Source organism: Crocodylus siamensis, chromosome 8 (assembly GCF_052110815.1).
Source record: "Crocodylus siamensis isolate JL-2025a chromosome 8, ASM5211081v1, whole genome shotgun sequence".
Classification (NCBI taxonomy): Eukaryota; Metazoa; Chordata; order Crocodylia; family Crocodylidae; genus Crocodylus; species Crocodylus siamensis.
In genome coordinates, this window is record NC_143402.1 from 51609216 (window position 1) to 51853008 (window position 243793).

Sequence of the window (243793 nt, forward strand, 5' to 3'; positions counted from 1 at the left end):
ACCTAACCATGGTGTTGGACTGGAACAGGGTCTTGCCCTCACAGACCCAGGAGCAATAGCTGCCCCTTTCCCCCCCCCCGCCCCCAATCCACAGCCTGGCCAGGATCCCCTTGCAGCCAACCCCCCTGGGGGGGACCACCCTCCTGCTCCCCCACCTCACTGTCCTCGGTGTGGTCCAGGGCACAAGGGGGAGAAGTGCAGATGCAGTGCACACTCATGAACAGCAGGTTGAACTGGAGGGAGGGTGGGGGTCAGTGTCTTCGCCACCTGTATGGCCTCTTGCACATGGTTGTAGCAGCCCCCAGGCCTGGTCCTACTTGTGATGGGCCATAGACCCCTCCCCCCTCAGCAGTCTCTTTGTGCCAGGCCCTGTCATGGCATTCCTGATGCATCATCCTGGGCCCTATGTCCATCTATCTGTCCCCCAAGTCCTTCTGACCACCTCCCCCACTGCCTGGGAGCTGTACCTAGTCACGCTGGTCCTTATCTACCTATTACCACTGTCTGTACCTGGACATGCTGGTCTGTATCCTCTTTTGTCTGCCCCCATCAGTCCATATCCACTCCCCAGCCTGTACCTGGGTGCACTGGTCCATATTCCCCTGCGCATCCCCAATCCATACCTGGCTGTGCTGATTTGTATCTACCCCCTGACCTGTAGCCATGCCCCCCAACCTGTGTACTCGATCATGCCAGTCTGTATCCACTCTCTTCTGGTCCATATCCCACCTCCCCCAAACTATACAATGTCACATTATATGTGCTTTGTATCCACCCCCAGGTCCATACCTGGTCTCACCAGTCCATAGCCGCCCCCTCCCCAGTCTGTACCTAGTCTGCATCCATTCCCTCCTGATCAATATCCCCCTCCTCGCCTTCATCTCTAGTTACACTCATCTGTATCCACCCCACACCCATGCCTGGTTACACCAGTCCTTATCCACCCCCATCCCTGCCCCCTATCTGTACCTAGTCTCACAAGTTCATATCCAACCCCCTAGTCCGTACCTGGTTGCATAGTTTCTAGGGTCAGAAGGGACCTGAACAGATCATCAAGTCTGATCCCCTGCCCTGGACAGGAATAAGTGCTGGGGTCATAACACCACAGCTAGATATCTATCCAGTCTCCTCTTGAAGACCCCCAAGGTAGGAGAGAGCACCACATCCCTTGGGAGTCCGTTCCAGAGCCTGACAGCCCTAACTGTAAAATAACGCCTCCTGATATCAAGCCTGAACCTGCTCTCAATCAATTTGTGGCCATTATTCCTTGTTATCCCAGGTGGTGCCCAGGGGAACAGCCTCACCAATTCCTGCTGGTCCCCTCTAGTGAGTTTATAGATGGCCATCAGATATCCTCTCAGTATTCTCTTGTGGAGGCTGAATAGATTCAGGCCCTTTGTAGGGCCTGGTCTGCTGCCCCCTGACCACCAGGCCTTAGCCACACCCCCTGGTCTGTACCCACTTTCATCTGTACCTGGTCATACTAGTCCCTGGTCGTACTAGTCCCCAGTCATACACCCTGGTCCATATCCACCCCTGCCCTCAACCTGGTGGTACCTAGTTGCACCTGTTGTGGTGGCTGAAGTGGTGCAGAAAGCCAAGGGCCAAACACTGGCGCATGAATACAAGGTTGACAGTGTCATCAGCAAGGTGTGTGTAGGGCAGGAGCTCCTTAGGGCTCAGGGCAGGTGCTGGTCATGCCCATCAGGTTCACAATCATGAAGTGCCTTCCTTTCCACCCCACTTTCCTACTGCAACCTTCACTGCCCGAGTCTGCTGGGAGCTTGCGTCACTTGAGGGAGGGGGCATGGCTCTGTTACCGTATTTTCTTGTATATAATGCACACCTTCCCTTGGGCATTGAGAGAGATAGATGCTTGGTTTTCTTATCATGTTTTCTTACATATGTTGTGCACCTTCTATGACATCATTGGGGGTGGGCAGGGATTAGAGGAGCTGTCCCCCACCAGCCCCAGCTCTGCCCCCCCGCCCAGCCGGAGTCCAGGTACCAAGGGCAATGTGCAGAGCAGAGGTGACGGTCCCACGGTGGCAAAGCAGAGACAGTCTGGAGAGCCTAGGTGGAGGGAGGGCAGGGTGATTAGGGCCCCCGTCCCTTACCAGAGCCCCCACTTGCCCCAGTACCGAGGGATGATGGCAATGCACAGGGGTGTAGGGGCAGCTTTGGGCACCGGTGGGGTCACTGGCCTTGTGCTGGGCCCATAGTAACAGCCTGTGGATCACTCTGTTGAAAGTGCCATCACCCCCAATATGGGCCTGTGCTCCCCGCAAAGCCCAGTCCAGACCCCAGTAACCCCTGGTGCCACTTTACTGCTCTTCCCAGTTCCTCCCAGTACAGACCAGCATCCCCAGTAATGACCAGTCTTCCAGCCCCAGTCTCTCCAAATACGAATTGTTGCCCCCTGCTGCCATTCCCAACCCAGTGTCCCACCCATACAGGCCAAGCTGACAAATGCAGTGCTGGAGGCTTCCAGCCCAGAGCGGGGTGAGGCCAGACCCCGATGATGCCATCAGTTCCAGAGCCCGGTGGTTCCCACTCTCCTGCCATGCACAGAAAACTTGGTGGGGGAAAGGAGGGAGGGCTGGAAGTCCCCTAATCCCCAGTTTCCCCCACCCCTTGGCCCCCAGGGTTTGGTTTGATCCAATGTCATATACAACACACCAGATTTACCATATTGTTTCATATTCAATACACCCACTACCATATTGTTTCATATACCACTCACCTGATACCCTATGGTCTCCTTTACAACATGCTCATGCCATATTGCCCCATATACAATAAACCCTAGAATGGAAATAGATCCAGAGCTACGAGAAAACCCCAGCATCTAGGCCCCCTGCTGCCACCCACCGAAAAAATCACCTGTGAAGAAGTTGGGCTCAATGCCTGTCACCACTGGCCCCTGCCTGCACCATGACCATCTCCGCCACCAAGATGCATGTCTTCATCTGAAAGTGATTTTGGAGGTGTGGTTAGGTTCCCAAGTGCCTGGGTTCCCTTCTCCCAAGCCCCTCCCCACCAAACTGCAGCCCTAGTAGCGCAGAAGCCTGGGTTCTCTGCTGGCTCTGGGAGGAGCACCCCGGGTGGGGGGGCTGGTGTCACAGACACAGAGTCCCCCACCTGCTTCCTGCCCCAAATGTCTGGTGCCAGCACCATTCAAACTGGTACAATCAGTCTGGCAGTCTCCAGGGACTGGTGATGCTGGCTTACCCAGGGAGAGGGGATGGTGGAGGAGGGGCTCCCATGACCAAGTTGCAGGGGGAGGATGGGGCTTGTGGCTGCCCCTGGGGACATAGCTTATTACAGGCAGGGCTAGTGACTCTAGAGGGTCAAGGGCGAGCAGGGCAGTTGCCTGGACCACGAGGGATCAAGGAACCCCCTGCGGTCAGAAAAAACACCCAGTAGCCGGGCTCAGGCTGCTGGCTGTGTTTTCCCAACCCTACTCTGGAGCTGAGCCCCAACCCCTCTACCCTGCCCTGAGCTGCCCTCCCGGCCCAAAAATCCCAGGCATCAGGGACTGCTGGCCTTGCCCAACTCACTGGGGGCATGGAACTGGGGATGCGATAAGCCCCTGTGGGGTTGGTGCCTCAGGATCAGGGGGTGGGGGATAGGACCAAGAACGTGGGGCTGGAATCAAACCAGTCCAGTCCCAGCTGCCCCAGGTACAGACAGGGTCCCCCTCCACCCCCCAAAACACACTACCCCGCCCCCATCCTCCCCACCCCCTGCAGCCTTTCTGTCTGCTACCAGGATGTGGGTCTGCTCAGGCAGTGGGGCTGAAAGAGTTAATGACTCCAGGAAATCCCCCATGAAGAGGTTGGGGGGCAGGTCCCTGTCTGCCCCTGTGCATGCTCGGATGATTTTGGAGGCCATAATACAGATGCAGCATCAGCCATGAGGCTGAAGTCGGTTCCTTATTCCCAGTTCCTTATTCCCAGTTCCCAGTTCTTTTTTCAAAGCTAATGTAGAACCAATGAAAACTTGTTATTAATGAATTACAAACCCTAAAGAGAGAGAATTTCATTAGCTGTGCATACGTACTAATAAATATGTAAAATAATATCCCACATCAAGTACAGAACCCTAAATGAAGGTCAAATTAGGATGGGATTATGGGGCAAAATACTTGGGCTAACTGAAATTCCTGTTGATGCCACTGGGGAGCTGTCCCAAAGAACCCTGACCACAGTCCTGCCCAGCCTAAAGCACAGTTTGGCCATGCCAGGCTGCCAACCAACAGCCCCCATGCCCACTGTTCCTGGACATCTCTGATGAGGGACTTGCCTGGCCCAAAGCCAGTTGACAGCACCCCAGCCACTGTGCTAAGTATATAGACCTGAATAAGGAACTGGATTTTGGGCTGGGTTTACAGATAGAAATCCTTCTTGGACTCCGCCGCCCCCCCCCATGTCTCTGTGCCACCAGGAGACTCTCCTGGACATCTCTGACCAGAGATGTACCTGGCCCAAAGTGCCATTTGGCTGTGCCAGGCTGCCACTTGATAGCATCCCAGCCACTGTGCTAAATATATGGGTTTGGATTAGGAACTGGTTTCTGGGCTGGGATTAGAAATGGAAATGTTTCTTGGGCCACCACACACCATATGTAGACCTGAGTAAGGAACTGGATTTTGGGCTGCAATTATAGGTAGAAAACCTTCTTGGCCACCCCAGAACATCTTTGTGCCATCAGGGGCACTCTTGGACAATTCTGATGCGAGACTTGCCTGGCCCAAAATGCAGTTTGGCCGTGCTGGGCTGCCTACTGACAGCAACCCAGCCAATGTGCTAAGTATATGGATCCTAATAAGGAACTATAATTTGGGCTTGGATTATAGATAGAAATCTTTCTTGGGCCACCCCGTCCCATGCCTGTGTCACTGGGGGGCTGTCCTGAACATTTCTGACTAGTGATTTGCCTGGCCCAAAGCACAGTTTGCCCATGCCAGGCTACCTACTGACACCAGCCCAGCCACAATGCAAAGTAGATGGATCCGAATAAGGAACTGGATTTTGGGCTGGGATTATAGTTATAAATCCTTCTTGGTCCACCCCAGAACATGTCTCTGTGCCACTGGGGGACACTCCTGGACATCACTGACCAAAGACTTGACCAGCCCAAAGCACGGTTTGGCCGTGCCAGGCTGCCAACAGACAGCATCCCAGCCACTGTGCTAAATATATAGGCCTGAATAAAGAACTGCGTTTTGGGCTGGGGTTATACCTAGAAATCCTACCTGGCCCACCCCAGACCATGCCTCTGTGCCACCAGGGAACTCTGCTGGACATCTCTGACCAGAGACTTGCCTGGTCCAAAGTGCTGTTTGGGCATGCCAAGCTGCCAACTAACAGCACCCCAGCCACTGTACTAAGTATCTGGACCCGAATAAGGAACTGGATTTTGGGCTGGGGTTCTTGGGCCACCACATAAAATGTTTCTGTGCCACCAGTGCATGCTCATGGACATCTCCTACCAGAGACTTGCCTGGCACAAAATGCCTTTTGACTATGCCAGGATGCCAAGTGACACCACCCCCTCAGACACTGTGCTATATATATGGATCTGAATAAGGAACTGGATTATGGCCTGGGATTATATCTGGAAATCCTTCTTAGGCCACTGCAGAACATGTCTCTGTGCCAGTGGGGGATGTTCCTGGACATCTCTGACGAAGGACTTGCCTGGCCCAAAGCGCAGTTTGGCCGTGCCAGGCTGCCAATTGTCACCGGTCCCCAGACACTGGGCTAAGTATATAGATCCGAATAAGGAACTGGATTTTGGACTGGGATGACAGCTACAAATCCTTCTTTGGCTACCCCACACCATGCCTCTGTGGCACTGGGGGACTCTTCTGGACACCCTGACCATATTTTTGTCTGGCCCAAAGAATGGTTTGGCCACGCCAGGCACCAGTTCACTCACCATCCACATGTACTATTTACATTGCTTCCTGTAAGGAGCTGCCCTTCTGCTGGGTTCATGGGGCAAAACCCTCACGGAATCATCCCAGAACATGTCCCCGCTACCAAGGAGCCTCCTGAAGAAATCTGGGCATCCCCCTGCTCAACGCAATGCTTGCTTTTTGAGTGTAAGCCTGCCAACTGACACTCAACCATTAAAAACTTTATGTTGCTGTTCCACTGGATGGCAGGACAAATGGCTGCATGCAAATATAGGGCACCAGTGACGGACCTCTGTTCCGACATGTGGTACTTAGCATGTGTAAGAGCAGACCCAATCGAGTCTGTTGCCAGTTAGCTGAAGCATGATAGTTAGCACATGCCAGCAGCCTCTGCATCATGTGTATTCACTGTGCCCATGTTTCAAAATGGCAGCAGCACCGCTTTAACTAAAGCTCTTTGAATCAGCTTTGTTAAAGCACCCTCACCATCATTTTGAAGCGTGGGATGCTGAATACCTGTGACACTGCAGGTGCTTTAATTTGAGAGGCTCTGGGAGCTGTTCTATTTAAAGCACCCTTCTCCCCACCCCAGAACATGTGTATAGAGGCCCCTAGGGATTTTTTAACAGTTTCACATTTACCTCTAGCCACCACTCAGAAACTTGGCAAAATAGCTTAAATCTTGGTGTTGTAATTTAAAGCAACCTGCTCACTCACTAGCAAATATTAAATTAAAACAAGTTTGTTACAAGGGAAAAGGGGAACAGTGGTACTCCCTAAACAAAACCTTAACTATTTACCTTTAACTGTAGCTCCAAATGGATCACAGTCCAAGCCAGCGGCAAACCAACCTGGGGAGCTACCTCCTAGCCAAATCACTTTGAAGGACTTGGCTAGGAGGCTAGGACCCACAGCTGCCATCCAGGGACTCTACCACCTGCTGTTCAAAACAAATTCCTTATTTGAGCCAGTATCCTTAGTGCAGTGGCTTGGGGGACTGCCAGTTAGCAGCCTGGCATGAAGAAACCACACTCTGGGCTGGGCAAGACTCTGGTCAGGGGTGTCCAGGAGAGTCCCCCAGTGCCACAGAGGCATGGCAGACTGGCCCAGAAAGGATTTGCAATCATAATCTCAGGCCAAAACACAGTTCCTTATTCAATCTATTATACTTAGTACTAGCAAATTGCCTGTCAAGAATGATGGGGGCAGGAGGAGAGGGCATGAGTATCAAGCCCCATGACTGGTCTCATGCCCCCCTTCCCCCACAGTACTCTACCCCCCCCACCACTTCAGGTCTGACCCCAAGCCACCCCCCTCCCCCACCACCACTTTGGGTCTGACCCTATCCCTCCTCCCTGCTTCAGATCCAACCCCACTCCCCTCCTCCCTCCCACCACTTCAGTCCAGACCAGCTCCCACCCCCTCCCCATTGCTTCAGATCCAATCCCAATCCCCTCCTTCCCCCCACAGCCATTTTGGGCCCACCTGGCCCACATCTGCCTGCCTCCCTTCCCCTCCCTCCCTGCCCCCCGCCCCCTCCTCCCTGCCAGTTGTTCTGGGGGGCATCCAGGACGGGTGGCCACCGTGATACCCTATTCACCCTCAGGCAGGGTGCAGCCCGGCTGCTCGGGCATGTGCCCCACCGCCAAAATTCCCCGGCAGTGGTGCAAACTTGGGCCCGTGCAGCATGTGCCATCCAGCCACTCGCCACCCGCCCTTTCAGGGTGCACGCACAGTTGGCTAGAAGCATTATGGACAGACTAAGCCTTTTATTATATTAGTGGGCATGAGGGGCTGCAGTTAGCAGCATGGCATGAAGAAACTGCGCTCTGGGCCGGGCAAGACTGGTCAGGGATGTCTGGGGGAGTCCACCTGGTGGGATCTCTGACACCTGGAGGTAGCGTAGGGCTGTGGGTTCCCTCGCCTGTCCCACATGTGCCCGGATTGAGGCCCTGGAGAGGCAGGTGAGAGAACTCCAGGCAGAGGTGAGCAGGATGCAGGGGATTGAAGAAGAGATTGATGGCTACTTTCACTATCTGCAGGACAAGACTCCTGGTGAAGAAGCTACAAGGGAATGCCCTGAAGCAGATGCTGACAAGTAAAGGATGGTCACCTAAGGCCACCAGACCTCTCACCACAGAGAGGTCCCCCGATGCAGCTGGGGAACAAATATGAGGCCATGGCTGCACTGGAGGAGTGTGCAGTGTGGGAAAGTGCATTGGAAGGGCCTGCCACCATCACCGAGTGAGCTCAGGGCCAATCAGATAAGCAGAAGAAAAAACATCATGTCATTGTTGTGGGCAACTTCTTGCTGAGGGGAACAGAGGGACCCATCTGTTGTCCGGATCCTAAGGCACAGGAGGTCTGCTGCCTGCCCAGAGCCAGGATCAGGGACATCACAGAGAGAATTCCTGACTTCATCCGGCCCTCTGCAAACTATCTGATGGTCCTCATCCATGTGGGAACAAATGATGTGGCCAGGAGTAGTCCAGACCATATCATGAGTGACTACGGGGCTCTGGGGACCAGGCTTAGGAAGATGGGAGTTCAGGTGGTATTCTTGGTGATCCTACCAGTCAGCAGTCGCAGTAGGCATCCCGTCACCTGCATCAGGGAAGTCAACCTGTGGCCCTGGAGATGGTGCCATCATACAGGTTTTGTCTTCCTGACCATGATCCACACTTCTGTGCAAGGGACCTCCTGGGACGCAATGGAATTCATCTCTCCACAAAAGGTAAGTCTCTTTTCTTACAGGTTGGCTGCCCTCCTACGTTGGGCTTTCAACTATGTACAACAGAGGACAGGGAAGCAGGAGATGGAGAGAGTCTAGAACCTACAAACTGTGAGACATGCAGCAGTACACCCCAGGTAAGTACTAAGGAGCCCTTTGGGCATCAGAACAGGGGTGCATCAAAGGCATCATTCGGAGGTCCCAAGTGCCTCTATATTAATGCTAGGAGCATGGGGAACAAGCAGGAAGAACTCACTTCTGCTTGGAGACAATAACTTCAATTTAGTGGGGCTAACGGAAACCTCACGGGACCCTACCCATGACTGGGTGGTATACATTGAGGGCTACAGGTTGTACAGAAGGGACAGAGTAGGGAGGAAAAGGGTGGTGTTGCTCTCTATGTAAAGGAACATTATACATCTACCCTAATCCAAATGGGATCAGAGGAGAAAGTTGAGGCATTTTGGGTTAGGATACATGGAAGTCATGGGGAAAGGAACATGGTGATGGGTGTCTGCTACAGACCACCACAAGAAGAAAAGCTAGACTTGGAACTCTTGAGGCAGCTCTCAGAAGCCGTACAGTCTAGGGATGTGGTTGTCACAGGGGACCTAAGTTACGCTGACAGCTGCTGGGAGGAGCACTCGGCCAAATCCAATCGTTCACATAGGTTCTTAACCTGTGTGCAGGACCTTCACCTAATGCAGGAGGTATACGGTCCCACTAGGGGGGATGCCTTACTGGACTTGGTGTTGGCTACAGGGGATGACCCGGTAGGGAAGCTGCAGATTTGTGGTCACCTTGGGGATAGTGACCACCAATCAATCAAATTCACCATACAGCATAAGGTGGGTAAGGTAACTAGTAGGGTGGAAGTGTTTGAGTTTAGGAAAGCTAACTTCAGTGTGCTCAAGAGTCTAGTCAATGATGCACTGCAGTAGATAAAGTATTGGCAGATGGGAGTCCAGGAAGGGTGGTCATTTCTAAAGAAAGCAATCCTTCGGGCACAGAGGGAGACTATCCCAGCATGAGGGAAAAGGGGGAAAGGAGCCAAAAAACTTCTTTGGCTAAACAGGGAAATCCAGGGGATCCTGAGGGCAAAAAAGAGGGCATATAAGTGGTGGAAGCAGGGGGAAGCTACCAAAGAGTATACCTACTTGGCCCGCACTTGCAAGGAGGCGGTGAGAAAAGCCAAAGCAACTTCAGAGCTGAGGCTGGCAACACAAATTAAAGACAACAAAAAGCCTTAGGTGTATAGAGAATAAAAGGAAGGTGCAGGGCAGCATAGGACCCCTACTGAACAAGAAGGAGCAATTAGTGACAGATGGGGGACAAGGCTGAGCTATTCAATGAGTTTTTTGTCTCATTGTTATCTTGACCTCTGTTCAGGAAGTCTCCTAATGGGTTCTTAGATGGGCATCAGAGGGACACAAGTCCGCCAACTGTCGACGCTGACTTGGTGCAGAGTCACTTGGATGGACTGGATGTGTTCAAGTCAGCAGGCCCGGATGAGCTGTATCCAAGGGTACTGAAGGAATTGGCCAGTATCATAGCAGAGCCACTGGCACTGCTGTTTGAGTACTTGTGGCAATGAAGTAAGGTCCTGGAGGACTGGAAAAGGGTCAACGTGGTCCCTATTTTCAAGAAGGGGAGGATCTGAGTAATTATAAGCCAGTCAGTCTCACCTCCATCCTTGGAAAGCTCTTTGAAAAGATTATGAAGGATCATATTTGTGGGAGTCCAGTGGGGAAAATAATGCAGTAGGGCAACCAGCATGGATTTCTAGCAGGTAGATCATGCCTAGCCAATCTGGTCTCATTTTATGACAGGATCACAAAATGCTTAGACGCAGGAGTAGAAGTGGATGTCGTTTTCTTGGATTTTAGGAAAGCCTTCGATACAGTATGTTATCCTTCTCATAAATAAAGTAAGAGGCTGTGACATAGATGTTTATATTGTCTGGTGGGTGGTAAATTGGCTTAGCGGTCACACCCAGAGAGTGGTAGTAGACAGGTCGATATCAACCCAGAAGAATGCAAGTAGTGGGGTCCCACAGGGTTCAGTCCTTGGACCTGTACTCTTCAATGTCTTCATCAGTGACTTGGATGTGGGTGTGACGTGTATTCTGTCCAAGTTTGCGGATGACACTAAATTGGGTGAAGTGCACACTCCGGAGGGTAGGGAACAATTGCAGGCAGACCTGGACAGGTTAGAAAAGTGGGCAGTACACAACTGGATGCAGTTGAACAAGGACAAATGCAGAGTGCTGCATCTAGGGTGCAAAAATATCCAGCACACCTACTAGCTGGGAAGTGACCCTCTCAGCAGCACAGAAGCAGAAAGGGATCTTGGAGTCATAGTGGACTCCAAGATGAACGTGAGTTGTCAGCATGATGAAATCATCAGCAAAGCTAACCATGCTTTATCATGCATCAGCAGATGCATGACAAATAGATCCAAGGAGGTGATACTTCCCCTCTATGCGGCATTGATCACACCACAGTTGGAGTATCCTGTCCAGTTTTGGGCACTGTACTTCAAGAAGGATGTTGATAGACTCAAGAGGGTCCAGGGGAGGGCCACTCATATGGTAAGGGGCTTACAGGACAAGCCCTATGAGGAGAGACTGAGGTATCTGGACCTCTTCAGTCTCTGCAAGAGAAGGCTGAGAGGTGATCTTGTCACCACCTACAAATTCATTAAGGGGATGCAGCAAGGGAATGGAGATGCTCTGTTCACCAGGGCACCTCCTGGGGTAACAAGGAACAATGGTCACAAACTGACAGAGACCAGATTTAGGCTAGATATCAGGAAAAACTTCTTGATGGTAAGGGTGGCCAAAATTTGGAATGGGCTTTCAAGGGAGGTGATGTTCCCCTCTACCTTGGTGGTCTTTAAGACAAAGCTGGATAGTAGGGCTGTGAGGCTTCAGACCATGCTTCGAATCCAGAGCTTTGGACGCTTCGGCGTCCAAAGCAGCATGTCCAGATCAAAGCGCTGACTTCATTAGGCTTTCCAAAGCAGTTCGGAGCTTCCGAACTGCTTTGGATGCGCCTTGGAGATCCAGCCATCGGGTATAATGGGGAACCAATTAAATATCTGTAACTTTGTTTTTTGTCAAACTTGCAGGGGTAGTGATCCCTGCCAAGGCCATGAAGCCTGCCAAGTTTCAAGGAGATAAGTGCAAGGGTTTGGGGGGAACTGCACCTCAAGCAGCGGACAAGCAAAACTAGTGACATGGGTGACACTGTGTGTGTTAAGGCACGGCAGGTTGAAAGGTGCAGGGATGGTAGCCCCTGGTGTGGCCACAAAGCCTGCCAACTGTCAAGGAGATAGGTGCAGGGGGGGGCTCTGGGGCCCTGCACCCCTAGCTGCTGACAGACAAAACTCCCGACATGGCTGCTTGTGCAACTGTGTCTGTCTTGGGATGTTGGGGAGACAACACTACTACAGGCCTGGTTGCTAAGCTATTGTGTTACCAGTTACCAATTAATCATGATTCACTCAGGGTCCAGCTCAATACACAGTACCTAGCTACTTCATAATGAGTTAACGAGCATGAATTAACACAAAACCACAGACTAAGGAGAGGAAACAATCAATACAATCAACTGCCCCAAGACAGTCAGTTGCACAAGCACCCATGTCTACCATCCCTGCAGCTTTCATCCTGGTGCACCTTAATACACACAGGGTCATTTATGTCACAAGTTTTGCCTGTCAGCAGCTTGAGGTACAGTTTCCCCCAAACCCTTGCACTTATCTCCTTGAAACTTGGCAGGCTTTGTGGCCTCTGCAGAGGCTACCACCCCTGCAGTTTTCACCCTGCTGTAGTGTAACACGTGCACAGGACACGAATTTTGCTTTCAAGAATTTGGGGTGCGGTTCGCCACGAATCCCTGCACCAATCTTCTTGAAACTTGACAGGTTCCATGCTCTCAGCAGAAGCTACCACGCCTGCAGGTTTCATCTAAATCAGACAAAAAACAACAGCGATAGGTATTTAAATGATTCCCCATTATACCCTATGGCCAGATCTCCAAGGCAGCTCTGAAGCTTCAGAGCTGCTTTGGCCAGATTGAAGCAGGAGCCTGATCTGGAACTCCAGATCGGATCCCTGGCATGCGAAGCGGACAGATCCAAAGCCAGATCAAATAGCTGCCTACCCGCACAGACCTACTGGATAGACATCTGGCTGGGATCATCTGATGCCAGCAGTCTTTCCTGCCTAGGTAGGGGGTCAGACTCAATGATCTGTTGAGGTCCCTTCCAACAATAGCATCTATGAATCAGTGCCACAAAGAGTCATAATTTTGCCAGAAGTTTCATTCCGAAGCTGTTTTGACTAGTTTGAACTCGAAACAGCAAAACTGAAATGAAACAGAGAGCTTTGAAACAGGCTCAAAACTAAATGAGTTATGTCGAAACGTTTCAAAATTTTTAAAGCATTTCAAATTTCAAAGCTCAAGCTGGGCTTGCCTACAGGGAAACAGAAACTAAAGTAAAGAGGGGAGGAGGGAAGGGAAGAGGAGGGAAGGTGGGGTAGGAGTGCTTTCATTATTGACTGTGTAGCTGGCCAGTGACTGTCATCCTTTCTTGAGGTCTCTTCCAATCCCAGTGCTCTGGGGAAGGGATGGAAAAACTGCATAAAAGGCAGCACTGTTTGAACTGCCCTGCTTTCTGCCTTGGTGTCAGTTGAGTGAAGGCGCGCGCGCACACACACACACACACACACACACACACACACGTTTTCCCTGTCAGCAGCTAGTGGTGCGGGCCCCAGAACCCAGACTCCCCTGCACCTATCTCCTAAACAACTGGCAGGCTTCATGGCTGCAGCAAGGCCAGGCAGGCCTGCAGTTTTCACCCCCCTTGGCCCCAAGACAGACACAGTCCCACAAGCACCCATGTCATAAGTTTTGCTTGTCTGCAGCTTAGGTGAAGGGGTTTGGGGGAAACTGCACCTCATCTCCTTGAAACTTGGCAGGCTGTTGCCTCCGCAGGGGCTAGCAAGCCTGCAGTTTTGACCCTGCTGTGGCTTAACACATACACATGATACAAGTTTTTTGCTTTCAAGACTTCGAGGTGGTTTCCCTGAAACCCCTGCCCTCATCTCCTTGAAACTTGGCAGGCTTCATGCTCTTAGAAGGGGCTACCATTCCTGCAAGTTTCATCTAAATTAGGCCAGAAATGACAACATTATAGGCTGGTTTTGAGCTTCCCCATTATAGCCTATGGGCGAAATGTCAAAACAGTGAAACTGTTTCAACTAAACGAAACGGAACAGAAGTTTTTAATCAAAATGAAACTCAAAATGAAACGCTGTTCCATTGAAATGCAAGTCGAAACGGAAGGGTGCCATTTCACACAATCCTACCAGATAGCACAGTAGACAGCCAAAATGTGCTATTGGCCAGGCAAGACTGCGGGCAGGGTTTTTTGGGACAGTCCCCCAGTGGCATCCACAGGAAGTTTTGGGTGGCCCACAAAGTATTTAGATTCATAATCCAATCCTAACCTGACCTTCATTTAGGTCTCTTTACTTGATGTGGAATATTATTTATACATTATTTAGTGCATCTGCCTAGCTAATTAAATTTTCTCTCTTTAGGATGTGTAATTCATTAATAACAAGCTTTTATTGGGTCTAGATTCTTTTTTGAAAAAGGAACTGGGAATAAGCAACCAATTTCAGGCTCATGCATCAGCCTGGATCAGTTCCTGGGAAACCTGGGCTCTGGCAGCTGTGCCCTGTTGCACAGCAGGGGAGTGCATTATGCTTCTATTCCCACCCCAATGCTGTTGCCTTATCCCAGCCACACTCAGGCTGACCCTGCTCTTCCCAGTGCGGCTGTGGGAGACAAGTGGTTAACCCTCCCTTCACCCTAGACAGCTCCCCTCCTCCAAACATGGCAGAGAACCCAGAAGCCCAGCAGACCCACTCAAGAGCAAATAGGGAGCCGTGAGTACAGACCCCAGGGATCCCGCCCCTGGAGAAGAAGGAACGCAGGTGTCTGGGACCCCCAGCCAGAACCACGTGAACCCAGGCATCTGGCCGCAGGGCTCAGCAGTGTCCAGCAGGCACCAGGCCCTGACCAGTCTCACCCAGCTTGGGCACACATGGGGGGTGCGCTGCATGTGCAAAGTGCATGCATACATACTGACCGCTGGCTGCTTTACCTCTATCCACGAGGAGCACAAACCGTCTTGCAGGTGCTTCCTCAGCCTGACCGAGGGTGTTTGTGCCCAACAGCTTGCTAGGAATTTTTCCAACTATTTGAGTTGGTCTAATAAAAGATATCAGATTTATCCAAAGAACCTTGTCTGCCAAAGTGCATGCATGTACACACACATAAGGGGTGCAGTACACTTACAAGGTGCATGCACACACAGTGGGGGAGGGACCTCCCTGCAGCTGCAGAGGGAGGCAACACAGGCTGCCCTTATCAAAAATGGCCACTATGGTGGGATTATATACAAGCAACAGATCACTGCCAAGATGGCTGCCACTCTGGCCCCTGCCCCTTAGTAAAAATGGCCACCCTACATTCCCTCAGCCTGCCACTTTCAAACATGGCCACTTGCTTAGTACCTGGAAACTCACAGCCAGTAGGGTAGGGCTCCGGGGCCACTGGCCAACAGGGAGTAGTGAGGGATGGTGTGGCACTACCGCACATGGGGTGGTCTTGCACGCTTAGGTTGCACCTAGGGCTCTGGAGGGGCTAGGCCTCAGATGCGTGGGTCCTGCCCAAGGGGATGGTATTACTGGGGGGGGGGGGTCCTAGCCCCCCTGCCCAAGGACAAAAGGCCAGGTTGGGCTGCACTGTTTTTATTTGGGGAAAGCAGCCCCAAGGAAACGGGGTGGAGCCGTTACAATGACTGACAATTGAAACACCCCCAGCCCTGGGGCTCTCCCCACACCAACCCACCTGTTATGGTACTACTTGGGGGTGGGGGTGCGATAACCCACAGACAATCCCCCCCTCAGACCCTAAAACCACATTCCTGTCCTCTGGCCCGGGGGGGGCGGGGCAGGGGCACCTCCAGCATAAGGCACTTGGGGGGCAGCAGATTACTGCCCTCCCCAGAAATCTGAGTTGGAACTGGAAAGGTGGGGAACTGGGAGCCCAGAGCCTGGGTTTGCTCCTAGCACATGGGACATAAGTTAGAGTCAGTGGGTTGGGGGGAAACAGCCCTGCCCTGTCTTTGCTGGGGGGTTTCACAGGGGCCCTAGCTGCCCACTGCAGTGCGGAGGTGATCACTGGCCCTCAGGCGTGCGCTGTGGGACACAGCCAGCCAGCTCCAGCGCCTCAGGCCAGCCCTCGTACTTGTTGGAGCTCTTGCTGTTCTTCATGTGCTGCGAAGTAGGGGGGAAGAACAAAACAGAGGTCGGCCCCCGCAACTCTCAAACCACATCCCCTTCTTCCCCCCCCAAACCTACATAAGCCCCCACCTCCCATCTCCCAGCCTAGGGTGGCCCTCCCCAGTCTCAGACCCCCCACTTCCAGCCCTAGAGCCCCCCTCCTTCCACCCTGGGATTTCCAGACTGCCCACAGTTCTGGACACCTTTCCAATCACTTCCCAACCTAAGGGACCTGATGCCACAAGGAAAGAGGGAGGGCCCCTGGAGGCTCTGACCTGCTCAAAGGGACTCTTGTCCTGCACCCCCTTGGCACCCGCGAAGACCCAGCTGTCACGGAAGGCAAGGTCAGCAGCCGCCCGGCTGCCCAGTGCCCCAAACAGCCCCCGCGCCTCCTCATTCATCCTGGAGAGGAAAGGGAGTCAGGGCCCCCAAGGTTGGTAGCCCTTCCCAAGAGGTAGCCATGGCCCCCTGGGAGCCCCACAGACTCACCCCTATCTGGCCACCCACTTCCCTCGCCGCCCCTTAGAACTCAAGGGTAGGAAATGGGAGCTGATGCTGGTGTGTCCTACATGCCTCCAGGGGTTGAGGGTAGAAGGAAGAGGGGTGTTCAGTGGATACCTGGGTTCTTTGTGTGTGTGCAGACATGTCCCAGCCAGCCTAGTCCCTTACTCCCAGAAAGGAAGACTTCACTATCCTCTGCCCCAAAATGTCGCCAGGTCCAGAGGAGAAAATATTGGGCTGGTTTGAAAGGGGTGGGGGATGCCCTCATGAGTTGTATGCTCACTTAGTGGCTGGGTCATCGAATGAAGCCACGAACACCAGGGTCCCTTCGTGCAGGGGGCGCAGAAACTTCAGCAGCTCGTTGACATCTGTGGGGAGACCGGGGTGGGGGGGGGCGGAAAAGAGGTGAGCACATGACCAGGCCTCCTCCCCCCATGCCCTACAATCCCACCAGGACCCACTCACCTCCAGCCCACATATCAAAGGCCTTGGCATCAATCAGCTCCCCATTCACACCTAGACAGAAAGGAGGCAGCATCAGAGCCCCAGACCAGCTCCCAACCTGGAGAGAACCCAGAGACTTACAAGCTCCCAGCCCCCACTGCTCCCACCCTCCTCCCAGATAACCCAGGCATCCAGTCTCCCAGCCCTCTCTGCTCCCCTCCCCACCCCCCTCTCCCTATCCAGACAGCCCAGTGTCTGAGCTCCCAGGTGACCAAGTGATCCCATTCCCCAGAGCTGGGGAGAGAACCCAAGCATCCTGACTCCCAACCCCCATCCCGAGAACCTAGGTGTATGGACTCCCATCCCTCCACTCTCTTTCCCACCAGAGTGGAGGATAGAATCCAGGAACCCTAGCCCCCTGCCACTTCTCCCCACCACCCCTCCCCTGGGACCAGAAATATGCTCCACCCTGACTGGACCCTGTCTCTGCCCAGCTCCCCCAATACCCCCTCCAGGGACCAGACCCCCCCCCCCAGCTTCACCATTGACCAGGGCGATGTTCAGGCCACGGCCAACGTTGTTCTTGACGCTGCTCATAAGCCTGGAAGGAAATTTGTGGATAAGGGGGGCTGGTGAGATCAGAGCAAAGTCCACAACTGCTCCCCACCAATTCCAGGGCTGAGGACCCAGACACCTGGGGTCTCTGGGAGGGGAGCAGGGGCTGGGGGTCAGAGCAGCCTGGAGCTGGCTACAGCCAGACAGGTCTCAGGGACTGGGCAGGGGCCAGAAGCACTGGTAGGTGAAAGGGGCCCCCAACCCCTCACCTGCCCCCCCATGGTCCCCCTGCCTCTCCCATATTGGAGATATACCCTCCCCCCAGCTGGCCACAGCAACTCCAGGGACCCTTCCTAGGAGTAAGAGCAGGGGGAGCTGGGAACCAGGACACCTGAGTTGTCTCCTACTGTTTCCCTATTCATCTCCAGCGCCCTCCCACACTCACATCTGGTCTTCAAGGCAGATCTTGGGCCCCACAACATTGGCAGCACCACTGACAAGGCGGAAAGCAAAGTGATGCTCAGGGCAGGGCTGGGGCAGCCCACACTTGAACCATCGTGGCCTTGGCTCTGCAGAAGGAAGGAAGTGAGGGAGAGGTCAGGGCGGCATCCCTAATCCACCCCCATCCCTCCACGTGGTGGGGGGCACTGAATGGAGATGCAGCCATGGAGTCACTCATCCTCGCCCGTACAGCCAGCCTCAGGTGGGGGGCGGGGGCAGGGGGATCCATCTAGAGCACTGCCACCTCCCCTTCCAGGGACCGCCGCCCCTGTCTACCTGGGGACTGCCCAATAAAGCACCCTCCCCACCCCCGCAAGTCACCTACCAGCTGTGGGGGGGTTCTCAGGGCCTGCAGAGAGAAACCACCATCAGTGCCCCCAGCCCCCCTTAGAGACTGCTGCATAAGAGAAATCCCAGCCCTACCAAGACCTATGCAGCCCCCCCTCCTTTCACCCCCCACAAGAGGACTGAGCGGACAAGGGTCACCGAGCTCCACTGCAGGGATTCAGGGTGCCCTCCAGCCCCTCCCAGTCAGAAATAACCCCCCAGCCCCGGGGCTGGCCACAGCAGCTGTGAGGCCCCTGCCTGGGTGTGGTGCAGGGAAGCAGGGGGTATAGCAGCCCACAGCCCCAGTACCAAGCCCTCAAGCAAGGGCCCCAGACCTACTGGCCAGGAAGTGCTGGAGCCGGGTGAAGCCAAAGCCACTCTCGGTGCCCAGCAGGAGGCTGGCCAGGATCCAGGTGAGGCCGGCAGTGAGGACGATGACGACCACGCGGAGTGGGCCTGGGGGAGGCAGAGCTGGGGTACACAGGGATGCTCCCACCCCTACCCCCGCCCCCGCCCCAATGGCCTGCGGGCCACTCTCACCTGCCAGCCTCATGACCCCGCCCGGGGCCCGAGGGGGCGTTGAGAGGACAGGGCCCGGCCGCGTCAAACTCCGCGGCTGCAAGAAGACCGGGGTTGGATTCACCGACGCAAGCCCCAGGGCCCTGCAGATCTTCCCACCCCTGCCCCACATGGCCCCGACTGCCCCATCCCCCACATGGGGCGCCCCCAGCCCCCCGCACATGACCAGGCCACACCACGTGGGCGCCGAGCGGGGCCGCAGCTGGGTGGGTCCCGCGGCAGCACCAGCCCTGAAAGCTGCCGGGTAGCGCCTGATCTCGGACCGCACCCTCCCCCAACCCAATAAGGCCCCACCCCCATCTCCCTTGGCATCCTATAGCAGAGGAGGAATGGTGGGCTGCGACGCCCCGCTACCCCTTGAGAGGGAGGGGCGTCCCTAATTCCACCAATGAGAGCGCGGGGTTCCAAGTAACCCACCAATTAGGGCGTAGGGGTTCCCTTAGCCTCAGCCAATGACAGGAAGGGGAGCCCCTGATTCAGCCAATCAAATCACACAGCTCCAGGGAAGGTGAAGGGGGCGTGGCTTCTAATTCGAGGCTTCGGCAGAAAGTCACATTTAATCGGAACGTATCATGGGCCAATCAGAATCCAGGCTGCCCGTCATCCCACCGATACTTAGGAGCATAAGACCGGGAAAGCCGGGGGGGGTGGACAAATGGGCTGTACCCCCCGGCATGGCAAGGGGGCGGGACTGAAACATGCCACCCGTCAGATGACAGGGTGGGAAGCAAACCAGCAACCACAGCATAGCTAAACCATTCCCCAACCAATCAGGGCTCAGGCTACGCCTAATTCCGCCTTTCCACTTCTGGCAGGGAGGGAAGTTGACTGCAACTCCCAGTCCTTCCCTGTCCCTTTGGCTTTCCGGGGTGGGCGGGACCCATGATGAGAGGGCATGCCCTAGGGGCGTAGCTGGGACTATGACGTATGGCTGGGGGCGTGGCCGCGGCCAGGAGGGAGGAAGCAGCTGGGCGCAGCCGGGTCCCACAGGGGCTGTGAAAGTTGCAGGAGCAGGTAAGCGGGACAAAGAAGTCAGGGGTCAGTTAGGAGCGGGGGGAGGAGGGGTAGGCCTGACACCTGGGGTCAGAGGTCAGGGTGGGGGGGTATCTACTTTCTGGGCGGGGAGGAAGATACTGGGGTGTAGGAGAGGGTTGGGGGGCAGGAGCCAAGCCGGTAGTGGCTCCATGTGTTCCATTTCTGGCTGCTTTCTCCCCAAAACCCTGTTCCAAGGCGGGGGGGGGGGCTGCTGGGGCACCCCCTCCCCCATTTCTACCCCCTCCATAACCTCTGGCCTCTCCCCCTGCTCAGGATCAATGGAAGCACCCCAGAGCCCCTATGCGACAGCCATGAGGGTATGACCCCCACCCCCACCCAGGAGCGTGATGCTAAAGGTCATGGCCCAGGTGCCCATCTCCATGGCCTCCTGGCTGCTGCTGTTGCTGCTGCTGGGGGGGGGCAGCTGTGGCAAAGCCCCATACCTGACCGTGGGTGATGGCAGCGCCCTGGAGTTCGAGTTCCCTGAACGCAGCCGCGGCATCATGGTGGTGTCCAGCCGCTATGGGGGCAACAGCACTGGCACCAGGCAGCCGCGGCTGCGCGTGGCCTCACTGGCCCCGGATGTGCTGGCAGTGGAGAACATCAGCGCCCTGTGCTGCGGTGCCAGCGGCTTCCTGGTGGCCATCCGCTCAGGGCCAGCCGGCCTGGCCCCCCTTCAGCTGCGGCTGCTGGACCGCCAGCACCTGGTAGAGGAGCGCCGTGACTACCGGGTGCGAGTGGCAGCCGCTGTGGTCCCGGTCCCAGCGCTGAGCCACTTCTCAGAGAACCCGGTGCTGTACGCGCTGCTGCCCCTCATCTTCCTCAATAAGTGTGCCTTTGGCTGCAAGGTAGAGGCTGAGGCACTGCGGGGCCTGGCCCGCCACCCCCAGCCCATGCTGCTGGGCATGGTGGGCCAGTTTGTGGCCATGCCTCTGTATGGCTATCTGCTGTCGTGGGCCCTGGCACTGCCCCAGGGCCTGGCGCTGGGACTGGTCATCACCTGCTCCTCACCAGGTGGAGGTGGTGGCTACCTCTACAGCCTGCTGCTGGGTGGTGATGTCACACTGGCCATCTCCATGACGCTGCTGTCCACTGTGGCAGCTGCAGGGCTCATGCCGCTGTCATGGGCACTGTACGGGCGGCTGCTGAGTGCCCCACCAGGCCTGCATGTGCCTGTGGGCAAGATCCTGGGCACACTACTCTTCATCGCTGCACCCATCTCAACTGGCATTGTGGTAAAGTGCAAGCTGCCACGTGTCGCCAGGTTGCTGCTGCTGCTTCTCAAGCCCTTCAGCTTTCTGCTCCTCCTCGGGGGCCTGGCCATGGCCTACCACATGGGCGCTGTCATCCTGGCCGAGGCACAGGCACCCGTGGTGCTGGCCGGCCTCACCGTGCCAGCTGTGGGGCTCCTGTTGGGCTATGGGTTGGCAGCTGGGCTGGGGCTGCCAGGCCCCCACCGTCGGACTGTGGCCATCGAGGTAGGGGTGCAGAATAGCCTGCTGGCCCTGGCTGTGTTGCAGCTCTCTTTCCAGCGCCATCAGGCAGACATGGCCTCCCAGGCACCCTTTGTTGTGGCCCTCAGTGGCACCTCTGAGATGCTGATACTCGTCTTGGTGAATCTCCTCTACCAGCGCCTCTGGCCCCCACCTGGCCCCTGAGACCTGGCCAACTGTGGCTGGTTTCCAGCTGCAGTGCCCCCCCGCCCCCAACTTCCAATCCTGAGGCCCCAGAGCCAAGAACCAAAGGAGAAAATGGGGGGACCATCTATTTTTCTACTGCTGTGTTTTCTAGTCCACCACCCATGACCCTGCTCCAGGTACAGAGCAGGGTAACGGGGGTAGTTCTAGAATGAGAATAAGCCAGGCATGGGGCCCCCTCCACCCTGGTTCTGGGGGAGTGGCTGGAAAAGAATGTGAGCAACATGCTGTGACTGGAGGCTTTAGGGAGGGGCTGGAGTAGACAGAAGACTTTGGGACCTTATTAGTTAATGAAGGGGAAACAGGGCAGCTGACATGTCATTCACTTCTGATCCACAGCCCCCTGACCCATCCCAGCTCTTCCTCTCACTCCCCTGTAGCAGGTGCCCCACTCTTCTGGCACACAGGAGTGTTGCTCCTGCCCAGGGCAGGGCACTTGGCCCCCAACCTGGATGAGTGGTGGGAGGAGGGCTGGCAGGTGCAAGGACAGGTAAGCCCCCCATCCCTCTCTGGGCAGACCTGAGTCTAGCTGCCCCCACTCCCTCTTGCAGATGGAAAATGCGAAAACTTGGCCTCTTTACTGTACCCCCATTGCCACTGGACTTGGGGAGAGATGGGAGGAGCTGTGGGGTGGGGTCACAGCCATGTTCTAGGAGGGGTGGGCTTGGGGGTGCTGCAGTTTGGGAGGGAGGAGAAACAGCAGAGGGCTGTGAGTCAGGAATGAGGGTCACTGTCAGGGCTTGGAGCTGGGGGTGGGAGGGCATCAGGTCTGGGTTGGCTGTAACTGGCTGGTTTGGCTGATATCGATGAAAATCTATTTTTCCATCCTCGTGTCCGTGTTCTTTCCATCTCCGGGCTCTCGTGGACACAGCCCTCCCCTTCCCTTTCTGGGTATGGAACAGTTGGCTGTGGGGGCAGGTGCCTTCCATGCACATGAGATCCCCTATCCAAGCCCCACTTCTGCTGCAGGGACCCTAGCACAAACCCACTGCCCCCAGCCTGGGCCAGGATTCCAAGGGCTCCTGGAAGAGCCAGGTGCCCTAGCTGTCTCAGGTCTTCTGCTACCTGCCAGCTGGCTCCAGCCATAGACACCCAATCACCGGTGGGCCTGAATATTTCAAGCTGTGCTGTGGCTCAGGTGATGCCTTGCAGGGGGCTGTATCCCAGCCCAGGGGTTTTGGGCTGGGGTAGAGGGCAGCCTAGTGAAACCGGAAGCAGGTAGAGGCAGCAGCAAGAGCAGACTTAGAGCAGCCTCAGCACCATTCTGAACCTCCTCCAGTTGCCTCAAAGCCTGCTGAATCACTAGGCAAGAAACTCATAGATGGTCCCTCCTTGCCCATCTTCATTGCCCCAAATTTCAAGAGCTTCTGTCTGTCCCAGCAAAGGTAGCCCCCAAGACACTGCTAACAGTAAACACGTCCTCTTCCTATCAGTTTTCATCTGGTCAGAGATGCCCAAGGCATATTCCCCACCTGAGGGACAGAGTTAAGGGGACTTCAGCACAGAAGCAGGAGAAGGTAGGTAAGGCAAGCCTCCCACCATTCACATGGCTCAGCCATAGAGTGATACCACCACCCACCACCAGGTTTATTTCTCAGCCCCACGTGATGAAAATACATGTGGTGAACCCATGTGGCTGCTTCTGGGCTATTGCCTCCTCCCTTGGGGCCTTTCCTACCCAGCAGCCAGGGACTGTATCCCAGCATCCATCAGCTGGAGGACACCACCATCCTGCCAGGCACCACCCAAGCTGAGGGACACAGAGGCAGCCAGGTGCATTCCAACAAGAAGCTTGGTTGTACACAGCACACCCCGTTGATGCATAGATCTGGCCCATTCCTGGCAGTCAGTGTCAGGTCCTCTGGAGTCTCAACAGCAAACTGAGGTCCCCACTAGATGTTACATATATTGCACAAATCCCTGGTTCATCATTTAGATCGGCTCGTGTGAAAATTCCTCATCACGCCATAAAGATCATGCTTTCCAGCTGTAAACAAAGCCAAGCGGCTACAAAGTTAGTGTTTGAAAATGTGTCACACAGCCGCTGGTTTCTCTCAAGCTTTAATTCAAATGTGCAACCAGAGGGATTCAATGCAAGAAAGAGACCCCAGGCTGAAGCCAAAGGAACGGGAAACCCTGGAATCCACACCAAAAGGACATGGGGATGGAATTCCTGACCCCAATGCAGCATGAGGCTGACCCCAAGCAGAGGGTTGAGATCTTGTAGCCAGGAACCCTCTGCTGCAAGTCGCAATATTGCCCAGCACTACCAAGTTAGGCAACCCCCCCACCCCCATGAACCTGCAGTTCATCACCATGGAGCGTATTTATTCTGGAACCTACTGCTAACACTTAAGGAAGGATAGCTTTCTGGCCTGACAAAGCCCAGAAGCCTACGGGCAGCACAGAACAACACCCCCAATCCCCTGTGCTGGTGCGTTAATTGCTCCCCATTTGTTGCTCTCGCCTGATGCTTAGTTGCAAACGCAAGGCGTGGAATGAGTACAGCTGAAGTTCCCACTCAAAGGAGCACTATAGCCCCCAAGAGACAGCTCTATGGTGCAGAGTACGCCCACTGCACTTCCGTCCCCACAATACTGAGAGGGCCGCTCTATCTCTAACTGAGTCTTCGTCTCTGTCTAGGCCGCGCTACTTCCGGCCTGCTTCTCTATAGTTCCTCCGCGGCTACTCTGGCCGTCTAACTCTATGGTGTAGTTAAAGGGCTCGCGATGCTGCTTACGGTGAAGGCACTTCAGGGTCGGGAGTGCAGTCTCCAGGTGTGGGAGCCCGGGAGAGTTGGGGGAGGACGGACAAGGTGGGGGTAGATACGTGAGGGCGGGCAGCGGGAGTTCTAAGTTGGAGAGGGGGGTGCCCTGGGGGGGGATCTGGGGGTGTGGCTGGGGTTCAGGCCGGGGGGATCTGTCCGTCACTGTTCCCCCCAGGTCTCCCCGGACGAGCGCGTCGGGGCCTTGAAGTGCCTGGTGGCTGAGAATCTCCATGTCCCCGTGGCTCAGCAGCGGCTGCTCTTCAAGGGCAAGGCCCTGGCTGGTGGGTCTGGGGGCAGCTCTGGGGGGTTGTGGGGGATCAGCTGAGCCTTGCGGGGACAGGGGCTGCTGCCTGAACATCACTGTGGAGGGCGTTTACGCTGGAGCCTACTGATAACACTATGGAGCCAACCAACCTATCTCCCTCCCACCCAAGGAGGCTGGTGAGGGCTGCTCTGGGGGCGGGGGGTCCAGCAGTTGCTTCCAGGGTGCAGTATAAGGACCTCGAGGATTCAGCAAAGCTGAGAGCGGTGATGGGTTCCCAGGGTGGGGGGTTCACCCTTGTGCCTCCACAGATGAGCACCGGCTCTCAGACTATGCCATTGGCCCTGAGTCCAAGCTGAACCTGGTAATCAAGCCACCAGAGAAGGCATCACCTGAGGAGACTGGGCGTAAAGGCCCCCCCCCTGCCACACCCTTCCCCACCCTCTGGCCCCAGCTCACCCAGGTCCTGGCACGGCATTTTAGCACAGCTGACATGGAGAAGGTGCTGGAGCAGCTGCAGAAGGTGAGTCCTGGGCATGGGTCTGGCTACAAGATATGGCTGTTTCTGGGGTGGGGTGTGTCAGGGGCTGGGTATGACAAGGCCCCCCTTTCCTGGCACCAGGATGTAGCCACCTGTGGGGCAGGGAGTGTCTGGGGCTGGTTACACCCCTTGCATGACGCTAACATGTGCCTACTTTTTCAGGGGACCTATAGAGGGGGCTGGTTATACCAAGACCACCCAGCATCAGTGCCCCCCCCCATATAACATTCCTCTTTTCCCCAGGACTATGACCGCAGCCTTCGCCTCCTGAGTCTGGATGACATAGAGCGCTTGGCCACCCGGGTCCTGCACCCTGACACACCTGACATGTTGGAGATGGGCTTTCTGGACTAGCCCCCAGGGGGGTAGGGGAGGGGAAACCCCCCTCCCCTCCTCTGCCCCTGCTCCTGCTCTGAACTGCTGCTAATGAGCTGGTGGCCAATGTAACCTTTCTCCTCCCCACAATTAAAGGTGGCGGTGAGTGCAAGACTGGCCTGGCTCTGTCTGGTTAAACAGGAGACCCCCCACTCCCATTTGCCAAGCACAGAGACACAGTTACCTCTAAAGGGAGTGATACAGGGATCCTCACCTGGCACCATGCTGCAGCTGCCCTGGGAGGAGGGGGGTTGGGAAGTGTTTTGGGGGAGGATGGCTTATATAGGGGGCCCCTGCTCAAGTGTTTAAATGTGGCTGCCTCTGGGGCAGGATGCCAGGCAGAGGCTGTCTAGACAGGGACTCTTCAACTGGTCCCAAGATGCAGCTGGCTCTAGGGTGTGGCACATCAGGGACTGCATGCACAGGGCTCCCTCACTTGCCACTGAGATGCAGCTGGCTCTGGGATTATGGGGGTGGGGGGCAGGTCACTACATACATGGAGATCCCTCTCCTGTGCTGCTCCCCCCTGACCCTGAGGCAGCCATGCGACCAATGCTTAAGTGTACTACCTGCTTACACTGTCGTAAGGATGGGGCTCTGCTTCTCAGTCTCAAGCTGGATGTTGGCCTGTAGTTCCCAGGGCTGCACTTTGCTGGCCTGCATGTGTTTAAAAAATAATTTGAAAAAGGAATGAACAGTTAGCAGGGCAGTAAGGCCCTGGACCAGCTCTTAGTTACTCTTCGTTGTGAAGTACCAGGACCTGCTGGGGGGGCGGGGCATAGTTCTATAGGCTCCTCCTCGCTCAAGAATGAGAAGCAGCCACCTCTGGGGTGGGGCACGCTGGGGCTAGGTGTAACAGGGCTTCCTTAGCCAGCGCTGAGTTGTAGCTGGCCCTGGGAAGGGAGCCAGACATGGACTCCTGGGTTCCTCCTGCCCTGGAGGAGTGGGGAGGAGAGGGAGCGGGTGCGGGCAAGCCTGTGTTCTGCCTCCTAGGTGGCAGGGGGATGGGCACCTCTTCGGGGTGTTGCCTCAGGGCCCAGAGGGCGGGGCTTCCAGCCGGCTGACGTTTCTTGCGAGCACAAGGAGGGGCGTAGCCTCTCGGTGCAGAGCCTTGGAAGAGGGGTGGTGGGGTGGGCCGCCACGCTGTGAAGCGCTTAACATTCCGGGGTGGGGCCCGGTGACGTATGAACGTTCTGTAGGCGGAGCTTTTTCTGCGGCACGTGGGGCGGAGCCGGCAGGATGGAGGCGCCGCGAGTGCTGGAGTTGTATCCGGAGCGTGGGGGCGCGGGAAGGCGGGGCGGGGGGGCGGGGGTCCCGGCCCGGCGGCCTCACACCCAAGTCGCACAAGAGCTGCCCCGGGGCTGCTGACGCCCCGGTCCCAGCCTCGGCTCCTGACTCGCCTTAACTCGGCCCCAGCGCACTGAGCGTCCCGTTCCCGTCCCCGCTGGATGCGCTGATTGCCCACAGGGCCCTGAGTCCTGACCCCGAGCCCCGGAAAGGGGAGGTCAGCAAAGAACTGACGGTGGTGGAGAACTTGCTGCACGTGTGAGTGACCCCGCCCTGGGGCGGGGGAAGGTGGGGCGAGAGTGCGGGGCCTCACTCACGATGAGGGGGGGCGGGAGTGCGTGTGCAAGACCCCAGCTCCATGACATTTTGGTGTCCCACAGGCACTGGCGGGCGGCAGAGGCCCGGCTCCTGCGCGTCTCCATCAGCTCCTTCCTGGACCATCTAGGCCTTGTGGTGGAAACCATGGAGCAGTTTGGGCCTCCTGTGCCCCGGTGACTCAGGATATGGGGTGGGTGCACCTCCCACCCCAGCAGCAGATGCCGCCACAGCCCTGCTCTATGCTTCAGTAATAAACTGCAGCTGAGCCTTGGCAGCTGGTGTCAGAGCTTGTTCATGGGGGCAGCATGCCACCCACTGTCCTACCACAACTGGGAGAAAACCCAGGTGTCTGGGATCCTAACTAACAACTAGGAGAGGCCCCTCCACTGCTCTCATCCTCTCAGCCCCCATTCCCCTCCCAGAGTCAGAGAGAGCCCAGGTGTCTAGATCCCACCCCAAGAAGTTTGGGTCTGCTGCAGGCAGTGGAAACCTATTTGGCCCACCCCATCCCATACCCCATCCCATCTCTACAGCACTGGGAGATGCTCCCAAACATCTCTGACCATGATCTTGCCCAGCCCAGAGTGGTTTGTTCATATGAGGCATCCAACTGATAGTCCCCTACATACCGTACTAAATATATGGGTTCAAATAAGGAGCTGGATTTTGTGCTGAGATTATGGCTGTAAATCATTTTTGGGCCACCACACACCATGCCTTTATGCTACCGGGGGAGACTCCCGGACATCTCTGACCAGAGTCTTGCCCTGCCCGAAATGCAGTTTTGCCACACCAAGCTGCCACTTGGCAGCCCCGCATGCCCACTGTACTAAACACAATGGCTCAAATAAGGAACTGTTTTTTGGGCTGGGATTACAGATGGAAATCCTTATTGGACTACCCCACACCATGTCTCTGTACCACTGGTGGACTCTCCTGGACATCCCTGACCAGAGTCTTACCAGGCCCAAAGTGTGGTTTGGCTCTGCCAGGCTGCCAACTGATAGCCCTGCCAGCCACTGTAGTAAATATAGGGACCAGAATAAGGAACCGGCTTTTGAGCTGGGATTATGGCTGGAAGTCCTTCTTGGGCAGCCCCACTACATGACTCTGTACAACTGGGGGACTATCCCAGACATCTCTGACCAGAGTCTTGCCTCGCTGCACCACACCATGTCTCCATGGCACTGGGGGACTTCCCCAGACATCCCTAATCAGAGTCTAGCCCAGCCCAGAGTGTGGTTTGTACGTGTCAGGCTGCCAATTTATAGCCCTCCAGCCACTGTACTACATTTATGGGCTCGAATAAGGAACTGGGTTTTGGACTGAGATTATGATTGGAAGTCCATTTGGAGCCAACTCACACCATGCCTGTGTGGCACTGGGGACTCTCAAATATTCCTGTGTGGCAGCTGCAGGTTTATGTGAAAAGCTAGTGAAAAATCCCTAGAGGCATCTATACATATGCTCTGGGGTTGGGGGCAGGGCAGGGAGTGGCAGGGAACTTTTAATTAGAATGGCTCTGCAAACTGCCCCAATTAAAATGTCCGGATGGCATTTTACGTGTATTCAGCTTCCCACATTTCAAAATGGTAGTGGGGGCATTTTAACTAAAGCTTATTCGATGAGCTTGCTCCCCTGCTGCCATTTTAAAATGCGGAGACTGTGAATACACGTGACTGGAAGGCTGCTGGAGCACGCTAATTAGCAGACAATCAGTTAATTGAGTCTGCTCTGACACATGCTGCTAAATACCATATGTGGGAGCAGGGGTCTGTCACATGTATAGGTGCCCTATATATGCAGTCATATTCATAGATTTCATAGATTATAGAGTTAGAAGGGACGCAATGGATCGTCGTGTCCGACCCCCTGGCCCTGGCAGGAAAGAGGACCAAGGTCAGATGACCCCAGCCAGGTGTCCATCCAGCCTCCTCTTGAAGACCTCCAAGTTAAGTAATAGTATCACCTCTCTTGGAAGCCCATTCCAGACTTTTGCCACCCTTACTGTAAAAAGTTTCTTCCTAATGTCTAACCTGAATCTACGCTCCACTAGTTTGCACCCATTCTTCCTAGTTACTTCCTGGGGCGCTCTGGTAAACAGTGGATCCCCAATACCCTGTTGTCCTCCCTTGATAAACTTATAGGCAGTTACAAGGTCACCCCTCAGCCATCTTTTGTAAAGGCTGAAGAGATCCAGATCTCTTAACCTCTCCTTGTAGGGTCTTTCATGGAGACCACTAATCATGCAAGTGGCCCTCCTCTGAACCCTCTCCAGATCCTCTGTGTCCCTCTTGAAGTGCGACGTCCAAAACTGGACACTACTCCAACTGCAGTCTGGCCAATGCGGCATAGAGTGGGGAGCATCACCTTCCTCGATCTGTTGGTCATGCATCTGCTAATACATGACAAGGTGCGATTGGCCTTGTTATTGGCCTAGTTACACTGCTGGCTCATGTTCATCTTGGAGTCAACTATGACTCAAAGATCTCTCTCCGCTTCTGAGCTGCTGAGGAGGTCATCGCCCAACCTATAGGGGTGCTGCGGATTCCTCCTTGCTAGGTGGAGTACCTTACATTTATCTTTGTTGACTTGCATCCTGTTTCGTTCTGCCCATTGATCCAACATATCCAGATTGGCCTGTATCTGCTCCCTGCCCTCCGGTGTGTTAACTTTGCCCCATAACTTGGTATCATCTGCAAACTTGGAGAGGGTGCTCCCCACACATTTGTCTAAATCACTGATGAAGATATTAAATAACACCAGTCCAAGGACTGAACCCTGTGAGACCCCACTGCCCACCTTCTTCCAGGCCCCCCTGCTTCCAGTGGGGAAATATATTTGCATATTTCCTGCTGCCCAGTGCCTGGTGGAACAGCAACAACAGAAATTAAAGTAAAGAGAGGGAGGGGGAAGAGGAGGGAAGGAGTAATTTCATTATTGACTGTGTAGCTGGCCAGTGACTCATCCTTTCCTGAGTTCTCTTCCAATCCCAGTGCTCTGGGGAAGGGATGGGAAAACTGCATAAAAGGCAGCTTTGTTTGAATTGCCCTGCTTTCTGCCTTGGTGTCAGTTGAGTGAGGGGACACCTTAACACACACACACACTGTCACCCAGCCATGTCACGAATTTTGCCTGTCAGCAGCTAGTGGTGCAGGCCCCAGAACCCCTGCACCCATCTCCTTAACAGCTGGCAGGCTTCATGGCTGCAGCGGGGCCTAGCAGGCCTGCAGTTTTCTCCCCCCTGTGTCCCAAGACAGACACAGTCCCACAAGCACCCATGTCACAAATTTTGCTTGTCAGCAGCTTGAGGTGCAGTTTCCCCTAAGCCTCTGCATCTATCTCCTTGAAAGCTGGCAGGCTTTGTGGCTTCTACAGGGGCTAGTGTGCCTCCAGCTTTAACCCTGCTGCGCCTTAACACACAGTGTCACCCATGTCATGAGTTTTGCTTGTCTGCAGCTTGAGGTGCAGTTTCCTCCAAACCCCTGCACTCATCTCCTTGAAACTTGACAGGCTTTGTTGCCTCAGCAGGGGCTAGCAAGCCTGCAGTTTTGACCCTGCTGTGGCTTAACACATATACGTGACATGAGTTTTTTGCTTTCATGACTTCGAGGTGCAGTTTCCCTGAAATCCCTGCCCCTATCTCCTTGAAACTTAGCAGGCTTCATGTCCTCAGAAGGGGCAAGTTTCATCCAAATCAGGACAGAAATGACAAAATTATAGGCTGTTTTATCCTTCCCCATTATAGCCTATGGGCAAAATGTTGAAACAGCAAAACTGTTTCAGTGAAACAAAATGTAACAGCAGTTTCAAATCAAAATTAAATTTGAAACAAAACGCTGTTCTGTTGAAATGGAACGGTGCCATTTCACACAGCCCTAGACTAAATAGCACATGGGGATGGAGAGTAAATTGGAGCCAGGCACGGCCAAAATGTGCTTTGAGCCTGGTAGGACTCTGGTCAGGGATGTCCAGGAGAATCCGCCAGTGCCACAAAGGCATGGTGTGAGATGGTCCAAACAGGATTTCCAGCCATAATCCCAAACCAAAAGCCAATTCCATATTCAGGTCAATATACTTAGTACAATGGGCATGGCAGGGCTATCAGTTGGTAGCCTGGTACAGCCAACATGTGCTTTGGGCCAGGCAAGACTATGGCCAGAGATCTCCAGGAGAGCCCCCTTGAGTCGATGAAGTATGGTGTGGGGTGGTCCAAACAGGATTTCCATCTGTAATCCCAACCTAGAAGTCAATTCCTTATTTGGGCCCATATACTTAGTACAGTGGCTGGGGGCTGTCAGTTGCCAGCCTGGCATGCACAAACCAGGCAAGACTCTGGTCAGAGATATCTGGGAGAGTCCCCCAGTGGTACAGAGACATGGTGTGGGGTGGCCGACAAAGGATTTTGACTCATAATCCCAGCCCCAAACCAGTTCCTTATTTGAGCCCATATACCTAGTACAGTGGGCTTGGTGGGGGGTGGACTGTCAGTTGACAGCCTGGCATAGTCAAACTGCAGTTTCGGCTGAGCAAGATCCAGATCAGAGATGTTTGGGAAAGTCCCCTGATGCCACAGCAGCATGATGTAGAGTGGCGCAAAAAGGATTTCCAGCCATAATCCCACCCCAAATGTCAGTTTTTTCTTCGGGTCCATATATTTAGTACAGTGGCTGGGGGTGTTCTCAGTTGGTAGCGTGGCAGTGCCAAACTATGCTTTGGGCTGGGCAACACTGTTCAGAGATGTTCAGGAGACTCCCCCAGTAGCACAGAGTTATGTTGTAGGGTGGCCATTTCTAGCCATAATCCCAGCGCAAAAAAACACTTCCTTATTCAAAACCACATACTGAGAACAGAGGGCATAGGAGAGCTGTCCATTGCCAGCCTGGCACAAAGAAACTGTGCATTGGAGCCAGGCAAGATTCTGGTCAGGAATATGTAGGGGAGTCACCTGGTGTTACAGAGTCATGATCTAGGGTGGTCTAAAATGGATTTCCAAAGTATTTTGCCCCATAATCCCATCCTAATCTGATCTTCATTTAGGGCTCTGTACTTGATGCAGGACATTATTTTTCATATTAAGTACTAAATATGCATCACTGATGACATTCTCCCTTTACTGGGAATAAGGAACTGGGAACCAGGAATAAGGAACCCATTTCAGTCTCGTCAGCCATCTCCACTTCCCCAAGAGCACTAAATTTTCTCACCCCCAGGGAAAACAGGTGTCAGAGCTCCCATTATATCCTCCCACCCTTTCAGAGAACTCAGGTTGCAGGGCTCCCAGGCCTCCCACCCCTTCTGAACTCAGGGGTGGGTTCTGGGAACCTGGTTGCCTAAGGGGATGCAGGGGTCCAGCCTTCCAGTCCCCCTACTCTGCACTCACCCCTGCTAGACCCAAGAGAGAACCCAGGCATCCCACCCCGCTAATATCCATGCCTAGAGACAGGACAAGGATAGCGCACAGCCCACCTGCATTTCCAAAGGTTGGGGAAGAAAAAGAACCCAGGAATCTCCCCAACCCAACCCCCAGGCCCAGCTGGAACCCACCCTTGGATGGTGTGAGGGAGGGGGGCAGGTCTGGGGAGCCCAGACACCTAGGTCCCCTCCTCGGAGGGCAGCAAAGGCAACAGTAGCATGTCTCTTTTTATCCTTTTTAATTAGCAAAAGAAACAGGGGAAAAAAAAAACCCTAAAAAATTAATTATAAAAACAAGACCCAAGAGCAGGTGAGGGGTGGGGTGGAGTGGACAGATTTATACACAGATATGGGGAGTGGGTGGAGTGGGGGGACCAAACATTTAACATCAAAGTCTCTTTTTTCCCCCCCTGGTTTCACCAAAAAAGAATCCATAAAAAATAATTAAAACCCTCCTTGAAACCCCAAGCTTCAGAGGCAATAAATTAATCATAACTGAAGACAAAAACACAACAGAAATCACTGTCTTAGTCATCCTCATTAAGGCACCATGCCCCGGGGGGTGGGGGCTGGGTTGGGGGGGCTCAGCTGACATGGGGGGGCGATGGCTGGGGGGGAACATATTTTGGATGGAGAGGCTTTTGGGGGAAGCCCATGGCATGGGGGGACCCCCCTAGTCCTCATCTCCCCCTTTGTTATTGCTTCCAGCTGGGCCATTGTGGGGGGCCTCTGGAAGGACCCCACCATCCCCAGGACATCAAGTTAGGTGGCAGGGGGGTCAGAGGTCACATTTAGGGTCCAAGGACAGGCTCAGAGGTTGTCATTTTGCCCCCTCCCCTTCCCCCCCGTCTCACACACACACACACACACACACAAAAGGTCACGGTGTGAGGGGTCAGGTTTCAGAGGTCACCATGTAGCCACTGTAGTGGTGGGGGAAGGGGTCAGAGGTCATGCCCACAATGACGGGGGGGGGAAGAAGGAGAATATCTGTCCATCTGTCCTGTCTACATGTCTGTGTGCCCTGCTCAGCTGTGGCTGTGGACAAGGGTGATGGCCTGCTCCAGCCGTGGCCCCAGCTTGTGCCTCCGGCAGTAGGCATCCCGCTCCAGGGCTGTCAGGATCTGTGGAGGTCAGAGAGCAGAGGTCAAGGGTCACCGCTCCTGAAAGGAGGGAATGAAGGGTGTTGGCACCTGCCCCGCCCCCAGCTCAGGGGTTGGCACGAGTGCTTGGGCAGGCCGAGGGACCCACAAGGGGTGCTAGGGTGCTCCTGGGGCCTACATCTCTGCACAGGAGCACCCCATGTGATAGGAGAGCCCCAGCACTCAGCCTCACCTGGTTGCCATGGGCAGTGAGGCCAAGCATGGAATTGGTGCAAGTACCAGGGCAGGCCATAGGGGCCCCCACTTCCTCACCCCATGTAACAGCACAGACTGCTAGGCCAGCCTGGTGGTTGCCATAGGTGACAGGGCCTGCCCTGGAGTTGGTACAAGGGCCAAGAGGGGGTCAAGGAACCCCTCACCTCCTCACGGTAGCGCTCCACGTAGTGAAAGAGCTCGCCCAGGGCCGCCAATGTGTTGAACTCGCCGGCATGGAGTCGTGACTGCTCTACTAGGTAGGCATCCATGTCCTGGTCACTGATGGCTGTCATCTTGGCAATGTCCCGGTAGTACCTGCCCCAGGCAAGGGTTCAGGGGGGCAGGAAGGGGAAACCAGCCTCCCTTGAGACACCCCCAAGCAACTGAGTTTCCCCCCCCAACTGGGGCCCCCAACCCTGCAGCAGAGGTTGGGGGTCCAGTCTCCCCATAGCCAATACCTCCAGGCCCCTCACTACTCCCCAGTCCCCCAGCCCCTTGAAATCCTCTGCCCAGGCTTATGGGGGGGTACAGTTCTGTGAGCCCCATCTCCCAACCCCCTCTGAGGTATTGGGGATATAGCCCCATGACCCCCAGGGTTTTAGAGTACCATGTGCAGACACAGCCCTGTGCCCATTTCCTACTCCCCCAACCAGGTTTGTAGGGGTACAGCCCTGTGCCCCTCCATCACCCAGCCCCAGGACTTTGGAGATGCATGCAGGGGTTTGGGAGGTATGTTTTGAGGCTGCATTTTGGGGCTGCTGCCTTTAAATCCCTGGGAGAGAGGCACATGCTGGGTTTTGAAGGGACATTTGGGGTTTTGGGGGCATGCACTGGATTCTGAGGGCACACGCTGGATTCCGGGGCACCCCAGGCTGGCCTCTCACCGCTCCACCCAGGCACGGTAGGCAGGCAGATCCTTGGCATAGAGCAGCTTGGTGGAGGGTGAGTCCTTGCCCAGGCGTTGGGCAGAGGTGGAACAGGAATCCATGAAGGTCTGGGCCACGACCGAGAGGCAAGCATCTGTGATAGGTGTCTTGTGCACATCGAACACGAACTGTGGGTTCTTGATCACATTCACCCAGAACCGCAGCGGCAGGCTGCAAGTAGGGAGGTCAGGAGGACCAGAACCCACTTAAACTATAGGGGAGCCCCTAGACACCCCAGAATCCATGGTGGGGACTCAAAAGCTGGTTCAATGTGACCAATGGGGTCTGGACCACATGTACGCAAATGGGGGGGGGGGGAAAATAAGAGGTCTTAGGGGGCAGCACGCTCAGTCATTCAGAGAAACCCCCACAGGACTCCTATAATACAAGAAACCCTCACACACAGGGGCCCAACACCCCAATAAAGCTGAGGATCTTCAAAGGTTGCAGGAGAGCATACTGCTGGCTCTGGGGCTGGGGTGGGTCCTGGTGAGGGAGAATGCGGTCAGAGTCTGAAGATGCAGGAGGGGCCAAGCCAAGGATATTCTGAGAGAAAGGGGGGTGGTTCAAGGGGTATCTTGAGGGGGGGGCTGTGGCTGGTTTGGGGGGCCCGCTCCAGTTGCTCTTTCAGGTGTGGCACATTGGGATAAGCAATTCTGTGCTGAGTGTTTGGAGGGGATGGGGTAGTGCACAGGGCTGTGACCAGCTTGTGGGGGGAGGCGGGTAGGGAGCTGAAGCTGGCACGAGGGGTGCAGGAGGCTGTAGCCAGCTTTGGGGAATGCTGTGGATGGTTTTGGGGGTGCTGAGGAGCTGTAGCCAGCTCTGCAAGGCACTGCAGCTGGTTTGGAAGTGGAGGAGGCTGTTGCTAACTCTAGGAGGGCCATGGCTGGTTTGAGGGATGCAGGGGGGGCTGTGACCAATTCTGGGGGCCCTCACCAGTTGCTCTTCCAGGTGTGGCATACATCAGGGTCGGTGATGCCATGCCGGTCAGCCTGGTCATCCAGGAAGTCAAACATGAACTTGATGGCGAGGGGCAAGGCGCTGCCACGATGGGCTGTGCTCAGCACCGTCTCAAACAGATCATCCACAAACTTCTGCAATGTTCCCTGCACCGAGACCCACCCCCAAGCATCTCAGCCTGGTGCTTACCCCTCAGACACACACCTGCCTCCACAGCCCCCCCTCCAGCCTCCCCAAAAGTCCATCTGCAACCACAGCCTCCCCATTATGCTAGGACTAAGGTTGATATGGGAGGGGGCATGGTGGGTTTGGGGGTGCTGTGATGGATCTTGGGAGCTGGGCCGGGCCTGGGGGGTGTTAGGTGGCAGTGGGGGATTTGGGGGTGGAGTAATAGGGGTACAACAGGATGGGTTTGGAGGTGCAGATACAGTGGGACATTTGGGGAGCCACAAGCTGGGATTAGGGGTGCATGGGGCTGTGGGGGAGTTTCAGTCCCAGGCTGGGTTAAGGGGTTGCTGTGAGGAGCCATGAGATATGGGAGGCTGGGCTCTGTGGATACAGGGGAGATTGGGGTGTTGAGAAGGCTTCAGGGTGCAATGAACAGGTTGAGGATCCAAGGCTAAGTATGGGGGAGCTGTAGGGCTTCAGGGCTGAGTATGGAGGCGTTGTGAGGCCCTGGGGGCCCTACCTTGGTGGCGAGGAGCCGGGTGAGGTAGATCTCGGAGACCATCTTGCTACCACGCTCAGGCCCTCCCCCACCAGCATCACCACCACCCCCCACTAGGGGGTCGTGACTCCGCACCAGGTGCCACAGGCGGGTCCCAGCCTCACGCTCAGGTGTCAGGATAGGGGCCCGCAAGCGCAGGCTGTCAGGGCTGCCCGACGTCCGCAGCAGCATCTCTGCAGGGGAGGGGGGAGAGCTGTCATTGCAAGGGGGCAAGATCCCTTCCTCTAGAGCCTTACCCCCAAATGCCCCCAACCCTCCCAGACGCTATGGGCCCCCCCAAATCTCAGAGAATCCCCCACCCCATGCCCCCCAGCCCCACTTCTCACCCACACAAAGGAGAGACCCCAGGTGTCCGGGCTTCCACCCCCACTGCTCTGACCCCCCAGCCCCCTCCCTCTCCCAGAGAACCCAGACATCTGGGTTCCACCCCCGCTGCAGACCATAGCCCCACCCAAACTCCACAGCCTGGGCATGAGAGAGGCCCTGGATTTCAAGGTGTAGGGAGAGATCCTCACCATATCGGCTGATGGAGCGGCTGACAGAGCCCCCGGCCCCGGCAAGGTTGACAGCAGAGGCCTGGCGGGGAACCAGGGCCACTGTTGACCCATCTGTCACCTGGGGGGGCGGGCACAGGGACAGGGGTGAGGGAGGCAGGGGACCCAGGCATCCAAGCTCCCAGCCTCCCTGCTCTCACCTCCCAGTCCCCCCTGGAGGGGGAAGGGGAGAGGGGTGGAAGTCACCTGGTAGTGCGCCAGGGTGTTGATGCGCTTCCAGTCACCCTCAACCCGGCTTGTGGAGTCTTCATCCTGCAGCAGGATCCGACCTGAACCCTCCTGGCACCACTCTGCAGGGGAGGTGGGTGTAGGGGTGAGACTTCCCACTCCCTACCCAGGAGTCCAGGAATCTGGGCTCCTAGCACCGCCCCCCATGCTGCTCCAACTCACCAGACCTCACTCCCATCCTAGAGCTATGAACCCAGGTGTCCAGGACCCTAGTGCCAATCCCCGCACCATTCCCAACACACATATTCTAACTATCCAGCTAGGAGGTAACCCAGGTGGTCCAGGCTCCCACCACCCCCTCCCCCATATTCTCTAGTTGGCAGGGAACCTGGGTGTCTGGGCTTCTATGCCGTATTTCCCCAGCTAAGAGAGAACCCAGGCTCCAAAAATGCCCCCCACCCACCCAAATTTAACCCCATAGTTGGGAGAGAACCCAAGCATCTGAGCTCACAACCAGCACCCTCCCCTCACTGGAGAGGGAACCCAGGTGTCCAAGCTCCCAGGTACCCCCCACCCCTGCCCACACTGAGGGGGAACCCAGACACTCAGCTGCCTCCCACCAGCAGGGACCCAGGCATCAGGGCACACCAAGCTCAAGGTCATTGGCACGAGGTCGCTGGGACATGGGGGCACCCCGGTGCAGAGCATCCAGCAGCTTCTCCTTGGCCTGTGTCACTGTGTCACAGTTCAGCACTTTGACAGGCAGTGCAGCACCTCCAGGGGGATCAGGGCAGATACAAAGCAGCGTCTGGGGCAGACAGGGGGTAGGATGCATGGGGGTGGACCTCTGGGGACAGAGACACTCCCCTCTTGGAGAACACAGGCACCTGGGCTACCCACACCTTAGTCCCCCTCCCCGGCTAGAGAACCCAGGCATCCAAGAAACCCAGTCTACCCTCTCCCCTCACAGGAATCCCTGCTCTAAACCCCCTCCTGTCCCTCAGGTGGGTTGAGGACCCAAGTGTCTGGGCCCCCACCTCCTCTGATCTCACCCCCCAGAGAACCCATGTATCTGGGCTTCCAGCCCTCCATGCTGGGGTTACAACCCAGGCAGTTGTGGGGGGTGGGTACCAGGGTCTTGTAGTTAATCTGCTGGCGGATCAGCTTGTCCTCACTGAGTGAGTAGCGTGCCTCCCCCGTCACTGCATCCAGTGGCCCTTTCTCCACCTGCTGCTTGATGGCACAAAAGAGCAGGTACAGTGGCTCCCCTGCAGTCTCCTGTTAGCATGGGGGGAGGGTATCAGCCACTGGGGACCCAGGTGTCCAGGACATTCAGGAACCCCGGCATCTGGACATGAGCCCCAAGAAGAACACCCCCCCCCCGGTTCCCTAGGGAACCCAGGTGTCTGGACAGCCCCCTGTAAACCCAGGCATCCAGGTACAGCCCCAACCTGCCCAGGAGTCCACGAAGCAGCCCCTCCCATGCCGTCTCCTGGAAAATAAGCACCTTCATCCTTGACAAGGGAACCCTGGCATCTGGCTTCCCACAGTCCCCCAACCCCTGCTGTTCCCTGTGAGAGGAACCCAGGCAACCCCCTGTCCCTAGACCAGAGTACCCAGCCGTCCAGTTTGCCCCCACAACCTTGAGGAAGCGATGCAGCAGGAAGGTGAACCAGTTTGTTAGCATCTTCTCAGCCACTGACTCTGTCCTGTAGGGTGGGGGCAGGAGGAACTACATTATCAGAGGAACACAGGATTCCAGGTTGGGAGGAAGGGGAGGAGAGCACCTGGGCAAAGCCAGGAGAGAGGATGGGGTCTTGGAAAAGATCAAGGGGGCAGGGAGTAAAAGAACCCAGGTGTCCAGGGAACCCTGCTGAAATGAGGGGCAGGGGCTGGGGGCAAATATGGGGGGGGCTGGTCCCCTGGGGGTGATAGGCAGCAGCATTTGGGGTGGGGGGGCAGGGCTAGAGTGCATCTGGGTATACATTGAGGGTACTGTGGTGCACTGGAGGGTTTAAAGGTGGTCTGGGGCATATATGCCCCTCAGTATCTCACTGGAGCAGCAGGTCAAGGACAGGCATAGTGCTGGGTTTGGGAGGCTATAGGGGAATAGAGGATAACCAGCCCCCCCCCCCCCCCAATCTCTCACCAGCACAGCAGCAGCTCAGGGTGGGTGCAGTGCTAGGTTTGGGGGTATACTGGGGGGCTTTAGGGGAGTTTGGGGGTGAATCTGAGGGTACATGGCAGTACCCACACCCCCCTGGATCTCACCGGCGCAGCAGTAGCTTGGGGTGGGCACGGTGCTGCAGGTCTTTGGCAATGAGGTCGGCCAGCAGCTGGCGCAGGACAGCGGTGGCATAGTCGAGCCGCCCCTGCAGCGCCACCAGCAGCAGGGAGGCCACGAGGCCACGGTCACGCATGGCAAAGCCACGCTGTGCCTCCAATGTGTGAACGAAGCCCAGCAGGAAGGGCCGCACCAGCAGCAGCTGTCCGAAGGCCCGCAGCCCCCGCGACGCCCCTGGCACTGCCTGTAACCATGGGGGTAGGGTTGGGGGGGAATCCAAGAGTGAAAGGAAGGGAAACCACGAAGAGAGGGTGAGAGAAAAGGGCCTGGGGGTGGGGACCCAGGCATCCAGGGGAGGCAGTGCTGAGACCTGGAGGGAACCCAGGCATCTGGGAGCAGGGAGACCTGGTTGGGGGGGACCCAGGTGTCCAGGCTGATGCCAGGCACTCACATAGGGATCGCGCAGCAGTGGCGGCTCCTCAGCACCAGGGAAGAGCACGCGCAGGGCATAGTCACGGTAGCCACGGAATGGGATCTTCACCCCATCGAGGTGGTTAGTCAGCTCATGAATGTCAGTCTGCAGCTCCGCAAAGGCTGCACAGCCACAGAGGCAGGGGTGTCAGCATGTGGCCCAGCACCACCACCTGCCAAGGGCCCACAGTGCTCCTCACTCCCAACCAACTGTCCCCCCACAGTGGCCCCCACAGTGTCCTTCATTCCTGACCCATAAACCCCATCATTATCCTGTGATGCCCCTCACTCCCAATTCACAGCCTCCACTTGGGCACACACCCTCCTTGCACTCAAGTGCCACACGGGATTCCAGATTATCCATCTGCAGCTGCAGCCGCTTGAGGGTGCGGTCAGCATCACGTGTCTTGCGCTTGTAGGCCACCAGAACACCAATGATGGCAAGGAGCAGCAGTGACCCCCCGGCCCCAAGCCCCACCAGTGCTCCTAGCGGCAGCATTGCCTCAGGGTAGATGTGCAATGTCCCTGGCGAGAAGGACAGGCCCCCCACCAGGATCTGCAACATGTAAGTTGGAGTTAGGGTTGGAGCTACGGTTAGGTGCCCCCTTACCCCTAAATCCCAACCCACAAAACCCTGTGGTACCCCTCACTCCCAACTCACTTCTTCAAGAAGAAGGAACAGGACTGGGGGGTCAGAGCAGCAAGGGAAGTGAAAGTAGCACCCCAAAGCCCCTGCTAGGCCTCCCCCAAGAATCCCCAAACCAGGAAGTGGAGAGGAGGGGAAGAGTCAGGAAGAGCAGCCCTCCCCCCCCAATCCCCACCCAGCCAGGCCCTGCAAGGGTGGGGGTCTGCAATATGGGGGACCCCCAATGTCCTCCTGCTCTTCCCTGTTGCCCCAGCAGCCCTAGGATGGACCTCCCCCCACCCAGCCCAGGCCTCCCCCCTCGTCCTCCCACCCCACACCATGACAGGCTGCTCCCCGGTCTGGTGGGGAGAGTCACACAGCAGCTGTGTCTCAGACACAGTGAGAGCACATGGCTCCCCCCCGATCAGCACTGTGTAGTTCAGGCGCGCGCCTGCTCCAGCCGCTGGGATCAAGTTCCTGCCCTGGGGAGGGAATGGGAATGGGAATGAGCCTGGTGCCCCTCAGCCCTGACTTGAACCCCCCCCACAGCACCCTTCACTCCAAACCTACAGCCCCCACTCACTCCCAATCTGAGGCCCCCAGCTCATGGTGCCCCTCATTCCCAAACTCACAGCTCCACTCATCACCCCACTGTGCCCTTTACTCCTGACCCATGGCACCCCTTCCACCCCCGAACCTTGAGGACGACGTGGGCACCAGGCTGCACCTCGAGGACACCGCTGGGGCCAAACGGCTCTATGCTGGGGTCAGGGAAGTAGGTGAAGACCGAGTGATTGAGACTCCGGGCAGCCTGGACATGGTCAAGCACGAAACCAAACTCCTCGGGCTGCACCCCGCCTGGCGGCAGCCCCTGGCTCCCCAACGCCAGCCCTGGCGCCTGGCACAGCATCACCGAGTCGTTCAGCACCTGGCAGCTCTGCCAGCCGGCGGAGGGGAGGGGAGGGGGGAGGAGGGGCAGAGGTCAGCAGGAGAAGCTCAGAGAGGGAAAGGGGGGGGGGGGCACCAGCAGCTCTGGGTGGGGACAGGAGCAGGTGGGAGCAGCAGTGGGGTCAGAGATCAGCAAGGTATTACGGGTCAGTAGTCAGCTTTGGGGGATCAACTCTAAGAGGAATCAAATATATCAGCTCTGGGGACAGCAAGGTCAGCTCAGGGTCAGAGGCCAGCTCTAGGAAAGGCAGAGGTCAGCTTTAGGGGTCACCTTGAAGAGCGGGGGAATCAACAATCAGCTGTGGAGATGACAAGGGTGAGCTCAGGGTCAGAGGCTAGGTCTGGGGGTGGTAGGGATCAGCTCATGGCCAGAGTCCCTCTCTGGGGATGGCAGAAGTCAGAGGTCAGCAGTGGATCAAGGGTCAGTGGTCAACTCCAAGGGATCGACTCAAGGGGGAGCAGAGGGCTCAGGATCAGGGGATGGCAGATGTCAGCTCTAAGAAGGCAGGGATCAAAGATCAGCTTTAGGGAGTCATCTCTAGGGGGTCAAAGGTAAGCTGTGGGGCTGGCAGGAATCAGCTCCAGGTCAGAGATTGACGCTGGGAAAGGAAGGGATCACCTGTGTGTCAGAGGTCAGCAGGGGATCAAGGATCAGCTCTAGAGATGGCAGGGGGCAAGGATTAGAGGGGATCAGCTTTAGCTCAGGGGTCAGAACCCAGCTCTAGGGGGATTCACTGGGCCATGGGTTTGGTGGCTCCTGGTGGAGTGGGGGGTGGGGGGGGGAAAATCAGGGGCCCCTTCCAGCATCCCCCACAATGCCCTTCACCCTACCCAGGCACTTACATTGAGGGTCTCGATGCCCCTGTACACAGCACGGATTCGGGGCTCCTGGATACTGCCCAGGCGGGTGCCATGCACCATGAGCTGTGTGCTGCCACTGTGGAGGTGGGGGCAGTGTTAGGGGGGGTCCGTGGGAAGCTAGGAGTGCTGGAGGGGTCCAGGAGAGGGTGTCCTTACTTGGCAATGCTCCAGAGAGGGTCAACAGCAGCGATGGCTGGGTCGGGCACATAGCGGTAGCTCAGAGCTGCCGTGCTGTTGCGGGTGGCCCCCAGCGCCGCGCGATCCATGCGCATGCCCAGGGTGGCTAAGCCAGGCCCCAGTGCTGAGGATGGTGTCAGGCAGACCAGCTCCTTAGGGCCACGCCTGCAGGGGGAAAAGGGGATCATGAGACAGGATTGGGAGTAAAGGGGCACTGCAGGGCTGAGGGTGGGGCAGGGAGCAAGGGGCACCATCGAGGCAGGGTGGGGGCTGAGAGACAGGGACACCCCAGGACAATGGGAGGTGCTATAGGTCAGGAGCAAGGGGCACTGTGGGATTGGAGGGGGCTGGAGACTGGGAGTGAAAAGCCTGAGGAGGATGAGGGTAAGGAGCAAGGGCACTGCCCCCGCAACCAATACCTGATGAGAGTGCAGGGTGCCCCCCACAGGACAACAGAGATGTTGCTGCCAGCATCCAGGTGGGTGCCAGTGACTGTCAGATGGGTTCCCCCTGACACTGGCCCCACTGTGGGTCTCAGGCCCAGCAACACTGGAGTCTGAGGGGCAGGGAGACCATCAGCAGGAGGTAGGAGCCTCCCTACAGCTCCCAAGTCCCACCCCCCCCAGGTTACCACAAAGGCGAAGGGGGTAGGGCCACGGGCGCGGAACTCGGCGCTGCAGTCACCCACGCAAACCTCCACCGGACCAGGTGGGGGGTCAGGCACCAGCGACTCTTCCATCTCACACACTACCCTGGTGGGGCAGGGACAGGAGTCAGCACCCCCTAAATTGCTGCATGGAGGAGCCCCTCACTCCTGACCTGCAGCCCCCTATAGCCCCACGGTGCCCCTCACTCCTGACACATAGCTTCTCTGCAGCCCTGTGGCACCCCTCACTCCAAGCCTGACAATGCCCTTCATTCCCAATCCACAGCCCCCACTCATGGTGCCCCTCAGTCCTACCCTGCAGCCTCACTATGACCTCATGGTACCCCTAATGTCCAATCCAGAGCCCCGCCACATTATAGCCCCACAGTGCCCCTTGATCTGGAACCATAGCCCCCGCACCTCTCAGCTGGAATGTAGAGCTCAGGCAGGGGGTTGCAGTAGACCCCGGCCACACGCACAGCGACCTCATATGGCTGCAGCCCCAGATTCTCCCCCCACAGCGTCACCCGCGTGCCCCCTTCCTTGGGGCCCTGCAATGGCTCCGCCTGGGGGAGGCAGGGGTTACAGGAGGTGGGGATCAGTCCCATTTTCTTCCCTGCCCCCGTGACCCTCCCCCACCACGTACAACCCCAACTGCCCCTGTTTGCACCTCCCAGGGGGCAAAGCCAGAGACCAGAATTCTCAGCCTGGATGCCTGGGTTCCCTGTGCAGGGAATGGGGGTTGTGGGGTGGCGTAAGGGGAGCTGGGAATTAATATTGGGGTTCTCTAGCAGAGAAGTGGAGTCTGGGAGGATTAGAGAAGAAGGGAATAGGGAGCCCAGACACCTGGGTTCTTTGGGAGGGGAATGCAGACTACAGGTGAGAGTTGGGGTGCTGAGAACCCAGATGCCTGGGCTCCCTGGGCTGGAGGAGTGTCCCTGTTACCTGGGTGAGGCGGGGGTGGGTGCACCGAGTACCCCGGCGCCCTGCAGGCACCCATCCACTGCCACTGCTGCTGATGCCCAGTCGTGGGTGGGGGCAGTGGAGCCGGAGGCCGCAACGCCGCTCAGCCACACACCAGCCACACTCGAGCTGTGGGTCAGAGCGGAGGCAGAGCCCGCAGGAGCCCCGCTGCGCCCTGCACTTGTACAGCACCGCTGCCAGCAGAGGTAAGGGCGGAGATCAGGCATCAGCAGCCCCTGACCTCCCACATCCCTGCCCACGTGCCCCTGACTTACCCCCAGTCTCCCAATACCTCCATGACCTGGAAGTCCCCCCCAACTACCCCTCGTCTCTCTGAATCCCATCTCCCTGACCCCCCCATCCCCCCCAATACTCTCTCCATGTCCCCGACTCACTCCTGGTCCCCCCAAAATTCCCCATGAACCCCCCAGTCTCCCCCCAGTGCCTCTGACACCCCAACCACCGAAAAACCCCTAGGACCCTACTATCCCACCAAAATGACTCTGACCCCTCCAAACCCAGCCCAGCACCTCCATAACCCTTCCCCCCTGACTCACCTCAATCCCCCCAATTCCCCACACATGCCCCTAAACTCCCCAGACTCCCCATGAGTTGGAACTGGGCCTAAGGCTGCATGGTGAGGGAGTCAAGGCACCCCCACAACACCCCAGCCATCCCCCAGTACCTTGGAAGTCAGGGGGCTGGTCAATGGCGAAGTCTCCATCCCAGACCACAGAGAAGTCCAAGGGCATCTCAGCCACGGCATCCCCCTCATACCAGTACTGGGGGGAAAGCCCCAGAAATGGGGTGCAAAGGGTTAAAAGAAAAGAGGATGGTCTCCCTGACAACAGCCTACTTCCCTAGCAACTTCCAATCCTGCCCCCCCTCAGAGCATAACATCCAACCTCCCCAGGCCCTCTAGATGCAGGTAGGGCTGGGAGTGTGGGAGAGAGCTCAGGGTACCCAGGCAGCTGGGGCACTGTTTGTGGGGGGAGGGTACCGAGGCATTCTGGCACTGCAGACTGGAAGAGTTGAAGCGCACAGCAGGGATGCGCTGGCTCCAGCTCTGGCCCGGCAGCCCCACAACACACTCGTAGCCACGCTGTCCCGACTGCGGCTGCGGCAGGTTCTTGGCCCGGAGGCTGATGGGGCGTGGCACCCCTGCTGGGATCAACACCGCTGCCCCTGGCAGCAGCTCTGGGCAGCCCTGGGGGAAAAGGGGGAGTGGGAGTCAGGACCCAGATGTCCAGAAGCCCAACCCACCCCCCGTTCCCATCTAGAGAACCCAGATGACCTGGATGCTCAGCACCCCCTACCCTCCCCACCCTCCAAGCCCAGAGAACCAACCTCCATTCCCAGCCAGATGTGGTTTCTATGGCAACCCTAGCAGTTACCTACAGCTGCTTAATTGGAGCTGGGTACCAGGACTGGAGACTGGGTTGTGGGTGAAGGCCAAAAGAAGAGCCTCTCCCATGGTGCTCCTTGCTCCTGACCCACAGCACCCCCACAGCCCCTCACTGCCAACCAGCATCCACCCTTGTCTCTTGGTTGAGAGAGAGAGGTTGAGCTAGACGGCCCCGTGTTGCCCCCAGGACTCCCTCCTACACAGTGTCTGCTCCCTGTTCTGACCGCAGCCCCCAGAATATCAATTACTGTGACCACAGGCAGCTCCTACAGGCACTGCATTGATCCCCACCCCCCACGATGTTAGAACCTCCAAGTGCTGCAGCCAGCTCTGAGGCAGGGCCTGGGGGGCAGTGCACTGGTTCCTAGGTTGCAGCTGGCTGGGGGGAGGGGGAGATGGGGAGGGGGCTCTCACCTCAGTTGTGTTGACACGGCCCTCAGCAAAGCTGCAGTGAGTGGGGTCAGGGGCACAAGTGTGCCGGTACTTGCACCAGTGGCAGCGGAAGGGGCTGCCCACACAGGCCAGGCACCTGTGGGGGGGCAGGGGGTTAGCCCAGGACCGGCCCCCAGCCCTTGGGCATGCCCCTCCCCTGCTTTCCGCCCCATTGTCCAGTTCCTGGAGGGGAAACAATACTGGCACCAGGGAGCTGGGGGGGGCAGAGAGTGGGGAGGGGAGAATTCAATTAGCTGCCCAGAAGCCCTGACAAGAAGGGGGGGGCGCTGCAGGTCAGACACAAGGGGCACCATAGGTATAAGAGGGACTGCAGGACAGGAATGAGGAGCAGCATGGGGGTGAGGGAGGCTGTGAGTCAGGAGGAAGAAGAAACATGGGGGTGAGGGGTCTGGGGTGGGGGGGCGCCCTGGGACCACTCCTCCTCACCCTGGGAGGCGGCTGCAGTTGTAGAAGATGAACTCAGTGTCGACAAAGTCTTGACCCGTCTCCAGTGACCGCAGCCAGAGGCGCAGGGGCCGGGCCTCCCCTGGGGGTCAAAGATCAGGAGGGATCACAGGGCAAAGGACCACCCCCTTGCCCATACCTTGCACCTGGCCTGGATCCCAGGGCCTGGTTCTTGCTGCTTCTTCTATGACCTTTGCCTTCTGACCTGCCAACCCCCCCTGGTATTTTCCCATTGACCCCTCTATTCCACTCGTGCCCTTTACTCCTCTCTGGGTGCCTCCCTGCCTCACTACGACCTTTGCCCTCTGACCTCCCCATCCCCACCTTGCCCCTTCCACCTTCTCCAAACCCTTATGCCCTCGACAGCCTGGCCATGACCTCCACCCTGTGGATGCTCACCATGGGGGGCAGGGCTGGATGGCAGGTCATGTGGGGCAGGGGCAGAGCAGGTGACCTGCCCGCCCAGGAGCAGCTGGGCTGGGCTCTGCCCCACCCCCACAAAGACGCAGACAATGCCAGGCGACAGGTCAGGAACATTCTCCACTGTCAGGAGCAGCTGGGGAGAATCAGAGGTCAAGGGTCAGAGCTGAAGCAAGATGCAGACATATGGGTATAGGAGATATGGCCACCCCCACCCCTTCCAAGGGAACACAGGCGTCTAGGGCAGGAGCGCACAGCTGTTCAGGGAGCCCAGGTATCTGGGCAGAGGCAGACACCTGTTGAGGGAGCCCACGCATCCAGGATGGGGTTGAACTACACTCCCCCCCCGCTCCCCAAGGGAACCCAGGTGCCTGGGATGGGGACCCAGCCACCCCCCTTTCCAAGGGACCCAGGCAACTAGGACAGGGCTTACCCCTCCTGTGGCCCTGAGGAACCAGGCCTCCAGGCGACTCACCTGTGGGGCAGGGGCGGTGACAGAGACATTGCTAGGCTCAATGCGCAGCCGCACACACTGGGCCAGCACCAGTGCCAGGCGCCCAGGCTCCCCGCCCCGTGGACATGCACTCTCCCGGCCACACCTGGAGGAGCACTGGGGTCAGGGCATCGTCCTGGGGAAGCTTGCAGCCACCCAACAAGACCTTGTTAGTTGTCTCCTCCCCTGGGGGCTTGTTAAGCACCCAGATCTGAGAAAAAGCCCTGGAGGGGGGCAGGCATCTGGAAAAGGGGAGGGAGGTGTTCCCTTGGGGGCTGTAGGCCAGGACTGAGTGGTACCGAAGGACGATGAGGGAACTACAGATTGGGAGTGAGGGGCACCACCAGGGTATATAAGGGGAGCTGTGGGTCAGGACCAAGGGGCTACATGGGGTAATGGGAGGGGGCTGCAGGTTGGGAGTGACAAGCATCACTGAGCTGGGGCTGGTGGGTGGCAATGACAGGAGTGCCAAGAGCCCAGATGTCTGGGTTCCCAGGGGGACAGCAGATTCTGGGGGGGCCTGTGAGGCAGTGGGGGGCTCTTACCTGTGGTGCAGGATGCACCAGGCACAGTGCGGGTCCCCAGAGCCCAGGCAGGTCTCACACGACTGATACCGCTCACACGTCTCCACTGGCAACCGCACAACCTGAGGGGGGCACACCTGAGACCCCCCTCCCTGGGCTCACTGTGCCCCTTACTCCCAACCCACAGCCCCCTCCCCTCAACCCTCCAGTGCCCCTCATTCCTGACCTGCAGCCCCTCCATGCCTCTGTGGTACCTCTCACTCCTGCCCTGCAGCCACCGCCCCCCCCCCCCCCACCACACCTGGCTGCGGCTGAGCAGGTAGAGATGCCGCTGGTCAGGGCTCAGGGTGGCATCCCGCAGCAGTGGCTCCCCAGGGCTGATGGGCACAGACTCGTAGAGATGCACATCCTGGGGTCCATCCACCCGCACCTAGGGGGGAGGGTGTAAGGTGGGGGTCCCCCCACAGAAAGTCAGAGGAGCCCCCTCACCCTGCTCAACACACCAGAGACTGTGAGGATCCAGACTCACAGACCTGAAAATACAGGAGGGGGCTGCATCTGGTTGGGCAGCCCTACCCACTGGGCACTACTGCTGTCCCTCACTCCAAACCCACATAAAGCCCCATTGAGCCCAGGGGACCCAAGGCAGGGGAAGAGGAGGGATAGAGGCAGCCCTCCCCCTCACTCCAGCTAATTGAATCTGCTCCATTCATAAAGGAGCCATGCCCCCTCCCCCCGAGGTTCAGGAGTTCACCCCTCCCCCACTCCAAAGGGATGCCCAGTCTGGGGCAGCTTGAGGCAGGCTTCCCCTGGGATCCCCTCCCCCACAGAGCAGCTGGCAGAGAGGGGGGAGGCTGTGGGTCAGGAATGAGGGGCACTTGCAGGGCCAGAGGGGGGCTGTGGGTCCAGAGTGAGGGACACCAGGGCTCCCCCCCTTCTCGGCCCTGGGGGGCTAGAGGGTTAATTTCTTATTTTTGCCCTGAACTCAGCATTTTCCACCCAAATCCAATGCCCTTTGTTGTCGGTTTCAAAGAGATGGGCTGGAAGGAGCTGAGCAAGGGCTGTGGTAAAAGGGGGGCAGGTCTGAGCTGGCAGTGACCTCCTTTCCCACCTGGTTATAAGGTACCCCTCACTCTCAACCCACAGCCCAGCTTCCTGGCATCCCCCACAATGCCCTGGGGAAAGCACAGAAGCTTGTTTAATAAGACTCAAAGGTTGTTATAATAATGGGTAGCAAAACCAAGATGCCAGAATTCAAATGTACAGCCAGCGTCCTCTGCCCCACCTCCAACCTGGACATGGGCAAGGATGGGGAGGTTTGTGGGTCAGGAGTTAGGGGCACCATTTAAAAATTCAGGAGCAAGGGCACTCCAAACTAATGGGGTCTGCAGATTGGGAGCAAGGGGCATCATGGGGCTATAGGGAGGGCTGTGGGTCAGGAGTGAGGGGGCCAGGGTCGGCGGGGGGGTCTCACCTTTTTGAGGGTGCCGGCACGGGTGCCAAGGAAGACAACAGTGTGGCCACGGTGGGTGTAGGCAGCAACACTGGCCAGGCCCTCACTGCGCTCAGCCAGCAGTGGGCGCCCCTCAATGGGCTGCAGCCCCCCCAGGGGCTGGTTCAGCACCAACCCACAGAAGTTCCCTGTGATCTGGATAGGCTGCAGGAGCAGTTGTGAGGGTCAGGGGAGGTTCCCCACATTGCATTGTAGCCCACCCCCACCACATTGCACAGACTCCCCCCTCCCACCAGGCACCCCCAGTCCCAGGGGTGGAAGGTGAAAGCAGGGGGGGAGGGAGCCCAGATGCCTGGGTTCCTTATTGCAGGAGAAGCTATGGGTGATGAGTGGCAATGACCAGATGCCTGGGTCCCCCTGCCCATCTGGGTTTCCCATTAGCCATGGCCAATGAGTGGAGACACCCAGAGCTGCCTGGGGCCCTAGACACCTGGGTACCCCCATCATTGAACAAACCATGGCTAATGGGTAGAGATGCCCAGACACCCAAGTCTGTCCCATCATGAAATAACCTATAGCCAACGGCTGGAGATGCCCAGATGCCTGTGTCTCTCCATCATGGAATAAGCCATGGCTGATGGCTAGAAATGCCCGAGTCCCAACCCCATGGTGGAGATGCTCACTGTGTTGATGCAGGGCAGCTCCTTGTTGAGCAGCCAGGGCAACGAGAGCCGGCCTTCACCTCGGTAGCAGGCCTGGATGCGCTGGCGGATGCGGGCATTGACCTCATCCAGGGTGAAAAGGCAAAGAAGGCTGCGGCGGGGTGGTGTTGCCCGGTTTTTCTGCCCCTGGGCGAAGGCAGCAAACAGCACATCCTCACCCTCAGCCAGGCCCAGTGCCCGTGCCAGGTGCCGCCCAGCTTTGGCCACACGGGCAGCCTGCACCAACCCATACTCCACACCAGCCTGGGAGCAGCCCAGGGGAAACTCCACATAGGAGTAGAACTCAGCGTCACCAGCGCACAGCCGCACCAGCCGTGATGAGAAGAAGCGCTCGGCCCCAGCAGTGCTGGCCCCCGCAGCAGCAGCGACTGGAGCAGGGTCTCCAGAACCGGGCGGACTACCCTCACTAGGCTGCTGTGGGTCCAGCTGTAGTGTGAGGAAGTAGACAAAGCCCCCCGAGACAAAGGCAGAGACATAGTAGATATCAAAGGCTGGGTGCAAGCTGAGGGTGTCCGAGGGCACCTTGACCTGCGATGATACGAACTCATCCTGGTAAACCAGACTGAACATTTCAGGGCTGCTGGGCTCAGGCACCAGGCGCCGGCTGGACAGCGTGGGGAAGTACTCAGAGCGCCCCTCCACCGCTGTGCCCACAAAAAGGGTGCTGCCACCAGTGCCACTGGGGGCCTCCAGGATGACACCGGCCATGGCGTTGGAGTCGGGGCCGCCGGACAGGTAGTGTTCCTTGCGTCGGTGTGGCTCAGCCAGCAATGCCAGGTCTGAGAGCCGCAGCAGGCGGCACACACCCTGCCACACACTGCCACATGCCAGCAGCCGTCCTGGGCCACCAGGGCCTCCAGTGCTGCCAGCATAGTCCAGCAGCAGCAGCTTGTTGACATTGTCAGCTGGGCGCAGAGGGTGGGTGCAAGGCCGCACAGCTGGTGGAGGGTAGCAGCGTGGATCATCGGGCACCGGCCCCGTAGCATGGCTCCGGGCCAAGGTCAAGTTTGGTGCCAGCTTGAAGACCCGGTTCACAGCGCCAACAAACACCTCGCCTGTATCCCGGTGCACAGCCAGATGGGTCAGTGCCACACCACCAGGCGCAGAGAACAATGAAGATGAGGGAGGGTGGGGAGAGGAATGTGGGGAGGGGAAAGGAGAAGGGGACAGGGACAGGGGCAGGGGCAGCAGGAGCAGAGCAGCCCCCCACAGTAGCAGGGGAGGGGCCATGGTGTGGGGGGGCACAGCAGAGCTGAGGGGAAAAAGGAGGGTTATGGAGTCCCTGTTGGGGGTCCCAGCTCCCCCATGCCAGGCTGGAACCCCCCAGTGCTCCCCCAGCCTACCAGAAAAGCCCTCAGCCTGACCTGTGCCCCAGGTGCTCTCAGACTCCCCAGAAATACTCCCAGCCCCACCCTGGTTCTCTCCCAACCCTCCCCTGACCCAGCCCCCCACAAAAGTCCCCAGACCACCATAAAATCCCCCAGCCCCACCCAGCGCAACCCCTACCCCAGAGCCCCCCCCCCAAAAGCCCCCCAGAAACCCCCACCCACCCCAGGCCCAACCTTCCTCCCAGACCATTTGGACCCTCCATCTAGCTCCCTCCCAGCATCACCAGTATCCCCAAAACACCACTCACCCCTCCCAATCAGCCCCCAAATCTCCTTAACACAGCTGACCTCCCTTAAGTCCCAGAATCAGGGCAAGAAGCCCCAAGAGACGTTGCCCCCCCTCCTTGTCACCTGCTCCCACTCATTATCACCTGGTGAGCTCAGTGTGAAGGCACCAACAACCTCCGCCAGCCTTAGCTGGGAGGAGGAGCTGGATGGGGAAGGAGAAGCAGGGAGATGCCCCAGCTCCACCCCAAGACCTACCCCCACCCACCAGACCTCACCCCTGACACCAGACCCCATAACCCCCCTGCACCCTCCCCAGCCCTCCAACACCCTTAACCAGGCTGACCCAGACCTCCCAGACCTTGCAACAGCCTCCCACTGCCCTCCAACACCCCTCAGACCTCCTACAGAGGCATCAGCCAGACACCAGCCCCCACAGACCCCCTACAATTCTCAGACCCCACTGAGACCTACCCCAAGCCTACTCAGAGTCCACCACCTGCCCCAGGTGTTACCCCATCCACCAGGCCCCACAACCCTCCACACCCCTGTGAGTCCCCCCACACCTCACCCCTGACACCAGCCCCTCAGAGGCCTTACTCACCCCCAGCCTCACCCTGATACTAGACTCCACAGCTCCCCTTAAGACCTAAAGTCCCCCCATCTCACAACCCTTGCCTCCCTAGACTCCTCAGGAGACCCCAGGGGAAGGAAGGCAAAGCTGTTATTTGGGGGGGGCTATGACCAACCTCCCAACCTCCCTCCTCCCATGCCCCCTCATCCCCCAGATGCTACAGATACCCCAGGCCCTGAACCTAAATCCCATCTGCTGTGTCCCCCGCAGCCCCACCCTCCTGAGCCTTTTGTCCAAGTCTCTAGGAAAAGGAAGGGTTAATCCCAACCCCCCCCAAAACAAACATACAGGCAGGCAAGGGGGGGGGAACCTTCTCCCACGGCCCCCCCACCCCCATTTATTTGATTGCAGCCACCTGCTGTCTAGCCCAAGCGAACCCGGCGTCCAGGATCCCCCCAGCCAGGCATGGAGTCGCAGGGCCCAACCCCCGACAGAGAGACCCCTCCCCTCTGCACTGGGGCTGGGCCCCCCGCGCCAGCAAGGCCCCATTACCGCCCCACATCCCCGGCCCTGCCCCACCCTCCCCGGGCCCCAGCCCTCCCCCGGCCCCTAGCCGGTTCCCGCCCCCCCAACTGCTAACTGCCCGTGCCCCAAACGGACGGTGCCCGGCCGCCGCTCCTCTCCGCCCCATGCACGAGTCCCTCCAGCCCCCGGCTGCAAACAACGCCCCCGCCACGCGCGGGGCCCCGGCCCATGCACGAGCGCCCGGCCCTGCTACCTGCTCCTGCTGCTGCTGCTGCTGCTGCTGCTGCTGCCGCCGCCGCCGCCGCCGCCGCCGCCGACGACGACACCGCCGCCCGCTCGGACGCTCGCCGCGTCTGAACCCCCTTAGCCGCCCAGCCCGGCCCTTTAAAAGGGGACCGCACCATCGCGCCTCGGGGGGTGCAATGGGAGTCCCATCAATGGTAGAGCCCCCCAGCTACCTGTCCCCCCGACTGTAGCGACCCTAGGCAGAAGGCGCCGAGGGAGTGGGGATTGGGGCGAGGCTGACTGACCCCACCACCCCATGTCTAAGCTCCGCGTGTTCCCCCCTGGGGGTGGCGGAATGGTTCGTCCCTCCCATTCATCCAAGCCTGGGCTGTGAAGGGACTTGTGCCCGGCGCTGTCACACGTGAGGGGAGGCGTGCAAGATCCCCCCCCTGCTAGTGCAAAGCCCCCGCCTTGCACGTCACCGCTGCATGCTGGGCTCGGCCCTGTGCACACGTGGTGTGAGAGGACAGCATGCATATACAAAGGGGTGGCGCGTATTTACATACGTGTGCAAAGCGCCATGGCGGAGATGTGCAAAGAAGGGGGCACACGAGTGTGCAAGGAGGAGGGGTTTTCTCCCAGCGCTGGGCGGGGAGTGTTGGGGGGGGGGGCGAGGCACACATGGGGACCACCCCCCGCATCAGTACCAGCAGCTGCCGGGCAAATTGCCATGGCAACGGGAGATGGGCGTTATGGCAACGCCCCATGGACCCTGCGGGAGGGAGAACAATGATGGGACCTAGGTGAACCCAGGTGTCCAAACCCCACCCAAGCCGGAGGTGTGTGGGGAGGTCTGTCTGTCTGTCTGCCTGTCCGCCCCTGCTGGTCCAGCGCGTGCGGCGCCAACGCCACCTGGTGGCTGCGAATAGCATCGTCGGGGAGCCCGGACACCTAGGTTCTCTGCCCAGCGGTGGGGGGGCATCCTCGGTCTGATTAGCTATTCATTATAATAATTTATTATTGATGAGCTCATAGATTACTGATAAGGATCTTATCACTCATCAGTAAGATTAACCAGTAATCCCTGAGCTCATCAATAATCAATCAGTAATTCATGAGCTCATGGATTATTGATAAATTCATGGATTCCTGATAATGATTTTATCAGTCATCAATGAGCTTCATCAGCAATCCATAAAATCATCAGTAATAATCCATGAGCTCATGAGGTCAACAATAATCAATGAAATCACAAATTATTGATGAGCTCAGGGATTACTGATGAGTCATCAATACACTTAACCAGTAATCCCTGAACTCATCAATAATTCATAAATTTAATCAGTAATTCATAAACCTCTTGATTATTGATGAGCTCTTGCATAACTGAGAATGAGTTCCAGTCATCAATAAGTTTAACTAGTAATCCACAACTCATCAATAAATCTTGAGCTCATTAATAATCAATTAATTTAACCAATGGCCTCATAGATTACTAATAATGAGGCTATTGGTTAGCAATTATCTTAAGCAGTAATCCATGAGCTCACTGATTAAATTAACTGATTACTGATGAGCTCATGGATACCTGATAATGATGTTATCAGTAATCCATGATTTTAACAGGTAACCAAAGAGTTCATTCATAGTTACTTTATAAGCAATCAGTTACCTTAATTATTGAAAAACTCAGGGATTACTGATTAAACTCATTGATGCCAAAGGAGTTAATTGATTAGTAATAAGATTACTGAGGAAACTGATGGACTATAGATGAGCTGATCATTGATTAAACTCATTGTTGAGCTCATTCTTGATTATTGGTTACCCCACAGTTCAAGCCCACCTCCAGTTTTGGCAGCCTGCCCCCATCAGGGCCTGAGCCCACCTGCACCCCACAGGTCTATGCATCTGTCCATCACCCCCCTGCATGTCTGCATCCATCCATCCCTCCATCCTGACATCTCTCCATCCCCATCTCCCCACCCCAGTCTCCTGTCCCAATGCCTCACCTGCCCTCCCACCCTCTGGCATCTGTCCATGGCCATGTTGCACCCTCCAAAGCTGCTTCTCTGTCTCCATGTCTGTCTCCATCTGTCCATCCACCTGCATCTGCCCACCTCCCATTGATTCACCCATCCATCCATGCACCTTTCTGTCCACCACCCATCCAGCTGTTCATTTGCCCAGCCATTCATCCATCAATATGCATATCCCTTCATCTGTCCATCCACCATCTCTTTCTCCATCCATCCATCTCCTACCAGCCATCATCCATCACCTGCCCTTTCTCCATCCCTCCCTCCTTGTGTCTGTCCCTGCATCTGTCCATCCCCATTTCTCTCCATCATCTTTCTGCATATGTAAACAGACATATGTATTATGGTAAACACACACATACATATATACACACACACACACACACATACATATATACACACACACACACACACATACACACACACATATATATATACACACACACACACACACACACACACATACACACACACATATATATATACACACACACACACATACACACACACATACACACACACATACATACACATATATATATATACACACACACACACACACACACACATATACACACACACACACACACACACACACACATATACACACACACATACACATATATACACACACACACACACACACACACACACATACACATATATACACACACACACACACACACACACATATATACACATATATATACACACACACACACACACACACACACACACACACATATAATTATATCCATATAGGCATGTGTATGTACACATACACATGTATAAACCACACCCAAATCTACAAGCCATTTTGTATTGCAAAGTGCTTTGTATATGGCTTTAGATAAATATGATTTTTTTCCAGGAATGCTGTATTTAACCATGTTTTCTATATCTGAGTATCTTGTTTTCTCTCCTCTGCTTGGGTAAGCTGAAAAGAAGCCGGAGATACTGTGTAGGCAAATACCTGTAGCTTTTATTTAGGCCTTTTGTCTAGGGATACACCCTTTTATTTACTGTAAACAAAAAGGCATGGAGTTAAATCACTAAGCAGGAGGGACTAGACTCCTGGCCTAATTGGCTATCTGGGCAGTGTTTTGGGGTCTTTTAAATTAATTGATTAAGAGGAAAAACTGATTGGAAAAGCTTGGGTGGTGTCTTGGCCAGGTATATAGTAATAACTCAACTAAGTCTCAGCCTCTTTCTCCTGGGACTATTGAGAGCTGCAAAGCTGAACAGGGAGCTGTAGAAACTGCTCCCTACGCGTGAGTCTCCCCCCTCTGCACTAGAGAAGCAAGTTGGCGCTATGTGAAATGGGAACCCAAGGCAAAGGGAAAGAGTCCATGTCCTTTTCCTTTTTTTCCCCCCTTTTGCTTTTCCTGAATTTTGGAATGGGATAATATCATGGGGCTATTCATCCCTGGAACAGACTTGACTGGGGTTGGAGCCTGCCAGTTTTTGCTGAGAGATCTGGGCCATTATTAAAAACTTGGCATGCTTTAGGCCAAAGCTAAAAGCCTGGCACGTTTGTTGCTGTTGCGACTACTTTTGGCCTCAGCCTAGCTGTGTAGCCTGAACCCTAGCAGTTTTGGTCAGGATAGGTATTACCCCCCTTTCTTGTTTTGCAACTGTTGGGTATCAAGCTTAGCTGTACAGCTGAGGCAGGCTGCATATTCAGACCCAGCGTAAATAGGTCTGGCACCCTTTTGCTTGGCCCAGATCTCAGTGCAGGCTTGGCCAAGCCATTTTTTGAGCTCTCTTACAGTTTTCTCACCCAGCATACTTGCAGGCTTAGGACTAGGAATTTTGAGAGTGCAGTATACTAACTGAAGCCACAAGCCACCATGTAGAAGTGGAGATCAACACCCTACAGCTTTCCAAGGAGCAACGAGGGGGCCCTTGCACCACAGAAGGACCCACACTCACTAGCAGTTCCCTAAGATGCAGCATAAGCCTAAGGAGCAGCTTACAGGACTCTCCTGCTAAGCAGCAGGGATAGGAGCACAGGCTCCATGAAACTAACCCTTGGGTGAACCCCCCACGTCTTAGACTGCCTGGGCATGGCTGGAGTCTCCCCAGAAGGGGTGCAAACTAGAGACTGTACTTTGTAGTTGGTAGTATTTTAAATTGCATTTGGTGTTTTCCTTTGTTTTCTATAATAAATCTGTCCTTTTATGTTTACGTCGCTTGTGAGGAGGGGTTTTGCAGGACACCCCAGCCAAATTCAGTGGTCCCAGACTTCTGGGTGGGGGCTCAAGCTACAGGGAAAGCTTACTGGGGACCCTGAAATTCGAACCCAGCCCTTGTTGTTGTTGACTGGTGCCTGGCAGAAAAGTTACACATGTGTATTTGTGGAGGTTAGCTGTGAAATAAGCAGAGGTAACTCTGGTACACAGTCAGGTGGGTGGCCAACTGGCTTAGGGACTGCACCTAAGTGGTGGTGGATGGGTCTTTCTCTGCCTGGAAGGAGGTGGGCAGTGGGGTTCTGCAGGGTTCGGTCCTTGGACTGGTGTTATTTAATATCTTCATCCTCAACTGGGATGAGGGTGTAGACAGCACCCTCTCCAAGTTTGCAGATGATACCAAGTTATGGGGCAAAGTTAACACATCGGAGAGCAGGGAGCAGATACAGGCTGATCTGGACAGGTTGGATCAATGGGCAGAATGAAATAGGATGCAATTCAACAAAGATTAAATGCAAGGTACTCCACCTAGGGAGGAAGAATCCCCAGCACACCTTTAGGTTAGGGGATAACCTCCTCAGCAGCTGAGAGGGCTCTTCGAGTCATAGTTGACTCCAAGATGAACATGAGCTGGCAGTGTAATGAGGCCATTAACAAGGCCAACCGCACCGAGTCATACATTAGTAGATGCACGACCAACAGATCAAGGAAGGTGATGCTCCCCACTCTATGCAGCATTGATCAGGCCACAATTGGAGTACTGTGTCCAGTTTTGGGCACTGCACTTCAAGAGCGACATGAAGAATCTGGAGTGGGTTCAGAGGAGGGCCACTCGCATGATTAGTGGCCTCCATGAAAGACCCTGCAAGGGGAAGTTGAGGAATCTGGATCTCTTCAGCCTTCACAAGAGATGTCTGAAGGGAGACCTTGTAGCCGCCTATAAGTTTATCAAGGGAAGACAACAGAGAATTGGAGATGCGCTATTTACCAGAGTGCCCCTAGGGGTAACTAGGAATAATGGATGCAAACCAGTGGAGTAGATTAAAGTTAGACATTAGGAAGATTTTTTTTTTTTTTTTTTTTTTAACAATAAGGTTGGCCAGAATCTGGAATGGACTTCCAAGAGAGGTGGTACGATCACCTAACTTGGAGGTCTTCAAGAGGAGGCTTAAAGCACATATTGGGGTCATCTGACCTCGATCCCCTTTCCTGCCAGGGGCAGGGCACAAAGATCCTTTGTGGTTCCTTCTGACTCCACAATCTATGAATCTATTAATAAGCAGTCATGGACCAAGCATCAGCAGCATCACCAGGATGTGATGAGGACAGCAGATGGCAATGGTTTCTTTCCTGAAAAGTCATATACAGTAAAAGTTCTGCTAACCAGCTTCTTACAAGCCAGCATGCTCTACTAACTGGCATGCCGGCGTGTAAGATAAAGTGAAACCGGAAGTGCCCACCGTGGCACTTCCAGTTTCTCTGAGCCCCCATGGCCCAGGGCAAAGCAGCCTGCGCTGCCAGGCCCCCATGGCCCAGGGGCATAACAGGTAGTGTGGGGCTCTGCAGGGCCTGCAGGAGGATGGCAATGCAGTGGGAGGCGTGGCGGGACTCCCCAGAAGCGGTGGCTAGGGCTGGTCAATTAACTGGCATATTTTGTTGTTATCTGGCATCCCCCCATTCCCAGGGTATGCCGGATAACAGCTTTTACTGTATATCTTTTGAGGGTGCTGTGACATGGTGAACACAGGTCGCCACTATAATAAGCCTGCCTAGCCCTCAGCCATGGGTTGATAAGTTCTCAACAGTGAAGCAGGTGGAAGAAGATGTTAGAATTTCAATGACTGTGAAGGTGAATGAAAGCTGCAGCAGAATGAGGTCCCCAGTTGTTTTGGTCCCCTCGTCATTGGATCAAGGCCCCTTTCCATTAAGAGCTGTTTGGAAGCTGATGTGCAGCAGCTTCTCCTCAATAAAGTCATTCACAGGCATATTCCTCAAGCCCTTCGGTGATGAGCTAATGGCAACAGGAGCAGGATTATGAGGTCTGGAAGCTCCTAGTCATAAACTGGCATGAAGGCAGCAATTACAAGAAGGTTGTCTAAGACTTGGACAAGACAGGAGCATAGTTCAGCAGAATCCGCTCTGCTCACCCTACGTGAGGAGGGGGCTAGAAAAGGTGCCCTAAACATAGCCGGTCTACCTTCTTCCTGACTGGATAACCTTGTCCAGTGGGATCACCTTTACTGCAGTCAAAAATACCAGCAAAGACACACCATAATTTTCAGGACCTGGAATATCATGACCCTCATAAATAACCCTAATAGTGAATGTCTAGAGTGCCACTCTGCAATCGTGGCTTGAGAACTCAGGTGACACAACACTGATGTAGCTGCACTGAGTGAGACCCAGCAAGCGAGAAATGAGCAGCAATAAAGAACAAGGAGAATGCTGATTTCACAGAGTTGGTTTTGCCATTAAGAATTAACTCATAAGCCAACTCAATGCATTCCTTATTGAAATTAATGAGCGATTCATGACTCTGTCTTAAACTTGTAGGGCACCAATATGCCACCGTCATCAGCACGTATGCACTGACTTTTGACACCGCCGATGAAATCAAGGAGGAATTCTACACCACCCTTGACCAAAGTCCTTTTTGACATTCTGGAGGGAGACAGACTTATTCTTCTTGGTGACTGCAAATGTCAGAGTCAGAAGGCACCCTAACCACTGGAACGGAACCATTTGCAAGGAAGAAATAGGAAAGGTCAACTCCAGTGGCATCCTTCTCTTGATCAAACATACACCATCACTAACACCCTGTTCTGCCAATAAAACAGGCACAAGACATCATGGCAACATCTACAATCTAAGCATTGACACCTGGTTGACTATGTCATTGTCCATGCCTGGGATCACAAAGATGTCCAACATCACCCAAGCTATGCTAGGAGCTAATGATTTCTGGACTGATCACCGGCTCATCTCTGCTTGGTCATGTCACTCAAACTGGCTCCCAAATGATGGCTACAGCAGAAGCAATGCTGATGGAAGATCAATGTTGAAGGACTCTAGGACCCAAGCAAGTGAGACTTCTTTCCCCCATGTCTCAATGAAAAACTAGTGCATTCCAATCAACAAGAGAATGTTAGCAGCACATGGGATGCCCTCAAGGCCACCATCATCAGCAACTGCAAAGAGACAATTGAATTCTCTACCAGGAAACATCAAGACTGGTTTAATGAGAATGACAAGGAGGTCAAGAGTTGATCATTCACAAGTGTAAGGCCTTTTGTGCTGGCAAAACACCAAGTCCAAGCAAGAAATTAGATCTCCAACAAGCCAAGGCATAGGTCCAAAGAAGGACCCACAACTTGAAGAACAAATGGTAGGAAGACTAGGCAAAGGAGATTCACTGACATCCATGATATGCATGGTTTCTCCAGTGCCATCAAATCCATCTACAATCCAAGCACTTGAGGACCAAACCCCTTGAGACCTAAGGATAGAGGAGACCTGATCAAGGAAAGGGGAGCTATCACTGCCCATGGGAAGGAGCATTTTGAAGAACTTCTCAGTTGAAACTCTGTTATTGATGAGAATGTTCTCAACTCCATTTACAACTCCTAGTTGGAGATGATCTTGGAATCCCTCCAACCCTTGACAAGATGAGGAAGGCCATCAAGCAGAGGAAGATTGACAAAGCGTATGGAACAGATGGAATCCCTACAACAATCTTCAATGATTTGTGACAATCTTCAAGAAAGGAGATAAGTCCAACTGGACTAGACAGAGTGCAAGACTTCCATCTAACCCAGGAGGTGCACAGCCCCACCGGGGGGGACGCCTTGTTGGACCTAGTGCTGGCCACGAGTGATGACCTGGTGAGGGGGCTGCAAGTGCTCGACCACCTGGGCGACAGCGATCATCACCTGCTGGAATTTACCATCCAGCACAAGGTGGCAAAGGCATGAAGTAAGGCAGCAGCCCTAGATTTTAGGAGGGCAAACATCAACGAGCTAAGGAGGACAGTTGGGGATGCGCTGAGGTCCAAAAGGGGAGGGGGGCCAGATGTCCAAGGAGAGTGGTTGCTCCTTAAGAAGGCGATCCTCCAAGCCCAAAGGAAGGTAATCCCAATGAGGATCAAAAGGGAGCAGGAGAGCACACAAGCCTCCATGGCTCACCAGAAGCATCCGGGAATGTCTCCTTGCTAAAAAGGAGGCGTATACCCAATGGGAAGAAGGGGTCATCCCCAGGGATAACTATTCTGCAGTTGCTCTGGGATGTAGGGGGGCAGCTAGGAAGGCCAAGGCAAAGATGGAATTAGGACTAGCTTCTCAGATTAAGGACAATAAGAAGTCCTTTTTTAAATACACAGGGGGCAAAAAGAAGGTCCTGGGTAACGTGGGGCCCTTGCAGGACGCGTTGGGAAATTTGGTCATCACACCAGATGACAAAGCTAACACATTTAACGATTTCTTTGCCTCTGTCTTCCTAAGTAGGAACCAGAACAGCCACCTCCCTGCTGGGCCCCCCTCGGGCCCCAGGGGAGGCACACCTGGGCCAAAGGTTAGTGAGGAACTAGTTAGGGAGCTTCTGGAGGGGCAGGACATATTCAAGTCAGCCGGCCTGGACGATCTCCACCCTAGAGTCCTAAAGGAATTGGCCAGGATCATTGCAGGACCCCTGGCACGGCTTTATGAGCACTCATGGTGCTCTGGTGTGGTGCCAGAGGACTGGAAGAGGGTGAACGTGGTTCATCTTCAAAAAGGGGAGGAAGGAGGACCCAGGGAACTACAGGCCAGTTAGTCTTAACCTCGAACCTAGGCAAGTTGTTCGAGAAAATTATTCTGGCACACATCCATGAGGGGCCAGCAGGGGACTGCATGTTTAGGGTCAACCAACACGGGTTCATCAGTGGCAGGTCCTGTCAGACCAACCTGGTGGCCTTCTATGATCAGATCACCAGATCATTAGCTGCAGGGGTAGCAGTGGACATAGTCTTCCTGGACTTCCGGAAGGCATTCGACACGGTCTCTCACCCCGTTCTCATTAAGAAACTGGAGGACTGTGATGTCAACATCCACACAGTCAAATGAGTCGCCAACTGGCTGGAGGGCCGCACCCAGAGGGCGGTGGTGGATGGGTCCTTCTCAACCTGGAAGGACGTGGGCAGTGGGGTTCTGCAGGGCTCGGTCCTCGGGCCTGCACTGTTCAACATCTTCATCAGTGACTTGGACGAGGGGGTAAAAAGCACCCTGTTCAAATTTGCTGATGACACTAAGATGTGGGGGGATGTGGGCACACTAGAAGGAAGCATCAGGCTACAATCAGACCTAGACAGGCTACAAGGGTGGGCAGATGTGAATAGCATAGGATTCAACACAGACAAGTGCAAGGTGATGCACCTGGGGAGGAAGAACCAGCACCATACCTACAGGTTGGGGAACTCCCCTTGTCAGCACAGAGGCAGAAAAGGATCTTGGAGTCATAATTGACTCCAAGATGAACATGGGCCGGCGGTGTGGAGAGGCAGTCAGGAAGGCCAACTGCACCTTGTCATGCATTCACAGATGCATCTCAAGCAGGTCCAAAGAGGTGATCCCCCTCTATGCAGCACTGGTCAGGCCACAGCTGGAGTACTGCGTCCAGTTCTGGGCGCTGCACTTCAAGAAGGATGTGGATGGCATCGAGAGGGCCCAGAGGAGGGCCACTCGCATGATCAGGGTACAACAGGGCAGGCCCTACGAGGACAGGCTATGGGTCCTGAACCTGTTCAGTCTCCAAAAGAGAAGGCTGAGCGGGGATCTAGTGGCCTGTTATAAACTAGTCAGGGGGGATCAGCAGGCACTGGGGGAGTCACTGTTCCCCCGTGCACTGCCAGGAGTGACCAGGAATAATGGTCACAAGCTGGCAGAGGGCAGGTTTAGGCTAGATATCAGGAAGCGCTACTTCATGGTCAGTGTGGCTAGGATCTGGAACCAACTTCCAGAAGTGGTGCTGGCTCCTACCCGGGGGAGGTCTTTAAGAGGAGGTTGGATGAACACCTTGCTGGGGTCGTTTTACCCCAGTATTATTTCCTGCCATGGCGGGGGGTTGGACTAGATGATCTACTCAGTTCCCTTCCGACCCTAGAAACTATGAAACTATGGAAACTACAGAGGGATCACCTGGCTGTCCACAATAGGATAGATTATTGCGAGAACCCTCCTGAACCATCTCCTTCCAAATGCTGAAGAGCTCCTCCCAGAATCCAACATAGGTTTAGGGAATCATGAGGCACAACTGGGCCCGGAGCAGCTCCACACCCAGCCATGCACACCAACAGCGCTGCTAGGGCTGGTCTCCATGGAAACCCAGGCCCCATGCTGTCACTGCACTGACACTTCTGGGGTCTCCATGGAAACTGGCTGCAATGACACAGGCAAAGGCTCCTGGGAATGGATTCCGATCACTGATCAGATCTGCCATTTTGCCCACCCCTGACCTCAAGCATGAGGATCTGGAGATTCGCAAATCCAAGGACAGTTAAAAGAGTATGACTGGAGGATCCAGAAACAAAGCAGGGCTGAGAACAAGATCAAGGAAGGTCAGAGACACAGTGTCTGAGTGTGGGACCTAGAGATTCAGGAGCCAGGGATTGGTTGAGTCAGACCAGAGCATCCACAGGCCCAGAGAAGGGGCAAAAGCTGGACTAAGGTCCATGAGTGAGAGAGACTGTGAGCCAGATGAGAGGGCCAGGAGCCCACAGAGGGACAGTATGTGGCACCAGGAGTCCCGGAGCCCAGAGAGGGCCAAATGTGGGACCAGGGTGGGCAGAGAGCTCAGGAAAATGGCTGAGTGAGGGACTTGTGGGTCCAGGGGCCCAAGGGAGCAGAGTATATGAATAGAACATCATAGTGATAACACCTGTGAGGCTTGGGGCATGGTATAGGGGCAGAACAGAACCATGAGCTTTCCCTTTAAAGCTATAGGTCCCTCTCAGCCTGCCCATGCCCCTGCAGGGCACCTATTAGGCCTGAAGGTGGGATTTCAATTAGTGGGGTCCAAGAGAGACCCTGTGTGGGAATAGTTTGACTTAAGGTTCACTTTAAGTCTCATGGACAGCCTTCCTTACCCAACTTTCAATTAAGAACAAGGCATGGGGTCTAGGGAGGATGACAGAGTTAGAGCTGGGCAGGAGCCACACAGCCACAGGCTATCCCTGTGGCCGCAAGCCTGCTACAGATGTCAACTCATGAGAGAGCATCACCCAGGACAGCTCTAAACTGAGGAAGAGTCTGCTACAGGGATCTCAGAACTTTCAAGCCTCACGACAACAGGAGATGGAAAAACAGGAGCAGCATGTCACAAACCAAATCAAGAATCCAGCACCAAGCACCCCACATGGAAACACATGTCCAAACTGCAGTAGCAGTAGCATCTCTCAATCCCAGATAGGACTCATCAGCTATCTTTGGACATAATACCAAAACTTATCTCCAGGGCCACCCATGATGCCCCTAGAACCCCACCAGCCCTTTTCAACTTCATCCCACTTAAGGCATTGCAGGGAGTGAAGAGGTCATTGCCTAATGCATTTACCTTTCAGATAAAGGGAGGCTGCCCCAGGGCTTTCCAAGCTTGACCTCATGCTCCTGAGCTCAGGTCTCTCTACTCTTCTCCTCAAGGGCTAATTAGGTGGCTCTGACCACCCCTTAGACCACATCCATGCCTTGCAGATATCACTGTTCACTATTGAACTGTCTGCCCACACCTGGGCACTTCACCTATCTGGGCTACTCCCTTGTACGACTTGCGGGTCCCTGACCTGGATCCTGCCTCTCCTGAGCTACTGGGCCCCTGGCCCCCAGCTCCACCCTCCTCTGGGTTCCTGACCTTGTCTGGCTCCAGCAATGACCTCCCTTGACCTTTGGCCCCTCCTAGGCCTTGGCCCTACTCCTGTGAGTTGAAATCTCTAGCCTCCACAGCCCTGGCTTGCCTCTCCTGGGCTACAAGTCCCTGACTCTTCAGCAGCAGACCTGCTCATCAGCTCCTACCTTTTTGGCCCTGGCCCTGCACCCAGGTCAGCTGAGACCACTTTACCTCCCCTTGTCTCAGTCCCCAAACAACCAATCTGCTTACCTCAGCATAGGTGTTTGCCAGGAGCAGCCCTGCTGTTCAGGAGTTTATTTCTCAGCTACCAGGATCAAACTATTGCCTCAGCAAAGACTCTGGGTTTATAACCTGTAAGCCCAGCCCCCTTTTGGGTCATGTGACCCTGATCACCTCCTGCAGCACCTGCAGACTGTCCCACCTGTAGTCTGCTTTTTGGTATAGGGACATGAGCACCAAGCCTTTTATTACACACACATCCCCCAATTCCCATATTTACCCAAATCCAACACACTTCTAAATTGAAGGCAACTCCCCAGTTACCAAGGTCTGGACATAGAAAATTAATTCTTTAGTTATAATTTTCCCCAGCTAAGACTGCCTCATTGGAGGGAAGGAGGGGTTGCCTTCAATTTCTCCCAAGACTGCAGCAAGGAAAGCAGTAGCCAGGGGAGTGGACAGGTCAAAGGGCTTGACCCCCACCCTTTGCCCTGTGGTCCCCTAACTACTTACTCCCCCTCAAATGAGGAATGTTGAACAGGGAAAGACTCAAATTATATGCAAATAGATAGAAGATGCACCAGCCTGTACTTCCCCACTTTTACATCGCCTACCCACCCATCCCACTGGGTAAACCCTCTGCCCCTCCCTGTAATGCCTCCATCCCTCTGTGCTTCTGCCCAAGGCGAGTTAAAGCCTCTGCTCACTGTGCTCTGGGTTCTCAGTCCATCCTACTCCCTCCCCCAACCACCATCAAGAACAGTCCAACAGGGAAGGCAAGAGACAGGCCATTTATTTCAGGTACAGTCCAAAGAGACCAAATTAAAATGGCAAGGGGGGCAACAGCTTCATTAGTGCCCTCTCCTTAGCAGGAACTGGGCAGGGGAAGTGGGGGGGAAGGGGAGCCAGCTGGTCAAGGGTTAGCTCCTCACCGGATCTGAGAGACAGAGAGAGAGAAATGGGAGTGAACCCCTCTCCACCCCCCCCTTAATCCCAGACTTTCAAAAACTTCCTCTATTATCCTAGATCTTGTAAACCTCCCTGCATAATCCCAGACCCCCAAAACAACTTGGACCTCCCCAAAAGTAATGCTAGGCCTCCCCAAAACTACCCTACATCCCAGACCCTCAAATCTCCCCCATAATGCTAGATTTTAACTGCCCCCTAAATCCAGACCCCAAACTACCCCCCTTAATCCTAGATCCATAAATATACACCCTTAATTCCAGACACCCAAATTACTGCCATTTCTCCCAGACCCTCATAACTATCCCCGTAATCCCAGACCCCCCTTCCCCATACTTCCAGATATCCCAACACTACCATTATTCCCAAACCCTTAAAACCAGTCCACTTGATCAGTCCCCCCCAAACTGCCCCCCCAATCCTAGACCCCCAAACTAACCCTGCACTGCAGACCCCCTACACTTCCCCCCTTAATCTCATACATTGCAAAACTATCCTTAAAACTGCTCCCTTAATCCCAGGTGCTCAAAACTGCCCCCTTAATCCCAGACCTCCAAACTACTGCATTACTCGCTGTCAAAACTACCCCACATAATCAAAACACCTACATCTCACCCCCTCGATTCCAAACCCTCAAAACTCTCTCCTTAATTCCAAAAAACAAAATTACCCCCATAATCCCAGATCCCCTAAACCTAGCCCCATAACCGAAAACTATCCTGTATAATCCTGAATCCCCATAATCCCTGCCCAAAATACTACCATAAACCCCCCCAAACTAAACCCATTATTTGAAGCCCCCCAAACTACTCCACTTAGTCCCAGACCCCCAAAATGCCTGTTAACAGACCCCCAAACTACATTCATATACCAGGACCCTGCAAACCACCTATTAAGTCCCAGACCCCCAAAACCACCCTTAATTCCAGACCCAACTACCCTTTTAATCACAAACCCCTAAACTCCCCCAATAATTTCATCCCTGCCAAACTACCCTTTTCATCACATCACCCCAGACCCCACTACATTGCCAGGCTGCCCCCTATGAGCTCCCTAAAATCCCATAGAACACCCCTCCCCCCCTCCATACCGTATACTTGTCCCACTTCTTCTCGGGGTCATACGGCTCCCAGCGGCTGGCTGGGAAGATGTGCTTGTTCTTCTCATACCAGCTGCGCAGCACCACCTTCCCTGCATGCGACTGGGGGAGGTGGGGTGGGAGCAGTCAGGACAGGGCAGACTGGCCCCAATCCAGCCCCCACAAACACATGGAGTTCTACTCAGCCATTTGCCCCAGAGGTTCCACCCCAGACTTGGTCACATTGTATAGCCTAGAACAGGCCCTCATCCAGCCTGATCTGCAGTCTGGGGGAGTGGTGGAGAAATAGGACTTCCCCCACTCCATATGGTGTTATACTCAACAGTTTGCTCTAAAGGCTCCAAACCCAGAGTTGGTTGCACTGTGGGGCCTGATATGGGCCAACAGGATAATCCAGGCCTGATCTGGGGTCTGGGGGGAGTGGAAGGTTCTTCCCCCCACCCGTCCTTGCAATGCTATACTTGACCATTCACCCCAAAGCCTCCACCCCAGAGCTGGCTGCATCCTGGAACCCAACAGGAGCCCAAAGTATGAAGATGGGAGGGTGGGGGGTGTCCAATCCAGGCCTGATGCTGGGAGGACAGGGGAAATGATACACGGGCTGCTCAAGGAGTTTGGGTGTCCCCAGTCCTGCATGGGTTGGGGGGGGGGGGTCCTCTCACCTCATCCTTCTCCACAGTAGCATCACTCAGCAGCCGCACATCCTCATGGACGTCGAAGTTGAACAGGGGCCCTGGGGGGAGGGGTGGGTGGCATGAGCCCTGGAGACCCCCAGAACTGTGCTGACACCCCCAATATACCCCAGCCACCCCATCCTCTGCCTGATGCCCCCCAGACACCCTAGTATGTCCCAGGCCCCCTTGGCCCTCCCCAAATGCCCCAGCCCCCCATCAACCAAAGCGAGGGCTCACTCACCGCTTTTGCCTCGAGCTTTGGTGACAATGAAGTCATAGAAGCTGTGATGCTGCAAGGCAGGGAGAACATTAAATCTGCCTCCTCCACCCAGAACAGACTGGGGGGGGGCCTTAAACTGTGGGGGCCCCATTAAGAGTCCTCCACCACCCTCCCAGCCAGGCCAGCTCCCCCCCAGTTCCAAGGACCAGGGGAACGGGGTACAGAGATTAGGGAGGGTCAGGGGGATTTGAGAGGATCCAGGTGGATCCCCACCCCAAACTCACATGGGGGATGATAAGGTCCTCCTTGATGTACATGAGCTGCTCCACCCCAGCTGACCTGGGAGGGACAGGAAGGGGATCAGAGAAACTGTCCAAAGCTGCAGCCCCACCTTAGAAAGTTCTTATCCCCCAAATCAGCTTGGTCTGGCCTGAAGAGCCCCCCCTGAGATTCCCCCAGAATCCCAGAGACCCCCAAAACCCACTTCCCTCCCTTCAGAGCCCCCAGCCCCCATCACCGAAGCTCGCTGAAGTCCTTGCGGAGAATCTCCAGTGCCTTCTGCAGGAACTGTTGGATTGTGTTCCCCTTCTTCATCTGAGGGAGGCACAAATTGGGGGGTTTCCAGCGGGGGGAGAAACAGGTCACCCCCAACTGGGATATGTAGCCCCCCACACACACACCTGGGATTCCACCAGGCTTTGTGGGGACCCCTATGATGCTGGAGGGATGTTTTAGGGGGACCCTCCTGGCTCCCTCAGAAACCTACCTTGACTGTGCGCCGGTGGCCAGAACCATCCCAGTAGCTGAAAGTGATCTCAATCTCCTCGTCTGGGGGGAAGTGGGGGGTGAAATGGGGTCAGAGCCTCCCAAATCTCAGTCTCCCCCCCACCCCTCTGCCCAGGAACCCATGACGCTCCCTTTGATCCACCAGGTCCCTTCACATGACCCCCCAAGTTTCCCAAATGACCCCCCCAGGTGCCCCAAAGCCATCTGACCCCCAAAAGTCCCCACCAGACTGCACCATCTCCACCCTCTCCTCTGCTGAATCCCCAGGTTGAACCCCAAAACCCAGCCCCCCACTTTGTCTACCAAGACACATGTCTTTGGCGACCTCCAGCAGGGGAGGGGCTGGGACACCTGGGCTCCTCGGCCTGGCTGCCAGAGCTCCCACCAAAACCAGGCCCCCTCACTCTTGATCTTTTCCTGCTTGGCCTCCCACTCCTGGCGCAGCTCCTCACGCAGCCGGTTCTCTTCCTCCTGGGGGCAGAGAGGTTGTGGGAGGGCTGGGGGTCCCTGGGGGCCCCCAGAAAAAAATCCAGCCAGGACTAGGTTTAAATCTACAGCAAAGCCAGGTGGATGCCAGTGCAAATATACAGTATATGGGCTTATTCCAGGACAAAATTACCCCAGGATTATAGGACCAGAACCAGGACACATGGGTTCCATGACATGGTAGGGCTGAGCAGGGGCAGGGGGGCATGGAGCAGGGGAAGGCTATGAGCCCAGATGCCCGGGTTCCCTGCTTGTGAAGCCAAAACACCTAGGTTCTGTGCTATTATGCGGTCTAAGAGGGCCTCACAGCAACAAGGCTGGGAGCTCAGACACCTAGGTTTTCTAGTTTTAGAAGCAGAACACCCGGGGGTGGAGGGAACCCATATGCCTGAAGTCTCATGGGAATGGGACTGGGAGCCCAGATGCCTGGGTTCTCCCACAGCTCTGGGAGGGAAGTGGAGTCTAAGGACTTAGAGCAGGGTTCAGGGGAGCCTGGATACCTGTGCTCTCTGGCCAGTGCCAAGATACCTAGGTTCTCTGTTATGGTGAGGTCTGGGGGGTCATAGCAGGAAGGGCTGGGAGCCTGGATGCCTGGGTGCTCCCCCAGCTCTAGGGAGTTAGAGCAAAGTCAGTGAAGAGCTGAGAGCCTGGATGCCTGGGTTCCCTGGCCTGAGACCCCAGGGTACCCAGGCCCTTTCCCTGCCCCCAGATGCCTGCATTTCCTTCCAGCTTGGGATGGGGAGTAGAGCCTGGGTGGGAGCAAGCAGGTAGGGCTGGGGGCCTGGGTTCCTAGCCTAAGATGCCAGATGACTGGATCCTTCCCTCACCCATTACCTCACGGTCCCGATCTGGGAGGAAGCTGGTGTCCACATCTGGGTTCTTCCCCAGTTTCCGCCTCTTAGGGGGCTGCTCTGTTGGGGGGGGAGGGACACTAGGTGAGCCCCCCTGATTTCCCCTGCCAGCCCTGGAGGGCTCCAAACCCCACCTCCAGACCCACCATCTTTGTCGGGGTCATCATCGGGGGGAGACCCAGTGCCTTCCTCACCCCCCACTTCCTCCTCCTCCTCTTCCTCCTCCTCCTCCTCGTCCAGGGAGAAGCTGAGGCTGGAAATCTGCCGCTTCTGCTCCTGCTTCAGTGCTCGCTCCCGCAGCCGCTCCAGCTTCCTACAGGCCCCAAAAGCAAGGCGTTGTGGCAGCCCCCCAGGACTGGGGGGGGGGGGGCTGAATGCTAACCCCAAAACACAGCCCCTCCATCCCCCCACCTGCCCTGGAGGGAAAAAGGAAGCCCAGGAGTTTCCCTTCTGGCAAGGGGCTCTCTAGGAGAACTGCGAAGCTACGGCCTGGATGCCTGGGTTGGCGCCAGGGTGGGGCGGGCAGAGTAGGGAACTCAATTGACTGGGTTCCCTTATGGGGAGAGAGCCAAGACACCTGAGCTCTAGAAGAGAAGGGACTGGGAGCCTGGATGCCTGGGTTCACTGGGCGGAGGGTGTTGGGGATAAGAGTAGGTCAGTTGGGAGCCTGAATGCCTGGGTTTTCCGTGTGGAGGGGAGCCGAGTGCCTGGACACCTGAGCTCTAGAACAGGAGAAGGGACTGGGGAGTAAGAGAACAGTGGGGCTGGGAAGCCAGATGCCTGCGTTCTCTGGGTGGAACGCAACATCCTGAGTGTGGGACGTCACAGCAGGTCACCCAGATGCCTGGGTTCCCTGGTCCCCCCTCCCCACCAACCTGCCCCTGGCCCTCCCCACCATGACCCCCTCCACCCCAACCATGCTCACAGCTGCAGCTCCTTGCACTGCTCCCTCTTGGCCAGCTGCCGCTCCCGCTCCTTCACCAGTGCCTCCTGCTTTGCCTTCATGTCATTCAGTGTCACCAGCCCTGGGAGGGGAGGCCAGATGCCTGGGTCCCTTGGGACACCCTGGCACCAGGAGGGGCGCGGCCAGGAGAGGGTTACCACCCCATGAAGCCTAGATGCTCAAGTCCCCCAGCCTGATAACCAAGATGCCTGGGTACTCTGGGAGGGGGGTTGGAGCCCAGATGCCTGGGGTCTCTGGTCTTAGAACCAGGATGCCTGGGTCCCATGCCAGGGCCCTAGTGGGAATCCTGGACACCTGGGTTCTCTTTACAGCTTCAGAAGGGGTGTTGCAGGTTGGTAGGCTAAAGGTGTGTGTGTGGGGGGGTGTCTCCCAGATGCCTGGGTTCTCCAGTCTCAGAACCCAGATGCCTGGGTCCCATCCCAGGGGCCTAGTGGGAAGCCTGGATGCCTGGGTTCTTTCCATGGCTCTAGGAGAGGCATGGGATATGGGCAGGCTAAGGGCAGGGGTCCTGGATGCTTGGATTGTCTTCACAGTTCTGGAAGAGATGCAGAAGGCTGGCAGGCTAAGTTGGGGGGGAAGGGTGCGTCCCAGACACCTGGGAAGGGTGTGGAAGGCAGGCTAAGGTCTCCCAGACACCTGGGTTCTCTGGTCTCGGAACCTGGACACCTAGGTCCCATCCCTGCTTCAGGAAACCCTGTAGGGTCTGTTGAGAAGCCTGGGTGCCTGAGTTCTCTCCTTAGGTCTGGGGGGACCTAGCAGAGTAAGGGTGGGGGGCACCTCCCAGACACCTGGGTCCCTTACCCACAGTGCTGGATTTGAGCTCAGCCTCCACTGCATCATAGTGAGCCGAGAACTTCTTATCAATGTTCGACTTCATAATGTTCTCCTGTAGGAGAGGTTGGGGGTCAGATCAGCCCTGCACCCACTGCCATAGGTAGAGCCCCTCCACCACTAACCCCCAATGGATCTCACCTCTACCCATCCCTTTCCTCTCTCTCCAGGCTCTTAGTCCCCCAGTGATTCCCCCTGAAATCCCTGATGCTCCCACAGTATAAACTGGGTTTGGGAGCACCCCAACCCATTTCCTCGGGAACACCGCCTCCCCGAATCTCTCACGATCCCCACAGTCCAAGACCCCCCCACTGTATACTGGCTTGGGAAGTACAGGTGCAGCTCTAGGGTGCACTTTGGGATTTTGGGGTACAGGGAGGTCCCTCCAACCTGTTTCCCAAGAGTTACTGTTTCTCCCAAACTTCTCGGGCCCCGTTCACCAAGTCCCAGACGCCCCAATACCACAGGCTGGGGCTTGGGGTACAGGCTGAATTTGAGGGTATACCTGGCCTCCCACCCCTCTCCTCTTGGATCCCTGACTCCCCAACACTGTAGACTGGAGGTTAGGAGTACAGCTTAGGGTTTTGAGATCCCTCCAACCAATTGCACAGGGGATAATGCCCTCCCCCAGGCCTCAGCCCCCTCCCCCCAGTGCACAGGCTGGCTTCAGAGACACAGACTAGGATTTTGGGAGTACAGGGAGCCCCTGCAACTCATTTCCAGGGGGACGCCGTCTCTCTCCAGCCTCTCAGCCTCCACCCTCTGGATCCCTGCCGTCCCCACACCTCAGGCTGGCTTTAGGAATTCAGGCTAGAGGTCTGGGGGATGGCCCAGGGCCCTCCTGAGGGACTCTGTCTTTCCCCAGCCACTCGTTCCCCCCACCAGGGATCCCTGTCCCCAGGCCCCAGCTGGACAGAGTGGGGCTTCAGGGTGCAGGGGCCCTCAAACCTCGGCAATGCGCTGCCTCATCTGCTCCATGTGCTCCCGCTGCCTCTCGCGCTTCTTCATCAACTGCAGGGCTCGGCCTGCCTCGCTTGCTGCCCCCTTGTACTGCGCCATGGTGGGGTCGGGGGCCGGGGTCAGTGACCAAAGCCTGGGGGTCAGGGGTAAAAGCCTGGGATTGGGGGGCAGAGGCAGGAGCCAGCACTTAGGGCGGATAGGGGCCACAGGTCAGGGCTAGGCAGCAGGCCCGGGCAGTTGGGAAATCCCGATTTCAGGAGGGGGGGCACCCCTTGCTGGTGACGTAGGCGGTTCCCGGGGGGGTCACGTAGCCCTGGGTTAAACCAGGGTGGAGGCTGGGGGTTGCAAGGCTACCGCAGCAGCGACGGATCCTATGCCCGGGCGCAGTTGTTACCTCACTGCCGCGCGCCGTGACGCACGGGAGAACGCAACACCCGGAAAGAGGAAGGTCCCACCCCGTGTCTCCAACGCAGAAACAAATCAGCTGCCGCGGTCTGACGCCCACCGCCGCGGGGGCTGTTTGTGAAGGTTGCAGAGCACACAGGGCATGGGCGCACTACCGGAAGTGCGGGGGTGGGACTTGCCTTGACGGACAGGCCCCGAGAAGAAACTGGAGTGGCTCGACCGCGGTGAATCTGGATCAAGACAGCGCTTTCCTGTGATGCGACTGGAGGGAACGGCGTAGTTCCTGGCGCCGGCGTGTGAACATAAGCTAGTTCGGGTTAAACTGGCCCTCCTTTCCCCCCTAACATGTCCACGATGACCTGTCCCCTCCATAATTCCCCAAAAGGACCTCCCCTCCCTCGGGCTCCCCATAATCACCTCCGCCCCCCGCCCCAAAAAAAAAGAAAAAAAACCAAACACCCAGCAGGCCAGGAAGGATTCAGACTGTTTTTATTGACCACTGGGCAGAGGTGATGTGAGGGGAGGGGCTGGGGGTTGTGAGCCCAAAAACACCGGTGACACAATAGATAAAGTCTCTTGGGGGGGGGGGTCCGGGTCAGGGATCCCAAATTATCCCCCTTGCCCCCTTCCCATCTCGAGTCTGCAGCACAGCAACACTCAGACCTCTTGATTAATACATTAAATTACAAGCAGCAAAAAAAAAAAAAAAGGATTGGGGTAGGCAGGGGCATTCCCGTGTCTAGCCCCCCGGGCTCCAGCCCCCAAATTCCAGCACGCAGATGCACACAAACCTTGTCACACAGGGAGAGAGGAGGCACAGAGGAGACAAGGGTGTGAGATCCATTGGGGGGAGCCCCAGTATCCAAGGCACACCCTACTCTAGCAGATACCCGAGCCCTCCAAGAAAGGTACAGGGGCCCTGGGAATGATGGACAGCCCCCATTACTCAAAAAGCCAATGCTGGGGTGCAGAGGAGACACTGCACATTAGACACCACAGGGGAAGAGACTGGGATTCCCAGTTAAGTGCCAAGCGGGGGAGGCAGGATGGTACAAAGCCTGGATCCCAAGTAACTGAGGGGTGCCTCCATCCCAGGGGCTCAGGGATGCAGAAAATCCTGGGTAGCCTCAAGGCAGGGGAGGGGAAGGGCTCAGGATATGAGAAGGTGAGTTGTGGAAGAAACCCCAACAAATTAGGGGGTGCCAGGGCTCCCCCGACTTTGGGCCCAGGGATGGAAGTGGGGGTCTCCACACATTGGTCCCAAGAGAATGTGGTGGGCTGGAGCCACCCTGCCTGTCCAGGGAGGTTCCAAGTGGGTGCTGGGGGGGGGCGCAGGGGATGATGTGGGGCTCCAGGTCAGGGCTCATCTTTGCTGAAGACATCATTTTGGCGCCACTTTATTGCTTCAAAGTCAAAGGCAGACCCCATCATGTGGCAGAAAAGGTCCTTGATGTCAGCACACGTTGTCTCAAAGTGGGCTGTAGCATCATACAACCGTGAGCAGAATACCTTGGGGGGGTAAGGGAAAAAGAGATCAGTGTCCTGCCCCTGTCTGTACATGTCCCCCCTTCCTGCAAAGGTTTCACCTCCACTTACTGTGTGGGCCTACCCCTTCTCCCACCAGCCCTGTCCCCACTTTCTATACAGGCCCTGCCCCTTCCCTCAGTTCTTATACATACCCAACCCTTTTCTGTACAGCTTTCACCTCTATTTCCTGTGTGCCCCACCTATACTTCCTGCAAAGACCTCCCCCACTTCTTGCACAGATCCTATCCTTTCCCCATATCCTAACCTAACCCCTTCCCCCACTTCCTATATAGGCCCCACCCCTTCCTCACTTACTAAATACTCCACTCCACCCCCACATCCTGTATAGGCCCTACCCCCCCTCCCTATACTAGCCCCACCTTTCTCCCACTTCCTATATGCACCCTATCCCTTTCCCTAGTCACTCCCCACACCAGACCTTTCCCCTTTCTTGCAATGCCCCTACTTCCCAAGCTCCTCCCACCTGCCCTTACCTCCCCCTGGAATTTGGGCTGCTGGGGGGCACAGGAGGGTCATACCTGACTCTCAGTCCCATCGTCTGTGGGTTCATAGAGGTCACTGATGGATACAAACCTGGGGAGGTGGGGAAATGCAGGGGTGAGGCCTGATACTCTCTAGTCCCCCACCCACCCAGCTGAACACCCACCCTGGGCTCAGTCCCCCTACCTTGGCCTCTGAAACCTCAGCTTCCACTCCCTGACCCCAACATCCTCATTCCTGCCATATGGTTGACTCCTGCCCCTTGATTCCATCCCTCACAGACTTCCAAGTGCCCACACACACCCTCTGCTGACCCTTAACCTCATCCCCACAGCCCCCTCATCCTGCTGTGCTTCCTAGGTACCCTCCCCACACCCCTGCTGTTGACCCTTGAGCCCCCTGACTCCTGGGGGAGGGATCTTCACTTCTGTTCAATGGGCTCCAGCAGGGCCAGGGCAGGGGTCAGCTCCTCCTCGGGCTCTGGCGTCTCCACCGTGCTGCTGGCAATGGCGATAAACTTCCCTGGTGCTGCTACGTTGTGAGCCGATGACACCATACACACATAGATGTCTGCACATGTTCTCCCTTACTCACATGTGAATACAACACAGGCTGCGGTCACGCAGATCTGGGGGGGTCTCCTTGTCTGCCTAGTGGGGATATCCCCACTCCAGCCCTGCCCCCTTCTAGACATGCCCCATTTTGGCTCTGCCCCCAGTGGTGTGTTCCCTAGTAGCATCACTCCATTGCTGGGCATTTCCTGTCCCCTAGTGTGCCCATCTCTCCCCTTGCTCTTTATAGATGGTTCCTCTAGCTCTGTTCCCTGCTCTTGCTCCATCTTTGGGGAGCATGTCCCAATCTATCGTGTTTCCCCTCTGCACGTGAGTCTCCCAGTAGCCCCACCCCCTGCTGGCTCGCTCTCTCCTCCAGCCTCTTGTATGAATACCCATCTCTAACTTTACCCCCTGCTCAGCACTTGCCTGGTTCCACCACTAGTAGGTGTCCCAAACTAACTCTGCCCAACAGGTGTGTCCTCCCGCCACTGAACATCTCTCCCCTACAGTGCCTTAAAGCATGTAGCTATGCAACTCCACCCTTCCCCTGGCCCCACTCCTATACCCGAGTGGCGTCCAAGCTGATTCTGAGGCAGCATAATCTGGCAGGAAGCAGTGTCTCCGGTGCCAGCCACAGGGTGTGCAAGGAGGCAAATGGCACGGATGACACATCCAGCTCGGCGCAGGCGGTCAGGGACATAACTGGGGTCACACAGCACCTGCTGGCTCCGTGCCACCTGAGGAGGAATAAGGGACAGGAAGGTGAGGCAGGGCGCCTCAATCTACCCCCCCACCCCACGATCCAGCTCCCACAAAGGCACCAGGGACCCAGGACTGGGCACCCCAGGTCATTCTCAAACTAGTGACACTCCAAATAGCATCCCCAAGATCCACCTCCCCATAGGGGTCTGGAAAATGCCCACCCCCCACAGTACAGTGCCCCACTCCCCCCAGCCCCAGGGGGTGTGTAGAGGGTTGGGGGGGGGGAGGGTCTCCCCTGCTCACCTCCCCTTCAGAGCGTGCCAATGATTCACTGTATAATTTGATGTGCCGGACGGTCTCTCCACAGGGCTCGTCCAAGTAGCTGGGGGAAAGAGGGAGTAAGAAAGGACTACAGGTCAGGAGTCAGAGGCACCATGGGAGGCCATGGATCAGAAGTGAGGGGCAGCATGGGGTAGTGGTGGGGGGCTGCAGGTCAGGAGTGAGGGGCACCATGAAAGGTCATGCCTAGGGCATGCCGGGAGGACTGCTCCCTGTCACTTGCTCATCGGTGCAGTAGAGGGCCAAGACATGACCTGTTGCCCAGGGGGTGGGGCCTAGGGGCTGTGCGAGTGGCCTGTGCAAGGGGCCAAGGCACTGTCACTTACTTGGGGCAGGAGTACAGGACCAGGGCAAGGTCATGGACAGGGCCCAGGGCTGTCACTTACTCAGCACAGTAGAGGGCCAGGACGTGTCTATGGGCAGGACCCATGGCCTAGGAGTTAGAGCCTATGCATGTTGATGTGGTAGAGGACTATTACAAGGCTGTGGATGTGGCCTTGAGACTGTAGATGGAACCTGTACCTAGGCAGCAGGACTTGTCACTTGCTCAGCACAGGAAAGAGACAGGGTGGGGCCCCATTCATCACTCATTTGACACGGTAAAGGCAGACAAGGCCTTGTGGACAGGGTCTAGCAGTGGGCAGGGCCAGGACTTGTCACTCACATGTCAGTGCAGTACAGTGCAGTATGGGGTCAAGGTATGGCTCTGGGCAGGCCCTGGGAGCAGTGGGTGCGGCTGGGGCAGAGCCTAGACCTATCACTCGCTCATCTGTTTGGTAGAGGGCCAGGGCGTGGCCAGTGAAGTCAACTACATCTGGGCCCAAGTCAAAGCCAGTGTAGAGGTCACGGGAGGGGGTCACATGGGGGTCAAGTTCCTCCAGGGTTGCAGGGTCATCCTCATCACAGCCAGCCACAAACACCAGGAAGCCCTGGAAGTGCTGCTTCTCAAACATGCCCATAAGGTCTGTCCCGGCCAGGGGGAGGAAGGGACAGATGTTCAACTGAGGGGGGCTTAACCCCTGCAGTGCTGCAGCCAGGGCACTTTGGGAGGGGCAGTGCCATACCTGTAGTGCTGCAGGGGTTAATACCCATACCTCAACATTGGCAGTGGTGCTGCAGGGATTGGGGTGGGGTGAGAGAGAGGGAACATTAACCCCTGCAATTCCAGAATCTCAGGTACCAGGGGAAGGGGCATTAACCCCTGCAGTACCACAAGAAATATACATTGGGGTGTTGAGACCTGCTACACAACAGCTTACTTCAGAGAGCATTAACTGTTAACTCTGCCATGCTGCAACCTATAAATGAGGATTGATAACCCTTGCAGTGCTACGGCCAATACAAGAAGACAGAAATCTCCCTGATAATGTGGACCTTGCCTGCCACGGCAGGCGGTTGGGCGGGGGGGGTGGTCCCCAGTGCTCCCTGGAAGTGAAGGCCTCAGTCTGGGAGAGTGGCCAGAGGTTGTATTAACCTCTTGCATGCTGCTCCCAGTCTTGGGGTGCCCCTGCAGAGTCCCTGCTGTTTACTGGAGATGAGAGCCTTGGTCTTGGGGGTCCCATTAACCCTGGTATACTGAGGCAGCAGGTACTCACTGGAGGCAAGGGCCTCAGTCTCAGTGGATGGCACCTTGTAGATCTTGCCACCCTTGTAAACAAAACTACCATTGACCACCTTGAAGTCGAGATATCGTGTCACCTGTGCACAGCAGCACCTTTATCAGCTGGCCTGGAGGTTGGGGGGCGGGTGGACAGATGGTGATGGGGGAATGACAGACAGACATACAACCTGATTTCAGGACCCCTCTCCACATCTTTTAGATTTGGGGACCAGCTTACCCTCTCCACTGTTTTGGGGTCTCCATGGGGGGGCCATTTTGGGGCTGCTTAATGTCAGCAAGCCCCCCCAGAACTCTTGAGAAACCTCCTCAGTTCCCCCCCACCAGTTTTGGGATCCTCCACCCCAATACTGGGGTCCCACACTCACCACTGGTCATGAGAAACTTTGGAATAAGATCGACATTCCAGGCCTGGCCGCGCCCCATTGACTCAGGGGGCCCTTCAGGGACCTCAAATCGCTTACACAGCTGGGAAGGAAGAGGAAGCACTCAACACCCACCCCGCTGGCCACCTCCCACCCAAAACTCCCTATCCCCCCAAGAGCAACCCAAGTCAGTCCAACCCCAACAGCCCCTGGATCCCAACTTCTTTCCTCCTGGGCCTCAAGCCACCCACAGTCTCTACCCTCACCCAGTGTGCACCCTTTCCTCCTGTCCTCCAGCCAATGGTGGGGCCCCAACTCCAGGCCTGAGGGTTTGGGGGGTCCCATTACCTCTTCAAGAGGGGTGATGGAGCTGCTCTCGCCCCCGTAGTATGGGTTCCGGTCCATGTGCAGAACCTTCTTCCCATTCACCGACAGGATCTGAGAGGATGCATTCCTAGGGTGGGGGAGAGTTGGGGAGAGGGCTCACCCCCACATACCAGAAGCTTTGCAGAGGAGGGCAGAACAGACCTTAATAGGGGGAATCCACTGAGCAGGGACAAGAGCCCCCATCCTGAGTGGCTTAGGGAAGGGGAAAGGCTGAGTTTGGGAGTGCAACAGGAAGCCTAATTTGGGGGAGAGGCAGAGATGGGGGTGCAATTGGGGGTGTCCCCACGAGTGCATTATGGGGGGTTATGGAGAGACTATCGAGGAGCAGCTCTAGCGATGGGGGTGAGCTGCCTTCAGGGGACTGTATTGCTGTGATGCAAAGGTGTTTCACGGTGCCTCAGGCTGGGGGCGATAAATTCTGGGTGGGGAGACTGGAGCTGGGGTTTAGGCCGGGGGCTGTTAGTAGGAAAGGGGCACGCTACAGCGTGGGGGGCTCATGCATGGGAAAGGTGCTGAATTGCAACGCTGGTCGATTGTGCGTGCGGGGGGGGAGGCTGCACTGGTGCGGGGGCCGGCGCCTCGGGCCTCACCGTCAGGCCGGTGCCCAGTATTATGACGTCATCACGAGGCATCCATGGCTCCCGCTTCTAGCCGCCACCCCTCCCGAAGAAACAAGTTCTGGCTCAACCACTGTGCGCCGCTCCCCCGAGGAGAATCCCTCCGCCTCCGGAGGAAACGTAGGTACAAATATCGGCAGGAATCGCTCAGCCACTGGAAAGCGAAGGAGAAAGAACTCCCACCTGTGGATTCTTCCGCCAATGCAAGCGAAGGAAAAATGAGTCCAGAAAAACTTCGCTGAAAAAAAAGTGGTTCGCCAGTCCCGTCTTTATCACCTCCACTTGGAGAGGGGATTAACGATAATTGCAACTGATAGGTATCCCTGCACCCATTAAGAGCCCCTTCGCCAAGTTCCGCTGCGTCTCTCACTGCCGCAGTGGGCAACCAATATTTTCCCTCTTGCTGAGGCCACCACACCTCAAAATGGGTCAGGTAGTTGTAGTACCCTTCTGCCACAGAAAATAGTGCCATATCGCCGCGAGCTCTACCTCACGTGAAGCGAAATTACGTGGTTTCTGTCCTACCAGCGAAGGAGTCCAGACCCGCTCCCCCAGCCCGGTCCATTTGTATCTTGCTGCCGGGTAGGAGCGAGAACTAGTACCGGCTCCAAACCCCATCAGCTGCACGCAGATCCCTCCGCAGCGCGGATCCCTCCGCAGCGCGAATGGAATCTCATAGCATCTACTACCAGCAGCATGACCGCTCTGCCAGATAAATTAGGCCCAAGATCCGCTCCTAAGCGGTTGCACTTCCCTCCCAACAAAAGAAACCAGGCAGAGGCAAGACTACGACCAGACCCTATTTATTAGGGTGCCCCACACACACAAGGCTGCAATAAATAACCAGGAAGGGGCAGGTCTAGGGGTGACCCGAGGTGAGGGGACCCCCTCCCAGCAGATGAGTCACTGGCAGATCATAGACTGATCCCAAAGGCCACCCCCAAATGAGGGGGTCCAGCCCCCCAGGGCAGAGGGGAGGGTTTAGGGGTGACTACCCTGTCACCCTGTCACTTAAAGAGGCAGCAGCCTAGGTGCCTAAAGGGGCGAGGACAGCAACAGCCCCAGGAAACAGATAGAAGGGCAGAGGGTGCAGAATCACTAAGGAAGAAAGGGGTCAAGGCCCCACCTGGAGCCACAGTGAGGAGCTGGGGGGTGTGGAGGAGGTTGAGGGACCCCAGGACTAGTATGCAGCACAGGGCAAGGACCCCAGAAGAAAGCTAAGGAGGCTGGGGGGCAGGGGACACACAGACGGACCCAAAAGCTGGGCTGAAGGGTGGCAGAGACTCCACACATGGGCCAGGGGTGTTTGGAGGGACCAAAGCCAGGCTGGGGTAGTGAATGGGGAAAATCAGGGACCCCAGAGCCGGACTGAAGGGCAGCAGAAACCCCACAGTTAAGGTGGGGGATCGTTGGGGGGGTTATAGGGACCCCAAGCCCAGGCAGGGAATAAGGGGAGGGTATCAGGAATTCTAAAGGCAGACAGGCTGCTGAGGAAGAATTTTAATCAGGGACCCCACCTGAAGGGGGAAGGGGAACCCCCAACTGCTAAGCTGGGGTGAGGGTATGTAGGGACCCCAGGCCCAAACTGGGAACAGCTAGAGGGTAATCAGGGACCCCAGAGCTGAGCTCAAAAGGGGTCAGGACGCCCAGTGCAGAGGCAGGAACTAGATACCCCAGGACAGAGCAGCAAGGGGGTATAGATCCCAGAGCAAGATGAAGAAGGGCTGGGGGTAGCAGTGCCTGGGACTCCAAGGCCTGGCTGGGCAGGGGGGTTAGGAAAACGATTAGGGACTACAAGCTAAGGAGAGCTTAAAGTACCCCACTGCCAGGCTACAAGTACCTTGGCACAGGAAAAAAAGGGGAGAGGGGGAGTTAGGGACCCCAGGCCAGGGTTGGATAGGTACAGCAGACTCCTACTCAGTCTGGGGCACAGCAATAGAGGGCCCCTTGGGGTCATCAAAGCGGTCCATGGCACGCAGACCCAGCAACATATGCAGCCCATAGGCCAGGACAGTGGCCAGGAGGGCACCCGGGAGCAGCCCCATCCACACAGGTGCAGAGAAGAACCCAGCACAGTCACTGGCATAGGAGAAGCGCCGCCCTGTCACGTTGAATGCCTGTAGCTGGAGGAGGGAACAGGGAATAGAGGGGTAAAGCCACAGAACCCAGATGTTCAGGCTCCACCACTTTGACCCACAGAACCCAGGCATCCAGACACCCCACTGCTAGCCCACAGCCCCTACCCCCACAGAAAACCCTGGTGTTTGGGCTCCCAGATAACTCTCCTCAGTGCCTGCTCTCACCCCACCCAGAAACGGGCATTCAAGCAGCCTGCTGTCACCCCCAAGCCCACTCCCTTCCCAGAGAACCCAAACTGCCTGGGTGCTCACCCCCAGGCCACAACCCACCCAGAGAACCCAGGCTCCCAGCCTCCCCCCCCCGAGAACCCAAGCATCTGGGCACCTGGATGTCATGCAGCAGCAGCTGCCAGCGGGCAGCGGCTGGGTCGGCATGGGTGTGGGGTGTGAGCAGCCCCATGGTGCCCAGGCGGCCACAGTGCCAGGAGTAAAGGGCTGGGACTGAGACCCCAGAGACATCAAAGGCGGCTGGTGCCGCTGCTCCGCCCTCCACTATCTCCACCCGTTCCAGTGACGACCAGTTCCGGCCCGACACCGGGAACCACTTGTTGGTCATGTAAAACCTGCCGCAAATGAACAAGCAAGTCAGAGGGTAGACAAATAGACAGACATCGGTGCTCTTCGCTCCTGACTCGCCCCTCCACACCCTCATGACCCCCACCACACTGCCTTCCCCTAAAACCAGGCCAAGGAAGTGCCCCCCAGCTGCCCCCTCAATACTCACATGATGGTCAGAGAACTATTAAAAACCACCTTGTAGTCCAGCACCAGCCTGGGCGGGGCGGTAAATGGAAAAGACAGAGTAAGACCCCTGCAGTGTCCCCCCCCCACCTGAACACCACCACCACCAGCCCCCAGATGTCCCTTACCTAGCCTCAGTGGGGCCCCAGCTGGATCTTGACACGTTAACAATGGCATGGGGGCCAAAGGTGTCATCAGTCAGGTCCCGCCAAACCCCATCTCGCACCACTGACAGGTTCTGGGCCCAGAACAGAAGGAGGGGGGAAGCGCCAGATGGGAACTGCAGGGGGGGGTACACTGGCTCCGGCCCTGTCTGCAGCAGCTGCCGCCCCAAGGGCCCAGGGACTGTGCCCAACACTTCCCGCAGCACCTGTGGGAGGGAGCAGGTGTCAAATCTGGATGCCTGGGTTCTCTCCCAGCACTTGTGCTGAGGATGGGGCAGCAGGCAGAAGTGAGAGCCAAGTCATCTGGGTCCTTTCTCTCAGCAGTTTGTAGGGGCAGGGGTCAGAAGTGTGGGTGTAGGACTCCTGGGTTCTTTCCCAGAACTCAGCAAGAGGAAGATACCCATATTCTTTGGGAGCTCAGACACCCGAGTTCTCTCCCACTCTTGGTGGGGATGATGCTGGCAGCCCAGATGCCTGGGTTCTCTCCTCCTTGTGCAAGGAGAGGGAGCCCAGGACATGCCATGCAACGGTGATGCGGTAACCCTCAGAGGGCTGAATCTGATGAGGGTACATACCCGTGAGGGCCGTGGGGCTGTCAGCAGGGCTGTGTAGGGCACATCCTCTTCCTTCAGGGCACTGAGCACCTGTCCAATCACCTCATCTAGGGCAGCAGATCCTGTGAAAGGCAGGAAATCCCTGCCCCACCCCTTCCAAACACCCCAGCTGTTCCCAGAATCTCCTCAGCTCCCTCATCCCACCCCAAAGTTGGAGGGGTATGGACTCACCATTGCCTGTCAGCACCTCCTTGGGGGCCATAAGGCTGGACCTGAAGGGGGTACAGTGCAGAGGATCAGCAACTCCCTCCAGCCTCACATGAACCCTGACTGTTGTGGTGAGGTGAGGAGGTCAGTGTCCTCCTGGGGGGTGAGACCCAGAAATTGGGGGGGTGGCGCATGAGGAGGTCAGCACCTCCCCAGGGCCAAAGGGCAGCTAAAGGAGAAACAGGACAGGGATGGGGGATATAGGTCAGCCAGAAGATCAAAGTGGTGCAAACTACCTGAAGAGAGGCCCTGGAGCATTGTGAGGGAGCTATGGAGATATTATGGGCTGGAGGGATGACAGACCGACTTCGGGGGTAGATGGAGAGGGTGTTGGAAGCACATACTGACTGTGGGGAGACTGCAGCCCCATAAAGGCTGGCCATAGGAGAGGTGGATCATGAGAGTACAGGTTTGCGGCGGGGTCTATGGAGCTGAGGTTGGTTACAATGCTGTAGGGAACATCTAAGGGGCCTGGGAGAGATGTAGAAGTACAGACTGACTTAAGTAAATTGTGGGCAACATGTGGGGAGTCCTGGGTAAAGGAGGGCCCACAAGCTGGCTGGATACTCAGGTGTGTGCGCACGCATGGTAGAGGGGAAAACTGGGGGTGGATTTCTGAGAGGTTAAGAGGATTACACTGCTGGGGTGGAGGCAGAGGGTGCAGAAACTGACTGCAAAGATCTGAGTTGGCTCAAGCTGGCCATGGGGGGACTCCAGTAGATCCGAGGGGGGGGCCCTATGGCTGGCTGTAAGGTACATACCCGGTAGCATACGGCAGGCGCACGAGCAGCAGGGCAGGGACACTGGCATTGAGACGCAGCTGGCGCAGGGTTGGGGGGTCGACAAGAAGGGGCCCGGCCCCCAGGTGCTCCCGCAGCAGCAGCGGCACTGCCCCCGCAGCTTCCCCTTCCACCGCTGGCAGCACAAGTGCTGAGCCTGCATCTGATAGTGCCCCCTGGGAGGAGAGATGGAGGGGGATGGGGGGCAGGGACCCCAATCTCACTCCAACAGCCTCTCACTCCCAACCCACAGGACTCCCATAGCTCCATGGTACCCCTCACTCCTGACCCACAGGCCCTGCCCACTCCTTCACCTCCAAGTTGGGGAAGGCACTGTCCGGTTTGTTGCCATAGACACCTCCATAGGCTGTAAAGTCCTCCACGCTCAGCTGTGAGGGACAGGAAGGAAGCAAACTGAGAGGCTCCTTTGGGCACAACTCCCCCATGGAGAGAATGACTTGCGGTGAAAGGGTTGGGGGGCAAGATGAGTAAGTGTGGGGGGAGAGGCAAGGTCACAGGGAGGAGAGATTGTCACGGTCACAGGTTATATGACCAGACAAGCAATGGGGGAGGGAGAGCAGACTAGACTCCCTTCCTCTTTTAAGGAATGAGGCAGATACGCCCAGCACCACAACCCTCCACCCCCCCCCCACCAGGGAACTGGGGCCACCTTAGACCCCACAAAAGGCAAGACAGGGAACTTCTGGGGGGGTGGGGGGGAGAAGAGGTCTCCCTGGGAGAGGCTTTGCTGGAAAGGGGGCTGGGAGAGCTTAAAGAGAGCTGGGGGTAGGGCCAGGCAGAAACAACCCAAGCAGGGTGCAGGGCCCTGGGGCAAATCAACCTGTGCAGGGTTCTGAACCCGGATGTGACAAAGTCGGGGGGGGGGGGAAGCAAGCAGCTGGATATGCCGGATTCAGCAGGGGGACAGTACCCAGATGTGCAGCAAACAGCAGAGCAGATTTGCTATGCCACTCCACCCGGCTCCATAGCCCCCCCCCCCCCCCCCCCCCCCATCACAGGGCTAGGGCAATTGCTCCAATCAGCTCCCCCCGCCTTCAAGGATAGCCCTGGGGACAAGACAGCAGGAGTCTGAGAGGATCCCCAGGGGCTTTGGAGGGTTCTAGAGAGCCATGGGGTAGCCCACCTTCTCCTGCAGGAAGAGCAGGACATTGCGAGGCCCCTGGTCCAGGGCAGGCCCCAACAAGGCCTGGAGCTGTGGCTCTGTCACCACATGGCCCTCAGAGCTGATAGCCGCAGGGGGCCACAGTTCACTGTGAGGGAGAGCAGTTAAGGGAGCAGTTGGGGCTTTAACCCCCTCATACCTGAAGCCTCACTAAGCCCCATCACAGCCCCCTCAGCACCTCCTCTCCTGCCCCCTAGGGCCCCTCCCCCCCCTCAGGTAACCCCACAGCGCCCTCCCAGCCCCCACCTCTCCTAGCTACCTCCTACCCCGCGGCTCAACCCTTTTCCCTCCCTCCCATCACGGCCCTACTACCTCCAGCTCAACCCTTTCCGGCCCCCACCCCCAAGCCACCCCGAACCTGCGGCTGGACCAAGCCAGGAGCGGGACCTGGTCAGCCCGCACCACCCCGGGCGCCAAAGCCACCAGCAACAAAACCAGAACGGCCACCATCATAGAGCGCAGTCCCAAACAGTGTCCGCACCCCGGAGTCTCATGATCAAGGCTGCCAATTAGAGCGCAGGACCCGCCCCTTTCCGCGCCAATGACCAATGGAAACACAGGACCCGCCTCCCTGAGCAGCCGGCCAACTGGAAGGAAGGGCCAATGGGAAGGCTCTAGGCCGGCAAAAGGGAGAGGGATATGGGAGTCAATAGGACTGCGAGGCGCGCATCAGTTGGCCAATGAGAGGTCGAACGGCGATATTACCTCCCAGCCAACTGCAGAGCAGGTGGGTGGTAAGGTGGGACTGATGGCAGAGAGGCCGCGCTCAGACTGAGGGTCATGCCAGCTGGCCGACCAGAGCCCGGCGGGCGATGAGTGTCCCCCCATCTCCCGAGGGACTGAAGATGGAAGCCGGCCAATGAGAGAGCGGGGACGCGATGCGGCCCGCTAGCCAATGACAGAATAGGACGCAGGACAGACTGGTACAATAGAAGACAGGGCCTCGCTTCCACCAGCCAATGATAAAGCATCTTTCAAGCAGGGTGGATGTCTCAAAGCTCTACCCCCTGTAGAGCCCTCCTTCCGCCTTAGGGCGGCACCGCCCTTCCTTGAGTACCCTCCCGTGAGGCTCCGCTCCCATCAGTCACTTGCCTGGCGTCCTAAGGCCCCGGCTTCTCGGTCTCGGAGCTCCGCCTCCAATAAGCCCCCTCCTCTTTAACCCCAATTTATAAACCCAGTCCCTGCAGCTTCCAGGACACAGCCCTCACAGTTCCCAACCCAGGGGCCGAGGGCGGGGCCAGGTCAATGAGGGGAAGAGACCTGCCCTCCCCCCCACTTAAACCTGTTTAGCCTTGCTCCCTACCCCATCCCAAGATCCAACCCCAGCCCCCTCCCTACCCCCAGTCTCACACAGGAGAGGGGGGAGCTTCTTTCTTTATTGGAAAAAATCACACTATAAAAACAAAAGGAGACAGAGATTGGAGTGGGCTGCAGTCCTCAGACCCTACAGGAAGCTGGGGGAGAGCACAGAAGAAGTCCAGTTCCCCATTTGGGGGGCGGGGTTCAACCTTACTGAGCAGGACAAGTTTTAGGGAAGGGAAATGCACCCCCATTACCCAGAACACTTTGCAAACACTGTAGGGATGACAGTGATCAGAGCTCCCAGGATACCCACGTTTAAGGTATCTGTCCTGATTAAAAGGGGGAGGGGTCTGGAATGCAGGGGGTTGGGAGTCCTGCTCTAGGGGAAGGGAGTATTCCATTCTTTGGGCTAGGGTCACAGCACCCACAAACCACCAGGACCTCCCTGCAGTAATCAAATGGGGGAAAGGGGGCATTTTCCCACCATCCCTTGTAACAGCAGAAGGGAAGTTCCATCACCCCTTGCAGCAGCTTCCCAAGGGAAAGCTTCCCATCATCCCTCAGGGTATAGTAGATGGAGGCAGCACAGGATTCTCCCGTTATGCCCCAGGGCAGCTTGCTTCCTCTGCTAGAGCCTAGCTGGCTCCATGGGGGAAGCTGGGAAGGTCTGATGTGGGAGTGCCCCCAGCCCTACTCCTGCACTACCGAGGGGGTTGCAGGGCTTGGTGTAGATGCTCAGCCTGGCTCTTCAGGCTCTGGATCTCAGCCTGGATGTAGTCAGTCAGTGCCTTGCGCATCTCCACCTGGGGGAGGCAGGGGGTGGTCAGAACCTGGCTGTGCCCAGCATTCCCTAAGACACCCCCCAGGGAACTGAGCGCCCCCCCCCCAATCAAGGTTGCAGCCACCATTCTGGGGTTCAGAGGGCCTCCCCACCACAAATTCACTCACCGCTGACTTGTTCTGAGCCCGGAGGGTCTCCAGGATGGGCTGGACACTGAATGGCTGCCCGATAAGAACAGTGATCCGCTGGGGAGGGGCAGCATGCGCACACAGGTGGGCAGTGAGGGTAGTGCTCCCACCCCCCTGAGCCTGGTCCCTGTCCAGAGAACTCAGGTGCTGGGGTTCCCAGGCCCCCTGCTCTGACCCATCAGCCCCTACCCCTCTCTCAGAGAACCCTGCTGTCTGGGTTCCCAGTGCCCCCTAGCTCTCACACCCTAGAGAACCCAGGTGTCCAAGCCCAGCACTCACCTGCCCAATGCGGGGCATGTAAGGGGGGGCGTTGGGCAGCACATCACTCATCCCTACCCAGAAATGAAGGGGTTAAAAAGGTGCCACTGCTCCCTCCCCCCAGGGCCCCATGAGGTCCTGGGGTGTGAGGGGAGCCAGATGCCCCCCACCCCCCAACTCACCTATATGCCACAGTGGCAGGATAATAGGGTGCAGGTGGCACTCTGCCAGCAGGCGCCCAATCCCTGCAGGGATTTGATGTCAGAAGTCAGGTGTCGGGGTGCCCAGCCCTTAGCTGCCCTCCATCCACCCCAGTCCCCTGGACTTACCCCACTTGAAGCGCATGAACTCCTGACTCATGTTCACCTTTCCTATGGGGAGGGGGAGGTAGGTTGGGGGGACTGAAGGGCCCCCAATCTGCTGCCCCCCAGAACCAGTCCTTAAGGGTATCCCCCTTCTGCCTCCAGCCACCCCATCCAGCCCCACACACCACCCCCTACTGCCCCAAGCCCTCCCACACCCTCCTAGAGGGAGCACTTTAACTTTCCACCCTACAGGGCAAGTCCCGGACTGGCCCTCCAGCATCCCAGCCCCTTGCCCCCCTGAATCCCCCCCAGGTCCTTATTACCCTCAGGGAAGATGTGGACCCAATCTCCCCGATTCAGCTTCTCCAAGACAAAGTCCATGCCCCGCTGGTATACACCATCACCTACAGTAGGAATAGTCAGGGAATTGGGCGGGGGGGGAGACAGACAGACAAACAACAAACACATGATGGACAGGGATAATCCACTAAACCCTTAGCCCCACCCCCGCAAACACCCCCAGGCCCCACTTCTCTACACCAATGAGACCAACTTCCCTCAGCCCACATATCCCCAACTGCCCCATGCCCCCCAAACCCCATCTACTGCCCTGCCCCCCACCTCGGCAGACAGGGACACAGCGCCCCAGGCTGAAGAAGCGTGAATGCAGCTCCTGGGTGAAGCAGATGTCTGCAGCTGTGGGAGTCCTGAGGAGGGGTACGGAGTGAGGGGGGTCAGGACAGCTGGATCCAGCTCAAGTCTGGGGTGCCCCTGAAGCCCCCCCCACAGCCCTCCACAACTCACCACCGCATCTTCGGCAGGTTCCAAACATGTCTCAACTTCAAGATGCCTGGATGGAGAAAGGAGGGGGATATGTGAGGGGGAAGCCCCACGCAATTCCCTTCTGGGTTGTTGTTGTTTTTTTTGTGGGGGGGCAGTGGAACCCCAACCAGCCGCTCTCCAACCCCACAGAAGGGGGCACCCCGCATCTGTGAGGAGGTAGCCCCCCCACACACACCCCCAGCCATCAAACCCCATGCCCTAGAAATGGAGGTGGGGAGCAGTAAGGAGTCAGCCCCCCTCCACAATGTCCCAGCTTCCAGCAGCTCTGTACCCAGGAGATGGGGGGAGGGTCATTCCTATAGGACTGGTGGTAAGAAATGAGCCCCCCATGATTTCCCAGTGCCCCACAAACTCCATACCCCCAGAAACAGGGATGATACTATACAGCTGGTGGTAGGGAGCAATGAGGAACCATCCCACCCAGAAACACCTTGCCTCCCCCTCGACCCCCTGGCCCTGTACCCCAGAGATGAGGGTCATTCCTATGGAGCTGGTAGGGAAGGAATCAACTTCCCCCCTCCCCCACAAGCCTCCAGCATCACCCACTAGCCCCATACCCCAGAGGTGGGGGTCATCCATGCAGGACTGGTGGTTGGAGATGGTGATAAGGGGAGTGTCTGGGCAACGCCGCTCAATCAGCTCATACAGAACCTCCTTGTTGTGGACCTGCAGCTGGTTCATACACCCTGCACAAATATGGGGGGGCAGAGCACTATGATAGGGCTGGGGGGGGATAAGAGGTCATTGGGTTGGCGGGGGGGTGGGGAACAAGATCAATCCAAGAAGGGTTCCCCATCCCTGGTGGGGGCTGGTCACAGAGCAAGGGGGAACAGGGGCTGATGGGGGAGGCTACAAGGAGGGGGATACTGAGACAGGTTTCTGGAATCTCCCCAAGCAGTGGTAGGAGATTGCCAGGGGATCAGGGAGTGATCAGGGGGTCCCAAGGGAGGGATCGGGGGGTCAGAAGGTACCAGAGGTGCTGGAGAGGTGGGACACTCACGAGTCCAGAAGTAGCTATATGTGCCGACCAGCCCCATGATGAGGCGGCTGGCCAGGGCCCAGGGGAGCCCGGGAGCCGGCGGGAAGGGCCACGATACCTCTAGAGGCATTGTCCCAGCCCAGGGGCCAGCGGGAATGGGGGTGGAGGGGCTCTGGCCGCCCCCCGGGGCTGTGACGATGCTCCTGTGGAGAAGGCGCACGAAGGGTCACGGCCAGGCCCGGCCCCTCTTCAAAAGCCCCCCAGTCCCTACTGGAGATCCCGCCCCGCCACGAGTCCAAGCGCCCCTCCCTTACCTTGCCCCCTTAAGGCCGTAAAGCTCCGCCGGCTGCGACTCCCCGCTGTAGTGAATCGGTCGCCCCACCCCCGCGAAGAGGCGAGGCCATCAATTGCCACTGCCACTGCCACGAGGGGGTGTCGCAAATGCCACCCAACTACCGTAAAGTACGCCCAGCCCTGGCGCTGCCACTGCAGCAGCAGTCGTAAAGTACCACAGCCACCCCACCGTCGCATTCCCTTTTCTTCCGCACGTTTCTGTTGTAAAGTAAGGCGACGGTCTGCAGCTGTTGGAGGACCTAGAGTCGTCGAAACGCGGCGAAGCGGAGTGCCAGTGACCATAGAGAGCAGAACGGGCCCAGGTCGAGAGAAGAGTCATAGGCGGGTGGAGCTGGCACGAAGAGCCATTTCTGACGCCTATGGAGGTCTCGGATGTGGAAGGAATGTCTCGGCTTCAGCTACAGCCTGTGGGGTGGTGTCATTATTGTAGAGAACATTGATGATGTCTTAACTGGGGGTTGATGTTATGTCAGGTGTTGGTGATGTCACCGTCAACCCCCCCCCCCCCCCAGTGACATAGCCCATTTGGTGACATTACAGTGGCCACGAGACATCGCAGCCCTGTGCTCTTGGCCTCACTGGACTCTGTTCTGACATTACAATGAGAGGCATTTGTGTGATGATATCACCCCCCTTCAATTCCCACTGTGACATAACAGCTGAGTCCGATCAGCCTCTGGGCCACCTCATGCAGAAGGACAGGAGTGATGTCACACCAGGGCAAGAGGTCGTCACAGCCGCATCCCAGCTTCCCCGCACCCCCTCCCCTCACCTGTGGAGGGGGAGGTCAGGCTCCCCCATGTAAGTCCTGCCCCCCCAGCCAGACACGTAGGAGGTGCTGCCACATGCACACAAGCCCACTGAGGGTCACAGCGTCTCCTTTCAGAGCTACCAGCACCTTCTGTCTGCACCTGACTCAGGTCCTTCCATCTTGTGCCCCTACAGCAGCTCATGTGTCTGTCCGCCTGGGCTTCACCCCCGTGCCCGCCCACCATGGGCCCCCCCCCCCGTCCGCACGCCATCCCCCACTGCCCCTTCCCCTGCTCCTGGTCCTGGCCCGGTTGGGAGTGCAGGTGGGGGCAGAGCAGGACCCAATCCGGGTCTGCACCTTCAACAACCAGCGCTTCGGTCCCGCCAAGGCCCAGCAGGAGCCCATCATGGATGCCTCATCAAGGTGTGGGGATCCAAGTGCAGGAGGGACCTCCGGAGTCCAGGGGGTAGGAGATCGAGGAAGCCTGGATGTCAGTATGGAAATTATATGCTAATCACAAGGGATGAGGTTGTAGGCTGAGGTTCAGGAAATGGGGGGCTTAATTTAAATATGCAAAATTTAAAACAACTGAACTCGGTCAGGGGGTTCAGGAAATACCAGGGGTGGTTTGAATATGCAAAAGACATGCTAAGAGGAGAACGGTGGAGGTTGTGACTTTCCAGGGCTGGGAGATAAGGGGACCAGAATGTAAACATGCTAATTATATGCAAACAGGGTCTACTAGGACATAGGTGGCTATTTAAAATATGCAAATGATAAAATAAAGGATAGATGCAGGGGGCTGTGATTGGAGGGGTTCAGGGGATCTGGGCCCCTGGGTTAAACTGTGTAGAGTTCTGGAGATCTGGGGCCTGAGTTAAATGTGCATATCAAGGGGAGTCGTGATTTGAGGGTTTAAACATTAGGTGAAAGTTATATGCACATAGACTGGGCAGGGGCAGGTGATTTCTGCAGGCCCAGACAAGGGACTGTTGTAGGGTCGTGGATTTGAATATGCAAAATATGCTAACTGACACTCCAAATCGTGGCCTGGTGTGATGTGATGGTTCCGCAGGAGGTGACAGATGCCAAGGGCACAGCTGTGCCCACCCTGCTCCAGGCCCTGGACAGGTGGGAGTCCAGACACCTGGGTTCCCTGGCCATGGACCTGGCTCTAGGGCTTGAAAGCAGTGGGAGCCTGGAGCCTGGCTTCTCAGTGGCTCCCCCTCTCCACAGGTCCATGGGCGCTGGGACCTATAGGGCACTGATCAGTCCACTGCTAGGCCTCAGCACTTACCAGGAGTGGTAACTAACGGAAGCCAGGCGTCTGGGCCCCACACTGGAGAGGGAACCCAGTGATCCCTGAGGACCAAGTGATCCCAGGAAGGGAACTCACGGGTCCAGGGATGGAACCAAGTGTCCTGACCCCCTGCCCGCAGGACACACTGCTGCTGGGGGATTTCAATGCAGGCTGTGGCTATGTGGCAGTGTCACACTGGGGCCAGAGCTGGTTGTGCCAGGCACCAATTTTCCACTGGCTGCTGCCCGATGGTGCCGATACCACTGTGCATAACAACACTTGCTGCGCCTATGACAGGTATGGGAGAGGTGGCCTCAAATTAATCTGGATTCACCAGGGAGCAACCTTGAGTTCATCTGGATTATGTGCAGACATACACACCAGATGGATTAATCCAAATCAGGGCATTCACTTGACTTAATACAGAAAAGGAACAGACATGGGGGATCAGAGCCACAAATCCACGGGGTGAATCTGGATCACGTGGATGCACATAGGGAGTTGAGGCAGAACGCCAATGGGGTGCTTACCACTTAAGGGCTATTGCAGGCTCTTAGCGAGCCTACTGTGTGAGCAGCAGGGTAAGTCTCCCCCCGGAACCATTTTAAGGAGAAGAGCAGGCAGCAACAGGCCATTTTAAGATCCTGATGAGGCGGCCATTTTAAGATCCTGGCTCAGGGCTGAAGCAGCAGTTTGCTGCCAGCAGCCAAGGGAGTAACAATGCTTGGCTGTGCTACTGCTCAAGGGAACAACTTGGAGGTAAGAGCAGGAGCTATGGGGATGGCTGGAGGCTCCTGGACTTGGATATGACTGAAAATGGCACCCTGCCAGGAAGGGAGGCCTGGTGGGACTCCTTATGGCAAAGGAGTCCTCAAGAAATGCCAAGCCAACTACCTCCCCAGTGAAAGCTGAGGAGGACTGCCTTAAAACCCCACCCCCATCAGTCTGACGGGCTATAACATAAGAAGGAAGTAGAACCAGGCATGCTCAGGGAGGGGCACCTGAGCCCGGAGTGGGTAGTGGGGCCAGACATGCCCATAGGAGGTACTTGAGTCCATTGGGGGTGTAAGACCCTGGAGAGTAGTGGGGCCAGGCACGCCCATGAGAGCGGTACCTGAGGCTGTAGGGATTTAAGATCCCGGGGAGTAGTGGGGCCAGACACACCCATGGGAGGCACCTGAACCCATGGGGTGTAAGACCCTGGAGCACCAGAGAGGGGACTAGTGTGTTAAGGCCCCATGAGGAACAGGGCAGAGACACCCAGGTAAGCTTTTGGGTGCCTGAGGCTGCGTGTGGGCCTGTCTATTTGTGTTACCCAAATGCCGTGAGCCCAAGGCCCACCCAACTAACTAGTGGCCCCTACAGTGTGCGGCCAGCGAATGAATAACATAACTAATTCCTTGGGACAAATAAAGCAAAAACAGAATAGGGTTGATGCAGGGGTCAAACATTAAAAATGTGAAAGTAAGTTCCCTAAAAGGGGTCACTGAGCAGAACCCCCTGGGCTGCACCCACCAGTCCTCAAAGGCATCCAGAAGCTGGTAGATGCCACCCACTGGTGCCCCGCCTGGAAATGTGCACAGACAAGTGAGTCTCTGGGCACCTTCCTGGCTAGAGCCTCCTTCATGGTCAAGTACAGGGCCCACTTGGCCAAGGCCAGGAGAAGGTTGACCAGGAGGTCCTGGGACTTGGTGGGGCGGTGGATGGGGTGCCCAAAAAACAAAAAGGTGGGGGATGAAATTCAACCAAAACCTCAGGAGGAGGTTCTGGAGGTGGAGGGGCTGCAGCCTGGTGCACTCAAGGGTCATGTGCGCCAGGGTCTCCCTCTGCCCGCAGAAGGGGCAGGAGGGTGTCCATAATACTTGCCATGCATGTGGGCCTGAGGCTGAGTGAGGCAGCATAGAGAGAGCCGCATGAGAAAGGGACAAGTCACTGACCCCAGTAGGAGACTGGGGTGAGGGGGTGTTACCCATTGAGGGGCTAGGGGCAGAGTTAGCCCAGTGTTTGGTTAACTGCCTAGCCACCACACAGATGAGGGTCACAGGAGAGGCCCAAAAGGCTGTGCCAGGGCTGGCCAAGGAGAACAGACATAAACCTGATGGCTTATGTGGTTGCTCTAAGGAGCAGGGCAGGGTGAATGTGGCCTGGTAAGGGGCATGAGAGAAAAGCCTGATGAGAGCAGGCGGAGTGGTAGAGGTCCCAGTTGGAGGGGCGATGTATGTGTGAGGCCCTGAACAAGGTAGCGTGAGAGAGGCATAACATTGTGCTGAGTTGGGCCCAGCTGGAGCATAGCACAATTCACAGAAACATCTGAGAGGCATGGGAGACATAAGGAGAGGTTGGTGTTATGTGTTTGCCACCTGTGAACAGCAGGGTGCTTGAAGGGTAGCCTCTGGCCTAATTAACGTCCTAATTATTTTACAAGGCAGGGCAGGAAAGTAGAACAGGCAGTTTGCCCAAAGACAAGTGGGTGGGCCAGCACTGTGACCAGGTCTGGGAGTTTGCCCCGCCCATCACCGGAGGTTTAATCTGGACTAAACCCATTTGCACAAGGGAATTAATCCAAACCAGGACATGAGCTCATTAAACTAAATCTGAATTGTGTGGACACATGGGAGTTAATATGGATTAAGCATGTAAAAATTAGGCAGGGTGGGTGTTAATACAGATCAAGGCATGAGCCCATTGGGTCAATTTAATCTGGATTAAGCACACATTTGCATGTTGGGGTGGGGTGGAATTAATCCAGATTAAGGCAGTGGCCCATTATGCCCACCCAAATTAAGTGTACACAGACAAATCAGGAAGCCCAGATGCCTGGGTTCTCACCCCACCCCAAACCCCCTAGGACTGTGGCCCATGGTGACCGCTGCCTCCAGGCCATCATCCCCAACTCAGCTAAAGCTTTCAACTTTGCCACCGCCTTCAGGCTCACAGAGGAGCAGGTAATGGAACCCAGGCATCTGGACACCCAATACTGCCCCAGCTGTAATGTACCCAGGCCCCCTCCCCTGCCCTCCTAGCATTTAGGGAAACCCAGGCATCTGGTGTCCCCACAGGCCCTGGCTGTGAGTGACCCCTATCCTGTGGAGGTGATGCTGAGCTGTGGCCCACCCCAACGCCTCACCACTGTCCTGGTGCTGCTGCCGTTGCTGCTGCCTGTGCTGTGGGGGTGTCCTGAGCCCAGATGCCAGGGTCCCAGGCTCCACACAAGTTGGTCGACCCTGGGGAAGGGGCTATGACATCTTCCCCCGGTCTCAGACCAGGACACTGAAGACCCTGGAGGATATGAAGCAGAAAACACACACCCACCAGAAATACCTGTGGGGAGCCCACACTTGTGTGCCTGGAATGCCTGTGCGCCCATTGCCTGGATGAATATATACCTACAGTGTATGTACATGCACCTGGAACTCTGTGCTGAAGAACATGCTCGTGCCTGAAATATCTGTGTGCCCACGTATAATTACAAGCATACCTCTCTGGGAGGAGTAGATGTATGTTTGTACCTTATATGTGAAATATACATCATGTGTAACCCTCCTCTGTCATTGCAGGCTATGACATCACCACAGGCACAGAGGACATGTGGAATGGGAAACTGGGATCAAGGTGGGCAACAGGGATTAAGGGAAAATGAATTTAAGGGGGACATTAGGAGTAGGGATGGCAGTTCAAGGAAGGTCACATTGTGGACTAAAGGCAACAGGATTATGGGCGGAAAACTGCGTTTAGGGTACTGGGATTAAAGGTGGTAATTGGGTTTACAGCAACCTGGATTAAGGGAGAAGATCAGCATTAGGGCAACCTCAACTAAAGATTGGATTGTAGGGGGCATCAGGATTAGGGGAAACTAGATTAAAAGTGGCAGTCTGTATTGAGAGTATCAGGATTAAAAGGGGGGGGGCACCTGGAGCAGGGAAATCTAGAGTAAAGGCAGCAGTCTGAATTGCTCCTGTTTATGCTAATCCAGATCCCTGTAAGGGGAAGTCGATTAAGAGATTTGCAGGATTATGAACATCAGGTTTAGGATATTCTTGACTAAAAGGCATAGGGATTGAGGGTGGCAATGGGATTAGTGGGGTTAGGGCAAGGGTGCGCAATTATTTCAGGTGGAGGGCCACTTACTGAGTTTTGGCAAGATGTCAAGGGCCACATAGGTAGACCCACCCCTTGACAGGTGCCCCGCCCACTGATCATCATTTTGAGACTAGAAGTCCCACCCCCTAACCCCCAACTTTTGCAACCAGAAGTCCCTCCCCTTGCCCCCAGAAATGCTCCTTTTGGTAAAATCCCTTGCCATCTCAGAACCAGAAAAACACCAAATTGTACTCCAAAAATCTACAACATTCATTAATTTAATTTCAAAAAATATTTTTATCCTGATTTACACGTTTGTGTCATGTACACAGGTGATCACACAATAGCTTAAAATGATGTCTTACCCTTGTCTAATGTGCAGGGTGGAGGTAATAGGGGGTAGGTATAGGTTTGTAGGGGGCTCTGTGTGTGGATATGTGGGTGGTGTGAGTGAGTGGTTTGTGGTGGACCGTGTGTGGGGGGAAGGTGGCTAGGGTGTGAGAGGGGGTGTGGGAGTCTGCACATATGGCAGTGCAAAAAGGGGAAGGGCTACAAAGTTTGCCTGGCAGGTCCTCTCACCTGTCCCACATGTGCCCAGACTGAGGCCCCAGAGGGGCAGGTGAGGGAACTCCAGGCAGAGGTTAGCAGACTGCATGGAATCAGAGCCACTGAGGATGAGATTGACAGGTACTTCCACTCTTTGCAGGATTGCTCAAATGGCAAGATGGCAACACAAAAGGGACCTGACACAGACGGATGGAAGACAGTCACCTTTGGTTCTAGGTGATGCAGAATTAAACCTTGTACTGCTGGAATAACTCTTCCAGTGCAGCTGGGGAACTGATTTGGGGCCCTGGCATTGCTGGGAGCGAGTGCAGCACAGAGACTACACCCACAGCTACCACCAGGCAGGCTGCAAGGCAACAGAGCAACCGGAAAAGACATTGGGTAATCACAGTAGGCAACTCCCTGCTGAGATCTGCTGCCTGGGTCCCACAGCACAGGAGATCTGCTGTCTCCCTAGGGCATGAATCCATGATGTCACAGAGAGGATCCCCAGGCTTGTGCAGCCCAAAGATTACTACCCCGTGCTCCTTACGCATGTGGGAACAAATGACACAGTCAGGAGCAATTCAGACCACGTCATGAGTGACTACAAGGTTCTGGGAGCTGGGCTTAAAGAATCAGGGACTCATGTAGTCTTTTCCTCTGTGCTTCCTGTTGCAAGGCATGGTCCAAGGAGGCAACAATGAGGTAAACCAGCATCTCCGACGGTGGTGCCACCGAGAAGGATTTGGCTTCTAGGACCACAGCGCCCACATCAAGGACGGAGGACTCCTGGGGAGAGACCTTTCCATGTGAGGTGGATGCCATTAAGTCCCTTTTCTCAGCCAAGATAGGGCTTTAAACTAAGATCGCAGGGGGATGGGGAAACACCAACTGGAGCCCACCTGGGGACCAATATATAGGAAAGCTCCATTGACAATGAAAACTGTGGCAAAATGCCGGGCTAGCAGCTCCGGCACCGCTTAGGGGAGCCGCGGGCTTTGTGGAGTTGTACGAGCGCGCGGCTTGTGGGGCGGAATTGAGGTAGCTCTTAGCCGCCCTTGAGGTTTGCCGAGTTGGCACAAGTAGACGACTTAGAGTAAGCAGTTAGTGTCTCTTAATCTATAGGGTGTCCGTTGGTTCACGAGGTTCCAGAGCCAGCCCTTGCGTTCCAACAGTGGAACTAGTCCAAAGCTAGGTGCGGCTGCCGGCTCCTTAAGTCCCAGAACTGGTCAACGGCTCATCGAGATGGAATGTTAGTAATAAAAGTTATTACAGAGTAGATATAGAGTAAAATAAAAAGATTTTATTCACTCACCTGGCCTCACCCTCTTATAAGTAAGAGGGGAGGCCGGTTGGAACAAAGTTGCAGTAAATACAAGTATAGCGAGCGTAGGTATGCTGTCTAATCTACGATGAGAGGCAGTCGAGAAGTGGAGTCTCCGATGTTTCTTCAGTTACAGTGTGCTGGATACTAAAGGGGTCTGTTGGTTCACGGGGTTCCAGATCCAGCAGCTGCCGACTCCATAGTCCCAGAACTGGTCAACAGCTCATGAATGGGATATTCTATAGGGTGTCCGTTGGTTCACGAGGTTCCAGAGCCAGCCCTTGCGTTCCAACAGTGGAGCTAGTCCAAAGCTAGGTGCGGCTGCCGGCTCCTTAAGTCCCAGAATTGGTCAATGGCTCATGAATGGAAAATACAAAGCAATACTGTAACACGGTGAATCGTTGTCAGTTGTCGGATTTCTGAGGCCTTTGTGTTCGCTGGGATACGCCCAGACGGGGAGGCTGAGAACCGGTCTGCGGGGTGATCAGGCCCACAGAGTTTTCCAGTTGTCGTCTCTGCTGCTTTCTGCTTTTTTGCCTCTTTTATAGATGTTTGTTGGACTGCCTCTATGACACTAACTATCATATATAGAGATAGGATAATTTTCTTTTACATAATTATTGCTAGACAGACTTTCTACATAAGTTTCATTTCTGTAGAAATGACACTTCTAGATAAGAAATGAAATTTACAGAATGCACATGTGTAGCTTAATGCCAGTGGAGAAAAGTACAAAGTGTTCATTTTGATTAACAGTCGACTTCAAAGTTACATAAATGTGAGAGTGCCACGCGGCAGTTATACAGAAAAGGGAAAATAATATAAAGTCTTTGCTAAAAACTATAAGATAGTTACAAAAACAAGCAAACCACTCTTACAGGAGCTGAAAAAACAGCTCCCCTTCAATGCGACAAGCAGCCAGTGACCTTAGTAGAAGGACTTAGGTGCCTGTACACCAGTGCCAGAAGCATGGGGAACAAGCAGGAGGAACTAGTCCTCCTGCTTTCCACTGGGCCCTACAATCTAATAGGGATCACGGAGACATGATGGGACTCCTCTCACAACTGGAGCATAGGCACAAAGGGCTACATTCTTCACAGAAGGGATCAGGTAGGGAAGAGAGGTGAAGGCATTACCCTCTATGTGAAAGAGCAGTACACTTCCCTACAGGCTGATATCAACCCCAAAGAAGAACAGCTTGAAACGCTCTGGGTTAAGCTCTGGGGGAGGTCCAGCAAGAGAGACCTGACTGTAGGTGTATACTACAGGCCACTTAACCAAGGGGAGGAAGTTGATCTAGCGTTCACCGCTGAACTAACAGAGGCTGCATGTGCACAGGACATGGTTGTTGTGGGTGACTTCAACTACCCAGACATCTCCTGGGAGGAATGCTCGGCTAGCTCAGATTGATCACAATACTTCCTGACCAGCACTGAAGAGCTTTTTTTGACTCAGGAGGTGCACAGGCCAACTAGAGGCAATGCACTTCTTGAACTGGTCCTAGCCAAAGGGGATGACCTTGTGACCAGCTTAAACATAGAGAGTATCTTAGGTGATAGTGACCATGAAATCATTACATTCACAGTCTGTTGCAAGGCTGACAAAACAGATACCAAGCTTGAAGTCTTAGACTTCAAAAGCGCAACATTTTAATAAGCTCAGGTCACTAGTAGAGAATGCCCTGAGAGAACAAGGACCACAGGTAAACGAGAAGAATAGGCATTCCTTAAGGACACAATCATTAAGGCTCAGAGAAAAATCCATTTCCTTATGAAGAAAAAGTAGCAGACGGGTCAAAAAAAAAACAAAACAACCCCTCTTGGCTAAGCAGGGAAGTTGCAGCCCTCTTACAGAAAAAGGAAGAGGCATCCAAGCAATGGAGGCTTGGGACAGCCTCTAAGGAAAACTACTTAACAATGGCCTGCACTTGTAGAAACCAGATTAGGCAAGCTAAGGCAGAAACCAAACTAAAACAAGCTACAAGAATCAAGGACAACAAGAAGTCCTTCTTTAACTACATAGGGAGTAAAAGGAAAACTAATGAGAATATGGGGCCACTGCTCAGTGCCTCAGGATACCCGGTCACTAGCACTCCAGAAAAAATGGAACTCCTAAATGACTACTTTACTTCAGTCTTTCACAAGACCAAAGGGGAACCATACGTCAGGTAGGGCACAGAGTGAGCAGGGCAGGATTGACACAGTTCCCACCACTGCCATAGCACTGATGTATGATCAATTAAAGATATTAGATGTATATACATCAGCAGGACCAGATGAACTCCACCCAAGAGTTCTGCAAGAGCTGGCCGAAATAATTGCAGAGCCCCTGGCAAAGGTCTTTCAAAAGTCACGGGCCTCTGGAGAAATTAGAGAGGACTGGAAGAGGGCCAGTGTTGTGCCCATCTTCAAGAAGGGGAAGTGTGAGGACCCAGGAAACTACAGGCCTATTAGCTTAACTTCTATTCCAGGGAAAATCCTAGAAGCATTCAAAGAGGCTGTGTGACAAACTTACAGAAGGCATTACAGTGAATGACAGCCAGCATGGCTTCATCGCAGGCAGGTATAATCTGACCAACCTCATTTCTTTCTATGATCAGGTGACTCATCACCTGGACAAGAAAAGCAGTTGACATCATATACTTTGACTTCCAGAATGCCTTTGTCCTGGTATTCCACAAGGTACTGATCAGAAAACTGGAAGATATTGGGCTCAACAGCAGGACCATCAAGTGGGTGCAAAACTGGTTGCAGGGTAGGATGCGGAGAGTCTAAATGAATGGATTGGTGTCGTCCTGGCAAGATATGGGCAGCGGCCTACCCCAGGGGTTGGTACTTGGCCCAGGGATATTCAACATCTTAATCAACGACCTGGATGAGGGGGTGAAAAACCCGTTGGCCAAGTGTGCAGATGACACCAAGATACAGGGTTGAGCGGACATGCCTGTGGATAGACTACAGGTACAAACAGACCTAGACAGGCTGGCATGTTGGGCAGAATGAAACCAGATGAGGTTCAACGTAGAGAAATGCAAAGCGCTAAATCTGGGAAGGAAAACCCCCCAGCACACCTACAGGCTGGGCAACACTAAACTGACCAGCACTACAAATTAAAGGGATCTGCAGGTAATAGATCCCAGCATGAATAACCAAAGAAGTGATTCTCCTGCTTTACTCAACATTGGTGCAGCTGCAGCTGGAGTACTGCGTCCAGTTCTGGGCTCCATGCTTCAACAAGGACATGCTAAAGCTCAAGAGAATCCAGAAAAGGACCACCCATATGATCAGAAAACTTGCATGGCAAGCCACAGGAGAGGCTGAAGGATCTTGGACTCTTCAGCCTTAAGAAAAGAAGGCTGAGAGGGGACCCAATTGCAGCTTACCACCATATCAGAGGTGTGTATTGGGTTTGGTGAACAACTGGCTCACCAAGGCACATTGAGGGAAAACCATCTTCCAGGAGCTGTGGCTATTGCTTCTCGTTTCAGGCTGAACATTAGGAAAAACTTCTTCACAACTAGGGTGTCCAGACTATGGAACAAGTTCCCCCCAGAGGGGGTGTAATCACTTACCCTAAAGGTCTTCAAGAGGAGACTGGACCATCACCTGGCTGGGGTCACCTGTCCCCAGATGTCTTTCCTGCTCATGCAGGGAGGTGGACCCAATGAGCCTTTGGGGTCCCTTCCAGCCCTGATTCTATGTGTATGGTGGAGTGTGCTTGTGGGACTTGCCCCATGAACACACACACTTCTCCCTCTCCCTCCCTTATTGCATTCACACTTGCAGTCCTGGCCCTGGGGTACCAGTGCAGCCTAATGCTCCTGTGGTCCAGTGATGCACCCGGGGGCCACTCGGTGCTGGAAGCAGCCAGTGGGCACAGAGGGAAGTAGCGAAAGCTGCAGCAGACAGAGGCGTCTAGCTGGGAGGCCAAATCAGCCTTGCTCATGAGTCCTACTGCCCCTGGCTCCTGTCATCTTTGACAGGCAACCAGGAGCAGATAAGTATTAAGTTTTCTAAACTTTTTAGGTGCCCCACAGGCCAGGTGGGCTGTTATTTTGCTTGCCCCTGGATTAGGACAACCTGGACTAAAGCCATCAGGATTAAATGGGGGCGGGGGTACTTAGACTAAGGAAGCACTAGGATTAAAGGGGGTGGCACTAGGATTAAGGAGGCAAGCAGCATTGGGGCAAATCTGGATTAAGAGGGGTGTCTGGATTATGGGTGACCCCCAGGATTATATGCAGACATACAAAAGAGAAGACTAACTTGGATCAGATTCTAGAGGCAACAAATCCTGGATTCTAGTGTGGACAGACTGACACCCTCCCAGGCCTTGGCTCCCTGCCAAGGTGAAGGGATGCAGAGCGCCAATCTAAAATGAACCCTCCCTCCCTCCCTCCCCATGCTCTGTTAATCCGGATTGAGGCACAGGTCCAGATCCCACCCCCCACAAGCAGAAGCAGGCAGAGGTGCTGAGAGGCTAAAACATTTATTATGGGGATCCCCAGTGGGGGGGATGACGCACTTCAGGCAGCATGCAATGCTCGCCACTTGTCCAGAGGCCCACGCCCTGGGATGTACTTGACTCCACAGCCATCAGGCACCAGGCGCTTCTGGGCCACCATGTCCTCAAACTGGTCAGCATTGAACTTGGTGAAGCCCCACTTCTTTGAGATGTGGATCTGGGCAGTGAAAATGGTGGGGTCAGGGAGGGTCCCCACCACAAGAGGGGGCTACCCCAACCCCTGCCCACCCCCCACACCAGACCCAACCCCCCTGTACCTTCTGGCGGCCAGGGAACTTGAACTTGGCACGCCGCAGTGCCTCTACAACATGCTCCTTGTTTTGTGCCTTGGTGCGAATGGACATGATCACCTGGCCAATGTGCACCCGCGCCACTGTGCCCTGCGGCTTCCCAAATGCCCCCCGCATGCCTGTCTGCAGCCTATGAGGGGGAAGATGGGGGGGTTGAGATATGGGGCAGGAACAGACATACATGAAACCCCATGTGGAGCTTTCCACATGACCTCCCACCACTCTGCAGCCTTGTGGGGAGCAGACACCCCGCAAGCCCTCCCTAGTCTCTCCCAGCCCCACCACCCTGCCTGCAGGGCTGAGAACAAGAGGACCCCCCCCAAGTCAAGTTTCTCAAGCCAGCCCCCAGCTTGGTACTACCAGCATGAAGCCCCAGGCTGAACAGAGTGCCTTCCCACCCCTGCCTTCAGGGCTCACCGGTCAGCACCAGCACAGGACAACATTTTGTTGATACGGATGACATGGAAGGGGTGCAGCCGTACGCGGATGTGGAAGCCATCCTTGCCACAGCTCTTCACCATGTACTTATTGGCACAGATCCGTGCTGCCTCCAGTGCTAGGGGGGAAGGGGGGCAGAACAAGGTGGGACAATCGGAGGGGTGGGGGACACAATCCAGGGGACTCACCCCAGACCTCACATCCCCTCCTCCCCCACAGGACAGACCACTCTTAGCCAGACCTTGCCCTACAGCTACACAAACCTCTCCCCCCCCCCCAACTCCCCAGGGCTCTGTGACCTCTAAGACCACCCCCCAAAATCTCATCTTGGAGACAGCAGTCAAGTGGGGACAATAAAGGGCTTCAGATGCCAGGCTGAGATGTACCACCACCCCCAAGTTGCCAGGGCTGGTCCTGACATTGGTGGGGAGGAATAGAGGTTCAGAATTTATGAGAAACCTCACCACCATCAATATAAACATACCTTCTCCCTTCATCACAAGTGGCCCCCTAATCCCAGCTCCCACCACCACCATCCCAGCCACCCCCTGCCAATAAGGCACACATTGCCCACCTTCAGAGGAAAGCTGCTCATACTCATCAGACACCATGTGTCCACACAGTGGGAACTCATCCACCTTCGCCTTCTTACGGCCCAGATCAAAGATCCGTATCTTAGCATCTGCCCAGGGAGGGGAAGTGATCAGGACCCCCCCAGACATCCCCCTCTAGGACCAGAGGAGGAGTATGAACCTGAGAGGGAGGGGAGGTCAGAGATGTTCCCCCCAGCCCTGGGCACATCCATGTCCCCACAGTCCCTTAGAGCACCCTGCTGTGGGAAAGCAGGACACATACACCACCACGGGGAGCTTTGCTGTCTGCAACCAGTGCACACCGGGCCCCCACGGGGGAGAGGGGCCAGTCGGCTTAACTGGCTGCAGGAAAAGGGTATCTAACTCCCGCCCCAGGGTTGGGGTGGGTGGAAAGAAAGACAAAGGGCAGAGCCAGAGCTACCAAAACACCCCCACCCCACCCAGACTCCCCACAACCCTCTCTACCAGTAGCCTAGGAGTGGAGGCACTTACCTGGGACACCCCGGCAGAAGCGGGACTTGGGGTATGGCTTGTTCTTGCAGTATCTGTAGCTGGGGGACAGATTTCAGGGGAAAGGGAAGGGGCTGACACTGACCCTCCCCCACCCACAGCCCCCCAAATCCTAAAGGGTATCTTAAAAGCACTTCTGGGGGAGAGCAGGTTGCAGTGGCAGGAGGGGGGGGGGCTTCATAGCTTCCCAGGCCCCTTTCTGGCTGAGGGAGCACAGCCTGAACATTAGCAGCCACCCCTCCCAAAAGAAACCTGACAGTGGGCTAGAGACACCCCCCCACCCCCCAGCAGGTCTGTGCCCTGTTCCCCTTCCCCCAGTTAGGACTGGCCCAATTTCATATGGAGAAGTGATATGGGAAGACCTAGTCCCCTATCTCCCTGTGGAAGTGGAGAAGGGGAGAAACTGCTTTCAGACGATATCATCACATAACCATCTGGTGACGTCAGTACTATAGATATGAAAGCAAGGGGGGGGGACTATTTCTCTTCCCAAATTTCCCCCTCCATCCCCACCTAGGGGCACCCTCAAGAGCTCCCCAGAGACCTCCACCAGTCATTCCCTGCTGTCCCCTAATCCACCCAAGGTCCTCCCCTTAACACCACCCCAGCCCTCCACAAGGAAAAGCTGGGGAGCACCCACCAGCGGGCAGGGCGGCGGCCCATGGCTGATCAGAGATGAAAAAGCTACAAAAGAAGAACATGGGAACAGTCAGAACACTGAACCTGGTAGATGTAGGGTGGGTACACACAAGGGGGTGGATCATGGGTGCAGAGAAGAATTACTGACAGGATGGAGAGGGTGGGTGAGTGCACCCCAATAGGGTGGAACATGGGAATCTAGAGAAAGGGGAGCCCTGCTCTCCCCACAAGTGAAGCATAAGGCTTTGTAGGAGGTGCCTACAGATGCAGGTGGGGCACAGGGTACATCTTCAGGGTGGAAAGAGCTCTACTACTCCAGCAGGTGGGTGGCAACTGGGACTTCTGCAGCTGTTACAAGGCAGGGGAAACCAGGGACTCCAAAAGCACCTACACTGCAAATACAAGCTCTGGGATCCCGGCGGGGACGAGGCGGACACGGGGGCCTAAAAAAGCCCGTAAGAGAAACGTAGAGTAAGTTCTTCGGCGGGGGGGGGCAGGGGCAGAGCCCCTGACATCGCAATAGTGGGGAGTGGGGGTCTGTAAGTCCCAGGACTCGCCCCCCCAGGGACCCCGAGAAGCGAGGAGCTGAGCTGCGGGTGGCTGGAGGGCCCAGGGCTGGGGAGGAGCCGAGCCCCTTCTCCCAGGGGGGTGACGGAGGGGCGAGCCCCGCAGCAGGGCCCCAGCCTGTAGAAGTAAGGGGAGCGACCTGGAGCCCCCCTCAGGCCTACCCCGAGCCCACCCGTGCCGCCAACATATCGCACCTTACTACGCCGTGTGGAAAAAAGAGAGGATTGGGGCCTGCGCGGCGCTTTTATAGCCAACCCCGCCCATTTCCGGCCACCTCCGAGAGGGAGGTGTTGAGGCGCGGTCCTCCAGCCAATAGTGGGGCGGTCCGTGCGCCGCTCTGGCCGGCCGAGCGGGAGATCGCATGCGCCGCGACTTGCCTCCATTTTGTGCGGAGAGGATAGCTTGTAGGCTGTGTCGGGGGGGTATGGGGGAGGGGAACGGGAACCCACGCATGCGTAGTGGCCGACGAAAATGCTGTCTGTGGCATTTTAGCCAGTGCCAGTCTTCCAACAGTTAGGTACAAACTTCTGCAGGCTGATTGGATGGAAACTGCTTAACCCAGGGGTTTTCAACCTTTTTTATTGCAAGTACCCCTGGCGGCAGGAAGGCTGAGCAGGGGCGAGGAAACGGGTAGCGTGCGGCCGGATGCTGAACAAGGAGTCGGGGATGGAGCCCTGCCTCCTCGTCCCAGGAGCAGCGCCGGGGTGGAGTGAAGGCAGTGGCGCCCTTCTATGGGGAGGAGAAGCTCACCGGGCTGCTGGATGGTGGAGGCTGCTGCCCCGCGCAAGCTTCCCTTCCCAGCTTCCCTTCCCAGCAGAGAAGCGCAACTGCTTTCACCCCGCCTCGGCCCTGCTCCAGGGAGGCGGCGGCACTGTCCGCGCCTGCCCACGCTTTCGCCCTAGGACTGGTCCAAGTACCATCAGGGGTATGCGTACCCCTGATTGACAACCCCTGGCCTTAATCTGTAGTATGCCAGGTGGCCCCGCCCTTGATTTTTTTTGCATTAATTTACATATTGGCTTCTTATTTGCATGGGCGTGGCCAATTCAATTTAATTGCATGGATGGTTATTTCGCCTGATCTGCATGTTATTTGTATAGTTGGGGGGAGGGCACGGGAGCGCATTGCTTTGCATAATTAAGCTGATTTACCTATCTGATTGCCTGGTTCTACACTGCAAATCTATTGGGCAATGGGGGTGCCAATTGGTGTACACTACTGTCATTTGCATACCAGCTCCTGTCCCCTTTGGCTCTGGGGCGCTGACGCCACACCCCAGCCCCATGCCCTACAGCGTGTCTGTTTGCATCTATCTAACATGCAGTATCTACTTTGCATATGCACTAGATTAATTTGATCTGATTAATCAGAGTGGACAGGGCTCTGTTGCCCCTCCCCCACCAGGTCTCAGGTGGGGAGGGGGCCAAAGATCCCAAAGCACCTCAAGCCCAATGGTCACCAGGGGGCATAACCCCCCTGGGCAGGGGGCTAGGGAAGGGCTGCGGGTCAGAAGTGAAGGGCCACACAGGGTCATCCCTATGATGTGGAGCCCCCTCTGTATGTTGCTGCTTCCCCCACACATCTGGCAGGCACCACAGCTTAGCCCCGGCCCCTTTTACTGGGGCTGGGCAAGAAGCCAAGCTGGGGCCTGTCCAAAACCACAATGATAGGGCAGCAAAAATCCGTAGTCAGGCAGAGAGCCAGAGCTGGAGCCAAGGCCACACCCAAGCTGTGAGGGCTGTGGGTCAGGAGTGAAAAGCACTATGGGGTAGCAGGAGAGTGCTGCAGGTCAGGAGTGAGAGGCACTGGAGGTGGGGTTCTCCCCCCCCCTTGTCCCAGCTTCTCCTTTCATTACCTTATGCCCCCCCCCCCCACAACCAGGTGCCACAGAATCTCCCCCCACATGCCCAGGCTGGGGGGGGGGCAGGGAAGAGGACACTTCCCCTGCACTTGGCTGCAGTGGGTCTGGTGGATGCAGGGGGGGTGGGGCACAGCTATTACTGGAGTTGGGTGGGGGCAGTATTTGCCAGTGCTTCCTGCAGCAGCTAAGAACAAGTTACTCAGATACCTGCATTCCCTCCACACCCCTCCCCCCCAGACACAGAAGGGCGTCCTGGTCCTTCCCCCTGCCACGCTGGGGGCAGGGACTGGGGTTCTCAGTGCATCTGCCCCCCCCCCCTTGTGCTGGGACAGACAGACAGACACAGGCAGCTTCTGCAGCAGAACGAGTCTTTATTCCATGCCCCACCCCCGCTTTGTTACAAAAAAACCCTAGAAGTTTGAACCCACAGGAAAAAAGCAAGAAAGTCCCAAACAGGTCAGGCACAGGGCCCAGGGGCTCAAGCTGTTGCAGGCTCCCTGCAGTGGTTCTGAAATCATGAAGAGAGTGGGGTGGGGAAAAAGCGAAAAGTGATATGGGGGGAAAGGGCTGGGAGGACCCAGGGTTGGGGGGGGCTGGGCTGTACTGGAGAGGACCCAGACATTGAAGGGGGGTGTTCTCCAGGCACAGGGACATAGTAGGGGCTGTTGGGAAGGGAGCCCAAGGCCGGGGTGGGTCTCAGGACATGGTGACAGGGAAGGAGCTGCTGGGAAGGGGACCCAGGCATCCAGGCGGGACCCAGGCAAACAGGGTGTGCCCACTCAGGGCACAGTGACGCGGAAAGGGCTGCCAGGTGCGTGCTGGTCGCCCCACTTGAGCACAAGAATGTGATCACCACGCTCTCGCAGCAGGTAGGCAACACTGTATAGCCGGTTGCCCAGATGTTTCACCACTACTTCCTCGCACGGGGTCCGTGGGCCCTGCACCCCAACCAGCAACATATTTGACCCTGCAGGATAGGGTGGGGTCAAGGTATGGAGCTCCCCCTCCTCCCCACATGCATGCCTGCCCATACACGCACATCCCCACACGAGTTTTGCCTGGCCTCCACCAGGAAATGGGGGGGGCCATGCCTGGGTGGAGACATGAGGAACCCCCACACCCATCCACAGGCAGCCCAGAGCTCCCTTAGTGAACTAGCCCCTCCAACCCTCTCAGATCAAGGACCCCAGCACCCGGGAGTCAACACCCACCTCCCCAGAGGGGACCCAGGTGTCCTGGCACCCCCATCCACCCCACAGATGAACCCCAGCATCCAAGCAGCCTTCCCTTAACCCAAGTGTCTGGACCCCGCTCCCCACCCCCACAAGAACTCCTGGCACTCACCAGCCTTGCTGCAGTCCACAGTGAAAGAGTTCTTCTGGCCCACGAAGGCCTTGCTCAGCCCCAGCCCCTTGGCCACCACCTTGCTAGCGTCAGAGGCAGGGGTGGTGGGGGGAGCAGCAAGGGTGGGAGGAGCAGTGGAAGGCCCCCTACTCCCCTCCACCCGGCCCCCAGCCTCCACCAGCACTGACGATGACTCTCGGGTGCTAGGCGAGCTCACAAGGCGTGGGCCTGCAGGCAGTGAGGAGTTAATTTCGGGGGGGGGGGGGGGGACTACAAGGGGTGAGTCCCACTCCCCTTCCAGCTGGGGTCAGAGACAGAGAAGCTGGGGATAGGCGTGGAACCCAGGTGTCTGGGTGAGGGGTCATTCTGAGGGCATGCTGACATGGCTGGGGCTGCTGGGGAGGAACCCAGGTGTCTAGGAGGGGATACAAGCATCCAAGTGGGTGGCAAGAGGTTAATGCCCAAGTTTTGGGGTGGACAGGGGTTAATCCACTCTCCCAGCCTGTGGGTGTAGAAGAGGTGGGTTCTCCCACACTCAACTTCCTTACAGTGGCCTGAGTTTGCAGAGAGCCTGTGCCCGGTGCTGCTGCTGACACTCACCGGTGATCTTGGCTTTAAAGGGGCTGCCAGCGATGTGGTGGGGGCCGCCGTACTTGATGGAGATGAGGTAGCTGCCTGGTGCCAGGGGTGTGTAGGCTACGCGGTAGCCCTCAGCTGCCTCACGCACCTCCAACTGCACCTTGGATGGGCCATCTACCGTCACTGCCAGCGTGCCCGGTCCTGCCCCCGCCGTGTTCACCACAAACTCTGCTGGGCTCCCTATGCCAGGGAGCGAGAACAGGAGTCAGGGACCAGCTCAGGTCTCCTCGCTCCCAACCCACCACTCCATTATGCCCCTCACTCCTGACCTGCATCCTCCTATATACTGTGGTGCCCCTAACTCCTGAACTGCAGCCCCTCACTCCCACCCTGTAGCCCCCATATACCCCAGGGTGCCCTCCACTCTCAACCCACAGCTCCCTATAAAACTGTGGTGCCCCACACTCCCACCCTGAAGCCCCCTATACCCCACAGCGCCCCGACCCCATACCGGTGACACCGCCCTCGAGGCCAGGGCCATAGGCGGTGACAAGCCCAGGGTCTCCAGCTTGCCCAGGCTCTCCAACACGCATCTTGAAGGGGCTGCCAGGGATGTGGGCACCATTGAAGGTGACGTCGATGGAGTAGACGCCGTTCTCCCTCGGGATGAAGCGCACTGCGTACTTGTCTGGGGGCAGGGGGAGAGGGGCAGCATCAGGGCTAGAGGTGGAGGAGCTCCCCAGACATTTGGGTTCTTGCCCCAACTCAGGGCAGTGCTGGGACTGCACAGGGCTGGAAGCCCAGATGCCTGGGTTCTATCTGGCTTAGAGAGGGTGGGTTAAAAATCTGGGGGCAGGGTGGAGCTGAGAGCCTGGATGGCTGGGTTCTCTGGGTAGGGAGTTGGGGCTGGGGGGTGGATCCCAGCCGACCAGGTTCTCTCTCAGCTTGGGGCCTTGACTCCTCTGACTTGGGTGGATCTGGGGCATGGGGCTGGGGGGCTCACCTTGGTCGATCTCAGTGACGTGACACTCCTCAAGGGCACCTGAGGGGCCGTGCACCTGGGCCTGCAGTGCACCGCGGGCCCCATTGAGGCTGACTGCAAAGGAAGCGGGCTGGTGGGCCTTCAGGCCCGACTCCTGGAAGCACACACAGGGTTAGCGCCATCGCTGCCCAGCCTGGCCCAGCCCAGGCCAGCCCACACACCCTTACATGGCATAGGCATGCAGGATGGTCATGCAACGTAGATGTAGACATGTGACACATGGACACAGACATGCAATACAGAGACATGATAGACATAGACCTGTGCGCAGACACACAGATACCTACACACATTATACTCAGACATAGGCATATGACACAGACACACAGGCATGCAACATAGACACGTGGACAAACATATACACAAGCAACATGGACAAACACACACAGCCATGCAGCATGGACTCGCAGACCTGTGAACACACAGACGCAGGTGACAGACACACAAACAAATGAACACCTGAGACAGACACACACAGACATGCAACATGAATATGCGGACACACACAACAGATGCAGACCTGGACATTCATGACAGATGCACAGACAAGCAACACTGACACACAGACACACCTGACAGACGCACAGCTATGCAGCATGGACATGCAGACCTGTGGATGCTCAGGGACAGGACAGACATGTCTCCACATGACAGACACACAGATCTGTAACATGGACATGTGGACACGTGACAGACACAGAAACTGACATACACAATACAGACAGACAGCCATGCTCCACAGACTTCTGTGCCTGTGTACACCAACACATGCAACAGACATGTGGACATGTGTGACAGATGTACAGACCTACAATATGGACCACACCTGACAGTCATACAGCATAGACTCACAGACCCACAGGACAGACCCATGGACACACAGACACTTACCTGCCCGGGGCAGGGGCTGCTTAAAGAGAGAGAGCGGAGGAAGGGGGAGCAGGGGGAGTGCTGCCCTCATCCCCTTGCACAGTAGTGGGGTGCTGAGGGATCCTCAGGCCCTCTATCCCCAGGGCTGGGGAATCTGTGCTCTCCCTCTTTAAGTCTCCACAAGCCTCGGCGGGGGAGGGGGGGGGGGCGCTGTATATAGCCTTTAAAAGAGACACAGGAGAAAACCCCAGGCCCCAGGGGCAGCTGGGGGAACCATCGCTGTCCTGGGCCGGCATGGGAGCCTCTCCCCTCTCGCCCAGCAGCAAGCCCCCAGAACCACCCACAGCAGGCAGAGGCAGCCCCAAAGCTCCCAGCACCAGCAGTGGTGTGGCCAGCCCAGGAGGCGAGGGGGACCCAGCGCCAGGGGTGGGGGGGCCAGTGGCACGGGGCTTCTCGAGTGCCTCACCTGAAGGCTAGAAACAGCCAGGAGCCGCGCATCTAGGCAGGCGGCTGCCGCCCGCACCACCCACGGGCTGTCAGGGACGTGCTCCTCATTGAACTTCACCGACACCTCGTAATCACCTGCGGGGAGGGAGGTGTTAATGTGGAGGGTTCATTGCTGCCATGGACCCCCCAGCACCACCAGGCTGCCCTCCTGCCCAAGACCTTCAGCCCCAGCCCCGCTCTCACTACCCACCCAAGACCCCAAGTCCCCCTGGCCCCAGGCACCCTTCAGCACCCTCAAGACCCCAGCCACAGCATCCCCAGCCTCCCAAGACTCACAGCACCAGGCACAAGACTCCTGCCCCAAGACCCCCAGCTCTAGGCACCCCCGGCACCTGGCCCAGCCCCCGTTTCCCTCAAAGACCCCCAGCTCTACCTGACACCTCCAATACCCCTGCCCCAAACCTCCAGGCTTCTGTCCCAATCTGTCACCCCCTCCCTTAGAACCCCAGCCCCAAGACCCTCAAACACGTACTGGAATCCCCAGGCTCCTACCCCAGGTCTCACCCCCAGCCAGTCACACTGCCCCCCACCCCTAAGCGCACCAGGCTCTTGCACGACATAGGAGACACCGCATGAGCCATCACGTCGGTCCTCCAGGGCAATCTCGGCCTTGCTGGGCCCTTCAACTGCAATGGATAGGCCCCCTGCACCTGCCTCGCGTGTCCACACGCTGAACTCCGCTGTGGGGAGGGGACACATTACCCACAATGCTCCACAGACCCCATTACCCACAATGCCCCAGTTACCCACAATGCCTTGGGCTTGCCCTCACCTGGCATGCCCATCTTAGTTTGCTCCAGGTCCCATTACCCCATCATGCCATGGGGCTGTTCTCACCTGGCATGCCAGTCTGAACCCGCTCCAGGCCCCCATTACTCATGCTACCCCAGGGCCCTGTTACCTGGCACGCCTGTCTCAGCTCGCTCAAGACCAGCACCGCCAGCTCGCACCTTGTGAGCGCCGCCCTCACCCAGGGGCCCAACAGTGAACTGGAAGGGGCTGCCAGGCACGTGCTGCCCCTTGTACTTGACGCTGACGGAGTGGACACCGGTCTCACGTGGCACGAAGCGGACACAAAACACGTCACGCTCTGGCTCCAGCACCTCAGCTGCCAGCACAGTCCCCGATGGCCCCGTCACCTGCGCCAACAGCTCCTGCTGGCTGATCTCTGCCGGGGGATCAGGGGTCAGCCAGGACCCAGCCTCCACTGAGATTCCCTACCCCAATACCCACCTACCTGGGTTTGACAGCTGATCTCTAATGGAGGGAGTCAGGGGTCAGAGAAGGCCTGCTCCCCCTCCCCCCACCCCGCTAGCTAACCCCTGACACCTGATCCCTGCTGGGGTCAAGGGGCAGGGATCAGCTGGGACCCAGCCCTCTGAGATCCCCTCCACCCTGGGTGCCTCTACACATTCATTATTGTACAATACTTTAGTACTTGCTTAAGTACCAACTAAATGCACAGTAACTACAGTTACTGCACAGTAGTGCTGGTGCATGGTTTTTAGTGATGCTTACTGCACAGTAGCATATTAGCATGGGTTTTGCCCAGCACATTACTGTGCAGTGTTACTAAGCTACTGTGCATTAAGCATCTCACATAGACGCACCCTCTAATACCAAACCCCTGACCGCTGATCTCTGCTGAAATCAAGGGTCAGGGTTCAGCCAGGTCTCACCTCACCCCCCGAGATGACAGCTCCTGACAACTGATCTCTGCCATGGTGGGGGGCAGAGGACAACCTCAGATGCCTGGGTTCTCTTCCTAGGCGGTCCCTGGGATGGATGGCTTGGCCAGAGGGGTGCTGGGGCATGTAATCAAGTGCAGGAGCGCCCCCCACCCCCAGCCCTATCACTGACCCCTAGCCCCTGGGTCCCCGGCCCCCTCCCACACTCCCTTGGCACTGCTCACCAGGAATCTTGAGGCTGAGGTCGCAGGTGCTGCCCACATTGGCCACTGGAGGGGCCCGCTGCCGCCTTGTGATGCTCTCCTTGAGGCGCCCCTCACCTGTCACCTTCACAGAGAAAGGGCTCCCTGGGCAGGGGACAGACAGACACAGCATCAGTCACGGGGCCATAAAGACAGACAGACAGATATGCAGATCCCCACTCCCTACAGCACAGCTCCCTGGGGCTTTAGGACCCCACCCCCCCATCACCCCCTGCTCCACCTGGCACATGCTGGTCAGCGAACTTGACAGATACGAGGTAGCTGCCTGGCTCTGTGGGGCAGTACGTGACACGGCAGGTCCCATCCTCCAGCTCCTCCGTGTTGATGTCAACCTTGCTAGGGCCCTCGATGGACAAGCTCAGGCCTCCGTAGCCTACAGAGATGGGGTGGGGAGGAGGTGAGATTGGGGCATAACAGCCCTCTACTTCCCTCCCAGAGAACCCAGGCTCCCAACTTCCCCACTCAACATGCCCTTCCTTCCCAGAGAACCCAGGCACCTGGGATCCCAGCCCCCTCTGCTCTCACCCCACCCCAGACACCACTCTCATCCCAGAGAACCCAGGCATTTGGGCCCCATGCAGGCCCCATGGTGTCCAGGCCATACCAGCGTCACGGGTGTCGATGACAAAGGCAGCCGGCTGGCAGGTGTGGCCTTCACGCAGCCCTGGCCCAGCCACACGTACACGGGCAGCATCACCAATCTCAGCCTGGCTTATACGCACAGGGAAGGGGCTCCCAGGCACGTGCTGCCCCTGGCGCCGAACTGTTACCAGGTGTTCCCCTGCTTCCCGTGGCACGAATGAGATCCCTGTGGGCATGGGGGGTGGGGAAGTCAGGGCACGGCCGGGGGAGCGGAGAGAGGGGTGGTGGCTGTGGTCCAGAAGCGAGGGGCACTTAGGAGTGAAGGGCCCCATGGAGCCCATTGGGGGCACCCACCAACATGGCCATTGCGCAGGTGCTTGAGCTGGCAGGGCTCCTCGCGGCCACAGGGAGCGGTGACAGTGGCTGCGAGCTGGCTTAGATCAGTCTCGGCAATGTCCAGTGGGATGTCGGCAGCAGAGCCCACCTTAAGGTGTGACAGGCGCAGAGAGTCGTCTCCTGCAGGGGGAAGCCAAGGGAGAGGGGTCGGGGAAGGTCAGCAGGGTCACAATCCTGCCCTTGATCCCATCTCCCAGGATTGGACCCAAGCAGCTGAGCCCCAGGATCAGGCCAAAGTGGACTCTCAGGATAGGGCCCTTTCCAGGCCTCTTCTGCCTGTACCTCTGCCTCCTCCCCATAGCCCTGTCCCTTGGCCCTGTGGCCCTGTCCCTCCTAGCTGATCTCAGAGGTGATCATAGAATCATAGAAGTAGGATCAGAAGGGACCTGGTAGATCTTCAAGTCTGACCCCCTTCCTGAGCAGGAGAAAAAACTGGGCTGAAATGATTCCAGCCAGGTAGGCATCAAGCCTCCTCTTAAAGACTCCCAGGGTAGGAGCCAGCACCACTTCCCTTGGAAGTTGGTTCCAGACCCTAGCCACCCTGACTGTGAAGTAGTTCTTATGGATGCAGGTGGGGCCCCCATGGCTCACCCTGCAATGACCTCATTGGTGATGTGGGAGTGTCTGAGGGTCCCCAGCCCTGCTCCCTGGGGTGATGACCTTATTGGTGATACTGGCAATGAGGGGTACCAGGAACCTGTGGGTTCCCCCAAAGCCCTGTGGTCTCTGTAATGACCTTATCAGTGATGCAAGGGCTATGACCTAAGGCCCTGAGGCAGAGCTTACCAGTGATACGGGCAGTGAAAGGGCTGCCAGGGATGTGCTCCTCATTGTACTTGACAATGATACCATAGTCGCCAGGCAGCACGGGCAGATAGGAGACGCTGCAGGTGCCATCCTGGTTGTCTGTGCAGCTCAACTCTGCTTTGGATGGGCCCTCCACTGCCAGTGACAGGCCCCCTGCGCCGGAGGGTGGGGAGTGTCAGGGCCAGCCAAACCAGGCATCCAGGCCACTGGCACTGAACCTCTAGGTCCCCACTACCAGGCTCTTAGTTGCGCTAACCCATCAGACTGTGCTTCATGTGCAGAGAACCCAAGCGTCCAGGTTCCCCACTCTGCTGGGACCCCTCCCCCCAGACCATATACCATATCCAGAGAACCTAGGCATCTGGGCTCCCAGCCCCCATCCTGCTTTAACCCATCAGCCCTGATTCCCGTTCCAGAGTGGAGACAAAAGCCAGGCATCCGGGCTCCCCACTCTACTGGGGACTACCCCCCCACCCCCCCCAGACTCCACTCCCCTGCCCAGAGAACCCAGGCATCTGGACTCCTAGCCCCAGCCTCACTCCCCAGGCCATGGGACACACGAGTCCAGGGTTCATCCATCCCAGGGACTCAGGTGTCTGGCAACACCCCATCACACCCCTAGCCCCAGGGAACTCAGGCATCCAGATGCACCCTCGCCAGCGTCCTTGGTGCTGACAGTGAAGGCAGCTGGCTTGTTGACAACACCGTGGCTGAGGCCGGGGCCATAGGCCGTGACGTGGCCACTGTTCACGTAGTCCACGTAGAACTGCAGTGGGCTACCTAAAGAAAGAGATTACCATGGTGACAGCCACCTGGTCACAGACACCTTATCAAATACCAACCCACCACCTTCTCCGCTTGCCCATGGCACCCACAATGCCAGGGAGAGCACCCAAGCATCTGAGCTCCCAACCCCCTCCCACCTACCTGGTTGGGATCGAGGGGCACCACGGGGCAATGGCCAGGGACGGGGGAGGGGTGTGAAACGGACGTACTGTGGGCTGGGAGTGAGGGGCACCATGGGGTGATGCAGGGGGTTGTGGGTAAGGAGTTAGGGCAGAGGTGGGGAATTATTTTGGGTGGAGGGCCACTTACTGAGTTTTGGCTAGCCATCAAGGGCCACATGACAGGCAGTTAGGGGCAGATAAATATTTTCTAAAATTTGTAGGGGCCTCATGGGCCAGATAGAAAGGCCTGGTGGGCCGCATTTGGCTCACAGGCCACATTTTGCCCACCCCTGAGTTAGGGGCACTCAGACCTTCACAGAACCCAGCCATCTGGAGCCCCAGCCCCCATCACTGTAATCCATCCATCCCTACTCCCTCCCCCAGGGAACCCAGGTGTCCAGGCTCCCCCACTTCCTGCTAGATAACATAAATGCAGCCTCCCAGCCCCCTGCTCTCATCCTCCAGCCTCCATTCCCCTCCTAGAAAACACAGGCATCCAGGCTCACCCTCTGCCTGCCCCAAGAGAACCCAAGCATTTGGGTTCCCCCCTCCTGCCCCCCCCACAAGGAATCCAGGTGTCTGAGCTCCCCTTCCTGCCCCTGAGGGGACCCAGGCATTCAGGAGTGGGGAGAGGGTGAGGTACCTGGGATGTGGACGCTGTCACAACGGATATGCATGTCATGCAGGCCAGCCTCAGTGGGCGCATAGCGAACTGTCACTGTACCATCTTTGTTATCTGCAATATCGGGTGCTGCCACCTTCCCTGATGGCATCCGCACCTCGCCTGGTGGGGATGGGAGGGGGAGGGGGTCAGGTGGGGCCACAGCCCCCGTTGCTGCCCACCATTGGCTCTGCAGTGAGTGTTGGGGCTGCGTATAACAGGGATCCTGGGATGTAGCTGGTTTTGGGGGTGGAAATTGGGGGCTGAGTAATAACAGGGACTGTAGAATATGATTGGCCCTGGGGTGGAGCACTGCAGCTGGGTATAATGGGGACCCCTGATGTGGCTGGCTCTGGGGTGGGAAAGGGGCTGGGTATAACAGGGATCTGGGATGCAGCTGGTTCTGTGATGGGCACTGGGTGCTGTATATAAGACACCCCAGGATGCAGCTGGCTCTGGGGTAGGGCACAGAAAGTCTGGTTCTATAGGAGTGGTGAGATGCAACTGGCTCTCGGGTGGGTACTGGGGGCTAAATATAACAAGGATCCCACAATGCACCTGGGCAAAGGGTAGTGGCAGGAACTGGGTGTAACAGGGATCCCAGGATGCAGCTAGCTCTGGGGTGGGTTATCAGGACTGAGTATAACAGGGACCCTGAAATGCAGCTGGCTCTGGAGTAGGGCATGAGGAGCTGGGTATAATGGGGACAATGCAGCTGGTTTTGGGATGGGAGTTGGGGAATGGGTTTCATAGTTTCATAGGGTCGAAAGGGACCTGAGTAGATCATCTAGTCTGACCCCCTGCCATGGCAGGAAAGAGTACTGGGATCAAACGACCCCAGCAAGGTGTAATGTTGATTCTGAAATGTGTTTGGCTCTGGAGCGAGGCAGGGGCTAGGTATCACAGCCCACCAGGCTGCATCTGGCTATGGGGCAGACATTGGTGGCTGAGCAGAATGGGCCAGGTCTCACCTGTGATCTCGCCCTTCTTGACAGTGAAAGGGATGACGAGGTCGAAGGGGCGCAGCCCAGCCACATCCAGCCCATTGACACCCATCAGAGGCTGCTCCGTGGCCTGCGGGGACACGGGGTCCAGTCTGTCCATCTGTCTGCCTCCCTCACAATCCATCCATCCCCTGTATGACAGCTCCCTGAACTATGGCTGGCTCTGGGGTGGGGCATGCAGGTGACTGGGTACAATGGGTCCCTATAGCATAGCTGGCTTTGGACTGGGGTGTGCTGGTAGCTGGGTATATTGGGTCTGAGCTCTCCAGCTAGCTCTGGAGTGCGTGGCAGTTGGGTATAACAGGTTCCCAGGCTGCAGCTGGGCTGTGGGATGCAATGTGGCTGGGTATAACAGTAACCTGCAATACAGCTGGCTGTGGGGTGGGGCATGCAGGCAGCTGGGTATAATGATACCCTGCTCTGTGACTGAGTATAATGGCTCCCCATGCCATGGCTGGATCTGGGGAGAATGGTAACTGGGTCTACCAGGTCCCAGCACTGCAGCTAGCTCTGGGGCTCGTGGAAGCTGGGCATCAGGGCCCCATGGTACTCACCATGACTTGGAAAGGACTGTTGGGTATGTGCTGGCCACCAAAGCGCACACAGATAAGGTACTTGCCGGGCTGTGGCGCCGTGTAGAAGATGTCAAAGGTACCATCTGGGTTCTCCACCACGTCCACGTCGGCCTCTGCCCCGTCAGGCGTAGAGACTGCACATGTCACCTTGCCCTTGCCAGCTGCCTTGGCATCCACTGTGATCACCGTCTGCTCACCAAGCTGAATTGTTGGCCCCACACCTGCACCTGGGTAGGCCAAGGGAGTGAAGTGGTACTTGGGGGCCTTCATCCCAAATACCCTCCCAACCCTCCATGACCCCCACGTGCATCAGTGGGAATAGCCCTACATGCACTAGACCCCCCAGCCTCTGGGGTTCCTCCCCTCCCAGACACAGTATGCTGAGTTGGAGCTTGAACTGGTGGGGTGGTGTCAGACCCCTCCACCCATCATCTCAGGTGTCCAAAACTCAGCAACTGGGTTCCGCCCTCCCCATTGCAGATGGCTGAGAACAGGGCAGCTCATGCCATGCTAGCCCTGTGGTGGGCGGTTGGGAAGGGGCATGCTCAGGCTCGCAGGTTTATTGGGGAGGTTGAGACAGGCTTCTATAGGAGTAGAGGGGGTTGAAGCCCAGGGAAGCCAGGTAAGACATCAAGTGATGTCTCTTGAAATATGCTGGTCTGTATGTCCTCCCCACACTACCCCATCTACTTCCCCCCTGAACTAACAAACTGCACAAGATACTGCTACTTAATTAGTGAGGGGAGGGAGGGGAGGCAGAAGCTGGCCTGGCCCAGGGAAACACGGTGGGAACCAGCAGATGGCGCCACTTGCCTTTGAAAAGGGCCACACTCTTCTCACACCTCCTTTTGCATCTCATCCCTCCAGACTCTGATAGGGGTGTTCCCCCACCACACACACATATGGCTGGCCCCCACCCCCAGCACCAGAGCAGAGGCAGGGGACTGGGCATGCAACACGGAGCCATGCGTGGGCAGGGGGGTCATGGGGGGTTCTTACCTAGCCCGTGACCTCCGATGGAGACTGCAGTGACGGTGCGGGGGGGGGGGGGGGCAGTGAAGCAATAGAGAAGGTCAACAGGTGAGACACGCGTGGCACACACGTGACCCCCACCCCTCCCTCCACTCCATTATACCCTTCTGCCCTGTATCTGGCTGCTGTCTGTGCCCCTGCTCCAGCATCTATGAGCCCTCCTAGTGAGCATGGGGCAGTGCGTCCTAGGCATGTGGGTGGCATGTGCAAGCTCACCAGTGACGGTGCACTTGCTGGCATCGCCAGTGGGCAGGGCACGGATGCGGTAGGGTGAGTAGGGGATCTGGTCGCCGCCATAGGTGATGAGGATGGTGTAGCGCCCAGCCGTGTCGGGCACGTACGACACCGTGTAGGTCCCATCTCCATTGTCCCGGATTGATGCCTTCTTTGGCTTCCCCTCAGGATCCTGCGGATGGGCAGCAGGGTCCCTGTGACCTTTAGCCCCATCACTTGCACAGCCTGGGCCCCTTCTGTGACCCTGACCCTGTCCAGGCTGCCCTGGCCCCCATGTACCTCCCCACCTCCCCAATCCAAAACTCTACACCCTAGCTCCCTCAATCCCCTCATTCAACACACTGTCCCTCACAGACCCCACCAAGACCCCTCAAATCCAGGTCTATGCCTCTATGCCCCTCCCCCTTTTCCCATACCTGGCCCCTATAGGCCCCATAGACCTCCTGCAACCCTCCCATGACCACCCCCAGATCCAATGCCCTGTCCCCAACAGACCTCAGACCCCTCATAATCCTCCCCAACCCAACATTCTGCTCCTCACAGCCTCTATATGACCCTGCCCACAACCCCCAAATCCAATACCTGGCCCCTACAGGTCCCCCAGAACGCCACAGCCCTCACAATCACCCAGTCCCCTGCCTGGCTCCCCCAGCCCCGCACCGTGATCTGCACAGCAAGCAGCCCTTCACCAGCATCCTTGGCGTCAATGGTAAATGCCACAGGCAAGCTGGCTGGAACCCCTGTTGTGTTGAGCCCAGGGCCGCTGGCTCGCACCTTGCTGGCATCATGGGTTGGCAGCACCTTGACCTTGAATGGGCTGCAGGAGGGCAAGGAGAAGTCAGTGGATGGGGGGGGCACAGAGGCACCCCTACCCCCATGCTCTGTGGCCTGGCCCCAAACCCCCCATTTCCCTCTGAGACACCCCCCAGGATCCCTAGGCACCTGCAGGGCACATCCTGGTCACCATAGCGTACAGAGATGCTGTAGGGTCCCTCACGTGAGGGAATGTAACTCACACGCTGTGTTCCATCCGCCTCTTCTGCTACCTGCACAGGCTCTACCACACCTGGGGGCATGGGGAGGCAGGTCAGTGCCCTCAATGGGGCTCCCATCCCCTTCCACTGCCCTCCTGGGCTCTGAAGCCCCCACCCTCAGTGCCCCTCCACAGCTGCCCCAAACCCTCCAGCCTGGCTCTGTACCCTCCCAGCCCCCTCATCAGGCTCTGTCCCCCTTCCTTCATACAGAACCCTAGCACCCCTGCCAAGTTCTGTACCTCCCCAGCCCCCCTACAGATTCTGTTCCCCCCAGGCTTCCAAATCCAGGGCCCCGCCGTCAGGGACCATAACCCCTAGCCCTCCCACAGCCCCCCACAAACTCCCCAGCCCCCCTTCCAGGTGCTGTACAACCCCCACAGCTCCTCCCAAACACCCCTCCCCGCAACTCTGCCCCTCCACAGCACCCACCTTTAGGCCCCTGCACAGTGACAGCAAGGGGGGCACTGCCAGCCTGGCGCGTGTCCACAGTGAAGCTCTGGGGCACGTTGGCACGGACAGCACCAGGGCTCAACCCAGGCCCCGACACCCCCACCTTGGAGACATCCACAGTCCCTCCTGTCCCTGCCCGCACTGGCACCTGGAATGGGCTCCCTGCACCAGGGTGGAAGGAAAACCACACAGGGACAGGAGTCAGACATCCACTGGGACCACAGAAAACGCCCCCAGGGGCTGGGATTGCCCTGACAACCCCTCCCTACCAGGACTCATGAGGACTTTCCCCTCCTCTCCCCACCCCCTCAGCTTCACTGGATCCGTGACACCCCGCCACAACCCTCCAGACCTTACTGGAGGCCTGAGCCCCCCCAGGAGTTCCCTGGGGGCCTGGCACCCTCCATGTCACCCCCCCTCAAACCTCCCTGGGAACTGGTACCAACCCAAACGCCCCTTCCAGTCTCTCTCTCCACCCACAGCTCCCTGGGGGCTTCACACCCCTGACTTACCGGGGACTTGGCGGCCGCCATATGTAACATTGAGGCTGTAGGTTCCAGGCTCGTAGGGCACGTACTCCACAGAGCAGCTGCCATCTTTGTTGTCGGTGCAGGACATCTTGGCCTCTGATGGCCCCTCCACTGCCAGCCCCAAGCCCCCCGTGCCTGCTCCCCTGCAAAGCAGAGAGAGAAGACACATCAGACACCTCCCACTGTTTGTCCAATGTGCAGGGCTCAAGGAGCAGGGGGGCAGGGGCCAGCAATGCTCAGAGCTTCCAGAGTTTGCCAAAATCCTGAACTTGTTACTTTCAGCCATGGTTTTAGGGCCTCCCCCAGGACCCGTCGATACCCCTGGATTGCCCAGTGTAACACAGTTGCTGTGGGCCTGATTGCACCCAGCGCTGGGAAGGGAAGTGAGTGGAGCTGCAAGAGTTTGCCAAGAGCCTGAACCAGCCACTTTCATCAATGATGTAGGGGCCCCCTGATCCCCCTTGGATTTTCCCCATACCCCCTGAATGGGTCAGGATAACACAGATGGCATGGACCTGATTGTGCTCAGCTAGAGCAGGAGTGCTTGGAGCTACCACAGTTTGTTGAGAGCCTGAACCTGTTGCTCTTAGGAATGGTATGGGGCCTCCACAGCCCCACCTGGGCCCCACCTCGTTTCGACGGTGAACTTGTTGGGCTGGTTGGTGGTGCCACTCTGCAGGCCAGGGCCATGCACACGCACACGTGCCGGGTCGCAGCCCTCAGTCACAGGCACCTGGAAGGGGCTGTTGGGTACCAGGCTCCCCTCATATGACACCTCCACTGAGTGCAGCCCTGGGGGGGATGGGCGGGGCATGGGAAGGGGCCAGGGCTCCCTGACCCCCTCCTTCCAGCCACCACTGGAAGCTTCGTTCTTCCCACAGCACAGTGGGCATAGCTCCCCAGCTCTATGACTTCCCACAGTGCACTGCAGCAGATACCTCCTTCCCCCAGGTACCCTGTCCCCTTTTCCCACAATGCATCAGGGCATTGCTTTCCCTTTCCTGCCATCTCTCACACAATGCAGCAGGGGTAGGGGTTCCCCACAATGCCTCAGGGCTCCATCTGCACACACATGCCCCAGTACCTGCCTCTCACATGCCCACACACAAAAGTGCCTGTGCATGCTCACCTTCCTCATAAGGTGTATATTCTACACGGTAGGTGCCATTGCCCTGGTCATGGACAAAAGCCTCAGTGAGGTTGCCTGAGGGGTTGGACACGCGTGTCTGCACATGAGAACCACCAGTTGGGCGCAGGCCCCGTGCATCCACCGTGAACTCTGTTGTTGCCTCACGGAACACACCTGAAATGGGGTGTAATTAGAGGATATAGGTTAGGGTTTGGGGGTTATGGGAACCTGCCTCCCAGTTCCTGTCCTTCCACCTCCTACTTCCCCACCTTTGGCACCCCACACTCCCTCCAAGCCCCTGCCACGTACCAGTGCCCTCGATGCCAGGCCCGTAGACAACAGGGCCGTGGCCCGGCTCCGGCTCCACCAACAGGGCACAGGGGAAGCTGGGCACAGGCTGACCTCCATACTTAATGGTGACGGTGTAGGTGCCAGGCCTCAGCGGGGCATAGGCAATGGTGTAGGTGCCATCACCTGTGTCGTCCACCCGCACCTCAGCCCGGGCACCGCCAGCCGACTCTATCTCAATAGTTAGCTCAGCTGCACCAGCCCGCGAACAGTCCACACGGAAATGGCCTGGCTGCCCCGCCACTGCCCGCCGCAGCCCAGGTCCTGAGCATGTCACTTTGGAGGCATCAAAGCCAGCAGGGGGTGGGGTTTCAGCCTCAGCAGGGGCTGTGGTGGGGGCATCGGGGGCTATGGCAGCGTGAAAGGGGGAGCCAGGCACATGGGTGCCAGCAAAGAGGATGTTGACAGCATAATCACCAGGCACAGCTGGCACGTAGGTCACAGCACAAGTGCCATCACCATGGTCTTGGCACTCCAGTGCCGCCTCACCAGGGCCCTCCACTGTCAGCCCCAGTGCTCCAGGGCCTGCACCCGTTGTGTCTATGGTGAAGGGTGCTGGGTGGCCTGCCACACCAGCTGCCAAGCCTGGACCGAAGGCACGTACCTGGTGGGGAGACAGGAGATAAGGGAGCACCAGAGCCAGCCTGAACCCCACTAACAGCCTCAGCCATAGCCCCCTGCCAGTCCTGGGGTGGACAGATGAGAGTGATGGGGGAAAACAGACACCCCAGACCCAGCCTGTACACACACACCCTCCACCTCCATCAGCCCTGGCATGGACAAATGGGGTGAAGAGAAGCTGGGAGACAGCCTGTACCTCCCCCCACCAGCCTCAGCTGTAGCCCCCCTGCTAGCCCTGGGATGGAGAGATGGAGGTGAGGGGCATCCCAGAGCCAGAGTAAGCACGACCCCCTCCACCACAGCCTCAGCCCCCACCATAGCCCCCTTGCCAGCTCTGGGGTGGAGAGATGGGTTGAGGGGGCCCAGAGACAGTTGGAACACTCCCACTAACCCCACCAGCTCTGAGGGAGAGGAGGGGGCCCCAGCCCTGCCAGCCCTGAAGGAACAGGAAATGAGAAGAGGAAATCAGAGATGGGGGGGGCCTTACCTTGGCAGGGTTGGTGGGGGGCAAAGCCTCAGCAGGGAAGGGGCTGCCGGGCACAGGGGTGCCATCATAGGTGACCTCCAGCTCATGTGGGCCTTCATCGCGGGGGGTGAAGCGCACCACTGAGGTCTCGGTACTCAGCCCAGGCTCCACACGACAGGGCACAACCTTGCCCCCTGGGCCTGCAACCTTGGCTCCCACCTTGCCCTGGCCTCCAGCACCCTTTGCCTTCACCATGAACTCCTGCTCCTTGCCTACCTCCATCTCTGCCAGGAGACAGGGGGTCAGTTGCAGGGGGAGGAAGGAAGGGGGATGGGGGCAGACCCACTACCCCCTCCAGAGCAAGGCCATAGCTTCCTCCAGCCCTAGGTGCCCCCGAGCTCCTCTATTTGTCCCTGGGGGGCACCCACAGCCCCACAATGCCCATGGGAGCCCCCACATCCCTCCAGTGTCTCCCCACTCCAAATCTGTATGTGCCATCCCAGGGCACGTACTGTCTTCCAGGCCTGAGATCTTGATCTTGCCAAGGTCGAGGGTGGGGGCAACAGCCACAGGGAAGGGACTCTTGGAGATGTGGTCGCCACCGTAGGTCACGCTCACCCCCAGGTTACCCTGTGCAGTGTGGGGGGGGAGAGGAGCTGGAAACCCAGATTTTCAGGCCCACCCGGATCTGCTCTGCCACCCTAGCAAGTGCCCTGTGCACCCCAGGCACCCTGCAAAACATGCTGGGAAGAGAGTCCTGCCAACCCCAGGGGCTGCTGGGACATAGCAGCCCTAGTTACCCCAAAGCATGCTGGAAAGAGACTCCCACCACCCTAGAGCATGCTGGGATATATGTTAAGGCCCTGCTCAGCCCACAGCATGCTAGGAAGGGATGCCTGCCAACCCTAGAATATGCTGGGATATATGCTAGGCCCCAGTTACCACAGAGCATACTGGGAGGAGCTCCAGCCCCGCTCACCTGCTGCACCGGTGTGTACTTGACTGTGTGAGTCCCATCGTGGTTGTCAACAACCTCCAAGTCTTTGGCGGCCTCACCCTTGCCTGGCCCTGTCACCTGCACATCCAGGGGGGCCCGGCCCCCTGCCTTGGCATTCACTGTGAAATGCGTTGGCTTGCCCAGCTCCACACCTGGAAGTGTGAGGGGTGGGGTCAGCCGAGCCTGGTCTGCCCCCTCCCCTCCCAGGATGGCCTGCCCCCCACCACCCAAAGTAGAGCCTGCTACATCTCCTGTCCCCCAATTGCACCCAGCACCCACAAAATGGCTCTTAACCTCAAGCTTTCCACCCACAAACCAGCCCTCCATGTCTGCTGCCACTCAAAAATTGTACCCAGCCCCTCCCACTCACCGGTGCGGCTTAGCCCCGGCCCCTCAGCCTTGACCTTACTGGCATCATGGGAGGCATCCACCTTGATGCGGATGGGGCTGGTGGGGGTTGCCTGGAGGGTGGGGAAGGAGGATGTGAGGGGACCCCTAGAAACAGCCTGTGGTCCTCGGCACTCAGCCCCACATCTCCCCTACAGGGAGGGATCCCCAGAGCCAGCCCCAGCCCCCCACCCCCAGCCTGACCCACCCAAACCCACCCACCCAAAGGCATCATGGGACACCAGCCCCTCTGTCAAGCCCCAAGACTTGCCACCCCTGTCATCCCCAAAGCTTCATAGGACACTCCCACCACTACCACCATCATGAGAGGTGATGCCCTCAGCGCCTCATGGGCACTGCTGCTCCCCCAAAGCATCATGGGATGCCCCTGCTGACCACAAAACATCCTGGGAAATGCTACTCCAGGGGATTGTGGGACACTCCCACCACACTTGAAGCAAAATGGTAAACCCCCCTGCCACCCCAAAGCATCATGGGAGGTGCTGCCTTTAGGGCATCATGGGATCCTCCCCCGCAAAACATCATGGGACACCCCTGACACCCCCAAGACATCCTGGGAGGTGCTGCCTAAGGACATAATGGATCACAGTGCATGAAGGGGAGCACCTGGTCAGCAAAGAGGACCATGATGGTGTAGGCGCCGGGGCCACGGGGCGTGTACTTGACTGTGAATGTGTCATTGGGGTTGCGAATGATGTCAAAGTCGACATCCGCCTCAGCTGGGCCCACCACGCCTGGCGCACACTTGATCCCGATACTCACATCACCTGCAGGGGATGAGGGATGTGGACAGATGGACTGGTCAGAACCCTACAGACGTGGCTTCTCCATCTCCCCCAGGGCTCCTTCCTCTGCCCCCTCTCCCAGAGCCCCTACCCCATACCTCCTGAGATTCTCTCAAACCCAGCCCCATCCCTCCTGGAGCTCCCAGTCCCTCCTGCCTGAGAGAACCCAGATGTCCAGACTTCTGCCCCCACCCCACCTGCCAACTACCACTCACCCTGCCCAGCCTCAGCACAGTCCACGGTGAAGTATGTGGGCTCATTGGCTTTCAGACCAGTCTTGGCCACACCAGGGCCATAGACTTTGACCTTGTGGGGATGGCTCCCAGCCCCTACATTCACCTGCAAGCAGGAGGCATAGTGAACAGGGAACCCAGGAGTCTGGGATCCCAGACACCCCCTCCCCACTTGTCTAACCAGAGCTGGGATGAAACCCAGGCTTGGTAAAAATCGTGTGTGTGTGGGGCGGGGGAAACAGGCCTGAATCTGGTTGCCATGGTCAAGATGGAGCACTCCCCCTCACAGCCGTAGGGCACTACAGTACAGGGGTGGGAGGGTTCAGGCCTGGAACAGGGTGCTAGGCCCCAGCTGCTTGCCAGGAGCAACACCATGGCATCCCTCAGCCCCAGGGCATTGTGACACACCTGGGGACTCCTTAAGCCCAATGGCAGGGGAGATACTGAGAGCACAGAATTTCCTTCCCAATTCTCAGGGCCTCATGGTATTATAGAACACTGGGGAACAGCCCCTCCGCCCCATACAGCCCCAAGGCATTGTGGGACACTGGACGGGGAAAAACAAGTTCTCCCCAGCCCCGAGGCATTATGTGACAATGAAGGGGGGCAATGCCCCAGCCCCAGAGCACTTTGGGGGAAGATAGGATCTCCTGACTTGAGTACATTGCAGGTCAAGACAACTCACGCGGAAGGGGCTGCTGGGGATGTTTACGCCACCCCAGGATACCATGGCTGTGTGTTTCACTGGCTTCTTAGGCACATAGGAGCAACTGTAGGTCCCATTGCCATTGTCCTTCACCGACACCTCCACTGAGGACCCCTCCGCATCCTGGGAGGTAATGGTGGGGGGGGGGTCAAACCCCCTACCAGCTCCCCAGTCCCCCAGTGACTCCCCCTGCCTCCCCAAGACACACAGCCCAGCCCCTCCCAGATCAGACCCCCCCCCCAACTCACCTGCACCTGCACCTTGAGAGGGGCTTTGCCCCCACTCCGGGCATCCACAGTGAACTCTGCTGGCTTGTTCACAGGCACCCCTGTCTTCTCCAGCCCTGGACCGTGGGCCTTCACCTTTAGGGCAGGAGGCAGGGGGGAGGGGTTGGAATGAGGACCCCCTAAGTTCAGAGAGTGCACCCACACCACAGGGGCAGTTTGGAGCTCCTAGTCATGCGCCCACTATGCTCTCCCCCCACAGCCCCCATTCCCCTCCTAGAAAACTCAAGGGTCCAGGCTCCCAGGCCCAACTGCTCCAATTCTCCAGCCCCCACTCTGCTCACCTCCAAAGAACCCAGGGATACAGGTTATATTCCAAGAGTTCTGACTGCTGTTCCCAAAGAACCCATGCATCCAAACTTCTAGCCCCCCATTCCTAGCCTCCCAGAGAACTCAGGCATTCAAGCTTCCAGCCCTCCCCTGCTCTTACCCACAGCCCACCCTGCCCTCCCACAGAACCCAGGCATCTGGGCTCCCAGCATCCCCTGCTCCCAATCCTCACTCCCCTCCAAGATCCCAGGCATCTGGACTCCCACCCCCCCCACACACTCTCACCCCCCACCCCAGACCCTTTTCTCAACACAGAGATTCCAAGCGCCTGGCCCTCACCTTGTCTGGGTAGAAGTCAGAGGGCTGAGGGCGGATGTCAGCCATGAAGGGGCTGTACCGGATGTCCTCATTGTTGCATAGCACATGCACAGCGTAGGCACCTGGCTCCTGCGGCCAGTACCGCACATCGCATGACCCGTCACCCCGGTCGTCACACTCTATCTTGGCCTGTGATGGGCCCTCCACTGAGAAGCCTGTGGGCCACCAGCAGTTAAACACCACCCCCGGGGACCCACAAAGCTATTCTGCCCCGCACTGAGAGCAAGTATCCTACCTCCCAGACTCTTCAGCCTGGGGCTTCAGATACTCTCAAATCCAGAGCAGGCAGCCTATGGTCTTGGGATTCAGATGCCCCCAAGTCTTGCTTGTCCTTAGCCAAAAGGTCAAAGGAGCAAGCCAGGGAAAAATCCCCATCTCTATAAAATCAAGCGTGTAGCCCAAATTACCCCATTAGGCCACAGGTGACGCAGAAGTATTGAAAATAGGGGGCACAACTTCACACAACCTCTGCTGCTGCCAGACATTGGGCCCAGCTGGGCTGCAGCCCCATGCCCCGCCATTGGTGCAGAGGAGGGGAACATCCCCACCGTTCTCCCAGACACATTGCCAATGCATTGAGAGGCTACAGTAGATTTTTGTAGGGGGGCCTGCAGTGGACAAGTCTCCAACTACACAAAGCCAGTACAGGTCAGAGAGAAAGGGATCTCCCTTTCCAGGTACAGCAAAACCACCTGGACTGAAAGCACCTTCCACTGTGGTGGTGATCACGACATCTCCCCTGCCACATAAGTGTGCTCAGTCAGGCCCCAGCACATGATCATCCTGAGCTCCACGCGACTCCGCACACACTGCACCGTCCCCTCCCCCATTAACCCCACAACCCCCACCACTCACCGAGGGTGCCAACATCGTCGCCAATGGCCTCCACCACGAAGTCAGCCGAGCGCCCGGTGACTCCCCTCTCCAGCCCAGGACCCCAGGCCCGCACCTTCTGAGGGCCGCAGGCTGGCGACACCCCCACCTCAAATGGACTGAGGGGTAGAGGGGATCAGGAAGTGCCCCAATGCCTCATGGCCCCCCTTTCCAGAATCCCCTGGGGCCTCACACCCCTTCACAACATTCCCTGGGGCTTCCAAGCCCCCATTTCCCAGTGTCCTCTGGGGTACCTCTCATTTCCACCCTAGCCAGAGCCCCCTGGGGCTCCAGCCCCCCTACCCAGCATGCCCCAGGACACCACCCCTCCACCTTCCCAGCATGCCCTGCCCCCCAGCCCCCCTTCCCAGCATGCAGCAGGGTGAGGCAGGGCAGAGTGTGGTGGTGCAGCACTCACCTGTGGGGCACAGGTTGTCCCCCCCATGTAATGGTGATGCTGTAGGCACCAGGCACAGGGGGCATGTACTCGCAGCAGAAGACCCCATCTCCCGTGTCCCGCACCTTCACCGGCTCCAGCCCCTCTGTGTGGGGAAGGAGTCAGTGTGTCCCCTCACAGCCTATCCATACCCTCTGACCCCACCACTGTACCCCAATCCCTCTCCAGCCTCCCCAGACCCCCACCCCTCTAATCCCATCCCTGCCCCACAGACCCTCCCCTTCTGGCCCCCCAGATCCCCTCCCAGCCCCCAAGCCCCAGGCAGGGTTCCCAACCCCAATGGCCTCCTAGACACACACCCATGATCCCAACCAGGCTCCCTAGTCCTCCCCTGGACTCACTGGGGCCCTTGATGGTGACCTTGAGTTCTCCAGAGCCGGCACCCTTGGTGAACACTTTGAACTCGGCTGGCTCCTTCACCCGAAGCCCCTTGGGCTGTAGCCCCCGGCCCACAGCACAACAGGCCCCTGGGTTGCAGGCTGTGGGGGGGTGGGGGGTGAGGCAGGGACCCAGGTATCTGGGATGCCCAGCCCCTCCCTCCCATCCCTCCAATCCCAACTTCCATGGCAGGGGCAGCCATGGCAAGGAAGCGGACACAGGTCTCTGGGACTGCTTGGCCCCAAGAATAGGAACCAGACATCCAGGCCTGCTCAGCCCTGAGTAAAGGGACTCAGGCCTCTGGGTTTCTTGCTACAGGGTGGGGGTGGAGAAAAAAGGACAGCTAGAGAGGGAACCCAGGCATCCAGGGCCTAGGGCATGGACAGAAACATGCAGGCAGCAAAGGAGGACCCAGCTGTCTGGATCAGGCCAAGCCCCCCTGCAAGCCAGAGCCCACCAGGAAGAGAGAAACAAAACAGGAGAACCCAGGCATCCAGGAAGACCCGCAGCTCTGCACCCCCCAGGGCTCAGCAGGGACTGGCATGGTGCAGGGAACCCATGTATCCAGGCCCCATTCCCAGCCACATTCCACCTGCCTGCCCAGGGCAGAGCAGTACTGGTGGGGAATGCCCTGCAGAGAGTCCAAGCCTAAGGAAAGACAGACAGAACAAGACAAGACAGGTGGAAGCAGAGAGAGAGAGAGAGAAAGAGAGAAAGAAATATAAAGAGATTATGGGGGGGGAGCTGGGACCCCTGGGGCAGGGAAGGGTGAACCAGGGCCCCCCCCAGAGATGAGCCCCCCCCGACACAGGGCAGTGTCCCTCTCCCCCAACAACCCCTCTTGATGCTGTGGTGCCCTTCACTCCCAACCTGCAGCCCCCCTCCTCCTCCTGGTGCCCCTTACTCCTGATCTGCAGCCCCACAATCACCCTGCAGTGCCCCTCACTCCTGACCTGCAGGCCACCTTGATGGTGCCCCTCACTCCCAAACCACAACCCTCCCACCCTATATTGGTGCCTCTCACTCCCAACCCACAGCCCCCCTTAGTGGTGCCCCTCACTCCAGACCAGTGGCCCATTCCTACCTGGGCCAACATTCACAGGGAAGGGGCTCCGGGGCAGGGGGGCACCAGCAAAGGACACGTGGACACTGTGAGGCCCTTCAGCCACGGGCCGGTAGCTGTAGTGCTGGGTGGCATCACCACGAGGTTCCAGCTGCACCTCCACCCGGCGCCCAGCAGGGTCCAGCACCTGCACTTCAACCTCTCCGGCGCCAGCCCCTGCCAGGGGTCAAAGTCAGAGAGCCCCAGAACCCGCTACATCACACATCCATCCCTGCCCCTCTCCCAACCCACAGCCCCCATCACTCCACAATGCCCCTCACTCACACCCTCCTTAATCTCACAGTGCCCCTCGCTCCTGACCTGCACTGTCCCCCACCAAGTGGTGCCTCTCACTCCCAACCCACAGACCTACCATCACCCCATGGTGCCCCTCACTCTTAACCTGCAGTCCACCCCATAGCCCCATGGTGCCACTCACTCCAAACCCACAGTCCCCGGGCAGGGGAGTTTCTCACCAGCAGTGCAGATATCGAACCAGGTGGGTCGCTGGGCTGTGTTGCCCTGTGGCTCCAGCCCAGGGCCCTGGGCCATTACCCTGGAGGGGTCCCCTGGTGCTTTCCCCACCCCCACCTCAAAGGGGCTCTTGGCGATGTGCTGCCCTGCAAACAGCACTGTCACCTGGGGGGTGGGGGAGGAAGGACAGAGGGGTGAGGAGGGAGCCCCAGAGGCCCCACCACCACCCTTGTGAGTGCCCCTCTCTCCCAAACTGCAGCCCCCTCATTACCTTGTGGATGCCTGTGACTTTTGGGATGTAACAGACTGAAAAGGTTCTATTTTTGTCATTGTTGGCAATGACTTTAGCCTGAAAGGGTGGGGGGCAGACAAACAAAAAGACAGATAAGGGGTCAAACTCACAGACCCACTCCTGACCTGCAGCCCCCCATAACCCTGCAATGCCCCTCATTCCAAAACTGTTGCTCCCTACCTCCTCACGGTGTCCAGCTGGGTCCTCCACATAGACCAGGACATCTCCCTGCCCTGCACTGATTGTCTCCACTGTGAACTCGGCTTTTTTCTTCACCATGTTCCCAGTCGGCTCAATGCCTGGGGTAGGGGGAGAAGAGAGGGAGGAGTTCAAAGAAGGAAGAGGGAGGAGGGTGAAGGGCTGGGATGTCTGGGCTCTCTGGGAAGGGAGTGGCAGCTCAGGAGTGAGAGTAGGGGGGCTGGCAGCCTGGACTGGGTTCTCTAGGGCAGGATGGAGGGAACTCACCAGGGCCATAGGCTCGGGCTTTCTTGGGGTTGAGCTTGGGACGCAGGGGGGCACCTGGCTTGAGTTTGGCCTTGGGGAACTGCGACAGGTAGGTCATGACTGAGTGCTCATCCACGTTGGGATCCACAATCTCCTCAGGGGTGATCACCTGCCGGGGGTGGGGGGGAGGCTAGTAAATCAGAGCCCTGTTCCATTCCCTAATGCCCTGCAAGCCCCTCCTTCCCTGGAGGTCTGTGCTATCCCACAATGCTGTGGAGCAGGGGACCCACTTGGTACTTTCCCAGAATGCTTTGCAACTCCTGGATCCCACGGCACTGGACCAACGACATCCATTTGGCAGCCTTGCCACAATGCCCTACAGACCCTGGGATCAAGCTATTCCACCACACATTGGAACACTCCCTCTCACCCAAACCCCTTTCCACACAGCATCCTCCCACAATGCTCAGGATCTCTGCTATTCCACAAGGCACCAGGGCAGGGATCTGGCAGCTGCTCTACCAATGCACTGGGATTTACCCCCACCCTGTCAGGACCTTTATCCTAATCCCAAAGTGCCGTGTGGCCATGCTGTCCCACAATACACCAGGGCAGGGACCCAGCAACCTGCTCCCCCAAAGCACTATGACTCTACCTGCCCTCCCCCAGCTCCTCATCCTGTCCAGCCCCCTCCTCTTGCCCTCCATCCTCTGCCCCCTGCCCACTCCTGGGGGTGGAAAGAGAGACAAGGGGAGCACCTGGGGGATTCCGAGCCAGTCATCAGCCTGCTGCATGGCTTCACGTGCATTATCCACAGGTTTGGTGGGGTCCCATGAATCCCAGTCAGGGCACAGGCCTGGGGGGCAGGACACGGTTAAAGCCAGGGCTGCCCCCCAGGCCCTTCCCACAACCCAGAACAATCTCATCCCCTCCCTGTCTCCCCTGCTTCCCACAATGCATTGAACCCTCCTCCCAACACTCTGCATCTCAACCCTCTTCCAGAATACACTGGAACCCAGTCCCTTCCCACAATGCATTGCACCAGCATTCTCTTTAAGCTCTGTGACATGCGCTGTACATTGCACCCTGGTCCCATCCCACAGTGCACTGCAACCCAGATCAACCTCACTCCCTCCTTGGGGACCCTTGATTCTCCTTTCCCCAGTGCCCTGCACTCTAGCCCCCTCCCACAATGCATTGAACCCTGGCCCCCTCCCACAGTGCCATGAGCTTACCAGGGGCGCAGCTGTCAACCAGGGCACCAAGGGCACGGCCACTCTGCCAGTCGCGGCTGAAATTGGTGACTGGGAGCTGTGGCAGCTTGTTCTGGATCCAGCCCAGGAGCCGCTGCTTGGGCGTCTGCTTCTTGGCCTCCTCATCCTCATCCTCATCCCACATGGGCATGGAGATGGAGTAGTGCAGGATCAGTGTCCAAATGAGTCCCAGGATCAGCTTCAGGTTCCCATCCACAATGGCTTTGCTGTCTGCAGCAGGGAAAGGCAGGAAGAGCTATCCCACCATGCACAAGGGCAGAAACCCCTTCAGCATCCTCCCAGGACTGCGCTATCCCACAAGACACTGCATCCTGGTCTGCCAGTATCCCACAATGCACTTGGGCAGGGATGCAGCTCAACATCCTCCCAGAACACTCTGCAGTCCCTGGACCACACTAGCCCATGAGGCACTGCATTCCAATTCTCCCAAGGTCCCACAGTGCACTGGGGCAAAGACCCACTGTGCAGCTGTCATGATGAACTGAATCCCAGAATCTCCAACTACCCACACAACACTGGAGCAGGGAGCCATTGGGCACCTTCCATGAGGAACTGTTGCCTGATACCTCCAACATCTCACAATGAACTGCAGCAGGGACCTTTCTCAGCATCTTCACAAGACACCCTGTAGCCTCTGGACTGTGCTATCCCACAAAACACTGCACCGGTCCCCAATATCCCACAACAGCCAGACCTGTTTGGCCTCTTCCACAATGCACTACAGACCTGTGCCTTACTATCACATAAATTCATAGATGTTAGCAGCTGGAAAGGACCTTAGAAGATCAAGTCCAGCCCCCCAGCACTTGGACAGGAAAGAGGGCTAGGGTCAGATGATGATGCCCTGCAATCCAGTCCCCCCAATATCCCACAATGCAATGAGCCAGTCCCCCCAGCTTATTTCCACAATGCCCTGCAGTACCAAGACAGCACTACCTCACAGTGCACCAGGGCAGGAACCTCACCTAACATCCTCGGGCAATGCACCGCATCCTGATACCCAGCAGCCCTGCAGCGAGGTCCCCCAGTATCCCACCATGGACAGAGACACGCCCCCCTCCACAGAGCAGGCTAGCGGGGTTCATAGCACCCCACACACAGCGCCCCCCAGAGGAGCAAGACGCCCCTGCCCCTTCCAGACTCCGGGGGGCCAGAGGAACCGGGGACGGCGGGCGGGAGGGAGGCGAGTGAGGGAAACCGGGTCAGGGGCCGCAGCACAGAAGCCCGCGGCCAGGCCGCAGTCCCTCCCTGCCCGGGTGGAATCGTCCCAGAACACCCGGAGGAGCAAAGGGGGAGCCGCGGGCCATGCCCGGTCTGAGTCATGGGGAAGGAGCAGGGCGCTGCGGTCGGGAGTGCCGGGCACCGCTGGGGAGAGCGGGCCGGGGGGTCTCGGGGGTCTGGGCGGGGCGGGGCACGGCCCCTCCCCCGCGCCAGGGCCAATCCTGCCCCCCCTCCCCCGCCCCGGCCCGGCGCCGCCCGACATCCAACATTTTTTGGCCTTATATGGAGCGGCAGCCAGAGCCGTCGGGAGCACCCCCCACCCCCACCCCGGCCGCGCCCCTCCTCCACATCCTGCCCCCCCGGCCCCGCCGGCGGCGCTGCCTGGCCCCCGCGCCCGGCAGTGCCCCTCATTCCCGAATCCCGACCCGCAGCCCCCGGGCCCCGCCACCTCTGGGCAGAGCCCCAGCGCTGGGTGCCCCCCGCCCCGGGCCAGGGCCCCACTGGGGCGGGGTCCAGCTGCACCTCCCCGCGCCCCGCCCCGCCCCGCCCCGCCCCGGCGCGCGGCTGAAGCTGCGGTCGGTCCCAGCCGCAATCTCAGGCTTCCTCTCCCGGGGCAGGATGCAGCGGGAACCGCGGGGCCCGGGCGCAGCCCCACCACGGCCCGCGGTGCCCCGCCCTCCCGGCCCGCAGCCCCTGCCCGGCCCCGCAGGGGTTAACGCCACATTCCTGTGGGACGAGACAGGCCCCGACGTGCCCCCCCCGCCCCGCCCCCCTCCGGCTTTGTTACCGCTGCCCGGGGAGCCCCGCGGCGACCCTCGCTCCCGCCCCGCTCCCACAGTCCCGCTACCGACTCTCTTCCTCTCTCCGCCGGAGTCCTGATCCTGATCCCAGGGGGCCTGACCTGTCCCCACACCCCGCCATCCATCCCACGGGGGCAGCGTCCGGATCCCGGCGCGTGGCTGGTGGGGGCAGGGTGCCCGATCCCGGTCTACGTTCCCCATCATGCCATACCAGGGCAGGAGGGGCCCGATCCTGGACCTGGAGGGTTGAAGGGGGGCCTGATCCATTCCCTCCCCCCTAGTGCCGTCTAGGAGCAGGGTCCTGATTCCTGCCTCCCCCCCCCCCGGGAGGGCCCGATCCATCTCCCCTCATCCCAGGAGGCCCGATCCGGCTCCCCCTGCTCCCGGGGGCCCCGATCTGTGCCCCACGCCGTGCACGCACCGATGGAGACGAGCTTGATGTTCTCGCGCTCCAGGAACTCGAGGGCCACGGAGACGTTCTCCAGCTGCATCTGGCGGAACGTGGGCCGGGCGTGGTACTTGCGGCCCATGGGCTTCTGGCTCAGCACCTCAAGCAGGGCGATGAGCCGCAGCCCGTCTGCCAGGTCGGCCTGCAGGCTGGCCACCCGCTTCTGCACGCATTTGAGGTGCTCATTGCACCACCGAGTGAACGTGTTCTCCTGGATCTTCTTCCACGGCGCGTCCTCCGCCAGGTCCTTCTCAGTCGCCGGCATCTCGGGATCCGGCCCTGCTGCCCCGGTCCCGGTCCCCGACGAGCTCCCACCCGGATTCGAACCCGCAGTACCGGAGCGCCCAGTAGCGCCACTCATATTTTAAATGAAGGGCGGGGCCTGTGAGGCAAGGGGCGGGGTTATGCAAAGAATGGGGAGAGGGAGGGAAGCGGAGTGATTCCCCAAGCGGGACGGGTGGAAGAAGGGATTGTAAGCAAAATTATGCAAATAACTGGATGAGACAGGAGGCGGGGTGAGAGGGAGGCGGTGTTATGCAAAATAAAAGAACGGACGGGAGACTGGATGAGGCAAAGAAAGGGATTGGGGGAGGCGGGGTTACATTAATAAAGGAAAGGGACTACGGGACGGAGGCGGGGCTATGAAAATGAGGGGCGGCCAGAATAAGTAGAGGGTGGAGCTGTAAAGCGGAGGACGGAGATGTCAAACTGGAAGAGTCCAATGCAGATGAGGGGCGGGTCTATGCAGATGAAGGCACGGATGGGCGGGGCGACACAAATAAAGGGCCGGGGCCAGAGGGTGCGGCTGTGGCCCACGAATTTAAAGGCGCAGAGACCTGTGAAGAGAAGAGGTGCGCATGAGGCGGGGAATGAACCCAGGCGTCCGGAGGAGGGGGAAAGAGGTGGGCTCCCCTGGTGGTGTGGGGATGCAGCCCTGGGAGGGTCTTGGATTCCCCTCCTTGGCTGAAGCCCCCCACCCCGACCGAGGCGGAGCAAGTTAACCCTTCCAGTGCCGCTTTGCCGAAGTCACCTCCCCGCCCCCATTCTCCAGCTCCCTCCCCGCTTCCGAAGAGTTAGCTGGGTGACCCCAGGCCTGGGGGCTTCGAATTCTGCCGGAGGCGCCCCCTGGCGGCCGGCGCCGGTACGTGTCTGTCAGTCAATCAATGCCCGCCTTATAGCTGGGGATTGAACCCAGGCGTCTGGGGGAGGGGGCTTCCCTCCCGCCATAGCCTCAAGGTGCCCCTCACTCCCGACATGCAGCCCTGCCCATCACCCCACGGTACCCCTCATCCCCGACCTGTGGTCCCCTGTTCAAGACCCTGGGCGCGGTCGCCCTGCCGGGACCGCCCCGCCCCACCGGGACCTGCCTTCATATTTTCCCCTTATTTGGAGAGTCCCGTTTTCCTGGGAATTCGCAGAGAACCAGGATGAAAGAGACAGGGGCTGCGGACCGGGAGTGAGGGGCACCACAGGGATGTAGGAGGGGACTGCACATCGCGATTGAGGGGAACCGCGTCGCCGTAGGGTGCTGCGGGTCGGGAGTGCGGGGAAGGGACCACCGTATTCACACACGCGGGACCCCGGGATGCCCTGGAGGCAGGGTCTCGGACCCTCACGCCCTTCCGACATATGTGCGGAACCTAGGCGTCCCGGGCGCTCACAGAGAACCAAGGCGTCCGGGCACTGCCACCGATAGAAAAGAACCCAGACACTTACAGGCAGACAACACAGGTGCCCAGGGCGCTGTGGCAGAGAACCCGGGCGTGGGGGGAGGGGCGGGCGTTCAGTGGGGGCTGACACCCCCACGCGCACCCAAGCGTCCCGGGCTGGCTCCTAGCGAACGCAGGGGTCGGGCGCTTCTGCACCCCCCAGAGATGCTCGCACGGCCCCGCCCCGCTGCCGATCCCTGTTCTCACCGACGCCAGTAAGTCCTGATCCCGAGCCGGATCCGGCCCCTGGTCCCGATCCGTGCGGCGGCTGCGGGCGCTGGCGTGGGTCTGGCCCAGTCCGGGAGCGCGGGGGGAAGGAGCCGCCTGGGGGGCGCGGCCGCCGCCTTAATTGGGCAAAGCCGGGCCAGGCCGGCCCCCGGCCCGGATCCTGGCGGAGGGGGACGGGCCGAGCTGTGGGGATGGACCTGATCCTAGGTGGGTCTGAGGGCCCAATCCTGGCGTCTGGACCCCATCACCCTAGCAGTCCCCCTCACTCCCAGCCCGCAGCCCTACTCCGGGGCAGCTTCACCCGATCCTGGAAGGGAGGGAGGGGTGTTCTGGACCCGATCCTGATGGTGGAGGGAGCCTTGTCCTGATCCTGGCCACTGAGCAGGGCTCACAGCCCCAAGCCTCTGGGTGCTGGGGGCCTTGAACCTATCCTGAGGGTGCTGAAGGCCTGAACGTAGGAGTCCTGGGAGGTTGGGGAAATCAGAGGGCCTGATCCTGAGGAGTTGGGGGTGCTGGCCCCAATCCTAGGGGTTGAAAGGGGATGTTCATGCAGCTGGACTGGCTCCTAGAGGGAGGGGGTCTGAGGGCCCAAACTTGGGGCCCAGGGGCAGCTGGACCCAATCCTAGGGCTTAGGGAAGCTCAGAACCCAGTCCTGGGGGCTGCAGGTCTGATCCTATGTGCCCAGTCCTTCCCCACTCTAGGACTCCCAAGGCAATGGTGAAGGAGAAGGAAGGAGGGTGCAAGGCCCTGATAGCCATGAGGGCTGGGGTCCAGACACCTGGGCTCCCTGCATAGAGGACTCCCTCCACCCACCCACGCAAGCTGGATCCACCTTCCTCCTCAGCATACATGTGCAAGACATGGGAACATGCCTGTGATGCCTCCTGACAGGCTGTGCAACATGTCCCGACATGCAACATACCAGCACATACAACCCCCCTCTACTGCCCCATGTCTGTGGGAGTCTTGCATGCACATGCTCCATTGCTTACGTTCATGCCTGGGGCCATGCACTCCTGGCATGTGCACCCAGGCTGTGATGCTGGGTGTGGGACATGTATGCTGTGCTGGGTGATGGACCTGGATGCCTGAGTTCCCAGGCTAGAGCCTGGACCCTGGGTTCTCTGGGTGTGGGGCAGGGGAAGAAACTGTGAAACCTCCACCCAAGCACTAACAGGAAATGACCCCAGGTCACAGGCGGAGGGGGTGGGGTGCAGCCCAGATGACTGGGTTCTCTGGCTGGGGGGTGCAGCAGGGGATCTGGGAACCCTGACACCTGGGCTCCCTGGGAGTGGGGTTGGGGGATGAGAGCCTGGATGCCCACATTTCCTCCCTGCCTCAGCTCCCCCCCCCCCTGGAATGTGGCGCTGAGTCACTGCTGCGGTCTCGTATAAACACAGCCCCAAACGGGCCCTGCTTCCTTTTAGGGCAGAGAATCCAGTGCCCGTTCTCCCCCCACCCCTTCCCACACCAAAAATAGAACCCAGGCTACTGGGTAAACCCCCACCCCTGCTGGACCTAACCCACCAGACCCCACTTCCCCTCCTCCCCAGCAGGGATGGAACCGGTGCATCAGGGTTGCCAGGTTCCACCCACCAGGATCCCACTCCTTTCCTGGAGACTGATAGGAAACCCAGGCATACAGGCTCCCCCACCCTCTACAGAGACCCTGGGTTCCCTCCCTGCCCCTTAATTATCACTAATTGTCTGAGGTCATTAAGTGTAGCCTTTATTGGACCAGAAAACCAGCAGGCATGGGGAGAGGTTTACAGTAGGGATACAGGGAGATCAGGGGTTACAGCCCTCCCCAGGCAGCAAGAAGGACCCGGTAATGGCCCTGCAGCTCCTGCAGGCGATTGGCTGGAAAGAGAGTCGTGGTCAGAGGTCAAAGGTTGGGGGGGTCAAAGCACCCCCAAATCCAGGGCTGCCAGGCTCCCCCAAAACTGAAGCCCTGCCTCAGAAAGGCAGGACTGGGGAAGGAGCAAGACCTAGGGAGGGGTACTCACGCAGGGTGGTGCTGGATCCACTCCTCCAGGCAGCCTCCTGCTGGTGCTGCTGGTCCAAGACACAAGTGACATCCCGTGTTGTCTCTGTGACTTGGGCCAGTGCCACCAGCTCCTGTGGGGTGGGGAGAATAAGATCCTGCCCCAGCTTGGCCACCCCAGCCTCAAAGGTGTGCCAATAGAGCCCCTCCCACCAGAAGGCAGTGAAATCCCACCTCTGCTGTGGGCAAGGCCTATGACCCTGCCCCCTGAAGAGGAGGCAGGGCTTTCTGTGGCAGGAGGCATGGCCTGCCTTAGCCCACCCACCTGGACAGGGACCTCTAGTCTTTGAGCAGTGACACTGCCCCCCTTGGGCTACCCCTGCTTGGAAGCAGGTGATGTGGCCTCCCCAGGCCCCTGCTCTCTGGTGGGTGGGGGAGGTCTCTCTGAAGCCCTCCCCCTGCCCCCACCACCACCTTGAACCAGGGTGCGGGGGCTGAGGAGCCCAGATGCTTGGGTCCACTCTAGGCCTTTGGGGGTTGTAGGGGAGTCAGGGGCCTTGATGTCTGGGTCCCAAAACACTGACCTGTGTGGTGAGGCTGAGGCAGTGATACAAGGGAGGGAAGGCAGCACCATGGGGGCTGGGCTGGGGGTGGACCCCCCAGGGCCGCAAGCCCCCAAGCTCTGCCCCCATGAAGGCCCTGATCAGCTGCTGGGCATCACAGGCAGCCAGAGTCAGTGTGGGCAGGGGCTGGGCCAACTGTAGGGGTGGGGCCTGGAGGGGGGAGAAAAACATCAGGAGCAGAACAGGCATCTAGGCCCCCCCCAGCCCCAGGAGGACCCAGATGTCTGGGATTCCTCCTGCCTCACCTCAGCTTCCAGCCGAGCCAGGGCAGCATCAGCTTCATGCAGCTCCTTGTGCAGCTGCAGCAGTGACTTCCCCTGTGGCACTTGAAGCCTACAAAGACACCACAGCCCAGGCACCTGAGAGCCCTCCCAGCTCAGGACCTGGATTCTATTTTGGCTCTGAAAGAGGGGTGCGAGCCTCGATGCCTGAGTTGCCTCCTGACTCTGAGGGCTGGAGTGGGGAAGCAGGAAAGCCAGATGCCGGGGTCTTTTTTGGCTTAGGCCCTGGATGCCTGGGTCCCCAGAGCCCAGGCGCCTAGCTTCTATTCTGGCTCTGGGTGACAGTGCTGGGAGCTCAAGTCCCCTCCTGGCTTGGATACTGGATGCCTGGGTTCCCTCCCAGTGCAGGGCCTGGATGCCTGGGTTCTATTCTGGCCCTAGGACTGGGAGCCTGGGTTGTCTCTAGAGGTGCACTGATACATCGGTCCGTATTCTATTGGCACTGATAAAAGGAAAATTGACATGATCGGCAATCAAACATTTTGGTTGATCTGGTGGGAGGGAGTGGGGCTGGCACTGGAGGCAGGGGCAGGCACTGGGGGTGGGGGGAATGGAACGGAGCCAGAGCGGCTTACCTGGTGGGGGTGGGGGGGCGGCTCCCGCTACTACACAGACCCCAGAATGGCATGGGGGTTGTGCCCCCCAGATCTGTGCGCGGGGGGAAAAGTCAGGTTGCCACTGCAGGCTGGGGCCATGCCAGGCTCTTCCCAGCTATAGGGGTTGAGCTGGGGCTACACTGGGATGGGTGGTGGAAGCACTGGGAAGGGGGCTACAGCCCCCCGTCCCAGTGCCTGGCCCAGCCCCCCTACTGGAAAGAGCCTGGCACCACCCTGGCCCCAGCATGCAGCGGCAGCCCACCCTTACCCTGCGCACAGAACTGGAGAGCATATGCCCACCTGCCATGCTCACCTGGAGTCAGTGGAGTGCTCTAACAGGAGCCATCCCCCTTCCCCCCAGATGAGCCTCAGCTTTGTCCCGCGTTCTAAGCCCCACCTCATCCCAGCTGTGCAGTGCCAGCAGCTGCCCCAGCCCCAGCCCCAGCCCCACTCTCTCCCTCACCACAGGGGCCTCAATCTGCCTCCTCATGCCCCTTTCCTCCCCCATTGCCCTTTCCCCCAGAACAGATTTACCAACTACCACTGCTCTCCACATATTGGCAATTGGATCAGTATCAGCTGATATGGCTTGTTAAAAATTGGCCATCACTATCAGCCCAAAAATCTTTATCAGTGCACCCCCCATTCTCTCCTGGCTCTGGGGGCTGGACAGGGGCTTGGGACATCAGGCCCTGGGTTTCTCTCCTGCCTTGGGCCCCAAATGCCTCAACTCAATATGGAGGGAGGGAGCAGGGCTCAGAGCCTGGATGCTCAGGTTCCACCACACCACACCACACCACACCCCACCCCACCCCACCCACCTGGGCGGCAGCTCGGCCAGCAGGGTGCGCAGCATGGGGACCACAGGGGGATCAGGGGGAGACAGTGAGGCCAGGCCTGGGCCTACCATCACCTCACGCAAAATGTCCTCGCTGTGCCTGCAAGAGACAGGTCCATCAGCCCAGATGCTTGGGTTCTCTGGGATGGGGTGTGAGGGGCCAGTCAGCCCAGATATTTGGGTTCCCCAGTGGGGGAGAGCATGGATGCCTGGGTTCAGGGATGGAGGGGGAGGGGGAAGGTTAGAAGGACCCAGATGTTTGGAGTAGACCCTGTACACCTGGGTTCTTTCCTAGCTCTAGGAACAGAGAATAGGTAAATTACAACAAAGGGCTAGGAGCCTGGATAGGAGGGGTGAGCAGCAAGGCTATGCCCACAGCCCTCACCTGGCTGGTGAGGCATCTGCGTTGGGATCAGGCACTGCATCCAAGAGACTCTCGAGGAACCGGAGCTGCCGAAGTGGGGGGGCATCACCCTGGTAGAAGGGTCAAAGCAAGGGATGAGGAAGCCAACACACTTGCCCAACCCCCACTCTCCACCCCTGTAGCCCAGCATTTCTCAACTTATGTGTTGCAAAAATATATGAAAGGGGCATGAACAAACTTTTAAAGTGGATTCTCCTTTAAAATAGAAAAGCTTGGAAACCATGGCTTTTCCCTTGCAGGCTGGCAGAGCTCCAGCCTCAGGGGCACCACCCTGTAGACACCCCTGTCTGCGCCCCACCCCCTTTCCCACACAATGAGAGACTGATGCCTGGAGGCAGCAGGTCAGGAGTGAGGTGCACTGGGTCAGAATGGGCCACTTATGTTTACAAATGGGCACCAGTACAAAAGAGGCTGAGAAACACTGCAGCAGCCCACTCTGCCCCGCCCCCGCAATCCCTGGCTCAGAGAAGCCCCTTCCCCTGCTCACCTTAATGAGGGCAAGGTCCTCTGGGTGGCAAAGCAGCAGGTCAGCCCCCAGCTTGACCACCTCTGTGGGGAAAGAGCCTGTTAGATGAGGCTGGGGAGAATGGGCCCTGAAGGGAGCCAGTGTTGTGGCTGGGTCAGTGGGGATGCAGAGTGCTACTGGCTCTCAGACTGGGTTAGCAGAGTCTTGCTGTACTGAGGGCATGGGATGAGGGGGCACTGGAGCGGACAAACCTTGGACCCCAGGGTGCAGCCAGGTCGGGTTGGTGGGGCTCACGCAGCACAGAGCTGCAGTTCCTTTGGGGCAAGCTATGCTGGGGAAAACTGGGCGTTCACCCAGACAAGGAGCAGCGGGGCCGGGTACAACGAGGACCTCCCGTCCGACACCAGGTGCGACAGCCTCGTGGACGACTCCTGCATTCCCGGGTGCAGAGCGGGCCGGCGGGAGCCCCGGACGCCTAGGTCCCGCCCCAACCCACCTCGGGCTCGCAGCTCGTCCCGGCCCTCCGGGATCGCGTTCAGCAGCTCCCGCAGCGGCGGGCAGATCCTGTGGGCGGGAAGGGGCGATCAGCAGGGGGTGACGGGGCAGGGCGCGGTGCACGCTGGGAAAAGACCGGTCGGTACCGCACGCAGGCCCACTCCAGTACGGCCGCCCGCCGGGCCCCGCCGGGGGTACAGAGTAAGCGCAGAGCCGCATCGGGGTCCCCTGGGGCCGCGCCTTCCAGTGCGGGACAGCTCAGCTCCTGCGGGCGAAAAGGGGATCAGATAGCCCGGCCCCGCATTCCCCTCCCGGCCGGGACCACTGCCCCGTGCTGGCGGGAGATGGTTTTCCCCCGCTCCTCGGGGTCTCTTAGAGATGGTCCAGCCCAGCCCGGTTCCCTCCGCGCAAGTGGCCGCAGTAGTCCTGCCCAGCGCTACCTGCAGGCGCTGGTACAACGCAGCTGCCTCAGCTGCTACCGCCATCTTCGCGCCTCGCGCCGCCTATCTTGACCCCGCCCACACGCTGGCCGGGATCTCAGGTGAGGCCACGCCCCCTTCCCTTTGCGCGCGTAGCCAGCCTGGTTGTTGCAAGGAGGAGCGGGGCTGAATACGTTTTCGGCAGGGCCGGAGGGTGGGACTGCTTGGAAGAAAGGGGGCGGGTTCTAGCAGAGGAGCCCCCAGAGCAGGTATCGGAACTCCCCAAACCCGGCCCAGCACCCAGACACCCGGGCTCTGGCCTCACAAGCCTCCCACGCAGGCAGAACGAAGAAGGCCCCCAGCCTTTGGGGATAAAGTCCTGCTTTATTGTCCAGTTTGTTTCAGGGGGAGACCCCCCCAGCCCCAGGGTCACCCCAGCTCCCACCCCCTCAACCCCACATATATGAAAACTGTTAAAAAGAAAAGGCCTGAGATGCACATGTGCAAAAGGCAACCCTTCCCATGGGTTACACACCTGCAGGCATGTGCATGGAGGGGGACTCCAGCCCCCGCTGGCAGGGAGCATTGGATACATGCACGCACACAGCCAAGGAGCAGAGTCCCTGCCCTCCAGCTGGGCAGGCACACACAGAGAGGCACCCACACATGCCTCCTGGTCCTGACCCAGCTTCAGCCTGAACCTGGCACCCCAAGGGCTGGGCTTGTCCTAGAGCATCCCGTAAGGTTCCAGTCTAGATCCACCTTTGTTCTGGATGCATAGATGATCCAAGTCTCTTCTAGAGCCCAGCGGGGGGGGGGGGCATAGTTTAGAACCCAGGTTCCAGGTTCTTGATCGCCAGTTCCAGGTTATTCTCCAGCAGCTGGTTCCAGTCCCCCAAGAAATGATGGGGGCAGGTGCCCAACCACCAGGGACCGCTCCACTGGTGCCAGTGGTTGGGGGGAGGAATTTTATAGGTTAGCTACTGCCCTCCCTGAGTTTGAGCCCCCAGGCCATAAGCTCTTGCCCTAGAGTACGGGAAGGGCGGGGAGGGTAAATGCCAGGCCTAGGGGGCTATGTGAGGTTATGGGGGGATGGCCCTGGGTCATCATCAGAGAAGAAGGCAGCGGGGGAGGGCGCAGGGCTGGGACTGGGGCTTTGGGGGCCTGGGGGGCTACCAGGCCCAGGCCCACCCTCAGCCAGGCCCAGCTGGCGCTCAAAGTCCAGCAGCTGGCCCAGAAAGTTGAAGTTGGGGGAGGCATCAGCCTTCTTCCGTTTGACCAGGTCGTAGGCATCGTTGAGCGAGAGGCGCAGGCGCTGCATCAAGTAGGCCACTGTCACCGTCACTGACCGGCTCACACCTGCCAGGCAGTGCACCAGCACCCCGCACTGCTGTGCCGCCGCCTCGTCTGCAGGGGGGGGGGGGGGAAGATGGGGGAGTTGAAGGGGTGCCATGGCAGCTGCAGAAAGGGGGGAGGGGGGAGTAGTGGGGCACGGCCAGTTGGTGGGGCGGGGGGGAAGGTAGATGGGTATGACCCATGTTATATGCGTATAGAGTGCAGTCATTGTTGGGGGAAGGGAGACAGGATGAATCACAGTCAATGTGGGGGGAAGGGAGATGGGGACAGACTACATCAGTGTGGGAATTGACTGTGTCCAATGTGTTGGGGGGAAGGAAAATGGGAATGGACTTTGAAGTTGATATGCAAGGAAGGGAAATGGGAACAGACCATGTTGATATGGAAATGGAGTGGAGTCAGTGCTGGGGGAAGAGAGAGAAGAACAGACCATGGTTGATGTGGGGGGGAAAAGGAGATTAGGACAGACTGCATGAATGTGGAAAATGACAACAGTTAACATGTGAAAGGAAGGGAGATTGGGAGGGACCATGATCAATTTGGGAGGGAACAGAGAAGGGAACAGACCACATCCATATGGGAACAGACTGCAGTCAATGTAGGGAGGAAGGAAGATGGGGACAGACCATGTGCAGATGGAGCATAGTCACTGCAGAAGGGGAAGGGAAATGAGAATGGACTGTGTTCAATATGGGAAGGGGAAAGAAAATGGGGACAGACCATACTGATCACAATCCATTCCCATCTATCTCTCCCCAAAATGAGGGTGGACTTGAGTGAACACTGGAGGGAGGCAGGTAGTAACAGACCACAATCAAAATGAGGGGGAAGGGAGAGGGGGACAGCTTACATCGATTGAGGGATGGACCCATGGACTCCATGGGGGGAAAAGAAATAGCAATGGACTGTGGCCCGTGTGGGTAGGAAGGAGGCAGAGACAGAGGAACATGTGCATGCCCTTGCATGAAGGGGAAGAAGACATAAGAGAAGGGGCCAGGACACGACCAGAAATGGGGATGGACCGCAATCACTGAGGAGAGGGAGCTGGTGATGGGCAGTGGCCAGTGGCCAGTGGAGGGAGGGGCTGGGGAGCCTTGCTAATGAAGGAAATGGCCTGGGGGAAGGGGTAGGTCTCAGGGAGTGGGGGGCACTCACCAATGAAAGCAATGGCTTCGGGGAAGAAGCGGGCCAGGTTTTGGCTCCAGTGGTCAGAGATGGGGATTTGCTTGTAGTGGAAGCCACCGTGCTCAGCAAAGAGGTTGGGCAAGTTGGGTGTGACGTTGAGCACATAGCGGATACCCAGGCGGGCCAGGACCTCATGGTCGGCTGCATCTCGGGCCCCTCCCAGATACAGGTGGGGCAGGATCTGCACCGGGTGTGGGGGTGGGGGACTGGCACCCACCGAATCTCCCCCACCACTGCTACTTGGTGAGCCTGAGTCTCCATCCGAGCCCAGGCTCAAACCCCCCAGGCCCACCACACCTCCCCCCACTACTGCTGGGAGCCCGGAGCCAGGTGCTGCCTGGCTGCTCTCACAGTACTCTGGCCACTCTGCCTGGAACTTGGAATAGCCACCTGCGGAGAGAAAGTGGGGGGCATTAATCTTCAGTCCATTACAGCAGCAAAGGCAGGGGCAGAAGAACTTGGGGGATGGCTCTTAGGGGCACTATGGTTGCAAGAGGGGCAGAAGAAATTAGGGGATCATTCTTAGGGGAACTGCAGTAGCTGGAGAGGACAGGAGGATTTGGGGGTTGGCATTAGGGCCATTATGGTAACAATGGGGGAGCAGGAGAAATCGGGGGTATGGCTCCTAGAAGTAATATGGGAGCAAAGGGAAGCAGGAGAATTTAGAGGATGGCTCTTAGGGCCTTATACTAGCAACAGGGGGACACTCTTAGAGGCAATACAGTAGCAATGGAGAGCAAAAGAAATTGGGGGTCTCTTAGGGGCTTTACTGTAGCAAAGGGGCAGTAAAAATTAAGGGGTGGCACTATGGTAACAAGAAGCAAAAAAATTAGGGGTCAGTTTTAAGGGTATTATAGTAACAAAATGGGGGCAGGAGAAATAGGGGCTATTAGAGGCACTGGCCATACCCCCCATACAATCTAGGAGTGGTGCCATGGGGCAGGCCACACCACTTGCTTCTTGACTCAGGGCCAGGCCACACCTATCACCCATCTGGGAGCAGAGCCACAATGCAGGCCATGCCCCTAATACTCCACTTAGGGCACAAGCCATAATTTTTACCTGCCATGGGGTGGTGCCAACGGCCAACCATGCCTCCCAGCCCCCAATATGGGTGCAGACCATGCCCCTCATACCCCAATCTGAGGGTGGAGTTACCAGCAGGTCATGCCCCCCACTTAGGGTGTGGGCCACACCCCTCACCTGGTATGAGGGGCAGAGTCATGGGGCAGGCCCTGCTCCTTAGACCCTGATCTAAGTCCTGACCTAAATCAAGCCCCACTCCCATCCTTACCCAGCAAAAAGTAGGCAGCACAGCCCTCCCGGCGCAGCTGGCGCAGCAAGGTGACCAGCAGGGGCTCAGGCTCGGGCTCCGTTGGCAGGGGCAGGGAGGCTGTGGCCTCGTCGTACAGCAGCACAGGGCCAGGGGGGTGGGGCAGCAGGGCACATGTGGGTAGCTGCCCCCGGCGCAGGCGGCGCAGCAGCAGGCCAGGCAGAACCACATTCAGTGCCTGAACAACATGCCCAGCCTCGTAGCGCTCACGCCCCCGGACGTCCAGCACCTGCAGCTGTGCCCCTGCCACCAGCTGGGCCCGCAGCCAGCGCCCTGACCGCCCCAGCCCTGCCTCCTCCATCACCCCATGCCCATGGCCCGATCTGGCCCACACCCTGTGTGCACCTGTGGGGAGAGACAGAGAGGGTCACAGCAGGGCCCCTCACTTCCAAGCTGCAAACCCCTCACAGCCCCCTAATTCCACTCACTCCTGACCTGCTGCTGCTGCCCCCTCATTGCCTCATGGTTCCCTTCACTCCCCATTGGCAACCCACCCATAGCTTGCGGTGCCCCTCACTCCTGACCTACAGCACACTCCCCGCCCCTCTTCTTGGGGTGGGGGGTCCCAAGGGCATGATGTCATCCTGAAATCAGCACTGCCATAAATAATAGATGCCCCAAACCACAGGCGTCAGCTGCTGCTAGCCCAGATGTCTGGGTTCTATTCTGCCAGTGGGAGGAGAGGGGCTGGGACCTGGACACCTTGGCTCTCAGCTTAGGGTCTTGAGTATGGTGTTAGAGCTGGGGGAGGGCAGGGAGACCAGACCAGATCACCTGGTTTACCTCCTAGCTGTACCTCCTGGGTTACCTCTGGACACCTGGGTTCCCCTGGGCTGCCACCCTAATGGTGTTCATTCCCCCACTCCCACTGAACACAAGCATCTGTGGTCTCCCAGCCCCAAGCTCTCATAAGACTATCCCCAATTCCCCGCCCAGAAAACTCAGGTCCAGCTCCCCCTCCCCTGCTGGCAGCTGCTATTTTTAACCCCCAGCATGCACAGTGCTGCAACTGTTAACCCTTCAGCTGCCCACGCCCCCTGACAGCCCCCTGCCATAGTAGATAGGACTAGTCCCCCCATGGGTTCTCAGATCCTAGCAAAGAAGGGGAAATTGAGGGACACGGGGAAGTGGGGGGAAAAGGGAGCCAAAGACTCCAGGATCTGAGCTCCCAGCCTCCAGCTCCAACTCCTGCCCCAGAGAACCCAGGTGTCCAGGCTGGCTCTCAGTCCCCATCTCCCACCCTAGAGAACCCCAAAATTCAGGCTCTGAGCTCCCAGCTGCTCCCCACCCCCCACTCAGAGAATCCAAACATCTGACTCACCTGGTGCCAGTGCCTTCAGCCCCTGCCCTGCAGCCCCATGCCCATGGAGGGGGGGGGATCTGCGATGGGGACCGGAGCTCTGTCCCTATCTGTCTGTAAGCCTGTTAAGACAGGAGTGGCTGGGGCCGTGACTGGGGTGTATCCAGCCCCTCCCCCAGTCAAGCTACCGTCTGGGCTGGGGGTGGCAGGCACACGTGTGTGCTGGTTGTGGGGTGGGGGGCGTTGGGAAACGCCTGTGCTCCCAGCAGCGCCGCCTCCAAGCCTGCGGTGCCCGCAGATGGCACCAGCCCCCCTCCCCTTCCCCCAAACTCCACGTGCCAGTGTGTACAGCCCGCCCCAGGGCGGGGCCTGCAGTCCAAACCCCGTCCGGGGTGGGGGAGGGGCTAGGAGCCCTGAAGCCCTTGCTCTGCCTCAGTTTCCCCTCCGCCCAGGGCTGGTTCTGGCGGGCCAAAACGCAGAGCCCACACCAGCGTCCTGTGGCCGGTCCGAGAGAGGGCCCGGCTGGGCACAGGGATCGCACGCCCCTTCCCTGGCAGCGGGGGGGTTGTGGAGACGGCCTGCAAGGGTGGCGTCATCCTCCTATAGGCACTGCCGGTTGCCATAGCAACATGTGGGAGCTCGGGGGCGGGGAGGCCGACACAGAGCGAGCTGTAACTCAGGCGTCCGGGCCTAACACTGACCCCGGGCTCCTCCAACCCCGCTCAGCCTCAGGGAAGAACCTCGGGGTCCGGGCGCCCGCGCAGGCCGACGAGTCCCGATCTCCCCATCCTGCCGGGCCCAAAGCCCTAGTCCCGGCCGCGCTCTCACCTCCCACGCAGACAGCAGGGGCCCGATCCTGCCGCTGCCCCACACTCCCGACCCGCAGCCCCCAGCGCCCCCTAGCGGGGGAAAACTCAAGCGCCCTCAGTTGCCCCCCGCTCTCCCCGCAAGCCAATCAAGACTGACCTCGTGAGCAACGCCCGCCCGCTCCGCGATTGGCCCTATGCCCCGCTCACTTCCCCGTAGCCAATCAAAAGGAAGAAGGGGGGGACAGACCTCATGCCTGGCGCCTAAGCGCCTGGAGCGGGGAAGTGCAGGGCAGTGATTGACCCAATCGAAGAAGGCGGGACTCGCGCGGAAGGGAGAGAGACCACCGTGAACCGCATGCTCTGACTGGTTGTCCCGTGTCAGCCTGCAGCCAATCCGCGGCGAGAGACTGCAAGGACCGCCCCCGCCAGAGATCGGGCATCCTCGGTGAATGCCTGTCAGAAATGGGGCAGAGGGCGAGAATCGACCCTAGGTCCAAGCCGAGGGGCAATGTAATTCGTCTCTTACCCCACTCGCACCGAGAACGGCAAGGTAGGGAGCGCCTTTCCCATCCGGCACTGAGTGGGCCGCCCCAAACCACGGCAAGAGGACCGCGAATTGTCGAAAGTGCGTCGGTAAGTCTATGCTAGGGTCTCGCAGCCGCATAGAACCGCATACATCCGGGTCCCGGGCGCTCGGCGGTCGCCTGAAAACGAGGCTGGAGGCGGAGTTCACGTGACTTCTCAGACCCGAGCGAGAGCGCAAAAATGATGCAGCTAGGTAGAGGGCAAAGGTCATGGTGGGAACGGAAAACTTGCTCTGCAACGAGGCCAGGGTGTGATATCATGCAGCTGGGTGATGTGGGTGAGATCAGTGTGATGTCGCAGGTGGAAAACCAAGGGTGTGGGTGGGGACATCATGTGACAATCACCTTCTACAGTGATGTCAATGGTAAGGAGTGATTGGGAGCCTGGAGTGATGGCATACCTGTATCCAGGTGAAGGCACCGTGGTACAGGGAAGGCCCAAATAATTGTGCTGTCATAAGCCTGTGTAGTGATATCAGGTAAGGAACAGCTGGGAGCTTGGAACAATGTCATAATTGCCTTCGGATGATGTCATTCATGTACAGGGGCAGTATTGGATGGTGATATCACTTTTTAAATCGTGCCAGCATAGTCTGATGGCACCTAGGGGCCAAGGGATTGATGTCCATTTTAAGAGGCTAGGTACCATCGCCACAGGCTTAATTAATGTTGTGGTGTAACAGCAGCATACTGCATCAAATAGCATGTAACACTTGGTCATAAGGTGGAGACATCATGCCACTATGATGTGATGTCATGAGTCCCAGCACCAGACCCACTCCTCACACTACGTGGAATCCAAGGAAGAAACTTCTTAGCAGCCTTAGGGAGGGGAAAAAGAGTAACATTACCTGGTGCCTGACATTGCATGATGTCACACCTTCCTGTTTTTTCCACATAGGTTAGTGGAGGTGTCAGGGACCACATGGGTCCCCCGGAGGGTGACAAGGCCGAGGCTCGTACCCACTTCAAGGTGGCCAGATTCATCATGGAGGCAGGTGAGTATGTTTGGAGGGGGGCTGGCATCACTGGGGGCTGACAGATAGCACCAGGCCCTGCCCTTCTAATACCCTTTCCCCTCCTGCCTGTAGGGGTGAAGCTGGGGCTGCGCTCAGTGCCACTGGCCACAGCTTGTACCCTCTACCACCAGTGGACAGTGGCTGGTGGGGTTGGGGCTGACCCCTACCTGGTTGCCATGACAGCACTCTACCTGGCTGGGAAGGTGGAGGAACAGCACCTGCGCAGCCGTGATGTCCTCAATGTCTGTCACCGGTAACAGCTGCCACTGCCCCCCACTTGCTTCTCCCTGCCCTTGTCCAGACCACCCCCACTACTCACTGCCCCTACCCCCACCACAGGTACCTGCACCCCAGTAGCCCTCCCCTGGATCTGGATGCCCGGTTCTGGGAGCTGCGTGACAGCCTGGCACAGTGTGAGCTGCTGCTGCTACGGTGCCTCTGCTTCCGTGTCTCCTTCCAACACCCACACAAGGTGCAGCCCCCTGCCTGGCCTAGCTGGGCAGGCATTAATGGGGGTGGGGTGGGGGGAAGAGGAGGAGTCAGTGGCTGATAGGGGAGCAAGCAGCCAGGGATGGAGGGTGAGAAGAGGTTAAATGGACAATGAGGGGATTATAATAGCAGAGGGGAGCAGGAAGGTGGGGTTAGGAAAGGATCAATGGAAGATGGGAGTGTGGAAGTGGGGCAGGAAGGGGTTGGGGTGGGAAGGAGGGACCAGGAAGGGGTTTATTGTTGGTGGGGGGGTGATCTGCCAGGAGTTAATGGGGAGGAATGGGGGAGGGCAGGGAAGGGTTAATGGTGGAGGGGGTGAGAAGCCGGGGCGGAGGTGGGAAGGGGTTAATAGGATTAAGGAGTTCGGTGGGCAAAGGGGTTAACAACTAGGGTAAAACCCCTGGACTCCTGGCCTGGGTTCTCTCCGGACTCTGGGCAGGAAGAGGGGGCCTGTGGGTGGGGAGGGTGGATCCAGGTTCCTAGGTCCCCCTTCATCCCCACCACTCCACAGTACCTGCTGCATTACCTGCTGTCGCTGCAACCATGGCTGAACCGACACACATGGGGCCGAGCACATGTGACACGGGCCGCCTGGGCTCTGCTGCGGGACAGCTACCATGGGCCCTTGGGGCTGCAACACCCACCCCAGCACCTGGCAGCTGCCATCCTAGCCCTGGCTTTGGCCTGCTATGGCCTTGTGCCCCCCTGCACCCCCACCCCCTGGTGGCAGGTAAGGCTGCATAACCCAGGCATCCATTCTCCTAGCCCCCATTACCCCCACTGCCCTCCTTGTGCAGAAGAACCCAGGCATTTGGGCTCCCCTGTGCTCCCTCCTGGAGTAAGAAGAGAACCCAGATGTCCAAGAGCCTGATGTCCAGGCTGGGGAGGGAACCCTGGAGCTGGGCCAGAGGGAACCCCAGGCATCCAGGCCTTACCCCTCCCCAGGTACTGAGTGAAGACCTGGAGGAGGCCGATCTGGCACGGATCGTGGGAGAGTTGCTGCAGCTGTACGCCCTTGACGCTGACCTCACCTGACCCCTCCCAGGATCCAGGCCTAGGTGGCAGCATCCTCTGCTGAAACCTGGTGCCCCCAATAAACCCACCTGGAATCCAGCAGAGATCTTGGCTGAGTGTGGCCCCCTGTCCCAGATACTTAGCCCCCCCTACACAAAGAGGGGGGCTGCCTATACACCTGGGTCCCCCATACATGCACCTCACAGAGAGGACAGCTGCCTGGGCACCTGGTTTTTACACTTCTTCCCCCTTCACATGGGTTCCCCCATACATGCACCTGAGCAGAGCTGCTGACACTTGCATCCCACTTCACCACACTCCTCCAGACTCCTGGGTTCCTTAACGCACACACCTGATGGGGGATGTCCCAGATGCCTGATTCTCAGCCCCCACATCACCTGATACCTCAGTCCTCCTATCCATATACCTGGGGGAAGGAGCTGCCCAGTCACCTGGATCTTGTGTGGGCCCCCCCCCCCCCGCAACACACAACTGGGGGGAGGGTACTGCCCAAATACCTAGTCCCCCCTACACACCCTCCCCACAGATGTGGAAGACACGGGGGGGGGGCAGCATCAGAGCTGTTTACTGGTACTTTAAGGCACTCTGGGGGAGGGGGACTCCCATACCACATAGGTCCTGGGGGGGAGTATTATGGGATACTGCCCTATAGCTGGGGAGGATAGGAGGATCACACCCTCCCCTGCCCATCCTTCAGCCCCTTCCTCTGGCTGTGGGGGGCAGCAGGGGCAAGTCACAGCTTTGGGAAATCCCTGGCCCTGCCCAGGGAGACAGGGTTAAGTGCAAGGGTGTGTCCAAGGGCTTTGAGGCTAGGGGTCTCCCTCCATCATGGGGGGGGGCACATAGGTCAAGCTGTGAGGTTCTAGAGAGCAGGAAGGGCCTGGGCAGGTCTGGGAGCATCTGAGGACCTATAAAAGATCTAGGGAGCTTGGAAGGGCAGGGGTTTTGTGGAACCAATCAGGGCTGTGGAGTTAGAGGGAGAGCTGGGGGGTGGGGCAGCTATAAAGGCCTGGAGGAACTAGGGGTTTATGGGGGCTCAGGATTGTCCTGGGGGGCTTTGGGGGGATTAGAGCTACCCCCCTCCTCCCCCAGCAGACGCTGCAGGTCATGGAGGCGGAGCTGGGTGCGAGGCAGAACAGCCAGCTGTGTCTCAAGGTGCTGCTTTTCCTTGGTCAATGACTCGCAGGTGGCTGCATCCAGGGGGTCCAGACGCCAGCCCCCACCTCCATCAAACTGCAGCACATGCGTATGGAACCGCCTGGGGGGGTGCACAGGGTCAGTGCTGCCCTTCGCTCCTGCCCCGCACCCCCTTCCCTGTCCCTCCAGCACCCCTCAGCACCTCCCACTCCTGACCAGTTGCCCCACCCCCAGCCAAGGAGGCTGAAAAATTAAACTATACAGTCTCCGGTTGGGGGTGTGTGGGAACGGGCAAGGTCACTGTGGTAAGAAAAACCAAAGCAAGCTGGCCTGTGCCACACAGAAAGAATGGGGGATCACCAGGCTGCACTGCTAGAGGCAAGGGGAATACCAGTTTTACCATGGGAGGGGGCATCGGGTCATACCAAGAACCAAGTGGTGGGGGTGCTAGAATGGAATATACCACACTGCTGGGGAAGCACTGGCTTGAGTAATCATATAATGACATGAGAATGGAATGCACCACCCTTAAAGGGGAGGGGTGAACAGGCCATACCATAGTGAGGTCGGGGCAAGGCAGGGGGTGGACTGGTGACATACCACAGGAAGACTCATAGGTCATCATCACCACAAAGGGGTAGCTAGGCTAGATCAGCTCAAAACCTCCAGGAGAGGAGGAGGGGAGGTTTTTAGGCTGTACCAAAACCCTGAAGCTAAGTTCACTGGATCATACCACACCAAGGACCACGGTGTGGGTTTCCATATGACTGTACCACCTTGAAGGCTGTGAGGGTGGTTATTAGAATGTACCAACCCAAGGGCCTTGGGGGGCAGGTTACTGTAATGTACTACCTCAAAGGCTGGGGAGTTCACTAGGAAAGGACCTTAAAAGGTGACGGGTTATTAGATTCTACCACCTCCAGAGCTGTAAGGACTGTTATTGCCCTGTACCACTTAGCCAGCTGTAAGGAGGGTGTTACTGGGAGGTACCACCTCAAGGGCAGTGGCGGGGGGGGGCTATCATCAGACTGCACCACCTTGAAGCCCGGGGAAGAGATCACTGGCACGTGGGGGGAGAGGGTCCTGCCTTTTACCACCTCAAAGACTCCAAAAAGGGTGGGGGCAGGGCAGGATTCCCAGACTGGCCCAGCCTGAGCACTGAGCAGCAGCAGGGAAGGGCACATACCAGAGCGAGGGGCGGTGGGAAATGGATAGCAGGGCAATGCCAGCATCCTTGGCAGCCTGGAAGATGTGGCCCTCAACATCGATGCTCACGGCACTCGTGCACTCATCCAGCAGCGCATACCGCGGCCTGGAGGGAGGGAGGCCGTGAGGCGGCTGCAGCCTGGTGGGGTCAGGAGGTCATGGGGGGCGGGGTCAGGGAGTCACTGACCTGTGGTAGAACATCCGGGCCATCCCCAGCCGCTGCTTCTCGCCACCAGACAGGACGTCGTTCCAATCACGGACTGTGTCCCAGCCTGCTTCCCCCAGTCCCCCGGGGGTGGTGCCCCATTGAGCACTGGTTTGAGGGAGAGACTAAGCCCTGTCCCAGCCCTCTCCACAAACCCCTCCCCTTCCCACTAGTTCCACTCACGACCCCCATGCCCCTCTTCCCCTTCTAGCCCCACTCCAGCCCCCTCCATGCTTCTCCTCCACCCCTAGCCCTGCCTCCATCTGTAAGCCCCTCCTCCACCCCCTGGCCCCTTTTTGCCCCACTACTATCTCTGGGTCTACTTCTATCCTGTTCCCCCAGACCTAGCGTTACCCCCCACTCCTCCATGCCCCTCCTCATACTAGGCCCTCCTCCACACCAGACTCTGCCCCAACCCCATCTATGCCCCTCCCCCACCATTTGGTCCTGCCCCCAACCCCTTTCTATGCCCATTCCCCACCCCCAAACTTATAGCCCCACCCCCACCTCCTTCACGTTGTATTAGGTAGGTGAGGCTGACTAGGTCAAGGATTCGTTCCAGGTCGGCATCACACAGCCCCTTGCACACCAGGTCAGCCACAGTGTCAGGGTAGATCACCTGGTCCCGCAGTGACCCCACCGACATGTAGGGCCTGGGGTGGGGTGGGGTTGCCATGAGGTGGAGGGGGCCTAGATGCCTGGACAGCCCCCCTATGGTCCCCCACTACCAACCCAACTGAGAAAGAACCAGGCATCCAGGGCTGCCCCCAAGCCCTATTCACTCCCCAGAGTCCAGCTGAGAGAACCCAGGCATCCAGGGCCCCCTATGCTCCACCCCCACAGCCCCTCCCCCCCACAGGGAACCCAGGCATCTGGGCGCACCGTTGGGGAATGTAGAACATGCGGTGTGGGGGTGGCTTGTAGAGGACACCACTGTAGACAGGCCAGAGTCCCCCCAGCACCCGGAACAGGGAGCTTTTCCCACAGCCGTTGGGGCCTGTAATCAGCAGGTGGGTGCCCTCCTCCACCTGTGGGGGGGAGACCTCCAGTGAGACCCCCAGTGGTGCTTCTCACTCCCAACCCATAGCCCCCACCTCCATAGTGCCTCTCTGCCAACCCATGGCCCCCCCTTTACTTCCAACCCACAGCCCACCATAGCCCTACAGTGTCCCTCACTCCTGACCCACACCGGTACCCCTCACTCCCAAATCCAGAGGCCCCTCACCCGCAGGCTCAAGCTGGGCACCACCACCTCTCCAGTGGGAGTTATGATGGGGATGTTCTCACACAGGATGCCGTTTTCCACATCCACAACCTGGCCTGGGAGGTCACAGGGAGGTCAGGGGTCCCAGGAAGTCATGGGGAGCCAGAAAGGATCATACAGGTCATAAGGGATCGGGGGGGGGGGGAGTCACAAAGGACTACACAAAATCATGAAGTCACAGGTGGCCACAGGTGCCACTAAGGGCTAGGGCTGTGGGTCCAATGACAAAGAGTTGCACTTCCCTAAGAAGCCACTAGGGAGTGCCTGAACCTCAGGCAGGGGCTAGTTTTATGGCACCATTTGGTACACCCCCCTAAAAAATGACTGTCACCTTACCTGGAAAGTGTATGTGGGGTATGGGGGTCTCACCTCGGATCTGGAGGGGCCCCTGGAGGCGCAGCCCATGGTGGAGGACAGGGGGTAGCTCTGGCCCTGTTTCAGCCCCACCCTCCTCAGCATCCCCTGGGCGCTGTATCCGGCCTCGTGCCACTTCTTCAAAAACGTGGAACATCTCGTAGACCCGGGCAGTGTATCCAGCCAATTCCGTCACCTGGGAGGAGGGGCAGAGGGGAAGGGAGAGGGTGGGGATGCAGGCATCGGAGCTCCCCTGCTCCTACCTCCCTCTGCCCAGGGAACCCAGGTGTCTGGGCTCACACTGCACTAACCTCCTTGTAGGAGGAAAGTACTCTCTCCACAGCATCAGCAGCTGCCAGCAGGAGGCTCCGGGCCGTGGTGAAGGCCTCAGTTCGCTCCCCAACACCTGCCCCCTCGTCCACCACCACTGCCCCCCCAGGGCCTGGGGGAGGTGCGTCAGAACTGCTCCAGGACCCCTGCCCCAGGATTCCTGGAGGCCTCCCAGACCTCCTCCCAGCCTTCCCAGTAGCCTCCAGGTCACTCCCAGTCACTCTCTACCCTTTCCAGCCACTCCCAGTTCCCACCACCCCCTACCAATAGCTCCTAGTACTCCTCCACCCCTCCAAAAGTCCCTCCAGACAGCCTCCCACTAACCCCTAATTTCCATTTAGCTCCTCCCAGTTCCCTCCAATTTCTTCCTGCCTCCCCCGCCACTTTCTTCCCAGCCCCTCCCAGTAGCCTTCCACCCTCCCAGTCCCCACCCAGGACTCCCTGACCACCTCCCAGTCCCTTCCAATTCCCATGCAGTCCCTCCCAGTGCTCACCGTGGAGGGGCACAGGGGGACCACGCAGTAGGGGCAGTCCCACCATGAGCAGCCCTGCTGAGCTCCACACATACTTGAGCAGCAGCTGCTCCAGCATCACATAGCCAAGCCGAGCCCGCAGCGTCCGCTCCAGCTGCCCAGCCAGAGCTGTGTAGGCCTGCACCAGCACTGCCTGCTCCACCTGTGCCAAGACCAGGAGCAGGGCAGGCCAGGGCTCAGGGGACCTGGGTGTCCACACCCACACCCTTAAGCCACACTCTGTACCCAGATAATCCAGCTGTCTGAGCACCCTGACCCCCCCAAGCCCCACTCTCTCCTAGGGAACCCAAGAGTCCGGGTGTCCAGCCCCTGCCTTCTCCCAGTCCTGTTCCAAGGAATCCAGACATCTGGGTTCCCAGCACTGCTTGCATGACCTCCCACTCCCCTCTCCCCACCCAGAGAACCCCAGGGTTCCAGTATCCCAGCCCCACCTCCCCTCAACCCCTACCCCCCAAAGTCTTCTCCTAGGGAACCCAGGAGTCTAGGCTCCCAGCCCACCCCTGCTCCCATCCCCAGAGAACCCAGGTGTCTGGACACCCAGCCCCCTGCAGTGACCTCCCAGCCCTCACTCCCCAGCCAGTGAATCCAGGTACCCAGGCTGTCACGCTAGGCCATGTTTTCTGTCCAGACAAACTGGGTGTCCAGGCTCCCAGTGCCCCCCAGCTCCTGTCATATGGAGCTCAGCTGTCTGGGCAACCAAGCCCCTATGCTGTGACCCCCAGCCTGGCCCTCCCCCAAAAAGGCAGGCACTGGGGGTCAGGGTCATGTGGTGGTGGGGCAGAGCTCTGGTCCCAAGTCATGGCCTTCTTTCCCCGCCCCAGCAGACACAAGAGGTAAGCAAGACAGACAGATGAGGAACATTGCTCCCATGTGACCCCCTCTCCCATGCCAGGAGAGGACCCAGGCATCTGGGCATCCTCTCCCAGCCCTGCTCTCAACCCTCAGCCCCTCTTTGTGGCCCAGAAATCCAGACATCCAGGCTCCCAGCTTCCTTCCACATGTAATTTCCAACTCTCCCCACCCTGCCCAAGTCCTCTGGGCTGAAGACCCAGAAATCCAGGCTGTGCTCCCCACTCCCCCCACCCGCTAAAGAACCCAGGTGCCCTCTCAAACCCTGCCCTCACCCCCACACCTTGCAAGGACCAAGTGCCTTGGCTCTCACCACCCCCCCACCAATCTGCAAGAAAAGAAACCAAGAGTCCTTGTTCCCCCTTGCCCCCCTCCAAAGAACCCAGGTGTCCTAGCTCTTCTCTACAAAACCCAAGAGTCTTTGCTCTCCCTCCAGCCCTCCCAAAGAATCCCAGGGTCCTCACTCCCCCCAGCTACCCCCCAAAAAACCCAGATGTTCTGGTTTCCCTTCCCACCCCTAAAAGAAGCCTGTTGTTTTAGCTCCCTGCCCCCCACACCTACCTGGTGACCCCCATAGAAGGCAACCTCTTCAGCGTGGGCAGCCAGGCGAGCGTGGAGGCCCCGCAACTCTCCACGGCACCTTGCCTCTTCAGCCACCAGCTCCCCAAAGCTGGGGGCACAGGCCTGGAGCAACCGAGCTGTGGCTCCCACCACCAGGACAGCCAGGGCTGCCGGCCCAGCTGCCCCAACCCCCCGTGCTCGTGCTGCCCCCAGCAAGGCCACCATAGTCACGGCCACATCCAGCACCGGCTTGGTCAGGTTGGAGTAGAGCCGGGCCACAGCACCCGCCCAGGCTGCCACATCATCCGTTAGTGCCTGCTCAGGTGCTGCCAGTCGCCCATCCATGTGGCTAGCCCGGTAGTACGCCTGACCCTGGAAGTAGAGGGTGTAGGCCTGGGCTACCAGCCGGCCTCGTAGTCCCAAGGCCAGCCGCCCTTCTAAGTAGCGCAATGCACTGTTGACACCTGTAGCTGGCAAGGCTAAGAGCAGCCACCGCAAGAGGAGGCTGGCAAAGCGGCAGCCACGGCGTCGCACCACAGCCCGGGCCAAGCGCCCATCAAGTTGGGCAACGTAGAGTGAAAGGAAGGTACGGCTGGCCAGAGCAGCCGTGTGCAGAGCCAGGAGCCCAGCCTCAGGGCTCAGGGGGCCTGGCAGGGCCAGTGCCAGGAGGCGCCTCAAACGTCGCCCAAAGACCACATCCACAGCTGCTGGACCCTTCCTCTCTGAGGGCCACGAGGGCAAGGAGTCCTCTGGGCTACCGGGGGATGTTTCCTGATTGCCGCTGAAGTCCTCCCAGCCACTCAAGGGCACCCCCTGGGCAGCAGGGGTCACCTCCTGGCCACCAGGGGGTGTCTGACCAGACCTTGAGTCCTCCAAAGCACCAGGGGTTCTCTGCTGGCCACACCGAAAATCCTCCCAGCCACCAGGGGGCTCCCCAGCACGCCGGTGGTGACATAGGCGCCAAGTGGCCGCAGCAGCAGCGGTGGCGGCGAAGGCCACAGCAGCCCCTGTAGCTGCAAGCTGGAGCCGAGCCCAGGGCATAGTGGGTGCCATGGCAGGCACTGGTCCTTTAAGAGCAAGCCCCCGGGCTCTCACCCTGTGCTAGCTGCTACCCCACAGGGCGCGTACTAAGCTGTCAGATTCCGCCCTTATCCCACAATGCCCTGCCCCCGGGCCACGGGGTGTGGGGAGAGAGAAGGGAGGGCCCTGCAGCCTCTCCGCCCCCGCTGACCACAGAGACACACCCTTCAACCATAGAGACACCACTTCGGACCACAGAGACGCGGCTTTTCTAAGGGCGCTATGGGGCGCTGCGGCTCCGCGGGAGGCGTCGAAGCCTCCGGGACCGGCGGCTCAAGACTTGGGGGGGAAATATATTCCCGTCCCCCCACCGGATTTGGAGTAACTCCGGATTTACGCCTCAATACAACCGAGAACGGGAAGGGGGCGGGATAAGGCGGAGTGACTCTGGATTGAGCCTCACGGGCTTCTGTCCGTAGGGAAACTTTGTCCTAGGATCCTGGAGTCCGAGGTCAGAGTCCAACCCCCCGGGCGAACATAGCGCGAGAGTAAAAGACCACAAGGGACGAGTATGAGATCACTTCCGCCTCCATGGGTGTCATGGTGACATTACTACCGCTTCGTTTAAGTGCTTCCGGTAGGGGTGGTACTTTCGGCGGGATGACGACAGCTTTTCTAGTAGCATTGGTGGCTGGCGGGGGTGGGGTTTTTCCCTCCACTTCCTATTTCCGGGCGGGGGGCGTGGTTGGCGCTATTGGGGATCTTGTCGGGTGAGTGGTGTCGCGCGGCGAGCGGGGCAGGGGCCGTTGGTATTGGGCCTTGAGTCCTAGGGGCTGCCTCATAGTAAGCCTCGGGCGGGGGAGAGAGCTGAGTCCCACCTCATTGGCAGGTCCGTTGGAGTGGGGGAGCTGCCACACTCAGCCATGGGGGAGCCTGCTGACTAGTTGACCCTCTGGGGTAGGGGCTGACAAAGTGCAGCCCACCAGGCTGTTCTATCTGGCCCGCGGTGCCTCTAAACATTTTAGAAAATTAATATTTATCTGCCCCTGGCTGCCTGTCATGTGGCCTTTGATGGCTCATCAAAACTCAATAAGTGGCCCTCCACCCAAAATAATTGCCTGCCCCTGCTCTTAGGGGTTGCAGTGGGGCAGGGGGTGCCAGAGATAGAGTTCCTGGGCCATGAGGTGGTGCTGTCATACTGAACCATAGGTAATTGCTGCATAATGAGCCATCCAGGGGCTGCTTTTGAATGTGCCATTCAAGACTTCCAGTGGGATGGAGGATGCCATGCAGTGAACTGTTGGGACAGCTGGGGTTGGGGGTTGGTAGCCACCACTGCTGTAGCACCCAAGTCTTGGGGGGAGTCATAAACAGTGACCCATTAAGGGAAGTGCATGGGGTAGGGGCTACCAGATAGTGAGCAAGCAGGGGGGTGTTGCAGTAGGGGCCTGTCACATGTGGTTGTGTTGGTCCAGGGGCTGCTAGATAATGAGCTGTGGCTGCGTTGAAGGGGTGGGCCTGCCAGATCAGGAGACATGTGGGAGGCAGGGGGAGCTTCCCGGGATGGTGGGGCCAGGCTACTCTGAGTCCTCAAAGCCCCAACTCCCTTAAGCTGCAACTGGCACCCCAACTCTTTCCCCCCACCCCCTGCAACAAAACAATTCTGGACCCATGGTAGGAGTCCAGGTGTCTGACTTCTGCCTGGGAGGATTGAGGGAGACTCTGTACTCAGACTCCTGGGTTCTCTGGGGAAGAGAGGGGTGGGGCTGGGAGCCTGAGGGTATCCCTGGCCTTCTTGCTAATGTGGGGGGCTAGTGCTGCCCCCCCCAGAACCCCTCCCAGCGTCGCCATGAGCCTGCAGTGGACAGCTGTGGCCACCTTCCTCTATGCTGAGGTCTTTGCTGTGCTGCTGCTCTGTGTTCCCTTCATCTCTGCAACCAGGTGAGATTCTCCCCTCCCCCACACCTGAGTTCTCTGGGTATGGTATGGAGCTGGGGCTCTCTGTGTGGGGAAAGGAGCCTAGGGGTAAGAACCTAGACACCTGGGTTGCCTGGCTGCAGGTGGTGGGCCTGGACGGTGGGACTGCGAGCCTAGACATCTGAGTTCTCTTGGCGGGGGTAGGGGGCTGCATTCTCTAGCTGGGTAGTGGAGCTAAGATCGGAGGGTTTGGGAGCCCAAATACCTGGGTTCTCAGAGGGGTCCACGGGCTGGAGCAGGGGTGGGGAGGATCCAGGGGCACACTGCTGCCCTTCTGGCTCTGGGGAAGCCAGGTATCTGGGCCTGAGCCCCCTCCTCCTCTTTCCCCTAGGTGGCAGAAAATCTTCAGGTCCCGCTTAGTGAGGGCAGTGGTGACCTATGGGAACACCTTCTTCATCGTTCTCATTGTAATCCTCATTCTGCTTCTAATTGGTAAGTGGTCCTGTGAGGTCACATGGGGGTGGGAGGGGCTGTGGGGTCATGGCAGATGTGCTTTTTGTAGTGTTACCATGTAGTATTAGTAATCTTTTAGCAGTGGGGTTCCAGAGGTCTGGGTCTAAGCAGGAAGTAGGGGTTGGAAGTTGGAGCTGGGATCCTGGTCGAAGTCTCTGGGCTGGGCTAGAGCAGGGGACCACCAGGGGGTGAGGTGCTACAGGTCGGGGTAGAGGGCTGTGGGCTGGGGAGTGAGGGGCACCAGCAGGGCTGAGGAGTGCAGGTCAGGAGTTGGGGGAGGGGGCTCGAGTCCAAAAAGGTTGAGAACCACTGCTTTATGGGGTACCTTAGCCCTGCCCCCTCCCATGCAGAGCAGAGCCTGGTTTCTCCTGCCTTCAAACCCTGCCCTTGGCTGCATCTTAACCCTTTTGAGGGCCAAGGGCCTGGAATCTCCCTATGGTAGGGCACCTGGGGGGGCATTCAAGGGGGGTCTGGGAGTTCTGGCGGGTTAATCCCTTGCATGCACCCTGGGGGGTAACACCTTACCCACCCACCCCCCCAGATGCGGTGCGGGAGATCCGCAAGTATGACGAGGTGCCTGAGAAAGTGTCTCTCCAGCACAGCCCAGGAGCACTGGAGCATGTGCACATGAAGCTCTTCCGTGCCCAGCGCAACCTTTACCTGGCTGGCTTTGCTCTTCTGCTCTCTTTGTGAGTGGGGTGGGGGGTGAAGGGCACTGCCATGGGATGGGGGCTGTGGGTTGGAAGTGAGGGGCTTGGTGGGGATTTATTTCAAGACTGACCTTGGCACCACCCAAGACTCTGGCTGGCTCTGGGGTGGGCAGCGGCTGCAGCTCCTCAACTTCTTGAAGTTCAGCAAGGACAAGTGTAAAGTCCTGCATTTAGGATGGAACAGTTCTATGCACCAGTACAGGTTGGGGGCTGACTAGCCAGGCAACAACTTTGTAGGAAAGGGCCTGGGAGTTAAAGTGGACAGTAAGCTGAATATGAGCTAGCAGTGCACCCTTGTTGCCAAGAAGGCTAACAGCATACTGGGCTGCATTGGTAGGAGTGTTGCCAGTAGTTCAAGGGAAGTGATTTATTCCCCTCTATTCAGAACTAGTGAGGCCACATCTGGAGTACCGTGTTCAGTTCTGGGCTCCCCACTACAGAAAGGGTGTGGGCAGATTTGCTCTACTCTGCCTTGGTTATCTCTGCTTGGCCTTGGTGAGACTACAACTGGAGTACTGCATCCAGTTCTGGGTGCTACACTTCAGGAACGATGCGGAGAAGCTTGAGAGAGTCCAGAGGAAGACCATGAGCATGATTAGAGGCCTAGAGACTGGGTCATATGAGGAGAGGCTGAAAGACTTGGGAGTGCTCTTCTCCAGGCTGAAAGGGCTCAGAACAGCCTGTACATATATAAGGGGTGCACATCAGGGCCTAGGGGAGCATCTATTCACCAAGGCCTCCCAGGGAAGGACAAGAAATAATGGGCACAAACTGATTCAGGATCACTTCAGACTGGACATAAGGAAAATCTTCTTTATAAGCCGAGTGCTGAGGGTTTGGAACAGGCTCCCCCAGAGGTGGTACAGATGCCTACCCTGGCAATCTTCAAACACTGACTTGGAGCCCATCTTGCTGGGGTCATCTGATCCCAGCAGTCTTTCCTGCCCAAGTGCTGGGGTGGGGCTGAACCCAATGATCCACAAGGTCCCTTCCAGCCCCTAACAACTGTGAAACTATGAAAGAGTCCAGTGGAGGGCTACAAGAATGGTGAGGGGGCTGGGAGATGCAACTTATGAGGAAAGACTGAAGGAACTTGGCTTGCTTAGTTTAGTGAAGAGAAGACTGAGGGAAGATTTAATAGCAGCCTTCAACTACCTAAATGGAGGTCTGAAAGAGGATGGAGCTAGACTGTTCTCATTGGTGGCAGATGACAGAACAATGAGCAATGGTCTCCAGTTCCAGCCAGGGAAGTTTTTAGGTTGGATATTAGGAAGAACTTTCTCACTAGGAGGGTAGTAAAACAGTGGAACAGGTTATCCAGAGAGGTGGTGGAAGCGCCATCCTTGGAGGTTTTCAAAACCCAGCTAGACAAAGCTTTGGCTGGGATGATCTAGTTGAAGATGGTCCTGCTTTGAGCTGGGGTTTGGACTTGATGACCTCCTGAGGTCCCTTCCAACCCTAACTTTATATGATTTTTGCTGGGCCGTGTCTCATGGCCCCATGCCCAGCTGTAGTCCCCTGCTGGTCTCTGAGCCCAGCCCAGCACTGGCTGATTCTTCTGGTGCCTGGTAGGGCTGTGGGACAGCTCTAGGTCATGCAAGGGCAAGAGAACCTATCCCAGAGCCAGTCACATTTTCAGCATCCACAAAGAACTAGCTTTAAAGGGTTCTGCCCCAGAGCCATCTGCATCATAAGGTCCCTGTTATACCCAGCCCTTCCCTTCTGCAGACCTAGCAACATCTCGGCATTCCATAGAACCAGCCTTACTGTGTCCCACCCCAGAGCCAGCTGCATCCTGGAGTCAGTTGCACTCAGCTCCAGTGCTCTACGTTATACCTAGTCCTTGGTGTTCACCCCAAAGCCAGCTGTACCTTGGTGCACCCCCTTAGAGTAGGCATGGGCAAAATACAGCCTGTGGGCTGGATTCACCCTCTGCTGCATGCTGGCAAGGGTTACAGGGCTGAGTGGGACTGGCCCCACATGCTGCCATCACCTCAGCCTGAGACTGGGGTGAGGTCATGGGGAGCTGTGCACTGTGGAGCTGGGCAAGGCTGGCCTGACTCTCTACCACCCCCTGCAGATCCAGGGCCTTGCACTCTGGGGCCTCTGAGGGCCACCCTCTTTCTCCCCCCCCTCCCCCCCAACATGCACACATGCACATACACTCCCACCGCTCCATCAGCGCACACATGCATTCCCACCCCCATCATAACCCCCCAGCTCTCCTCATCCACTTGCACACCCCCCCATCCACATACCTGCCCACAGCCCCCATATACATTCCTACCCTCTCACCCCTTGCCATACCTGCAACCTCCCACACACGACCCCACCACTACCACATACTTCCACATACCCTCCCCTTACAGTCTTACTTCTCTGTGTGTGTGTGTGGGGGGGGGTGGTATTTTGAGCTATTATGCAATCAGTCCTAGATACACTATGCAAACGCACATAAATCTGGACAAAAATATTTTTAAATAAAATTAAAATAAGTTATAGTAGATGTTTGTTTGTATACAATTTCCCCCCCCCCAGTTTCAAGATGGTAACCCCTCCCCCCTCCAAAAGAGTACTTCCAGGGCAAGGGGAGGGACTTCTCAGTCCTAACCTCTAATCTCTGCCACTAGACTTCCAGTCCCAAGTGGCAACCAGGGGGCAGGGTACATGTCAAGGGGCGGGGCTACCCTTGCAGCCCTCCACAGCTCACCAAAACTGTTTTAGTGGCCCTCCAGCCAAAATAATTGCCCACACCTGCTTTAGAGACCGCCTTAATGTGTCACCCCAGAGCCAGCTGCATCCTGAGGTCCCTGCTATACCTAGTTCCTGCCCCACCTCAAAGTCAGCTATCACCAACCTTTCCATCCAGCCCCTATTAACTCTTGTCTCTCTGCAGCCTACTGCGGCGCTTGGTGACGCTGCTGTCCCAGCAGGCCTCACTCCAGGCCTCCAATGAGGCCTTCAGGAAGCAGGCAGAAGGGGCCAGCGAAGCAGCCAAGCGCTACATGGAGGACAATGACTATCTCAAGAAGGTGGATGGGGCTGGAGATGGGACAGGACTGCACTGTTTCAGGCTACCACCAGAGGGGGCTGGACACCTGGGTTTTCTCTAGGTCTGGGGAAGAGGGGATGGGCTCTCCCCAGCTCTGGGTGGGGGCTGTGGGACCCAGGTGCCTGGGTTCTCACCCCCTTGGCAACTACCCACAGCAGCTGAAGCTGGCCGGTGTGGATGTAGCTGAGCTTCCCCCCAAGGATGTGGGGGCCCAGGAGGAGAATGAGACTCTCAAGGTCAAAGTGCAGAAGCTCAAGGATGAGCTGGCAACCAGCAAACGCAGTGAGTCCATTCTATGGGGCCTGCGCACCGCAGGGTCATCTGCAGTTTAACCCCAGTTTTACACAGCCCTGCCACGCACCCTAGAGCCCACTGCATGTCAGCAGCCCCATAGAACCAGCCTTTGTGGGTCTCCCCCCAGGGCCAGCTGCTTCTTAGGGCCCTGTTACACATGCACCCTAGCATGTGGGGCCCTAGGACCCACCCCAGAGCCCAGCTGCATCTTGGGTCTCCCATAGAACTTCATGTGTCCCACCCCAGAGCCTGCCATGTGCCAGAGTACTTATTATACCCAGCCCTTGCCTCCCATTTAGGAGCCAGCTGCAGTTCCATTCCCACTCTCCTTCCCGCCCCCACACACACTCACTTTTCCCCCCTCCCCCCAGATCATCTGGGCTGCCCTTCAAATCTGAGGCCAGGGCAAGGGGGCTCTCCCAGCTCCTCCATGGATCTGTTGGAGCCCCCCTGTTCCTGCCTAATAGGATCTTCCCCCTGCCCTGTCCCCAGCCCTGGAGAAGGCAGAGAATGAGGTCCAGGCCATGCGGCGCCAGGCTGAGGGGCTGACCAAGGAGTACGACCGGCTGCTGGAGGAGCACGCCAAGCTGCAGGTGAGGGGCAAGGCCAAGGGGGGGAAGGGGTAAAGCAGGGCCAGGTGAAGAGGGGTGTGGTAGAGCAGTCCTGTTGTTCCTGGAGTGCCTGAGAGCCAAGGGAGCGGAGTTAGGTGGAGGCCTGCCCCCTCCAGGTCTTTCCTGACCTACAGTCCCCTGACCTACAGTCTCCTTCCTCCCCAGGCGCTGTGCCGGGGTTATTTATAGTACTTGGGTAGAAACCTGAGCTGTCACCTGAGCCCTGAGCTGGTGCTGGGTCTGGGGGGAGGGGAGGGGCTGGAGGCCTGTGGAGCACCACAGGGAAATTGGGGGGCTGAGGACCATTGTGGGGCCATGGGAGGTTGGATGCCAGGAGTGAGGGACCCTACTGGCTCTCTCTCCCCCTCTTCCCTATCACCTCCCTGGTGTCTTGTACCCAAACTACGTGCGGGGCGGGGGAGGGGGCTGGCGTGGTGCCCGGCTGGACTCCTGGACCCTGTCCCTGCTTGGAGCCACCCATGGGTGGGGCAGCACCAGGCAGACTGTGGTGGGGGAGGGGGCAGTGGAACAAATCTGGGCTGGTACAGGCTGCATGTTGGCAAGTGAGAATAATGGATGGGCTGCATGACAGGCATGAAAGGTATTGTCCCCCCTGACCCTTATCTATCTGCCCTCCCACACCCCAGGCTGAGCACTCTGGACCCAAGGACAAGAAGGAGGAGTGAGCACCTCCCTTGCTGCTGTGGGTGGGCCTGCTGAACACCCTGCCTCCTCCATGCTATCACTACCCCCCTCTGGGTTCTGGGGGAGCTCCATCTATCATAGCCTTGCCCCCTCCTTTTTCTTAGTTGGAGGGGGGAGAGCTGCTCTGTACAGGAGTTGGGTGGGGGGATCCTGGTATCCCCTTCTCCCTTGTGGGCTTGTGCCCTCCCCGCCTGGAATTCTTTTTTTTTTTTTTTTTTTTTTTTACAGCATCAATGCTTTTGGCTTCAATAAACGACATGGGAACCAGGTGCTAACTGGGCTGTGTGTGCAGGGGGAGGGTAGTTGCCTGGGTTTTCTTGGTGAAGAGGAGGCTGGGAGCCTGGACACACAGGTTCTCTGTGGGGTGGAGTGTAACTCCCTGCCTAGGCCCTGCTTTGGTGCCTGGGTTATTTTCTTGCTATTGGGTGAGGACTGACTCGGGGAGCCTCATGCCTCTGACCCAGACATCTGGGTTCTCTCCCTTATTCTGGAGGAGGGGCAGAGCTGGGAGCCTAGAAAGCCATGTTCATTTCTCATCTCAGCTAGTCATGGCCTGGAATCTCCCCCTCCCCCTCCCTCTCCCAGTGGGACAGATCCCTAGTCACCCTCACATGGTTGCATCCCATGGCTTTGACTCACCCCTGCTCCCCCACCCCCTTCATCTTCTCCCAGGACACCCAAGTTCCCTTTGCCCTGGTAGGGAACTCAGGGCCTGAGCCATGCTGGGGCCTCAGACACCTATCTCCCAGCCAGGATGAGCACTGGGGCATCTAGGCCTACCCTCCTGCCCCTTTAAAACACATGCACAGACTCAGAGCAACTTAGACACTCATCAGCGTTTATTGCTTTATGTAGAGATGGGGGTATTTGCCCTCCACAGATGGCATTTGAGTATTTGCCCCAGGGGGTTGTTGGAGTGGGTATTTGCCCCAATGGAGGATAGTTGGGTGGGTTTTGACTTTGGGGGGTACTTGGAATGGGCCTTAGCCCCAGTCTGTCCCCAAGGGGTAATTTACCTATCAGGAGGGCCTTTGGCTGGGTATTTAACACCCACAGGAGTAGGTGGGCTGGGGGTTGGGGGGAGGAGTCTTGCCACTGGAGAGGCAGGAAGCAGTGCAATGAGAAAGGGACATGCTTCCATGGGTTCCCTCCCCACCCTTCTGTCCTGATTACAGAGGCAGCAATGAGCTGGGTTCTTCAATGAGCCTGGACAAATATGCCCCCTCTTTATTCGTGCCTTCACCTCCTTTAAGAAATTCATTAGTTTTAATAAATTGCTTCCAAGCAGCAGAGATGCATGTATTTACATATCATGGAGCTAATTAACAGGGGTTTTCTCTTCCCCTTCATTAAGCAATTAAAAAAACCCGAACAAGAATCACCTGATGGAAGTGCCTAAGGGTGCCCCCCCCCTTGCCACCCTTCCCCTCCCTGTCCCTTCACACCTTTGCCCAAATGCCTGAGTTCCTTGCCCTCTGCATACCTGGGTCCTGGCAGGTGCTGGGCTGGGAATGGGATGTGGAGCCAGCCACATTCCAGGTTGTTCTATGTGGCCAACTGGGCCCCACCCCCTCCTTAGAGCCAGCCCCTGCCCCCTGCAGTCAAGTGGGGGATGGGGGGAGAACCTAGGTGTCTGCATTCCTGTAGTCTCAAACTCTTCCCCTCCCAAAGCCAGGAATGAATGTGGGTGTCCAGCCTCCCCCAAGCAAAAAAAGAACCCAGGCACTGGGAGTCCCCTGCTCTCATCTGCTCCTCTGCCAGAGCCCAGAGAGAACCTACCACCACACCTCACCCCAATAACAAAGATTTGAATTTTAAAAATAAGTTCCCTTTTCATTCTATTTTTGGAAAAAAACCCAAAAACAACAACATTATAATAGAATTGGCTCATTTAAGTAATTAATTGCTCTTTCTCCTTACAAAAAAAAATCTAGCATCTTCCTCATGGCTTTTTTCCTGCAGAGAACCCAGGTGTCCAGGCTCCCAAGCCCAGTCTCAAACTGGGGGCAGAACCCAGGCATTTGGGTTCCTGTCCCAGGCTGGGGAGGGAATCCAGGCATCTGAGCTCCTAGGCCCAGTGTCAGCTTGTGGAAGAAACCCAGGCATCCAGGTTCTGCCCCTATCCCAGGCTGTGAGCAGGGGGAGTATGGCGGGGGTCAGGGAAGTCCCAGGTGCCCAGGATCCTGGACTGGGGAGGAAACCCAGGTGTCCAGGCCCTGCTCCGCTCCATGGCATCTGAGCTATAGACATGGCACTGAATGGAGGGGGGGAGATGCCCCCACTTTGCTGGTGTGGGGGGGGAGGAGAGGTGGGGAGGGGGCATTCAGAGGTTACATGATGCTCTCCAGGACAACAGCCTTGGTGTTGCCATCTTCAACAGGGCTGGGGCCCCCGCTGGCCCCCCGCACCTTGTACTCCAGATGATGGAGCCCAAACACAGGCTGAGTCAAGCGGCGCCAGCGCTGGTTAGGGCAGGAGGAGAGAAGGGGTTAATGGGACCCATGGGTCCAGGCACAAACCCTGACCTTGGTCCCACCCCCAACTCCCCTCCCATCTTCCCACCCACACTGCTTCTCACTCCTGACCCACAGCCCCTCCTATAGCTCCATGGTGCCCCTCATTCCTGACTTGCAGCCCTGTCCATGGTAAAAACCCATGTGCTTGGGCTCCCAGCCCCCACTATTCTCACCCCCCAGCCCCTACTCTCTGCCCAGAGAACTCAGGTGTCCAGGTTCCTCCTCCACACACAGTACCCCTCCCTCCCTATCTGTAGCCCCCTCTATGATGAGAACCCAGGCATCTAGGCACCCAGCCTCCACTGCCCCCCAGAGAGCCCAGGTGTCTGGGCTCTCATCCCTGGCCCACACTCCCTGCCCAAAGAACCAAGCCCTCCAACCATCCCCCTGGACCAGCAGGGCTAACCTGGGGCAGGGGCCCAGGCTGGAGCAGCAGCTGGGCAAGGGCAGCACTGGGCAGGCAGAGCACAGATGAGAGGGTCAGGCCCCAACCCACAGCTTCGGCCCACCAGGGGTAGACATAGGTGTGGCGCCCGCCATAGGTAAGTGGCCGGTAAGATGCTGCATGGAACAGGAAGATGCCCTGGAAGGCGGGGGGGAGGGCAGTGAACCCAGGCATCTGGAATCCTCCACCTGGGCTCCTAGAGCAGGGCCCTGGCTCCCCTCCAATACTGTTCTTCAACACCTGCATTCTCCCTGGTATTCCACAACCCCCACCCTCAGCACCCATAAAGAACCCTGGCATCCAGGCTCTCACCCACAGGCCACTCCCCCTTCTCCCCCTCCCCCCAGACAACCCAGGCTCCTAGCTGCCACCCTCCACAGAGAACCCCAGCATCTGAGTGGTACCAGGCAGACAACAGGCGTCAGCACCATCCAGCACCACTTCATCCAGCGGCTAGGACGGTAGCCAATCATGCAGGACACATCATCCAGGAACCGGTCAGCACCTGTTCCAGAAGGGGAGGGTCATGGTGGGAGGTGGCTCAAAACCTTGTGGTACCTCTCACTCCTAACCAGCAGCCTCTCTCATCAACCCAGTGCCCCTCACTCCCATCCGATGCCTGTCACTCCTAACCCAAAGCCCCCCACGGTACAAATGGTGCCCCTCACAGCTGACTCACAGCCCCTCCTCCCTCCATGGGGACTTACCATAGACCCAGGCAATGATGATGCTCTCCCAGAAGGCCTGCCACAGGAGCGTGGTCCCACTGGCTGAGTAGTAGTCAAAGAGCTGGAAGACGTACATACCGCCCTGGGCAGGGGTGGGGCAGGTGAGCACACCATGCCCCTCACTCCTGACCTGCACCCCCTCCAGACCCTGTGGTACCTCTCACCCCCAATCCATGGGCCCCCTCACATAGCCTTATGGTGCACCTCACTCTCAACCCACAGCCCCCCCATCCCAACCCATGTTGATGCCCCTGACCCACAACTCCACCTCAGTAACCATGGAGAGGTCGATGCAGAAGCAAACAAGGCAGCATAGCAGAACCATGACCTCGCGCTGGAACCGGAACTGATAGGCTGGTGGCACCACATCCAGAATGCCAGTCACGAAGCCCTCGACACCCACAAACTGCAGGCATGAGGTAGGGTGAGCGGGGTTTGAATACAGAGGGCCCCAGGCACTCAAGCCCCTACTTCCTGGGAACCCAGATATCTGGGCATCCACCCTAAGGACCTCAAGTGTCCCAGTGTCCCCAGTCCAGGGAACCCTGGCATCTGGGCACTCACCTTAGTGAGCCCAGGTGTCCAAGCAGCCAACCCCCAGTGCAGAGAACCCAGGTGTCCGTGCCCCAGCTCCTCAAGGTACCCAGGTGTCCAGGCACCCAATCCCCACTGCAGGAAACCCAGGTGTCTGCTTCCCTTCACCCTCCCCTCCGCCCCCGCCCCCGCTGCCCAACAGGGAACCCGGACATCCAGGCACACCTGACTGTCCAGGCCCAGCATGAGCAGCATGACGAAGAAGAGCGCAGCCCAGAGCGGTGCCACTGGCATCAGCGCCACAGCCCGTGGGTAGGCAATGAAGGCCAAGCCAGGGCCTGGAGTGCAGGAAGAGGAGGGGGCAGCTGGGACCCAGGTGTCTGAGGCCCCATATCCACCCCCTCTCCAGAGCCCACCTTTTGCCCAGGGCAGGGAGAGAACTCAGGCATCTGGGCTCCCAACCTAACAAGACCTCCTGGCTCCAACCCACCAAGACCCATTTAGCGATAAGACCCAGGTGTCTGGAGCAGAACAGGAACCTGGGTGTCTGGAGGCAGAGAATCCAGGTACCCAAAGAGGCAGGAATGCATCTGGGCAGTAGGGAACCCAGGCATCTCGGGCCGGGTGGGGGGGAAACGGACACTCAGGCATATGTAGGGAACTCAGGTGCCTGGGGGAGCAGGGAAGGAACTCTGGCATCAGGGTGGAAGCACAAGCCTCCAGGGTCACTGGAGGTCAGGGGCCCCAGGCCTCCAGGGTCAGGGAATGCAGGCATTGGCTGGTGGGGGAGGAGGGAAGGGCGGGTCAGGTTACCTGAAACAGCAACAGCGCCCACATCGGTGCCCTGCTCATGAGCCATGAAGCCAAGGACACAGAAGACAACAAAGCCGGCAAAGAAGCTGGTGCCACTGTTGATGGCAGCCAGGAGCAGTGAGTCCCTGTGGGGTCATAGGGTTGCAGGGAGGTCATAGATGTCACAGTGGTGTCACAGGGGTCAGGCCCCCCTCTAATCCCCCCATGGCACCCTAAGGTATTCAGGACAAGGGCAGAGGGGTCTGTGGTGTCTTTGGGAGTATGGGGGACTGGGAGACCCTGGGGGATGTGGGTGGCTCAGGGGGATCCCCTGGGGTTTGGAGGAGGGATGAGAGGGTCTTTGCAGGGGTTTAGGGGTCTGGGGGGAGGTCACCAAGCATATGGGGGTCTTGGATCCCCAGGGATATAAGAGGAGTCTGGGGGCTCCCTGGAGGGTATGGGGAGCTCTGGGGTTTCTCACAGGTATGGGGGGGGTCTAGGGAGTGCTTGGGAGAGTCTGGTGGGGTCTCTGGGCAGCGTAAGGGGGCTGGGGGGTGTCACCTGATATGGAGAGGTCTTGGAGGGGAATCCTGGAGTAGAACAGGCCCCTGGGGCTCCTTGGGGGGCTCCTTGGGGGCTCTGTGTGGCCTCCAAAAGTATGGGGGGTCTAGAGGGTCCTGGGTGGGTCTCTGGGGGTGCCTGGAGGGTGTTGGGGTCCTGGGATGGTATAGGGAACTGAGGGGCAGCAGGCTTATGGGGCAAAGGGGGTGTCTCTGCTGGGGATGTTAGGGTCTGGGGAGCCCCTAAGGATATGGAGGGGTCCCCTGAGCATCTGGAGACTCCCCAAAGTGCATGCAGGGTTTCCCAGAAATTTGGGGGGTCCTAGAAGGAGTCCTTAGGGGTTCTGGGTGCTTGTGGGGACATCAAAGGGGTCTGTGGGGGTTCTGCAGGGGTCTCACCGGTAGCAGTCATTGTGGAAGCGGTTGTAACTGCCCAGAGCTGTCAGTGCACCAAGCCCAATGGCGTAGGAGAAGAAGATCTGTGTCCCCGCATCAATCCACACCTGGGAGCGAGGGTGAGGGATGAGACACCTGGGATCAACTGCCTCCCCCACAGGGAACCCAAGCATCCAGCCCCCAACCCCCACCAGTAGAGAACCCAGGAGTCTGGGACCCCTCAACCATGCATGGAACTCCAGTGTCTGGGACCCGCCCCCTCCAGAGAGAACCCAGGACTTCAGGACCTCCTCCCATCACAGGGGAGCCAGGCATGCAGGTAGCACCTGGGGGCGGGCGAGCTGGGCCCAGTCTGGCTGCAGGTAGAAGCGGACACCAGTGGAAGCACCAGGCAGCATGGCCCCGCGTACCAACAGTGCCAGCAGCACCACATAGGGTAGCAGTGCCGTCACGTACACCACCTGCTAAGGGCAAGAGCCAGGGGTCAGAAGCAAACCTCAGGAGCTGCCCACAGCTCCACAGAACTCTAGAGATTCTAGAGACCCCACCTCCATATCCCCAGGCTCCCCCAGAACCCACCAGCCCTCTACCTCTCCTTCAGCCCCTCAAGGCCACAATGCGCCCCCCCACAAGCATTCTCCAGGACCTCCCAGAGCCCTCCAACTCCTCCAGCCCCACCAGGCCCTCCCATAATCCCCTGCAGCCCTCCCCCCCAATGCCCCTAGATCCCTCCAGGCCCCCAACTCCTCCAGGGACACCCTAGCCACCCCTAAAGCCCCCCCAGGCCCCATACATCCCCTCCACGAACCCTCAAAGCCCCCAACTCCTCCACCCCCCAAGCTCCCTCCAAAGCCCCAGCTCCCCACCTTGCCAGCAGAGCGGATGCCCTTCCAGACGCAGAAGTAGACAAGGGCCCAGCAGACCACAAGACAGAGCACAAGGTCCCCACGCAGCTGCCCTGGTTCCTCCAGTCCCCCTGAGAGCCCCAGCACCCGGTTCCTGCACACAGGGAGGCATGAGGAGGAGCATGAGCTCTTGAAGGGACATGGGGGTCAGTGCCTGGGGGCACAAGGAAGTACAAGGGGGCATGAGCTCACAAGGGAGCATAAGGGGTCAGGAAGGGCATGAGTGTGAGCTTATGAGGGGCATGAGTGCACAGGGGGTGAATACATGAGAGGTGTGAGGACATGAGTGTCATGGGGAGGCATGAGGCAGCATGAGGAGCACAAGAGAGCATGAGGGGGATCATAGTACCAGGGCCATGAGCTCATGAGGGGGCACAACCCACCTCACCAAGGGGCATGAACTCATTATGGTGGTGGTGGGGATCATGTGGGGATTCATGCAGGGGTCAGGGGTCACACTCACTCCCAGAACTCAAGCACGGGGGAGCGGGAGGGAGCATCGCTCTGGGAGCTGTTGCTGTGAGAGCTGTTGCCAAGGGGCCCATCATGGCAGGCAGGGCTGTTCCAGGAGTGGCCACAAGTGGCCCAGGGCAGGTCCCCGCCGCTTGCCACTGCCCCGGCCACAGCACTGCCCAGGTAGAAGAGGGCCCAGGACAGCACCAGCACGTAGTAGGTGTTGCAGTAGAACACGATCAGCAGCGACGCCAGTCCCAGCCCTGCCAGGAGGTCAGAGATCAGGAGTTGGGTGTCAGGGGGCACCTAATCCATGTCTGACCCTGGGTGGGGGTGGGGTTTCCCCTGCCTAAGGGGACCCAATGCAAGCCTAATTCTGGCCCTATGGTATGGGAAAGGCAAGGATTCCAATCCAGGCCTGATCCTAGGGAGGGTCTTGCCCCCTGAGAGCCCAGATTCAGGCCCAATTCTGGAAGGAATGGGCAGGTCTTTCCCCACCCCAGGGGCCCTGATTTGGGCCCGACTCTGGCCTCATTCTTAGGGGGAGAAGGGAGAAGTTGGAGATACAATCCAGGCCCGATTCTGGGGCGGGGGGATGACAGGGGGATATCAGGTAGCCCTGGAAGGTCACTAACCTTTGAAGAGGGGGGCAATGTTCCAGGCTGAGAGGCTCCCGGCCTTCATGAACTGCCCCAGCGAGATCTCAAGGAAGAAGATGGGGACCCCCCCGAGCACAGCCATCAGCAGGTAGGGAATGAGAAACACTCCTAGGAAGGCATGGGGAGGGGAGGGGTCAGAAACAGCTCCACTGTTCTTTCCCTCACTCCCAAACTGCGGCCCCCACCTTCACTCTGCAGTGTCCCTCACTCCCAACCCACAGCCCTCCTCAAACCACAGGGTGCCCCTCAGTCCCCACTTCCAGTCCCACCCCCATAGTCCCATGGTGCCCCTAATTCCCACTCCTGGTGGTGCTAGCATGTAATGGGATATGTGTGTGTGTGTGTGTGTGTGTGTGTGTGTGTGTGTGTGTGTGTGTGTGTGTGTGTGTGTGAGAGGGAGAACTCTATTTATATCCTGGTCTCTCCTTGCCCCTCCCCACACTGCCCCCCATAGCTCATTTCATAATCCCCATCCCCCCAATGTTGGGGGGGAAATTAACACTGGGGGGGGAAGGGTACACCCATGAGTTTTGCATGTCCCACACATGTATGTTAAAGAGCATGCATGTGTATGCACATGCATGTGCAGAGGGTTCCTAAGCAATGACGGAGGGGAGGTGGGGGGCTGCAGGTTAGGAGTGAGGGGCACCATAGGGCTAAAGGAGGAGGCTGCAGGAGGGGAGTGAGGGGCACTACAAGGCTGTGGGTGGGGTGTGGGTGTTGACAGGCTGACAGACAACGACACATGGGCAGTGGGGGTAGGGGGGTTGAACAGACAGACATATGGAAACAGGCGGAGGGAGGGGGGAGAGGGGGGCTGGGTAGGAGTGGGGAGTGAACAGCTCCCCTCTACACCCCCAGAGTACCCCCAGCCCTGCCCCGTCCCCCACAGGGGACTCCAGCACCCCCAGATTGGACAGCGCCTGCCCTGGCCCCACCCCCACGCGTGTCCCTGCACCCCCACCTGACTACCTTCGGCTCCCACACGTGTCCCTAGTCCCCCATGTGACCTCCCCCTGTGTCCCTGGATCCCTCAAATGACCTCCCACCCTGGACCCTGTCATGATGTTCTGATCCCCCCACCCATATTTTTGTCCCCCCACATGACATCCCTACCCCCAACATGTGTCTTAGCACCTTCCACTTCTGTCCCTGGACCCCCTTTACAGGACTCCCTCACCCCCACGCCTATCTCCAGACCCCCCACATAACCTCCCCACCCTCTCCAGATGTCCCTACACCCTGACCTGTGCCCCCAGGCTCCCCAGGTGACCTCCTACCAGGCACCTGTGTCCCTAGCCTCCCCATGACCTCCCCAGCCACTGCGCTTATCATTGCACTCCCCACCCGTGTCCCTAGACCACTCACATGACCTCCCTCACTCCTGTCCCAGGGCCCCCCCCACACCTCCCGTGCCCCTGACACGTGTCCCCCCGTGCCCTGCTCACGCATGCCCCGGCTGGGCCCTACCGCCGCCGTTGCGGTAGCAGAGGTAGGGGAAACGCCAGACGTTGCCGAGCCCCACGGCGAAGCCCACACACGACATGATGAAGTCCATTTGCCGCGCCCACGTTTCCCGTGGTGGTGGGGCGGTGGTGACCCCCGGCGAGGGGGGAAGTGCCGGGGCAGATGGGGGCGGTAGCGGGGGGTCCCCTGCTACCAGCCCTGCACCCTCCTCCTGGCACATGGCTGAGGAGACTTGGGGGAGGGGGCAGTCTCTGGGGGGTCCCTGGTCCGCTGGGGATATTGGGGGGTTTGGGGAACAGCTTTGGGGGGGGGCCTCTAAGGGGACTGGGGGATCCCTAGGGCAGTCTCCTGGGTGGTCTTGGCAGGTCTCTGCAGTCCGTAGAGGGGTCTCAGGGGCTTCTAGGGGCTCCCGGGGGGGGGTCTCTGGGAAGGTCTTGGATTCGGGGGTCCTGGGGAATCTGAGGGTCTCAGGGGTGCCTAGAGAAGTCCAGGGGGGCTCTTTGGGGGAGGTCTTGAGGTGCTGCAGGGGGGATACTTGAGGAGGTCCTGGGTCTAAGGGAGAGTCTGGGGGGTCGGAGTTTCTGGAGGATTCTGTGTTCCTGGGGTGTCTCTAGAGGGGGGGCAAAGAAGGTCAGGGAGACCCCAAGGGGGATCCAAGGGGGTGTCTGCGGGAGGTCTCAAGGGGAGGTTTTGGTGATCTCTGGGGGGCTCTCTAGGGAGTTCTGTGCCCAGGGATCTCTGGGGGGGTGGTCTCTGAGAGTGCCTAGAGGATCTCTGTGGGGTCCTAGGTCCAGCAGTCTCTAGATGGGGTTGCAGGGGGTCTCTGGGGGGGGAGTCCCTGGGGGAGTTTTTAGGGGAAGAGTCCTGGGTCTGGGGTGGTGCAGGGGGGTCTGGAGGGGTCTCTAGGAAGGTCTCTGGGGTCGTCTAGGGGAGTCTCTAGGGGGTCCTGGGTTCAGGGGGTGTCTAGGGAGTCCGGGGGGTTCTGGGGGTGTCTGGGAGGGTAGGGGGGTCTCAGAACCCGTCCACGAAGCACTTGAAGGTCAGCCTAAAAAACCGCATGGGGGGCGTGGGGGGCGGGGCGCCCCGGGCCTGGCTGGGGGCCCTGGCGGGGGTCTCTGGCAGCGGGTGGGGGGCTCTGGCTGGGGCTAGGGGGTCCTGCCGGGCCGAGGGGAGGCGCTGTCCCTCTGTCCGCCGCTCGCTCCCTGGCTGCGTGCGTCCGTCCGCCCCGACCAGCCTCGCCGAATAGCTCCCCCGCCCCCCCCCCGCTCCGCGGGGGTTTTCACGGCCCAAGCGGAGGAGGGGCAGGCCAGATTGCAGTGACGTCAGGCTCCGTCACGGGACCCGGGTGACGCCTCTCCCACAACTTCGTCTGCAGCCACGCTGGAGCAGCTAGGGCGCCCGAGGGGGGGGGGGGCAGAGCTGGGGGACGGTGAAGGAAGCCCGGACCCCTGGGTTCCCTTTGGGGGCGTGGGTGGGGGCTCTTCGCCTGCTCCCCCCTAGACTAAGGTAGGAATTCGGGCGTGCAGGGATGTGCTATGGGGAGAGGCGGCGTCTGTAGGGGCGGAGTTCTCCTGTGGACCGGGGGTTAGCTCGGGCCACTGCAGCAACGGGGCGAGCGCGCGTGCGTAGGTTCCTCGTTTGTCCTTGCGCATCTCGGACATACACGGGTGGGGGGGTGTTTGTCACCTGGGCTCCGGTCCGGCCATCCCCAGCATGGGAAGGACGATGGAAAGGGGTGCGTGTAAAAGAGAGAGCTCACGTCTGTGGAGGGGGGCGGAGATTGAGTGTGTGTGTACGTGCGCCCCCCCCCCACACACACACACACTTGGGGGGACTTCCTCAGGCACTCAGAGACTCCAGACATCTGAGTTCTTCACAACCATTACTTCTACCCCGCCTCCCAGGCGAGAAAACCCAGGCGTCGGGACTCCCAGCCCCACAAGAAATCTCGTGACAATGCAACTAAAAAAATCCATATTTTTATTGGGATTTTTTTTGCCCCCAGAATAATGGATCGCTCCCCACATGGCACAAAATAACCTCAGATGCGTTGAAAGACAGGTGTTGCTAGGCAACCCCAAAATAACTTCTCCACTGGAAGGGTGGGGGTGGGAGTTGCCTTATCCCACCTGCCAGGGTGGGAACCGGCATGACTGAGTTCTCTGGGCTGGAGCGGGGCAGGGCTGGGGGTAACTTGGAGGCGGTTGACAGGGCCTGAGGAGGGGGAGGAGCTGGGAGTGAGTGCAGCGTCAGGATTGGTACGGGGTGACCCGGGGAGGTTGAGGGATCAAGGGTGTGGGTCTGTGTATGGGGCGGTCCCTGGATTACCTGGGGCCCCGGCTGTGGGGGGGTATCCCAGGGGGACAGGCTGGTTGGGCAGGATTCCGGTAGTTGGGGTGTCCCATTGGAAGTGGGGGTGGGGATGGGGATCTATGTAGCGTGGGCCATCCCTGAGTGCACCTTGAGGAGGGGGTGGGAGGGAATGGGGGGCCTTAAAAACAGGGGAGTGGTCCCCAGGGTGCCTGGAGCAAGTAGTAGGGTGTCGGGAGTGCCCCGGATGTATGTGAAATCAATGGGAAGTTTTAGAGGGGTCCATGGGAGTTCCCCGGGTTCTGTGTGGGAGAAAGTCCTTGGGTATTAGGGGGGGCTCCAGCTGTGCGAGGAGGGGTTCCTAGGTGCATGTGTGGGCCTGGACGACCCCTGAGAGGTTTTTGGGGGGCAGTTATGGGGCCCCTGGTGTCAGAGACTGTAGCAGTGCCTGGGGGCCCCTGGATGCGGGCGGCTGGGTTGGCTGTGGGGAAGGGGGGTTCCTGGGGGGTCTCTGGCTGGGGAGCAGGGGGTCCGCAGCCCCTCAGCCCTGCAGGCTGCGGGGAAAGGGGTTGTCGCTGGCGCCACCCTGGAGAGCGAAGTAAACGAAAGCGAGGAAAGTGGCCACAGCTCCAAACACCAGCAGCTGCAGCCACAGGGGCAGGAAGCGCCGGGGGGCGCCGGGAGCCGCTACGTCCGCGGCCGGCCAGCCGCTGGGCCCAGGGCGGATGGAGGGGCGCGGCGCCACGCGCTGGTAGGCAGTGCTGTCCCTGAAGGGGAAAAGCGATGAGGGGGGCACCGTCCCGGCCCCGGCCCCCCCCCCCCGGTCTGCGCTCACCTCTCAATCGCATCCCCCCAGGGGCTGCTGGCACCGGGCTCCTCCTTGCTCTGTGGGGAGATCCCACGGCCAGTCAGCAGCGCTGCCGGACCCTCCCCTCGCCTCCCTCTACAGGCCACTCCGGGAAGAACCCTAATTTTCATAGCCACACCCCAGAGGGCGGGGCGCGTGGGTTCTATTTGCATCTCCGCTGATCGCTTGCATATTTGCCGCGCGGGGGCAAATCCCCGGCGCCCACGGAAGGGGGAGGTATCTTGGGCAGCCCCTGGAGTTCCTGCGTTGGAAGTGGCAGGTCCCTCCTCAGTGGAGGCGGCGACCCGGGAAAGGGAAGTAATGTGTAGAGGCTGGGTGTGTCTCCGTGTTCAGCGCGGCCTCGCTGGCACGCAGCGCGCTGTACCTCACGCACCAGGAGGGTTGCTCAGTCGGTCTCTGACGCGCGTGCGCCCGGTATGCGGGGGCCCCCGTGCTCTGGGCGTGCCCGGACGCCTAGGTTCTCTGGGTGTCCCTGGCCCGGCCCCGCCGCCCCCAGTCCCGCGGGCCCCGCCAGATGTGTCCCTCACTCACGGGCCGTATTGGGTCGCTGTAAAGCCGGGCAGGGGGCTCCTCTGTGTAGGAGCCCTGGTAGGTATCCAGATCTAGCGGGACACAGAAGGGGGCTGAGACCTGGGTCGACCCCACCTCCACCAATGGGGAACCCGAGGCCCGGCTCCCCCACTCACCTTCGCGCCTGTAGCCGCTATTGGGGAGTACAGGGTGGTCTGGGGTCATGTAGGATTCCCGGATGTAGAGCCTGGAGGGGCTCAGGTCTACGGGGGTGTGGGAGGAGTTAGTCTGACCCCCCAGCCCCCCAAAAGCCCAACGGTGCCGCTCACTCCAGACCTGCAGTCGCCTGCCATAGCCCCACAGGCCCCGCTCACCCTCTCCTTTGTATCGGGCCCGGGCTCCGTCCTCGGGGTACTTGTAGGACTCTGTCATGAAGGTCTCCGTGGCAAGAGGTTCTACAGGGGGAGGGGGGAATCAATTCAGGTGGAGGCTCCCCGTCTCCCCCACAGCCGGCACTCACCTGGCGGCTCCCCTGGGCCGCCCCGCGTCGTGCGCTCCACCTCGTAAACCTTCTTTTCGTAGAGCTTCCGTGTGGAGCCTGGGTGAGGGGGTGGGAGGGTCAAAGCCCCATACCCCCGACCCTCACTCCGAACCCGCAACCCCCTTCGCCCCAGATCGGGACCCCCGTGGCTGCGCCCCCCTCATACCCACAACTGGCCCGTGCGAGATCTGGTAGCTCTTGAGTTTAGCAATGAGCTCGTTGTCCGTCAGGCCCTGGTACTGCTCCATGCTGCCCGGAAGAGGGGTGAGGAAGCTTAAACCCAGGCGTCGGGGCCTCCGGGAGCTCCGCGGGCGGGGAAGTAAGGCTACGGGGTGGGAGCAGGGGGCGCGGCGGAGGGGTCAAGATATCGGGGCAGGCCAAGCTGGAGCCGCAGCGACTGGGAAGTGACTGGAGGCGGGGTGGCCCCACCCCCAAACTACGTTACCCAGAGTCCCCCACGGCAGCCCGAGCGCCGCCACGGGGAAGGTGAAGCGGGCGTCCCCAGACACCTGGGTTCTCTCCCTGGCGGGGAGCTCAGAGACTGAAGCGTGAGTAGAGCGGTGTCGAGACGCCCGGGCTCTCTGCGGGGTGTGGGAGCTCGGGCGCTGCACTCCCCGCGACTCGGCCTGCCCCCCGCCCGACGCAACCCGGCCCGCTTCCTCCCCGCCCGCGCCCCACACAGCAGGAGGCTCCTCGGATCCTTTCTCCCCTCTCCTTTATTCGACAGTTTTTATTCCTTTCCTCGCTCCCCTTTTCCCCTGTCTTTTTTGATCGATACATGTCAAGGGGGTCAGGGGTCAGCCGGGGGGAGGGCTTCATAATGACGTCGTGATCTCCCCTACCTCCTGCCCCCTGCAGGGGTGATACTGGAGTGGGTGGTTATTGGGAGGGAGGGCGGGAGGGGCCACAAACCCAAAGTCACAATCACGGCACAAAACAGACACGGAGAAATAGCGGGGGGCCGGGGCGCCAGGGTTCCATCATCCCTCCCCTGCGTGCCCCACATGTGGGGGTCTCCCCCCCGCCCCCACACACTCCTGAGGGCCTGGGGGGTACAGAGTACTGGGGGGCTGGGGGCAGTTGTGAGGGTCCCGATCCAGCCCCAGGCCCCCCAGGACTGCAAGGGAGGGCAGCGGTACGTCTCGACGCCCCCTGGTGGGGGTGGAGACCTGGGAAGAGAGAGAGACATAGTGATGATAATGGTAGCCCCGCCCCTTTCCCCTGTCCCAGCCCCCTTCCTCCTCCAACCCGCCCCCTGCCCTAGCCACATCGTCTTTTCCCATGACCCCCACCCCAGCCCCTCTGTGCACTTGCCCATAGTCACACCTGCTCTCATAGACCCTGCCCCTGCTGAACCCACCCCATGGCCACACCCTCTCCCCCAGGCCCTGGCCACAGTGGGAGTCACTCACCAGCTACATCTGGTTGGCGAAGGCAGTTGGGGCAGCGGGGGCACCATAGGCATCAGGGGCACCGTAGTCTGGCTGGTAGCCACCACCTGGGGCACCATAGGGGTCGGGGGCACCATAGGGGTCGGGGGCACCATAGGCCTCAGGGGCTGCCTGCTTCTCAGGGGGGCCAGGTGGGGCACGGGCGAACGGTGCCCCCCAGCCTGTCTCTTTGAACACGAACCACACATTGCCTGTCCACAGCACGAGATTCAGAAAGCCGAACACCTGGCAAAGGTCAGAGGGCAGTGCTGGGAGTGAAAGGGCAGCACCAGGGACACCTTATGGGCCACTGAGCATCACAGGAGGAACCGCAGGAGTCAAAGGGCAACATGACCTTCATGGTGCCCTAATGACCTGCCAAAGGGCACCACTGGCAGTACCCCAAGGGCCATTGGGCTCAAAGGAGACTACAGGGGGTCATCAGGGGCACTGCTGATGGTACCCCAAAAGTTAGGCATCACTGGGGTCACTGTGGGCGTCAGAGAGCACCACTAGTGTTGTCAGGGGCACTGAGAGTCAGAAGGCACTGCTGGGGGTACTCCAAGGGGCACCTTAGGTGACAGAAGGCACCACAGGACTCAAAAGTCAATACTGGGGCAATCAGGGTCATCACCACAGGTACAGGGATTCTCAGGTTCTAACAGCAGGAAAAGTGGACCCCAAGGATAGAGGGTTACTGCAGGGGTCACCTCAGGGATCACAGGGCACCACAACAGTTAGGGGCTGCAGGACAGGATCCCAGGTCACTCAGGATTTCAAGAGGCACCTGAGGGGTTATGGCCAGGGTCACAGGGTATTGCAGGGCTTACAGGGTCATTGCAGGGGTCCCAATTCTGGGATTCTCAGGGGAGGGGTCCTGATCCTGTAGGAAGTCCTCCTTCTGGGGGCTCCCAAGGGGAGTTGGTTCTTGGGGGGCCTAATTTGGAAGAGGGGGGCAGGATCAATCCTGAGAGGACCTGATTCTGTGACTTTGCTTGGGGTCCCCACCCTGGCAGACGTCTCAGAGGAGACCCAATCCTGAGAGTCCTGATTCTGGGGGTTCTCTTACCACAGAGGTGTTGAGGCCAGAGGTGACAGGCGCCTGCAGGAGGTGGCAGGAAACTTCCTTACGCTGGCAGGTCTTGGCCCCCTCCAGCACTTGGCTCCACTCTGTTGCTGCCTTCACATCGGCCAGGCCCTTTGCCCAGGCACATGAGCTCACCAGCCACAGGAAGGCAAAGGTGCCTGTCACCACCAGGTCCTGGCCGGGTTGCGGGGGGGAGGGTCGGGTCAGGGATGCCCATGGCTCCCCCTCCAACCCTCCATAAGCCTCTCCCCCCTCCCCAGCAGATTCTCCAGTATCCTTCAGGGCACACGCAGCCCCTTATAAAACCTGACAGGCCACCAGAATTACCCTCAGCACCCCACCCCACCCTAATCTCCCAGAATCCTCTAGGGCCCTCCAGCCCCCTAAAACCACCTCGTCCCCCATAATACCCCAGCCACCCCAAAAGTCACTCCAGTCCTCCCAGAATCCCCCAAAGCCCCCATAATCCTTCACAGTCCTCCCAGCCCCCACTGAAACCCACAGGCTCTGGAGCCCCCTTCAGCCCCTGCCCCCACCCCAACCATTCCAATCCCCTAAACTCCCCAAATCTTCCAGGCATCAGTCACTCTCCCATGACCCCTCCCATAACCCTCATGCCCCGCCATAACAACACCCAGGCCCTGCCCTACCTATTGACCTTCCTCAAGCCCCAGGTTTCACCCCTTACCTCCACTGCCCTTCCAAAATGCCCCACCCGCAATGTCCCTGACTCCCTCCCTTCCAGCCATGGCCCCACCCCTCTCTAGGTGCACCCCCAATGCCTCTGGCCCCTCCAGTGTTCCATTGCCCCACCCCACTCTGTCTCTGACTCCACCCCTTTCTCCTGGCTCCATCCCCTCCTGCAGCCTTACTTCCGATGTCCCTGGCTCTGTCCCTTTCCCCATGGCCCCACCCCTCTCCTGCCCCCCAAGTCTTGTCACTCACAATAACCGGGCCCTTGTTGCCCTGGCGATACTTGTCCTGCAGGAAGAGGTAGATGAGAGTAGCACCCAGGGCGTAGAGGAAGGCAAAGACAGCAACGGTGACGAAGAATTCAGCAGAGGATGAGTAGTCGCCCACCAGGAAAACCTTCTCTGGCTCCCCCCCCTGGCAATTCGGTACCCGAAAGTATACCTGGTGCAGCCTGTGGGGAGTGTATAGCAACTGTATGGACTGGGAGAGGGCCATATATGGCCCCTATGGACCAGGGTGGGCCCTATAGTACCCATATGCCCCATTTGGCACCTGAAAGGAGCAGTACAGCATCCATACACACTGGGGGGGGGCAAGCCCTAAAGTGCCCATATAGACGAGGAGCAAGCCATATACTACCCATATGGATGACGGAAAGGCCCTATAATGCTTGTATGGAACAGCTGGGCACAGAGAAGGACACCTGGTACAGTTTGCTGGGGGTGGAGTATAGGGTTAGTATCTGTATGGACCAAAGGACGCCCCGCTCCCTCATTCCATTTAATGCCCCCAGCTGGTCCTTACATTATATACTGCCGTCCTCTGGGCCTTATACACCATGCACTCCTTCCCCCACACCTCCACCATGGCCATATACAGTATAACAGCCTTCTCCTGGCCTTATACTGTATGTAATGTCCCTACCTGGATCTTATACAGTATAGTAACATCCCCCTGGGCCTTATACCCCATGTAATGCCCTCTCCTAATCCTTACACCACACATAATACCTACACTGGGGACTTGTACAGTCTAACAGTCTTCCCTGGGCCTTATATACTATATAATGCTCCCTCCCATTGAGAACCATCCTGGTATCCCATGTAATACCCCCAACCAGGCTTCATACTCCATGCAGTACCTCCTGCCAGTCCTTATACAGTATAATCCCCTTGTCCAGACCTTATACTCCATGCACTGCCCCTGCCAGGGCTTTATATAATACAGCAGTCTCCCCTGGGCCTTACACCCTATACATTGCCCCTACCTGGTTGGTCCTTATACCCAAGCAGTGCCCCCACATGGGCTTCATCTAGTATAACACCATTCCCCAGCCTTATATCCCATGTAACATCTCCAGCTGGTCTTTATACAACATAAGTCTCTCCTGGGCCTTATATTCCATGCCATGCTGCTGGTGGGCCCTGGCCAGTCCCACCCTGCCCATCATGGAGCTGACCTGAAGGGGTAGGTGATGGGGACGTCAAGGTTGCTGTGACTGCGGTTGTCAGTGCATTCCACGCTCACTCGCAGCTGCCCCGAGTAGCTTCCACATGTGCCAAAGGCGAAGATGGCAAAGAGCTGGGGGGAGGACAGGGTGAGAGACAACAGGCAGGGAACCCAGGTATCTGGTTCCCTACCCCCACCCCACAGCCCCATTCCTCTCCCAGGGAACCCAGGCATCTGGGCTCCCAGTCCCCCCTGCTCTTACTTCCCCCACCCTTCACCCCACTCACCTGCCAAAGATCCCAGCCATTTGGATGCCTAGCCCCCTCTCCCCTCCCAGGGAGCCCAAGCATCAGGGGTCAAACCACAGCCCAGCCCCTGCCTCAACCTACCACCAGTTAATCCCCTCTTTGGTAATGGATTAGCCCAGGATGACCTAATTCTGTAGCTGCCTAGAGCAGGAGGAGGGAGGGGGGGTGGAAGTGAGGGGGAGGAGTGGCTTGATGCTTAGGGGGTAGGGCCTGATCTTTGGGCATGGGGGGGGCAGGGCATGAGAAGGGCAGCTGGAATAGTCCCAGAGGCATTAAGGGTAAATGGGGAATTAGAAGATTCCTCCAGTGGATTAGCCTGTCCCAGATGCCTGTCCCCAGGGGCAGCTCCTCTCCCCTGACATCTGGAGCCCCTGGGAGCACATGCAACACACCTGGAAGTGCCTGCTCTGGCACACACAGTCACAGCTGGGGGGGTGGGGGGTCTGCAACTGCTCTAGAACAGCCTTGGCAGCCAGGAGAGGGAGGCAATCTAGAGCTACTCTAGAACCAGTTTAGAAGGGTGGGTCTAGGACTGGGGGTCCTGCTCTAAAGAGATGTAAACCTGGGCGGCTCTACAACCAAGGGGTCTATAATGGGGTCCTCTAGATCTAGGGGGCAGAACTGGGGGAGTCCAGATGGGGGGGCTCTAGAACCAGGGGGCAGAACTTGTGGTACTCTAAAACTGGGAGGGGGCAGACCCAGAGCTCTTGAACCACGGGGGATCTAGAACAGAGGGGGTCTAGAACATGCCTCCAGCTGACTTAGAACTGGGGGAGAATGGGCAGGAGGGGAGACAGCACAAATGCCGCATGCTCCTGGAGGCTGGTGGGGCATGGCAAGTTCCTGCTGGCAGCAGCAGTGCTGTCGGTGGTGGGACCATGGCAGCTGTGAGCCGTGAGCTCCTGCAGGTGGCCTTGGCGCTGTCAGCGGCAAGGGGGAGGGGTGGTGAGCAGCGACCACCTCCAGGCGCCAGGCAGCAGTGTTGACAGCACTTTTTGCATGGGGTGCACTTCCTATCTCAGGAGGTACACGTGCACCCGTATGCACCCCCTACGTGTCGCCAATGGGAGAGAGCATGCCACTGGGAACTGAGTTGGGGCGGAATGGATGGTGTCTGGGGGGTCAGGTCCAAAGCCTAGAACCAGCACCCAGGAGCAGGGGGGGAGGTCTAGAACCTGGTTCTGGATAAGGGCAGAAGGTTCTAAAAGAGCTGGAACTCGGGGAGGGGGGGTTCCCCCACATAGATCCATCTGTCCCTGCCCCCCCCAGCTCTAATCTGTGTTAATCCCCGCAGTCTCTGGAGTGGGGGAGGGCTGTGGGGGTGAGGCTAGAAGAGGGGCGGGGTATCCCTTTGGCCCACCCCCTGCTGTCACTCACCCATTCCAGCAGTTTCACGAAGCCCAGAGGTTCCTTGAGGACCCGAAACTGCCCCCCAGCCACCAGCTGTGCGGGATGGAGTGGGGGTGAAGTGAGGAACCCGGGTGTCCGGCATCCTCCTGTTGCTCTGACCACTAGCCCCCACTCCCCTCCCAGAGAACCTAGGTGTCTGGGCTCCTAGCCCTGCCCTGCTTCCACCCTGTAGCCTCCTCTCCCCTCCACACCCAGGGAACCCAGGTGTCGCAGACCCGTGGTTTATTCCCCTGTGGAACAGAGCACAGCCAGGCTTGTCCCCCCCCCCCTGCAGCAGGGATACGGATGCACACACGCAAAATGGTGACACGTGTGTTCCCATGCACATGGATGTAGCCCTGGGCATGCAGCTGCTGCCCTGCCCCACACTGCAGACACAACACACCTGGGAGCACCTGCTCTGGCACACATGGAACCCAGGGGTCTGAGCGCGCGCACACACGCACGCACGCACGCGACGTCACGCCCAGCCCCCTTCCCTGCCCTAACTCAGTCGCTGACATCACCCCTTGCACCCCCCGAAGCTCCCACAGCCTCCCCTACCCCTGGGGGGTTGTACTCCGAATACCCGGCTAGGGGAGGCCCCGCCTCCCTCTGCTCCCCCCACAAATCCCCTTTTTAGCCCTCTTCCCTCTGCCTCCGCATGGGGGGGCACATCCGGGGCTTTCCCCTCCCCCCCAGCACTGCAATGCCGCCGCAGAGGGGGGGCGGGGAAAGGCGAAGTGGCATCCAAGGTGGGGGCGCGATGCCCAAGGGTGGGGAATTTTACACAGCGGGGGGTGGGGGAATCTTTGGAGGGCAGGGGAATTAGGTTGCCCGGGGAGGGAGAGGGGGTGCAATTAGCACAGGCGGGCAATTGCATAGGGGGGATCTTTTGTATAAGGATGTCGCATGCATTTAAAGGGCGAGGTGCAGATTTGCAAAGCAGGGGCAAATGCATGCTGGGAGGGCGGGTGATTTGGCAGGAGGGCAACAGCAGGATGCACGAAGCGGAGGGGGCGTTTAAAAGGAGCCCTTCTATTGCAAGGGGCAGATGCTTGCAAGAGGAGAGGGGGCAAAGATATGCAAATACATGCAAATTAATGCCCCGGGAGGGGGTCATTGGCAAGGTGGGGGGGTGTTAGTCCCCCCCAGTCCCGCCAGCTTGTACCTGATTGAGAACTTCCATCGCTGGTGCAGGTTCTGAGGCTGGAGCCGCAGCGTTGAGAGCAGGGGGAATCAGGCGGGAGGGGAGCACTATAAAGGGAACAGCCGCCACTGGCTGGAGGAGGGGGAGCGACATCCGGAGGGAATAGCCGGGCGTGGCCAGGAGAGTAAACGTCACGGAGCTGGCAGCGATGCCAGTGCCTTCATGTTAGGGTAGGGCAAGGACGCTAGGGCACTGCGGCAGCGCCTCAGGGGAAACTCCGCTCCAAGACCCGACGACGGCAGCTCGGATGCCTGGGGTCTCCGTGGGGGAGGACACCTGGGTTGTGTATCACCACTGGTGCCTGCATTCTGTCTCTTCCTCCCCAGTGCCCCAAGCTCTTGGCCGGGAGGCATAAAAAGACACCTGTAATCTCAGAGCCTGGGGTCTTCTTTAGCTTGATGAAGGCCATCCCCGACCTGTTCCAGGCAGGCTGCGAACTTCCCCACCCCCCAGCACTGCCGCGACCACAGACAGACACGAATAGACAGGACAGGCTCCACATTTATTAAGGGAGGAAGGGCGGAGGACAGAGACCAGCAGGTTCCAAGTGGTGGGGGTCAAAGGGGGTCCATCAGCTGGGGGGGAGAAAAGGTGGGGGGGAGAAAAGGTGGGGGGAACCGCATCCGGGCGAACTCCCAGAGCACCCAGGTGTGGGGGCCGGGGGAGGTCGACCAGTTGTGAAGGGCTCGGGGAAGGGGGGGATCCAGCAGGTAGGGGACGTCTGGGAGGGGTCCAGCAGGTGTTCCAAGGAACCCAGGCGTCCGGGAAACCCAGTATCCCCCACGGGAGGGCGATGTCCCAGAAGCCCAGGTATCCGAGGGGAGAGGCGCTACGGCCAAGCCAAGATCTCATTCAGAAGCTCTTCGCACATGTACAAGGCTCGAGGCACGTGGAAACAGCCTGGGGGGAGGACTTAGTTAGAAGCCCCGCCCCCACCCCAGGACCTGAGGGAGGGAACCTAGACCTCTGACTCGCCCCTACCTTTGAAGGGTCCCCCCTTGATGGAGAGGGCCACGCTGCCGTCCCGGTTCAGGTACCCGAACCACTCGCCGAGCTCGGGGTCCGGGAACTGCGGGACAGGCGGACAGTGAAGGACCCGGACCGGGCTCGCCCTCCCCTCCCCGTGGGGCCCGGGCTCGCGGCGGGGCTCACCCGCTGGAAGGTAAACTCCGCCACCTGCTCGAAGCGGCGCAGCAGCGCTGGGTCGCGGCGATGAGCAAAGGCGGCGAGAAGCGCGACCAGGGCCTCGGCGTGGGGCCACCACAGCTTCATCGCCCACTCCAGCTGCGGGCAGGGACTGGCGTCAGCCCCGCGGGAACTCAGGCGTCTGGGGACCCGCGGAGTCTGCGGGAGGGCAATCCGCCGGGGCTTGAGGGCCTCCGACGGCCAGGAGGGCCCGGGGGCGTTAGAACAGGAGGTACTGGATTGTTGTGGGAGCCATTGGGGGGATCTCGCGGGGTATTCCTGTGGGGTCTGGGGGAGCCGCGTGGGGTCTGCGGGTAGTACTGGGAGGGTCCTGAGCTCCAGGGATAGAATTCTGGGGGATACTAGGTGTCCATGGGCCGCGCGGGGATTGGGGGTCCGTGGGGCATCCGGCGTGAATGGTACTGGGATCTCGTGGGGCCTCGGTCCTGTGGTGAGTCTCGCGGCCCACGGGACGTACTGGGTCGCATGTGGCGTTTTAGGGATTCCCGTGGGCGTTGGGGGTCATGGGACTTCCATTGGGGGTGTCTGTGTGGGTACCACCTGCGTGGGGCAGAGCCCATCTGCGTCGTGGAAGGCCAGTAGCCCTCCGTGGGACGAGTCCCAGCCGGCCTCCAGCGGCCCCAGCACGAAACCGTCTATGGCCTCGTCCGCCACCGCCATGTCCCCCCGCGCCTGTGCGTGGAGAAGGAGCATCCAGCCCGCCTCGATTGCGTGCCCTGGAGGGGAGAGGGCGGGGATCAGCAGCACGACCCGGGGGTCCGGTCTCTCTTCCCCCCACCTCAAGAGCCTGTCCGGCAACCGGGCACCACCCCCACCACTACGCTGGGAGGCCCAGGCGTCCAGGCCGCACCCGCCACTGCCCCCCACCAAGGAGCCCAGGCGTCCAGCCCCAGCCAGCGGCTCACCAGGGTTCTGCAGTCTGCCCAGGCTCCCCGATAGCTCCAGACCATCCTGGGACACGTGCTCCAGCACTGCAGTCCTGTCCCGCTGCGGGGGTGGGGGTGAGTTTGGGGGAGGTCTCCAGGGGGGTTAGGTGTAGGGAATCCCCAGGGGTCACGTGCGGGGGGCCCGGGGCGGGAGTGTCACGTGAGGCCTCTTGCAGAGGGTCACATTGGGGTGTCCCCGGGGGGCTCATAATCCTGGTAAAGTCACATGAGAGGGTGCCCCGGTGGGGGTCGCGTAGGGGGGGTCTCCAAGTGGGTCACGTGGTGGGAGCGAGGGGTCACGTGGCGGGGGATCAGGTCTTTGGGTGTGAGGGGGATCAGGTTGGTGTGGGGTGCACATAGGGGTATCAACGGGTGTCGGGGGTCACGCGTGCAGGGGGGCTCGAGTGGGGGGAGACCCCGCGAGTCACGTGGGGAGTATGAGGGGGTGGGGTGGGGGTCACATGAGTGGAGGTCCCATGTGGGGGACGGGGTTAGCGCCACTGCGGAAACAGGTGTGGGGGTGGATCAGGGGCTCCATTGCACTGTCCCAGATGGGGTGACACGAGCAGAATCCCAAAGAGGTGGGCGTTATGCGTGGGGGCTGGCCCCTGGGAGGACACGTGACGGTCACACGAAGGTGCCTCTGGTGGGGGGGGGTCCCTAGGAGAAGTCCCGCATGGCACTGTGTGCTCACGTGGGGCCATGCATGAGTCCCAAAGGCGGTCCCGCGCGGGAGCGCTACCTGCAGGTGCAGGCGCAGGCGCTGGGCCGCCCAGTCCTGCAGGGAAGCGAGGCGGCCGCCAGCGGAGCCATCGGGACGGCCGTGGCCGAGCTGCAGCGCCACGTACAGCAGCATCATGGGCACGGCAAGTGCCTGGCGCGGAGGGTCCCCAGGCAGGGAGGGGCGCCCGGGCCCGTTCGGCTCCTCCCGGGCCCATCGCTCCGCCGCCTCCAGCCACTCCCACGCTGCCGTCTGCGCCGGGCGGGACGGGGAGGGTGAGGACCCAGGAGTCCGGCAGAGCCCCCAACCCCGCCGGAGAACCCAGGCATGGGCTCCCAGCCCCTACTCCCCACCCAGGGAACCGAGGCGTCCAGGATCTCCACCCCAGCAGAAAATCCAGGAGTCCGGGAGGTCCTCCCGCAGAATACCCTACATAACCCGGGCGTCCGAGCCCCTGCCCCTCCCAGAGAACCCAGGCTGTGGGCAGTACGGGCGTGGGAGGTCACATGGGTGGGGGCGAAGGACTGGGGTCCGAGGGTGACTCGGACAGTAGGACGGTCACGTGGAGGGCGGGGTCTCCCGGAGTCACGTGTGGGGGAATCCCGGGGAGGGTGGAGGAAAATGACGTGGAGGAGTAGGGGGTTGTCACGGGGGGCGGGGAGGGGCGTGACGTAGGAGTCGTGGGGGGAACTTTGGGGGTGTCATAAGGAGATGTCACTGTGAGACCCCGTGGGGGAGGGGTTCCCCGGGAATGTCATGTTGGGTGTCCTGGGCGGGGAGGGGGGTCCCCGAGGGCGTCACGCGGGGAGCGACGTCACCTCGTAACACGCGTTCCCGGTGGCGCGGCCGAGCTCGTCGAGCGCGAGCGCGCAGAAGCACTCGCTGAAGACAGAGCGCTGCACCTTGGACGCCCGCCCGTCCCGGAGCAGCGCGAACGCGGCCTTGGGCACATGCGGGTCCGGGCGCGCGCAGCGCAGCAGGAACTCGCCCCCTGCGGCAAGGAGAGCCCGGGCGTCCGAGCTGGCTCCGGACCCCCCCGGGAGACCCAGACGTCCTAGCCCCGACCCCTCGCTCACCGGCCCGTGCTGCTTCCAGTAGCTCCGGGCGCCGGAACCGGGGGACCGAGCGGTAGAGACGGGCGTAGACCCAAACCTTTGGGGGAGGGGGGAATCAGATTACGGTGGGGGGGAACCCAAGCGTCCGAGCCCCCCTACTCCAACCCTGGTATTCGGGCTGCCTCCTTCCCCAGCTCAAAAGGGTACCCAGGCGTCTTGGACTCCAGCTCCCCACTGAGGGCCCGAAGGGAATCCAGGCGTCCTAGACCCCCAAATTCACCTTCCCCCAAGTTCCAGGGGGGAACCCCGGTATCCGAACGCACAGATCCCCCCACCCTTCACTGTCCAAAGTAACTCAGGTGTCCCGGCTTCAGCTCCAGCTCCCCCTCCCATTCCAGGAGAGAACCCAAGCGTCCGAACCCCCGGCCCCGCAGGGGACCCAGGCATCCGAGCTCACCTGCCGCCCCTGCATCCAGACGTACTTGGTCTCGTCATAGACGGTCCCATCGCGGCTCAGGCAAGAAAAGAACCCGCTGGGGGCAGAATGGGAGGTCAGCGCTCGGACACCTGGGTTGGAAGTCCCCTTGGGCGCTGGAGGGGAGTTAGGAGTCTCCAGGACTCCTAGGCACCCTCCCAGGCTGGAAGGAGGGTTGCGGGGGGTGGATCTCGGACGCCTGGGTTCCTTCCCATGCTAGTGAGAGTCTCCAGGACACTTGGTGTCCTCCTGGCTTAAGGGGGCGACAGGGGGCGGAGTAGGACTCTAGGACCTCTGGGTTCCTTCCCGCGCCGGGGATTGGGGGTCCCGGACGCCTGGGTTCTTTGCCGAATTTGGGAGGAGGATCCCAAACGCCGGAGTCGGCTCCTGCGCTGGACCTTAAAGGGCTGAGCGGGTTCTCGGCCTCCTGGCTCCCCTGTCGCGCTGCGGGCAGGGTCCGAAGGGCCCCCAGATGCCTGACTCCCGGCACCCACCCGTGCTCGGGGTCGTGCGAGTGACGGATCCAGAAGTCAATGACAGTGTCGAGTTCGTAGGAGACCCGGTCCCGCCAGGCCTCGAGCAGCTTCCGCGACTCAGCGTCCAGAGGGGGCAGCGCAGTTGGAGCGGGGCCCGGACCCGATCTGGACCCAGCGCTCAAACCCGCCACCGCCTCCATCGTGGTCTTTGAGTGGAGCCGAGTCACGCGGAGAGGGGGCATGGTTAGACCCAGACCACGCCTCGGGAAGCCGCGCCTCCTTGAACACCAGGGGACCTGGGTACGGAGCTGCTCAGGGGGCCTGCGGTTGTGGGAACGCAGGGTCAGGGCAAGGTGGAGAGTAGGTGGCAGGAAGAACCCGGGGTCCCATCCGGGGGTATTTGAGGTGCTGGGAACGAGGGGCCTAGCAGCGCGGAGTGGCAGGGGGTGGGCAGGGCACCGGGCGGTCTCAAATCACTCACTCACTCTCACACAGACACAGACACACACACACAAAAAAAAAGAAGCCGGGGGAGGTCGGGGCTGCACGGGTCTCGCCCCTTCCCGCCGCATGAGTCCTCCCACTCCCCGCCCACCAGTCCCGTACGCCTGGGTCCCTCCCCGCCCATCGGATTCTCGCTTCCTCTTTTACTTCAAAAAAATGTCTTTAATTTGTTCAAAATAGCACAAAAACGACAGATACGACAGCACGGGGAGGGAGCAGGGCCTGTCCCAGGAGGGGCGGAGGGTGAGGCCTGGGGACAGGGCGTCCACAGCGAAATACACTATAATACAAAACGGGGGTGGGACCGAAAGGGGGCGGAGCCAAGCAGGGAGCCCCCCGCCCCTACCCCTTACAGACCTTAATTTTTTTTTCCTTTAATTTTTTTTCCTAAAAAAAGGGGGTTTTATACAAAAATTGTGTCCAAGGGAGAAAGGGGGTTATCCCTCAGGAGGGCAACGGTGGCAGGGCCCAAGCTTTAGACCCCACCCTCAAATCACAGCCTCAGATGGTGGGAAAATGGGGACCCCTGCTTGGATGTGGGGGGGACTTGTCATGGCAATGTCCCTGCCCCCCCCATCTGTACAAAGGAATGGGGACCCCAAGGTGGGGGAGGGGAATACAAAAGAACTTCATTCGAGCTAGCCCACCCACTGAAAAGCCTCTCCCCAGCTCCTGTTGGGAGGGGGTATAGCTCTTGCTGCCCCCCATGAAGCAGGGGGGTGGGTTCCGTCCTTCAAGCCAGTGCTGTGAGCTTCCTGGGGTGGTGGTGTAGGGGTTCTTCACTGCCCCTCGGCCTTGGGCTTCTTTGGAGCGGATTTCCTGGGGGGTGGGAGAAAAGTTGACATGAGTGCAGGGGAACCCACCCCAACAGCCTCCAGTGGAAGGTTCCCCCCACAGCCCTGCCACCCTGAGTTCTCCCTTAGCAGAATACAGCATCTGCCCAGACACTTGGGTTTGCCCCTGCAGAGGAAATCCCACCCCCCAAAGGTTCCCCCCAGCAGAGTGCACAGGACAGCCACACCATCCATCCACCCCTCCAGCCCAAAGGTTCCCCCAGAACCATGCCCAACCCCTCCAAGAGAAAAGCTCCCTTCAGCACAGTGACAAGGAACAGCCCCCCCGCAACAAAGGTTCTCCCTAAAACCCTGTAACACCCCCCCCCAAAGGCTCCCAACAGCAGTGGAGCAGAAAGACCTGCCCCACTACACAAGGAAGTTTCCCCCAGAACCCTGTCCCCAAAGATTCCCACCCCCAGTGCAGCACAGAGCCCCAGTTCTTCCTCCAAAAGGCTCCCCCCCCAGAACCATACCAAGAGCTGACTGGAGCAGGGTGTGGGTCCCAGGGCAAATAACCCATGTGGGACCCTGCCTCTGCTCCTATCTGGGCTGGGAAGAAGCTGCTGCTGCTGGCATTGGTGAAGGGGACAGAAGCTAGAGTGGCTAGATGTGGAGCCACTGCTCAGCCTGGCTCTGTACTGCTACTGCTCTGCCCCACAGCGCAGGGCCCAGGGTGGCTGCCCCAATTCGTATCCCCCTCAAAGATTGCCCTCAGCAGGTTATATAGGGCAACCCGTCCCCTCACAAAGCCTTCTGTAAATAAAGGCTCCCCCTAAAACCCTCCCCCCCAGCCCCCAGACTAAGGTTCCCCTCAGTACAGAGTGCAATGGGGAACCCTGCCCCTCTCACTCCCCTCAGGACAGTGCAACAGGGAACTTGGTCCCCCACCACAGAAAAGGTGTCCTCCTAAAACCATGTCCTCCAACCCCAAGGAAAAGGTTCCTTCAGCAGAGTGCAACAAGCAATTATGTCCCTACACTGCTCCTGCCCCCTATGCAATGGACACCATAGTCTTCTGCTGTGGGAGGTTTCCTAGTGCCCACCCCTCAAGAATACTCACATGTCGGGGGAGGAGAGTGGGCGTTTGCCTGCTGGCTTGGCCATGGAGCCATCCTTGCTGGACTCTGCAACCAACAGACAGGGTCCATAGAGAACCTAGGCATTCAGGTTCCTCAGCTCCCTCCCCACAGCTCACAAGTTTCCCAGAGAGAATTCAGCTGTCTGAGCAGACCCCTCCCCATGGAGACACAACCCAGGCATCTAAGTCACCTACCTGCTCCATCAGAGGATGGGACACAGGTGTCTGAGTGGGCAAACAGGCAGCCCCTCGCATACCCGCTCCTTCCTAACCTCAGCTGCAACCCTCCTGCCATGTGACCAACCTCCTCCCCAGCTGCCTAAAAGCCATCTCTTTCCCAACTCCTAGGAAACTCAGGTGACCAGGTAAGTGTGTGCAGCTCTGGGCACACCTGCCCCCTCCCTAGCCCCCCTGACATCTGGGCGACCCCCTCCCCACCCCCACCTGGGTTCTGTAGCTGGGAAAGAGGTGGCTCTGGTGTACCTGCCAGGAAGGTGGCACAGAACCCAGGCACCCAGGTGGGCAAAGATGCAACCCCGATACACCTGCTTCCTCCACAGCTCTCCTGACATCCGCCCTTGTTTCCCACTCCCTCCCCACAGAATCCAGGTGTCCAGGATGGGCTCACCTTGGAGCCACCGCACCTGGGTGGCGGGGCCGTAGCCCTTATCATTGCGGGCAGCGATACGGAAGATAATGGCCGGCTTGGTGGTGTAGTCAATATGGGCACTGGACAGGCTGCCCGACTGCACCAGGCAAGAGGGACTTGGCCCACAGTAGACCCTCATGAAGGCCAGCTGGGCTGGTCCTGGCCCTGCCCCGCCAGCTGGGCCTGGCCCTGCCCCTTTGGGCTCAGGCCCTGTCCCTGCACTCTGGATGGCCAGGTACACCGAGTACTCGATGATCTTGCCGGATGTCACTGAGGGGGGCTCCCAGGTCAGGTGTGCTCCATCTGGGCTCTGCAGGGGGAGGGGGGGAATTAGAAGGGGGGGGAGTTTGGGGGCAACCCCCAATCCCCACCCCTCAGTAGGACCTCATCGGGTCCAGACACACAGCGCTGAACCTGAGGTATTGCCATAGGGAAAGCAGTGTGGGCACAGCTGGGACCTAGTCGACTGGGATACAGAAGCACAGGTACAGAACCGAGGCATCTGGTGCAGACACACAATCATGTACAGACACAGTCAGAACCCACGTGTCTATAAAACCCCCATGCCCAGAACACCGAGGCATTTGACATGCCTGTACCCCACAACCACAAATGCACACACACGCACAAAGGGTCCAGGCATATGAATGCAGAAAGGAGGACCAAGGCGTTGCATGCATGTGGAAGCACACACACACAGAACCCAGGCATCTCTCTCTCAAACACACCCAGGCATCACACACACACACACCAGGAATCACATAGAGCCCAGACAACTCTCACCCCTGCCCCCACAAGGCATCTCACCCCCACCCCACATACACCCAGGCATCTCACCCCCGCCCCAGGCATCACACACACACACAGTCCAGGCATTTGACACAGCACAAGCATCTTGCACACAGACACCCCCCCAGGTATCACACACACACACACACACACACACACACACACACAGAGCCCAGGCATCTCACACACAGGTATCTCCCCCTCCCCTAGCATCACCCCCCCCAGGCATCTCTCTCACTCACACACACACATGCAGACACACACACACACACGCACCCCCCCCCAGGCATTACATTGTCAAACACACACACCACAGGCATCTCACACACAAAGCCATGGCAACTCTCTTTCACACAGACACACACTCACATAGCTCAGGCATCACACATGCACACGCACCCCCACCCCCACCAGGCATCTCATACCCCGTCCCCCAGGCATCACACACACATGCACACAGAGCGCAGGCATCCATCTCCCTCTTGCGCACACACCCCTCCCAGGCATCTCACCCCCCACCAACCCCCAGGTATCTCTCACACAGGCACTCCCTAGGCATCTCAAACACACACAAAGCCATGACAACTCACTCTGTCTCACACACGCGAAAAAGCCCAGGCAACTCTCTCTCACATACACCCTGCCCCCACACACACCCAGGCATCACTCTCTTTCTCTCTCACACACACACAGAACCCAGGCACCTCTCTCTCTCACACACACACACAGCACAAGAATCTCACCCCCCACACACACACAGAGCCCAGGCATCATACATGCGCACACACACACAAAGCCCAGGCAACGCACAGGCACACAGACCAGGCATCACACACATGCATCCACATCCCTCCCACAAACCTAGGCATCACTCTTTCCCTCACACACACACACACACACACAAACAGAGCCCAGGCATCTCACACGCACACACACACTCATAGCCCAGGCATCTCTCTCCCTCTCTCTCTCACACACACACACTCATAGCCCAGGCATCTCTCTCACACACACACACACACACAGCCCAGGCACCCCCCCCCCAGGCATCTCACCCCTTGCACCCCAGGCACCTCACACCCATGTGCACACCCCAGGCATGTAACACACATACACACACCAGGCATCTCACCCCCCCCACACACCAGGCATCTCTCACTCACACACACACACACACACACACACAGAGCGCCCAGGCATCTCACACCTTCCCACGAGGCATTCCTGACATCCTGCTACACACACACACATACACACATGGCATCTCACCCACCCACCCACCCACCACGCATCTCAAACCCACCCACCCAGCATCTCACATATACACAGAAGCCAAGCTTCAGACAGACATACACACACACAGGCATCTCACCCCACCCAGCCCAGGCATCTCACACACACACACACAGAGCCCAGGCATGTCACCCCGCCCCCGCCAGGCATGCCATACACGCACAGAGCCCAGGCATCTCACACACATACACACACACAAAGCCCAGGCACCTCAGACACACGCACACAAAACCCAGGCAAATCAGACACACACAAAGCCCATGCATCTCACACACATGCACACACACACTCATAGCCCAGGCATCTCTCTCTGTCACACACATACACACACTCGTAGCCCAGGCATCTCTCTCTCTCTCACACACACACACACAGACCGAGCCCAGGCATCTCACCCCTCGCACCCCAGGCATCTCACACCCACATGCACACCCCAGGTATCTAACATGCATACACACACCAGGCATCTCACCCCCCCAACAGGGATCTCTCTCACACACACAAAGCCCAGGCATCTCTCATCCTCCCACAAGGCATCTCTGACACCCTGCCACCCCCACCCCCACGCATCTCACACCCACCCACCCGGCATCTCACCCCCTGCCCCCCAAAGCCCAGGCATCTTACAAACACCCCCCCACAACCCAGGCATCTCTCTCTCTCTCTCACACACACACACACACACACACACACACACACACACACGGCCCAGGCATCTCACCCCTCACACCCCAGGCATCTCACACCCACATGCACACCCCAGGCATCTCACCCCCCCAGGCATCTCTCTCTCTCACACACACACACACAGAGCCCAGGCATGTCTCTCACACACACACACAGCCCAGGCATCTGACACCCTGCCACACACACACCATGCATCTCACACCCACCCACCTGGCATCTCATATACACACAGAAACCAAGCTTCTCACACCCACAACCCAGGCAACTCGCACATAGCCACAACCCAGGCATCTCACACACACACCCACAATCCCCAGGTATCTCTCACACACACATACGCACACAGTCCAGGTATCTCACACACAGACACCCCCGCCCGCCCAAGGCAACTCTCACACACACAGCGCAGGCATGTCTCACTCACACACACACAGAACCCAGGCATGTCTCACTCTCTCTCTCACACACACACACACACACAGAGCCCAGGCATGTCAGACACACACAGAACCCAGGCATGTCTCTCTCTCACACACACACAGCCCAAGATTGTCTCTCTCTCCCACACACACACGCACAGCGCCCAGTCATGTCTCACACACACACATAGAGCACCCAAGTATGTCACACTCACACACAAAGCCCAGGTTATGTCTCTCTCACACACACACAGCCCAGCCATCTCTCTCGCACGCACACACACACAGCCCAGCCATCTCTCTCGCACGCACACACACACAGCCCAGCCATCTCTCTCACACACACACACACATACACACACACACACAGCCCAGGCATCTCACACACATACACACACACAGAGCCAAGGCATGTCCCAAACACACACACAAAAAGCCTAGGCACCTCACACTCACAGAGCCCAGGCATGCCACACACATACACACACACACACAGCCAAGGCATGTGACAAACACATACACACACACACACACAGCCCAAGCACCTCGAATTCACACACACACAGACACACACACACAGACCCCAGGCATGTCACACACACACACACACACACACACACACACACACACACACAGAGCCCAGGCAAGTCACACACACAAACACACACACACACAGAGCCGAAGCATATCTCTCTTTCACACACACACAGACACAGAGCCCAGGCATGTCACACACACACACACACACACACACACACAGAGCCCAGGCATGTCACACACACATAGAGCCCAAGCATGTCTCTCTCTCACACACACACACAGAGCCCAGGCATGTCTCTCTCACACACAAACAGAGCCCAAGCATATCTCTCTTTCACACACGCACACACACACAGAGCCCAGGCATGTCACACACACACACACACACACACACACAGAGCCCAGGCATGTCTGTCTCTCTCACACACAGAGCACAGGCATGTCACACACACACACAAAGAGCCCAGGCATGTCACAAACACGCACACACAGCCCAGGCATGTCACAAACACGCACACACAGCCCAAGCATATCTCTCTTTCACACACACACACACACACAGAGCCAAGGCATGTCTCACACACACACGGAGCCCAGGCACCTTACACTCACACACAGAGCCCAGGCACCTCACACTCACACAGCCAAGGCATCTCTCTCTCTCACACACATACACACACACGCACAGACCCCAGGCATGTCACACACTCACACCACACACAGAGCCCAGGCACCTCACACTCACACCACACACAAAGTCCAGGCATGCCACACACACACACACACACACACAGCCCAGGCATGCCACACACACACAGTCAAGGCATGTCACACACAAACACACAGCCAAGGCATGTCACAAACACACACACATACACACAGAGCCCAGGCACCTCGAACTCACACACACAGACACAGACACACAGAGCCCAGGCATGTCACACACACAGAGCCCAGGCATGTCACACACACACACACACACACACAGAGCCCAGGCATGTCACACACACACACACACAGAGCCCAGGCAAGTCACACACACACACACACACACACACACAAACAGACACAGAGCCCAAGCATAGCTCTCTTTCACACACACACAGACACAGAGCCCAGGCATGTCACACACACACACACAGTGCCCAGGCATGTCACACACACACACACACGGTGCCCAGGCACCTCACACTCGCACACAGCCTAGGCATCTCTCTCTCTCACACACACATGCACAGACCCCAGGCATGTCATACACTCACACCACAGAGCCCAGGCACCTCACACTCACACCACACACAAAGCCCAGGCATGTCACACACACACACACAGAGCCCAGGCATGTCACAAACACACACACACAGGCCAGGCATGTCACAAACACACACACAGAACCCAAGCATATCTCTCTTTCACACACACACACACACAAAGAGCCCAGGCATGTCACAAACACGCACACACTGCCCAGGCATGTCACAAACACGCACACACAGCCCAGGCATGTCACACACACGCACACAGAACCCAAGCATATCTCTCTTTCACACACACACACACACACACACACACAGAGCCAACGCATGTCTCACACACACACGGAGCCCAGGCACCTTACACTCACACGCAGAGCCCAGGCACCTCACACTCACACAGCCGAGGCATCTCTCTCACACACATACACACACACGCACAGACCCCAGGCATGTCACACACTCACACCACACACAGAGCCCAGGCACCTCACACTCACACCACACACAAAGTCCAGGCATGCCACACACACACACACACACACACACACACACACACAGAGCCCAGGCATGCCACACACACACAGTCAAGGCATGTCACACACAAACACACAGCCAAGGCATGTCACAAACACACACACATACACACAGAGCCCAGGCACCTCGAACTCACACACACACAGACAGAGACACACAGAGTACAGGCATGTCACACACACAGAGCCCAGGCATGTCACACACACACACACACAGAGCCCAGGCATGTCACACACACACACACACAGAGCCCAGGCAAGTCACACACACACACACACACACACAGACAAACAGACACAGAGCCCAAGCATAGCTCTCTTTCACACACACACAGACACAGAGCCCAGGCATGTCACACACACACACACAGTGCCCAGGCATGTCACACACACACATACACGGTGCCCAGGCACCTCACACTCGCACACAGCCTAGGCATCTCTCTCTCTCACACACACATGCACAGACCCCAGGCATGTCACACACACACACACAGTGCCCAGGCATGTCATACACTCACACCACAGAGCCCAGGCACCTCACACTCACACCACACACAAAGCCCAGGCATGTCACACACACACACACACAGAGCCCAGGCATGTCACAAACACACACACACAGGCCAGGCATGTCACAAACACACACACACAGAACCCAAGCATATCTTTCACACACACACACACACACACACACACACACACACAGAGAGCCCAGGCATGTCACAAACACACACACACAGGCCAGGCATGTCACAAACACACACACACAGAACCCAAGCATATCTCTCTTTCACACACACACACACACACACACAGAGCCCAACCATCTCTCTGTCTCTCTCACACACACACACACACAGAGCCCAGGCATCTCTGTCAAACACACACACAGAGGCAAGGCATCTCTCTCACACACATACACACACACGCACAGACCCCAGGCATGTCACACTCTCACACCACACACAGAGCCCAGCCATCTCTCTCTCTCACACACACACACAGAGCCCAGCCATCTCTCTCACACACACACACAGCCCAACCATGTCTCTCTCTCTCTCTCACACACACACACACACACACACAGAGCCCAGGCATCACACAGAGGCCAGGCATCTAGCATGCATGCGTGCACACACACACACACACACACACACAGAGGTCAGGCATCCAGCACGCATGCGTGCACACACACACACACACACACACACACACACACACACTGAGACCAGGCATCTCACACTCACACACACACAGACCCCAGGCACCTCTCTCTCTCTGTCACACACACAGCCCAGCCATCTCTCTCACACACACACACACAGCCCAGCCATCTCTCTCACACACACACACACACACAGCCAAGGCATCTCACACACATACACACACACAGAGCCAAGGCATGTCCCAAACACACACACAAAAAGCCTAGGCACCTCACACTCACACACACAGAGCCCAGGCACCTCACACTCACACCACACACAAAGCTCAGGCATGTCTCTCTCACACACACACACACACACACACACACACACACACAGAGCCCAGGCATATCACTCTTTCACACACACACACACACACACACACACACACACACAGAGCCCAGGCATGCCACACACACACACACACAGAGCCAAGGCATGTGACAAACACATACACACACACACACAGCCCAGGCACCTCGAATTCACACACACACAGACACACACACACAGACCCCAGGCATGTCACACACACACACACACACACACACACACACACAGAGCCCAGGCAAGTCACACACACACACACACACACACACACAGAGCCGAAGCATATCTCTCTTTCACACACACACAGAGCCCAGGCATGTCACACACACACACACACACTCACACAGAGCCCAGCCACCTCTCACACACACACAGAGCCCAGGCATGACACACACACTCACACGCAGAGCCCAGGCATCACACACACTCACACGCAGAGCCCAGCCACCTCACACTCTCACACACACACACAAACAGCCCAGCCATCACACACACACACACAGCCGAGCCACGTCTCACACACACACACACACACACACACACACACACACACACACACACAGAGAGCCCAGCCACCTCTCACACACACACACACAGCCCAGCCACCTCTCACACACACACACAGCCCAGGCATCACACACACACTCACACGCAGAGCCCAGCCACCTCACACTCTCACTCACACACACACACACACACACAGCCCACCCACCTCTCACACACACACACAGCCCAGCCATCTCTCTCACACACACACACAGAGCCCAGCCATCTCTCTCACACACACACACACAGACACACACACACAGTCCAGCCATCACATCACACACACACACACACACACACACACACACAGCGCCCAGGCTTCTCACACTCACACAGAGCCCAGGCTTCTCACACTCACACACACAGAGCCCAGCCATCTCACACACACACAGCCCAGCCATCTCTCTCACTCTCACACACACACACACAGCCCAGCCACCTCTCACACACACAGCCCAGCCAGTCTGCTGCTTCCCGGGGGCCCGCATCCGAGACATTGCGGAGAGGATCCCGCAGCTCCTCCGGCCCACAGACCACTTCCCCATGCTGCTTATTCATGTGGGCACCGATGACACGGCTCGGAGCACCCCCAGCCAGGTCATAAGGCGCTACAGGGAGCTGGGAGTGGGGCTTAGGGGTCTGGGAGCTCAGGTGGTGTTTTCGTCAATCCTCCCAGTCTCGGGCTATGGGCTGAGGAGGGAGAGGAGGATCCACGCGGTGAACCAAAGACTGCGGCGCTGGTGTTATCGGGAAGGCTTTGGGTTCCATGACCACAGCCCGCTCTTTGGAGAGAGAGGCAGCGAGCTGCTGGGAAGAGATGGCCTCCACCTCTCTCCCCTGGGGAGGAGGCTCTTCTCAGCCAGGCTGGCTGACCTGCTCCACCGGGCTTTAAACTAAGCCGGCTGGGGAATAGGGGGACTACTGCCCCCTGCTGGCCCGCTGAACAGCCCTTGCAAAGCCAGCAGACCAAGGCACTTAAGGGAGCCCACCCCTGCCCCAGCCCTGGAACAATCTGTGGGCAAGGCAAGAGCCCCCAAGGGCACACTTGCCTGCCTGTACACTAATGCCAGGAGCCTGGGCAACAAGCAGGACGAGCTTGTCCTCCTGCTCAGTGCAAAGAAATATGATGTCATTGGGATAACGGAGACCTGGTGGGACTCCACCCTTGACTGGACCACGGGTATAGAGGGCTATACCCTATACAGGAGGGATCGTGTTGACAAAAGGGGAGGGGGTGTAGCTCTCTATGTGAAGGAAAGCTACATGTCCCTGCAAGCTGATGTTGGTGACCGGCATGGACAGCTAGAGACCCTCTGGGTAAAAATTTGTGGGGAATTCGGCACAGGGGACACAACGGTGGGAGTCTACTACAGACCTTCCACTCAAAGTCCCGAGCTTGACCAGGAGTTCGCCCGGGAACTGACGGAAGCTGCTTGCTCCAGGACCTTGGTTGTCATGGGTGACTTCAATTACCCGGACATCTCGTGGGAAGATCACTCAGCTAAATCTGAGTGGGCGCAAAGCTTTCTCTCATGCGTGGATGACCTCTACCTGACTCAAGAAGTCTATGGGCCAATAAGAGGCAAAGCGCTGCTTGACCTGGTACTGGCTACGGGGGACGACCTAATCGGCGACCTAGTGATTGATGGGAAGTTGGGTGACAGCGACCACGAGCTGATCACCTTCACCACCCGCCGTAAAGCTGGCAAGTCAGTCAGCAACACAGAAGTCCTTGACTTCAGAAAAGCCGACTTTGATAAGCTCAAGAGGCTAGTCAGTCAGGCCCTCAGGGACCATGACCCCAGGGAGATGGGAGTTCAAGAAGAGTGGTTGCTTCTCAAGGAAGCGATCCTCAGTGCACAAACTAAATCTATTCCAACACGGAAGAAAGGCAGCAAGAAGGCACAGCAGCCCCCCTGGCTCTCCAGAGACCTAGCGGACCTACTGTGGCTAAAAAGGAAAGCCTACAAAGGATGGAGGACAGGATTCACCTCCAAGGAGGATTACTGCAGGGACCAAACCAGGAAAGCCAAGGCTGCAACTGAACTCCAACTAGCTTCAAGCATCAAGGACAACAAAACGTCCTTTTTCAGATATGTGGGGAGCCGGAGGAAAAGCAAAGGCAATGTTGGACCCCTGCTAAACTAGATGGGGCAACTGACAACTGACGCCCAGGAAAAAGCCAACCTATTAAATAGGTACTTTGCGTCAGTCTTTCATCAGTCGCACGGGATGCCCATGCCTGCTATGGGACAGGGAAATCTGGGTGAGGGGGATCCCCTACCCTCCATCAATGCTGACCTCGTGAAGGAACACCTTGAGAAGCTAGATACCTTCAAGTCAGCTGGCCCTGACAATCTGCACCCCAGGGTACTCAAGGAGCTGGCGAGCGTCATAGCCCAGCCCCTGGCACAGAGCTTTGAAAACTCCTGGAGCTCTGGTGTAGTGCCCGAAGACTGGAAGAAGGCCAATGTGGTGCCGATCTTCAAGAAAGGGAGGAGAGTGGATCCGGCTAACTACAGGCCCATTAGCCTGACTTCTATCCTGGGGAAGATCTTAGAAAAGTTTATTAAGGAGGCCATCCTTGAGGGACTGGGCCAGGCTAACATTCTAAGGGACAGCCAGCATGGGTTTGTTGCGGGTAGGTCTTGTTTGACCAATCTCATTTCCTTCTATGACCAGGTGACCTATCACCTGGACAAGGGAAAAGAGATTGATGTCATATATCTTGACTTCAAAAAAGGTTTTGATCTGGTATCCCATGATCACCTTGGCCAAGCTGCCCAGTTGTGGCCTTGACTCCACCACGATCCGCTGGTTGGGAAATTGGCTCCGTGGTTGGACCCAGAGGGTTGTGATTGATGGCAGTCACTCATTGTGGTGCCCTGTGACCAGTGGGGTCCCTCAAGGCTCTGTCCTGGGACCCATACTGTTCAACATCTTCATTAACGATGTGGACACTGGAGTCAGGAGTGGACTGGCCAAGTTCGCCAATGACAGCAAACTTTGGGGCAAAGCATCCACGCCAGAAGATAGGCGGGTGATCCAGGCTGACCTGGACAAGCTCAGCAAATGGGCGGACGAGAACCTGATGGTGTTTAACACCGATAAATGCAAGGTTCTCCACCTTGGGAGGAAAAACCTGCAGCACCCTTATAGGCTCGGCAGCGCTACGTTGGTTAGCACTACAGAAGAAAGAGACATGGGGGTCATCATTGACCACAAGATGAACATGAGCCTGCAATGCGATGCTGCGGCTAGTAAAGCGACCAAAATGCTGGCGTGCATCCATAGATGCTTCTCGAGCAAATCCCGGGACGTATTCTCCCCTTGTACTCGGCCTTGGTGAGGCCGCAGCTGGAGTACTGCGTCCAGTTTTGGGCTCCACAATTCAAAAAGGATGTGGAGAAGCTTGAGAGAGTCCAGAGGAGAGCCACGCGCATGATCAGAGGTCAGGAAAACAGACCTTACGATGACAGGCTGAGAGCCACGGGACTCTTTAGCCTGGAAAAGCGCAGGCTCAGGGGTGATCTGATGGCCACCTATAAGTTTATCGGGGTGAACACCAGGATCTGGGGGAACGTCTGTTCACCACAGCGCCCAAGGGATGACGAGGTCGAACGGTCACAAACTCCTGCAAGACCGTTTCAGGCTGGACATAAGGAAGAATTTCTTTACTGTTCGAGCCCCCAAGGTCTGGAACAGTCTGCCAGCGGAGGTAGTTCAAGCACCTACATTGAACAGCTTCAAGAGAAAATTGGATGCTTATCTTGCTGGGATCCTATGACCCCAGCTGACTTCCTGCCCTTTGGGCAGGGGGCTGGACTCGATGATCTCCCAAGGTCCCTTCCAGCCCTAATGTCTATGAAATCTATGAAATCTCTCTCACACACACACACACACACACACACACACACACACACACACACACACACACACACACACACACACACACACACACACACACACACAGAGCCCAGCCATCTCTCTCTCTCACACACACACACACACACAGCCCAGCCATCTCTCTCACACACACACATAGACACAGCTCAGCCGTCTCTCTCACACACACACACACAGACACAGCCCAGCCGTCTCTCTCACACACACACACGCAGACACAGCCCAGCCGTCTCTCTCACACACACACACAGACACAGCCCAGCCGTCTCTCACACACACACACACAGACACAGCCCAGCCGTCTCACCCCCCCCACCAGCCATCTCTCAGACACCCCCCCACCAGCCATCTCTCACACACACACCCCCCACCAGCCATCTCTCACACACACACCCCCCACCAGCCATCTCTCACACACACCCCCCCCACCAGCCATCTCTCACACACAGAAACACCCCCCCAGCCATCTCTCACACCCCCCCCAGCCATCTCTCACACCCCCCCAGCCATCTCTCACACCCCCCCAGCCATCTCTCACACCCCCCCCAGCCATCTCTCACACACCCCCCCCAGCCATCTCACAGACACCCCCCCAGCCATGTCTCACACACACACACACCCCAGCCATCTCTCACACCCCCACACCCCCCCAGCCATCTCTCACACACCCCCTCTAAAGCCATCTCTCACCCCCCCCCAAAGCCATCTCTCACCCCCCCCCCCCAAAGCCATCTCTCTCACACACACACACACACAACCCCCAGCCATCTCTCACACCCCCCCCCCCGGCCATCTCTCACACCCCCCCAAGCCATCTCTCACACACACACACCCCAGCCATCTCACACACACACACACACACCCAGCCATCTCACACACTCACACACCAGCCATCTCTCACTCACACACACAAAGACACACCAGCCATCTCTCTCTCACACACACACACACACAGCCCAGCCATCTCTCTCACACACACACCCCCCCAGCCATCTCTCTCACACACACACACAGCCCAGCCATCTCTCACACACACACACACAGCCCAGCCATCTCTCTCACACACACACACCCCCAGCCATCTCTCTCACACACACACACAGCCCAGCCATCTCTCTCTCACACACACCCCAGCCATCTCTCACACACACAGCCATCTCTGACACACTCACACACACCAGCCATCTCTGACACACACACGCCAGCCATCTCTCTCTCTCACACACACACAAAGACACACCAGCCATCTCTCTCTCTCTCACACACACACACCAGCCATCTCTCTCACACACACACACACGCCAGCCATCTCTCTCACACACACACACACGCCAGCCATCTCTCTCTCACACACACACAGACACACCAGCCATCTCTCTCACACACACACACACCAGCCATCTCTCACACACACACACACACACACACACCAGCCATCTCTCACACACACACACACACACCAGCCATCTCTCACACACACACACACACACACCAGCCATCTCTCTCACACCCCCCCAGCCATCTCTCACACACACACACACCCCCAGCCATCTCTCACCCCCCCCCCAGTCATCTCTCACACACCCCCTCTAAAGCCATCTCTCTCACACACACACACACAACCCCCAGCCATCTCTCACACCCCCCCCGGCCATCTCTCACCCCCCCCCCCAAGCCATCTCTCACACACACACACCCCAGCCATCTCTCACACACACACACACACCCAGCCATCTCACACACACACCCAGCCATCTCACACACTCACACACCAGCCATCTCTCACTCACACACACACACAGACACACCAGCCATCTCTCTCTCACACACACACGCCAGCCATCTCTCACACACACACACCCCCAGCCATCTCTCTCACACACACACCCCCAGCCATCTCTCTCACACACACACACACCCAGCCATCTCTCACACCCCCCCAGCCATCTCTCACACACATGCACACATACCCCCAGCCATCTCTCACACACACACACCCCCCCCAGCCATCTCTCACACACACCCCCCCAGCCATCTCTCACACACACACACCCCCAGCCATCTCTCACACCCCCCCGCCATCTCTCACACACACGCACACCCCCCCCAGCCATCTCTCACACCCCCCCAGCCATCTCTCACACACACGCTCACACCCCCCCAGCCATCTCTCACACACACGCACACACCCCCCCAGCCATCTCTCACACACCCCCCCAGCCATCTCTCACACACAAACACACACACACTCCCCCAGCCATCTCTCACACACACACACACCAGCCATCTCTCACACACCCCCTCTCAAGCCATCTCTCTCACACACACACACACCCCGGCCATCTCTTACACCCTCCCCCCCAAGCCATCTCTCTCACACACGCATCCCCCCCAGCCATCTCACACACACACACACCCAGCCATCTCTCTCACACACACACCCCAGCCATCTCTCACACACACCTCCCCCAGCCATCTCTGACACACACACCTCCCCCAGCCATCTCTGACACACACACACACCCAGCCATCTCTCTCACACACACACCCCAGCCATCTCTCACACACACCTCCCCCAGCCATCTCTGACACACACACACACCCAGCCATCTCTCACACACACACACACACCCAGCCATCTCTCACACACACACACACACACCCAGCCATCTCTCACACACTCACACACACACACACCCAGCCATCTCACACACACACCCAGCCATCTCACACACTCACACACCAGCCATCTCTCACTCACACACACACACAGACACACCAGCCATCTCTCTCTCACACACACACGCCAGCCATCTCTCACACACACACACCCCCAGCCATCTCTCTCACACACACACCCCCAGCCATCTCTCTCTCACACACACACACCCAGCCATCTCTCACACCCCCCCAGCCATCTCTCACACACATGCACACACACCCCCAGCCATCTCTCACACACACACACACCCCCCCAGCCATCTCTCACACACACCCCCCCAGCCATCTCTCACACACACACACCCCCAGCCATCTCTCACACCCCCCCCCGCCATCTCTCACACACACGCACACCCCCCCAGCCATCTCTCACACCCCCCCAGCCATCTCTCACACACACGCACACACCCCCCCAGCCATCTCTCACACACCCCCCCAGCCATCTCTCACACACAAACACACACACACCCCCCCAGCCATCTCTCACACACCCCCTCTCAAGCCATCTCTCTCACACACACACACACCCCGGCCATCTCTTACACCCTCCCCCCCCAGCCATCTCTCACACACACACACACCAGCCATCTCTCACACACCCCCTCTCAAGCCATCTCTCTCACACACACACACACCCCGGCCATCTCTTACACCCTCCCCCCCAAGCCATCTCTCTCACACACGCATCCCCCCCAGCCATCTCACACACACACACACACACAGCCATCTCTCTCACACACACACCCCAGCCATCTCTCACACACACCTCCCCCAGCCATCTCTGACACACACACCTCCCCCAGCCATCTCTGACACACACACACACCCAGCCATCTCTCTCACACACACACCCCAGCCATCTCTCACACACACCTCCCCCAGCCATCTCTCACACACACACACACCCAGCCATCTCTCACACACACACACACACCCAGCCATCTCTCTCACACACACACACACACACCCAGCCATCTCTCACACACTCACACACACACACACCCAGCCATCTCTCACACTCACACACACCAGCCATCTCTGACACACACACGCCAGCCATCTCTCACTCACACACACAAAGACACACCAGCCACCTCTCTCACACACACACCCACCCCAGCCATCTCTCTCACACACCCACCCACCCCAGCCATCTCTCACACAAACATACCCACCCCAGCCATCTCTCTCACACACACCCATGCCAGCCATCTCACACACACCACCCCCCAGCCATCTCTCACACCCCCCCAGCCATCTCTCACACACACCCACCCACCCCAGCCATCTCTCTCACACACCCACCCACTCACCCCAGCCATCTCTCACACACCCATCCACGCCAGCCATCTCTCTCACACACACCCACGCCAGCCATCTCACACACACCACCCCCCAGCCATCTCTCACACCCCCCCAGCCATCTCTCACACCCCCCCAGCCATCTCTCACACACACCCACCCACCCCAGCCATCTCTCTCACACACCCACCCACTCACCCCAGCCATCTCTCACACACCCATCCACGCCAGCCATCTCTCACACACACACCCACGCCAGCCATCTCACACACACCACCCCCCAGCCACCTCTCACACCCCCCCCAGCCATCTCTCACACCCCCCCAGCCATCTCTCACACACACACACCCACCCCAGCCATCTCTCACACACCCACCCACTCACCCCAGCCATCTCTCTCACACACCCACCCACCCCAGACATCTCTCACACACACACCCATCCACGCCAGCCATCTCTCACACACACCCACGCCAGCCATCTCACACACACCACCCCCCAGCCATCTCACACCCCCCCAGCCATCTCTCACACACGCCCAGCCATCTTTCACACACACCCACACCCAGCCATCTCTCACACACACACACGCACCCCCGCAGCCATATCTCACACACACACACACACACCCCCCCAGCCATCTCTCACACACACGCACACACACCCCTAGCCATCTCTCACACCCCCCCAGCCATCTCTCACACACACACACACACACACACACCAGCCATCTCTCACCCCCCCAGCCATCTCTCACACACACACACACACACACTCCCCAGCCATCTCTCACACACAAACACACCAGCCATCTCTCACACCCCCCCTCTCAAGCCATCTCTCTCACACACACACACACACACCCCAGCCATCTCTCACACACACACACCCCGGCCATCTCTTACACCCTCCCCCCCAAGCCATCTCTCTCACACACGCACCCCCCCCAGCCATCTCTCTCTCACACACACACACACACACACACACACACAGCCATCTCTCTCACACACCTCCCCCAGCCATCTCTGACACACACACCTCCCCCAGCCATCTCAGACACACACACACACCCAGCCATCTCTCTCACACACCCACCCACCCCAGCCATCTCTGACACACACACCCACCCCAGCCGTCTCTGACACACACACCTCCCCCAGCCATCTCTCACACAAACACACCCACCCACCCCAGCCATCTCTCTCACACACCCACCCACCCCAGCCATCTCTCTCACACACCCACCCACCCACCCCAGCCATCTCTCTCACACACACACCCACCCACCCCAGCCATCTCTCTCACACACCCACCCACCCCAGCCATCTCTCTCACACACCCACCCACCCACCCCAGCCATCTCTCTCACACACCCACCCATCCACGCCAGCCATCTGTCACACACACACCCACGCCAGCCATCTGTCACACACACACCCATGCCAGCCATCTCACACACACCACCCCCCAGCCATCTCTCACACCCCCCCAGCCATCTCTCACACCCACCCACCCCCAGCCATCTCTCACACCCACCCACCCACGCCAGCCATCTCTCACACCCACCCACCCCAGCCATCTCTCTCACACACCCACCCACCCACCCCAGCCATCTCTCTCACACACCCACCCACTCACCCCAGCCATCTCTCTCACACACCCACCCATCCACGCCAGCCATCTGTCACACACACACCCACGCCAGCCATCTGTCACACACACACCCATGCCAGCCATCTCACAAACACCACCCCCCAGCCATCTCTCACACCCCCCCAGCCATCTCTCACACCCACCCACCCATGCCAGCCATCTCTCACACCCACCCACCCACCCCAGCCATCTCTCACACACACACCCACCCACCCACCCCAGGCATCTCTCACACACACACACACCCACCCCAGGCATCTCTCACACACACACCCACCCCAGCCATCTCTCACACACACACACCCACCCCAGCCATCTCTCACACACACACACCCACCCCAGCCATCTCACACACACACCCACCCACCCCAGCCATCTCACACACACACCCACCCACCCCAGCCATCTCTCTCACACACACACCCACCCCAGCCATCTCTCTCACACACACACCCACCCCAGCCATCTCTCTCACACACACACCTCCCCCAGCCATCTCTCACACAAACACACCCACCCCAGCCATCTCTCACACAAACACACCCACCCCAGCCATCTCTCACACACCCACCCACCCACCCCAGCCATCTCTCTCACACACCCACCCCAGGCATCTCTCTCACACACACACCCATCCACGCCAGCCATCTCTCACACACACACCCACGCCAGCCATCTGTCACACACACACCCATGCCAGCCATCTCACACACACCACCCCCCAGCCATCTCTCACACCCCCCCAGCCATCTCTGACACACACCCACCCCAGCCATCTCTCACACCCACCCACCCACGCCAGCCATCTCTCACACCCACCCACCCACCCCAGCCATCTTTCACACCCACCCACCCACCCCAGCCATCTCTCACACACACACACCCACCCCAGCCATCTCTCACACACACACACCCACCCCAGCCATCTCTCTCACACACACACCCACCCACCCCAGCCATCTCTCTCACACACACACCCACCCCAGCCATCTCTGACACACACACCCACCCCAGCCGTCTCACAGAAACACACCCACCCCAGCCATCTCTCACACAAACACACCCACCCCAGCCATCTCTCACACACCCACCCACCCACCCCAGCCATCTCTCTCACACACCCACCCACCCACCCCAGCCATCTCTCTCACACACCCACCCATCCACGCCAGCCATCTCTCACACACACACACCCATCCACGCCAGCCATCTCTCACACACACACCCATGCCAGCCATCTGTCACACACACACCCATGCCAGCCATCTCACACACACCACCCCTCAGCCATCTCTCACCCCCCCCGCCATCTCTCACACCCACCCACCCCCAGCCATCTCTCACACCCACCCACCCACGCCAGCCATCTCTCACACACACCCACCCACCCCAGCCATCTCTCACACACACACCCACCCCAGCCATCTCTCACACACACACACCCACCCCAGCCATCTCACACACACACACACCCACCCCAGCCATCTCTCACACACACCCACCTCCAGCCATCTCTCACACACACCCACCCCCAGCCATCTCTCACACACACCCACCCCCAGCCATCTCTCTCTCACACACACACCCCCCCCAGCCATATCTCACACACCCCCCCCAGCCATCTCTCACACACATGCACACACACCCCCAGCCATCTCTCACACCCCCCCAGCCATCTCTCACACACACACACACACACCCCCAGCCATCTCTCACACCCCCCCCAGCCATCTCTCACACCCCCCCAGCCATCTCTCACACACACACACACCCCCAGCCATCTCTCACACCCCCCCAGCCATCTCTCTCACACACCCACCCACTCACCCCAGCCATCTCTCTCACACACACCCATCCACCTCACACACACACCACCCCCCCAGCCATCTCTCACACCCACCCACCCCCTGCCATCTCTCACACCCACCCACGCCAGCCATCTCTCACACCACCCACCCACCCCAGCCATCTCTCACACACACACCCACCCCAGCCATCTCTCACACCCACCCACCCACCCCAGCCATCTCTCACACACACACACACACCCCAGCCATCTCTCACACACACACACACCCACCCCAGCCATCTCTCACACACACCCACCCCCAGCCATATCTCACACACACACACACCCCCAGCCATCTCTCACACACACACACACCCCCCCAGCCATCTCTCACACACATGCACACCCCCCCCCCCCCAGCCATCTCTCACACCCCCCCAGCCATCTCTCACACCCCCCCCCCCCAGCCATCTCTCACACACCCCCCCCCCAGCCATCTCTCACACACACCCCCCCCCCAGCCATCTCTCACACACACACCCCCCCCCCCCCCCCAGCCATCTCTCACACACACCCACCCCCAGCCATCTCTCACACACACCCACCCCCAGCCATCTCTCACACACACACCCACCCCCAGCCATCTCTCACACACACCCACCCCCAGCCATCTCTCACACACACACACACATACCCCCCAGCCATCTCTCACACACACACACACACCCCAGCCATCTCTCACACCCCCCCAGCCATCTCTCACACACACACACACACACCCAGCCATCTCTCACACCCCCCCAGCCATCTCTCACACACACACACACACCCCCAGCCATCTCTCACACCCCCCCAGCCATCTCTCACACACACCCACCCACCCCCAGCCATCTCTCACACACACACCCACCCCAGCCATCTCTCACACCCACCCACCCACCCCAGCCATCTCTCACACACACACCCACCCCAGCCATCTCTCACACCCACCCACCCACGCCAGCCATCTCTCACACCCACTCACCCACGCCAGCCATCTCTCACACCCACTCACCCACGCCAGCCATCTCTCACACCCACTCACCCACGCCAGCCATCTCTCACACCCACCCACCCACCCCAGCCATCTCTCACACACACACACCCACCCCAGCCATCTCTCACACACACATACCCACCCCAGCCATCTCTCACACACACACACCCACCCCAGCCATCTCTCACACACACACACCCACCCCAGCCATCTCTCACACACACACACCCACCCCAGCCATCTCACACACACCACCCCCCAGCCATCTCTCACACACACACACACACCATCTCTCAGACACGCACACACTCAGCCATCTCTCCCACACACACACACCCAGCCATCTCTCACACACACACACACACACAGAGCCCAGGCTTCTCGCGCCCCCCCCCCCCCGGTATCTCACACACTGCCCCCCCGGCATCTCACACATGCACACAACCCCCCCAGGCATCTCACCCCCTGGGCTCCCAGCATCTCAAGACACACACACAGCCCAGGCATCTCACACACACACACACAGCCCCAAAGCACATGCAGCCACTGAGCATGGCGGTGCATCCCCTGTAAAAAGGCACTGCAGACAGTAGTGCCTATGGGTGGTCACTGCTCACCACACCACTACCTGCAGCACCTGTGGGCCATCTGTGTTTCCCGGCTGGCTGAGGCTGTCACTCCCACTGCCATACTCCCCCCGACCCTGTGCCTCCCAACCACAGGCGACATGATCATTCATGGACGCACGCAAACAGGGCCCAGGCACCCCCCACCTCTGACACACACATACCAGACCCATGTGCCTCCCTGCCACTGTGCTCACATGCGTGCACACGCACATGCGCACACACACACACACAGCGGGCCCAGGCATCCCCCCCAGCCCACGCATACACACTCACATACATACTGGGCCCAGGCGTTCCCCCACCCCCCCACTACGTGCACACATACCCTGGGCCCGGGCACCTCCCCAACCGTGCGCGCGCACACACACACCCTCCGATGGTTCTCACCCACACACAGGGGCGATGCGTAGGGGATGAAGATGGGTGCAAATCCACCCGCCAAGTGTGGTGGTGCACCCCCTACAAAAAGGTGCCACTGACAGTGGCGCCTGCGGGCAGTCGCCCCTTGCCACCCAGCCAGTGACAGTGCCAGTGATGTCTGCGGGCAGTCCATGATCCCCACTGGCTGCTGCTGTGCCCCCCAGCCACAGGGCACACAAGTCATTCATGTGCGCGTGTGCACACACACATGGTCCAGCAGCCCTCCCCCCATGCCGTAGGGCACAGGCCTAGACATGCACACAGGATTCCAGGCCATTAAGACACAGACACACAGGACCCAGTGGCCCCCCACCCTTAGTGGCTGGTGCTGCCAGGCCTGTGCCCACTTCTCTTCCCAGGACCTCCAAGGGTAGTAGTCACTGCACATATCTGTCTGTCCTTCCTGTATACATGGCTGGTGGGATGGGACAGGTATACACGCACCTTGCTGATCTTGATGGCACAGGGGGCACCAGGGAAGCCAGGAAGGCAGGTCTTGAAGGCTGAGATCTCCGAGAAGGGTCCCCGGCCACAAGCGTTGATCCCAGCCACACGGAACTTATATGCTGTGCCTGGCTGCAGCTCCTGCTTTTTCAGCTGTGAGTAATCAGGGATTGTGCCAGAGTCATCCTGTGGGGAGAAAGGGGTACAGGAAGTGGGGGGGGGACGACAAGAAGTTTGGGAACACACAGTGAGCAGGATGTGGACAGGAAAAGGATTTGGGACTGCGCAGGGCATTTGTATCAACGGGAGCTTGCAGAAAGGAGTCAGGGTGCACAGAGGGACAGGAAAAACCCTGGTCATGTATGCTAGCATGGGGCAAGCCGTCCAGCAACAGAAAATAGGAAAGAACAGGGGAGTGCTGAGCAGGAAACAGGTGGAGAAAGGGTTTGGGGTGGTGGTAGTGGGGGCATATGGAATTCATAGCAGGGCTGTGGCTTTGGGTGGCAGCCAGCTTGCAGGGGAAGGGGTTCAGAATGGACAGAGGAGCCAGAAGCAGGTGGGGAAGGGAATGGAGGTGAACAGGCACTCATGTTAGCAGGGGGTAAGTTGTCAGGCAACAGAAGGGCTTCAGAGCGTGTGGGCAGTAGGGAAACTGAGAAACTCAGCCTGAACAGTTGTATGAGCAAGGGTGCATCCTTGAGGGGCAAGTGCACAAGGAGGGAGTCAGGATGGTGCAGACACAGGAAGCAGACAGGGGATGGTTTGCTGCACTCACATCTGTGGGGGGTGCATCATCAGGGGGCAGGAAGTAGTGTGTCACCATCATGTTTGTCCCCTTGACCACGCCCACATCAAACCACTGGTTTTCCTTCTTCACCAGCGCCTTGGGGGGTGGCACCGATGGGTCCGGCTTCTGGGGGAGAGAGGGGGCCGTAAGCACACCATAGGACCTCCAAACTCCCAACCCCCCAATTCATGATTACCACAGGGCTCACCCAACTTCCACACCCCTCCCCCCGTGCACTAGATGGGGGTCCCCCTAATTTTTTCCCAACCTCCCCACCTCTGTGAGGAGTGGTCTCATCCCCTACCCTCCAGGACTCACCACAGGGGCAGGCTCAATGCCATTGGCCACCTCAGCCAGAGCAGCAGCTGCCTGCAGCTTTGCTGGGCTGGGGCCCACTACAGGCTGTGGTGCAACAAATGTGCTGGAGGGTGCTAGGCCTGTGGGGGGAAGGGTGGAAGCAGGTCAGCAGGGAGGCTGGACTTTACCTCCCAGACATCCAGAGTCCCCCTTGCTCTCCAAACTCAAGCATCCAGGCTACAAACCTCCTCTATTCCTAAGTACAGACCCCAGGTGCCTGGGACCCCCTCCTTCCTGCTCTCAGAGCCCAGGTGTCCAGACTTCCCTTCGCTTCTAAGAACCCAAGGATCTGCCCCCACCCCCCAAATTCTCAGCTCCTCGATGTCCAGACCACCCCGCCTCAGAACCTAGGAGTCCAGGCTCCCTGTGCTCAGCTCACCAATGCTGAGGCTCCCTTGGCTCCCCCTTGCTCTCCAAACCCAGGCACCCAGGGTCCCCCAACCCCTTCCTTCTGAAAAAAAGGTATTTTCCTGGCTCCCCCTGCTGTCAGAACCTAGGCAACTGGCTCCTTCTCCCCCCACATCCTGCAGACACTCACTGTCAGGGGGTGGGGGGGGCAGGCCAGAGGGGGGTCCAGCAGGGCCTGGCAGCTCAACCAGCCCATTGCTCTCACTGGCTGGGTCATTGAGGCTGTCAGCAGGTGCCAGTGCCTCAGTGGGCAGGTGCAGGGCAGTGCCATGCTGTGCCTGGGCTGCAGCGGCCACTGCCTGCGCCTCCTGCAGCTGCTGCTGCTGCTGTACTAATACTGCCAACTCCTGCTGTGTCAGCACTATAGGGATGGTGGCAGGAGGCCCCTCTGGCCCCTCAGCCCCCAGTGCCCCCAGCTCGGCTGGCCCTGTGCCCGCTTCTGCTGCGTCCAGTGGCTCTCCGGCTCCTGGGGGTGACAAAGAGGTGCTGTTAGCAGGGACAGGGGCTGGGAGAAGACATGCAGCTACTCTGGGGCATGGGGGGATCATATGTGGCTGGAAGGGGACGTAGGCCTTCTGGGGTAGTGGTGGGTGTACAAAGACTAAGGGACATAGCCCCTCTGGGTTATTTGGGGAGAGGTGGTGGCTGGGAGAGAACAAATCACAGGCCTTGTGGAGACCCTCACCACCACAGGAGGATGGGGTGGGCCAGACAATTAGCTTTATGGTGGCTGGCAAAGGACACTACTCACCCATGACAGCCTGCTGGGCAGCCTGCAACACAGCCTGAATGGCCAGGGCCTGTGCCTCCTCGGTGGCTGCGGCCTGGGCAGCCGCCTCAGCCGCTGCTGTCACAGCCAGCTCCTCAGGTGTCAGCCCTGTCACCATAAGGGTGGTAGCAGCACCTGCCTGCCCTTCGGCCATCAGCTCCTGGGGCAGGCCCAGGGGCTCCACCTCAGGTGGAGGTGCTGGAGGGCCGCTGGTAGGACCCTCCGGCATCACCACCACAGCCACTGGGTCTGGGGTGGGGCCAGTGGCTGGCAGGGGTGGCTCCTCAGGGACAGAGGGGGCTAGCTCAGGAGGCGGCAGTTCATGCACAGCAGGTGGTGTGGGGGATGCTGCGGGCTCCTCTGCTGGCTGCAGTTGCTCAAGGGGCTCAGAGGAGGCTGGCTCGGGGCCAGGGGGCACTGGGGGCTCAGCCGCAGGTGCTGCCTCAGGCTCGCCCTCGGCTGGTGGCTCTGTCAGGGATGAAATGGTCTGAAATGAAGAAGATGGAGGTTAGTGTCTGCCAAGGGTCCTAGGCCCCTCCCTGCTACCCTTGGCCAGAAGACTCACTGGAACGGCAGGGCCGGGTGCAGGTGTGGACTGGGTGACAGTGGTGACAGCACGAGGCTGGGCCAAGCTGGGCCCAGGGCTGGGGCTGCTGCTGGGAGCTGCAGCACTGCCTTCAGCCTGCGTGGTCTCTGGTTCTCCCTGCCCGTTGGCAGCTGGTGGCTGGTCTGCGGGGTTAAGAGAAACATTGAAAGGTTAAAGGGCGGGGTTAAAGGACCCTCTAGCAGCCCCGAGCCTGCCCCATACACCCCCCTCCCTAGGATCATCTCCTAGCCACCACCAGCAGGTGCTGAGGCCCCTATTTGAAAGACCTCCCCCATCCCCCAAGCCAGGATCCATCCCCTGCCTTACCCCCATGGCGTAACCTTTTAAAGTAGATCACCTTTGGCATTCAAAAGCAATCCAAGATCTACCATATGCCACTGCCACCACCCCGCCCCCCAGCAGTCTGTGGTGAGGGAAGCAGGGGGTGCAGATCGAAGCAGAGGAAGAAAAAATTATTTGGGGGTGTGCCTCTCCTGCAGGCAAATCCCACCCAGCCACGATGCCATTCAACTTACCCCTGCTCCTGCCTCTGCAGCACTATCCCTCACCATGGGGGTTTCAATCTAGTCCCTGCCCCTTCCCTCCCCATGGACTGACCTGTTGGGCTGGGGCACGTGCATGCATGCACACAGGCACTCAGCCCCCACCCCAGCCTCAGATAGACTCCAAGAGGCTCAGAGATCCGTTGGTAACCGCTGCTCTAGAGGATTCCACCCTAGCCCTTCCCCCACACCCAGAACGAAAGCCCCTAGCCCCAACTGGAGGACACCCCTGCCCTCCCCCACTCAGGACTGGGCCCCTACTCCCCCACCCAGCACAGCTCAGCACCCGGTAGAAGACTCACCCTGGCCCCCTCCCCTCCCAGACCAGGCCTAGAAACTCCTAGAAGACCCAAGCTCCCTATCCAAGGTCAAAGCTCCTACTCCTCCTCTCCCCAGCATCACCCACTAGAGAACTCTCTGCACTGCCCCAGCACAGCTCTGGGACCAAGCTTGGTAGCTTAGAAGATGCTGCTCCAGCCTCCACCCCCATCAGGATAAGGCCCCACTCCCAGCTTCCCCCTACAACTAGATTTCCAACACCCCCCCCCCCCCCCGGAAAGAAGCCTACTCACCCTGGCTGGGCCCAATGCTGGCAGTCACAGTGGTGGCTGTGTGGGTGGTGCCTGTCTCATGGGTCTCGCAGGGGGGGTTGGAGCAGGTGTGGAGGGGGCTGAGGGGGGCAGTGCTGGGGGCTGGGAGCTCCCCCTTGTTGGGGGGCTCCCCCAGGGTGTGGGTGGCAGCTGCCTCAGCTGGCATTCCAGTGCCTGCAGGCTGCAGGTCACATGGTTCTGTGGCACCATCTGGTTGCTGCCCCTGCCCATGCCCCCCTCCCATGTTGGCTGTGGCAGTAGTGGCTGTATTGGTGGTGCCCGTCTCATGCATCTCACACGGTGGGTTGGAGCACAAGCGCTGTCCAGCCGGAGTTGTGGTGGCTCCTGTCTCGCATGGGGGATTAGAGCACAATCGTTGCCCAGCTCTGGCTGTTGTGGTTGTGCTGGTGGTGCCGGTCTCATGCGTCTCGCATGGGGGATTGGAGCACAGTCGTTGGCTGGCTGTGGCTGTCACAGCTGTATGGGTCATACTGGTCTCGTGCATCTCACATGGGGGCTTTGTGCACACTTGCTGCCCGGCTGTGGCCATCATGGCCATGCTAGTACTACTTGTTTCACACGAACTGGAGCACAGGTACTGTCCAGCCACAGCCATTGTGGCTGTGTTGGTGGTGCCCATCTCACGTGTCTCGCATTTGGGACTTGTGCACACTCGCTGCCCAGCCATGGCAACTGTGGCCGTGTTGGTGGTACCTGTTTTATGCGTTTCACATGGGGGGTCTCCACACGCCCACGGTAGTACATGAGTGTCTGGGGTTGGGCGAGGTTGGCTCTCAGGCACCGTGGGAGGGGTCGGGGCTGTGTGAGGAGGTTGGGCTTGAGCCATCCACCCAGCATGCGATTGCTGTCCCTCCCCTGCTCGCACTGACATAGTGGTACCTGTGGAGCTGGTCTGCTGTGTGTGGCACGGGGGAGTGGGCGGCACCCCCTGCCCCCGGCCCATATGGGACCGGGCAGTTGTGGCTGTGTTGGTGGTACCCGTCTCGTGCGTCTCACATGGAGGTTTGGAGCACAATCTCTGCCCAGCTGTAGCCGTTGTAGCTGTGTTGGTGGTACCTGTCTCGTGCATCTCACAGGGCGGGTTGGTGCACAACCGTTGCCTGGCCATGGCTGTGTTGACAGTGCCCATCTCACATGGGGGGTTGGAGCAGAATCTTTGCCCAGCTGTGGCTGTTGTGGCTGTGCTAATGGTTCCCGTCTCATGTGTCTCGCATGGGGGATTGCTGCACAAGCGCTGCCCAGCCATGGCTGTACTAGTCATGCCTGTCTCACATGGGGGGTTGAAGCACAATCGCTGCCCAGCTATGGCAGTCATGGCCATGCTGGGGGTGTCAGACTCATGCACCTCGCACAGGGGGTTGGTACATAACCGCCCAGCTGTGGTCATTGCGGCTATGTTGATACTGCCTGTTTCGAACGGGGCATTGGTGCACAATTGCCCATTGGTGGCTGCTGCGGCTATGTTGGTGGGGCTGGTCTCGTGCGTCTCACATGAAGGGTTGGCACCCAAGCACTGCCCAGCACTGCTGCCAGCAATGGCTGTCATGGTGGTGCCCGTGGCACTGGTGTGGCGAGTGTGGCAGGGTGGGTTGGCAGCCGTGGGCGTGGGCGTAGTGCCCGTCTCATGCGTCTCGCATGGGGGGTTGGCGCAGGGCCGGGCTCCAGCACTCAGCACTGTGGTGGCTGTAGGCGTGGTGCCTGTCTCATGCGTCTCGCAGGGTGGGTTTGAGCACACCAGCGTCACAGTGCCTGGGCCGGGGTCACTGGGGCTTGGCTCCGCCAGACTCACAGTAGCTGCTGGCTGCTCAGCTGTAGGTGAGGCCAGGATGGACACAGGCAGATCATGGACAGGCTGTGCTTCCACACCACTGGGTGTCGTGATCAGTGTCACCTGGGTGGGCTGTGACACAGGCTGTGGGGGAGTGGAGAAGGTAGAATCAGGGCCTCTCATGGCCCTGCCCCAAAGACAGCCCTATGCCCCCGCTTGGCCCTGGATTGAGGCCAATACACTGCAGGGGAAAGGGGTATGGCCTCGTGCTGTCACTCACCTGCCTAATGAGGGAAGGTAGGGCCTGGCACTGTCACACCAGCCTGGGGAGGGTGGGAGTGGGGCCTGGCACTGTCACTCATCTGCTTAGTGAGGGTGGACACGATATAGGGACAGGGCCTGGTGCTATTATACTCTCACGCTGATAGTGGAGACTGGGTGGGAGTGTGCACCAGCTGTCACTCATTCCCATGGCCATGGCAGCACAGTGCTTAGAGGTAGAGTCAAGGCTTAGCACTTCACACCTAATGGAGATGGTGGGGGTTGGGTGTGGGCAGGGCCCAATGCTGTCAGAGCTGGGAGCAGGGGTGGGGCCTGTCACTCATCTAAACACCATGATATAAGCAGGGCCTGGAGCTGTCACTCACCTGCATGGTGATGGTGGGTGTGGCTAGGCCTGTAGCAGGTGCCATAGTGGTCTGGGCAGCTGAGACGGTGATGGCAGCAGGGTTGAGCACCTGGCTGCTGAGCGTGGCGATGGTGCCCAGTGTGGTTATTGGTGTGGCCAGCGAGGCATTGGCACTGTGCCCACCTGCTCCTGCTAGGCTGGTCGACACTGTCCCTGTCACCGTGCCTAGTGTTGTCACCCCTGCAGGGAGGGTGGAGGGAAAAAGAGGGGGACAGCCTAGGCTCAGTGCACTGCATCATGTGGTAAATCACTGGGAGGGAGATACAGGAGTGTGTGCTGGGATAGGCATCACAAGTTCCCTCTGCAGGGTCTTAGAGCGACTCCCATCAGCAGTGTATTATGGAACAGCGCCCAGGCAGAAGCACCACATACTGGGATAAGCATTACAAAAACTTCCCCTGTAGGGTTTTAATATGACTCCAAGCAGCAATTCATCATGGGACAGTGCCCAAGGAGAGGCACAGCATGCTGGGATAGGTCTTCAGCTCCCCCAGAGTCTTAGCACGATTCCCAAAAAGCCTAGGGGGAGAGGGGGGCAAGAGCAGAGCACCGTGGGACTGCAACCAGAGGGAAACATGGCATGCTGGGATAGGCACCACGAGCTCCCACAAGGCCTTAGCATGATTCCCCACAGCAATACATTCTCGGATAGCTGCCAGGGGAAAGCATTGGGAGGCTGAAATAGTGATCATAAGCTCATCCAAGGCCTTAGCACAAGACTGAGCAAAATACAGCTCACAGGCTGGATTCAGCCTCTGAGGGATTTTATCTGGCCTGTAGCAGATCCCTCAGCCCTGACATGCAGGGCAACCCAGGCCCTGGTGTGTGCAGCTGGTCCCACTATCCCCAGGTGTGCAGTGGGTCTGGGGCAACACAGCAGCCAGACTTGCTTCCCAGCAGCTGTTCTGGCTACCACAGCTGCTAGACCCAGTCCAGGCACCTTATCACATCAACCGCTAGGAGCAGAACGTGCACAGGCAAGGTACTCAGCCGGGCAGCTGGAATGGGAGAAGGAGGCAGGTGGGGAGGGGTGTCCAAGAACAAAACAGACACGTGGGGCCTGGGATCTTTGGGTGGTGACAGTATGGCCCCAGGGCCAACGCAGAACTGTGATCCACTGCCCTCACAGCCTTGTGATGGACACAGGTTCCGCGAGCAGGAGTGTGCAGGAAATAGATTGTGGTTCTGCCCCAAAATTCCAGCCCTGGCCCAGGATGCAGTGCTCTGCCCACCCATGTCCCCAGTCCTATTTACCTGGCTACGTGTCCTGCCTATGCAGCTCCTGGCTGGTCACCACAGAGACCCTGGGATATTGGGGTGGTGGCAGCACAGGCCTGAGGCTAAGCCACAATCCTCTGCTCTCCCCTGCCTGCTGAAGCCATGCCTGCCGCAGGGGTGTGCAGGCAGTAGATGGTGATTCTGCTTCAGGCTGCCCCATGATCCTGGCCTCGCCTACTCACCTGCCCGGCCTCACCCATCCACCTGCCCAGCTCCCAAATACCACTTTGCCTGCCTGTCCCTGGCTCTGTATTACGTAAGAGTTTTGGTGAACTGTTGTAGCTGTGCAGGGAGGCGATGCAGGCTGTTGACCTGGCCTGTGACAGCTCAGCAAAATGCTCCATAACCCATGAGCCCAAATAATTAGCGACCCCTGCCTTAGCATGGCTCCAGACCTGGTGGCCAAGCAGTTGGACATTATGGGATAGCAGAAATAAGAATGGCATGCTGGGACAGCTTGCAGGGAAATGGGCATCATGAGTAACCCCAGGGTCTCAGCATGATTCCCAGCAGGCCTTTGGGGGCCCAGAAACAGTGCACTGTGGGATAGCAATGAGAGAGAGAAATTCCATGCTGGGATAAGCATCCCAACCTCCCAGAAGGCCTTTCAAGAGCGAACAGCAGTACACTGTGGAACGTCTCCCATAGCAGGGGCCATGGTGCCCTAATACGCATGCTCATGGGCAGGGAGTGTTGCATTCCGGGATACCCATAGTAGAAGGACTCCACATCACCACCACCCACTGCCCCCAATACCTGTGGTTCCCTTGACGACCAATGTGGTGACAGTGGGCTTCACAGCTGAGACGGTGACAGGAGTGACAAGGCGCACCCCTCCCATGGGCACTGTCCTCAGGATTGTGCCCGGCTGCCCTGGCGCCCCCTTCAGTACCACCTGGGGAAGAGGGATGAGTCAGTGACCAACTGCATGACCCCCTGGGCCCCGCCAAACACCTTGCACTCACCTGTGTGACCCCTTGCTGCCCATGACCTGTGGCCAGCTTGGGCACTGCTGTGATTATCTTGGCAGGGGTGCCAGTACCCGAGGTCATGACTTTGGTGGTGATGATGGTGATGGGGGACTTGATGCCAGGACTGCTCGTCACACCTGGGAGGGAAGGGAAGGGAGGTCACAGGGTGGGAAACAGGGGCACCTCCCCAAACTGCCTGGTGTCTCTCCTATTCCGGTCTTCCTACTACTTTCCCCTCCTGCCCTCTCCAGGCCCAGTCTCACCCTCAGAACCTTCCTAACCCTCCTATTCCCATCCCCTCTCCTGCTCAGCTTCCCTCTTGCCTGAGAAGCACTCCCCATCCCTACTCCTGCCCTGCTCCCCTCTTGCCTGAGGAGCACCCCTCCATCCCTCTACAGCCTCCCCTGGCAGCAGGTACCGGTAGCGCCAGACTGGGTGATGATGGCTGACATGGGGATGGTCTTGATGATGGTGGTGGTGCCAGGCTTGGTGGTGCTGGGCGAGACACTGCTGATGCCCAGGATAGTGGGCTTGGCTGTGGCGCCGCCTGCCTGTGTTGTCGTCAGGATGGTTGTGGGCTTCCCATCTGCTGATGTCACCAGCTTCAGAATCGTGCCTGCTGGCAGTGGACCCTTTGTCTGGAGGGGAAAAGGATGGTCAGCGCCAGCCCAGATACCTGGGCCAACCCCCAGTCTCCCCAATGAGGCAGAACAGAGGGCTTAGAGCGGGAAGCCCAGATGCCTCAGTTCTTTCCAGCACAGGAAGCAATCTGGGTTCCAACACAGGAAGGGAGTGGGGATCTGGGGGGATTAAGAGCTGGATGTCTGGGTCCTTTCTGAGCATGAGAGGGTAGGATAGAAACTACAGCCAGAAACCTGGGAGCTCAAACACCTGGGTCCTTCCTAGCATGGGAAGGAATGGGATCTGCGTTCCCCCACAGTGGGGCACGGCAGGGGAGTGGGGGTTGGGATTAGAATCAGGGGTCTGGGAGTCCAAACACTTGGGTTCTTTCCAGCATAGGAGGGGAGGGGGTCTGGTTTTCGGGATTGTAGCTGGAGATCTGGGGGTCCAGATGCCTGGGTACTTCCTGGCATGGAAGGAGAGAAATCTGGGGCCAGGAGGGGAGAGATTAAAGCTAGGAGCCTGGATGCTTGGGTCCCTCCCTAGCAAGACAGAAGCATGGGAGTTGGATTAGAGGACTATTGTCAAGTGCTTGGGAGCCAGGCACTTGGGTTCCACCTCAACTCAAAGAACAGAAACAAGCTCTGAAAGGAGACTGAACCCAAGCATCCGATGCTTTATCAGAACTTTAAGAGGAGAAGCAAGATCTGCTGTGAAAACTGGGAGCCCAAGATTGGGAGTTCTCTCTTCTGGAGAGAGGACCAGCAGAGAGGCTGGAAGCTCAGATGCCTGGGGTCTTTGGCTGTGAGCCCTAGGCCTACCTCATTTTCCAGCTGCCCAGCTCACCTGAATGATCTGGGTGACAGGCCCACTAGACGCCTGCCCCGTCACGGCAGAGCTCTGCACCGGCTTCGTCTGCACCACTGACATCACCTTCCCCAGGTTGGAGATCTATGGGAGAGTGCATGAGCCCCACGGCATGCTGAGACGTGGGGGACCCAACCCCGCCACAGGGCATGCTAAGAGACATATACCAGGCCCCTGCCCTAACCCATGCTAGAAGATGGGTACCCCCGGGACATCTGGGAGATGGGAACCAGCCCTGCCACCCTCCCAAGGTGCCTCCCAGCCCCAGGGCATGTTAGGAAACAGGAACATCTGGGTTCCCTCCATCCTCTGGGAGGGGATCAGAGCAGGGCCCAGATGCCTGGGTTTCCTCCATGATCTGGGAGATGGTCAGAACAGGACCTGGATGCCCAAGTTCCCTCTATGCTAATGAAGAAACAGAGATCAGGGCAGGGCCTGGAAAGCTGGGTTCTCCATGTGCTCTGGGAAAGGTGGGGAGGTCAAGGCAAGGCCTAGATGGCTGGGTCCCTGTACTCACCAGGGCACTGCCACCAGGCACGGAGATGGGGCTCTTGACGAGAGTGATCGTCTTGGTGACACCACCCACCACAGTGGTCATGACTTGGGCCTGCTGTGCCACAGTGACGGTGCCTGATTTGTGCACAGTGATGATGGGCCGTGTGGGTGTTGCTGATGTGGCCACCGAGGCCGACGTGCCCACTTGAGCCGCTGCCGTCTTCAGCATCCGCGTCGCTGGATTGCTCACCTGGGGGGGTTGGGCAGGGAGGGTGATGCACAGTCACTGGGAGAGGAGGGTCCCAAACACCTGGGTTCCACCTCAGCTCCAGAAGATGGTGGCTTCTGTCAGGTTGGTGGGGCTCAGATGCCTGGGTTCTACCCCATCTTGGGGAAGGGGTGGGATCTGCTGGGTTAGAAAGAACTGAATGCCTGGGTTCTACTCCTGACTGAAGAGAGCATGGAGGCTGCAGGGAAAAATGGGAGTCTGGACTGATGGAGTCTCTGACAGGAGAGTAGAGACTAGCAGGTTAGAGCATGGAAGCCTGGACACCTGGATTCTTTCCCAGTTGGGTTAAAGCAGGGAGAACCGAGAGCCCAGATGCCCTATGTTCTATACCCAGCTCCCTAGAAGTGCTGTGAGTGGTAGCCTGGGTCCCAAATCAGCTGTAGTACGTTGGGGGGAAGGAGTGAAAACCTGGACACCTGGGTTCCCCCCAAAACATCTAAAAGAAGTGCTGAGGGTCATAGAGCGACAGCCCGGATCCCAAGGCAGCTGCAGGATGAAAGCCAAGTCTAGTAAGTCAGCCTGAGGGTGAGAACCAGAACCCCTGGGTTCTCATCCAGCTCTCTAGCAGTGCTGTGGGTGGCAGCTTGGCAGCCCGGGCACCCAGGTCCCAAGCCAGCTACAACCTGGCAGCCCAGACTCCTGGGTCCCAAAGGGGCTGTAGGATGAAGATGGAGTCGGGGGGGGGGCCACCAGAGTGAGAACCAGGATGCCTGGGTTCTCCTGTTGGCTGCAGGCCGAACCCCTGGGTTCCCCTCACTGCAGCCCAGACACCTGAGTCTTAGGGATGGGAGGGCACTCACCATGACGGGTGAGGAGGCAACCTTGACGGTGGCAGGCAACGAGGTGGTACCAGGGGACACGGCCACAGTCTTGACAATGGTGGCGCCAGCTGGGACACTGAGCACCGTGGGTGCCGAGGCTGGTGGGATCTTCTGTGTGGCAGCCGCTGCTGCCGCCAGTGCCGCCATACCACTCATCTGGGGGTTGCTCCCAATCACCTGGGAGGAGGAAAGGTTAAGGGGGGCCCCCACGTACCCCCTCTACCCTCCCATAACCCTAACAGCCCCACACTTGCCCAGCCCCTACAGCACCCCCAGCTGTAATTCCCCACCTAATCCAGATGCCTCCCCATGGGTCCCCCATCAGGCCAGCCCCACACAGCCCCAGCTCCTCAAGACCCCAGTGTATCACCCCTCCAACTCTCTTATATACCCCTCACTCCCCCAAACTCTCTGAAGCCCCCCCATGCACCAAAATCTCCTTCATACCTACCCATACTCCCTCTAGTCCACCTACGTCCCCTAGCACCTCCCCCCAGATACCCCCTCATGCTTCTTGCACCCCCACTCACCGTGCCCTGGGCACTCTGGGTGGGCACTACCATGCGCACACCAGCAGGCAGTGAGGTGACGGCGACTGGAGCCTTGCCAACCTGCCCAGCTGAGCGCACTGTCACCAGTGGGGGCCCTGGCGAGGCCTGCGGGCCTGGCACTTTCAGCACTGTTGGCATACCTGCAGGGTGGGGCAGGGTTCAGTGATGTCCTTCCCTGGGCATTATGGGATTGTACATTCCTCCAATGACACTGTTGTGTTGGAGGGACATGGGCTGGGCCCTGCCAGCTTTGCTCCCAGTAGATTCTGGGATGGAGATGTGGGGAGGAGCAGAAGCGAGGTAGCTTCTTTGCTCCAAAGCATTGTGGGTAAAGAGACACCACATCTTCACCCAGATGATTCTAGGATGGAAACCAGAAGTGACTACGTGCCCCCAAGTCTGCTAGAATAGAGCAAGAATAGAGCATCTGCTGCCCCCAAGGCATTGTGGGATAGCTCAGCTACCTCCTATCCTCCCCCAAAATGGAAAAGGACCACATACAGATGCCCCAAAAGCTGCTGGGATGAAATAGCTGCCTCCCGCAGCCCCAGAGCAGAATTGCATAGCTACCTCTTACCCTGCCCTACCACTGAACAGCCCCAAAGGATTCTGGGGTAGGAGGAACTGAGAGATATCAGAAGCCTGAGAGGCTTCTGGGATGGAGTAGCTGCTGCCCCTTCCCAGCCCCAAGGCACTGTGGGATCACATGGCCATCTTCTACCCCACCCCCCAAACCAAGAGATTGCTCAGTCAACTCCTGACCTCCCCACAAGCCCCAGGGCATTGTAGGAAAGAAAGAACCACTAGTGGGGTATGGGATACCCCAGAGGCTTCTGGGACTGAGCATCGGCCTCCCCACTCTTCCAGGGCATTGTGGAACTGCACAGACACCTCGTGCCCTCTACCACAGCCCCAAAACACTGTGGGATAAAAGAGACTACCAGTGAGGTATGGGATCCCCCATAGGCTTCTGGGACAGAACTGCCTCCCCCCAAGCCCCAGGGCATCATGGGATGGCACAACCACCTCGTTTTCCCCCCAACACAGCACCAGGGAATTCAGGAATGGACATCTGCCTCCTGCCAGCCCCAGGACACAGTGGGACACAGGGCCCCCCACCCCCAGTGCCCCACTCACCCTGTGTTCGGGGGCTGGAGGCAACAGGCAGGGCAGCACTGGCAGGCAGCACCTGCAGTGCAGTGGTGGCAGGAGCAGGTGCAGCAGTGGCTGGGGGCAGCAGAGTAATGCCCACCTGGGCCAGGGGTGGAGCAGCAGCAGCAGGCATGGGGGCAACAGGTGCAGCGGCAGCAGGCGCAGGACTCTTGGGCGGGTTGGCGGGCACCGAGGGCACGGGGGCAGGTGCAGGCGAGGCAGCCGCTGGCAGGTCATACTTCTGCAACTGCAGGAGGTAGGAGTCGGCTGTGGGCACTGCGCCCCAGCTCACCTCCAATGATGTTGTGTTGGCCCGCACCAGCTGTACCCGTGCCGGCCCCGACGGCTTCTCTGCGGGTGGGGGGGGGGGAGGGGAGGGGGAAACAGGTCAGGGACCCTGCCAGGCTGCCCCAAAATGGGCCAGGCCAGGCTGGAGCCACCTGGACCCCAGTACTTGCCCCTACATCCACAGTCCAGGATCTCCAACCAAGTGCCAGGCCCTGAGGTACCACTCCTCCCTACTCCACAATGTAGGGCCCCCCTCATTTGAGGTAACAACAGGTTTGGACTCCCTTAGACCCCACTAATGCCCCCCACAAACCAGTCCTGCTTCCTCCATCTCCAGGGTCTCCTCCTCCTGGCCTTACCCCCCGACTCCCATAGCAAGGCAGTCTCCCCCAGCCCCAATTTCCCCCCAGATCCAGGTAACTCCCATAGGATCCCCTGGCACAGCCCCAGACACCAACAGGGCACCTCCCCCCAGCCTGAGAACACCCACCATGAACCCTGACTTAGCTCCCCCTAGCTCCAAGCACCCCCAATGAAGCCTCAGACCCCACAGACCCAGGCACCTCCCTCGACCAGCATCAGCCCCCTCTACTCCTCCCCAGCACACACGCCCATCCCCCAGGTCCAGCCCTGGCTCTCGCCAGGCACCCCCCCCAGATCCCCCCCACACACTGAAGCTCACCAGTCTCGAGGTACCAGAGGTCCTTGCAGCAGACCTGGTTGTTCCAAGCCTTACGGTAACCGTCACGCCCACTCCAGATGTAGAGGCGTGTGTTGATGGCCACGGCACAGTGTCCAGCCCGCGCCCGTGGGATGTTGTCCTCCAGCGTGTCCATTAGGATAGACTCCCACGCCATCGAATCTGCCACCCGCCACAACACGTACGGGTCAGTGGGGGAGAGGACCCCAAGGGGGCTGTACTCTACCAGGCTGAGGCCCCTCTGAGGGGATCATGGAGATCGGAAGGAGTCACTCACCCAGTTCAAGGCGGAGAAGACCCAAGGTCAAGTAGAAGGGATGGGGGGGGGGGGGGGAGCTAGGGAAGCACAGTTCCTGGCCTGGGAGGACCCCAGTCATTTTGAGGGGAGGAGTCTCTCCCAGGCTGAGGGAGAGGAACCTCTGGAGGGGCTTACAGCACTGGGAGGACCCCAGGAGTGTGTGTGGGGGGGTCAGGCCAGGCTTACCAAGGATGAGCCAGAGAGGGCTGGGGGAGGAAGACAGTTTCCAGGGCTGAGGGGGGAAGGGTCAAGAGGAATCCTCACTCATCCAGCCCAAAGCAAAAAGGGGAGCCAGAAAGGATGGAGGGGATGGGTCCTAGATCTTGTCCAGGCTGGGTTTGGGGGTGGGGGGTGGGGGGGGGGTTTCTCACTCCTCCCAGGTCAAGAGGATTATGGGGATCTAGGTGCTCACAGGGGGAGGTCACCCAGGCCAAGACAAGAGAGCTTGGGAGGCAGGGTCTGGCTTCCCCAGGCTGAGGCAAAGGGAGCCTTACAAGACTCCAGGGGTCTCCACCAGGGGAAGGGGCCTGGTGGTGGGGAGGAAGTCTGTGCCAAGCTTGGGCAAAGGGAAACCTAGGGGTTTTACAACCCAAGACCAAGGCAGAGGGGACCTGGGAGAACCAAGGTGTCTGGAGTTTCCCCAGGCTGAGGCACAGAAGATCCTGGGGGAGGGGACTTTGCTTACCTGGATCAAGGCAAGAAGTATGGAGGATGGATCTCCCCTAGGGTGAGGCACAAGGGGCTGTGGTGGTGAGGGTGTCTCCCCTAGGCTGGAGCAGAGGGGACTGGGGGTGGGGGTGGTCCTCTGGGTTGGGAGGAGCCGGAGGGGGGGGTCTTGGGTGGGAGGGGCTCCCCCACACTGAGGCACAGGGGATCTTGGGGGTGGGGGGTGGTTCTGAGGCTGGGAGGTGGGGTTGGGCTCACCCAGGTTGAGGCAGGCGAGAGTGTTGGTGCACTTCCATTCCTTCTCGTGTGTGGCCACCTTGACGTCATCCATAACGAGGGGTACCCAGCCCCCAAACACATACATCCTGGGAAGGGGGGGCAGAGGGTCAGAGCAGCCGGGGGGATGGGGGGGAGGGGGGGTCTGGAATGGAGGAAAGGGACCTTACTTATTGCCAATGGTGGTGGCAGAATGCAGGCTCCGGGGCAGGGGTGCCACTCCACTCAGGCTGGGCTTGTTCCATGTCAGGGTCTCTGCAGAGGAGGGGGGTGGGGAGAGGGCAGACACTGAGACCCTGTCCACAACCCCTCTGCTTTCACTCCCAGCCGTGGCTCCCAGCCCAGAGAATGCAGATATCCAGGCTCCTGAGCCCCCTTGCTGTAGCCCCGCAGACCCTTTTTGCCTCCCAGAACCATGAGAACCCAGTCATCTAGTCTCCCAGACACTCCACTTGCACCCTACAAGTTCCACTCCCCACTCAAGAGAATGCAGGTATCCAGGCTCCCAACTCTCACCACCCCCCCAGACCTAACTCCCCCTAAGGAACCCAGGCATCTGGGATCCCAGTTTTCATCTCCCCGGATCTTACATTCTCTTAAAAAACCCAGGTGTCCAGACTTCCAGTTCCCATTGCCTTCAACCACCATACCCTCCCTATAACCCATCCAGAACAGAGAGAGAACCCAGGTGTCTGGGGTCCCACTCCCCTGCTCTCATCCCCCCAGCCTCCACTTGGGTATCCAGGCTGCCAGCATCACTAAGCCACCAGATCCACCTCCCTTCCCCAAGCAAGAAGAACCGAAGTAGTTGGGCTCCCAACCCCATTCTCTACCACACCGCCCTAAGAAAAGAAAGAACCCAGCATCTAGGTTCTCCGTTCCTTTGCTCTAACCCACCTAGTGGGGAGGGGACCCAGGTGCCTAGACTTACCAATGTCAAGGGTCCAGAGGTCGCCGAGGCGGCAACCACTCATGCCACCGTAGATGACAAGCTTGGACTTGCGGGTGTCACGCTCAGTGTAGACCACAGCTGTGTGGGACTCACGGGGAGGTGGCAACACCCCATATGTGATGGGGATATCCCAGGCCACCACACCTGAGCCTGCCCGCAGTTCCAGCAAGTACAGGTCATTCAGGTACCTGCAGGGAGTAGGAGGGCAGTCAGCGGATGCATCATGACTCCCCCAGCACAGGACAAGATCCCCAGCCTTCCCAAACCAGAGGCCAGGCTCTTGCAGGCACCCTACCCTACCCTGGCACAGACCAGGCTCCCCCAGACCCCTCCACCAGCACAGGCCAGCTAAGGCCAAGAACCCCTCAGACCCTCCCAGCAGAGAACCAGAAACCCCCAAGCTTCCCAGACCATAGGCCAGCCTTCCGCAACCAAGCCCAAGACTTGCCTGCTTCCCAGACCAGCCTCCTGCCAGGCCTCCACCCCTGCTCCTCCCCCAGCAGAGGCCAGGGCCTTCCCCACCCTCCGACTCCCCCCAGCTGAGGTCAGGCCCCTCTAGCCCCCTCCCTCAGCACAGGCCAAGGCCCTCCAGTGGAGTTAAGGCACCCCCTACACTATCCCAACATCAGAGTGGTATAGCTGAGAAACAGCATGCATTCCCATGCAGCTCCACTAGAGGCCCCCCTTACGCCAGAGTTGAGAGGGGACCCAGACATCTAGGCTATTCTGCTCTAAGACTAGCTCTCAAAGAAGACCCAAAAGTCCTGGATCCTCTGCTAGAGGCACTGGCTCCCATTAGAGAACCCAGGCATCTGGGCTCCTTTTTCCTCTTCTCTGTGAATGCCCAAACAGGCCTGTCCCCTTGCAGAGTGGGGAGAGAAACCAGAAGTCTGGACTCTATCTCCACCTTGGGGAACTCCAGCATCTGGACAAACCTGGGGATGTTATTCTTGGGGTCTTCACTGTCATTGGCTAGCCCCCCAAAGAGGTAGCACTTGTTGCCAACCAGCGAGAAGCTGTGGCCCAGGCGGGGGCATGGTGGAGGCCCATTCTTGGGGGTCTTTGCCTTCAGCCTCTTCCACTCCCAGCGGCTGGCCTGCAGAGGAGGAGCGTCGCAACGTGTTTGTGGAAGGGGCAACAAACAGTCCCCCCTTGCCCCTGCCCCATCTTTTGCCAGTGGCTTCCAGGAACCAGGAAAGGACCCAGGTATCCCACCCCCACTCCTGTCCCCCAGCTACAATATGACCCAGAAGAAAGAGGGGACCCAGGAGTCCAGGTCCCCTGCTGTCTTCTCTAATAAACTGGGACTGCACCCTACACACCACCCAGATGTCTGGGTTCACTGTCCTTTAATTTAAGGTGCTACCCCCTCCCTGCACCCTACTGGGCTTGAACCCAGATGCTTGGGCTCCCCTTCTGCCCCAGAAAACCTGACATCCTGCTAGGATAGAATCCAGGTGTCCTGCCCTCATACCCCACCCCCCAGCCCTCCTCTTCCTAGCATCTTGCTCCCTGCCCCAGCCCCCCAGTGTCAGGCCACCCATAACCCAGGTGTGGGACCCTGGCATCCTGCCTCCACAACCCTCTCCCCTGCTGTCAGATTTCAACCCCACAGCCCAGATCATGGGACCCTGGTGTCCTGCCTCCCCAAGTCCCTCCCCTCCCCCCCAGCTCACCCCTACAGGTTCCCTATCCCACCCCCTCCAGTGTCAGGCCCCCACATAGCCCAAAGCATGGGATCCTAGTGCTCTGGCCACCCCCAACCCCCTGCCCCTTCCCCCTCATCTCAGGTCTCCTCTAACCCAGAGTGTGGGATCCCACCCACCTGCTCCTCCAGCACAGAGCAGACAACACCGGTGTCTGCCCCACTTCACCCAGCCCAGGATAAGGGACCCTAATGTCTCCCCCTCCAACCCCCTGACCCACCCTAGCCCAGAGCACAGGACCACAGTGTACTGTACCCCTCACCCCCTGGCATCCTGCTGCCCTCCCCCTGGTTTCAGGCCCCCCACTAGCCCACATGCTTGGATCCCAATGTCGGGATCCCGATATCCTGCCTGGCCCACTAACTCCCCATCCCCCCCAGTCTTAGACCCCTTTCCGGCCCAGAACATGGGACCCCTGTGTCAACCCTCTCCAGCCCAGAGGTCGCATCTGAGGCCCCCCCACCTCGCACCTGGAGTTCATAGAGGTCGTTGCTGTACTTGCCATACTCCACCATGCCACCGAAGACCAGCAGGCGGGTGCCATCACACACAAAGCCGTAGGCGGCACAGCCTGGCGGGATGTCTCCCCGCACGGCTGGGATGAACCACTGGTTGGTGGCTGCCGGTGAGATTGGGGGGTGGGGGGGTTTGGTCAGTTCAATGCCTTGAGAACCTAGGTACTGGGGTACCTGTACTGCCCCTCCCTGCTTAGTCCAGAATAAACCCAGGCATCCAGGCTCCCCCCTCTGCTAAAACCCCTGAGAACAACAGTACTGAATACTCCTATGGAAGAGGGGAGGAAAGGGCGGGGGGGAAGGAGGAGAACTCAGAACAACCCCCATTCCAGAAGCTGGCAAGACTAAATAATCCTACTACAGGGGGCGGAAGGGTGGGGACCCCAGTTGTCCAGGTAACCAGACTAGGGCTCAGCCCCAGGTTGAACCGCTCCCTCTCCCAAGTGCTGGGAGGAGTGGGGAAGGGGATGGAACCCAGGTGTCTGGGGGCTACACTCTAACTAGATGCTAAAAAGTGGCTGCAAGGGAGGGGATTTTGAACCCAGGTGTCTGGGGCAGGAAGCTCTATGGTGAGACAGCAGAAGGGTGGTGTCTGGGGCAGGGATGGCTTAGACACCAAAGCTTGGGACCCTGGGAGACAGTTGTACCCAGGTGTCCAAGGGGGAGGGGGCGTTCGTAAGGGGAACACCAATGGGAGGGGAAAGAGAACCCCCACACACTCTGTAGCTGGGGGTTGGAGCCCTAACCCCCCCATACATCTCAGCCCCCCCAGCTAGTAAAACCTGTCCACCCCCCTTCCACCCAAGCAGAGAGTGAAGGGTTAACAACATCACTGTTTTAAATTTGAATTTGGCGGGGGAGAGGAGATCTGGGAGAGGCATAGGCAAGAGCGTCTCATCAAGATGGGGGGGGCGCAGAAAGTGTCAGAGGACAGGCTGTCAGGGAGAAGGGGAAAAAGGTGGGAAAACAGCCCACTCCCACACACACCAATCCCCCCTACAAAAGGGGCATCATACCCCTTATGAACAACCCCCGGACCCCCAGTGGGGAAGCAATAACCCTCTCACAGAGTGTGACAGTTACCCACAAACAGCTGTCAACCCCCTCCCAAAAAAGCCCAAGAGAAGGAGACCCACTGCCAGCTACAGGGAGGAGGCCCCTAGGCAGGGGGAGGCAGACACCTGTTATTGCAGCCCTGCGCCCTGGGCAGATCCCACATTGGAGAAAGAAAAGAGGCAAGGTATAGTGTGATATTGTTCCCCCCACCCACTTTGTACTGGAGGGGAGGGAGCAGACAGGCAGGAGAGAACTGGACCCTCCCATTGCTCCCCCACCATGCCAGCCCAACTTTGGGAAACCACACATGGGGAAGGTGGTAGGGTCTAGTGTCCCACCAAGTCATCTGGGGGGGGAAGAGGGGTAGACAGGGGACTCTCACCAGTGTTATAGACGTGCAGCTCATCCACGATGCCCTCGTTGCCGCCACCAAACACGACGATGAGCTCCTTGATGGCCACAGCACGGTGGCCATGGCGGGGCCGGGGCACAGGACCAGACCAGCCTACCACCCGCTTCCAGCGCGGCTGCAGCAGCCCCAGGCTGGGAGCAGCCCCAGGGGTCCCATCGGCAGGGGAGGTCCCCCCGGGGGTGGCAGGTGATACCGCAGTGGCCATTGATGCCCCCTGTGAGCGGTCCTGGGGGCAGTGGGGGAGGGAGTTGTTAGTTTGGGATGGGGCAAAGACTACTGCAACCCCTTCTCTCCAGCAACCTTTGCCCACTTGCCCTCAATGGGGTAGTTACCCCCCTGCAGCAGCTTCAACCCCCCCGTCTATGGGTGGGGCAAATGCCTCCCTCCAAGAAGCAGACACTTCTGCCCCCTCTCAGGAAAAGAGGGAATCCCCTCAGTGGGGGCAGTTAGCCTGCCTCCCTGACACAGGGGGGCAATTACCTCAGGAAATGGAGTTCTCTCAAAAAGTGGGACAACTACCCTCCACCCCACCAAGCAGTTGTAACCCTCTCACACACGGGAGCAATTACCTCCCCGACAAGCAAAGTTGGAGGGGGCAATTACCCCACTGGCCCTCCACCCTCTAACAGGAAACACCCCCCCTTTGCAGGGGCAACTACCCCCCCACAGGACAAGTCCCCTCCTCTCTCAGCGCGAGTCCCTGGGAGCCGCCATCTTGTGCTGCCCGGGCGGAAAATGGCGGCGGCCGCCGCCGCCTCGCACCCCCCCACACCGCCGCCCCCGCGTTCCGCACTTGACCCCTCCCGGCTCCCGTCACCGCCTCCCTCCCTCCCCTGTCGGCTCCCGTCCCCGCTGTACGGCACCGGACGACAGAGGGCGAAAAAGGAGTGGGGGGTGGCTTCACGCCGCCCTGGGAGCCGCCATCTTGCGCCTGTGTGAGGGAGTCCCCACTTTTCCCTTCCTACCCTCCCCGCCCCGGCTTGGCTCGGCCCGGCCCGCAGGGGGGCGGGGACGGCGTCGCGGGCTCCGCCCCTCCCCAGCCAGGGCGCTGCCATCTTGCAATGGAGGGGGTCGGGGGGCGTTGATGGGCGCCGCCATCTTGGGCAGCCGCTCCCCACCCCCGTCATGTTGCTCCGTTTTTTCTTCATGTCAAACCTCCCCTTAGTACGGCGCCGCCATCTTGCAGAAGGGAGAATCCGCCTCCACCCCCCCCCACTAGTGTGTTCCCTTTCGCTTCACCCTATCTTAATGGAGGGAGCAATGTGAACTACCCCCAAAATCCACCCCAGCTTTAGAGGGGAGGGGCGGGGAAAGCATAGGCGGGCCGCCCGCTCCAAATTTGGCTATTCCTGTTCAAAATAAAGCCCCCCGCTTTGCTTCTGCTTCCCTCCACTACCGGCTGCCCGCCCCCCATCGGGCTTTTCATGTGCGACGCTCTCTTAGAGCTTCCCCTGTAATTTCCCCTATAGGTCACATATACAGTATGTCCACATTTTCCTGGTCTGTTTCCATCTCCCTCCTTCCGACGCTTATGTGGGGAGGAAGTATCCCTCGTACGACAGAAATGGGGGGCGTGGAGGGGAATTGACATGAGCGCCACCATCTTGGCGGGGCGGGTAGGGGCTGCCATCTTGGGTGATAGGACGCCCCTCCCTCATCCCTTTATTTTAACTCCTCCCCTCTCCCTCCATTTTTGTTCCCCATCCTGCCCCGGGCATTTACGGCTCCAATACCCGCATTCACTCTCTCGCCCGCCATAGAGGGGCGTCTTCGGAGACCAGCGAGAGCGCAGTTGTACGGTCAACCCCACTGGCCATGAGTAGCGCCATCTTGCCACTCCCTCCCCCGCGGCCAAGCTTCCACCCTAAATTGGTTCGATCCTCGTTGGGTTTTTTTACCCGTGTGCTGCCTCAGTTTACTTTCAAGTGCCGAGATCAGCGGGAAGCCCTCACCCCAAACAGCAACGCTGTACTAAGGAGCTAAGCCGGCCCTGGGCGCCGCCATTTTGGAGGAACAGGCTCCGCCCCCTCCCGGCCTCTCCACGCCACTCCTGCACTCTCCCGGGATTTTACCCTTCTATCGCCCTCATTCTCCTCGCTGCGGGTTGTCCCGGGGCGCTCCCTTCCCCCGACTTTACCTCTTCGCTTCCCTGTCCTGTGCTGAACCACTGTACGGCGCACCCGGAATCATATGGGGGCCGCCATCTTGGCGCGACTAGCTCCCCCCTCGGGACCTACCTAAACTTCCTCCCCTCCCCCACCCCGCTCCCGCGCTCTTGTCCTCTGAAATCTCCCGCCCAGCCCCGAGGATCTGCCTCCACGGACGTCATGAGGGGAGAGAGGCGGGATGGACTTCAGGCAGGCGCAGGCACCGCCATCTTGGCGTCGGGCAACCGCAGGTGGAGGCTCCTGTTCCCCAGGCGCTTCTTTCTGCCCCGTGTCATATGCTTCAAATATGAGTGAATCTAGTTTTGACATCCCCCACGTGCCTGTATGTGCCTGCCCCATAGCAAGTAGGAACCTAGATGGCCCTAGGAAATGCCAGAATTAAACCACCCTGGGGCAGTTCCCAGATGTCACTGTCCGAGCTGGCGTCTGGCTACCCCCGCTCCAATTACCCACATGCGGGCCCGAGCCACAAGAATCCAAGATGGCGGAGCGCGGGCAAGCCCGGATCTCAACAAGATGGTGGCTCACTGGAGTGGTGCCGTTGCCTCAGGGAGGT

At 58.3% G+C, this 243793-nt stretch overlaps 21 protein-coding genes, 1 long non-coding RNA gene and 1 other non-coding gene across 60 annotated transcripts; 6 read left to right on the forward strand and 17 right to left on the reverse strand.

Moving 5' to 3' along the window:
• Positions 1–15467: 15467 nt before the first annotated feature.
• FAM3A (FAM3 metabolism regulating signaling molecule A) lies at positions 15468–19240 on the reverse strand. Of its 4 annotated transcripts, none has more exons than XM_090060900.1 (10): positions 19101–19240; positions 18886–18961; positions 18685–18801; positions 18344–18367; positions 17963–18086; positions 17505–17563; positions 16984–17034; positions 16802–16886; positions 16293–16419; positions 15468–16011 (listed from the first exon to the last, which is right to left on the reverse strand). In XM_090060900.1, the coding sequence occupies exons 2-10, from the start codon at positions 18896–18898 to the stop codon at positions 15913–15915; spliced, it is 699 nt and encodes a 232-aa protein (XP_089917026.1). In that variant the 5' UTR covers positions 18899–18961; positions 19101–19240; the 3' UTR covers positions 15468–15912. The 4 variants fall into 4 exon arrangements, with proteins under 4 accessions (XP_089917026.1, XP_089917027.1, XP_089917024.1 ...); XM_090060901.1 differs by having other exon boundaries at positions 19104–19180; XM_090060898.1 differs by lacking the exon at positions 19101–19240 and having other exon boundaries at positions 18886–19041.
• Positions 19241–19785: 545 nt separating this feature from the next.
• On the forward strand, positions 19786–25713 carry UBL4A (ubiquitin like 4A). 2 transcript variants are annotated; one of them, XM_090060936.1, is made up of 5 exons: positions 19786–19938; positions 20233–20276; positions 24599–24704; positions 24997–25208; positions 25470–25713. In XM_090060936.1, the coding sequence occupies exons 1-5, from the start codon at positions 19845–19847 to the stop codon at positions 25578–25580; spliced, it is 567 nt and encodes a 188-aa protein (XP_089917062.1). In that variant the 5' UTR covers positions 19786–19844; the 3' UTR covers positions 25581–25713. The 2 variants fall into 2 exon arrangements, with proteins under 2 accessions (XP_089917062.1, XP_089917061.1); XM_090060935.1 differs by lacking the exons at positions 19786–19938; positions 20233–20276 and adding an exon at positions 24249–24433.
• Positions 20283–22308, forward strand: SLC10A3 (solute carrier family 10 member 3). The gene has a single exon (XM_090060834.1). The coding sequence runs from the start codon at positions 20307–20309 to the stop codon at positions 21615–21617; it is 1311 nt and encodes a 436-aa protein (XP_089916960.1). The 5' UTR covers positions 20283–20306; the 3' UTR covers positions 21618–22308.
• Positions 25714–26714: 1001 nt separating the features above from the next.
• Positions 26715–27477, forward strand: LAGE3 (L antigen family member 3). The gene is made up of 3 exons (XM_090060937.1): positions 26715–26866; positions 27018–27146; positions 27269–27477. The coding sequence occupies exons 1-3, from the start codon at positions 26841–26843 to the stop codon at positions 27381–27383; spliced, it is 270 nt and encodes an 89-aa protein (XP_089917063.1). The 5' UTR covers positions 26715–26840; the 3' UTR covers positions 27384–27477.
• A 146-nt stretch (positions 27478–27623) lies between these two features.
• On the reverse strand, positions 27624–53745 carry PLXNA3 (plexin A3). Of its 9 annotated transcripts, XM_090060680.1 has the most exons (32): positions 53169–53745; positions 50165–51455; positions 49503–49685; positions 48330–48458; positions 48050–48150; positions 47445–47610; positions 46991–47147; positions 46574–46673; positions 46109–46340; positions 45290–45496; positions 44975–45071; positions 44272–44483; positions 43747–43892; positions 43312–43432; positions 43100–43236; positions 42660–42845; positions 42486–42579; positions 41392–41631; positions 41033–41176; positions 40391–40625; positions 40050–40192; positions 39586–39842; positions 38957–39023; positions 38446–38592; positions 37963–38122; positions 37333–37436; positions 37108–37207; positions 36554–36765; positions 35842–36011; positions 34864–35076; positions 34144–34294; positions 27624–33745 (listed from the first exon to the last, which is right to left on the reverse strand). In XM_090060680.1, the coding sequence occupies exons 2-32, from the start codon at positions 51431–51433 to the stop codon at positions 33650–33652; spliced, it is 5976 nt and encodes a 1991-aa protein (XP_089916806.1). In that variant the 5' UTR covers positions 51434–51455; positions 53169–53745; the 3' UTR covers positions 27624–33649. The 9 variants fall into 9 exon arrangements, 8 of the variants coding, with proteins under 8 accessions (XP_089916806.1, XP_089916813.1, XP_089916809.1 ...); XM_090060687.1 differs by lacking the exon at positions 53169–53745 and having other exon boundaries at positions 35842–35897; positions 36668–36765; positions 50165–51626; XM_090060683.1 differs by lacking the exon at positions 53169–53745 and having other exon boundaries at positions 36668–36765; positions 50165–51626.
• A 12491-nt stretch (positions 53746–66236) lies between these two features.
• On the reverse strand, positions 66237–73848 carry FAM50A (family with sequence similarity 50 member A). Of its 3 annotated transcripts, XM_090060874.1 has the most exons (14): positions 73691–73848; positions 73285–73429; positions 72307–72391; positions 71467–71566; positions 70688–70854; positions 70525–70601; positions 69609–69675; positions 69185–69246; positions 68936–69012; positions 68703–68757; positions 68440–68488; positions 68187–68257; positions 67516–67626; positions 66237–66396 (listed from the first exon to the last, which is right to left on the reverse strand). In XM_090060874.1, the coding sequence occupies exons 2-14, from the start codon at positions 73393–73395 to the stop codon at positions 66388–66390; spliced, it is 1041 nt and encodes a 346-aa protein (XP_089917000.1). In that variant the 5' UTR covers positions 73396–73429; positions 73691–73848; the 3' UTR covers positions 66237–66387. The 3 variants fall into 3 exon arrangements, with proteins under 3 accessions (XP_089917000.1, XP_089917001.1, XP_089916999.1); XM_090060875.1 differs by lacking the exon at positions 73691–73848 and having other exon boundaries at positions 70736–70854; positions 73285–73684; XM_090060873.1 differs by lacking the exon at positions 73691–73848 and having other exon boundaries at positions 73285–73684.
• A 325-nt stretch (positions 73849–74173) lies between these two features.
• GDI1 (GDP dissociation inhibitor 1) lies at positions 74174–80958 on the reverse strand. Its single transcript, XM_090060934.1, is given in 8 exon segments — positions 74174–75210; positions 75768–75822; positions 76849–77020; positions 77289–77367; positions 79311–79410; positions 79656–79746; positions 79748–79761; positions 80285–80958. Coding segments are annotated over 7 exon segments (516 nt in total). The 5' UTR covers positions 80327–80958; the 3' UTR covers positions 74174–75210; positions 75768–75804.
• Positions 80959–81098: 140 nt separating this feature from the next.
• On the reverse strand, positions 81099–87338 carry ATP6AP1 (ATPase H+ transporting accessory protein 1). Of its 2 annotated transcripts, none has more exons than XM_090060824.1 (10): positions 86496–87338; positions 86099–86225; positions 85269–85343; positions 84937–85130; positions 84140–84180; positions 83930–84030; positions 83319–83560; positions 83174–83221; positions 82775–83012; positions 81099–82434 (listed from the first exon to the last, which is right to left on the reverse strand). In XM_090060824.1, the coding sequence occupies exons 1-10, from the start codon at positions 86588–86590 to the stop codon at positions 82225–82227; spliced, it is 1371 nt and encodes a 456-aa protein (XP_089916950.1). In that variant the 5' UTR covers positions 86591–87338; the 3' UTR covers positions 81099–82224. The 2 variants fall into 2 exon arrangements, with proteins under 2 accessions (XP_089916950.1, XP_089916951.1); XM_090060825.1 differs by having other exon boundaries at positions 83930–84015; positions 86496–87312.
• Positions 87339–87493: 155 nt separating this feature from the next.
• TAFAZZIN (tafazzin, phospholipid-lysophospholipid transacylase) lies at positions 87494–91562 on the reverse strand. Of its 8 annotated transcripts, XM_090060886.1 has the most exons (11): positions 91108–91247; positions 90815–90996; positions 90372–90500; positions 89776–89821; positions 89593–89678; positions 89295–89375; positions 88996–89037; positions 88849–88911; positions 88688–88740; positions 88388–88465; positions 87494–88242 (listed from the first exon to the last, which is right to left on the reverse strand). In XM_090060886.1, the coding sequence occupies exons 2-11, from the start codon at positions 90921–90923 to the stop codon at positions 88141–88143; spliced, it is 789 nt and encodes a 262-aa protein (XP_089917012.1). In that variant the 5' UTR covers positions 90924–90996; positions 91108–91247; the 3' UTR covers positions 87494–88140. The 8 variants fall into 8 exon arrangements, with proteins under 8 accessions (XP_089917012.1, XP_089917008.1, XP_089917007.1 ...); XM_090060882.1 differs by lacking the exon at positions 90815–90996 and having other exon boundaries at positions 88388–88441; positions 91108–91539; XM_090060881.1 differs by lacking the exon at positions 90815–90996 and having other exon boundaries at positions 91108–91531.
• Positions 91563–91699: 137 nt separating this feature from the next.
• Positions 91700–100932, forward strand: LOC149858467 (uncharacterized). The gene is made up of 3 exons (XR_016443948.1): positions 91700–91948; positions 96756–96810; positions 97985–100932. It is a non-coding gene; the product is annotated as an uncharacterized LOC149858467 (long non-coding RNA).
• Positions 100933–103623: 2691 nt separating this feature from the next.
• Positions 103624–106943, reverse strand: RPL10 (ribosomal protein L10). Of its 2 annotated transcripts, XM_090060925.1 has the most exons (7): positions 106907–106943; positions 106147–106190; positions 105489–105547; positions 104978–105085; positions 104383–104521; positions 103933–104095; positions 103624–103832 (listed from the first exon to the last, which is right to left on the reverse strand). In XM_090060925.1, the coding sequence occupies exons 2-7, from the start codon at positions 106167–106169 to the stop codon at positions 103677–103679; spliced, it is 648 nt and encodes a 215-aa protein (XP_089917051.1). In that variant the 5' UTR covers positions 106170–106190; positions 106907–106943; the 3' UTR covers positions 103624–103676. The 2 variants fall into 2 exon arrangements, with proteins under 2 accessions (XP_089917051.1, XP_089917052.1); XM_090060926.1 differs by lacking the exon at positions 104978–105085 and having other exon boundaries at positions 106907–106921.
• On the reverse strand, positions 105205–105344 carry LOC149858469 (small nucleolar RNA SNORA70). The gene has a single exon (XR_016444048.1). It is a non-coding gene; the product is annotated as a small nucleolar RNA SNORA70 (small nucleolar RNA).
• Positions 106944–108924: 1981 nt separating the features above from the next.
• FLNA (filamin A) lies at positions 108925–139440 on the reverse strand. Of its 2 annotated transcripts, XM_090060665.1 has the most exons (47): positions 139423–139440; positions 137480–138342; positions 134999–135247; positions 134522–134619; positions 133785–133932; positions 133500–133618; positions 133299–133376; positions 133030–133192; positions 132536–132730; positions 131415–131552; positions 131035–131158; positions 130599–130735; positions 129705–129898; positions 129060–129173; positions 128791–128934; positions 128088–128211; positions 127694–127854; positions 127050–127140; positions 126662–126831; positions 126195–126312; positions 125704–125966; positions 124557–125199; positions 124248–124421; positions 123748–123910; positions 123101–123261; positions 122568–122750; positions 122047–122170; positions 121765–121921; positions 121087–121276; positions 120838–120861; positions 119818–120065; positions 119231–119333; positions 118242–118382; positions 117303–117431; positions 116631–116804; positions 115803–115964; positions 115471–115674; positions 115087–115239; positions 114828–114950; positions 113817–114083; positions 113458–113595; positions 112875–112990; positions 111500–111632; positions 111008–111184; positions 110518–110736; positions 109918–110145; positions 108925–109540 (listed from the first exon to the last, which is right to left on the reverse strand). In XM_090060665.1, exons 2-47 carry the CDS (start codon positions 137865–137867, stop codon positions 109353–109355), a joined length of 7938 nt encoding a protein of 2645 aa, XP_089916791.1. In that variant the 5' UTR covers positions 137868–138342; positions 139423–139440; the 3' UTR covers positions 108925–109352. The 2 variants fall into 2 exon arrangements, with proteins under 2 accessions (XP_089916791.1, XP_089916792.1); XM_090060666.1 differs by lacking the exons at positions 137480–138342; positions 139423–139440 and adding an exon at positions 136003–136415.
• Positions 139441–141156: 1716 nt separating this feature from the next.
• HAUS7 (HAUS augmin like complex subunit 7) lies at positions 141157–145729 on the reverse strand. 2 transcript variants are annotated; one of them, XM_090060842.1, is made up of 10 exons: positions 145592–145729; positions 145298–145416; positions 145153–145220; positions 144678–144739; positions 144152–144240; positions 143750–143866; positions 142297–142384; positions 142013–142201; positions 141451–141562; positions 141157–141304 (listed from the first exon to the last, which is right to left on the reverse strand). In XM_090060842.1, the coding sequence occupies exons 1-10, from the start codon at positions 145634–145636 to the stop codon at positions 141240–141242; spliced, it is 954 nt and encodes a 317-aa protein (XP_089916968.1). In that variant the 5' UTR covers positions 145637–145729; the 3' UTR covers positions 141157–141239. The 2 variants fall into 2 exon arrangements, with proteins under 2 accessions (XP_089916968.1, XP_089916965.1); XM_090060839.1 differs by having other exon boundaries at positions 144908–145416.
• On the forward strand, positions 145442–154758 carry CCNQ (cyclin Q). 3 transcript variants are annotated; one of them, XM_090060844.1, is made up of 7 exons: positions 145447–145692; positions 151936–152186; positions 153039–153135; positions 153229–153409; positions 153496–153628; positions 154157–154375; positions 154591–154758. In XM_090060844.1, exons 1-7 carry the CDS (start codon positions 145530–145532, stop codon positions 154678–154680), a joined length of 1134 nt encoding a protein of 377 aa, XP_089916970.1. In that variant the 5' UTR covers positions 145447–145529; the 3' UTR covers positions 154681–154758. The 3 variants fall into 3 exon arrangements, with proteins under 3 accessions (XP_089916969.1, XP_089916970.1, XP_089916971.1); XM_090060843.1 differs by having other exon boundaries at positions 145442–145692; positions 154157–154758; XM_090060845.1 differs by lacking the exons at positions 145447–145692; positions 151936–152186 and adding an exon at positions 152195–152286 and having other exon boundaries at positions 153044–153135.
• On the reverse strand, positions 146014–151616 carry DUSP9 (dual specificity phosphatase 9). Its single transcript, XM_090060868.1, has 4 exons — positions 150766–151616; positions 149406–149789; positions 148082–148501; positions 146014–146977 (listed from the first exon to the last, which is right to left on the reverse strand). Exons 2-4 carry the CDS (start codon positions 149743–149745, stop codon positions 146643–146645), a joined length of 1095 nt encoding a protein of 364 aa, XP_089916994.1. The 5' UTR covers positions 149746–149789; positions 150766–151616; the 3' UTR covers positions 146014–146642.
• Positions 154759–155227: 469 nt separating the features above from the next.
• ABCD1 (ATP binding cassette subfamily D member 1) lies at positions 155228–162851 on the reverse strand. Of its 2 annotated transcripts, XM_090060743.1 has the most exons (10): positions 161120–162851; positions 159671–159851; positions 159158–159288; positions 158862–159042; positions 158454–158548; positions 158111–158256; positions 157736–157881; positions 157211–157295; positions 157004–157129; positions 155228–155938 (listed from the first exon to the last, which is right to left on the reverse strand). In XM_090060743.1, the coding sequence occupies exons 1-10, from the start codon at positions 162170–162172 to the stop codon at positions 155707–155709; spliced, it is 2376 nt and encodes a 791-aa protein (XP_089916869.1). In that variant the 5' UTR covers positions 162173–162851; the 3' UTR covers positions 155228–155706. The 2 variants fall into 2 exon arrangements, with proteins under 2 accessions (XP_089916869.1, XP_089916870.1); XM_090060744.1 differs by lacking the exon at positions 157736–157881 and having other exon boundaries at positions 157211–157336; positions 161120–162849.
• Positions 162852–162862: 11 nt separating this feature from the next.
• On the forward strand, positions 162863–170209 carry BCAP31 (B cell receptor associated protein 31). Of its 4 annotated transcripts, none has more exons than XM_090060896.1 (8): positions 162863–162909; positions 163970–164080; positions 164448–164548; positions 165111–165258; positions 168176–168311; positions 168487–168613; positions 169118–169218; positions 169884–170209. In XM_090060896.1, exons 2-8 carry the CDS (start codon positions 163989–163991, stop codon positions 169920–169922), a joined length of 744 nt encoding a protein of 247 aa, XP_089917022.1. In that variant the 5' UTR covers positions 162863–162909; positions 163970–163988; the 3' UTR covers positions 169923–170209. The 4 variants fall into 4 exon arrangements, with proteins under 4 accessions (XP_089917022.1, XP_089917021.1, XP_089917020.1 ...); XM_090060895.1 differs by having other exon boundaries at positions 162878–162909; positions 163955–164080; positions 168490–168613; XM_090060894.1 differs by having other exon boundaries at positions 162891–162909; positions 163955–164080.
• Positions 170210–170762: 553 nt separating this feature from the next.
• Positions 170763–180664, reverse strand: SLC6A8 (solute carrier family 6 member 8). 2 transcript variants are annotated; one of them, XM_090060774.1, is made up of 13 exons: positions 179400–180664; positions 177906–178037; positions 177281–177533; positions 176779–176911; positions 176239–176376; positions 175916–176019; positions 174978–175102; positions 174390–174502; positions 173899–174036; positions 173610–173712; positions 173307–173407; positions 172864–173040; positions 170763–172403 (listed from the first exon to the last, which is right to left on the reverse strand). In XM_090060774.1, exons 1-13 carry the CDS (start codon positions 179614–179616, stop codon positions 172272–172274), a joined length of 1866 nt encoding a protein of 621 aa, XP_089916900.1. In that variant the 5' UTR covers positions 179617–180664; the 3' UTR covers positions 170763–172271. The 2 variants fall into 2 exon arrangements, with proteins under 2 accessions (XP_089916900.1, XP_089916902.1); XM_090060776.1 differs by having other exon boundaries at positions 176239–176373; positions 179400–180663.
• Positions 180665–181359: 695 nt separating this feature from the next.
• On the reverse strand, positions 181360–184186 carry EMD (emerin). 2 transcript variants are annotated; one of them, XM_090060921.1, is made up of 7 exons: positions 183792–184186; positions 183605–183682; positions 183459–183539; positions 183261–183347; positions 183106–183176; positions 182542–182591; positions 181360–182473 (listed from the first exon to the last, which is right to left on the reverse strand). In XM_090060921.1, the coding sequence occupies exons 1-7, from the start codon at positions 183871–183873 to the stop codon at positions 182248–182250; spliced, it is 675 nt and encodes a 224-aa protein (XP_089917047.1). In that variant the 5' UTR covers positions 183874–184186; the 3' UTR covers positions 181360–182247. The 2 variants fall into 2 exon arrangements, with proteins under 2 accessions (XP_089917047.1, XP_089917048.1); XM_090060922.1 differs by lacking the exon at positions 183605–183682.
• Positions 184187–184325: 139 nt separating this feature from the next.
• Positions 184326–191308, reverse strand: LOC149858478 (synaptophysin-like). The gene is made up of 7 exons (XM_090060892.1): positions 191153–191308; positions 189970–190035; positions 188295–188416; positions 187088–187286; positions 186125–186316; positions 185038–185301; positions 184326–184794 (listed from the first exon to the last, which is right to left on the reverse strand). The coding sequence occupies exons 1-6, from the start codon at positions 191282–191284 to the stop codon at positions 185041–185043; spliced, it is 972 nt and encodes a 323-aa protein (XP_089917018.1). The 5' UTR covers positions 191285–191308; the 3' UTR covers positions 184326–184794; positions 185038–185040.
• A 366-nt stretch (positions 191309–191674) lies between these two features.
• On the reverse strand, positions 191675–196429 carry RENBP (renin binding protein). 2 transcript variants are annotated; one of them, XM_090060827.1, is made up of 10 exons: positions 196069–196429; positions 195557–195632; positions 195121–195196; positions 194863–195035; positions 194066–194296; positions 193303–193384; positions 192938–193113; positions 192368–192475; positions 192173–192260; positions 191675–192091 (listed from the first exon to the last, which is right to left on the reverse strand). In XM_090060827.1, the coding sequence occupies exons 1-10, from the start codon at positions 196290–196292 to the stop codon at positions 192021–192023; spliced, it is 1305 nt and encodes a 434-aa protein (XP_089916953.1). In that variant the 5' UTR covers positions 196293–196429; the 3' UTR covers positions 191675–192020. The 2 variants fall into 2 exon arrangements, with proteins under 2 accessions (XP_089916953.1, XP_089916952.1); XM_090060826.1 differs by having other exon boundaries at positions 192344–192475; positions 196069–196404.
• A 266-nt stretch (positions 196430–196695) lies between these two features.
• HCFC1 (host cell factor C1) lies at positions 196696–243326 on the reverse strand. Of its 4 annotated transcripts, none has more exons than XM_090060670.1 (27): positions 243207–243326; positions 241040–241295; positions 239557–239705; positions 238316–238476; positions 237360–237568; positions 236599–236683; positions 236411–236517; positions 235171–235350; positions 234186–234551; positions 233028–233188; positions 232477–232674; positions 231410–231637; positions 230872–230976; positions 229823–230042; positions 229399–229541; positions 229190–229328; positions 227115–227335; positions 224661–226611; positions 223505–223668; positions 222922–223426; positions 222301–222636; positions 221724–221842; positions 221394–221531; positions 220619–220804; positions 199097–199427; positions 198451–198514; positions 196696–197373 (listed from the first exon to the last, which is right to left on the reverse strand). In XM_090060670.1, exons 2-27 carry the CDS (start codon positions 241272–241274, stop codon positions 197334–197336), a joined length of 6741 nt encoding a protein of 2246 aa, XP_089916796.1. In that variant the 5' UTR covers positions 241275–241295; positions 243207–243326; the 3' UTR covers positions 196696–197333. The 4 variants fall into 4 exon arrangements, with proteins under 4 accessions (XP_089916796.1, XP_089916795.1, XP_089916794.1 ...); XM_090060669.1 differs by lacking the exon at positions 243207–243326 and adding an exon at positions 241933–242211 and having other exon boundaries at positions 221394–221528; XM_090060668.1 differs by lacking the exon at positions 243207–243326 and adding an exon at positions 241933–242211.
• Positions 243327–243793: the final 467 nt, after the last annotated feature.

What these genes read in the sequence shown, in the direction of transcription:
- FAM3A (XM_090060898.1), bottom strand. Translation starts at nt 19,036, where the DNA reads ATGTGGGGCAGGGGTGGGAAGATCTGCAGGGCCCTGGGGCTTGCGTCG. An exon ending in CGGGGTCATGAGGCTGGCAG is followed by an intron (nt 18,802 to 18,885) that starts GTGAGAGTGGCC and finishes TGCCTCCCCCAG; the next exon opens with GCCCACTCCGCGTGGTCGTC. An exon ending in TTCGATGACCCAGCCACTAA is followed by an intron (nt 16,420 to 16,801) that starts GTGAGCATACAA and finishes TTTCCTCTCCAG; the next exon opens with GATGAATGAGGAGGCGCGGG.
- UBL4A (XM_090060936.1), top strand. Translation starts at nt 19,845, where the DNA reads ATGACGTATGGCTGGGGGCGTGGCCGCGGCCAGGAGGGAGGAAGCAGC. An exon ending in TGTGAAAGTTGCAGGAGCAG is followed by an intron (nt 19,939 to 20,232) that starts GTAAGCGGGACA and finishes CCCCCTGCTCAG; the next exon opens with GATCAATGGAAGCACCCCAG. An exon ending in TGCTGGAGCAGCTGCAGAAG is followed by an intron (nt 25,209 to 25,469) that starts GTGAGTCCTGGG and finishes TCTTTTCCCCAG; the next exon opens with GACTATGACCGCAGCCTTCG.
- SLC10A3 (XM_090060834.1), top strand. Translation starts at nt 20,307, where the DNA reads ATGCTAAAGGTCATGGCCCAGGTGCCCATCTCCATGGCCTCCTGGCTG.
- LAGE3 (XM_090060937.1), top strand. Translation starts at nt 26,841, where the DNA reads ATGGAGGCGCCGCGAGTGCTGGAGTT. An exon ending in GCGCCGCGAGTGCTGGAGTT is followed by an intron (nt 26,867 to 27,017) that starts GTATCCGGAGCG and finishes ACTCGGCCCCAG; the next exon opens with CGCACTGAGCGTCCCGTTCC. An exon ending in GTGGAGAACTTGCTGCACGT is followed by an intron (nt 27,147 to 27,268) that starts GTGAGTGACCCC and finishes GGTGTCCCACAG; the next exon opens with GCACTGGCGGGCGGCAGAGG.
- PLXNA3 (XM_090060680.1), bottom strand. Translation starts at nt 51,433, where the DNA reads ATGGCCCCTCCCCTGCTACTGTGGGGGGCTGCTCTGCTCCTGCTGCCC. An exon ending in ACCTGCTCAGCCGCAGCCAG is followed by an intron (nt 48,151 to 48,329) that starts GTGTGGTGGGGG and finishes TGCCCCCCTCAG; the next exon opens with GTTGTGCGGTTGCCAGTGGA. An exon ending in CACACCTGGAAGAGCAACTG is followed by an intron (nt 35,077 to 35,841) that starts GTGAGGGCCCCC and finishes CCCTACTTGCAG; the next exon opens with CCTGCCGCTGCGGTTCTGGG.
- FAM50A (XM_090060874.1), bottom strand. Translation starts at nt 73,395, where the DNA reads ATGGCGCAGTACAAGGGGGCAGCAAGCGAGGCAGGCCGAGCCCTGCAG. An exon ending in AAGGACTTCAGCGAGCTTCG is followed by an intron (nt 68,758 to 68,935) that starts GTGATGGGGGCT and finishes TGTCCCTCCCAG; the next exon opens with GTCAGCTGGGGTGGAGCAGC. An exon ending in CAAAGCTCGAGGCAAAAGCG is followed by an intron (nt 68,258 to 68,439) that starts GTGAGTGAGCCC and finishes CCCTCCCCCCAG; the next exon opens with GGCCCCTGTTCAACTTCGAC.
- ATP6AP1 (XM_090060824.1), bottom strand. Translation starts at nt 86,590, where the DNA reads ATGATGGTGGCCGTTCTGGTTTTGTTGCTGGTGGCTTTGGCGCCCGGG. An exon ending in CTGGCTTGGTCCAGCCGCAG is followed by an intron (nt 86,226 to 86,495) that starts GTTCGGGGTGGC and finishes TCTCCCTCACAG; the next exon opens with TGAACTGTGGCCCCCTGCGG. An exon ending in GGAGGTGCTGACAGGCAATG is followed by an intron (nt 84,031 to 84,139) that starts GTGAGTCCATAC and finishes TGCCTTTCACAG; the next exon opens with GATCTGCTGCCCTAGATGAG.
- TAFAZZIN (XM_090060881.1), bottom strand. Translation starts at nt 91,429, where the DNA reads ATGGTCACTGGCACTCCGCTTCGCCGCGTTTCGACGACTCTAGGTCCT. An exon ending in TACGGCCTTAAGGGGGCAAG is followed by an intron (nt 90,501 to 91,107) that starts GTAAGGGAGGGG and finishes ATATTTGTGCAG; the next exon opens with GGTGTATGAACCAGCTGCAG. An exon ending in CTGTGTCCCTGTCTGCCGAG is followed by an intron (nt 89,376 to 89,592) that starts GTGGGGGGCAGG and finishes TTCCTACTGTAG; the next exon opens with GTGATGGTGTATACCAGCGG.
- RPL10 (XM_090060925.1), bottom strand. Translation starts at nt 106,169, where the DNA reads ATGGGCCGCCGCCCTGCCCGCTG. An exon ending in GGCCGCCGCCCTGCCCGCTG is followed by an intron (nt 105,548 to 106,146) that starts GTGGGTGCTCCC and finishes TCTGTCCCCCAG; the next exon opens with CTACAGATACTGCAAGAACA. An exon ending in TCCTGTGCTGGTGCTGACCG is followed by an intron (nt 104,096 to 104,382) that starts GTGAGCCCTGAA and finishes TCCCCCTCATAG; the next exon opens with GCTGCAGACAGGCATGCGGG.
- FLNA (XM_090060665.1), bottom strand. Translation starts at nt 137,867, where the DNA reads ATGAGTGGCGCTACTGGGCGCTCCGGTACTGCGGGTTCGAATCCGGGT. An exon ending in TGACAGCGTCCACATCCCAG is followed by an intron (nt 117,432 to 118,241) that starts GTACCTCACCCT and finishes CTCTTTCTTTAG; the next exon opens with GTAGCCCACTGCAGTTCTAC. An exon ending in CTATGTCGTGCAAGAGCCTG is followed by an intron (nt 112,991 to 113,457) that starts GTGCGCTTAGGG and finishes CCCTCCCCGCAG; the next exon opens with GTGATTACGAGGTGTCGGTG.
- HAUS7 (XM_090060839.1), bottom strand. Translation starts at nt 145,370, where the DNA reads ATGCGGCTCTGCGCTTACTCTGTACCCCCGGCGGGGCCCGGCGGGCGG. An exon ending in AGGACCTTGCCCTCATTAAG is followed by an intron (nt 144,241 to 144,677) that starts GTGAGCAGGGGA and finishes CCCTTCTACCAG; the next exon opens with GGTGATGCCCCCCCACTTCG. An exon ending in CTGGCCGAGCTGCCGCCCAG is followed by an intron (nt 142,385 to 143,749) that starts GTGGGTGGGGTG and finishes GTGTCTTTGTAG; the next exon opens with GCTTCAAGTGCCACAGGGGA.
- CCNQ (XM_090060843.1), top strand. Translation starts at nt 145,530, where the DNA reads ATGGTCCAGCCCAGCCCGGTTCCCTCCGCGCAAGTGGCCGCAGTAGTC. An exon ending in CAGATTCATCATGGAGGCAG is followed by an intron (nt 153,136 to 153,228) that starts GTGAGTATGTTT and finishes TCCTGCCTGTAG; the next exon opens with GGGTGAAGCTGGGGCTGCGC. An exon ending in CCTTCCAACACCCACACAAG is followed by an intron (nt 153,629 to 154,156) that starts GTGCAGCCCCCT and finishes ACCACTCCACAG; the next exon opens with TACCTGCTGCATTACCTGCT.
- DUSP9 (XM_090060868.1), bottom strand. Translation starts at nt 149,745, where the DNA reads ATGGAGGAGGCAGGGCTGGGGCGGTCAGGGCGCTGGCTGCGGGCCCAG. An exon ending in TGCTGCCTACTTTTTGCTGG is followed by an intron (nt 148,502 to 149,405) that starts GTAAGGATGGGA and finishes TTCTCTCCGCAG; the next exon opens with GTGGCTATTCCAAGTTCCAG. An exon ending in CGAAGCCATTGCTTTCATTG is followed by an intron (nt 146,978 to 148,081) that starts GTGAGTGCCCCC and finishes CCCCCCCTGCAG; the next exon opens with ACGAGGCGGCGGCACAGCAG.
- ABCD1 (XM_090060743.1), bottom strand. Translation starts at nt 162,172, where the DNA reads ATGGCACCCACTATGCCCTGGGCTCGGCTCCAGCTTGCAGCTACAGGG. An exon ending in CCTAATACAACGTGAAGGAG is followed by an intron (nt 157,296 to 157,735) that starts GTGGGGGTGGGG and finishes TGGGGGAAGCAG; the next exon opens with GCTGGGACACAGTCCGTGAT. An exon ending in GCCCGGATGTTCTACCACAG is followed by an intron (nt 157,130 to 157,210) that starts GTCAGTGACTCC and finishes CCCTCCCTCCAG; the next exon opens with GCCGCGGTATGCGCTGCTGG.
- BCAP31 (XM_090060897.1), top strand. Translation starts at nt 163,941, where the DNA reads ATGTGGGGGGCTAGTGCTGCCCCCCCCAGAACCCCTCCCAGCGTCGCC. An exon ending in CCTCATTCTGCTTCTAATTG is followed by an intron (nt 164,549 to 165,110) that starts GTAAGTGGTCCT and finishes CCACCCCCCCAG; the next exon opens with ATGCGGTGCGGGAGATCCGC. An exon ending in TTTGCTCTTCTGCTCTCTTT is followed by an intron (nt 165,259 to 168,175) that starts GTGAGTGGGGTG and finishes GTCTCTCTGCAG; the next exon opens with CCTACTGCGGCGCTTGGTGA.
- SLC6A8 (XM_090060774.1), bottom strand. Translation starts at nt 179,616, where the DNA reads ATGTGCCAGGAGGAGGGTGCAGGGCTGGTAGCAGGGGACCCCCCGCTA. An exon ending in GGGCGCTGTTGCTGTTTCAG is followed by an intron (nt 174,503 to 174,977) that starts GTAACCTGACCC and finishes CCTGCACTCCAG; the next exon opens with GCCCTGGCTTGGCCTTCATT. An exon ending in AGCCTGGGCCCCTGCCCCAG is followed by an intron (nt 172,404 to 172,863) that starts GTTAGCCCTGCT and finishes TGCCCTAACCAG; the next exon opens with CGCTGGCGCCGCTTGACTCA.
- EMD (XM_090060921.1), bottom strand. Translation starts at nt 183,873, where the DNA reads ATGGAGCAGTACCAGGGCCTGACGGACAACGAGCTCATTGCTAAACTC. An exon ending in GGCCCGATACAAAGGAGAGG is followed by an intron (nt 183,348 to 183,458) that starts GTGAGCGGGGCC and finishes ACACCCCCGTAG; the next exon opens with ACCTGAGCCCCTCCAGGCTC. An exon ending in ACAGCGACCCAATACGGCCC is followed by an intron (nt 182,592 to 183,105) that starts GTGAGTGAGGGA and finishes ATCTCCCCACAG; the next exon opens with AGCAAGGAGGAGCCCGGTGC.
- LOC149858478 (XM_090060892.1), bottom strand. Translation starts at nt 191,284, where the DNA reads ATGTCGCTCCCCCTCCTCCAGCCAGTGGCGGCTGTTCCCTTTATAGTG. An exon ending in TCGTGAAACTGCTGGAATGG is followed by an intron (nt 188,417 to 189,969) that starts GTGAGTGACAGC and finishes TCCTCCCCCCAG; the next exon opens with CTCTTTGCCATCTTCGCCTT. An exon ending in CCCATCACCTACCCCTTCAG is followed by an intron (nt 187,287 to 188,294) that starts GTCAGCTCCATG and finishes CACTCCCCACAG; the next exon opens with GCTGCACCAGGTATACTTTC.
- RENBP (XM_090060826.1), bottom strand. Translation starts at nt 196,292, where the DNA reads ATGCCCCCTCTCCGCGTGACTCGGCTCCACTCAAAGACCACGATGGAG. An exon ending in TCGCACGACCCCGAGCACGG is followed by an intron (nt 195,633 to 196,068) that starts GTGGGTGCCGGG and finishes TTCTGCCCCCAG; the next exon opens with CGGGTTCTTTTCTTGCCTGA. An exon ending in CCGGGAACGCGTGTTACGAG is followed by an intron (nt 194,297 to 194,862) that starts GTGACGTCGCTC and finishes CGCCCGGCGCAG; the next exon opens with ACGGCAGCGTGGGAGTGGCT.
- HCFC1 (XM_090060668.1), bottom strand. Translation starts at nt 242,196, where the DNA reads ATGACGGGGGTGGGGAGCGGCTGCCCAAGATGGCGGCGCCCATCAACG. An exon ending in CTGTCACCCAGATCATTCAG is followed by an intron (nt 230,043 to 230,871) that starts GTGAGCTGGGCA and finishes TTTCCCCTCCAG; the next exon opens with ACAAAGGGTCCACTGCCAGC. An exon ending in GCCCCCCCCACCCCCTGACA is followed by an intron (nt 221,843 to 222,300) that starts GTGAGTGTCTGC and finishes TTCCCCCCACAG; the next exon opens with GCCTAGCACCCTCCAGCACA.